The 270605-nt window shown below is 35.1% G+C and overlaps 1 protein-coding gene, 1 long non-coding RNA gene, 1 other non-coding gene and 1 pseudogene across 16 annotated transcripts, besides 5 other annotated features; 2 read left to right on the top strand and 2 right to left on the bottom strand.

Moving 5' to 3' along the window:
- Window positions 27459-27638: an enhancer, noted in NCBI's record as "active region_27617". NCBI's record gives its function as "activates an Ori minimal core promoter by ATAC-STARR-seq in GM12878 lymphoblastoid cells {active_cell/tissue: GM12878}" and the evidence as "EXISTENCE:reporter gene assay evidence [ECO:0000049][PMID:35858748]".
- Window positions 46045-46859: an enhancer, noted in NCBI's record as "H3K27ac-H3K4me1 hESC enhancer chr8:94050860-94051674 (GRCh37/hg19 assembly coordinates)". NCBI's record gives its function as "activates a minimal SCP1, AML or CMV promoter by ChIP-STARR-seq in naive H9 embryonic stem cells {active_cell/tissue: H9 hESC(naive)}" and the evidence as "EXISTENCE:reporter gene assay evidence [ECO:0000049][PMID:30033119]".
- MIR8084 (microRNA 8084) lies at window positions 55652-55740 on the bottom strand. Its single transcript, NR_107051.1, has one exon. It is a non-coding gene; the product is annotated as a microRNA 8084 (primary transcript).
- Window positions 55741-67825: 12085 nt separating this feature from the next.
- Window positions 67826-201957, top strand: TRIQK (triple QxxK/R motif containing). Of its 14 annotated transcripts, XM_047421711.1 has the most exons (8): window positions 119347-119484; window positions 130927-131085; window positions 154784-154868; window positions 155917-156004; window positions 163831-163988; window positions 168481-168562; window positions 193417-193502; window positions 198756-201957. In XM_047421711.1, exons 6-8 carry the CDS (start codon window positions 168502-168504, stop codon window positions 198867-198869), a joined length of 261 nt encoding a protein of 86 aa, XP_047277667.1. In that variant the 5' UTR covers window positions 119347-119484; window positions 130927-131085; window positions 154784-154868; window positions 155917-156004; window positions 163831-163988; window positions 168481-168501; the 3' UTR covers window positions 198870-201957. The 14 variants fall into 14 exon arrangements, with proteins under 14 accessions (XP_047277669.1, XP_047277667.1, XP_047277668.1 ...); XM_047421712.1 differs by lacking the exons at window positions 154784-154868; window positions 155917-156004 and adding an exon at window positions 124772-124990; NM_001171796.2 differs by lacking the exons at window positions 154784-154868; window positions 155917-156004 and having other exon boundaries at window positions 168484-168562.
- On the bottom strand, window positions 110750-112895 carry IRF5P1 (interferon regulatory factor 5 pseudogene 1; annotated as a pseudogene).
- Window positions 111124-111392: a silencer, noted in NCBI's record as "fragment chr8:93986327-93986595 (GRCh37/hg19 assembly coordinates)". NCBI's record gives its function as "represses an EF-1alpha promoter that drives an FKBP-Casp9 reporter gene in an ReSE screen in HepG2 liver carcinoma cells {active_cell/tissue: HepG2}" and the evidence as "EXISTENCE:reporter gene assay evidence [ECO:0000049][PMID:32094911]".
- Window positions 119251-119360: a silencer, noted in NCBI's record as "silent region_19356". NCBI's record gives its function as "represses an Ori minimal core promoter by ATAC-STARR-seq in GM12878 lymphoblastoid cells {active_cell/tissue: GM12878}" and the evidence as "EXISTENCE:reporter gene assay evidence [ECO:0000049][PMID:35858748]".
- Window positions 120031-120140: an enhancer, noted in NCBI's record as "active region_27616". NCBI's record gives its function as "activates an Ori minimal core promoter by ATAC-STARR-seq in GM12878 lymphoblastoid cells {active_cell/tissue: GM12878}" and the evidence as "EXISTENCE:reporter gene assay evidence [ECO:0000049][PMID:35858748]".
- Window positions 201958-210578: 8621 nt separating the features above from the next.
- On the top strand, window positions 210579-235192 carry LOC124901978 (uncharacterized). Its single transcript, XR_007061007.1, has 3 exons — window positions 210579-219968; window positions 220048-220125; window positions 225182-235192. It is a non-coding gene; the product is annotated as an uncharacterized LOC124901978 (long non-coding RNA).
- Window positions 235193-270605: the final 35413 nt, after the last annotated feature.

Genomic DNA, 270605 nt, shown 5'->3' with positions numbered 1-270605 from the left:
AGGTGGGAAAGACCAAAGTATTCACCGAATCCCCTACCAATAAATTTATGTAAAAAGAGTCAGACAGCCACCTCTCAGACCCGAAATGTCAAGCTTGTAAAAATAGTATTCTTGGGAGTTATATTTGATCATTTGTTAAATATGAGGATATAAAATGTAGAAATCCATGTGTAATGCTTCAAATCCCTAATCTGGTTTAAAAGGTCAGTTGAAGCCTAAAAGGACTTGACATTTTGCCTTTAAAAGTCTGACTTTTGGACTTAAGACTTAACAACATTTCAGCCTGAATGACCCGGAGGATAAATACAAAGCTGGTTTCAATTGAACTATTTAGAAAGCAGGGGATCTTCTAATTTGTAAGATAGCATTCAGAGAGCTTTTTCCATTAAGAACTCAATTGACTGAAAAATGATTTCCTTGGGTATTCCACAATCTTTCAATGCTTGTGTAAATTTTACGCAGGAGGTGGGCGGTGTGTGAGGCTCAAGACATAAAACACCATGGTACAAAGGAAGAAAACCATCTTATGAGCCATAGAAAACTGGTGATCACCTATAAGCAATGCACAGTGCCTCTGTTTACCAGTTCTTCCCTCAGGTGAAACACAATTCACATACCAGGTAATCATTATGGTTTTATTTCCTGAAGGAAGTTCAATGGCTTTTGCAAATAATCATTATCATCAATTAATATTTATTGAGCAGCCACTGGGTACATATTATAGAAAGGGTGGTAAACTATTATATAACAAATGTCTTACTGTCAATTGTACTTTATGTACTTTTATTATATTTTCACAGGACCAAATTGCTGTCTCTAATTTGTGTGTGGTTTGTGCTAAGATGTTACTCGTGTGAAAGCAACCAAAGATTAGAGCTGTAATCCCTAGAAACATTTTTGTGTATTATTTGTGTGTGTGCGTGTGCGTGTAAAACATGTAACTTAGGTCAAGATTTATTGGGCCAATGTTTTGTTATATTATTTAAAACAAATGATACATTTTACCTCATTGATAAGGTAGCAAACATTTTAACAAATAAAAATATATAGAGAATGAATCAAATATAATGTTGAACTATTTCATATGTTTAGAATATTATCTTTTATGACATAAAAATGAAGTTCTTCTGAAGGGTTGGGATTTCTCTTATCTACAAAGGCCGCTTTAAATTGGAGTTTCCATGAGACTATTTCTAAGGTTTATCCAACTACAGACCAGACCTATTGACACATTTCTGTCTTACTCAGAGATACTTCAGGCTGAAGTATCTGTAGAAGAAAACATTTCTTTTTTCTTACTTAGCACTATGTCCGTGTTAGAAGGAGAGTCTGAGGTAGTCAAGATCCTAGGTGGCTTGCTCAGATCTCATAAAAAATGAAAAACAAATTTATATTTTTGTCAGGCTCATTCTCTTAGTAACTCATTTAATGACTATTTATTGAAAATGTGGTATATATAAATTTCCATGATGGTCTCAGTGGAAATAAAAAGGTAACTCAAACACCTGTCCTGCCTTTAATGTGATTTTCCAAATCATCATGCTTTATAATTTCCACATTACTTTTGTATTTTTAAATTCTATTAATATGGAAGACCTTTATGTAAAAATACTTGCAGACGTCTATAAACTTTCAAGCATGGAATGTTTGTAGAAAACTTTAATTTATGAAAAGACAAATCACAGAGGTTGAGCTGGCTGATGTGAGGCTATCCTAAATCTTCATGATTAAATACTACATTTTCAGCTGTACAATAAAATAGGGATAAGAGTGAAGCTGGAGCGCTATGCTTTCTTTAGGCTCCAGAGAGACAACCATCAATGGTGTGGAATTCATGATCTTTTCCTAGAGGTCATTCAATGGGAATTGAGCTGGGCATCTAAAAGAGAAGGAAATGCACAGACTGGTGTCCTTAATGGTAAACATCACTCTTCCATCTCTTCTTAGTGTAATTCAGTAATTCAGATGCTAGGATGGAAGAAGGAATAGCAGATGTATAGAGGTGACCTGTTCTTACCTTGTTCAAGTCTTCAAATATGTGTGTCAAAGGGTTAAAGGGAAGCACATGTTGGTAAATAAATCCCTAAGAAAGAAATTGAACCAGAGCACATCAAATTCTATTTTTTAAAAATGATTATGTCTAAAGCAGCCAACTGGGGTAACAGAAATAAAGTCATTTTAATAGAACATTATCACAGGATCAATGTCTCCAACTTTGAAAAAATAACCGTTTCCCCTTCACTTTGATAGATATTTTTGATAAATGCTTCGGCTTTACCTCAGTATTAATTTCTCAGACAGGTACTATTATGCTGTGACAACCTTCTATTCCATTGTCATTGTGTCAGGTTATGGAAAAGGATAATAAGTAGATATATTTGCCTTCAGAGTGTTAAAAAATAAATGGCATTCCTTTGCCTTATTTATCTATAGTACTTCTTAATTTCAGAGAATGGTCCTAGTGATAATTACTATATTTCTACACTGAGAGAAAACTGGAGCATATGTTACTAATAGTGCAATCGTATATTTATGAATTGTTTTCTTCTACAAATATAGAAATTTAGTAATCATCAAGATTGCTGAATTCGTGAAAATTTGAAGATAACCCATTATCCCTTTGAGTAATCTGGTCTGTTGTCTCCCAATTAAATAATATAAAGAGATTTTAGAAGTTTTTCTCACCATCATACAGCTAACAGTCAATTTTTGTTATCTATGGTCTATAGGTTCCACGTCATAAAGTTCTCTCATTTTGTTTCTAACAGTTTCAACAAAGAACAATATCAAGACAGTATAAAACAACCCTCAAGTTACTATTTAGTGTATATCTAAAAGTTACTGTATTAAGTAAACTAAGTAATTGAGGGGTGGGGCACGGTGGTTCATGCCTGTAATCCCAGCACTTTGGAAGGTCGAGATGGGCAGGTCACCTGATGTCAGGAGTTCAAGACCAGCCTGTCCAACATGGTGAAACCCTGTTTCTATCAAAAACACAAAAATTAGCTGGGCATGATGGCGGGCACCTGTCATCCCAGCTACTCCGGAGGTTGAGGCAGGAGAATCGCTTGAACCTGGGAGGCAGAGGTTGCAGTGAGCAGAGATTGTGCCACTGCACTCCAGCTTGGCTGACAGAACAAGACTGTGTCTCAAAATAGTAATAAGAGAGGGATGTGACAACTGTTACGACCAACAAATAGTGTTTGGGGTTCAAGGTATTTTTTTGTTATGTAGCTGAAAAAAATGAGCAAGAATATGTGTGTGTGTGTGTGTGTGTATGTGTTTGTGTATGACTGGAATTTAAATTTGGGAAACATCTTGGAGAGTAATTTGGCAATTTATAGTATATTAAAGATATGCATAGTATCAAATACTCTATAAAGGTTAAAATTAACTAGATTTACATATTTTAAGGCTAATAGATTTTAAAATAATGTGTAAAAAATCAATGCAGAAGCATAACAATAGAAATTCTACTTAGTTGTTTTTAAAGCATGCAAAATAGTACTATATATTATTTATGAATGCATTTTTAAAAATAGCCTGAAATGATGCATACCTGGAATACTACATTCTAATTTCAGAAAAATATTTAATTCTCAAAGGGAAAGAGATAATGTGACTGGTGATGATAAAAGAATTTCAATGTCATTTAAATATTTATTCTTTAAAGGAAAAAAGTTGTCAATGAAATCAAACAAAATATTACTGTTTGCAATTGTTTCTGTAACAAGCACATGGATGTTTGTTAAATTAATGCTTGAATTTTCTTTTATGCTTTAAATATTTTTGATAATAAAAATACCTTGGTTAACTGTACAAGGTGCATCTTTTTCTATGCATTCACCACCAGTGCATTCTCCAGGTTGAAGTATATTTCATTAAACGAATATTCATTGAACAATGGCACTTCTCCAAGTACAGGGCTGCATTCTAGATAGTGAAAGTCAAATAAGATGCCCTCAAAACCTTATAGTCTAGTTAATGAATTATATAAAAACCCTTTACCATTCTTTAACATTCTTCCTAGGTTTAGCAGTAGTAGTTTCACTTGGTTAGGAAATGCCCCATCATCCACTAAAAATACCTGCATTATCTTTCTGTATGTATCTCTGCTAATTAAATTTGTTTAATTAGAGCTTTGCTAATGATTAGAAGTTACACTAATAGAAAGTTAGATTCCTTTGTGTCTGTAGGGTGCACTTAGAACATTGCGGCCTCAGAGCCTTGAATTAATGATTCCTTATCTTCTGGGGTTCATACATCAGAAAAAGCAGCAAAGAATGTAGACCACTTAAAAGAGAGTGGTGACATATATTTTGCTCTCATAATATTACCATCTACTAATTCTGTCATTTCATAGAAGAAATGATATTTTAATACAAAAATATAGAAATATAATCATTTAAACTCAACAAACTTGGCTTTCTGATAAATTTGCTACATAGTCCTTTTATCTTTTTTTCTTTTTTAAACTTTTGCTATGTGTCAGTAAACATTTTATCATGGGCTAAGACTAACATTTGAAAACTGCTGCCCTAGATGATCCCCATGCTCCTGACCTCATGTAACCACACTGAATTTGTGAAATGTTGGTAAATACATTTTCAAAAAGCCTCTAGCTGGTATGAGAGGGATCTCTTCTCCTGAACACTAACAAAATTTTTATAATGCTTATATGCATGCTTATCAGTGAAGGGAGAGGAACTTAGGGAGAAAAATTATTTCAAAAGATACATGTTCAGTCAAAAACTAACACTGATGAAAATAATAACACTTGGAATTTGTACAAGCCTTTTATTGTTCTAAGACACCCATACATCTTCTCTTTCTAATGCACAGTGCTGATGGAAAAGTCAGAGAGTAAAAGAGAGCCAGTGGAATCCCCTTAAGTATTGGGATTCAGTCAGCCTAGTATCTACACTGAGCTGTATTCAGAGTCCAGGCACCAGAAGATACTTAAAAAAAGAAAAACACTACTCCAATCTTACATAGAATTATTTATAATACATTTCAAAATCATAGCAACATTTCTTTTTTACTTTTTATTTTTCTATTATTTTTATTTTTTATTTATTATCATTTTTTTTTTTTTTTTTTTTTTTTTTTTTTTGAGATGGAGTCCCGCTCTGTCGCCCAGGCTGGAGTGCAGTGGCGTGATCTTGGCTCACTGCAAGCTCCGCCTACGGGCTCACGTATTTTTTATTTTTTTATTATACTCTAAGTTCTAGGGTACATGTGCACAACGTGCAGGTTTGTTACATATGTATACATGTGCCATGTTGGTTCACAGCAATATTTCTTAAACTATCTTCCCTTTCTCCCCAATTCTCCATCTCATAGCTTCTCCTTAGCCTTTCATCTGGACCCTCTTGCCAATTTCTCTCGCACATCTTGCCATGGTTCTCTCTCTCTCCATCCTAACTCTCATATGTACAACGTCTTAGCCTTCCTGAGTTCTTTAAAATGCCCTCTCTACTTTCCAATGATCCAGATTCTCCTCAATAAAGTCTAGACTAGACCCAGCAATCTAGAATCCTTACCCTTTTCTTCTTTTCTTCCTGTTTCTGTATGTCTCTTTCCATTCTCGTGATTCAGCATTACAAAATGCCTGAATATCAGGCCAGCAAATCCTAGACTATCCTTAGGAGAGAAGAGGAGCAGGGATGTTAAGTAGCCGAAGACAAATTTTTCTTTAACAATTGAGAAGCGGGAACATTGGGGAAGGCTAATAGCATGTTAGTAAAAGTTTTCCGGATCATAAAAGATCATAAAAGAGATAAGAGAGATAAAACAAAAGAAAATGAAAAAGGCATTGGCATGTTAGGGCACCGTTACAAAGGTGGAATATCTGCCTGCCCTACTAAGAAGTGATCATGGTTGGATGCTTCTCTGACACGTACATGGGTAAAGGCGGTCAGAACCATTGCCCAGTAGATGAGCTTATTCCCAATATAAAAATTTGCCCCTTTGCATTTGAATAACAGAGCCCTGCCTCCCCGACCCGCATGATTTAAATCAAACCTTCAATTAGGAAAATCACAGGGGTTTGGTGTCTTTGACCTGTTCCTGTTTGTTTCCTATTCTACAAGTGGTGAAAACGCCCATGGAAAAGCCATAGGATGTGAATAATTAATACTCAAAACAACAGTACAGGCAGACTCTGCTTATTCACAAGATTACTGGGGCTGTGGCTCTATTTAAAAATCTGATAAAAAGCTGTGGAATTTCCACAGTATAACAGATCATCGATGCCGGACAGTGATTGCTTTCATTTATTTCCCAATCTGCCAGAGGAGCACATATTACCAAGATTTTTATCCCTTCTGGGCTTCCATTGCCTCATACAGATAAAGAAGTGGAGCTGGGCGATTTCTGATTTCCCTTCAAATATCAACGTTTAAAGACTAGGAGCTTAACAGTTAGTTTTTTATTCTCCAAAATTATTAACCACAAAGTGCAGGTAAATAGACATAGCTCTAAAGCTGGCCATAGTCCTAAATGCAAACGATACAAACAACGTGAAAAGCAGAAGAGAAAAACATTCAGAAAATCTTCATCCAAAACCCAATGACGTAATGATAATATGTAAGTTTTTCTTTGGTCAACTGTCTTTGTGAAGGGTCCTTCATGAAACCAACTACCCAAGTTTCTCATCCTCTGTTTCTTCTAGATGTGGTAGGTTGAATTGCTGTAGGCGCTTCCTCCAGATGCATTGCATTTTAAAGCACTTACTCTCAATAACTTTTTGAAGTTCGACTGGTACTACTTTTCTCATTGACTCATGTTTAGATTACAGCAACAAATGATCAAGCTGAAACTCATTCTGAAACAAAATTCCTTTTCCCCCCACAATATAGTACATAAACTGAGCTGCAGCCTTTGCATTTTTCACCATCTGGCCCACAGTGTGAGATGATATTAGTAGCATGTCAGGGAATTTTTTCCCCCTCTCCTTTCAAAAAAAAAAAAAAGAGGAAAAGAAAAAAAAATAATCCTAATCTATAGTATGAAGAGTATTAAATGAAACATCTGCCTCGCTGAATGAGTAGATGAACTTTGCAGTCTGCAAGCTGCTGGTGTTTGTCAAGTACATGTTTACATTGCTGACTGCTGTAAATTTTCAAGATGGTGACATGAAATTGGCTTACTAAAATATCTTATTCAAATCTCTTAAAACACATGTTTCATTTTATTTTTTTGTCATTTTTTTCCCTTTAATGTCCTTATTCTTGATGAAAGGCATTGCCGTTTGAAACAGTGAGAGGTTGCTGAGATTCTAGTCAAGCTGAAGCCCTGAATAGTTAAAGAAAAATTACATAATAAAATCTGCCAAGAGCTAGCACTAACCTCTTGTTAATGTAGAGCTATAATCCTGGATGCTAAAAGATATCAATGGGAGTCAGAGGATTTAGGCAAATTCAATGAAAAAATGCACAAGATGATGCCTTAAATACTTTAAAGGAAAGTTGATTAATTTATTTAATTTTTAAAATTGATATATAATACTTGTACATATTTTGAAGGTACACATAGTATTTTTGATACCTGTATACAATGTGTGATGATCAAATCAGGGTAATTGGGATATTCATCCTGACAAACATTTATTTTTTTCTTTGTGTTGGGAACATTACAAATCCTCTCTTCTAGCTATTTTTAAATAAACAACAAATTTTAACTATACGTTCCCTAGTGTACTATCGAATACTAAAAGTTCTATCTAACTATCCTTCTATCTAACTGTATTTTTGTACCTCTTAAGCAATTTCTTTTCATCCCCTTTTCCCTCTTCCCTTCACAGCCTCTGGTAACCTACATTGTATGTGGTACTTCCATGAGATCCAGTTTTTTCACTCCCATATATGAGTGAGAACATGCAACATTTGTCTTTCTGTGCCTGACTTATTTCATTTACCAAATGACCTCCAGATCCATCCATGTTGCTGCAAATGGCAAGATTACATTCTTTTTTATGGCAGAATAATATTTCATTGTGTATATGTACCACATTTTCTTTCTCCATTTATCATTGATGGATACTTATGTTGATTCCATGAAAGTTATTTTATTAAATAATATTTATTTGATTGCTAATTATAAACTTTATTACAGTCAGTCCTACCCAGTGAATAAGGATCAATAGCAGAACATTTCTCAAAATTGTCCTAAAACATTATCATTTCAGACAAAGTACCACGTAACCAAATTAAGAATTTGAGTTTCATTCTTAATTTGGTTACGTGGTACTTTGTGTGAAATGATAATTGAGAAGAGGTCTAAGTTTCAAATTTATTTCTTTCTGCAGTTAAATATCCCCGTTTTCTCTATCAACACTAATGTCAACACACATACTAAAAACAAACATTTTTTAAAAACTTGTGGAATATTGGGAACCCAGAATTGCTTATGCAGTTTTCCCTCTAGAATGGCTGATAAACCTATGTTAGTCTTGGGGGGAAAAGGTATTGTGTTACAATATAAGGTCTAGAGAATAAATTAACAGTAAAGTTTTAATGACATAAAGAGACATTTATTCACTCTCATTACACTTTCCATCTTTAATGTAGGGAAGGGTGACCTACCAATTTATTTCCAATGAACTATAATTCCCTGAAAAAGACTTTTTAAAATCAGATGTGCATTATTTAGCATCTACCGCTGCATAGTATTTCTGCATTGCCTTCTAGACAAGGAGAAGTGCGTTTAATTTCTACTGCCTTGACTAACTTCTTTCCTTCCTTCACAAAACACAATGCCAGTCTTATAGCTGATATAGATCTAGACAAGGAGAAGTGGGTTTAATTTCTACTGCCTTGACTTCTTTCCTTCCTTCACAAACACAATCCCAGTCTTATAGCTGATAGAGATAAGTAAGCAAGCAAATATAATACAGAACAATATGGGCTGCAATGAGAATAACTGCACAGGACTGTGGGATCCCATAGGAGAGGGATTTAGTCTAGATGTGGAGGTCAGTGAAGGCCTCTAGGAATAAGCAATATCTAAACAGGAACCCAGGGGACAAAAGAGTTAGCCAACCAAAAGGTTGGGGTGGAAGAGGAAAGCTCCCGGGCAAAGGTTTTGTTCAAATGAAGCACCAAGAAAGAGTATGAACCATTGAGAGACCTGCAAGCAGTGCAGTTGTAGCCTACGGTGAAAGTGGAGGAATTGCAGGGAATAAGTTTAGAAAGCTATCTAGGGACTGGGTGAAAGACCAGATAATCCCTGTCTTCCAGAGTTTGGGTTTTATACAGAAAGTAATGTGTAGCAATTCAGAAGTTTTAACTTGCGGAATCATAGAATCAGACTCTTCCATTATAGAAACTACCTTGGTGGATCTTTCTTGGGGGAGAATAGTTTAAAAAATAAACAGCAAGACCTAGAAGAGGTGGGAACATCTAGGAGACCATTATAGTAATTCAAATGGAAGGGAGGTAGTCATAAACTTGGAAGTCGTATGGCTGGAAAAAGAGGGGGCAGTATTGAGCCATCTGAAGGGGTCTGTATTTATAGAAATGATTGCATTGGTACATGAAAACAAAAAGGGAGAAAATAAAGATTCGGTGTCACCCTTGTCTTGTTGCTATTCCAATGTCATTGCTACTTCTCCCTTGATCATTGAATGACTACTTGAAGCCAAGGACAGGCACATCAGAAATAAGATTTAAAATAAGAGTGCACTGCGATGAAAACCAAGACTTGGGCCAAACTCACTCAAACCAAATGGCCAAATAACTATGAACCCTGGGTACTCTTCCCACATTTCACCTGCCCTTCAGGTCCAGCTCAGATGCCATTCTAGATTCTGCCATTCAGAGCAAATCATTCTCTCAACCTCACAGCTAATAATTTTTAGCATGCACTTTATTTATTTACATTTAATTTGGCTGTTGTGACATGTTTGTATTTCCCATAACACTGAGAGATTCCCTGGGGGCAGAGATCCTGTCTTTATATTCCCTTCCCCACCAGCAAGCCTCTAGCACAGGGACTTGCACATAATAGATGCTCACTATATATTTGCTGAATTGAATTTTTCATGTTCCCTTAGACCACATGTTTCCACAGCTGTTTTCAGAAGCAGATTGTTCCTTGCCTTTTTTTTTTCATCCAGGAGGCTAAAAAGCAGAGGACTAAAATTCGGGACTGTGACAGATGTGATGTTGCCTAAGACAATGGCAGGAGCAGGATAAACTTGTATATAAACTAAGAGATGCCATCCACTCACATAGGATTAATTTTTTACGATCTTGAAAAGTGATGCTACTGGGAAACTTGAACCTGAGTGAAGCAATGAAAGAAAAGGGAGTTACAAATTAGTAGCCAATGATAAAAAAAAATGACATTTATGTCTACCGTATGTTTTCCTTTCAAGAGTCAGGTTTGGTATTTATGTTTCTTCAGTTGTAAGACATCGCTATTAAAATAATGGCTTAGTCTCTGCATATGTGTGTAAATGCACTAAAACACCATATCCACTCAACAGAGAAGATCAAAGAGAGGCAGAACAGCCAAGCATTCTGCTTCTTTTTTAAGTTAACCTATTGCCAACTTTCATAAAAATGTATGTTTTTCTTCACTTTAACCAGTAACTTATAGATCTGGAAAATACTTTGAAAGTAGTCTCAAGCATCTGGTGTTTTCATTTAATGTTCCACAGATTCCTACAGGTTCTAGAGAACGTCCTCATGAGCATCCAGGGGAGAGGTGAGCTGCCTTAGACAGAGAACACTTTGGGATCCCACCTCTGCTTCAACTAGAGTATTTAATTTTCATCTTATGCCTTTGTTCCTTTGGAAAAATAATTTTGGAGCTAAAGAAAACCTAGACCTAAACTTAAACTGACTCATTTATTGATGGCAATATTAAGATTCAGAAAGCATTATGTTAAGAGTCTGTAGCAGAAAAATCAAAATTCGTATCCCAGCGCTACTGCTTTCAGGTGTCTTAGTTTGGGCTGCTATAACAAAATACCATAAACTGCATCGCTTATAAAACAACAGACGTTTATTTCTCACAGTTCTGGAGGATATAGGAAGTTCGAGATCAAGGCACCAGCAGGTTCAGTGTCTGGAGGAGGGCCTGCTCTCTGACTTACAGATGGTGCCTTCTTGCTGTGTCCTCACATGGTAGAGGGGGCAAGGAAGCTCTCTGTGACCTCTGTTACAGTGACACTAATCCCATACTCCCAGCTTCTAAGATCACCTACTAAAGACCTCATTTTCCAAGACCAGCCCATTGATGATTAGGTTTCATTCAATATACGAATTTCCAGGAACACAAGATTCAGACCACAGCATTAATGAGGCAAGGATCAGGTAAGGGTCAGGCAAATGACCCTTAAAATGCTACTTGACTTCTTGGGGCTTTGGGATCTTTATCTGCACAATGGGTTTCTGAAAGGATTAAATGATTGAATGTCAATAAAGCTTTTGTCACAGTGACTGGCGTATGGCAAATGTTCAGCAAATACAGGTATTGGTAGGAGTGGTAGTAACACCAGCAGAACTTTAGCTAGAACCCAGATGTTTCTACTCACCCCCCAATGTTTTTGCCTATGTGCCTCAACAAACCAATCAATAAACACTCTCTGCATTATGATCTATCTAAAGGATAAATAAAGTGAAGGGAGTGATTTCAGGGAAAGTGATACTTTTCATTGTCTTCTCAGTATATGTCTGGACTTTAAAATAAGGAAATAAAGGAGCTTGGCTGCGGTATGTAATGTATGTAACTTCTTATTCTAAGAAGTAAACATTTTTGAGTAATATATAGTTAATTGGGTGGCAGATATAAATGAGTTACTTCGAAAACCTACTAAATTGTACCACCACAGACTATAACAAAGTATGTCTATTAACAAGAGCTTATATTTTGATCTCCAGGAAAATAACTTACAACATTAATAAAATAAAATATGTAAAAAATGATTAAGAAACCAAGGGCTTTTCTTAGTCTTTAATTTAATTTTAAAGTAATTCCTTGTAATTAGTTTATTACCATGCATTCTTCCCACAGCATTACAACATTGCTTCACACTTGGTTAAAATGATTCAGAATTCCTGGGACAGTTTTGATTTGGGAAGAGTAATTTTGAAAGATTTGGAAACCCAAAATTTATGCTTGATTCTCTTTTGGATTACGGGTATGACTTCTGTTCATTTTAACAAGAGGTGCCTAATATTACTTCAAAAGTGGATTTAGCCATATAAGCATAGAGTCCTTTAGCAATTTGATCAAGAAATATTCATTTAACCTCACATTTTTAAGGCTTGGTGGTGTTTTGCATATCATATTTAAAAAGAGACTGTTTTAGAGAAACTACCTTAATACTTTGAGTGAAATAGATATAATTTTTCTTTCTCCTTTTTCCCAAGGGGGGAAAAAGCCCACAAATTTGTTGACTTTGTCTATAGTTAGGAATAAAATTGGTATAATTAGGCTTTAATCATATAATTAAGTTTTAATTGGTATAATTATTTTTACACAAAACTTCACATTTCTTTTATGGGGCACCAAAGTATTTTTTAAGAATGTTGTTTTGAAAGACTCCAATAGGGGTAACACTTGGCATATAAAGTATGTTACCCTCACTAGAAATTTAAGGTGAAGAGTAAAGATGAATGGTTCTGTGGTTTTTTTCCACAAAATCATTTATTTTCTGATATTCGTTTGTCTGTGATCACTAAGAATGATCGAAGTTGCCAAATAAAACTAGGGCCTGTTTCACTGTTAATTCTGACTTCAAATTTTCCTGATGGGTCCTCATTTCCTGGCACAGTCACCTCATCTATAAAATGGAATTATTATCAATTTTGATGATTTTAGGAATTTAATAAAATATTAAGTTTGAAAGTTTGGTCAAAATCAACTATAACAAACATAGATGATTAAATTTTATTTTTGGTGTGAAATTTCATTTATATGTAGAATCTGAAAAAGTCTGACTCATAGAAACAGAGTAGACTGGTGGTGACCAGGGGTTTGGTTCATGAGTGGTGGAAGTGGGAGTTGTTGACCAATTACTCATCTTAAACTTTCAGTTATAAGATGAGTAAGTTCTGGAGATTACAGTTAAGTATTGTACAGTTGAAATCTGCGAAGAGGGTAGGTATTAAGTAGTCTCTCCAACCCGCATCAAATGGTAACTACATAAAGTGATGTATATGTTAATTAGCTTTATTGCAGTAATAATTTCACAATCATGCATATATATCAAACATTATGTTGTATGCCTTAATATTTATAATTTTTATTTCTATATTATACCTCAATAAAGCTGGTAGGACAACAAACAAACAAAACGAACAAACAAAACACCACAAATACTGATCCAAAATCAAGTGCGTGACTGAGCACTGTCCCTGAAGCTTCAGCAGCTGACAAAATAGACAAAGCGCCTTTACCTCTAGCATCAAACGTTCTGGTAGTGTAAGAGAAAATGAATAATATAATAGTAGACAGCCAAGCAGTCTGAGGAAAAAGAAATCAGCGTAAAATGATAAAGGAGTGGCAAACTTGATTTCATGAAATAAAAATTAATTCCAGATGGATTAGCCAATTAAATTTTACAAATGAAAAGCTGTAAAAAAATCTGTAAAATGCTGGCAAATGTTCCTTTGATCTTTGAATGTGCAATGTCTTTATAAATATAAAAGCAGATAAAACCATAAATAAAGAAATCAACATGTTGGACTGTATAAACATTAACAACTTCTCTCCACCAAAGAAATTAATAAAACTAAAATGCAAGTGGAAAAATAGGAAATATTTGCCACTCTTATGAAAATGAGTTAGTATTAAAATATAAAGAACACACCAATCAATGACAAAAATATTCAGTATAACATAAATAACTACTAAACTAACAATAGGACAAAAACTATCTTCCCAGTATTAAAGATATGGCAATTAAAATAACTTCATATACAAAAAAATGTAAAAGTATAAACTACTGGTAAGGCTGCAATTAGATGGACAATTTTATATAAGACAGAAGTGTGAGTCAGTATCTGTGTCTGAAAATGAAAAGTGATGTCTGTGAAGAATTCTAAACAAACTCATTTTCTTTGGCCCAGCAAGACAAGTTAAGTGATACTAATTATGTAAAAAATCACCATGAAACTACTGGGAGAAAGCCCATTAAAATTTAGAAGTATTCATTGCTGGATTAGGATTCTTGGGGATTTTAACTATCTTCTTTATACATTTTTATACTTTTTAATATTTTCTGCCAAGAGCATTTTATTATCAGAAAGAACAATAGGCAATACAGAAAAGGAAATGAATAAGTAGAAGCAAGAATAAAAGAATGTTAGGAAAGTTTTCTTGACTTTTTTTTTTTTGCTTATATATTGAAACCTCAACCATTTTCTTCACAAATCAGAGATATATGTATTATGAAGAGAATGGCAAAATTTCTGAGAAAAAGTAAGACCCAGCCAAGAAATCACACTTTGAAAAGTAATTAACAGTGCAAAGATCACAGCTATCCCCTTGAGCTAATTTTGTGGATTACTCCTGAGTGTAACTATATATCACAGAAGAGCCCTTCTGAAGAAGGGGTAATGAGGGAAATCTCTTTGTAGGATTTCAGCTCTGTTTTTCTCATTGCTTAAACTTGAAGGTTTCTGGAAAGATATTCAAGCAGCTACCCTTGCATTCAGGTTCTAGAGACTTAGACAAATCAGGCATTTGTTAGTACATGTGTTAATGGTGATGATGATTTACTCCTTTTATTTTGGAAAAATCCTATCTGAATTTTCCCATTAGCCTAGGGACACAGCTAATATGTCATGGATATTTTATCAGGTCACTCAGAGGTCTGGATTTCTTGACTGACACTTCATTTAAACAGGTCAGTTAGCAGTAGTAAACAACCTTTTGAATTGGTTCCTCCCAGGGTAAAGGTGTGGCACAAAATGAAAAACTCATTCATATATTCGCTTTCACCACATAAAAGAACATTTTATTATTTGTTTTATTTTAGAATTAACTAGGAATGCTCTGGTAATTAAACACAGAAACACTCTGAATGTGTCCAAGAATAAACACAGCTTTGATATAAAATATTGATTTGGTTTGTGTAGAGCTTAGACTACAATGCAAAAATGAATAAATCCTGTTTCAACCTAATACACGGTCAAAGAAAAACCAGAGCTGGAGGGTAGAGTGGTAAAAACAGATTTTATTTAGGTTTATCACATTACAGGAAAAGATACTTCCGAAGAGAATGAGGCTCAACTCTGAATATAACATGGGCAAGTAGCAATTTATAGCCATGGAGCAGTGAGGGGTCAGTGGATAGAAAGTTAGGAGAAACATCAGAGGTAAGGAGAATTTTGGCAAAACTGAACTAACAGGATTCTTGTTGAAGACAAGTCAGGGTGATCAGACATCATCCGGGGAATAGTAAAGAATGGGAAACCCAATGAGATATCAAGGGGTTATATGATATGGTGGAAGAGAGGGTTCTTGCTAGAACTTAGCAGGGTTTTCACTAAAACTGAATTTTACAAGGAAGTGCACAGATGGGCCTAGGAGAAGGTTTTAGGAGCCTGACTAAAGTTTGGTCAAGCTAAGAATCTTCATACAAACATACTTGAATGAAGGCTTCTAAACAGTTTAGAAAGGTTTTTTTTAAGTATTTCAAGTGTTGTCTTAACACATGATTGTAATGTATTCAATAATGCATATTATGCTATTAAACAATAAAACATTGATAGAAATATATTCTAAAGCACAGAGTATTTTATCATGTTAAAACCTCTATTTGTATTTCAGAACCTTGAGGATCAATGCTGTCCCATGTGTTTGAGATTTTTGAGGCACGTATCTGTGGTACTTGCTTTAGACAGAGTTTTCAGTCAGAGGGAGGCTTTCTGCTACAACCTGACCTCTGGCTAGAAGTCTCAGAGAAGGCCAAGGTTACTGATTTGGATATTATTTGTTTAGAAACCCTTCCATTACTATTTTAACTATTGAAATTGTAATTATGATTGCCTTATAATAGGGAAATTAAGATTTCAGTTACGGAATCTTTTTCAATCAGGGAAAATTAATGGTGAGGAATAAACTGGTCTACCATGAGCAAACCTTTCAAGCTAAGGACTTTGGGTTGAACTTTCCTTTCATCACTGCTATTCTATCTCCCATCATACATTCTTTACATCATTCATATTTCTGATTCAATTTTCCTAATTTTCACACGGTTTATAGCAGTAACTTTTAACATTCTTCTGAAGCATACTGTTCTTAAAGGGCAAGAGTTTTTTTCTGTTTTGTTCATTTCTTTATTCTCAGTACCTGGAATAGTGAGTGCCTGGAACATTGTAGGAGCTGTTAAATTAATGGATAAAGTTTAACATAAACATTGAAATAGGAGATAAATCAACTGTTTTATCCCGATTATCTATAAGGAATTTCTGCCTTCAAGAAAATAAATTGCACAATGTAAAAGCTGTCGATTTTTGTTAGAAAATCAATCAAAATTAATACTCTTAAGTATGATTTTATAAATATATGTAACTTTTCAAATATGACATTCTTAATTACTTAACAAAATAATCTATTTATTGTTATATATTAATATATTAAAAATAATATATTTTACAACTACATGTTTTGGAAAGCAATCTATGCAAAGACTAAAATTAGATTAGAATACTAAACTGTTACAAGGAAATGCTCAATTTTATGAATCCCTCTGCCAGCCATTATTCCCTTCAAATTATGAGAGTTAGATAAAGCCCCTGATAGTTGCTACCCTGCAAACTTAATGTTTCTCTAGCAGCTTGCACACATATTAGACGGTAAATATTTCACTAAGGACGTAGTTTTCTTAGCAGGCTCCAATCAAGTGGCTTCTGCTTTACTAGTTTATCTGTCAGACACATTATGAGAAACCTCTTCCTTGTACAGGAATTTTTCTGTGTTGTTTATATAAGTATCACAGAGCGATGTGCTTGATATAAGTTGTTTCAGTTGGAAAGAACTCTGCCAAAGAAAACAGACAGGCAGCTGTTTGCATAGTGCATAAAAAATTTTTTTGTTAAATATGGCCACACCTGTGTAAACACAAACTTTATTTCCAAGAAGTACACTTGCAGCTGCAAAGACTTCCAGACATAGCCAGAGCAGTTATTTTTATTATACCATGTAATGTATGTAATAGGTTTTGGTCAGTTGTCAATCTCAAAAATCATGTAAGAAGGTTCATTTATTTTAATATAGACATTTTATTGTATTTTTCTAAAAATTTAATATGAAGATTTTATTTCCTATTTATGCTTCATATTGACTTAATTATATAAGTTTAAATTAATCAGAAATAATGTTCTAATCCTGCAAAGCACAGGAGAAAAAGCAGTTTTCCTCATTTATTCATTCACTTACACTTTCTATTATTTTCCCCAAGCAATAGCCAAGATACAGTAATCTTTTTTATTGTACATAATAATTGTACATATTTATATGGTACATGTGGTATTTTGATATATGCATACAGCATATATATCTGTAATGATATTTGATATGAAATGATCAAATTGGGGTAATTGGGATATCCATCAACTCAAATATTGATCATTTCTTTGTGTTGAGAACATTCCAGATCTTCTCTTCTAGTTATTTTTAAGTATACAATAAATTATTGTTCACAATATAAATCTATGCAATGTGTATAACATTCATATAATGGGATTAAAATTAGAATAGAATGGTAAACTTCTACGAAAAAATTTTTAATTTTATGAATCCCTCCACCATTCCTTTCAAATTACTGAAGTAAGATAAAGCCCCTGAGAGCTGCTACCCTGTAAACTAAATGCCCTACTGTGCAGTAGAACACCAGAACTTAGTTCTCCTAATTGTAACTTAGTCCAGTATCTCCTTATACTCTCCTCTTCCCTCTCCTTTTCAGCCTCTGGTAACCACCAATCAACTCTCAATCTCCATGTGATTCATGTTTTTATCTCTCAAATATGAAAGAGAATATGCCATATTTGTCTTTCTTTGCCTGGCTTATTTCACTTAATAGAATGACCTCCAGTTTCATCCATGTTGCTGCAAATGACAGTCTTCATTCTTTTTAACAGCTGAATAATATCCCATTGTGTTTATAAACCACATTTTCTTTATCCAGTCATCCACTGATGGACACATAGGTTGATTCTATATCTTGGTGATATGGTTTGGCTATATCCTCACCCAAATCTCATTTTCAATTCCCACGTGTTATGGGAGGGGCCAATGGGAGGTAATTGAATCATGGGGGCAAGTCTTTCCCATGCTGTTCTCATGATAGTGAGTAAATCTCAGGAGATCTGATGGTTATCACAAAGGAGAGTTTTCCTGCACAACCTCTCTTTTTGCCTGCTGCCATTCATGTAAGGCATGACTTGCTCCTCCTTTCCTTCCACCCTGATTGGGAGGCTTCCCCAGCCACGTGGAACTGTAAGTCCAATTAAACCTCTTTCTTTTGTAAATTGCTCAGTCTTGGGTATGTTTTTATCAGCAGCGTGAGAACAGACTAATACACTTGGAATCAACTATCATGAATACTGCTGTGATAAATATGAGAGTGCAGATATCTCTTTACTATACTGGTTTCCAATCCAGCAGTGGGATTGCTGGGTCATATCATAGTTCTATTTTTAGTTTTTTGAGGTAACTCCATTCTGTTTCCCATACTGATTGTACTAATTTACATTCACACCAACAGTATATGAGAGTTCTCCTTCTCTGTATTCTCACCAGCATCTGTTATTTTTTGTCTTTTTGATGATAGCCATTTTAACTGTGGTGAGATGATATTTCATTGTGGTTTTGATTTGCATTTCCTTGATGATTGGCAATACTGGGCATTTTTTCATATATCTGTTGGCCATTTATATGTTTTTATTTGAGAAATATCTATGCAACTTATTTGCCCTGTGTTTTTATTGTTGTTGTTGTTTGTTTTGTTTTGTTTTGACAGGGTCTGTCTCCATTGCCCAGGCCAGAATGCAGTGGTGCAATCTTGGCTCACTGCAAACTCTGCCTCCCGGGCTCAAATGATCGTCTTGTCTTGGCCTCCCAAAGGCTGGAATTACAGACATGAGCCACCACACTCAGCTATTTGCCCATTTTTAATCAGATAATTTGATTTTGTGTGTGTGCTGTTGTTTGAGTTCCTTGTATATTTCTTACATAATCTTGTTATTAAGCCCTTGTCAGATGGATATTTTGCAAATATTTCCTTGCATTCCATAGTTGTCTTTCGCTCTGTTGATCATAAGAAATACAATAAATTTTACATTACTCATTGATACACATCATATTATTATTTCAAAAAGTCTGTACTTTTATGTCTGGAGGTGACTCTAATTATATGACAAAATTATAACCATGAGAGGGCCCAAAAGAAGTGAGGATGTTTCCTTCACCTACAGCACTGTTGAAGGACTCTCCAGGATTTTCTTAAACTTCACTTACGTGCAGTGAGTTTTGTATCAATATTAAATTATATTGAAATACTAGTAAATAACTCTGATTTTCAAGTTTACCATATTTATTTATTGAACCTAGTTTAAGTACTACCCTCTTAAATGTGTGATTTCATTCTTTGTACATATTTTTCCAAACTTTATGTTGAGGTATAGTTGACAAGTAAAAACTGTATATATTTAAGGTGTACAATGTAATATTTTGATATATATGTATACATTTTGAAATAATTACCAAGTGAATTAACATATCCATCACATCACATAGCTACCACTATTTTTTGTGTGCATGTGTGTGTGTGTGTGGGGTGGGGTGGTGAGAAAACCTAAGATCTATTCTGTTAGCAAATTTCACATATACAATAAGTTATTAACTGTAGTCTTTGCATTACATTCCCAGAATTTATTCATTCTGCATAACTGAAACTTTGTACCCTCTCTGCTTTTATGAATTCAGCTATTTTAGATTTTTACCTATAAGTAAGATCATGCATGAGTCATCTTTCTGAGCCTGGCTTATTTTACTTCACACAATGTCTTCTGGATTCATCTATGTTGAGTGAAATGGCAGAATTCCCTTTGTTTTTTGCAGATGAATATTATTTATCAGATAGGTAGGTAGGTAGATAGATAGATAGATAGAGAAAATATTAAGGGAAGCATTTTGTTCTTCTATATGTGAACCCATAACTTACTAAACAACATTTGTTGAAGAGATTATTCTTTTCTTATTGTTTTTGGCATCCTTGCTGAATTTCAGTTGACTGTAAATGTGTGGACTTATTTCTCAGATCTCTGTTCTGTTCCATTGGTCTTTGTGTCTATTTTTAGGCCAATACCACACAGTTTTGATGTCTGTAGCATTGTAGTATATTTTGAAATCAGAAAGAATGATACTGTCCACTTTGTTCTTCTTGCTCAAGATTGCTTTGGTTTTTTAGGGTTGTTTATGGTTGCATACAAATTTTAAGATAGTTTTTCTATTTTTATTAAAAACGTCAGAGACGTTGATAGAGATTGAATTGAACTTGTAGATAGCTTTTGGTGGTATGGTGATTTAAAAATATGAATTCTTTTCATCAGTGAACACAAGAAATGTTTTCATTCATTTGCATCTTCTTCAACTTCTTTTATTAATGTTTTATAGTTTTCAGTATATAGATCTTTTGCCTCCTTGGTTAAATTTATTCCTAAGTATTTTATTCTTTTTAAGGCTATTGTAAATGGTATTGATTTCTTAATTTCTTCTTCAGATAGTTCATTGTTAGTGTATCAAAATGCAACTGAATTTTGCATGTTAATTTTTGTATCCTGCAATTTTCCTCAATTTTTTAATTGGTTCTAATAATATTTGGTAGAATTTAGGGTTCTCAAAATATAAGACCATGTCATTTGCAAGCAGAGATTATTTTACTTTTCCTTTCTCATTTACGTGCTTTTTATTTATTTATTTTCTAGCTTAATTGCTCTGGCTGAGACTTCCAGTACTATGTTGAATAGATTTGGTGAGAATGGGCATCCTTGTTCTGTTCCTGATTTTAAAGAAAGAGATTGCAGTTTTTCACCATTGAGTATGATGTTAGCTGCCGACTTGTTATATATAGTCTTTTTTATGTTAACGTATATTCTTTCTACATTTAATTTCTTGAAAATAAAATATTTATCACAAAAGGATACTAAGTTTTGTCAGATGCTTTTTTGTGTCTGTTGAAGGGATTATATAATTTTTATCCTTCACTTTGTTATTGTGGTGTATCATATTTGTTGATTTGCATATATTGAACCATTCTTGCATCCTAGGGATGAATTCCACTGAATCATGATGAATAGTCCTTTTAATGTGATGTTGAATTTGATTTGCTAGCATTTTGTTGTAGATTTTTCCATCTATATTTATCAGAGACATTGATCTGTGATTTTCTTTTCTTGTAGTATTCTTGTCTGGATTTGGGATGAGCATTATGCTGGTCTCATAAATTAAACTTGGAAGTGTTCCCTTCTCTTTAATTTTTTGAAAGAGATTGAGAAAAATTTGTGTTAATTTTTCTTTAAATATTTGATAGAATTCACTCGTGATGCCATCTGTTCCTGGGCTTTTCTTTGTTTGGATTATTGATTCAGTCTTCTTACACATTATTGCTTTTTTTCAGATTTTTCTATTACTTTATGACTTAGTATATTCTATGTTTTTAGGAATTTGTCAATTTCTTTTAGGTTATCTAATTTGTTGATGTATAATTGTTCATGGTAATTGCTTATGATCTTTTGTCTTTCTGTTGTAATCAGTTGTGATGTCTCCTCTTGCATTTATAATGTCATTTGAGTCTTTTCTTCTTAGTCTACATAACAGTTTGTTAATTTTGTTTATATTTTCAAAAAACCAAAGTTTAGTTTTGCCAATCTTTTCTACTATTTGTCCAGTCTTTATTTTACATATTTCTGCTTCTATTTTTATTATGTTCTTTCTTCTGCTAATTCTAGGTTTAGTTGTTTTTTTTTAATTTCTTGAAGTATAAAGTTATTCCTTGAAAAATAAAATTGTTTTAGATCTTTCTTTTTTCTTAATGTAGGCATTTATCATTATAAGTTTCCCTCAGAACTGTTTTGCTGCATCCAGGAAGTTTTGGTATGATGTGTTTCCATTTCCTTTTGTCCCAAGGTTTTTAAAGTTTTCCTTTCCTTTTTCTTTTTCTTTTTCCTTTTCCCTTCCCTTCCCTTTTCTTTCTCTTTCTCCACTTTCTCTCTCTCTCTTCCTTTCTTCCTTCCTTCTTTCCTTCTTTCTTTCCTTCCTTCCTTCTTTCCTTCCTTCCTTCCTTCCTTCCTTCCTTCCTTCCTTCCTTCCTTCTTTCTTCTTTGGTAGGAAAGGATTATGTTGTTTAATTTTCATGTATTTGCCAATTTCTCAATTTCCTATATTATTGATATCTACTATAACCATTATATTTGAAAAAGTTACTTGCTATGATATCAACCTTCTTAAATTTCTTAAGACTTTTTTGTGGTCAAATATGTGCTCTATCTTGGAGAATATTCCATGTGTGTTCTTGAGAAGAATGTTTATTATGTTGCTGTTGGATGGAATGTTCTGCATGTGTATGTTAGGTTCACTTTGTCTATACTGTTATTCAAGTTTGCTGTTTCCTTATTTATTGGATGATCTATCCATTGTTGAAAATGAGGTACTGAAGTTTCCTATTATTATTGCATTGCTATTTCTTCTTTCAAGTCTGTTAATATTTCCTTCATATATTTAGGTGCTTTGAAGTTAGGTGCATATATATCTACAACTTTTGTATCCTCTTGATGAATTGATCCCTATATCATTATATAATGACCTTCTTTGTCTCTTGTGACAATTTTTTACTTAACATCCTGTTTTCCTGCTGTCAGGATAGTCATTACTACTCTCTTTTGGTAACCATTTGCATGAAATATATTTTTCCATCCTTTCACTTTCAGCCTATGATTGTCTTGAAAGCTAAACTAAGTCTCTTTAGACAGAATATTTTTGGATTAAAAAATCAATTCAACCACTTGGAAAATTAAATTCATTTACTTAAAATTTATTATTGATAGGCAAGAAAGTACTATTGCCATTTTGTTGTTTTCTGTTTTATAGTTCCTTGTTTCTTGCTTCCTCTCTTGCTGTCTCACTTTTTGATTTGATGATTTAATGGTATAACTTCATTGTTTTCTTTTGTGTATCTACTAGAGGTTTTTGCTTTGTTGTTACCATGAAGCTACAAAAAAATTTTATCATTGTAATAGTCTATGTTTAGTTGATAACAACTTAAATTTAACTGTATACAATAATTGTACACTTTTACTTCTTCCTTTCCCAATACTTTATTATTGATGTTATTATTGTTATCGATGCCTCAATTTATATGTTTGCATATTATGTATTAATAAATATTGTAGCTACAGTTAATTTTAATATTTTTGTCCTGTAGCTTTTATTCTAGTTAAAAGCAATTTATAGCCGGATGCGGTGGCTCTCATCTGTAATCCCAGCCCTTTGGGAGGCCAAGGCAGGTGGATCACCCCAGGTCAGGAGTTCAAGACCAGCCTGGTCAACATGGTGAAACCCTGTCTCTACTAAAAATACAAAAAAATTAGCCAGGCTTGGTGGCAGGTGCCCGTAATCACAGCTATTCAGGAGGCTGAGGCAGGAGAATTGCTTGAACCCTGTGGGTGGAGGTTGCAGTGAGCTGAGATCATGCCATTGCACTCCAGCCTGGGTGACAAGAGCGAGACTCCATCTCAAAAAAAGAAAAGTGATTTATGTACCACTATTGCAGTATTAGAGAATTCTGAACTTGACTATACATTCACCTTGATGAGTTTTATACTTTCATATATTTGTATGTTACTAATTATTGTCTTTTTATTTCAACTTGAACTCCCTTTAGCATTTCTTGTAAATCAGGTCTAGTGGTGATGAATTCTCTTAAACTTTATCTCTCCTTCATTTCTATAGGATGGCTTTTCCTGATATAGTATTCTTGGCAGCTTTTTTCATTCAGTACTTTGAATATATTATTCTACTTTCTCCTGGCTGCAGGGTTTCTGCTGAGAAATCCATTGATAGAATTATGGGGGTTTCCTTGTGTGTGATGAGTTACTTTTGCTGTTATCAAAATTATCTCTTTGTTTTACTTTTGATAATTTGATTATGAGATCCTCAGTCTAATCTTCTTTGGGTTGATTTTATTTGGTGAGTTTCACACTTCTTAAGGCTGGATGATCATATCCCTCCCAATATTTGAAAACTTTTGAGCCATAATTTAAAAATATAATTTTTTGTCCCTTTGTTTTTATTTTCTCCTCCTGGAATGCTCATCATGCATATATTGGTTCACTTGATGAAGTCCCATACATCCAGTAGAACTTCTTCACTCTTTTCTATTATTTTTTCTTTTTGTCCTTTGGGTAATTTCAAATGACTTGTCTTCAAGTTTAAAGATTGCTTCTTCTTGTTTAGTCTGCCTTGAAGTTCTCTATTTCACTTTTCATTTCATTCATTATATTTTACATCTCTAGAATTTCTGTCTACTTCTTTTTTATGTCTTCTACCTTTATGTTAAAGTTCTCATTTTGCTCATTTATCATTTTTCTGATTTTATTGAGCTGTCTATGTTCTCTTTAAGTTTGCTGTTCTTCCTTAAAACAGTTATTTCAAGTTTTTGTCAGTAATTCATAGATCTCTATTTCTTCCTAGCTGGTTACTGGAATATTATTGTGTTCATTTGGTAGTGTCATGTTTCCTTTATTTTACACATTTCTTGAATTCTTGCATTGCTGTTTTCACATTTTAAAAAGCAGTCACCTCCTCAAGTCCTTACTGACTGTGTTCAAGAGAAAAAGACCATCAGAATCCTAGGGACTCTGGAGTTCTTTCAGGCCTTCTCTATGGATGCATCCACTTCACTTCTCTTGTTACCTCATGGACAGTGGTGGGGAAGATATCCTAGTATTATATACCTTCTTTTGATCCTACAAAGCCAGGCCAGGTGATGAGACTCTCTCTATTTTCTTTAGGGCAGTTCCCTGAGGTATTCAAGGTTATACACCTTCTCTCAATCCCACAGAGCTGAGATGGCTGTCTGCTTGTGCTTATGCACAACCTGCAGAAGTTTGTGCACACTCTCTGCAGGTATGTGCACAGGTAGTCAGCTGTGGGGAGGGTGAGGGATGCATGGAGTGCTGGGGGGCACACATGGGCTAGTTGAGGGGTTTGCAGGTGATGTATTTTATGAAGTTTACAAGTAGGCATCTTAGTGGAATAATGGAAGCAGTTAGTAGAAATTGTGGCCTTTGGTTGACTTCTGTGCCTCAATTGCTGTGGGCCTCCAGCTCTTTCCTTTTTTCTGTTTTCCTCAGACTAATCAGCCATTCAGATTGCTTCAGTATTTTGGGTGGGTCAAGAAAGAAGAAAGCCTCTTGTGTAGCTGTGGAAGCCAGACACTCCATGCTCTCATTTTCCCTCATGAAGGAAATCTTAATCCCTGGTGGTCTCTGTTGGCACTGGGCTGTGCTGCCTGAGAGGAGAGGTGACATGGGTAAAGTGAAACTGTTCCTGTTACACTTTTCTTTGCATCTATTCTCGGATTTTTTTTTCTCTAACAGGGTTTTGAGACCTCTCTGCTTGACTCTCAGACTCCTACAAAAGTATTCTTGTCCATGGGCAGGTGTCAAAATTGGTGTGTGTGTGTATGTGTGTGTAAGTTGGGGGGTTATGAATTAGGGTGAAGACTCCTATTCTACCATTTTGCTGACATTACTCTTCCACTTGATTCCTTCATAAAGTTTTAAATTTCCCATAGCCCTGTTTAAAGAAATTAAAATTTAATAGCCCAGATCTTTGTTTTTAAAAAAAAAGAAAAATCTTAAGAAACATATTTATAATAAACTTTTTATATGGAAAGATTACAAGCATTTATACAAACACTACAAACATTCTACAGGAAGTGCCTCCTCTGTCTGAGAGCCCAGAACAGACTTATGACACCTGTGGACAGTCAACGGGTTAATAACCCGCTCCTTTGAGAAATAATTGGCTTCTCCTTACCCCAGTGTAGGTGTGAATTTATGCTTACAGTATATCCATTAGTACCTCAAAAGGGTCCTATAGATTAGCACTTCTTAAAATTTGGTCCAGGCAACCCTTGGAGACTCTGTAAGGTAAGATTGTATTTATAACAATATAAAGATATTATTGGCCCATTTTGCTCATTCTTTTGCAAGTCTACAGTGCAGTTTTCTAAAGATTATATGGTATATAATGACATTTTAAAATAAAACATGTTAATATTTGAAAGTTAGTAAATGAATATTTTCTAAATTACCAATGCTTGACAATATAAAATCATCTATGAGATTAAAAAAAAAATTCTAATCACACAAGGAACCACAAAGTTGTAATGTCACTGGGTACAAAATAATCCATTGATCAGGTTTTATATTCTGCATTACAATTAACCTTTAAGAAATTACCACTTGTTGAGTTTCAGTATAATACTAAAGAAAGATGTCCACAATTTTCTAAAAATTCTATTTAAATGCTTCTCCTGGGGATTCCTGGGCAAGATGGCCAAATAGGAATAGTTCTGGTCTGCAGCTCCCAATGAGACCAATACAGAAGGAAGGTGATTTCTGGATTTTCAAGTGGGGTAGCCAGTTCATCTCACTGGTACTGGTTAGACAGTGGGAGCAGCCTATGGAGGGTGAGCAGAAGCAGGGTGGGGTGTCGCCTCACCCGGGAAGTGCAAGGGATTGGAGAACTCTCTCCCCTAGCCAAGGAAAGCCGTGAGGGACCTTGTCGTGAGGGACAGTGCTATCCAGCCCAGATACTACACTTTTCCCATGGTCTTCGCAACCCACAGACCAGGATATTCCTTCGGGTGCCTACACCACAAGGGCCCTAGTTTTCAAGCACAAAACTGGGTGGCCCTTTGGGCAGACACCGAGCTAGCTGCAGGAATTTTTTTTCATACCCCAGTGGCACCTGGAATGCCAGTGAGACAGAATCGTTCACTCCCCTGGAAAGGGGGCTGAAGCCAGGGAGCCAAGTGGTCTTGCTCAGCGAATCCCACCCCTAGGGAGCCCAGCAAGCCAAGATCCACTGGCTTGGAATTCTCACTGCCAGCACAGCAGTCTGAAGTTGACCTGGGACACTTGAGCTTGGTAGGGGAAGGGGCGTCCACCGTTACTGAGGCTTCAGTAGGTGGTTTTCCCCTCACAGTGTAAACAAAGCTGCCAGGAATTTCAGACTGGGTGGAGCCCACCACAGCACCCAAAGCCACTGGGCAGGGCATCTTTGAAAGAAAGGCAGCAGACCCATTCAGGGGCTTATAGATAAAACTCCCATCTCCCTGGGACAGAGCACCTGGGGGAAGGGGTGGCTGTGGGTGCGGCTTCAGCAGACTTAAATGTTTCTGCCTGCTGGCTCTGAATACACCAGTGGGTCTCCCTGCAAAGTGCTGGAGCTCGGCTAACGGACAGACTGCCTCCTCAAGTGGGTCCCTGACTCCATGCCTCCTGATGGGGAGACACCTCCCAGCAGGGGGCGACAGACACCTCATACAGGAGAGCTCTGGCTGGCATCTGGTGGGTGCCCCTCTGGGACAAAGCTTCCAGAGGAAGGAGCAGGTAGGAATAATTGCTGTTCTGCAGCCACCTCTGGTAATACCCAGGCAAACAGGGTCTGGAGTGGACCTCCAGAAAACTCCAGCACACCTGCAGAAGAGGGGCCTGACAGAAGGAAAACTAACAAACAGAAAGCAATAGCATCAACATCAAGAAAAAGGATGACCATGCAAAAACTCCATCCAAAGGTCACCAACAGCAAAGACCAAAGGTAGACAAATCCATGAGGATGAGGAAAAACCAGCACAAAAAGGCTGAAAATTCTGAAAACTAGAATGTCTCTTCTTCTCCAAGGGATCACAGCTCCTCACCAGCAAGGAAACAAAACTGATCGGAGAATGAGTTTGACAAATTGACAGCAGTAGGCTTCAGAAGGTAGGTAATAACAAACTCCTTTGAGTTAAAGGACCATTTTATAACTCATTGCAAGGAAGCTAAGAACCCTGATAAAAGGTTAGTGGAATTGCTAATAGAATAACCAGTTTAGAGAAGAACATAAATGACCTGATGGAGCTGAAAAACACAGCCCTAGAACTTTGTGAGGCATACACAAGTGTCAATAGCCAAATCAATCAAGTAGAAGAAAAGATATCACAGATTGAAGATCAACTTAATGAAATAAAGCATGAAGACAAGATTAGAGAAAAAAGAATGAAAATAAATGAACAAAGTCTCCAAGAAATATGGTACTATGTGAAAAGACCAAACCTACGTTTGACTGGTGTACCTGAAAGTGATGGGGAGAATGGAACCAAGTTGCAAAACACTCTTCAGGATACTACGCTGGAGAACTTTCCCAACCTAGCAAGGCAGGCCAACATTCAAATTCGGGAAATACAGAGAACACTACAAAGATACTTCTTGAGAAGAGCAACCCCAAGACACATAATTGTTTGATTCACCAAGGTTGAAATGAAGGAAAAAATGCTAAGCGCAGCCAGAGAGAAAGGTAGGGTTACCCACAATGGGAAGCCCATTGGACTAACAGCAGATCTCTCTGCAGAAACCCTACTAGCCAGAAGAGAGTGGGGGCCAATATTCAACATTCTTAAAGAATAGTATTTTCAACTCAGAATTTCATATCCAACCAAACTGTGCTTCATAAGTGAAGGAGAAATAAAATCCTTTACAGACAAGCAAATGCTGAAGGATTTTGCCACCACCAGGCTGCCTTACAAGAGCTCATGAAGAAGCACTAAATATATAAAGGAAAAACTGGTACCAGCCACTGCAAAAACAAACCAAAATATAAAGGCCATTGACACTATGAGGAAACTGCATCAACTAATGGGCAAAATTACCAGCTAGCATCATAATGATGGGTTCAAATTCACACATAACAATATTAACCTTAAATGTAAATGGGCTAAATGCCCCAATTAAAATGCATAGACTGGCAAATTGGATGAAGAGTCAAGATCCATTGGTGTGCTGTATTCAGGAGACCCATTTCACATGCAAAGACACAAATAGGCTCAAAATAAAGGGATGGAGGAATATTTACCAAGCAAATGAACAGCAAAAAAACAACAACCACAACAACAACAACAACCAGACAAACCATGGGTGGCAATCCTAGTCTCTGATATAACAGACTTTAAACCAATGAAGATTAAAAAAGATAAAGAAGGGCATTTCATAATGGTTAAGGGATAAATGCAACAAGAATGGCTAAATATCCTAAATATATATGCACACAATACAGAAGCACCCAGATTCATAAAGCAAGTTCTTAGAGACCTATAAAAAGACTTGGATTCCCACACAGTAATAGTGGGAGACTTTAACACCCCACTGTCAATATTAGACGGACCAACAAGACAGAAAATCAACAAGGATATTCAGTACTTGAACTCAGCTCTGGACCAAGCAGACCTAATAGACATCTACAGAACTCTCCACCCCAAATCAACAGTATATACATTCTTCTCAGCACCACATAGCACTTATTCTAAAATCAACAACATAATTGGAAGCAAAACACTCCTCAGCAAATGTAAAAGAACAGAAATCATAACAAACAGTCTCTCATGGCACAGTGCAATCAAATTAGAACTCAGGGTTAAGAAACTCACTCAAAACCTCACAACTACATGGAAATGGAATCACCTGTTTCTGAATGACTACTGGGTAAATAATGAAATTAAGGCAGAAATAAATAAGTTCTTTGAAGCCAGTGAGAACAAAGACACAAAGTACCAGAATCTCTGGTTCACAGCTAAAACAGTTTTTACTGGGAAATTTATAGCACTAAATGCCCACAGGAGAAAGCAGAAAAAATCTAAACACCCTAACATCACAATTAAGGGAACTTGAGAAGCAAGAGAAAACAAATTCAAAAGCTAGCAGAGGACAAGAAATAACTAAGATCAGAGCAGAACTGAAGGAGACTGAGACAAGATAGAGACCATCCTTGCTAACATGGTGAAACCCCATCTCTACTAAAAATACAAAGAAAATTAGCCAGGTGTGGTGGTGGGTGCCTGTAGTCCCAGCTACTCGGGATGCTGAGGCAGGAGAATGGCGTGAACCTGGGAGGTGGAGCTTGCAGTGAGCTGAGATTGTGCCACTGCACTCCAGCCTGGACAACAGAGTGAGACTCCATCTCATTAAAAAAAAAAAAAAAAATCAATGAATCCAGGAGGTGGTTTTTTGAAAAAATTAATCAAATAGATAGACTGCTAGCCAGACTAATAAAGAAGAAAAGAGAGAAGAATCAAATAGACACAATAAAAATGATAAAGGGCATATCACCACTGATTCCACACACTACCATGAGAGAATACTATAAACACCTCTACGCAAATAAACCAGAAAATCTAGAAGAAATGGATAAATTCCTGGACACATATATCCTCCCAAGACTAAACCAGGAAGAAGTTGAATCCCTGAATAGACCAATAACAAGTTTTGAAATTCAGGTAGTAATTAATAGCCTACCAACCAAAAAAAGCCTAGGACCAGATGGATTCACAGGTGAATTATAGCAGAGGTACAAAGAGGAGTTGGTACCATTCCTTCCTAAACTATTCCAAACAATATAAAAAGAGGGACTCTTTCCTAACTCATTTTATGAGGCCAGCATCATCCTGATACCAAAACCTGGCAGAGACAAACAAAAAAAGAAAATTTCAGGCCAATATGTCTGATGAACATCCATGCAAAAATCCTCAATAAAATGCTGGCAAACTGAATCCAGCAGCACATTAAAAAGCTTATCCACCATGATCAAGTGGGCTTTATCCCTGCGATGCAAGCGTAGTTTGCAAATCAGTAAATGTAATCCATCACATAAACAGAACCAATGACAAACCCACATGATTATCTCAATAGATGCCAAAAAGGCCTTTGATAAAATTCAGCACCTCTTCATGCTAAAAACACTCAATAAACTAAGTATTGATGGAATGTATCTAAAAATAATAAGAGCTATTTATGAAAAACCAACAGCCAATATCATACTGAATGGGCAAAAGCTGGAAGCATTCCCTTTGACAACCAGCACAAGACAAGGATACCCTCCCTCACCACTCCCATTCAACATAATATTGGAAGCTCTGGCCAAGGTAACCAGGCAAGATAAATAAATAAAGCATATTCAAATGGGAAGAGAGGAAGTCAAATTATCTCTGCTTGCAGATGAAATGATTGTATATTTAGAAAACCCCATTGTCTCAGCCCAAATACTTCTTAAGCTGATAAGCAACTTCAGCAAAGCCTCAGGATACAAAATCAATGCAAAAATCACAGGCATTCCTATACACCAACAATAGACAATCACAGAGCCAAATCATGAACAAACTCCCATCCACAATTGCTACAAAGAGAATAAAATACCTAGGAATACAACTTACAAGAGATGTGAAGGTCCTCTTCAAGGAGAACTACAAACCACTGCTCAAGGAAATAAGCGAGGACACAAACAAATGGAAAAACATTGCATGCTCATGGATAGGAAGAAACGGTATTGTGAAAATGGCCATACGCCCAAAGTAATTTATGAATTCAATGCTATTCCCATCAAGCTACCATTGCCTTTCTTCACTGAATTAGAAAAATCTACTTTAAACTTCATATGGAACCAAAAAAGAGCCTGTATAGCCGAGACAATCTTAAGCAAAAAGAACAAACCTGAAGGCATCATGTTACCTGACTTCAAACTATACTACAAGGCTACAGTAACCAAAACAACATGGTGCTGTACAAAAACAGATATATAGACCAATGGAACAGAACAGAGGCCTTAGAAATAACACCGCACATCTACAACCATCAGATCTTTGATAAGCCTGACAAAAACAAGCAATGGGGAAAGAATTCCCTATTTAATAAACTTTGGGAAAACTGGCTAGCCATATGCAGAAAACTGAAACCAGACCCCTTCCTTATACCTTTTACAAAAATTAGCTCAAGGTGGATTAAAGGTTGAAATATAAGACATAAAACCATAAAAACCCTAAAAGGAAATCTAGGCAATACCATTCAGGACATAGACATGGGCAAAGACTTCATGACTAAAACACCAAAAGCAGTTGCAACAAAAGCCAAAATTGACAAGTGGGATCTAACTAAACAAAAGAGCTTCTGCACAGTGAAAGAAACTATCATCAGAGTGTATAGGCAAGCTACAGAATGGGAGAAAATTTTTGCAATCTATCCATCTGACAAAGGGCTAATATCCAGAATCTACAATGAACTTAAACAAATTTACAAGAAAAAAGCAACCCCATCAAAAGGTGGGCGATGGATATGAACAGATACTTTTCAAAATAAGACATTTACATGGCCAACAACCATATGAAAAAAAGCTCATCATCACTGGTCATTACAGAAATGCAAATCAAAACCACAATGAGATACTATCTTATGCCAGTTAGAATGGCCATCATTAAAAAGTCAGGAAACAACAGATGCTGGAGAGAAAGTGGAGGAATAGGAACACTTTTACATGGTTGGTGGCAGTGTAAATTAGCTCAACCATTGTGGAAGAAAGTGTGGCAATTCCTCAGGGATCTAGAACCAAAAATACCATTTGACTGAGCAATCCCATTACTGGGTATATACCCAAAAGATTACAAATCATTCTACTATAAAGACACATGCACATGTATGTTTATTATAGCACTATTCACAATAACAAAGACTTGGAACTGACCCAAAATGCCCATCAATGTTAGACTGGATAAAGAAAATGTGGCACATATACACCAAGGAATACTATGCAGCCATAAAAAAGAATGAGTTCATGTTCTTTGTGGGGACATGGATAAAGCTGGAAACCATCATTCTCAGAAAACTAATACAGGCACAGAAAACCAAACACCGCAAGTTCTCACTCATAAGTGGGAGTTGAACAATGAGAACATATGGACACAGGGAGGGGAACATCACGCACTGGGGCATGTCTGGGGATGGGAGGCAAGGGGAGAGATAGCATTAGGAGAAATACCTAATGTAGATGACGGGTTGGTGGGTGCAGCAAACCACCATGGCACATGTATACCTATGTAACAAACCTGCACTTCCTGCACATGTATTCCAGAACTTAAAGTATAATTAAAAAAAAACTTCTCCCTTTTCCCATATCTGTGTAAGATGAGATTTTCTTCATATACCTCAACTAACTAACATAGCACAACAGATCGAATGCATACACATGTACAGGAATCCAGTTGTCTTGTATTGAGTCAGACATTAATGAAATTGAAAATAATAAAAAGAAGCCATTCTCTGTTAATCTTCCACTTGGTTGTTAAAAAAAATGGTCACTTCAGCATACATTGGATTTATTATTATATTTATTTATTGATTCTTTTACTTTTTTTTTTGTAGAGATGGAGTCTTGCTCTGTTTATCAGATTGGAATAGAGTGGCTATTCAGAGGCATAATCATAACACATTGAATCCTTGAACTCTTGGGCTCAAGTGATTCTCCTGCCTCAGCCTCCCAAATAGCTGGGATTACTATTTCATGACTCCATGCCTGGCTCACTATTCTTTTAAAATAAATTAATAAACACATATTATAAGAATTTAGCAGTAATTATCAATTGATGCATACACATAGGAAAAATCTCATGAGTATTCACCATCATTTTTAAATGTGTAAAAGATTCTTGAGGCCAAAATTTTGAAAACTGCTGCTACAGATCATGTTTTAATGCTCCTAAAAAATATGAAATGAATGTCTTAAAAAAGAAAATACTAAGTTGACTTTCTTAAATGAAAAATAGGTACAGAACCCATGAACACATGCTAAAATTGTAGTTGTCAAGTATGGCCTCTTTTGCATACTCACAGTCCCTTTTCATTTATCATAGGTTTTTCTCTTACAAAATTGTATAAGAGGATGGTCAGAAATCCATGGTTTTATTTACCTTGTTGATGCTCGTGTATTCAGGAGACATAATGGGAGTTAAGCTTTGCACCACCTTGTGTCATAGTACTTTAGATAGGGCTTGAATAAGTAATAATAATAGGGAAGTAATTCTATGGTATAAACATGAATGTTTGGCTTGGCTGGACACAGTGGCCCATGCCTATAATCTCAGCACTTTGGGAGGCTGAGATGGCAGGATTGCTTGAGGCCAGGAATACGAGGCTAGCCTGTGCAACATGGCAAGATCCTGTCTCTATAAATAAATAAATATTAGTCAAGTGTGGTGGTATGCACCCATAGTCTCAGCTCAGATCCTCAGTAGGAGGATTACTTGAGCCCAGGAGCTTGAGGCTGCAGTGTGCCATGATTGTGCCACTGTACTTCAGCCTGGGTGACAGAATGAGACCCTTTCTAAATAATAAATAAACAAATATAAATATGTCTAATACTACCAAAAAAATCTTGGGTAGATAGTACCTAATTCAAATAAACCCCTGCTTAATTAACATTTCATTCAATCCAGCATTCATGGAATGGATCCAAGCTCTGTGTTAAACCCAAAGATCACACCGTGAATTATTCACCCAAGGTTGGAGAGACATTTCCTTTAATCAACAAAGCAGTCAAGAATCCTTTCTATAAAGACAGATAATTTTTAGCTGTACCTAACAAAAGAAATGTATTTTAGTAGGCCTAGAAATTATTATTAAAATTGTAACATGTTTTATATAATTACCCATATATTTCTTTGTAAGGACAATTAACAATCTTGTTCTCAGGCACAGAGTCCAACAAGCCAACTCCTGAGAGGATAATACACGGTCATTCATAAATGATTACTGGTGGAAATGTACTCTTGGCTTTCATGGTCTGGAAGATCATTGCTGGCTCTGGAGTATGCATTCTCTGTAATTTGTTGGCTTCACTTTTCAACTCTAAAGTCACATTTCCCAACAAGGAAGCTGTCTCAGCCTGTGTGGGGGTCAAGTAAAGCCTTTCTATGATGAAAGTATGCTTCATATGTTTAAGTGTTATTATATGCCACATTTTGCCTTGTGATACTCACATTATTTCATATGTTAGTCCTTTCCACACTGGCTATAAGTTTACCAGTTATACCAGGTAGTTTTCACGTTACGTGTTATTCTCTCTGTGATTATCTTTTCTCTTCATTTCCAGATGTTCTTTTCTTTCTTCAATGTCTTCTATTGGTTTTCATTTTTATGAAATTTCTTTTGACTCTGCCAGAATATTTTAGGAACATCCAAAATGGAGTGAATGCATTCTAAGGGCGTGTGCAAGATAATTCATTAAGGTACAGAAAGAAAACAGCAGTGCTATTCTTCAGATTTATTTTTGCTTCATTTAAATATACTTATTGTAATGGTCACAGTATATGAGTTCAGAAGTGCATGTGTGTAATTTATATATGAATATCCATATATGGTGAATTTATCTCAGCATTTATTTTTAATGGCATATACTATCAAAAAATATTTTGGGAAGGGGCTAACATGGCTGACTAGAAACAGCTGCAGTCAGACATACTCACAGAGAAGAATGAAAATGGTGAATAGAATCCTGCACTGGAAACTAAAGTATCCAGGTTCTCTTATTGGGACTGACTGGGTGGTTGGCATGCCCCACAGACAGCAAGGAAAAGTATGGTGGAGCAATGGCCCACCCAGGAGTGGCATGAGGAAAGAAGAGATCTCACTCCCAGCCAAGGGAGGCTGTGAGTGATTGTGCTACCCTGCCTAGGAAATCATGCTTTTTCCACAGATCTGTGCAACATACAGATCCGGAGATCCGCTCTTGAGCCCATGGCACCAAGGCCTTGAGTCCTAAGCACAGAGCTGTGCAGATTCTCAGTGGCCCCTGGGCTGGAGACTGACTAAGACTACCGAGTTCCTTGGGGGAACACATGGCCACCATCACTTTGGCTGCCAGCTGCCTAAGATGACTGAGCTCCCAGGGGGAGGGGTGGCCATCATCACTGCAGCTGCCTGCTGCCTAAGAGGACTGAGCCCCGCCAGGAGGGGTGGCAACCATCACTGCAGCTCCAGCCTGCTGTTTTTGCCCTGCCAATGCCAGGGAGACTGGGTGGATTGGACCCAGGAGGAAATCCTCACAGCGCAGAGCAGAGGCCATAGCAGCTCGTGGTCAGACTGAGTCTTTAGGACAGGCCTGGACCCATCCTTCCTCACTGGGCAGGGATCCCTGTGGGAATTTCAGCACCTCCAGCCTGGGGTTTACAGATAGAACTCTGATCTCCCTAGGACTGAGCCCCTAGGGGGAGCGGTGGCTGTGTCTCTGCAGATCAGTGAACTTAGTTTTTCCCCTGCTGGCTCTGAGGTAACCAGGCAGTCTGCACAAGTGGGATTCCCCCCAGTGCAGTGCACCCCTTCTGCCAAGGGGTAGCAAGAGTCCTTCATTAAACAAGTCCCTGGTCCTGTGCCTCCTGAATTGGTGAGACCCCCCACAGGGGTTGCCAGACACCTTATATAGAAACATTCCCACTGGCATCAGGTTGGTGCCCCTCTGGGATGGAGTGCCCACAGGAAGGAGCAGGCAGCCATCTTTGCTGTTCTGCAAACTCCACTGGTGACACCTCCAGGTGCAGGAGGGACCCAGGCTAATAGGGTCTGGAGTGGACCTCCAGCAACCTGCAGCATCCCTACCGAAGCGGGGCCTGACCATTACAAGAAAAACAAACAAACAGCAACAACAACAGCATCAACAAAAAAGTCCCCACAAAAACCCCATACAAAGGTTAGCAGCCTCAAAGATCAAAACTAAATAAACTAAGGAAGATGAGAAAGAATCAACAAAATATGCTAAAAATTCAAAAAGCACAGAGGCTGTGGCAGCTCATGGCCAGAATTTGGAGAAGAGTGCCCGTTTTCCAAACGATTGCAACACCTCTCCAGGAAGGGCACAGAAATGGGCTGAGGCTGAGATGGCTGAACTGACAGAATTAGGCTTCAGAAGGTAGGTAATAATGAACTTCACTGAGCTAAAGGAGCATGTTCCCACACACTGCAAAGAAGCTAAGAATCATGATAAACTATTAGAGAAGCTGTTAACCAGAATAACCAGTTTAGAAAGGAATATAAATGACCTGATGGAGCTGAAAAACACAACACAAGAATGTCACAATGCAACCACAAGTACTGATAGCTGAAAAGACCAAGTGGAAGAAAGAATTTCAGAGCTTGAAGACTATCTTGCTGAAATAAGAAAGGCAGACAAGATTAGAGAAAAAAGAATGAAAAGGAATGAACAAAACCTCCAAGAACTATGGGATTATGTAAAAAGACCAAACCTACAAATAATCTGGGTACCTGAGACAGACAGGGGCACCATAATGGAGTTGGAAAACATACTTCAGGATATCATCCAGGAGAACTTTCTCAACCTAACAAGACAGATCAACATTCAAATTCAGAAAATCCAGAGACCCTAGTAAGCTATTCCATGAGAAGATCAACCCCAAGACACATAATCATCAGATTCTCCAAGGTCAAAATGAAAAAAAAATTGTTAAGGGAAGCCAGAGAGTAAGGCCTGTTCACCTTCACAGGGAAGCCCATCAGAATAGCAGTTGACCTCTCAACAGAAACCCTACAAGCCAGGAGAAACTGGGGGTCGATATTGAACATTCTTAAAGAAAGGAATTTTTAACCCAGAATCTCATATCTGGCCAAACTAAGCTCATAAATGAAGGAGAAATAAAATCCTTTTCAGAGAAGCAAATACTGACGAAATTCATCACCACCAGAAATGCTTTGCAAGGGCTCCTGAAGGAAGCACTAAATATGAAAAGGAAAAACCATTATTAGCCACTACAAAAACACTCTGAAGTACACAGACCAATGACACTATGAAGCAACTACATCAACAAGTCTGCAAAATAACCAGCTAGCATCATGATGACAGGATCAATTTCACACATAACAGTATTAACCTCAAGTGTAAATGGGCTAAATGTCCCAGTTAAAAGACACAGAATAGCAAGCTGGACAAAGAGTCAAGACCCATCAGTGTGCTATATTCAAGAGACCATCTCACATGCAAAGACACACATAGGCTCAAAATAAAGGGATGGAGGAAAATCTGTCAGCACATGGAAAGCAGAAAAAAGCAGGGGTTGAAATCCTAGTTTCTGACAAAACAGACTTTAAACCAACAAAGAACAAAAAAGACAAGGAAGGGAATTACATGATGATAAAGCATTCAATTCAACAAGAAGAGTTAACTATCCTAAATATATGTGTATCCAATACAAGAGCACCTAGACACCTACAAAGACACTTAGGCTCCCACACAATAATAGTGGGAGACTTTAGCACCCCATTGTCAATATTAGACAGATAATAAAGTCAGAAAATTAACAAAGATATTCAGGACGTGAACTCAGCTCCAGATCAAGAGAACCTGGTAGATATCTGCAGAACTCTCCATGCCAAAACAATAGAATATAGATTATTCTCAGCACCACATGGCACTTACTGTAAAATCGATCACATAATTGGAAGTAATGCACTCCTCAGCAAATTCAAAAGGATGGAAATAATAACGAACAGTCTCTCAGACCACAGCACAATCAAATTAGAATTTGAGACTAAGAAACTCACTCAAAACCACACAACTACATGGACATTGAACAACCTGCTCATGAGTGACGGCTGGGTAAATAATAAAATTAAGGCAGAAATCAAGAAGTTCTTTGAAACCAATGAGGACAAAGAGACAAGGTACAGACTTTCTGGGATACAGCTAATGCAGTGTTATGGGGGAAATTTTTAGCACTCTTAAAGCTAGAAAGATCTCAAAGCTAGAAAGGTTTCAAATCGACATCCGAAAATCACAACTAAAAGAACTACAGAACCAGTAGTAAACAAATCCCAAAGCTAGCAGAAAACAAGAAATAATCACGATGAGAACAGAACTGAATGAGATAGAGACATGAAAAACCCTTCAAAAAATCAACAAATTCAGAAGCTAGTGTTTTGAAAAAATTAATAAAATAGATAGACTGCTAGCTAGACTAAAAGGAATAAAAGAGAGAAGAATCAAATAGACACAATAAAAAATGATAAAGGGCATATCACCACTGACCCCTCAGAAATACAAAAAACCATAAGATTATACTATAAACACCTCTGGCATATAAACTAGAAAATCGGGAAGAAATGGATAAATTCCTGGACACTTACACTCTCCCAAGACTCAACCAGGAAGAAGTTGAATTCCTGAATAGACCAATAACAAGTTCTAAAATTGAGGAAGTAATAAATAGCCCACCATTCAAATAAAGCCCAGGACCAGACAGATTTACAGCTGAATTCTACCACAGGTACAAAGAGGAACTGGGGCCATTTCTTCTGAAACTATTCCAAACAATTGAAAAGGAGGGACTCCTCCCTAACTCAGTTTTTGAGGCCAGCATCATCTTGATACCAAAACCTGGCAGAAATACAACAAAAAAAGAAAACTTCAGGCCAGTATCCCTGATGAACATCGATGCAAAAATCTTCAATAAAATACTGGCAAACGAAATCCAGCCACTCATCAAAAAGCTTATCCACCATGATCAAGTCGGCTTCTTCCCTGGGATGCAAGGCTGGTTCACCATACACATATCAATGAATGCAATTCATCACATAAACAGAAATAAAGACCAAAACTACGTTATTTTCTCAATAGATGCAGAAGAGGCCTTTGATAAAATTTAACATCCCTTCATGTTAAAAACTCTCAATAACCTAGATATTGATAGAACACACCTCAAAATAAGAGCCATTTATGACAAACTCACAGCCAATATCATACTGAATGGGCAAAAGCTGACAGCATTCCCCTTGAAAATTGGCACAAGACAAGGATGCCTTCTCTCACCATTCCTATTCAACATAGTATTAGAAGTTCTGGCCAGGGTAATCAGGCAAGAGGAAGAAATAAAGGATATGCAAATGAAAAGAGAAGAAGTCAAACTGTCTCTGTTTGCAGATAACATATCCTATATCTAGAAAACCCCATCATCTCAGCTCAAAAACTTCTTAAGCTAATAAGCCACTTTAGCAAAGTCTCAGGATACAAAATCAATGTGCAAAAATCACAAGCATTCCTATACACCAACAATAGACAATCAGAGAGCCAAATCATGAATGAACTTCCTTCCATTCGCAATTGTTACAAAGAGAATGAAATACCTAGGAACACAGCTAACAAGGGAAGTGAAGGACCTCTTCAAGGAGAACTACTACTGCTCACAGAAATAAGAGAGGACAGAAATAAATGAAAAAACATTCCATGCTCATGGATAGGAAAAATCAATATTATGAAAATGGCCATACTGCCCAAAGTAATTTATAGATTCCATGCTATTTCCATTAAACTACCATTGATATTCTTCACGGAATTAGAAAAAGCTACTTTAAAACTCATATGAAATCAGAAAAGAGCCCCTATAGCCAGAACAACCCTAAGTAAAAAGAACAAAGCTGGAAGCATCATACTACCCAACTTCAAACTACACCACAAGCCTAAAGTAACCAAAACAGCATGGTACTGGCACAAAAAAAGACACATAGACCAATGGAACAGAATGGTGGTCTCAGAAATAAAACCACACATCTACAACAATCTGATCTTCCACAAAAATGACAAAAATAAGCAATGGGGAAAGAATTCCCTATTTAATAAACAGTGCTGGGAAAACTGGCTAGCCATATGCAGAAAATTGAATCTGGATCCCTTCCTCATACCTTATACAAAAATTAACTCAAGATGGATTAAAGAATTAAATGTAAAACCCAAAACTAAAAAACACTAGAATAAAATCTAGGCAATACCATCAGAACATAGGCACTGGCAAAGATTTTATGATGAATACATCAAAAGCAATTGCAACAAAGGCAAAAATTGACAAATTGAGTCTAATTAAACAAAACAGCTTCTGCACAGCAAACAAAACTATCATCAGAGTGAACAGACAACCTACAGAATGGGAGAAAATTTTTGCAATGTATCCATCTGACAAAGGTCTAATACCTAGAAATTACAAGGAACTTAAACAAATGTACAAGAAAAAAAATTAACAACCTCATTAAAAAGTGGGCAAAAGACACGAACAGACACTGCTCAAAATAAGACATTTATGCGGCCAACAAACATGAAAAAAAGCTCAACAGCACTGATCATTAGAGGAATGCAAATCAAAACCATAATGAGATACCATCTCACACCAGTCAGAATAGTGGTTATTAAAAAGTCAAGAAACAACAGATGCTGTTGTTTCATCTGTCAAGAAACAACAGATGCTGATGGGGCTGTGGAGAAATAGGAGCACTTTTACACTGTCGGTGGGAATGTAAATTAGCTCAACTATTGTGGTAGACAGTGTGGCAATTCCTCAAAGACCTAGAACCAGAAATACTATTTGACCCAGCAAACCCTTTACTGGGTATATACTCCAAGGAATAGAAATCATTCTATTATAAAGATATGCACAGTTATGTTCATTGCAGCACTACTCACAATAGCAAAGACAGGGAATCAACCCAAATGCCCATTGATGATAGACTGGATAAAGAAAATGTGGTATATATATATATATATATATATATATATATATATATATATATACACCATGGAATACTATGCAGCCATAAAAAAGAAAGAGATCATGTCCTTTGCAGGGACATGGTTGGAGCTGAAAGCCATTATCCTCAGCAAACTAATGCATGAACAGAAAACCAAACACCACATGTTCTCACTTATATGTAGGAGCTGAACAATGAGAACACATGGACATAGGGAGGGGAAAACACACACTGGGGCCTGTCGGGTAGAGGGGTTGAGTGGAGGGAGAGCATCAGGAAAAATAGCTAATGCATTCAGGGCTTAATATCTAGGTGACTGGGTTGATAGGTGAAGCAAACCACCATGGCACATGTTTACAAACTTGTAACAAACCTGCACATCCTGCACATGTATCTTCGAACTTAAAATAAAATAAAATAAAAATTAATTTAAAATGTTTGATGTTATTTTTAACGTATTGATTATATTTCATGTGTTTTTGTAAGTCCCCATTCCACGATTTCTTGGAATCCTCACAAACTTCATTTTTATTCTTCCCCAAAACTTGAAACCTTTCACTAACTGAACAAACATTCTAAGTAACTGACATTTCTAATTATATCTTATTCAGTGTAATTTTAGACTCTTTGATGCATTCTTTGTGTTTAAATAGGTATACATGTTTAACTTTAAGATTGGTTGGAATTCTAAGAAGAATTTCAAACATATTAAGTAAAAAGAGATAAAAAATATCCACATTATTACAAGCAGTCACTGGTTTGTCACCTGTGTCATGGTTAGTATCTACTGCTGTCATTTATGTATGGCTTCCAATGACTACCCATCCCTTGGCTTCAGTAATTATGTATAAATTTCTCACCACCATCCCCCACCTGAAACACAAATAAGTTAACAAATCACATATCTAATACTATATTTTCTCCGCTCTGATCATCTTTGTGGCATGGAAAACAAGTACCCTAATATCTGTTCCATTCTGAAGGGTTTAAAAATTTCCAGTATCTTTGGAAGTATAAGTGTGGTTTTTATTAAACATACTTATAATATCAAAGGTTTCGTACTAACCTAGTCCTGACTTATTACAATAAAGTTACATATTAAAATGCAACCTCAAAGATGATTTAACTCAACTCCTGGTTTTACTAAGAGAATATGTTCCTTAAAAGTTTAGGGAATTTGTTAAAGATTGTATATTACCTAATGAAAAAGCTAGAACTTGAACCCAATCCCTGAATTCCTAAAAGAGCCCACTTCCACTAAACTGGATCTGGGATACAGAGCATTTTGAGGATAGTGTTTGACTATTACTTGGATAATATGTTTCATTTTTAGTTTATTGATTTATTCTCTGACTTTCTCAGTTACCTGATATTTTTCTCTCCTACATTGTTAGAGGTTACAAGGTATCTGCTTATCTTACATTATAACATGGACACTTAAAGCCACGTAATCAAAGTGGACCTTAAAATATGTTTGAAGGGATGAATTGAGACACATCATAACCATGAAATTTTCTCATTATAAAACAGATCCAGAATGTTGGGTGTATTTTTGATGCAGGTGAATACTTCTGCTTATTGCAAAAAAAATTGATAAATTTGAGAAGCAGATCTCTTCAACATCACTGTCATTAGTTTACAGCCTAACATAAGCCTGGATGAAGAGAATACTGGAGTGGGACAGAAATTTATAAATGTTCTTTCTTCCAAGGGACATTTACAAACACCCTCATCCCCAAGAGAAACATGTGAATCGTTATTGAATATTACGTATCTATTGATAGACACTTTGCAATACCAAGCTCTAGAATAGTACTAATAGTCGTCTCATTGCTTCTGGAATATAATTGCATTTAATGGGTTCCTAGTCTTCTTTAAAAAATAAAATTTACTGGATATTCAACTTATAGTAAATGCAGTTTCATTTCCTTTTATAGTTTTTAAAAAAAATACAAAGGTGTGTCCCAGAGCTCACATTTCAGAAGTTTGAAATGATTCTTTGTATCTGATTTTTATTGCACTGTGAATGTTACAGCAATTTTGGTTTCAATATATAAACCAGAGCCTGTTTTATGCATAAAATCATGTAGCTCAATCTCCAAATACATTGCCCACCCATGAAGGATAATTAATTTTTTATTGAACAAAGCCCTAAAATATAAAGCATTAGTTGATTATGTGTAACCAAATGATGTTAGCTGTCCAAGGGCAATTATGATAAAATATTAAAGCAATTTTATATGAAGGGAAGGATAAAAATATACAGCCACAAATTTTTTATTCTGTTACTTCAACTTTTTGCACATTAAAAATGTATATAAGAGCTGCTAACTCAATTGCTTGAAATATGAAGTTATTTTTGAGAAACTCCAAGTTTACTGAAATGCATTTGAGACACTAACAGTCACAGAAAGTTGCTACCATTAAGCCTCCTCTAAGCCAAGGCAAGCTCATGATCCTTTTTTTAATAATAAATTTAGAATCCTTATTAGAAAATGTGCCACAGTGTAGCACTCAGAGATAAACTATGTTGCTGTAGTCACTTGAAAAAAAGAAATAAGTCGCTTAATAAAGTCTAAATCTTTCCTTAGGTTAGCTAATAGAAGCACCCGTGGTTATAAAATTAATCAGTCCCTGCTATTACAGCAAATTGGTGAAGATTGTATTGACACATCTTCATCTGCATGTCTCATCAGAGGTGTCCGTGCCATTTAGCTACAAAACCCTGGAGGCTTCCTCTGCACAGAATCTTATAACACTTCAATTAAGGGACACCAAGCTGCCAACCAGACAGCGGCGCATTTATTTCTTGATGACTCCTTAAGTTGTGCCACAGGCCTATCATTAAGAGAATATTTTTCACAGCAGGTTGCAAAGATCCTCGTGCCATTAAAAGGAATTGAAAAACCATCAATTTGTTGTTTCCACCTAACACAGATATTTTTTCATTGCTGGAACAGCCATTAAAAACAATCTGTTTTATTGCATTCTGAAAAGATCACATGAAGTACACATAATGATTTATTTTAAGGATGACATTAGGATTAAAACCACTGTGAAAATGTAGTATTTGAAATAAATATTTAGGAAAACAAAGTCTCAAATATGCTTTTCTTCTTTACACAAAATTATTAGTAGACATTTATTGATACCTTGAATCAGAGTTCGAAAATTCTCCAAAAGAATGCCTTTTAGAAGAGGACGAAGATGAGCTTCTCTGCAGAGGCATGTCTCAGAAGAATGGCATGCCTTGATTTTTTAAGTGGAAATTCTTTGAAAAAGTAGTAAACCAGAACAGCATGCTTTAAAAACATAACAGATCAAATGTTTCTTTGGGACAATTCTGTGGGGATTTTCTTGGGGGGGAATTTTAATGCCAATGCTACATTGTAGAGAATTGACTTAAGCCAACACCCAGTTATTTACTTATATTAAGGAAGCTGCTGACTATGGATAAAACACTCAGTTATTTACTTATATTAAGGAAGCTGCTGGCTATGGGTACCTACCTGATACTGCAGTAGATGTAGTGATTTAAGACTTCTTTTCTCGATATCAACGTTGGTCATTATTTGACAGTCTGGATCAACAACACTTTAAAACAAGGAAGTTTTCTTTTTTTTTTTTTTCTTTTATTTTTATTTTTATTTTTTTTTTTTTTAATTGATCATTCTTGGGTGTTTCTCGTAGAGGGGGATTTGGCAGGGTCATAGGACAATAGTGGAGGGAAGGTCAGCAGATAAACAAGTGAACAAAGGTCTCTGGTTTTCCTAGGCAGAGGACCCTGAGGCCTTCCGCAGTGTTTGTGTCCCTGGGTACTTGAGATTAGGGAGTGGTGATGACACTTAACGAGCATGCTGCCTTCAAGCATCTGTTTAACAAAGCACATCTTGCACCGCCCTTAATCCATTTAACCCTGAGTGGACACAGCACATGTTTCAGAGAGCACAGGGTTGGGGGTAAGGTCACAGATCAACAGGATCCCAAGGCAGAAGAATTTTTCTTAGTACAGAGCAAAATGAAAAGTCTCCCATGTCTACTTCTTTCTACACAGACACGGCAACCATCCGATTTCTCAATCTTTTCCCCACCTTTCCCCCCTTTCTATTCCACAAAACTGCCACTGTCATCATGGCCCGTTCTCAATGAGCCGCTGGGCACACCTCCCAGACGGGGTGGTGGCCGGGCAGAGGGGCTCCTCACTTCCCAGCAGTGGTGGCCGGGCAGAGGCGCCCCTCACCTCCCGGACGGGGCGGCTGGCCGGGCGGGGGGCTGACCCCCCCCCCACCGCCCTCCCGGACGGGGGAGCTGGCCGGGCGGGGGGCTGACCCCCCACCTCCCTCCCGGACGGGGCGGCTGGCCGGGCGGGGGGCTGACCCCCTCACCTCCCTCCCGGACGGGGCGGCTGGCCTGGCGGGGGCTGACCCCCACCTCCCTCCCGGACGGGGTGGCTGCCGGACGGAGACGCTCCTCACTTCCCAGACGGGGTGGCTGCCGGGCGGAGACGCTCCTCACTTCTCAGATGGGGCGGTTGCCAGGCAGAGGGTCTCCTCACTTCTCAGATGGGGCGGCCTGGCAGAGACGCTCCTCACCTCCCAGACGGGGTCGCGGCCGGGCAGAGGCGCTCCTCACATCCCAGACGGGGCGGCAGGGCAGAGGCGCTCCCCACATCTCAGACGATGGGTGGCCGGGCAGAGACGCTCCTCACTTCCTAGATGGGATGGCGGCCGGGCAGAGACGCTCCTCAATTTCCAGACTGGGCAGCCAGGCAGAGGGGCTCCTCACATCCCAGACGATGGGCGGCCAGGCAGAGACGCTCCTCACTTCCCAGACGGGGTGGCGGCCGGGCAGAGGCTGCAATCTCGGCACTTTGGGAGGCCAAGGCAGGCGGCTGGGAGGTAGAGGTTGTAGCGAGCCGAGATCATGCCACTGCACTCCAGCCTGGGCACCATTGAGCACTGAGGGAACGAGACTCCATCTACAATCCCGGCACCTCGGGAGGCCGAGGCTGGCGGATCACTCGCGATTAGGAGCTGGAGACCAGCCTGGCCAACACAGCGAAACCCCGTCTCCACCAAAAAAATACGAAAACCAGTCAGGCGTGGTGGCGCACGCCTGCAATCGCAGGCACTCGGCAGGCTGAGGCAGGAGAATCAGGCAGGGAGATTGCAGTGAGCTGAGATGGCGGCAGTACAGTCCAGCTTCGGCTCAGCATCAGAGGGAGACCGTGGAAATAGAGGGAGACCGTGGGGAGACGGAGAGGGAGAGGGAGACCGTGGGGAGACGGAGAGGGAGAGGGAGAGGGAGAGGGAGAGGGAGAGGGAGAGGGAGAGGAGGAAGTTTTCTGTCAAGGTTTCCTAATGCTACTGCTTAGAAAAATCTTAGATGGTTTTCATGAGTTGTTTTTGACAAAAACCTTCAAAGAAAAAAATAAAGAGTAATTTATACATTCCAATAAGAATAATAAATTACACAGTATTTGGGTTCATCTTCTAAAGAACAACAACAACAAAATAACCTCATAAAGGAGGACTTTATTCTCTTCTTTTCTTTCTGCTTTAAAATGTGATAGTACTCTGATAGTACTAAATTTGGGGTGTCCCATATTAAAGCTGGCTTCCTTGAAACCTACCAGGACCTCCACATAATAAAAAGGACAGGGTGTATGATAACAGTTAGAGTGAACTCTTGATGTGATTCTTCCTTAAGGACTCAAACACTCATGAGTCCTACTGATGTCTGGAATGTTGGCAGCTGACAGCTCAGCTCAGTCCCTTTCAAAGCAATGTTCTGAGTAGGAGAAAGCCTCTGTGGACAAGGTCACTCCTCCTGCCCACATCCAATGGCTGTCTTAATTCCACTTCCCACAGCTCACATCCAGTGGCTGTTCTTTCTGGGGGTGGGGATATACAGGCCCTGTGCCCTACTGCAGAGTGACACAACAACTGTGATAGACCATATCAGCTCTAGAACTCATCTTATGTGACTGTTTGATGGGTTTGTTTTGCATGTGTCACATTTCAAATCTTTCATCCACCCAAACTGACTTCTTTCGCTGTACCACAGGCTTTGACCCCAGGAATATGCCCCAGGAAACTTCCTACGTGTGCAAATATTCATCTCAAATCTTGTCAGCAGAATCAACCTGAAACATTTTTGTCACCTGCTTATTGTATGGGAGTTGATTAGTTAGTCTGAATAGGTTATGAATATCAGAACCAAATTTAGAGAATTATGGATTTATGGGGTCAACTATTTAAAAATAAACAACCCTAGATGTGGAGTACCTGAAACATTCAAAGCTGGTCTTGCTATTAATAAAATATATCTCATGAATTCTCTCCCTTCTCTATCCTCAATGATACCATCTTCATAATCTTTCCTTGTTTTCAGGCTTAAACTTTTTTTTTTCAATTCCAGCTCATTCATTCTCTTTATGGCAACCAGAATTATCTTTCTAAAACTCAGATCTGATTATGTAACTCTGCTTTTAGAAACTTCTAATGCTTACACATTGGTACTGAATAAAAAAAATGGGGATTTAGCCCTTAAAACCCTCATCCTGGCATTTATGTCACTTCACTCTCTGCAGCATCCTCCTTAGTGATCTCAACCCTAGTGACTATGCACAGATACTTTGAATGTTTCACTATTTCTAATATATATCATGTCTTTCTGTGATTCAGTGTGTGCTTTTGAACCTGTTCAGCTCTCATGCCTTTTTTCTACTCCCATATCTTATCGATAAACTTATGTTTATCCTTCAAAAAAACCCTCAAATACCATCTTTGTTATCTGTTCAATTGTTCCTGATTCTCTCACTAAAATAGCAGCTTCAGATTTTATTTTCCAATTTTATTTGTGTTTTGTATTCTTATACCACAAAGCTTATGTTATAATATATCATTCTTATATTTCTATGTATCCCAACAAAGCACTGAATTTTGCAAGGGTAATGGCATGCCGTTTAACTTGTACTCTACTAGCCAGCTGTGCCCATATTAAATACTGAAATAAATGAAAAAACGAGGATGTCTTAATTTTGATATTCCCCAAAGCAGAGCCTAAAACAAGGTCCGGAGTGCACATAGTTTATTTGGGAAATGTATTTGAGAAGCAAGAGTGAGCAAGAGGGAATGGGACAAGGAAGGAAGAAAACACAATAATGGGTTGATCAGTTATTGAAGTGGCCACCACTGAGGCTGGTGGGTAAGAGTCTCTGGGAACTTTACAAGGCCAGTGTAGACAGCACCTCCAAAGTGTCCTTATGCAAGACAGAAAGATGTGAGCATTTATCCACCGACTCCATCACACAGTGTTTGGTGCCCCAGCAGTAGTAACTCCCCGTCATTTCCAGACTGCACCTGCATGGAGAATGGGTGAGATCCTGGGCTTGGAAAAAGTCTTGAGGGGAAAATCTGAGAGAGGAGAATGACAGTGTACATAGAACTGTTCACGGTAGTTGCAGCTGAAACCACAGGTTGACTTAGCAGATATAAGCCAGAGTACAGAATCATTGCAACTGGGGATTATTCACCTAAAGGTCTGGAATCATAAATTTTGAGGGAGCAGTATTGGAACCTAATCAGGAACTCCAATTTAAAGGGTAAATGTAACTAAATACATTTTCTATGCAAGTAAATATATACCAGAGCTTATATTCATGACATTGACTGATTTTCCACAAAGGAGTTTTCTTGGTTTTACTTCTCTTTTTTTCTTTGTTGTCTTCCTTGTAATTTCTTGTATGACTACAGAGCAAGCATGTATTAACTTGACCATTTAAACTCTCTGAGCCTGTATTTTCTCATGTGTGATGAGAGGATAAGAATTTCTCATAGGACCATTTTCCATCTATCTATTTGTTCATTTACTCATTAAACAACTTTCACAACGTTGTGTAAGAGGAATGTATAATTTAGACTGATGCTTCCTCAAGGACCTCATGAAAATGCTAACCATTAAACTAAAACTGGAAGAGTGATCTGGAATTGGCCAGGTGGGAAGTTAGAGTGGTGAGGAGAGCACTATGCATGAAGACTATGTGGCAGAGAAGGAATATAGGGCATATTCTAAAGAAAGTGAAGCTTCTCGGAACAAAGTGAAAGAGGGGAAGATAGTCTGTGCAAAGTGAGGTTGGAGGGGTAAACAGGGATGAGAACGTATAGAGACGCGTGGGTGGGCCCTAGTAGTCAGCATGGGTGGGCGCAATGGGGAGTCTTTGAAAGATTTTAAGCTACAGAGACATGTGATCTGACGTATTTCTAGAAGATTGCTCTTACTACTGTGTGTGGATTGGATGAGTGTTGGACTGTAGGAAGGGTAAACTGTTAGGACCACAGTCCTGTTCAAAGATACTTATTTCATAAAGTGACTCATGTGCCGGCTTTATTTAGTGCCTACATAGAGTTGGTAGAATTTAGCTATGCTCAGTGACTTATTCCTGTAATCCCAGTGCTTTGAAAGGCTGAGGTGGGAAGATTGCTTGATCCAGCCTGGGCAACATAGCAAAACCATATCTCTAGAAATCGATTTAAAAAGTAGTTGGGTTTGGTGGCATGTGTCTATTGTCCTAGCTACTCAGGAGGCTGAGGCAGGAAGATCTCGAGCCCAGGAGTTTAAAGTTACAGTGAGCTATGACTGCAGCACTGTACTGTAGCCAGGGTGACAGAGCAAGACACTGTCTCTAACAACAACAACAACAAAGAATTTGGTCACATTTCCCTTTATCTTCTTATCTTCTCTGCTTTACCTTTCTTCCTTCTGTTCATCACCATGTTCATCAGCATATTTTTCCTTCTATCTTAATAATTTACTCTTAGCATTTCTTAAGGAAACTTCATGAAGACAATGAAATTATATTATTTATAACCAATGGCTCATCACACATCTTCTGTCATGCTCCTAGGTAATTTGTGCTGTGGAGAAAGGGAAGCCACCAAGCCATTCTGCTCAGAATTTGTGGGGAAAGGGGAGGGAATCATGGTCTTCATGGTGTTGTTAGAGGTGAAGGAGCAGAGGGTAGGAATCATTTGGCAGATGAAATTATGTGTAAAGAGAGGTCAAGAGTGTTGGGCAAACTAGAAGAGATGAATTAGATATGGGAGTGATGATTCATGAAAGATATTTCTGCGTATCAGAGCAGCAGGCTAGGAAGTGAACATATTGAGTTCTAAGCAAGCATAATGTAATCCTTTCATGATAGAAAAAGGAAAACAAAGAACTATAGGTAACAAGCAGGATAATATTGGCATATTAAAGTGGAATATCTCTATATATGTATATATAATGTGAATTTTAATTCCCATAAATAATTACAAAGATAATGAATTAGAAATATTTTGAAAGCCCTCCAATAAAAATTGATAATAATGAATGTTTTTCTGGAAAGAAACAGCACAGAAGCAAAGAAAATCCTAGACAGAATATATATAAGAATCACCATCCTATTCCTTCATGGAAAACTCAAATAATATTTTTATTTTTGGATATTAGATATGAGTTTATTGATCAACATGATATCACTTTATGTTTCTATTTTGTTTCTTTCAACTCTATTGAGGTACATTGTCATGCATATGTAAAGTGTGTACTTCCATGATCTTGATATATGTATACCTGTGAAACTATCACCATAATCAAGGTAACATACAATTATATCACCTCCAAAAGCTTACTTGTGCCTTCTTTGTAATTCTTTCCTTCCTCTCTCCTATCCCCAGGCAAGCACTGATATGCTATCTGTCGCTGTACTCTAGTTTGTATTTCCTAGACTTTTATGTGAGTATAATCATACAATATTATTCTGGTTTCTTCTATTCAGTATATTTATCTTGAGATTCACCAAGTTGTTGCATGTGTCATTAGTTAATTTCACTTCATGGCTGAAGAGTAGCACAGAGTTTGAATGTACCACAAGTTGCTCATCAATTCACCTATTAATGAACACTTTGATTGAATCCACATCTTATTTATTACCAACGAAACTGCTATGAACATTGTTGTATAGGTCTTAGTATGGACAAATGCTTTTATTTCTTTTTGGTAAATAGCAATGGAATAGCAAGGTAATACGGTAGGTGCATATTTAAATTCAAGTAAGCTTCCAAAATGTTTCCTAAAATGATTGTACATTCCCACCAAGGGTTTTACCTAAAAATTCCGTAGACTGGCTTTGTCTACGTAAATTCAACAACAGCACACCTGTAAGCTAAGTATTATTTTCCCCATTGCATAGAAGAAAACCTACATTCAGGGATGTCAAGTGAATTAATTTTGTGGTCACAGAGCAAGTGAATGGAAGAGCTGGAATTCAGACCTGGGTCTGACAGCACCCGACTGCGTTCCAGAATGCCTACAAAAAATTTTCATAAATGGAAGAGTGATTCTTGCTTTTAATAAATGTGAGTCTCATCCACTGAGTTGCTAGATCCTGCTTGACTTAAATAAATGAATAGTATGGGAAATTATTTCAGTCCAAGTGAGGGCTCATTGGCCATATAAGGTCAAGGTATAGCTTTATATGATTGACTGGAATTCAAACCCATGACTTGCCATCAGTTGAAGAAGAAACATGTAAGACCCTCCAATAAACCAACAATCTTCTTAATTTAAAAGAGCAGCTCCAATTCAGATGGAGAGCTACTTAAATTAGCAACCATAGCCAAGCTTTGATTGGTTTAATGGCCTTTTAAAAAATTGTTGATTTTTTTCAAGGAACAGATAAATATGCAAGGACTGGAAAGCAAAAAACAAATAAGAAATACAAAACCAGCTGGAGGAGAAAAAAACAGGAGAGGATAAAGCACCTGGAGGAGATTAATGGACACAAGTGCTTTCTCTTTGTTTTCATTTTTAATAAGACAAACGCATTATGTAAAATTTAAAATGTGAGAACTGAACATAGATGTATGAAAAGCAGCCTACAAGAAGCTCTGGTAGTTTTTGATGCTGCTGTTGGCACTGTTGCTTCGAACTACTGACTGGCACTTTGGTTTCTGTAATGGTTTAAATGCAAGCCTCTACAGTAACGTAAGGTAGAGGAGAAACAATGATAAAATTACTGCTTCTATCTTGGGGACATAATATTTTAACACTGAAATTAAAACAAACAGAAGTCTTTAACCCTTTTCTCTTTAGAGAAGAATCAGGTGTAAGAATGCTCTGTATGTAGACGGAGTTAGTAACTGAAGGTCCGAAAAGTCAACATCAGAATCACTATTCCTCCAAACCCTTAATTCTGCTTCGTTTCTATTCCCATCAACTGCGATCTCTCCTAACTAGATTTAGTAAATAAAAATACAGGACACATAGTTAAATTTAATTTTCAGAGAAAATAATATATTTTTTATAGTAGAGAATATCCCATGCTATATTTGGGAGACGTTAGTACTAAAAATTATTCATTGTTTATCTGAAAGTCAAATTTAATTGTGTCCTATATTTTTATTTGGCAATCCTACTGCCAACAGACTTCCCCTCCTCTTCCACTCCGACCGCCCTCATTGCAATGGTAGCAAAATGAAATATCAACATTTATTGAAGTGGAACATCTGAATTTAACAGGAGACATTGAAGATGACAATTATTTGTTTCATTAATAATATTTTGCATGTCTAAAATATAAGGTATCACTCTTGTTAAAATTATAACTAACCACCATTGCATCATCATTGGCACATACTCAGTGTTCAAATTTCCAATTGTTTCACAAACGTAATAATTATTTTACAGTCTCAGGATTCAAATAAGTCTCACATGTTGCAAATGGTGGAAAGTCTATATATTTCCCCTCCAACAACTCTTTTTCTTTCTTATAATGTTTTTATTGAAGAAACCAAGTTGTTTGTACAATAAAGTTTCTTAGTCTGGACTGTGCTAATTGCATTGTATGGTGCAGTTTAACATCTTCCTTTGCCCTCTGAATTTTCTGTAAATTGCTAGTTTTTATGGAGACTTGATACCATTCAGATACAATTTTTTATTTTATTTTTGGTCAGACTGCTTCTTAGGTGGTGCTCCTCCATTTGGAAGAATATAATTCTCATTGCATCTTTCTTTGAAACGCCAACAGCCATTGGTGATCAATGTCTAGATTAATTAATATAGAAGACATTGCAAAGTAATGATACTGTAATGCTGTAATAATAATTCTTCTTCATTATTAGCTGAAGTGCTTCTATAAGAAGAAATATTTCTTTATCTACTACTTAATTATCCATAGTATAGTTTGTACAGAAATAGCAGAATAAATGCTTGATTACTTTAGCTAATATAAATTTGATAAATAAGAACAATATGGAAAACTCATTCTCTTGAATATGAAGACATTTAAAAGTTTAGTAATTAATGCAGTCTGGTATTGATGCAGACATACACGGACAAAGCAATGTAATTGAATAAAGAACCCCACAACAAATATTTATTAAACCTTCACACTTTTTTAATTCACAAACAATGAGTCAGTATGTTATCAGCAACCCAGAAACCTCCCTCTTATTTCTTTTCAGCTACTGCTTTTTCAGAAGATAACCATTATCTGACATCTAAGCATATTCTAATATTGCCCATTTTGTTACTTAAATCACTGAAATCATATGGTATGTACTTTTTTAGTATTGGGCTTTTTAAAATTCAGTATATTTCTGACTTTTTTCATATTGCTGCATGCCATTATAGATCATTTTTGTTCTTATTTCTGTATAATATTCCATCGTGATAAGCATGGTTCTAGCAATGAGGAAAAAGCAGGTAACAAAGGAAAGTCACTGATTTCATGGAGCTTGCATTCTAGTGAATACAATATATGAAAATATATATATATAGGGAAGCAACATAGATGTTTGAGTTGTTGGGCTATTGAAAAACTGCTGCTAGGACAATTTGTTATCCATTTGGAAAACATAAAATTTAGAATAGTACTTTATGCCACATACACAAAAAATTATGCCAAGAAATTTAAAATTTTAAATGTAAAAGGCACAGCTTTAAAACTTTTAGAAGAAATGTCCATTTACTAATTACATTTGTAATTTATTAAACATCTACTTGTACCAAGCAATTTTGTGTGTATAATGGATACATCAGTGAAAATAAAATACAAATATCTTTGCTTTTATGAAGTATACATATAATTCATTAAGACATAATAAAAACATAAACAAGCAAACTTAGAAACAAGTAACAAGTAACAAGTAAACAAGACAACTAGAGCCAATGGGGAGAGGGAAGTAATGAGTGCCTGCAGAGCTGGGGCTAGGGTTGCAATTTTAAGTAGAATGGTGTACTTGTTGGTTTTGCATTACTATGAAAGAAAACCTGAGACTGGATAACTTATCAAGAAAAGAAGCTTATTTGGCTCACAGTTCTGCAGGCTGTACGAGCATGGCACAAACACCTGCTTGGCTTCTGGTGAGGTCTCAGGATGCTTTTACTCACGGCAGAGGGTTAAGTGGGAGCAGGCGTGTCACCTGTTGAGAGCAGGAGTGAGAGAGAGGGGAGAAGGTGCCAACTTTTTTTAAACAACCAGCTCTCTGGTGAACTAATGGAGTGAGAACTCACTCATTACCATGAGGACAGTACCAAGCCATTCATGGGGGATCTGTCTGTGACCCAGAGACTTCCCACTAGACCCCACCTCCTACACTGGGAATCACAATTTCTTATGAAATTTGGAGTGGCACACATCCAAACCATATCAGATGGTCAGGGAATTATAGGAGAAAATTCTCTGTAACCTTAGGATATAGAAAGATCCTGAAATAAGACTTAAAAAACAATTTAAAAACTCCACAAACCATAAAGGGAATGCTTAGTTAATTTGGCTGCATCAGAGTAAATACTTTTATACATCAAAAGACACCAGAAAGAAAGTGAAAAGAAATTGAGAAGATATTTGCAATCTGTAATTCCTCCAAGTATTAGTATCCAGAATAGGCAAAGAATTTTAATGAATGTGGAAGAAAAATACAAACAACCAATAGAAAAAAATAGACGCAGGATATGAATATGCAACTCATAAAAGAGGAAACCCAAACTAAACCTAAGAAAAAATACTCAGTATCGAGGAAAATATAAATTTAATCCATACTGATTTTTTACTTAGTATTCTATTTATCTGTCTATCTTATCAAATTAGTTAAGATTCTAAAAGAAGGATTTCACTGAGATGGGCACAGCCATGAACGGTTGCTGGGATCAGAGAGGTAGCATTATTCTGAATTTGACTGAATGCTTTTGCACCTCCTGTCAGAATAATGGCATGTGCTTTTGGGTTACATTGGATATAAGAACCACGAATCTAGGAAGCAATTGAGTTCTGGCTCTACTTGTCCTTCTGAGCTATGCATAAGATTAAACACACCTCCCTTAATGTCTATAGTAAATGTAGATTTCTTCTTCTATGTATAGAAGTCCTTGAAGATGAAAAAAGGAAGAAAATGGTACTCTCAAGAACCAAGGGCATTTGAAATATACCAAGCCAAGTTGATGTCTAATTACTTAAGAAACATCAATTTATAGATTACCCAGGACCCTTGTTTCTTATTTTCTTTCTTGATGCTCAGTTAATGTTTATTTCAATTCAATACTTATTAAAGTCCATCGAAAGTGATAAAATCCAGTCTTATAAAAATATTGCTCATTAAAACTGCTATAAAAATGAACTGTCCTGTGCATGATGTCAAAATGAACTTTCTAAAATGCACATCTGGTCACTACACTCCCATATACATTCTGTATTCCAACTTTAATAAATTACCTGCCTTTCTGAAAACAGAAGATGCTTTTGCAACTAACACATTCTGTTCTCTCTATTCTAGAAATATTTATGGGGCACCTATGATATGCCAGGCACTGTTATAGTCCCTGGGGTTTCAGCTATAAATAAATAATAAACATCATGTTTTCATGAAACTTCTATTAAAGTGGGAGGACATATACAATAGCATTAAAAATAAATAATATATCAGTGTCCTGAGAACAATTTTTCAAAAAGGATATGGGGATAGAGTGATGGAGCAGGGCTATTTTAGGTAGAATGGTAAAGAAAGACTTGGATTGGAAGAAATTTGAGCAAAGATTTGAGGGAAGTGAGGGAGCCAGCCAAGCAGTTACCAAAAAATGAATGCTCTGTATTTGTCAACAATGTAATCAAAATAGAGGGTTAGTGCTTAAAGTCTAAAAATATGAAGGGCAAGATGCCAGTATCTGAAAACAAATAAAATATTTTAAACATTCTCACTCTGCCAAAGAATATTTTTCTCAGAAGTAAAAAGAAAATGGTATAGCCTTTTGAGATTCACAGACTATCCTCCTAGTGGAATGATCAATTCTGTAAGCGTTGGACCACAGAAATATTTAACTTTTGAAATTCAATATAGATATATCTTATTCTCATAAAATATTTTCTATAGAAAAATAAAAGGGTCTGATATTTAACTTAACGCATGAGCGTGATTCACCTATTTTCTTCTTACCTAAGACAATTCTTTGTATTCTCTTTGTGTGCAGAAGTTGAGTCTTGCTTTTTGTACTGTATTTTCTCTGCTATTCCTTCCTCCAGTTAAGATACTGAGATCTAGAATGAAATTACCAACAAGCACCTGAACACTCCTGCAAAACTCTTTAAACAGGTGAAATATGTGTATCTGGACTTTACTGGGGATATTTAAAATATAAGTAGTAATCTGAGGACTGGTTATCATCATCTTCCATGGGGCTCAACCAGTCTTTTCAATAACTTGCTTTCTCAAGGGTTCATTTCGTGGCTAGAAGTGTAACCATCACTCCAAGCACTGACAGCTGTCGCAATGTCCCCTGTCCAGCTCCCTAAACACATAGTTCATTCTTGAACCACTCTGTCTTTCTTGAATTTGTAAACTATACTGGATGTACTAACACCAAATAACACTCATCCCACCACATCCTTCCTAGTAGGACATATGGGTAAATGAAAGAGAAGGATACAAAAGTAAGTATTTCTGGTCATATGAAAAATATAATTAAAGACAGGGATAAAAGGTATTTTTAAAGACATCTTGATTACAAATTAAACATTTAAAATAGCCATGGAGTACTGGGGAAATAAAATGGCAAATTGGCCATTTGGAGATCTATTCATTTTTTATTCATTCATTAATTTTTCAGTAAGCATTTCTTGAACATTTACTCTACATCTGACATCATGACAAGATCTGGAATTAAACAGTTGTTTCAAAATATAATCACTGTTCTTGAAGAAGTAGTAGGTCATAAACACAAAAATTATTACAATATGATCTTGTGAGTGCTCTGTGAAAGCTTTATGCAATCAATTTAGAAATGTAGGGAGAGAGACCCAAAACCCATTCTGAGTTGGGGAAGACAGGGGGTCAAGCAGAGCTTCCTGGAAACATGTTTTTTCTTTGAATTTGAATAATAATTCTAGTAAATTAGCATTTCAAAGCCCAGAATATTTCCTTTCCATAAACTACATAGATTAACCATTTCCCATTATTTGCACACGCTTATATGCCTTTCCTTTAACTATGTCTTCAGCTACATCAAAACAATTGGGGTCACCACTTTTTCAGACCATTCCCAGAAACGCTCACCCCCTCCCCCTCTCTCTTGGCCAGTGGCTCTTCCAGGAATAAATGACGACACGATCTCAAATATTTCACAATATATGAAACTGTTGGGTCATTCCTGGAAATACTGCATTCAGGGATTGACACATGATCAGAAGCTTGAACCCGTAAAGATTTCATTTGTTCTGCTTGGACCCCTGAAAATTATCTTTCAAAGCAGAGATATCCGTCTCTGGAGGGAACTTGACCAGACTTCCACAGTAAAGAAATATTTCACCTAGTTTGTACGGTACAGTTGATTTCTGCAGTGATTTCCTTTTAAAGAGTAGATGAGCATCAATAAAGGCTCATTCACCCTGAACTTTCAGCAATCGACTCATAAGGAACTTTAATGTAATTTGTTTTTACATAATGCAGGCTCATAAAATGCATCATTTTTCTTACCCAATATATAGTTGGAAGATTTATCATAGAGAGGTTTTATTCAAGGCCAGGCCCTTTAAAAATCTAAACTTTTTAAATTTTTTTCTCATTTTAGCAAAAATCCTCCCGTTAAAGAACTGAAGTGCTTCAAACACCCTAGTAATGGTACAGTAAATTACATTTTCTCATTTGGAACATTGTAATAGATTTCTCTACAGAGTGATTTATCATGCAACAATTAGGAACCCAAGGGAATTAGATGACCATTTTAAATTTTATCAGCTTGTTTCAATAAACTGTTAATGTGACCCTAATGTTTGGGAAGCACTTTAATATAATCAGATTTTGGTTGTTCAATCTACTGACATTAATGGCTACCTCATTAATCATAGCATTCTCGCTGAGACCTTGGAGGCTGAGCCAAGTTCAGTGGACCAATTCTTACAATAATAAAAACAGGCAATTTTCAACAGGGAAATATTCTCACTTTAACTAGAAAATGTGTTTTGTTATTCCTTAGAAATTGACAGGGGTAACTGGAAACTCTAAAAGCTTACAAAATAACAATTAAAAACCCTTTAGGCTTAATTCCCAAATTGGTCAATTAAATCAAGACCTCCTATAATCATTACCTATAATGATTTTCTATTATTTAAAAATAGAGAGCTATACAGCAAGACCTAAAAGAGGCCAGACGACAAACATATAATAAATGTCTGTCTTCCAAGCCTGGGTAGCATCTGATGGTTTGTACAAATCCTGCAGAGCTGAAACATGCCTTCAACTTTCAAAACCCTGTAGTTAATTCCTCAGTGGTCTTTCAGGAGGGATATGGAAAAAAGGTACTACAGGGTGATTTATACGATTTCAGGAAATTGTGTGTAAATGCAGAGGTTGATTTTAGTACTTCTGACTTTTTCCATTTTGATAACAGACACTCTCCCAGTCCCTCAAATATCTACAGAGCTGAAAGAAACAAGATTTTTTGTTTTTAAATCACAGTATCACTATAGTTTCCTGCTTGGGTTACTGCTATAAAACGCCTTTGTATTATATGTCATGGTTGGAAAAAAAAAGGACATAGTACCATCTGTTTCTGGAATCATGGTTTTATTTTATTAATTTTTCTTGTTAAACTTAATAGAATATGATCCTATTGGAAACAGAGTTTATAAAGCCATACAGTTAGCTGGAAACGGAAAAATCAGATGTTTTTAAGTCGGGCTAAAATACTCAGTGCTTGAAAAAAAATTTTCATTTTTGATTTCAAGGAAATCTCATTATTAAGTGTATGGTTTGTATCCTCGGTTTTATATTATCCTTAAAGATTAAGCTATAGAAAATGCAGCTCTTAAAAAAATCAAATATAAAAATTCATAAAAATGTGACCAAACGTATCTTCCCAAAGCAGAAAATTTTGCAAAAATGTAAGATGAATGAATCACTAGTCATACTGTTTTTGGTTCTCAACTTTTTTTTTTTTTTTGAGACGAAGTCTCACTCTTTTGCTGAGGCTGGAGTGCAGTGGTGCAAGCTCGGCTCACTGCAACCTCAGCCTCCCGAGTTCAAGTGATTCTCCTGCCTCAGCCTCCTGAGCCGCTGGGATTACAGGGACGCGACACCAAGCCCGGCTAATTTTTGTGTTTTTAGTAGAGATGGGGTTTCACCATGTTGGCCAGGCTGGTCTCAAACTCCTGACCTCTTGATCCACCCACCTCGGCCTCCCAAAGTGCTGGGATTACAGGCCTGAGCCACTGCACTGGGCCTAGTTCTCAACTTTTTATATACTGAAAATACATTATTTTGAATAAAGACTCTAGGGTAGAGATGTTTAAGAGGAGTATGGGCCCTCTGAATATGTTCTAGTGTAATATATCTTCTCAAGGTGACTGCGAATCCCATTGCACAAAATGGTATCAGTTAATCCATTCACTCACCAAATACTCGCTGAGCACATTCTATCTTATGGTTGCTGTGCATCCTAGATTCTGAGAATAACGTTCAAAATGCATATTCTGTGCATAATAGTACGTTAAGAATTTGAAAGATATGGTATTTGTTTTGTCTGGCATTCAGCAGACACTTACTTCATTACTTCATGCTTGTTAAATGGATACACGTATCCATGAAATAACAAATTTTACAAACTGTGGAAACGTAGCCAGGAATCCTTCAGTTAGTTGAAGGTGTCCTGTTTTAGGACAGATTATTTGTAGAGAGAGGTTTTTCTGTGAAAGCAAAGATCAAGGCTAATTGATTTTCAGATTGATTAAAAGGCAGAAGTGGATTTATTGTCTGCCAGGTTAGAATTGTTAACAGTTCTTCAGAATCAAAGTTTCCCTCCTTGGAAAATGTGGAGACAGTGGAGACATACTGCTCAGATCCTGCCGCGGGGAGCGTGGTTGACTGACAGACCCAGCTGCTCTCCCTGTGGATACACAATCAGCGCTTGTCTGGGGCCAGGCTGCGCCAGTTGGGGCACTGTGCGGGTATTAGCAGGAAACGGGACTCCTCTGAACGGTAATGTTGGCTTGGGGACTCCACTGCCTGGCCCAAACTTTCTTAGGACTGTGCTGCAGTCTTTGTGCCTAAGCCTCCTTTCTTCCCCCTCTCCTTTCGGAGATGTCAGACGCACCGTGGTCTGAAGCTCTCCCTGCCTACTCCTGCTTCCCCACTTTTATTCTCCACAGGAGTTTCCCTCAGTAAATCTCTCAAACCTTGACTCCTACCTTAGCTTCTACTTCTCAGAGGACATGAATATTTGTTTGGTAATCCTTGCAAACTCTCTTAACATATGTGGTAGAAAAATTGGCTCTTATTTTGTTTGAAAGAGCATTAGCTGCTATTGGAAGGCCATAATCATAATCATTGTTCTCTCTTCAAACATGTAGAATAAAAACTCTGCCATTCACCTTATACTTTTTAAATCAAAGTTTTAGTAGTATGAAACATATTTTTTTTCATGAGAAGCAATTTGTTACTATTATAGACCAGCATTGACAGCTATTAGGCAAAAGGGGAATACCATTGTATGTTACATCACAAGCTTTGCCTCTGTTGCTTGGATTCCAGTTAGGCATGGATAATATGCAGAGATGACATGTTCCAAAACCATGTACACTTGCCAGTTGATGGCCCCAGGCTATGCCATAAATACATTATCTTGAAGAATACTGTGAATAGATGAAAGTTTATTGCTACTAAACACTATCTTATCTTCTGCTAATGCTTTATGACATAGACTTTTTATTGGACAGTCCTTTTCTGGTTATTCCTCTGGCTTATTTTGTCCAGTAATTTTCAGACCTTTTTTTCTTTAAGCATGAAATCCCTCCCACCCCCCAAACAGATGCATGTCTATTAAGCGAATAAAAGTATTAGTATTTAAGGGCCCAGAGATTCAACCTGTTGATCTCACTTCTCCCCAGGATGACTAGAATTCTACCTTGAATTTTGAAAACGACCACTTAGATATTGCAATCTTTTGGATCACAAACTAAATTTATACCCCCACATGGTGTAGGAAGGTATTTACGGACCTTGTTCCATATGGTGTCTTTTTTTTCAACTGTGACAGAACTTTCTATGAATGACAGTGGAAATTACATATCTGAAGTGGGTGAAAAATTAATCTTAGCTGGCACCAAAATTTTTCTTGGGAGACAATTGTCTTTGTTTAGAAAAATACTTTGGTAAGTGTTTTAAAGAGTGGCATCTGAGACCCTCAAACCATGGGCTTTAAAGACAAATTTAAAAGTGATATCTGCTCTGCAAAAGAAATTTATGAGAAATAGAGGCTTGGAAAAGAAAAAAGGAGAAAGATTGGGGAGAAGAAGGGGCAGGCAAGAGTCAGGCAGGACAGTGATAGAAGCCCGAGTTATATTTGTAAAAACCAAACTGTGGGTTATTCTCCATCATAATTTCAATTCTATATTACAACCACATATAATTTTAATTATTATATATCCACTTTATGGAGCATTAGCTGTGTGCTAAGATGTTTTGTCTGATTTTTTTCTAACCCAGATAATAATTCCATAATGTACAATATATTCCCACTTTACTGGTAAGGAAAAGTAAGACCAGGGCTCTCCATTTATCTATTTATTCCCTGAGACACGTATTTATTGAGATCTTACTAACTGGAACATACCCTGTTAGATGCTGTGGGTATGTACAGTAGAGAGCAAAGGAGGTGATGTTCCTGGTCTCAGAAAGTTTACATATATACACTTTATGCTGGCGATGAAAGATTCAATTCTAAGTATATATATTTTTAAAGAAAACACACTCTAATAAGTCAAACTATTCAAACAAGGCCACTCTTTAAGAAGTTAGAAATCTTGGCTTTTCTGCTTCTTCATGTCTTATAATAGACCTGAGGTGGGTGGATAACCTACTGGAACTGCACACCTTACCATGTGTTATTGATTACTTCAGGCACCTTTCATAGCTACTCACAGGACTTGGAACAGTGCTTTGAATTTAAAATGTCTTCTTCTGTGCTTGATGTGCCTAATTATGTCAGCACCAGCTGGAAGGAGATATTGACAAGACAGTACAACACGGCTATGTTCCCTACATAATTCAAATTCAGTGGCAGGCTTCCACCTCCGTCTCCCCCTTCCACCTCCATCAGCATGAAGTGGAGCGAGTCTACTGCTCCATATTAAATGCACAAAAAGAAAGGGCACACAAAGACAGGTTTCACTATGCTTTCAATTCTTCAATATCAAAGGTCTTTAATATCAAACTTTTCAGGAATAATTAAATTACTTAATAGCCACAGGAAGTACACAAAAAGTTAGGTTTCAAATGATGTTCTAATGCCTTATTAATTTGTACTTCTGATAACAAATTTTGATCACTTTCCTTCCCCTTCCTGGGGTAAAGCAGTGAAATATCCCATCTGCTTTTATCATCTTTGGAGCACAATGGCCTGATAAGTCTAACAGTGACTTGAGAAGTGTGCATTCAATGGAGGCACATAGCTGCTGCAATCAGCATATAAGTAAATAAATTATTTATAGTCCTTTAAAAGGTGGCTGTATATGCTTTATTTTTTTACTTGTATAAGTTACCAAAAATTTATTGGATAGCTATTATATTCCTGATGCTGGGTACACAAGATACAGGAAACAGTTCTACTCCTCTAGAATTTACAAGCTAGTGAGGAACACCGATGAATAGGCTAAGGCGTTAACTGAATAGATAGAAATTCACAGAATGCTATGAGAGCATTTGGGAGGACAATTTAGTCTTATAATGGGTTTTCATTTTTTTGTTTAAAACTGTTTCTGAATAAAATGTTTATGTGCACTCAATGTAGCAAAATAAAAACACCAGCTATTTAAATAGAATAATATCTAGAGAATTAATTATATGAACAAAATTCAACTGTGGCTGCTTGATACAATTTGTCAAAGCTATAAATTTTTAATAACTGAAAAGACTAATCATGTTTTCTATCTATAAGTTAAAGCACAATATTATTTTTAGAAATTATATATCCTCAAACTTCTGCAATGTAAACAATGGAAAAAAGAATATTATGTCAAAATAAATCTATAATAATAATTATAATATCACTATATGAAATTAGAATAAAGTAACTAATAGGTTGTATTCATATAAGTGCTTAAAATGTGAACTATTAATGGAAATATACTCAGAAGATCCCCCCCAACCCCTGGATAGATTAGGCATGGAAAGCAAACATAAAAAAATCTTGCTTTAGAATGTACAAGATTGCCCACTATTAAAATACTGCAAACGTAACTTTTTTTAATTACTGAACATAGGTACACCAATAAACAACATTAATGTGGGACATATTTTAACTTCAAAAGTTAATGTTTGTGTTATTTTGGTTTTTCTATAGGGTCTTTTGTTTGCAAAGAACAGAAATTCATTCACGTCACCTCATGTAGGCAATGCTGTAAAATAAAGAAAACAGGAATCTTAGCCAATCTTCTAGGAAAGCCAGAAAGAAAGAAAAAAATGGTTTTAAACAAGAATAGGAATCACTGAACAGCCAGGTCTTGTAGCGACTGGAGTGCAGCCTTGTTGAGCCAGTGTGACTGCCTATTTACCTCATTGCTTCCTTGGCTCCCCATAGCCCATCCCTCCTCAGTCAGCATCTGATTTCAACCTGTTTAGGCTTCCTTTGGTGTGTATTCACATCTGCTTCCACCACCAGCCAGCTACCTTTCTGTGTGTAGCTATCTAGTCCCACCCAGGAGGATGCTCTGATTAGTTCAGAGGTCAGTGTCATTGGGAGGTAAGACTCTTATGTCATGCAATCTCAGAAGTTTCTGGCTTCCCTGCAGTTGGGTGCCCACCCCAATTAAATTGCTGTGGTCACAATGGCAGGGTTAGGTGGTAGAGAACACAGCTACCTGTGACTGAGCTGCTGCCTGGAGTCCTCTCTACAGGAAGTTTGTTAAATTACGAATATTTACTTCTGACACTTACTTCCAGAGTGTGACACAGCTTCTTTGGCATATGCTGACACTAACACTCTTTGTAATAAAATGGTGCATTATTCTCAAAAGGCTTCAGTTTTCTTGGGAAACATGAGGAACATGTAGACAAAATTGAAACCAGAACAAGTATTTTATCTTTTGCACATCCCTTATTCAAAAATAACGGTAGTCAATATCTGGCATTATGTAAAGTGGATGACATAAAAATAGGACTTTAGGCTCTAGGGATTTTCCAGGTGAAGCTTTATTAACACAGGATAAAACAATTCGTTGCCTCACAGAATTAAGTAAAAGAGGAGGTCAAGAACCATGCACTTAAATCAGTTCCATGTTTTCATTGTTACTCAAGTGTTTTGATGTTACATGCCTATTACTTAGGTTGGACATGCTATAAATATGCAAACTTATATGTTATTATTAATAATTTAAAGTGTCAGTAACCCATTTGCTAGCATTTATTGACTGCTTACTGTGTGTTACATATGCTGCTGAGTTACTTTGACACATTAACTTATCTAATGTCCAATGAGTTAGTGACTATTAACTAGCTTCACTTACAGACAAGGAAACTAAGTCATAGATTAAATTACTTGTTCAAGGTCAACTCACAGCTGGTAATAGTTGGGGTCAGGATTTTGTTATAGGTACCCTGAGTCCAGAGCCTATTCTCCTCATCACTGTGTCATACTGTCTCCTCGAGAGAACTGTTAAAGAACTAGTTTATTCCAACTTTGGGGGAAAATTTTGCTTCTCTGTGTGATCTTCCTGAGAAAATAATTTAAATTTTTTTTTTCTAAATATCTAGACAACCAAAAGTTCAAGAAGAAGACATGCTAACAAAAAGCAGGAAACAGTTATGGAAGAGGATCCTGAAGATAGATTTTTAGGAAAATTGGGTTGGTCTGCCAATATCATTACTCTTGTTCTCATCCTCTAGACACTTATCCATGAATTACACCATGCAAAGTACTTCCCCTCCATTTTTCTTACTGTCCAAGAGTCCACTAGCTTTGTTTTTAAAACACAATTTTGTATAAATGTCACTGCTTTTGTCTCCTTTGGTCTTAGTACTATAGAATATTGTGTTCCCCAATTTTCCTAAAAGAATCTGGCTCTAGCTAAATTTATGCTAGCCCTATTCTGAGTCATAGGGATCAGAGAAAGTAGGCATGAGCAAGGCTGTGCATGTATGTGTGTGTGTCTGTGTGTGTTTGTGTGTGTCTATGCAGTGTTGGGGCTCCCTGGAAACTAGCTATTTAAATGCAATACCAGTGAGGCTTGATTCAAGCAACCTTAACCTTACTTAGAAGTATTTTATGCAACTCATTTCACTATGAAAACCTCCCTTTTTTGTGTTTGTGTTAAAAGAACTCTCTTTAATGGCCAGATTATTTCTCCCATCACTGCTAGAATATTGGCTAATGGAAGACAGTCTTCAGCAAAACGAAATGACACACAGACTGGACCCTGGGTACTTGGACAGTATTTTTGTTCCAACACCTATCTGAAACGATACGCTCTGAGGGGCGACATCTTTCTTCCACTCATGGTTTCCATGACGAGGGATTTTCCGTAAGCACATGCCAAGAAACAGAATTGGAAGGGTGCAAAAATAGCACCAGAGTTGGTGCCAAATTTTTTTCTTCACCAATTTTTATTTTGCCTTCTTCTCTTTCCTTTCCCAAATGATCTTTAACCTAGGAAATTGACCTCAGGCTCATAAATTCAGTAGTGGTGTGGCTTCAAAATTTTTTTGTCAGCTCTTCTTAGAACCTAACCCGTCTACAAGGTATTCACCTGCCTTCAAAATCTGTACCTAACCTACCTTTACTGCTGAGATATGTCCAGCGTTATATGCTCTTTGTGTAGAAATATTTCAAACTTAGAGAAAAATGCGGCAAATATTATAATGCCCATGTATCTTTCATCAAAAAATAATGAGGGTTAAGATTCCTTAACATTTTCTTCAGGTCATTTAAAAAATATTTTCAATTGACAATAATTTTATGTATTTGTGGGGTCCAATATGATGTTTTAATGCATGTATACATTGTGGAATGACTGAATCAACTAATTAGCATAGCCATCACCTCACATTCTTATCATTTTTTTTGTGGTGAGAACATTAACAATCTACTCCCAGCAGTTTTGGAAGATGCAATACATTATTACTAACTATAGTCTCCATGCTGTACAATAGGTCTCAAAAACTTACTGTTCCAGTCAGACTGAAACTTTGTACCTTTTGACCAACATCTTCCCATTCCCCACCACTTCACCCCCAGCCCTGGTAACCACCAGTCTTCTCTCTATTTCTATGCGTTCAGCCTGTTTAGATTCCACATATATGTGACATCATGCAGTATTTCTGTGCTTGACTTATTTCTTTTAACATAACGTCCTCCAGGTTCATACATGTTGCCACACGTGATGGAATTTTCTTCTTTTTAAAGGCTGAATAGTATTCCTTTGTGCACATATACACCACATTTTCTTTATTCGTAAAAGATATGGTCTTCATGCATTCAACAAATATTTTTGAGCACCTACTGTGAGCCAGCCAATCTTGTTGGTGTTTGAGACATACGAGTGAGCAAATGAGATTCCAATCGTTGTTCTTGGAAGCTTGCATGCTTTGTAAGTTATTTTTAAACCCTTTAGAGGAGAAACAGTTACTGCCCACTCCTGCTGTTTCCTCCTATATAAAGGTGACTTCCGACACTCCGGCAATTCTGGCCTCTCCAGCCTCTTGCCTTTCTTCTGAGGGGAGCCTTTTATCCTGCTGGTGAGTTTGGGAAAAGGAATTGGATCGGGGCATGCAGCGTCTCCTTATCTGCAAACAGGCCTGCCGGTGGGAATCATGGTACTGTTCCCCAGCAACACAACATTAATTTCAGAGGGAGATGCTCTGCCACTACAGGAGTGGGTCTGTGTAAGTCTGGAATTGTGCATGGCAGTGTGGACAACTGTGTCTGTTTTCAATATCAAGAAGCCTATTTTGCTACAGTCCTAAGTCACATCCCTCAGCCTAGACCTGATCATAATAGAGGTGATATTTTCATCTCCAGATGCTATTTTGCTTGTTCGTTTATTTCTTACTTAGTCCTGAAGTGACTGAACGAGAGCGTCATTTGTTGGACTTATCTAAACATGCGCAGTCTTATTTATCTTCCACTCTCCCCAGAGCAATAGCTTCCTGATATTGGTATATATTCTTCTGGTCCATCTCTCTCTCTCTCTCTCTCTCTCTCTCTCTCTCTCTCTCTCTCTCTCTCTCTCTCTCCAAGTATATATATTGCTACATTTGTGTTTAACTATTAAAAATCAGTATTATTGAATGTACTTTTAAACTTTACATAAATGTTTCATGTGACATATATTATACTGTAGCTTGTTTTTTCCGTTGAATTTTAAGTTACTAAGTTCTATCCATACTAATATGTGTATAGCTAGTTTGTTTAAAATTGTTGTATATTACATCATATGCATATGCCATACATTTTTTAATTCATCCCTTCTGTGCTAGCACTTCTTTTGCTAGCCTTACATCTTTGCTTTAGCTGTACCCCACCTCCTGATGTGCTACCTACCCAGCTCTGAGGCTTCGCACCTGCTGCTGCCTCTGTCGGGAATACCTCCCTCCACTCTCCTCATCACCCATCCAGTGCTCACTGCCTGGATGACTGCAATATTTAGGACTTAGCTCAGACATTTCTATCTTCATAAAGCCTTCTCTCATCTTCATCATGCCTTGCCTTTCCCAAATTGTTATAAGGATCCACATTTTAAAAATAAGAACTGAATTTAAAAAGGTTTTATACATTTGAGTTCTCTACAAAAGTGAAATATTTGTGGAACAAACTTTGTAAATTTTTTGCATTAAATCTTAATAAAATTAAAAGTAAAAGTAAACTTTGCTCCATTGTTGATAGAACTGTTTCTCCAAGACTAGATTAGAAAACTAGTTGTTAATGAAGCCAAATGTGCATCTTATATTCCCTTTTGTACACATTGCACTGAATAATTTCTGATTAGATTAGAAAATAACAACTGATTTTAAAACCTAAAGATAATGCCAGAGGACACATGGAAACTCAGAAAATTTGTCTTTTTTGAATTACCAAGTGGGAAACATATTTTTAAAAATCAGTAGGATTGTTTTGTAAAATGTACTTTGTTCATTTATTGTGATGACACTACTCTAAATTATTTATGATCAGACTTTATACTATATTTTATACTCTGAGTAATGTGAGTCCTTACTGAAGCTCTTTGCAAGTAAATCTTTGCTAAGAAGCATTCAAGATCATCAGTTTTCAATGAGGATTTCAAGAATTAGTAAAGAATTAGGATGTTTTTAACATACATTATATTTATTAAGTTCAGTTCTGAAGAATATAAATCTCTATGCATAGCTCAGGAAAGTTCTGTTTTATTTATTTTTTTACTTAAAAAAAGGTGTTTTTATTTTCTGATGCACAAGGTGTTTTGTGGAGAACACTCATTAGGGTTAATGGGAGTAAGATGCAAAAATCTCTCCTGCTTTGTGAAAAGTACAGGCCCCATAATGCTTCCAGGAGGAATACTCTGAAACCTTCATAAAACATTTATATCAGTTGAATAGAAAAAAAAGAAAAAGAAAAACCTCCTTTAATAAAACATTTGCCCCTATTATGCTATGCTGCTTTAGAATTTTATTTATTCAAGAATCATGAGCAATAAATTTTCATTCCATGTACATTTTGCACAGAATGAGAGCATGCCAATACCCTTATGTTATAAAGAAAGATAGCATCCTGAACAGCAAAAGCGAGGATTTGTTAGAAAGTTGCATCTTTCTCCATCGTTTTGGGTTTGTGTGTGTGTGTCATTCCTAGTTAGAATTCAAGCTATACACCTTAAATAAATAAGATAAAGAAGCAAAAAAAAAAAAAAGCTTATGCTTTTTTAACTTTCTGAGTGAGAAGTTAGCAAAACTATAAAAGTAAAATTTATAATGGGGAAAAGGGTTAATTATTTAAAAAAATAAAACATGCTTGCAGAATAACCACCACTAAATTTGCTTTGTAGTATTATATTACTTTGGTTATATGTTAAATCTGACAATTTAGCTGGAATTTTAGAAATACACTAGAATTATGTAAAGAAATTTTAAAATAATGTAAAGTACTTTTTGAAAAGCATCTAAGTAAAACAAATTTTTAATTACAAAAGGAAAACTATCTTTATATATTAGTTCATATACCTATAAATAGATAATTTTATAAATTTTAATAAAATGTTGTTATTGCCGGATACATTTTAAAAAAGATTCTGATATTTTGATAGTCTTTAAAAGGTCAAGCAGTTACAGTTAATGTTTATATATCTTGAATAAAATAGCTCACTCTTCTTGAGGAAATGTTAAAATGTTGAACATCTATGTTCTCCACAAGTAAATAACACATTATATGGCTACATTATGACCAGATTATATCTATTAGTTACTGCTGTGCACCATGTAAATCTCTAGATTCCCCTGGGAAATGAGAAAATCATTTCAGACTTCAATAACTAACAATCAGTTATTGCTCTGGGCAATAATAAAGCTGAATGCAATTACCTAAAGTGAAGTTAGCAGTGTAACAAATGAAATACAGATTTTTTCCCCTCTCTTAAAATAAATGTAGCATCTCCTCCTCCCACACTACTCTGTATTATAATGGGTTCTTCCAAAGAGTGTATTGTCTAAACACTCTATTTGCAATTTGAAATATATGTGATTAAAAATTATAAAGTAACTTTTTATGATGTCATTTGGTTGGTGCTCTAAACAGCAATAACAACACAACAACTCAGAACAACCACAAACCAAAAAACCAAAACCAGTAAGACTCACAAAACTGTAAAACATAAACATCTATTTAATTTAAAATATTTACTAGACAGTTTTGTTCTTCAAAAATGCTAAATTTTCTCAATGCAAATGTTAAGACTTTTTTCCTCATAGTTGTTCATATAGCAAAATGGCCAGAATGAAAAATGATAAAATCATATTCAGAGTTAGTAATAACGGGCTTGCATATATATCATTACTCTACATTATTATTAAAGTATTTATTGAAAGGAATATTAAAGAGAAAGTAGTGGGTCACAGTAATGCCTAATTTATAAATTTTACTCTTAGAATTTCTTTTTTTCTGTAACATTGTTTATTCGAAATTGATTTCTAATTCATTATTTGCATATATTTCCTATTTGTCACAACAGAATGCAATTATACTGAAACAGATTTCCCAGTAGAAAGTTAATCCTGCTGTTTCACATTTTGTTTAACCATTTTTTATGTATAATTGTAGCCTGTGTTTTGGCATAGACTACTCGTGAAACAGTAGATTTTCTGGCAATTTGGCTGTTAGCATACATTTGATGGTGAATATAGCCTTTCATTAGCTCTGTATTCAAATAGCACTGCCAAAGTATTTTTCATGTTCTTTACTCATTTCTGTTTATAATAAATCCTTGGAAGCTTGAAACTGACATCTGTTTTCTGAAGTAATCCTTTCTCTTTCCTCTATATGGGCACATACTGACTTATTGTGGGTTGTTTATTAGAATTGGGCTGCTAGCAATTATTATTATTTAAGAAAATGGAATTGTTTTGTGGGGAAAATACATAGAAAAACTGCATGAATAATGTTACCAAAGGATATGTAAAAATTGGCACCTACAAATATTAATGGCATGTACTTAACCACATATTTATATTCTTAGTTGTATCATATGTTGAGTAATTTGAGGGATGCTTCTATTTCTCAGACCACACTATTTGAAAATAAAATTCATGTACCATAATAAAATCATTACTGAATGTGCTTATCTAAAAGCCCTCTTTTAATTCCTTTTTTCATTCAACTTGATCCCTCTTTCTCTTCCTCCCTCCCAACCTCTCTTCTGCATTGTCCTTCTTCCCACTAGCATTTATTGACCATAGACTGTGTTCCAGGATCTGTCACTTCCATAGGTCATGCAAAGGTCAATAAGACATGTTTCCTAACCACAAGAAGCTAACCATCTATTAAGCAAGACAGACAAAGAAACAGAAAATTATTATTTTTTTAAGTTAGATGAGATGAGAGTCAATCCAAATAGTCAAGTGTTACTCAATAAAAGCTTATCGAATCAGCATATTTACTCTTTAATTGGGAATTTTCTGAAGATGGAATATTTAGGAGACTGTGCATTGCCGTCTCGTCTAATCACCATTGAGCGACCCAAAGTTTTCATAGTGGTAGTCTTAGAAACCTTCTCATTGTATACCATGAGTAATCCTGAAAACATTTAGCAAAGCCTGTTTGATTCCTGTTGTGTAGGACATCATGGTTCTCAGACACCCCTTCACACTATGCACACAAAGATCCACTACACCAGTGGTTTTCAGCTTTAGCATGCAGCAGAATCACCTAGAGTGCGTGTGAAAACACAGACCACTGAGCCCCAGCCCTTGTTGTTTCTGATTCAATACATCTAGAGCTAAGGTCTAAAAATGTGCATTTCTGATGAATTCTCAAGCGATGCTGCTGCTGGTGGTTCCAGCACTACATTTTGAGAAAGCCACTGCATTACATTATTTAGGAATATTTTTTACCCTTTTATTCAGAGGGTTTAGTAAGAAAACAAACCTGCTGACAAAATGCTATTGGAGTTCAAGATTTAAGCTGGTGCGTCACTTTGTTAGGAGATAGTGAATTATAACGGCTTTATGGTCTTTTCTGGTATCAATGTGCAATTATGGGCAAGATTAGAAATGTATCTAAATTTTGCTTTAAAATTAAAGAAAAAAAAGCAGAATTAAAGACCAGAAAAATCTCTCAATAGTTTATCTAGTTCAGTTTTCCTTAACCATTTCTGAATATGACCAAATTTGACACCATATATTCATAACCACAATGAAGAGTTGGCTTTTCTGAAAACGCTGGATCTACATATGACTGCAAACACCACTTCTCCCTCTAGTTTATATATTCATGAGATTTTGGCATATGGACAGAATCGTGGGCACTCTGTTTTACCTGATCATCAACAAAGACATTTTCTGTGTATTTGGTTAAATGTATGATGTTTCCCAGCACAAAGAAAAGACAGAATGTTAATTATTTTTACTGCCAAAAAGAAAAAGCTGAACAAATATTTACCCTTTCAACAAAGTTTCTGCCTGAAGACTTACAGGAGTATGATTGATCCATCCAATTTCAAGAGTTCAAAATTAGCCCATATTGCTTTCCCAGCCATTTCTAATTCCTATCAATTTATTCCCTTGGCTTTTTATTTTTTATTTTATTTTCTATTTCTTGCCTTCTGAGTACGTATCTGCTTCATGCACTGTCTAGATACTTTTCTCCAGCTTACAAATATTTTCCATCTGTCCCCAAACTGTCCACCATCTATCTGTATCTTGTACTCTCAACATCTGCATCTATCTTGGTTTCGATACATTTGCAGTAGGAGGGTGGTGGGTAAGAGAATGGGCTTTAGATTTAGACTAGGTTTGAATCCCATCCCTACCAATTAGTTGTTTTACTTGGATCAGGTTTCCTAACCTCCCTGGTCCTCAGCTGCTTCATCTGTAAAATAGGGTTAATTCCCAGTTCATAGTTTTATGGTCATGGTTGAATGACAAAATGTTTGTAAGGTATAACCCAGTCTTTGGCACATAGTGAATGCTATTTGATGATGTTCTTCTTCCTTCTCCTCATCTTTTTCCCTACTCATATGTTTTTTCTCCACAAAACCTAGATTGCTACAGTCTTCCCATTTCTTCTACCACCTCTTTGACCAGGAAGGGGAACCTGAAAATGGTGGTGTTGTTCTTTGATGATATTTCTTTTAAAAGAAATAAGTTGTGTGTAAGCTAAAGCTCATTTTTGAGTTGCTGTTTTAAATACTACCTATAACCACCACCAATTTTTCCATCTGTATCTTGCCTACTGAAGAAATTATTTTCTACTTGTGAGTTTTAAAGTTAAAAAAGTAAATATTGTTGTAAACAAATTTACAGTCAGTTCCACTGCTTAATGATGATTTCCACAGAAATAATCATTTCTGTGTAGTGAGATCATTCAAAATCCTCTCTTTTAGCTATTTTAGTACAGTCAGTACTGTAATTAAATGGGTCAACAGAAATACCTCCTGTATATATATATATATATGTGTGTGTGTGTGTGTGTGTGTGTGTATGTATGTGTATACACACACACATTCATACAGTTTATTAAGATCATATGAGCATGTGTGACACTCAGAATCCTATACGGTCCATTAGCACAGAATGACCATTAACCTGAAAAATCCATTTTCATAAGTATCACCATTTTGGTGCCATAAAATACATTGTGAGTTATGCCATAGCTGACATGCTTCAAAGTGCGTGTGGAATTTGAGAGGCAAAAATGCTTAGGTAAGAGAAACAGTAAATTAATTGTTAAATTCTTCTTTCAAATAGCATAATAGAGGAGGTAGAGCATTTGACTGCAAATAGCATGAATGAAGCATATATGTGTACAATTAAGTATTATTTTCTAGGAATCCAAACACCTATTTTCCCTCTTTATGTTCCAATTTGTGTTTCTAAAAATTTTCATGAATTATTGCAGTATTTGCAATAGTTGCATGTGATGGCTGAGAAGTATTTTATAGTATTAATCTATATTACTCATAAATTTCTGTATATGCCGTTCTATAAAGTGTGGCATTTATATTCTATACTAAATGGATGCGAAACTAGAATTACAAAGGTTTTATTCTTATAAAAGTATTTAATGAGATATAATTACATTTTTAAAAGATGTAAAATACTGCTTTAAATAATTTTAATTACAAATTCATATAAATTATAATTTGTACTTATTTTTTAATGTTAGTGATTTTGGATAGTTTAGAATAAAAATATTCTTTTAAACATGTATTGAAATACTTCTTATGCTTTGACTACCTTAAGTATTTTATTTTTTTAATGGACACATAATATTGATACATACTTATCTAGTACAATGTGATGTTTCAATACATAGATACATTGAGTAATGATCAAGTCATGGTAATTAGCATATACATCACCTTAATCATCATTTCTGTGTAGTGAGATCATTCAAAATCCTCTCTTTTAGCTATTTTAAAGTATACAATACATTATTGTTATCTATAGTCACCTTACTGTGCAAGAAAACACCAAAATTTATTCCTCTTATATAATGGCAGCTTTGTACCCTTTACCCGTCTCTCCTCATTCCCCATCCCTCCTACTCTCCCCAGTCTCTGATAACCACTGTTATACTCTCCACAAGATCAACTTTTATAGATTCCTCATCTGAGTGTGATTATATGGTATTTCTCTTTCTATGTCTGGCTAATTTTACTATCATAATGTCCTTTAGCTTCATCCATGTTGTTACAAAGGACAGGACTCTATTTTTTTATGTCTGAATAGTATACCATTGTATATCTACACTACATTTCAACCTAAGTGTTGGACACTTAGGTTGATTCCATATTTTAGCTATAGTGAATAGTGCTACAATAAACAGGAGAGTACAGATATCTATTTGACATGCTGATTTTTTTTTCCTTTGGATATAAACCCAGCAGTGGTATTGCTGGATCATACTGTAGTTCTATTTTTAATTTTTTGAGGAACCTCCATAATGTTTTCCATAATAGCTGTACTGGTTTACATTCTGAATAGCCTGTGTAAGGGTTCTTTTTTCTCCACATCCTTGCCAACATTTTTATCTGTTGTCTTTTTTTTTTTGAGGCAGAGTCTCACTCTGTCACCCAGGCTGGAGTGCAGTGGTGTCATCTCGCCCACTGCAACCTCTGCCTTCTGGGTTCAGGCGATTCTCCTGCCTCAGCCTCCCGAGTAGCTGGGATTACAGGCATCTGCCATTATGCCTGGATAATTTTTGTATTTTTGTAGTAATGGGGTTTCACCATGTTGGCCAGGCTGGTCTCAAACTCCTGACCTCAGGTGATCTGCCCACCTCGGCCTCCCAAAGTGCTGCAATTACAGGCATGAGCCACTGCACCCGGCCTCTTTTGTCTTTTTGATAACAGCCACTCTAACTGGAGTAAGGTAATATTTCATTATTGTTTTAACTTGTATTTTCCTGTTGATTAGTAATGTTGAACATTTTTTCATGTACCTGTTGTCCATTTGTACGTCTTCTTTGGAGAAATATCTATTAAGATTCTTTGACATTTTAAAATTAGATTATTTGTTATTTTGCTATTGAGTGGAGTTCCTCATATTTTCCGGATAGTAACCCATTGCTGTTTTCAGGGGATGAATATGTGCAGTTTACAAATAATTTCTTCTGTTATCCATATTGTCTCTTCACTTGCTTGATTACTCCCTTTTCTGTGCAGAAGCTTTTCAGTCTGATGTAATCTTATTTGTCTATTTTTGCTTTTGTTGCCTGTTTATTCAAAAGAAAACCTTGCCTAGTCCAATGTCATGAATCATTTCCTCTGTGTTTTCCTAGTAGCTTCATGGTTCCAAGCATTACACTTAAGTCTTTAATCCATTTGGAGTTGGTTTCTGTATGTGGTTAGAGAGGGGTCTAGGTTTATTATTTTGCATGTCGATGTATAATTTTTCCAGCAGCACAATGAAGAGACTATCCTTTCACCAATGTGTGCTCTTGACATCTCTATGGAAAATCGGTTGGGTGTCAATGCATAGACTTATTTCTGAGCTGTTTAATCTTTTCCACTGGTCTGTGCATCTGATTTTATGCCAGTACTGTGCTGTTTCTATAGCTTTGAGGTATATTTTGAAGTCAGGTTGTATAATGCTTCTACTTTTGTTCTTTTTGAAGATTGCTTTGGATTCTTAAGGTAATTTGTAGTTCCAGGATTATTTCTGTTCCTGTGAAGAATATCACAGGATATTGATATTCTTTTGATAGAGAATATCAAAATGTAGTCATCTACATTGAATATGTAGATGACTTTGAGTAGTATGGAAATTTTAATGGCATTAATTCTTCCCATCGAAGACTACTGGATACTTATTTGAGTCCTCTTCAATATTTTTCAACAATTTTTAAAATTTTAATTTGATTTAATTTTAAGTTCCAGGATACATGTGCAGTATGTGCAGGTTTATTACATAGGTAAATTTGTGCCATGGTGGTTTGCTGCACTTATCAGCCCATCACCTGGGTATTAAGCCTAGCATGCATTAGCTATTTATCCTGATGCTCTCCCTCCTGTCCACCCCCTACAGGCTCTAGAACCTGTTCTTCTCTTTCCTATGTCCAGGTGTTCTCATTGTTCAGCTCCCACTTATAAGTGAGAACATGCAGTATTTGGTTTTCTGTTCCTGTTAGTTTGCTGAGGATGTTGGCTTCCAGCTCCATCCATGTCCCTGCAAAGGACATGGTCTCGTTTCTTTTTATGGCCGTATGGTATTCCATGGTGTATATGTACCACACTTTCTTTATCCAGTCTATCATTGATGGGCATTTGGATTAGACTATGTTGTTGAAATAAGACAGGCAGACAAGATTAGCTTCCTCTGTCTTATTTAGACAGGGATTAGATTGCTTGTCTTATTTTAGCAAGATAGCCTTCAATCCCTGAAATGTTTTCCTCTGCTTTCTCTATTCAGGTATTGATACTTGTCTTTGCATTGTGAAGTTCTCGTGCTGTGTTTTTCAGCTCTGTCAGGTCATTTATGTTATTCTTAAACTGGTTATTCTGGTTAACAGCTGCTGTAAAGTTTTATCATGGTTCTTAGCTTTTTTGCATTGGGTTAGAACATGCTCCTTTAACTCAGCAAAGTTTTTTATTATCCACCTTCTGAAGCCTACTTCTGCATTTCATCCATCTCAGCCTCGGCCCAGTTCTGTGCCCTTGCTGGAAAGGTATTGCGATCATTTGGAGAAGAGGCACTCTGGCTTTTTGAGTTTTCAGTGTTTTCTCGTTGAGTCTTTCTCATCTTCGTTAGTTTATCTAGCTTTGATCTTTGAGGCTGCTAACTTTTGGATGGGGTTTTTGTGGGGACATTTTTGTCGATTCTGTTGTTGTTGTTGCTTTCTGTTTGTTTTTCTTTTAACAGTCTGGCTCCACTTCCATAGGGCCCGTAGGCCTATGTGCTTCCGTAGGGCTGCTGCAGTTTGCTGGGGATTCACTCCTATTCGTCTGGGCCCCTCCTGTACCTGGAGGTGTCACTAGTGGAGGCTGCAGAACAGCAGAAATGGCTGCCTGATCCTTCCTCTGGGATCTCTACCACAGGGGCACCAACCTGATGCCAGTGGGAAATATCCTGTATAAGGTGTTTGGTGACCCCTCTTGGGGGGTCTCACCCAGTCAGGAGGTACGGGATCAGGCACCCACTTAATGAAGCACTCTGGCTGCCCCTTGGCGATGGGGGTGCACTGCGCTGAAGGAATCCCACTCGTCGGAACTGCCCAGGTTCCTCAGAGCCAGCAGGGAGAAGACTAAGCCTGCTTATCCACAGAGACCGTGGCCACCCCTGCTGCTAGGGGCTTAGTCCCAGGGAGATCAGAATTTTGTCCCTAAACCCCTGGCTGGAGTTGCTGAGATTCTTGTAGGGAGGCCCCACACAGTGAAGAGGGAGGAGTCTAAGTCCTGCCTAAAGAGGCAGTCTGGCCAAGATGGGCCACAGCCGCTGTGCTGGGCTGTAGGGAATTCCTCCTGGGTCCAATCCATCCGGTCTCCCCAGCACTGACAGGGGAAAAGGGGCAGACTGGAGCTGCAGTGATGGCTGCTGCCCCTCCCCGCCGGGAGCTCATTGTCTTAGACAGCAGGTAGCCTCAGTGATGATGGCTGCTCCTTACCCTGGGAACTCAATAGTCTTAGGCAGTCTTAGTCGCCACTGGGACTCTGCACAGTTCTGTACTTGGGACCCAAGGCCTTGGTGGCGTCAGCTCACGAGGGGGATCTCCTGATCCGTGTGTCGCACAGATCTGTGGAAAAAGAGTGGTTTCCTGGGCAGGGTAGCATGATCACTCACTGCCTCCCTTGGCTTTGGGGTGGGAGCTCCCCTTTCCCAGGTGGTCTGTCTCACCACTCAGCTTTTCCTCACTCTCTGAGTCATGCCAACCGTCTAGTCAGTCCCAATGAAATAACTTGGATACCGAGTTGCTGGATCAGGATTCACTTGCTGTTTTCGTTCTTCTAGATGGGAGCCTCTGACCACAGCTGTTTCTAGTCGCCCATTTTGGCCCCTCCCCACAGGTGGTCCTCGTCAATGTTTTATAGTTTTCAGTGTAGATCCCTTTCGCCTCCGTGGTTAAATTTATTCCCAAGTATCTTATTATTTTTGTAGCTATTGTAAATAGGATTTTTTTTTTTTTTTGCTTATTTTTTAGATAGTTCGCTATTAGCAAACAAAAATGCTACTGGTTTTTATATATTGATTTTGTATCCTGAAAATTTACTAAATTCATTTATTAGATGTAACAGTTTTTTGGTGGAGTCTTTAGGGTGTTTTACCTACAAGGTCATGTCATCTGCAAACAGGGACAATTTGAATTCCTCTTTTCCAATTTGGAGAACTTTTATTTCATTCTCCTGTCTGATTTCTCTGGGCAGGGCTTCTAGTACAATGTTGAATAGAAGTGTGAAAAACCACTTCTATTAAGTAGAAGTAGAGAAAAACCACTTCTATTAATAGAAGTAGAGAAAAACCTTTCAATTTTCCCACATTCTGTATATTATGCCTTTATGATGCTGAGGTACGTACCTTCTATACCTAATTTGTTGAGAGATTTTATTGTGAAGGGATGTTGAGTTTTGTTAAATGCTTTATCTATGTCTATTGAAATAATTATATGGTTTTTGTCCTTCCTATTGTTAATCTATCACACGTCGATTTGTGTATATTGAACCATGCTTGCACCCTTATGAGTCCCACTGATATGGTTTGGCTCTGTGTCCCCACCCAACTCTTATATTGAATTATAATCCCCAGTGTTGGGAGAGGGACCTAGTGGGAGGTGATTAGATCATGGGGGTGGATTTCTCCTTTGCTGTTCTCATGATAGTGAGTGAGTTATCATGAGCTCTGGTTGTTTGAAAGTGTGTAACACTTATCTCTTCACTATCTCTTTCTCCTGCCACCCACAAGAAAATGTGCTTGCTTCCTCTTCACCTTCTGCCATGATTGTAAGTTTTCTGAGGCCTCTCCAGCCATGTCTCCTGTACTGCCTGTGGAAATGTGAATCAATTAAACCTCTTTTCTTCATAAATTACCCAGTCTCAGGTAGTTCTTTATAGCAGTGTGAAAAAGGACTAATCCAGAAAATTGGCATCAGAGAATTCAGGCATTGCTATAAAGATATCTGAAAATGTGGAAGTGACTTTGGAACTGGGTAATGGTCAGAGATTGGAATAGTTTAGAGGGATCAGAATAAGACAGGAAGATGAGGGAAAGTCTGGAACTTCCTAGAAACTTGTTGAATGGTTGTGGCCAAAATACTGATAGTGATATGGACAGTGAAGTTCAGGCTGAGCTGGTCTCAGATGGAGATGAGGAACTCATTGGGAACTGGAGTAAAGGTCACTTGTGCTATGCTTTAGCAATGAGGCTGGTGGCATTGTGCCCCTGCTGTAGGGATCTGTGGAACTTTGAACTTGAGAGAGATGATTTAGGGTATCTGGAGGAAGAAATTTCTAAGCAGCAAAGCATTCAAATTGTGGCCTGGCTACTTCTAAAAGGCTACACTCATTTGCATGACCTGAAACAAGAACTTATATTGAAAAGGGAAGAAGAGCATACAAGTTTGGAAAATTTGCGGCTCAACCATGGGGTAGAAAAGAAAAACCCACTTTTGGGGAAGGAATTCAAGGCTGCAGAAATTTTCATAAGCTCAATGTTAATAGCCAAGACAATGGAGAAGATACCTCCAGGGCATTTCACAGACCTTTGCATCAGCCCCTCCCATCTCAGGCCTGGAGGCCTAGGAGGGAAACATTGTTTCGTGGGCCAAGCCCAAGGCTGTGCTCTGATGTGTCCCAGCCACTCCAGATCCAGCTGTGGCTAAAAGGGATCAAGGTACAGCTCAGATCATGGCTGTGAGGGTGCAAATCCCAACCTTGGCAGTTTCCATGTGGTGTTTGGACCATGGGTGTGCAGAAGGCAGGAGCTGAGGTGTGGGAGCCTCTGCCTAGATTTCAGAGGATGTACGGAAATGCCTGGGTGTCCGTGAAGAAGTCTGCAGCAGGGCTAGATCCTTCATGAATAACCTCTACTAGGGCAGTGCAGAGGAGAAATGTGGGAGCACTGGGGCACTGCCTAGTGGAGCTGTGAGAAGAGGGCTACCTCCTTCAGACTGCAGAATGGTAAATCCACAAACAGCTTGCACTGTGCACCTGGAAAAGCCACAGGCACTCAATGCTAGCCTGTGAAAGTAGCTGTGGGGGCTGCACCCTGCAAGCCACAGGGAGAGAGCTACCTAAGGCCTTGGGATCACACCCCCTGCAACAGCATGAGCTGGATGTGAGACATACAGTCAGAGGAGATTATTTTGAAGCTTTAAGATTTAATGACTTCCCTGCTGAGTTTTGAATTTGCATGGGGCTTGTAGCCTCCCTTTTTTTTGGCCAATTTCTTCCTTTTGGAATGGAAGCATTTACCAAATGCCTGTACGCTCATTGTATCCTGGAGGTAATTAACTTGTTTTTGATTTTACAGGCTCATAGGTGGAAGGGTCTTGCCTCTTCTCAGATGGGATTTTTGGACTTGGACTTTTAAGTTAATATTGGAATGAGTTAAGACTTTGGGGGACGGTTGGAAAGGCCTGATTGTGTTGTGAAATGTGAGAAGAATATGAGATTTGGGAGGGACCGGGGGAGGAATGACATGGTTTGGCTCTGTGTCCCACCCAAATCTCATGTTGAATTGTAATTGCCAGTGATGGGGGAGGGAAATAGTGGGAGTGGGAGGTGATTGGATCATGGAAGCTGATTTCTCTCTTGCTGGTCTCATGATTGTGAGTGAGCTGTCATGAGATCTGCTTGTTTGAATGTGTGTAACACTTCCCCCTTTGTGCTCTCTCTCTCTCTCTCTCTCTCTCTCTCTCCTGTAAGCGGGAAACATGCTTGCTTCCCCTTTGCTTTCCATCATGATTGTAAGCTACCTGAGCACCGCCCCCACCCAGCCATGCCTCCTGTACAGCCTGTGGAAGTGTAAGTTAATAAAAGAGCCCAGTCTCAGGTAGTTCTTTATAGCAGTGTGAGAACAGATGGATACACCCACATAATCAGAGTAAATAGTCTTTTTAATGTTAAGAAACTCAGTTTGCTAGTATTTTGTTGAGGATTTTTGCATTTATGTTAATTAGGGATATTGACCTGTAGTTTCCCTTTTTGTGTGTCCTTGTCTGGTTTTGGTATTAGGGTAATGCTGGCCTTGTAGAATGAGCTTGGAAGTATTCTCTTCTTTTCAATTAATGAGGTTTTTTTTTTTTTTGAGATGGAGTTCTGCTCTTCTCACCCAGACTGAAGTGCAATGGCAGGATCTCGGGTCACTGCAACCTCTGCCTTCCGGGTTCAAGTGATTCTCTGGCCTTAGTCTTCCAAGTAGCCGGGATTACAGACTCCCCCTACCACACCCGGCTAATTTTTTTATTTTTAGTAGAGATGGGGTTTCGCCATGTTGGCCAGGCTGGTCTCGAAATCCTGGCCTCAGGTGATCTGCCCACCTCGGTCTCCCAAACTGCTGGGATTACAGGTCTGAGCCACTACACCTGGCCGAGTTCTTTTCTATAAGACACTTTTTATTACTAATTTAATTTCTTCATTCATTATTGGTCTGTTCAGATTTTCTACTTTTTCATAATTCTATCTTGGTAGATGTATGTGTCCAATGCTTTTGTTCATTTTTTGCGAGGTTATCTATTTTGTTTGTGTATAATTGTTCATAATAGACTCTTACGATCCTTCATATTTCTGTGATATCTGTTGCAATGTTGTTTATTTTTATCTCTGATTTTATTTGAGTCTTCTTTCTTTTTTGATAGTCTAGCTAAAAGCTTGTCAGTTTTATCACTTCAAAAAACTCATTTTTTGTTTCACTGATTTTTAAATTGTTTTTGTAGTCTTTATTTCTGCTCTGATATTTAATATTTCCTTTTTTATTAATTTAGTTTATGGGGTTTAGCTTTTACTTATTTTTCTAATTCCTTGAGGTGCAATGTTTGGCTGTTTATTTAAGATGTTTCTTTTTTATACAAGTATTTATTGCTGGAAACTTTCTTCATATAACTGCTTTTGTGGTATTCTGTGGGGTTTGGTATGCTGTATTGCAATTTCCATTTGTCTGAAAAAAAGTTTAAATTTTTTTTAGAATTTCTTCATTGACTCCTTGGTCAGGAACATGTTGCTTAATTTCCATGTATTTGTAAAGTTTCTGAAATTCCTACTTTTATTCTAGTTTTATACCATTACAGCCAGAAAAGATCATCAATATGAGCTCTGTCTTCTGACATTTGTTGACTTGTTTTGTGCCCTAACATATAATCTATCCTGGAGAATGGCCCATAAGTAGTTGAGAAGAATGTGTATTCTGTAGCTATGGATAAAATGTTCTATAAATGTGTTAGGTGCATTTGATCAAGGCTGCAGTTTAAATTCAATGTTTCTTTATTGATTTTCTGTCTGGATGACCTGTCCACCTTTGAAAGTGGTATATTGAAGTCCCCTACTATTCTTCTATTACACTCTATATCTCCCTTTAGATATAATAATATTTGCTTTATATATTCAGGAGCTCTGATGTTGGGTTCATATACATTTATAACTGTTATATGATTTTGCTGAATTAATCCCTTTATCATTATATAGTGACCTTCATTGTCTTCTTTTTACAGTTTTTGACTTAAAGTCTATTTTATCTGGTATAAATTTAGCTACTTTTGTTCACTTTTGGTTTCTATTTGCATCGAATATCTTTTTCAACAGCTTCATTTTCAGTCTATGTGTGTCCTTACGGATGAAGTGAGTCTTTTGTAGGCGGTATATACTTGAGTATTGTTTTGGTTTTGCCCATTTAGTAGCCTCTCTATATCATTTTTTTTTTTTTTTTTGAGATGGAGTCTGACTGTGTTGCCAGGCTGGGGTGCAGTGGTGCAATCTCAGCTCACTGCAAGCTCTACCTCCTGGGTTCACACCATTCTCCTGCCTCAGCCTCCCCAGTAGCTGGGACTACAGCTACCCGCCACCATGCCCCGCTAATTTTTTGTATTTTTAGTAGAGACGGGGTTTCACCGTGTTAGCCAGGATGGTCTTGATCTCCTGACCTCATGCTCTGCCCATCTCAGCCTCCCAAAGTGCTGGGATTACAGGCATGAGCCACTGCACCCAGCCTCTATACCTTTTAATTGAAGAATTTAATTCATTTACATTCAAGTTTATTATTGATAGGTAAAGACTTACTTTTGCCATTGTGTTAATTGTTTCTGATTGTTTTGTAGCTCTTTTGTTCCTTTCTGCCTCTTTTTTTTTTTTTTAATCCTTTGTGGTTTGGTGGTTTTCTGTAGTGCTATGTTTTGAATTAATTCTCTTTACCATTTGTGTATGTGCTGTAATTTTTTTTGTGGTTACCACGAGGCAAACATGAAGAATCTTGTAGCTATCACATACTATATTAAGCTGATAACAACTTAAATTTGGTTGCATATAAATACTCTAGACTTTTACCCTTTTCCCACAATTTATATTATGGTTGCCTTAATTTATATCTTTTTATATTGTGTGTTCCTTAACAACTTATTTGAGATATTGATATGATTTGGTTGTGTCCCCAACCCCCACCCAAATCTCTTCTTGAATTGTAGCTCCCATAATCCCCACATGTCATGGGAGGGAAATGGTGGGAGGTGACTGAATCATTGGAACAGGCTTTTCCCAGGCTGTTCTCATGATAGTGATTCAGTCTCACAAGAACTGATGGTTTTATAAAGGGCAGTTCCCCTCCACATGCTCTCTTGTTGGCCACCATGTAAGATGTGCCTTTGATCTTTCTTCACCTTCTGCCATGATTGTGAAGCCTCCCGGGCCATGTAGAACTGTGAGTCCATTAAAGCTCTTTTTCTTTGTAAATTACCCAGTCTCAGGTACTTCTTCACAGCAGTATAAAAATGGACTAATACAGATATAGTTATTTGTGACCATTTTGGCTTTTAACTTTCATACTAGAAAGTTGAAAGTTATCCTTTGAAAATATGTTTGAATATATGTTAAGCTAATTTTATGCTTTAACTACCTGTTTCATATTTTGATGCAAATTTTGATACTTTGAATACAAATATATTTTTAAAAATTGTTTAATAGTGTTTAGATCACGGAGAATGAGTAAATATAGAGACCATGATGGAAGTTGAAAGTATATGTAGAGCTCAGAAAAAATAAAATAAGATAAAGAAAATCTTCAATGAGGGTATTTGAGTAAGTTTTTAACAACTGAAATAATGAAAGTAAGCAGGTTTTTTGTCAAGTATAACTCACTTCAAATTTACATATGTAGAATAATACATTTTTAATTTAATGGAGACTTAGTTACTGTTCAAACCAATGGAAAAGGAGAAAAAATTACTCTCATCAAATACAATTTGATCAAACAAAGTCTCTGAAAAACCATTAGTCTTTATCAAAAGAACAACAAAATGCTGGTCAACAATGAAAATAATAAATTATTTATATTACTTTAACACTCAGAGGCAACAATTCCATTTCTGGCCTGTGCATCAGAAGATGAAGAAAGTTAAATTAACGAAGTCCACAAATTGGGTCAGGAAAATGATTTTTTTGGAGATTCACTGTTTCTTGGTTGATGACACTGGAACATGGCCATTAAGACCTTCTGAATTCATACACCATTTCTAACAAAATGTGATCTGGTTTAAACGAGTAGTCAGAATATTCCATTTGATAATTACCAAATTTCTGTAAAATGGATTAAAAACTTAGAGTAATTAGTATATATGTTCAGAGACTACGTGTTTTTTAACTTTGCCATAAATTTCAAATTCAACAGCCAAGTCTGTCCTTAGCTAATAGATTGAAACAGTTGGGTTTTCAATAAAAATATTAAAAACAAAAGAATTCAAAAACCAATATGTCATTTGCACAGAAAAACACAAGCCACTACTGGAACTGTAACATAGGTTTAATAAACAGCAATAGCTAGTATTCAACAAGGGCAAGTAAACACTTTATTAAATGTTACCAAAATCTTTGTAAATATTAGCCTGGAACAACCTGAAGTTGGAGATAATGTCTGGTTTGTTCTTCACTGTATATTCTACACCTCAGATATCTGGAACATAGTAGACACTAAGTAAATATTCAATTGTGTTTGGACAAACCATGCTCTTTCATGACCCTACAACTTAGAATCTGATAGTCCTACAAGTCCATCTCCCTCTACCAGAGAAATATTTCCTTTCCTACCTGAGAGATTTTCTAATGGTCTTCAAAGACATTTTTGTAAATCATTCCCTAACCTCTGAAGTGTTCTTTCTTTGTTGCTCCCAGAGTCCCCTGGTCTTTACATATTAAAAATATTAGGCTGTCCTGGAAATGTTGTCTTATTTGTCTGACTTCACCACTAAAGTATGAGTCCCTTAAGGTTGTCATTTCATTTTTGTAGTCCTTATGCCTAAAATAGCAACAAGAGTAGCCCCTTTATTTTTTCAAATGAATAAAAACTAATGAAATTAACATTTTATTTGAGATATTAATAAAATTCATTTTCTAAAATGCTACTGTAATTACATACTTACCTACAACTCATCTAATGTTATACATTAAATACTTGTCCTTTTCACCAAATGGGGGAGTTTTGTTTCTATACAGTCTTTGATGAGATATAAAATGCATACATTTGAAACTATTGACTTAATTTAATTTTCTGCCTTTGTACTGTGCTAACACTAATCTCTTAAGAAATTTTCCAATTTCTTTCAGTAAACTGTTCTATTATCAAACAATCTTCTCTGCCAAATTGTCTTTCTTAAACGAAATATAAATCCCTCACACTAAAGCTTAAACCCATTTCCATTTCTCTCTTTTTTATTATAACTGAAAATTAATGGAAAGAATTAAAATGAATACAAAAGAGAGTTAAAATATATCAACATTAAGCTAAATATTTAATATTTGATTATATAATGTAACCATTAATTATTCATTCATTTATCCTACAAACATTTACTAAGAGTTCACTAAAGGTCAAGTACTGTGTTGGGTCTTTAAAGTCTTAGCAGAAAAAAGTTTAGCCTTGAGGCTGACTGAGCATTTATACTGTTTTCATTTGTATTAATTGCTCTTGTTTCTCATACTAATCATATACATACAGAAATATATTATTTCTGTAAATATTAGGAAAATCAATAATGTAATTAATAAATTTAGTTTAATGAGTACCATAACACTTCTAAATTTCACTTTGTTTGATTTTTGTAAGTGTTGTCTTACAGTTTGAAATCTTATAATAATAAACTTTCTATTATTAGAACTTGAAAGGTGCTTAAAATTAAAATTCAAATTCTTTACATTTATGGATTTTAAAAAAGCCCAAAGGTGTTAAGTCAGAACTAAATCCAGTTCCCCTGGCTCATTCATTTGTTCCTTTTCATTAATTCATTCATTCACTCAATTATTCATGCACTGATTAATTCATTGATTGATTCATGCAACAAATATATATCAAAGTGCACTATGTGCAGGTGCTAGTGCCTTTTTCAGTGTCCTCAAATTTGCTCACTAGAGCTTACAACATCAAGAAAATATTCTTCAATGTTTCAAAATCTACGAGTAAATCACAAATGTCAGTTCTCACTATTGCTGACTATGTAAGGACAGAAATTGAGTTGCATTTAAAATGACGTAGTGCAGTTCACTTTAACAACCCCACCCCTGACACAGACACACATAAATTTGTAACCTAGATATCTCAAAGTACTTTGTAACCTAACGTCCTAAATCCTTTAGCCTTCTGAGGTTGATAGGGTTTCGGTTGCCCTTTCTTTTAATATGCAAATAATATCTCACATGTACTGTAAAAAGTCCAACAAGATCCATAATATTTTTGAAAATTTCCTAAAGTACTTATTTCCTTGTTCCTATGCACAGTCTGAATTCCTAGTGCCAGTATGTTTATTGTGCCTGGTGCCCACCACTGTCTCACTTTCTGTGGACCTCCTCTCTCAGTTCCTCTCTACCCAATCATTAATTCCTTAGAACATCACTAGCAAAAGGCTTTTATTTGTAACATATTCTACTGAAAGCTTGCAGGAAGTGAAAAGAATTACTACCCTAGTACTAACAGAGAAACAATGTATGATTGAGTATTGGTCATCATAAATTTTCTAGTCACCTTCAACACAGGAATTTCTCAGTGGACACGAATGTCCATGGGTCTCACTCTGCCTGTATATTGATTACTCCCCACTTCACTGAGGTGATTCTCCCATTCTTTACTTCCTCCACCAACACTTTTTTCTGCTTGCTAAGATTTCTGTAATTTATTTTGAAGAGTAAACTATTTTTCAATATCTGCGATAGTCTTAACCATGGTACTATCTATACACACTTACAAAGACTCCTTATTAAACTTCCCAAAAGAAGAGCAGTCTACCCAAGCTCTAATCCTTTAGTAATAATAAAACAGTAGAAGCTCCCTAGAATTTAGAAAGGGTTAGGATCACTTATTTCACTATGTAATATGTTAACATAACCATTCAATATTAATAGATAACCAGTATTGAGATATTCAAAGAAGAATTAATTATAGTTTATAATATCAAGGTGATTACAGTCTCTGAGTTCATGTCACTTCCTTTATTAGCCATTTTCTTAACAACTATTCAATTCACATACATATAGCCACTTGCTCCTTAATGCTCAACACTATTCCTCACATATGCCTATTATAGAATCTATGAGATATTACACACAATTTTGCTTACATGTCTTGATTTATGGTTCAATGCAGTAGGCTGAACAATTGAATTTAACTTTTTGAACTTATTGAAATAACTAAAAATACATAAAATTAAAATGCCATGAGAACATTGGAAAATAAAAGTACAATTGAGAGACCAGAGAATTTAAACTATTTTGAAAGAATAGAAAACAGAATGGAAGACTTACACCAAGTGTAGTGCTGGAGATGTAGCACAAAAATTATGCAAATCTTGCAGACCACAAAAAAGAGTTTAGATTTAATTCCAAGTACAATCAAAAGTCATTGAAATATTTTAATTAAGAAAGTAAAAATCATTTTATTTACATTGATAAAATCTCACTCAGGGAGGTTCTAAAAACAAATGGCATTCTAAACTGGTGAGAATGAAGATCAGAGTGGCCTCCGTCTAGTGCCTCAACAGAGATCTGACAGTTGGTAGTTACATATCACTTTCTCACAAGAAGCCAATTATATCTATTCTATTATTCTTAGAATTCCCGTCACATGACTATCCCGGGAAACCTGACATAGCTACTAAAGTTGAATAAAAATCATGAGTAGATGAATGAAAACATTGATAATGCTAAAGGAATGAAGCAGAACCCTTAGAACAGATGGCCCCTGTGAACTAGAGCTGTAAGATGTGACACATAACCGTGTTCATCAACTTCAACAAACAAAATACTAAGTCCCTTTAAGTAGAGTCAATTATAACATATGTTTGACTTTCTGGAAGAAACATAGATAATTTTTGAATTAAAAAATTATTAGTAGCTGACTTGAGGGAAGATGATCACTGTTGTGAACCAAATCAGTGAATGGAAAAGAAGGGTAAAACTACTTCAAACACAGAGTGAAAATAAAATGTGAAAAAAAATAAGATAAATGATAAAAATCTCATAGGATAGACCCAGAAGACCTAGCATAAGTTAAAAGAAAAAAATGGAAAAATACCTTGATTTTAATAACAAAGACCCTAAAGATTGAAAAGGCTCACTGAATACCAGGCAGGGTAGATGGGGAATAAAAACACACATATTCTGACAAGATTCCTGAAATCTAACAATAAAGAGAAAAATGCAGAAGCTCATAATCAGAAAGAATAAGTTAAAAACTAAAGGATAAAGAATCAGAGTGGCATTGAACTACTTATTCATAGCACTGGTAACAAGGGAATAGCGGGATAACAGGCATTAAGATAATAAGAGAGTAATCAGAAAATTCTATACCTAGCAAAGACATAATTCTCAGATCAAGACATAAAAAATGACATTATGGATATGCAAGGACCTAGAAAATATAGGTGATCTATGTGAGAAAAACTCTCCCCTAACAAATAAGGAATGAATTATAAACCAGATCCCTCCATAAAAGTAGAATAGCAAGGAAAAATACAATGAGCAATAAATCTTTCAGTAGAAATAGTTTAGTGAATATATTTAATAATATTGTGACTGTGAATTAGTAACATAACTGATAAATACAGTTTTTTTTTAAGAGAAGGAACATATTGTAATGGAAAATCAACAGTACTCTAGAATAAAAGTTCTAAACTCTGTTTAGAAGTTTGTAGGGGGAAACAAGGAGTTTGTAGGGAGAAACAACAAAAATCAAAAGTGTTCTAAGGGATTTATTTTGACAGGAATTGGAGCAATAAGGCAGTGGATAAATAGAGTAGTATAAGGTCAGAGGTGGTATCTGGTTTGATGTAATATTATAAAAATATATATTGGATTGAGTGTCAAGAATTGGAAGAAAGAGAAGGACCAGGACTTGTAGATTAACAAAGTTAAAACTGGAATAAGTAACCTAGTAAAAAATTAGAAAAAGGAAAAAGAAGAAACAATAAAATAAATTAAGTGGTAAGCATACATAAAAATGAAAATAATAAACAATTATTTAAATTGTTCCTCTAAATATGAATGGACTGGATTTTTTCTATTAGTGCAGCAGTTGTCAGCCTTGGAGGAAAAAAAATTATGTGATTTTTAAAAAATAAAACACATTTGAAACAAATAAATTTTTTAAAATGTTGAAAAAAAGGAGTAAGCAGATAGACACTAGGGATATATAGATAAGCAGATAGACACTAGGGATATATAAATAAAAGAAGAGCAGTCAGGGAAGTATAAATATAGAAGGTGGAATTTAAAGTTAAGCTCAGTAAGACAGAACAGAGAGAAATACTATGTGATAGTAAAAGGCATAATTTATGAAAACTTTAAACCTGTATACACGATACAATATTAACTAAAACTATTAAAAAGAAGATAGTGCACTAAATTTTCATGGAGATTTTAATATACCTCTTTCAAAATTGCACAGAGTTAGTGTACAAAAATAACTAAGGGCTCTTTAGTCAGTTCTGTGCCATCCACACAAGGAGAAACAGGAATAGTCTTTGTGGTTCCTTTCTGGTTCTTTCTGCCCTTGTTCCAACTGCCCGAGGAAGTGTACCATCAAGAGGAGTAGGTGGAAACCTTTGCCTCCCAGGAAGTTTGCCTAGTCTTTTATCATCAATATCTCTTACTCGAATAAGGAAAATAACAAACCTCTATTGTTTCTGATACCCTGGACAAGATTTGCCATTAAAGCCTAATAGACAGTTCCAAGTTAGATGGCTAGTCATAAAGAACTAAAGGTAGACATCATTCTCGATCTCCCAGACTGATCCTAACTCTTGCAGACACGGGAATTGGCATGATCAAGGCTAATACCATCATAATAGTTTATCAACTATTGCCAAGGTTTTAGGGAAGCTTTGCCCACCGGTGCAGATATCTCCATGATTGGATGGGTTGGTGTTGGCTTTTATTCTGCCTACCTGATGGCAGAAAGTTGTGCTCACTAAGCACTGAAAATGAGCAGCGTATCTGGGTGTTTTCTGCTGGGGACTCCTTCACAGTCTGTTCTGACTACAATGAACTTATTAGCCTGTGTATCAAAGTGATCTTTATCTTCAAGAAAATTAGACTGAATACCTAGAAGGAGGCTTGTCAGGAAGCAGTGAAGATGCACCCTTGTTTCACTGACCATCTCATTGCTTTTTCTTTGGAGAAGAAATGAAAGAGGAAAGCCAGAGATGAGGAGACAGATGAGAAGAATAAGAAAAAGGTGAGCTAGGAAAGAATGATGGGGATAAGTCTGAGATTCAGATAGGGAAGATAACAGTGACAAGCACAAGGGAAAGAAAACAAAGTAGATTAAAAAGAAAAATGTTGATTGGGGAAAGCTGAATAAAACTCACTTCATTTGCACCAGAAACCTGGATGACATGATCCTGGAGCCTTACCAATGATGTAACAGCCTTACCAATGACTGAAAAGACCAGTAGAAAATCAAATAGGTCTCTTAGAAGATCCTAGAATTCAGGATATTGATGGCTTCTCTTCATAGGTTCCTTTTGACCTCTTTGATTGGAGTGTATGAAAGAAGAGTGGAAATTGAAAGAAATAAATCTCAATTCTTCTCCTGACTGGTTGTTAATATGAGTAAATGAATCAGTCTCTTCATAAGTTGAGCTAGTTTGGAATTTTGTCATTGGTGTCACCATTTCAGTGCACTAGGACTTCAAATTCTTCCAACAATGGGGTGCTCTTCTTTGGCTTAATGAGGGTTCTGGGGTGCCGGAGGTTTTACTCAGTCTTCTGTTTCATTCTCAGCTTTCAGCAGACCCCACTCAACTGCCCCACAGAGGAGTCTGTCTTCATGGTCTCGCAATAAATAGCAAGCTCTTGGAGTTCTCAGTTCTCTTGATCCTGCCTCAGCCTCAGGCTGGCCCTGTGCTTCTTGGCCTCAGAGGTGCGGCTTTAACAGCATTCCTACACCTCTCCTTGTGGCAGCCAAACTGTGTCATCTCTATGTGAAGTCTTGGGCCTGAGACAGTATCCTGGCTTTCTCTCAGACCCCTACTTGAATCAGTGCAGGAGTTTGGCTCCTCTCCTCTCCCATGAGCAGATGACCTTTGTCTCTCACCCCTACTGGTGCTATTGCACCTTTGCCTGGCACTGTCCAGTGGTAGACTGATATTGTTTGTTACTAGTACAAGGCTCCCGGTAGAGGCAGGAAGATCTTCCTCCCCTGTCCTCAGAGGCAGAGGGTTTTGCTTCTACCTCTCCCTCAGGAGCAGTCCATCTTTGCTCTTCCTCCTCCTTCAGAGGCAACTTCCATTTCTCCTCCACTCCCCCAGGAACATTGCCTGGGTCCTGGGGGCAGGAGTTTCCTGTTTCTCTCCCAGCAGTGGATTGCTTTTGCTTTGTGTAAGTCAGAGAAGGGTACAAGCAGAGTTTCATGCCTCTGTGCCACTGAAAGGACTCCCTAGAGTCTTTTGCAATGCTCCCAATTATTATCATTATTTTGAGACAGTGTCTTGCTCAGTCACCCAGGCTGGAGTGCAGTTCTTCCATTTGTTTGTGTCCTCTTTTATTTCGTTGAGCAGTGGTTTGTAGTTCTCTTTGAAGGGGTCCTTCCCATCCCTTGTAAGTTGCATTCCTAGGTATTTTATTCTCTTTGTAGCAATTGTGAATGGGAGTTCACTCATGGTTTGGCTCTCTGTTTGTCTATCGTTAGTGTATAGGAATGTGTGTGATTTTTGCACACTGATTTTGTATCCTGAGACTTTGCTAAAGTTGCTTATCAGCTTAAGGAGAATGTGGGCTGAGACGATGGGATTTTCTAAATATACAATCATGTCATCTGCAAACAGAGACAATTTGACTTCCTCTCTTCCCATTTGAATACGCTTTATTTCTTTCTTTTGCCTGATTGCCCGGGCCGGAACTTCCAATACTATGTTGAATAGGAGTGGTGAGAGAGGGCATACTTGTCTTGTGTGTTTTCAAGGGGAATGCTGTCAGCTTTTGGCCATTCAGTATGATATTGGCTGTGGGTTTGTCATTAATAGCTCTTATTATTTTGAGATACATTCCATTAATACCTAGTCGACCCCTGCTGGAAGGTGTCTCCCAGTCAGGAGGCATGGGGGTCAGGGACCCACTTGAAGAGGCAGTCTGTCCCTTAGCAGAGCTCAAGCACTGTACTGGGAGATCCACTGCTCTCTTCAGAGCTGGCAGGCAGGAACGTTTAAGTTTGCTGAAGTTGCTCTCACAGCCACCCCCTCTCCCAGGTGCTCTGTCCCAGGGAGATGGGAGTTATATCTAAAAGCCCCTGACTGGGGCTGCTGCCCTTTATTCAGAGGTGCCCTGCCTGGAGAGGAGGAATCTAGAGTGGCAGTCGGGCTACAGTGGCTTTGTGGAGCTGCGGTGGGCTCCGCCCAGTTTGAACTTCCCAGTGGCTTTGTTTACACTGGGAGGGGAAAACTGCCTACTCAAGCCTTAGTAATAGTGGACCTCCCTCCCCCCACCAAGCCAGAGTGTTCCTCGTCAACTTCAGACTGCTGTGCTGGAAGTGAGAATTTCAAGCCAGTGGATTTTAGCTTGCTGGGCTCCATGAGGGTGGGATCTGCTGAGCTAGACCACTTGGCTCCCTGGCTTCAGCCCCCTTTTCAGGGCAGTGAATGGTTCTGTCTCGCTGTCATTCCAGGTGCCACTGGGGTATGAAAAAAAAACTCCTGCAGCTAGCTTGGTGTCTGCCCAAATGACCGCCCAGTTTTGTGCTTGAAATCCAGGGCCCTGGCCTAGGCACCCAAGGGAATCTCTTGGTCTGCGGGTTGCAATGACCATGGGAAAAGCATACTACCTGGGGCCGGAGTGCACCATCCTTCATGGCACAGTCCCTCAAGGCTTTCCTTGGCTAGGGGAGGGAGTTCCCTGACCCTTTGCACTTCCCAGGTGAAGCGACTTCCCACGCTGCTTCAGCTTGCCCTCTGTGGGCTGCACCCACTGTCTAACCAGTTCCAATGAGATGAGCCGGGTACCTCAGTTGGAAATGCAGAAATCACCTGCCTTCTGTGTTGATCTTGCTGGGAGCTGCAGACCGGAGCTCTTCCTATTGGGCCATCTTGCCAGCGACAACTACGTGATCTTCTTTAATTTAAAAACCAGTAATATAGACAGGTTTGGCAAGTGTAACCAAAAAAATACAAAGAAAGCACAAAAATAAAACACAGGAAATGAAAAAGGAGCATCACAGCAAAAATAGCATCCACATTAGTATCATAATTGACTGGAATTCTTAGAAAAGCAGATGTTCTGGTTAATTTAATTTTCTTATTAACTGACAAAAAGAAGCTCCCGATTCTTGAGAAAATCTTTATGACAAGCATTTCTTCTTGTGTTGTTTTAATAACCAATGTGAAGAGCATAATATACTGTTTCTTTGGTGATTCCAGCTTTATAGTTCCATCTTACCTCATTCTGACCATTACGGAATGTTGTTATAACAATACTTTATTTTTAATCTATGTTTTTATAAATTGCTTTTTTATGATCTTTGTTATGAAGTTTTAGTATTTTTTTAAATCACTTATTAGTAACTCTTTATTAAAGTCATTAATCTCTGTGGCAATCTTCTACTACTTGTTATGTGCCTTTTAATTCTCTGATTTTTTTTTAAACAAATGAGGTTTCTGTAAAAAAATCTTTTACGTAGTCAAATGTGTCAATACATTCTTTCATGATGTCTTCACCTACTTTTATGCTTAAATGCAGTGGTCCCAATCTTTTTGGCACCAGGGACCAGCTTTGTGGAAGATAATTTTTCCATGGACCAGGCTGAGGGATGGTTTCAGGATGATTCAAACGCATTACATTTATTGTATACTTTATTTCTATTATTATTACACTGTAATATATAATGAAATAATTATGTTACTCACCATAATGTAGAATCAGTGGGAGCCCTGAGCTTGTTTTCCTGCAACTAGTTGGTCCCATCTGGGGGTGATGGGAGACAGTGACGGATCATCAGGTATTAGATTCTCATAAGGAGTGTGCAACCTATATCCTTCACATGGGGGGTTTCCAACAGGTTCGAGCTCCTATGAAAATCTAATGCTGCAACTGATCTGACAGGAGGCAGAGCTCAGGCAGTAATGCAAATGATAGGGAACAGCTGTAAATAGAGATGAAGCTTCACTCACTTGCACATTGCTCACCTCCTGCTGTGCAGCCTGGTTCCTAAAAGATCACGGACTGGTACTAGTCCATGGCCTGAGGGATGAGAACCCCTGCTTAAATGGTTTTGATTATTCAGGTATTCTGACATATTTTATTCTAGCCCTAATTTCTTCTATGGTTTAGTGTTAACGTTTGATACACCTAAAATTTACTTTGATTTTGGGAATGAGCTGTGGTTCTAAGTTGACTATTTTAAAATAAAACATATTTATAGATTAACCCCTCCATTCCTGATATGCAGTATTATCTTTATCACATATTAAATTCTCATGTCTACAGGGTTTGTCAATGGCTATCTGATTTATCCATGTATTCTTGCATCTGTAACCCACTAATTTTCTTATCTTTTCTTGTTATTTTTCTGAATAAAATTTAGAATAGTTTTTGCATACCTGCTGTCAAAAATAAATAAAACACTGCCATGTTTTAGTTGGAATGAAGCTAAAACAACAAAAAGGAAGGAAGGGGTGAACATTTTTATGATATGCAGTTCAATATATATTTATTATATAATATTTCAAGGTCTGAGAAGTTAAATAAGATATAATCCCTGATGTCGAGAAACTTATGTTCAACAAAATTTGCTAATTGTTAAGAGAGATAAGTATCCTTTGATGTAATGAGATAACAAAACTGATATGCGGGCCAAACAAAGGATCTTGGAAATCTGCAATCTTCTGAGTTGACCAATTTTTTAAGTAAAAATGTTATGCAAGTACATGTTGAGGGTTAAGTAGAGCAGAGATAATTTCATATCAAATAATTTAGGAGATGAGTGGAATCACTGATCAAATTGTAACACTTGAAAATGAAATCGAGTTTATGATTTCTAGCACGAGAGTAGAAAATAAATTTAGCAAACCAATATAGTACCCTACCACATTTAAATGTCAGAAAAAGTGGCATAAAATGTAAACACACACATACATACACAAACATACATACTTTTCTTTTCATTTAATTTATCCATCCTTTTTCGACAATAAATATTATGAGTTCACCTTTTGGGTATAATAATTTAAGAAAGTATAGGCTGGGTGCAGTGGCTCACGCCTGTAATCCCAGCACTTTGGGAGGCCGAGGCGGGTGGATCACGAGATCAGGAGATTGAGACCATCCTGGCTAACACGGTGAAACCACGTCTCTACTAAAAATACAAAAAAAAAAATTTAGCCGGGCGTGGTGGTGGGCGCCTGTAGTCCCAGCTACTCAGGAGGCTGAGGCAGGAGAATGGTGTGAACCCGGGAGGCGGAGCTTGCTTGCAGTGAGCCGAGATCGCGCCACTGCACTCCAGCCTGGGCGACAGAGCAAGACTCCGTCTCAAAAAAAAAAAAAAAAAAAAAAAAGAAAGTATAAAGTATGAACTAAAACTAAAAACGACGATTATGTCATCTAAAGATGATACAACCATGTACCCTATCTGCATCTGTATCTGTGTCTTTTGTATCTATATGCGTATTTCTATCTCTTCATCAATATCATTATTGAGATCTTAGTAAATATTCTGTTTATTAGCTTGAATTTTTACTTGAGAAACTATCCCCATGTTTTTAAATATTCTTCAAAAACAAGATTTTAATACGTGCATAGTATCCTAGAATATGAATGTATCGTGAAGGTCTTTGCATTAAAATTAGTATAAATAATTTTTCTAATAATCATTTTGAGAAAATTATAATTTTCTTTATTTTGATGAATCATATATTCACCCACTACAATTTTGATTATTATTTACTATGCTAAGCAATTACTTCTGGTAATAGCTCACCAATAAACTAAGCTGCTTCTTAAGACTGCTAGTATTCAAAGACAATAATAGTACCCATTCATTCTATGTTTGTGCTAATTATGTAGGAGAAACCCAAATGCTTATCATGTAAAACCAAATGACATACACACATATAAGCCTATACATTAAATAACTCTCTGTAGAGTTCCCATTCTCTGGAGGAAAACTAATTCTCCTTTTAGTTGGTTTTTAAGAAACTGATGAATACATTCTTTGGAGAATCTAGAAAGCTTCTGACATCTGCTCATAATTTTAGATTTACAGAGCCATCTCTTGAAAGCATCAGTCACTGTACTACAAGGTAGAGGCAGAAGTGGACTTTCTGATAGAATGTCACTTAAGTAAGTCAGTGGCTGATGCTTCAATGGCCTATGTGATGGCATTATTTTCTTAAAAAAGAAAACACTTTAATTAGTATTCCAGACTTGATTAGATTCAGGGATGGTGACCATAGTATGTTAAATTATAAGAAATGAAAAATTCTGAAAGACAATTTACATTTCAAATTAAAATGAGAAATAAAACTTTATAGCTGACCATTTCATTTATTCCTATTAGGAAAACATCTGGGGAAACAGGTCTGTTACTTGGGTAGCTTGTCATGTGTCATGTCCTGATTTATAATACTTTCAAGATATGATTTCATTTCTTTTATTTCTAGATTATTAGAGGACAACCATCTTAACTATCATCCTTAGATGGCACCCAATTATTTCCCTTTACAGATGTGTACGTCTCTGCACATTCACCCTCAGCCTCCAATCTCTGTATTTGGGAATGAATCATTGCAGAACATCGATTTTGCCTTCTTTAGCATGACTACAATGAAACAAATTTTATCCCTACTCTTTTATTCTGCATGTATAAAATAAGAAAGTAGAACTAAATGGGAGATTTGGCCCCGAGAAAGTATTTCACTAAAAGTAACTGAAAAGACTTCTAGTCTTCACATGTTCTGTATTACAGAATTATCTAGAAAGTTGTGTGACTCACAGAACATGAGTTATAAAGGTGTATTGTCATTAAATCAGTGTAAAATTCTCATGGTAAATTAAGTTGTGATTATTAGTAGCTAAAGATTTGATGAAAAAGATATTCTTGTTTATTCCTATAAATACATTTGCTAATTGTACTAATTTCTGGGTTCAAATATTTTCCCCAAATGGTTGCATTTTGTCTGTAGAAGAAAAATCTTTGAAGTTAAAGGCTTTTATGTGAATTTCAGATGAAGCATGTGTCTATTTGTTAGTCACAAAACAATATGAAACAAGATAATATTGCATTGATGCTTGGCAAAATAATGTGGTGCCTTTCAAGAACTTGCAAAAAAAAAAGTTTTCTTTATAGGTTATCCTATGTAATACATGTTAGTATACATGAAGTTATACTCGATTCTGGCAGAGATATGTAAAATCATCTTAATAGATCCAAAATAATCACAGCCAAATTCTGCTATACATTCAAATCACTCAACTGGTGCCTCCCTGTGATTGAAGGCCACAAACACCTTTCTGGTAATTGACATTGCATGTAATTAATATATAGGGAAAAATGTGCTAGTCAAATAGAGGAAAGTATCTGGTACCCTTAACAACTTTAATTAGTCGTTGTAAATTATTAAGTTCATGCTTTGGCTTTATACATCAGTGTTTATGAACTCTGGCAGTGTGTGACAATATTGGATTCTTACTAATTTTGGTAAACTGAAAAGTCAAGCTTCCTGGCCTGTAAATATGAAAGGATAGGATCCATCTATCATATCTGATCTTATTGACAAGAGCCTGGGCACAAAATGTGTAATACAGTTTTTTAACAACAATTACATCGGCAACAAAAACTCATTTTACAAACATTTTATTACTAAAAAGCATGCTTCAGTCAAGTTTACCAGAGGTTTTATGACAACCTGGCCTGGTGAAACCTTGAAGGATTTAAGACATGTCAGCTATGTACAAACAATAAGTATATGGGATTGTTTGACTTTGGCTTCCAATAGCAGATGGCAACTGAAAATACAGTGAAGCTAAATCTCCTCTGATGTCTCTACACTAAGCTATCCCCCAATTTTTTGTACCAGGAATAGATATGTTCATTAATTTCACCTACACCATAGTATATGATGGTAGCTACTAGGAAATCAAAAAGTAGAAGAAGAAACAGTGGGTGGAATCCAGGAGCTAGGAGGAATGGAATTCATGAGGAAAGGAGAAGTTTCCATAGCCACTGACTAAATAATGAGCAATAATTTTACAGACATTCCCTCTCTTCTTCTTCTCTCTCTGTGTTTTGTGCATGTGCATGTGCATGCGTGCGCGTGCACACACACACACACACACAGATAATCTCACATATAAGCCAAAACAACTATGTGTTCAAGAAATGGTCTTTAACTTTGAAGCACAATATGGTCATTCAAAATCAATCACAGTGTCATTTGACTTTGAAACAAAGAAAACAAATGAAACAAACGTATAATAGTATCAGATTTCAGTCTAGGAAAATAATTAGGACAATAAGTTTATTAGCTTTAGAAACATCAAAGGCTAAGATAAATTTTTCATTAAAATTGCAAGAATAAGGAATTTATTCTTAAATTTATCTCAGAAGTAACAAGAGCTGCATTATACACAACAGTTGAGTATTCTTTTTTGTGGTTTCCAGATATTATGGAATATGAAAACACACAAAATGTCTATACAGTCAAGATAACCTGTGGAAAAATAATGAAGACAGTGGAGGAAAGGCAAAATGGTAAAGAAGAGAAGAGAGAGAAACAAAATAATCATTTTCCAGCCTACCTAAAATAATAACCTGGACTTTCATAAAACTGGCATATCTTCTGTTTTACATGGAAAATTATTTTATCTTAAGTTTCCATTTAGTTGATTAAAAATAGGGTTATGAATGTTAAATAAGTGATGATTTATTGCAAAGGAAATATGTTTCGAAAGGTCGAATAATGTCTGTAACAATAAAAGGCAAACTAAATGATTTTCTGTTTTCAATCCTTTGATGAATAGTTAGATTAAGTAAGACCTATATTATGCTTTCTTTTTTATTCTCATATCTAAATAATGCTTATGACCAACTGAACTCACACTTTTCAGATCCCTGTCCAACTTGACCTCTAGAAACACTTTTTTCCCCCTTGACATAATCTGAATCTTTGCCTTTCAAATCCTTGGCTCGTGTAATGGTAGGATCTGGTTCACTGTGATGACTTCATACTGTTTTTATATCATAACCTATTTGGACTCTGTCAGTATAAGAAAGTGTTAAATAAACATAGATTCCAGCTGTATAACACATGTGAAATTCAAATATATGCCTGACATTTAAGCAGCATTATTTGCACAGGGATGCTAATAGACTTGATGAAGACAGGGCAGAGTGGTAATGGAATGCCAAGTCAGTATTATAGTATATTTTCAACCATCTTTCATTAGCAAAAATAATGCCTCTCACTTCCTAATTTATAAATACATTTTCATGTATTATCTCAATTTAGCATTCCATTTCTGTGATTTAGACAAATAGATATTTTTCACGTAACCGAAACTTGGAGAGGTCGGAGTGACTTGACCAAATTTACAGAATTAGGCATAGGAATACAGCACTGAACTAAAACCTGTTGAGCTGAACTGATTAGCAAATCCCAAACCATTCTCATGTTTATTTTTCAGTTTAAGCAATAATTGTATGTTTATTTTGAAGACCATAAGAAAAGAGTGTGAAAAAACTTAAGTGAGGAAATTGAAAAGTTCAGTGGACTCTCGCCCCTTATCCTGGCACCTGATCAAACCACATCTGTGGCAGAAATGACACTATGTGTTTACCAATTTCTTTCCACCTTAAACACACAGATTACATCTGCAAGCCTCCCCTCTCCCAGTAAGTGAGAACATGTGACTGAGTTCTGGCAAATACAATATGAGAAATTCAGAAATTATACATACTTTTTGTTTGTATGGTCCCTAAAAATACACCCATGTGATTCTTTATTCTTACTTTCTTTTACTTCTTGCTTGCCAGATGTAATAAATTAACCTGCGATCTTCAAGACACTAGGAATAATGAAACCTCTAGGTTAAGGAAGACTGACTCCATGAATTACTGCATGGCACAGAGGCTTCACTGCCTACTTGCATTCTACTGAGGAGTCAGCAGGAAATAAATCTTTACTATGTTAAGCCACTGAAATTTGACTGTTGTTTTTTTATAGCAGTTAATCTAGTTTGTGTATAAGAACAGTCACAAAATCTTTTGTTTTGACTTGAATTGAGATTTTTCTCTCCTTTGTCTGCCTCTGCCTTGTGTCTTCTGTGACATTATTTCTATTTCAGCAGTCTGACAAAACTAGTAGTGTCCCAGAGCATGGGTAGCAACCCTGCTGTCTCCTTAGTCCAGCACTTCTAGAGTAAATAAAAATAATTTAGAATCAGTTTTAATTTTTTAAAATATACAATTTCTACCATGGCTTCATTGTATTTGTAACTTTAAAAACATTATCTTATTTGATTTTTACAGCAGCCATATGAACTGGATATTGTTATCCTAATTTCATAAATGAGAACATTAAGGCACAGAGACATTAAATAATCTACCCAATGTGTCACTTATAGATTGAATAGACCCAGCATTCAAATTCAGTTCAGCAAGGACCCGACACTCTTCAAAATGGATTGCAGTGGGTTCCAGCTTTCTTTAAGCACCACCCTCCCTTACCTAGGAGGAGGAAGAAGTCTTAGTATCAGATTACAACTTCATCCTACTTCTGGAGTTATAATGTGACCCTTTTTGGAATGCATAAAAGCAGAAGATGGTTGCATATAAAAAGAATATAATGTCTCCCATTGATATTTGCAGCATCTGATTCTATGGGAACACTTAAAAGACCAACGTATTCTTAATCTATTCAACCATTTAACAATAGCAAAATATTTTCTGATTTTTGCATGACATCTGGCCAATGTTCCAGGACAAGAAAATTGGAAAGCAGTCAGTCATAACCTCTCCTTCATCCTGGACATTCCCTACCACTAAACAAGATAGAGTTAATTCAGTAAATGTCAGGTTACTGAAGAAATGTTGTCTTGTTTTGTACACATGCATTTTGTTGACTGACAAAATACTTTATTGAGTTTTCAGAGTACAGTTATATTTTAATATTCCATAAGAAACACGTAATACATAAATCTTTATTTCTATTGAAATTCAAGGAATATACACTACTAAAATTAATGATAGGCCAGCTATCTAGTTTTCTCTTCTTTAACTGAATCTCCAAACTATATATTCCATAGAAAAATATCCAGGTGATGTAGTACTGAAAATTATGCAACTGCTAATTTACCAGATTTCAAATAAAAAACTGTCAAAAAGATGTCCAATTTACAAAATTAATAATTCTTTTTCAATAATTATTGATAATTTTAAATATTTATTTTTCTAAGGAAAAACAGAAAACCTTATTTAAACTTATTTTTAGATATCTCGAAAATAAGGCTTTATTGAATTGTTCATAATATATAATAAAAGTTATTATTTTCATATAAAAAAGTAATACCCTTGAGATGTCATAGTAAGCTGTAAGTCTAAAAATGCTACAGTGGCACACTAGGTAAATGCTCCACCCTCTCTTTCTATTTCAATTTCCTGGAGTTGATAGTTAAAATATTTTTAAAATATACATGATTACACTCAAAAATGAGAAAGATATCTCTTTTTAGTATGGCAACTATGAGAAAATTTAGAAGACTCAAATCAGACTGCATTCGTTGGCAATAGAAAAGCTTATTCAAAACAAAATGACACAGAAATATTGGAGTAATAAAAAAATGAAAACAAATAAGCCAGTAAATTGTTAAAAAGTATAGCAATGTTAATATTAGACCATTTAGAATTTACAGTAAACAGCCTTAAAGGGACAGAAATAGATATTTTATACTGACTTAATATAACATAGGAATTTTAACAGTATATTGCAGTAATGGTTCTTTATGTACCAATCAACATAGTTACAAAATACATAAGGTGAAACTAAAAAATATAAAAAAGGATAAATCCACAATCATAGTGAGAAAGTTTAAAACTTACTATTAGAAACTATTGATTTCATGAGTTTGAAATAGAAATACATAATAAATAATGATATAAACTATTTGTGTAACACAACGAGCTTGATCTAATAGATAGACATAGAATTTTTTAGAAGTTTATATTCAACAGAGGATTTAGCACAAAAGAGAGATCAAAAGAAATGAGAAACAAATGACCATGTACTAATAAACTACAAAGAGACCTCAAAAAAGCCACCGAAAACAGACCTCACGAACAGGCTTTATTCACTGAACGTATTGCACGAAAACAAGAAATTAATCACAAAAAATAGCTCTGCTTTAAGTTCCCTTCAAACCTATAAAACTATCAAGTAAAGAAGATGCTTCTAAATAATAATTTATTAAGAAGAAAAGATACATTAATTATAAGCTATTTTCAAAGGATATTTATCAAAATGTATACTCCATGCTCATAATAGAACTCAGAGAAAAATTTATGCACCTAGAGGCATTATTATAAAATAATAAAGATAAAATTAAATTAAAGCATAGAACTTAGAAAAACCAGAAATAAATTAATAAAAATGAAATATATATTAATAAAATGAAAATGAAATGGCAAAAATATTTCTAAAGTTATTTAACAGAAATCAAAAGCTAGCTTTTTAGATATATTAATAATCAAAAAACTGGAAAATATGATTATGAAAAAAACTAAAGGAGAAACACATTATGAATCCCAAAATTGACAGTGGAACTGAGTAACATTTAAAATATAAGAGAATGAGTAATTATATGCCATTAATTTTAAAACCTACATAAAACCTACATAAAATGTATATACTTCTAGGAAAGTATGCATTTCTAAGTCTGTTCATGTGATAGTAGAATAACTGAATTTAACATTTAACCCTAGAAGAAACTGAAGCAGCACCAGGTCCAGATACTTTTTACCCAGATAGTGAGTTCTGCCAACTCTTTACAAAATAAACAATTTCCCATCTTGTACAAAGATTTTCGTAACAAAGAAAATGAGATGAAGCTACCTAACTCATTTTATGAAGCTAGTGTATTCAACAGGTACCAAAATGAACACACACGCGCGTGAGTGCAGACACACACACACACACACCCCCATATGCCAATTATAAAATAAATGCAAAAACATAAAGTATTAACAAGTCAAATTTGAGTAGCATATTTTAAAAAGGAATAATCAAATAGCATTTCTCTAGATAAAGTAAATTCCCATATTAGAATACCTATTAATATATATTAACAATGAAACATTATTTGTTCATTTCAATGAGTAGTGACAAACATTTACTGGAAATAAATACTCATTAGTAATAAAGACATTTAGTAAAAGAAGTCCAAAATAGAGTGTTCTTAACTTAATAAAGTACCAGAAATTTAAGTGAACATCAGATCTAATGGTGAGACATTATAAATCTTTCTAATTTGAGTTGATATTGAGATGAAGACACCCTCTATTGTTGCTATTCTTCAACATTATGCTAGAAGTCCAACTAATGAAATAATGAAAATAAAATGATATATACAGTTAAAGGGAAGAAGCAACTCTATCTTTCATATATAATTTCAAGACAGTCTATCATTATTGCTACATGACTTCAAATTTTATGACAATCTGCAAACAAACTTTTAAAACAACTAAGAAATTAAAGTAAGTTGAATGGGAAAATACAAGATGAATATGCAAGCTTTTTCACAAATGAGGGACCATTAGCAACCAATTAGAAAATATAGTAAAATGTAGTAGTTGCCATTAAGAAAACTATAAAACTATAATATTTGAGTAATAAACAGAAAGGAATACATGACCTGAATGTAGAAAAATGTGAAACTTTAATAAGATATTAAAAAAAGTAAGTTCAAGAATAAGGACAATTGTTATTACAAAAAACCATTTAAAAGTTAATGGCAAGGTCTTTGCAATACCCATCCATATACCACTAAGATTTTTTGTGGAACCTGAAAAATTGATTCTAAAATATATATGAAAGTTGAGAGTTCCATATCTGGTGATATGCTTAGGCTTAAATGTTCAGATTGACCTCTGGCATTCTGGAATTCTTCACAGTGAAAACAACTAAAAACATTGGATATATATGAAAAAATTTGAAAGGATATTGCAAACTGCATCTTCCAGAGAGTGACAACAGTGTCTTTCATCCTACAGATCTTCTATAACGTGATCTGACATTGCTGTGAGAATTCCAATACACTCTGAGAGGTTATACACAGGTCCTCCTGTCAACAGTTCCACCTAAACACAGCTAAGCTTTCATCTTATCATAACCCAGGTAGCAGACAATTATGCAGAAAAGCTTAAAGATGATTCCAACTGCCAGCCATTTGAGTCATTCCCCAGCATTTAGGGTGTCCCAGCTGAGACCCCAGATATTATGGAACAAACACTTTCTGCTGAATCCTGTCCAAATTCTTGACCCACAGATTTTTGACATGAGAAAATCATTGTTGTTTTATACCACTGATTCATGGTGGTGTGTTATGCAATAAGTGTTCATTGGATCAGCTGTATTTCCACTAGTAGCAGGAATAGTAAAATTGCTTATGTCCTGAGGGTGTATGTCACAGCTGAAAACTTCAGTGATTTTCGCAGCCTTCAGTGCTTTTCACAACCAGAGCTCACTCAAGTTGGAAAATATAGTAAGAATCTCTCAAACATTGAGTTGGAAACCTTAATATAAGGAGTAAGCAAAAATGCAAAAATAAATATGTTCATTCCTGTCACCAAAGGACTGTGGTTGCCCTGACTCTGAGCAGAGAAAGGAAAAACAAATCCCTGAGAAGTTGTACCCATAAGTGAGTTTTCAAATGTTTGCAGTTCAAAACTTGAGGTCCATACACTTCAATTAAGTTTAAAGTGGACTTTATTCTTACTGCTGTCACATGCTTATAGTGGCAGTACAAATCCTCTGGTTACAAATGAAACATCCTCCTAGACCCCCCAAATTACGATAAATAATTTTTGAATACAAATTGAGCGGCTCAAAACTTCTGCTCCCAGCCATGATGAACTAACAGAAATTGGATTTAAACTTCAGCTGAAATCACTGAAAATTTGGACAACATCTATTAAACAATGGTTTTCAGGCACTGGGCATCAAGTATCATGGGACAAAAATCCCAAAGAGGGAGTAAACAAATGCATAAGGGCTATGAATGCCTGTGATTAGAGCCAAAGTTTCCAGGCCACAGCACATGGAGAGGAGACCCAGGTAGAGCCTGGTGGTGTGCCTGAGTTAAGAAGATGTAGTTGGGAGTCTGGCAAAGTCAAAGCAGCTACAATTCACAGGGAAAGGTGTCAGACAGGAGACAACTACAGAGTAAGAGCTCTGGATAGATACAATGCATTCCTCTTGAAAATTCAACTGAGTACTGATTGATGAATGAATATGAGGAAATAATCTGCATTTGAGAAATGAATCACCTGGAAAAAGCAGAGAGAAAAATCCATAAGACCAACACATGGTCAGAAATAGTTTGTATTTATTCCAGCAAAAATGGAAATACAACATAGTTCCAAGAGCAATGGCTATAACTAGGTCAATAGTAAGACAAAATTCAGAGACTAAATGCTTCTCTGTTTCTGCCTAACAAAACTTAAATCTCAAAAGGATTACACTGTTTCTACATGACAATTGTACTTCAAAAGAAAGCTCAAGAATATTTGTATGAACACACAAAAATATCCAGAACCCAACAAGGTAAAATTAAAAATGTCTAGCATTCAATAAAAAAATGCCCAGGTGTGAAAACAAATAAGAAAATATGCTCCACATAATGAAAACAAATTTCAATCAATAGTAATAGAGTAAGAAGTAATTTAGATAATATAGTTAGTAGAAAAGGATGATAAGCAGTTATAACTATCTTCCCAATGATCAGGAGGGTAGAGAAAAGGATAAGTATGTTAAGGAAAGATACAGATGGTATTAAAAAGTACCAATTTAAACTTCCAAATATAGGGAAAAATGTCTGATTAAAAATGTACTAGATGGAATTAATATTGGAAAATATGAGCGAACTTGAATATATAGCTATGAAGCAAAAAAATCGATTTGAAATTATATACAGAGAGAAAAAAAGAGAAAAGTATGAACATACCAAGTAGCCTAATGCATATGTATTTGAAGTCCCTTTAAAGTAGTGAACGTCATTAAAGTACTGAAATGAAAACTGTTGACTTAGAATTATATACCCAGCAAAAATATCATTCAAAAATAAATGAAACATAAAGACTTATTTAGACATACAAAAGGTGAAAGACTTCATCACCAGAAAGCACACTTCATACAAAATGCTCAAGAAAGTCTTTTAAGTAAAGAGAAAATAATACCAGATGGCAACATGGATCCACACAAAGGAACAAAGAGCACTGGAAATGGTAAATATGTGGGTAAATATACATTTTTTCACATTTTAAAAATCTCTTTAAAAGAATATTGAATTGTTACAGCAAAAATAATCACATGTATTGTTGGGTTTAATATATATAGAGAGATAAAATACATGACAATAGCACAAAGACTGTAGAAATGGAAATATACTGCATCAAGCTTCTTTAACTATATGTGAAATAATATAATATTTCTTAAAGGTAGATGGTGGTAAGTTAAACAGCTATATTATAAGCCACAAAAAAACCATTAAAAAGTTACAGCTATGAAGTCAGCAAAGGAAATTAAATAGAATCATAAAAGTATTCTATAATTCCAAAATAGAAAGCAAAAGAAAAGAGAACAAAGAAGGGATTGAACGTATAGAAAATAAACAGCAAGATGGTGCATTTAAACCCAATTATATCAGCAATCACAGTAACATAAATGGTCTAACACCTCAATTACAAGGCAGATGTAGTCAAATTAGATTTTAAAAAACAAGACTCAACTACATGTTGTCTACAAAAAAGAGAACACTTGAAAATATAAAGACACAAATTGGTTAAAAGACTGGAAAATAAAACCATGTTAACACTGACCAAAAGAAAGCTGACATGATTATATTAATATCACACAAAGTAGATTTCAGAGCAAAGAACATTACCAGGGATGAAAAATGTCATTTCATAATGATGAAGGAGTCAGTTAATCTTAGAGGATATAACATATGCACATAATGACAAAGCTTTAAAATACATGAAAACTGATAAAACTTCAAGAAGAAATGCACAAATTCATAATTATAGTAGGAGAGTTAAACACCTTTCTCAAGTAATTATTAAAACAAGTAGACATAATCAGTAGAGATATACAAAATCTGAACAACTCTATTAACCAACTAGACATAACTGAAATTTATAGAATGCTATTGAAGTAAAGCAGAATGTGCATTCTTTTCAAGTGTACATGGGATATTTACCAAGAAAACCTATATAATAAAATAAGTTTCTATACATCTTAAGTAATGAAAATCATAGAAAGTATATTCTCTAACCGCAACAGAATTAAATAGTAAATTACTAACAGGAAATTATCTGGATAATCTCCAAATATTTGGAAAGTAAATAACATATTCTAAGTAACCCATTAGTCATATCAGAAATCAAAATGAAATGAGAAGTTTTTTTAAATAAATGAAAATTTAAAAATGTTCAAATTCATGGGATGAAGCTTAAGTATGGATTGGAGGGGAATTTATATTATTTATCTCCTATATTAGAAAAGACAGAAAATACTCTAATCAATGGCTTCAATCTCTATCTAAAGTAACTAAAACAAGAAGAGCAAATTAAATCCAAAGTTAGCAGAAAAATGAAATAAAGATAAAAATGGAAATCAATAAAATAAGAATCTGAAAAGCAATAGAAAAAAATAAAAATAAAAGCTGCTTCTTTAAGAAAGGTAATAAAATTAAAGCTCTAGCCAAGGAGATCAGAAAAATAAGACAAACTGCCACTACCAGAAATATGAGAAGTGAGGTCACCACAATTCTACAGAAATAAAAATGAATATAAGCAATATTATGAACAAGTTTATCTCAATAAATTTGCCAGTGTATATAATGTGTTCAAATTCTTTGCAGTATACAAACTACTAATGGTCACTAAAGAAGTAGAGAGTTTGAATAGTCCCACATCTACTTTAAAAATTGTATTTGTATTAAAAATTCTCCCACAAAAAGTCTAGGCTTTGGTGGCTTCCTCGGAGATTTCTACACAAAAATTAAGAAAGTAACACTGGCAATGCACACAAATTCTTCTAGACAATGAAGAAAAGTGAATACTTTCAAACTTTTTCTATGAGACCAGCATATCTCTGGGACCAAAATCAAACCCTGGCTCCTCCAGCCTGTGGAAACTGGGGAGGCCATGAGAGCAGGCCCCCTGGGGGCAATACACCTTAAGCAACCAGGTATCCTTGATTGTGGGAGTTCCTTGGAACATGAGCAGAAGGTGAGCATCCCTGAGAGCCAGGCCTGCCAGAAATAGGACAGTAGAGGTAGATTCAGAGGAGAATGGAACCCTGAAACCAAAGCTGTCTTTCAGCTCTCTCCTCAGCTTCTGTGGAAAAAAATAGCTAGTTATTTCTGTCTTCTTTCTTCTTTTGATTAAAATCCAATTCTTGGTCCCAGGCAAGGCCCTGCAGAAGACATAAGGCTAAAACTGGTAAGGTGCCCATGGGTTCCATGGAACCTCCACATCCATTTACAAAGCCCTCTAGGAAGACTGGGCTAGTTGCTTTCTTCAGCTTCAGTATTATGGGTCAAGTGGGTGAATGAGTCAGGGCCACTGGCCAGCATCAAGGTTGGGCTCAGGAAAGCCTGGATTACAGTCTGCAATTGATGAGATTGCTGGATGTGATGGAGCTCCTTCAACTTTTCTACCTTATGGTTCAGTCTTTGAGATGTATGTCTAGATACTATCAGTCAATTAAGAACCCCTCCTGAGAAGAACTTCAGCAACAACCAAGCTTCAGTCTCCATACACCATCTATAGAATAATGAATTTCTTGTTTCAGGACTTATAGTCAAGATACCCTTCCCTAAAAAAGGAGGTCACAAATCGTGGTTGTGTGTTGGTTTGGCCCTTTTGGAATGAGATGAGCTCATTGAAAAAGATTCAGACTGAAGAGCTTGGACTTCATTTTCTGTTGGATTGGTTTGAGGTGGGAGCTGTTGGATAAGGTACAAGGCTCACTCCGGAAGACTTTGTGCTGTCGTAGTTGGATGATATACAAGTTCTGGCCCTGCAGCTGGAAGCTGAGCCCATAGTCCAGGATGTCCAGCAGCTAGTAGATGTAGAAGTGCTGTTTGTTACTGGGTATGTCCTTGCTGTCAGGGAAGTGCACCTGTTTCAGGCTTTCCTGGCCAAAGAGCTCCACTTCTCTGATGTGGCCTCCAGCTAACTGTTGACAAGGTGACAACCATGTAGGTTGCTGCTGTTGATGGCACAGGGATACCAGCCTGAAATGTAACTTGACCTTCAAGCACTTGATGTGGAGCTATTGAGCAGATCAGGCAGAAGAAATGGGTTGTCTGCACAGGGCAGGTTTGCAGCCAGCAGCAGGATATGGAGGAAGCAGTTACCCAAAGCTAGTGATTTCACAACGTAAATATACCAAAGTGGTGCAGTTTCAGATAAGGGGTCCCAGACTCACATACAGTGGTGATCATTTAAACTCCTCCTTCTGTAAAGAACAGAGTACTATAGGGGACGAGAATGTACTAGACCGGAATGTACTGTGCGGCTCAAATTTGGTAGCATCCTCCCGAGCTATTCCTTCTCCTTCTCCCACTTTGCACCAAAAATGTTATCCTTACTAATGTTTTCCTTACTCCCACTTTGCACCAAAAATTTTATCCTTACTAATCTTGACTCTGCAGAAGCTGGATCACCAAAGTCAACCTTTGTATATCTTTTAATAGTGAAATGATATCAGTGCAAGCTAAATAATTTGTTTAGCCCAGGACAAAATGAAAGTGTGTGGCCCGTTGTTTAAAAAAATTTAAAAAAAAGTAAAATGTGCCATCAAAGGCATAAGACAGAAAACGTTTTATTGCTTTCTTCCAAAGTCTCTCTGAAGTTATCGTGGTGTTTTATACTTGCTATTTAACGCTGCTCTAAGTAGAGAAATTAAAATTTTTCATCATAAGTGTGATTGCTACTGTTCACCTTCATTTTGTGCAATTGCAGTTCTAAACAAAAATATAAGAACATTTACTGATATCCAGAATCACTGAAATTACATAGTTCATATTTCATAGCTCATATATGCATATGTATATTGTTGTTACTGAACCAGTAGAAACTGCAAAAAATACCAACTCAAAATTGTTCTTATTTCATTTCTTGATATGCACACATTCTACCAATACTCAATGGAAACAAAACAAATGACTTTGATAACAGGCTTACCTCACATTTGCTTTGAGTCTCGCCGAACTCTCACCTATGATGGGTCCATCAGAATTCTGTGCTCACGAGGCACCATGAACTCTATGTGCAAGTGAGATCACAAGAAATAGTAGAGAACTTACTGTGAATATCTCTTCTGCTCATGCACACGCTTCATTATCCCATTAGACTGAACTTACAAAAAATAAGTTCAAAGATAAAATTATTAAAAATTTCAGGACAGCAATAGTAGATCATTAAACAAACAGGGGAACCTTCTGACCATGGGTGTTGTGGGCCTGTACAGTTCTCATACCGTGAAGCTGGCCCTGAGTGACAGGTCTTGAAACACAGTAAAGATCAGCTGGAAGTTGTGGCTTTTGTTAAGGGCTCAGCACTGCTTAGCCTTCTACTTAGTGGGATTGGCCTTATCCACTCTTCTACTTCACTTTCCTGTGTTCTTGGCCCGGGTGTGAAAGATAGTGTTGTTACCCTCCTGGATGGGGACATGCCAAATGGCATAATGCCAAAGCAAGTAGAAAGTTGGAGCTAGGCAGAAAACTGGGGGGTGGTGTGAAGGAGGAGCACAGGGCACTACTCTTAGAACATAATATTAAATGAATGCAACATTGATGATTCTCAGCATAACAATATAGATTGTTACCTCTAGAATAACCACAAATAAAATAACAAAAAGAATATAGCTAAAGAACCATTAGAAGCACAAACTGGAAGTCTAAACATTTTTGACTAAAGCAAATAAAAAAAGGAAAGTATAAATGGAGGAGAAAGGTAAAAATGAAAAATAAAAAATACAAAGAAAAATGATAGACTTATACCCTTCATATTAATAACTATGTTACATGGAAATTGAATAAATATTTTTATAACAAATCAAAGATTGTCAGACTGGAAAAAATGCAAATTCAACAATATATTGTATACAAGAGATAGAGCTATAAAGGCATAGATAGCTTAAATGTAAAGGCAAGGAAATGGATCTAGTAGAAACAACAGGCATAATACATCTAATCTAAGATTATTAATATCAGGCAAATATTCTTCACCACCAAGTATAACCAGAGATAAAAAGGTCAACATTGCATAATGATAAAAGTGTTGATTCATCAGGAAATCATAATAATTCTAGATGTGTATGAGCCTAGTAACAGACCTTCAAAATATATAATGAAAGAATTAACACAACTAAAGAAAATATAGTTTGAAGTTGGATACCGTGATGCCTCTAGCTCTGTTCTTTTTATTTAGGATTGTCTTGGCTATATGAGCTCTTTTTTGGTTCCATATAAACTTTACAGTAGTTTTCTCTAATTCTGTGAAGACTGTCGATGGTAGTTTAATAGGAATAGCATTGAGTTTGTAAATTACTTTGGGCAATATGGCCATTTTCAGGATATTGATATTTCCTATTCATGAGCATGGAGAATGTTTTTCCATTTGTTTGTGTCCTCTCTGATTTCCTTGAGCAGTGGTTTGTAGTTCTCCTTGAAGAGGTCCTTCACATCCCTTGTTAGCTGTATATCTAGGTATTTTATTCTCTTCGTAGCAATTGTGAATGGAAGTTCATTCATGATTTAGCTTTCTGCTTGTCTATTGTTGGTGTATAAAATTGCTTGTGATTTTTGCACATTGATGTTGTATCCTGAGACTTTTCTGATGTTGTTTAGCAGCTTAAGAAGCTTTTGGGCTGAGACAATGGGGTTTTCTAGCTACAGGATCATGTCATCTGCAAACAGAGACAGTTTGACTTCTCTCTTCCTATTTGAATACCCTTTATTTTTTTCTTTTGCCTGATTGCCCAGGCCATATCTTCCAATACCATGCTGAACAGGAGTGGTGAGAGAGGGCATCCTTGTCTTGTTCCCTTGTGTGTGTAACTTTAAACTATACTACAAGGCTACAGTAACCAAAGAAGCACGGTGTTGGTACAAAAACAGACACATAGACCAATGGAACAGATAGAGAACTCAGAAATAAGACCACACATCTACAACCATCTGATTTTTGACAAACAGGAAAAAAACAAGCAATGGGGAAAGGATTCCCTATTTAATAAACAGCGCTGGAAAAACTGACTAGCCATATGTAGAAAACTGAAACTAGACCCCGACCTTATACCTTATACAAAAAATAATTCAAGATGCATTAAAGACTTAAATGTAAAACCCAAAACTATAAAAACCCTAGAAGAAAATCTAGGCAGTACCATTCAGGACATAGACATGGGCAAAGATTTCATGACAAAAGATCAAAAGCAATTGCAACAAAAGCAAAAATTGAAAAATGAGACCTAATTAAACTAAAGAGCTTCTGCATAGCAAAAGAAACTATCATGAGTGAAAAGATAACCTACAGAATGGGAGACAATTTTTGCAGTCTATCCATCTGACAAAGGTCTAATATCTACAATCTACAGGGAACTTAAACAGATTTACAAGAGAAAAACAACCCCATTAAAAAGTGGGCAAAAGACACGAACAGGGACATCTCAAAAGAAGACATCTATGTGGCCAAGAAACATATGAAAAAAAGTTCAACATCACTGATCATTAGAGAAATGCAAACAAAACCTATAATGAGATACCATTTCACACCAGTCAGAATGGCAATTATTAAAAAGTCAAGAAACAACAGATGCTGGTGAGACTGTGGAGAAATAGGAACACTTTTACACTGTTGGTGGAAATGTAAATTAGTTCAACCATTGTGGAAGACAGTGTGGCAATTCCTTAAAGACCTAGAAGCAGAACTGCAGAACCACCATTCCACTCAGCAATCCCATTGCTTGGTATATACCCAAAGGAATACAAATCATTCTATTATAAAGATACATGCATGCGCATGTTCATTGCAGCACTATGCACCATAGCAAAGACATAGAATCAACCCAAATGCCCATCAATGATAGACTGGATAAAGAAAATGTGGTACATATACACCATGGAATACTATGCAGCCATAAAAAGGAATGAGATCATGTCCTTTGCAGGAACGTGAATGGAGCCAGAAGCCATTACCCTCGGCAAACTAATGTAAGAACAGAAAACCAAACACTGAATATTCTCACTTATAAGTGGGAGCTGAACAATGAGAACACATGGACACAGGGAGGGGAACAACATACACAGGGACCTGCTAGGGGAGGATTTGGAGAGGGAGAGCATCAGGATAAATAACTAATGCATGCTGGGCTTAATATCTAAGGGATGGGTTGATAGGTGCAGCAAACCAGCATGGCACAAGTTTACCTGTGTAACAAACCCACATATTCTGCAAATGTATCCTGGAACCTAAAATTTAAAAAAAATTAATTTTTTTTAAAAAAAGAAAATATAAACAAATGCACAAGCATAGTTGGAGATTTAACACCTTTCTTTCAATAAGTGATAGAATATGCTTAAAAATGTTGGTAAGGATCACTATGGCATATGTATACCTAAGTAACAAATCTGCACATTCTGCACATGTATCCTAGAACTTAAAGTAAAATGAAAAAATAAAATAAATAAATAAAATGTTTTTAAAAGCAAAAAAAAAAAACTGTCATAAGATATAGACTATAATCAACATTTAGAGCATACTGCATTCCATAATTTCAGAATACACATTTTTTTTCCAAATACACTGAGAACAGTCATAAAGATAAACCATATGTTGGGTTATAATATATGTGTCAATAATTTTCAATAAAATTTGAAATATTACAATATATATTTTCTAACTACAATGGAATTAAAAGTCAATAACTGTAAGATATTAGACAACTCTCAAATACTTGGAAACACAGAAACATAATTCTAAATATGTAACCAAAAAAGAGCCCATATAGCCAAGAAAATCCTAAGCAAAAAGAACAAAGAGGGGCATCATGTTACCTGACTTCAATCTATACTACAGTAACCAAAACAGCATGGTACTGGTACCAAAACAGATATATAGACCAGTGGAACAGAACTGAGGCCTCACAAATAACACCACACACCTACAACCATCTGATCTTTGACAAACCTGACAAAAACAAGCAATGGGGAAAGGATTCCCTATTTAATAAATGGTGTTGGGAAAACTGGCTAGCTATATGCAGGAAACTGAAACTGGACCCCTTCCTTATACCTTATATAAATATTAACTCAAGATGAATGAAAGACTTAAACGTAAGACCTAAAACCATAAAATCCCTAGAAGAAAACCTAGGCAATATCATTCGGGACATAAGCATGGGCAGAGACTTATAACTAAAATTCCAAAAGCAGTTGCAACAAAAGCCAAAATTGACAAATGGGATCTAATTAAACTGAAGAGCTTCTGTATAGCTGAAGAAATTATCATTAGAGTAAACAGGCAACCTACAGAATGGGAGAAACCTTTTGCAATCTATCCATCTGACAAAGGGCTAATATCCAGAATCTACAAGGAACTTAAACAAATTTACAAGAAAAAAACAAACAACCGCATCAAAAAGTGGGTGAAGGATATGAACAGACACTTTTCAAAAGAATACATTTATGCGTCCAATAAGCATATAAAAAAAGCTCATTATCACTGGTCATTACAGAAATGCAAATCAAAACCACAATGAGATACCATCTCATGCTAGTTAGAATGGTGATCATTAAAAAGGCAGGAAACAACAGATGCTGGAGAGGATGTGGAGAAATAGGAATGCTTTTACACTGTTGGTGGGAGTGTCAATTAGTTCAACCATTGTAGAAGACAGTGTGGTGATTCCTCAAGGATCTAGAACCAGAAACGCCATTTGACCCAGGAATTCCATTACTGGGTATATGCCCAAAGGATTATAAATCATGCTACTATAAAGACACATGCCAACGTATGTTTATTGCAGCACTATTCACAATAGCAAAGACTTGGAACCAACCCAAATGCCCATCAATAATAGACTGGATAAAGAAAATGTGGCACATATACACCATAGAATACTATGCAGCCAATTATATTTCAATTTGCTAGAAATGTAAGTCAATAATATATGTCTTTATATGGTAAAGAAATAAGCATATAACATACATCTGGAAGTTTTAATTTTACATTAAGCTATTTACTTCTTGTTGTATAATATCTTACATATGTGAGAATATTCAATGCATTTGCTGTACAAATGCATTGCTGTACATCTTTATGTAATGAAAATGGACTCAAGTACATTCACCACTTTTATTTAAATCTTACAGCATTTATTTATATATTTATTAATATATAATCATAACTCTTTCTTTTTAGTCTAAAACTAATTTTTTTTTTTTTTTTTTTTTGAGATGGAGTCCCACTCAGTTGCCCAGGCTGGAGTGCAATGATGCAATCTCGGCTCACTGCAACCTCTGCCTCCCGGGCTCAAGCAATTCTCCTGCCTCAGGCTCCTGAGTAGCTGGGATTACAGGTGCCTGCCACCATGCCTGCCTAATTTTTGTATTTTTAGTAGAGACGGGGTTTCACCATGTTGGCCAGGCTGGTCTGGAACTCCTGACCTCAGGCAATCCGTCCACCTCAGCTTCCCAAAGTGCTGGGATTACAGGCATGAACCACCACACCTGGCCAAACCAAATATTTTTAAAAGATTAAAGAAAATGGGGACTCTGAGTCATACAAATCAAGAAAGTTTTATAGAGAGTTATTCACATTTAGCAAGCTTTCAGAAGAATTTGGATATTCAGCAGGTCAAGAGTGTAAAATTATTTGTAATTGGAATGGGTTTCTTTTATTCCAACAATTGCATCACAGTACGATGAACATTTTAATTGAATCTCAAGGCACTTGTCCAGAGGTACTCTTTTTTTTTTTCTTTTTTCTTACTACAACCGTATCTATCAGACAAGATAAACCCTTCTGGGTTTTGGTTTAATATGGAAGGAAAAAGAGTTTCACTATTTTAAAGCCACACACATAAGTAATCTGGTTAAGTGTATTAATATAATCTCATTTAACTCTACCTTTATTTCTGGGAGAGGAACTGGAGACCAGAAAATGATTTAGGAGGACGGAAAATAAAATTACATTTTGGATTCAATTCCTGGCCATAATATTCTGTGAGATTTCAGAAAGCCTTCTGGTTAGTCTATTTATACTTGTCTCAGTTTTTTTTTTTTTTTTTTTTTTGTATGCTACTTTCTTTCTCAAGGGCTTTTGGAAAAAGATATGATGGGGCTGGCCTAGAGGAAGGTGACTTTTATGTGAGCAAGAGAAAAATTAAATTGGAGGTTGCATAATTTTTTGAAGGAATTTTAGATTTAGTTCACCACAATATTAAAAAATGATGGCTGCAGGCACTTAGATTTGTTGAATGGTTGAATAAATCTAGCCTTTCCTAGCCTGTGTTTCATTGTCCATAGGCTGTGGATAATACTCTTAGTGGGTTTTGTAAGGATTACATGAGTATAATTTATAAAGCATTTAATATTTGAATACTTTTCCAATAAGTAACATCTTAATATTTCATTCCCATTTTGTAGATGTGAAAATTGAGTACCCGAACATAGGCTCCTAAATCCTAATTGTCAGTCACGTTTTTGCAATCTTTCCTAAATTTATTAATCTCTGGTTAATGTTAATATAAAACGATTTTTTTTTCTTTTTTGCTGTTTGAATGGGCAATTAATTGATTGTTTACACAGACAGTGCGCCCTTCCACTTAGGGACGCTCCTTAGGGATGATCCTGTGAATTGGGGAGTGTGTGTGTGTGAGATGGGAGGGTTCAATAATCAAAATAACATATTTTTCCGTTTTATATTAACTAAACAAGTCACAGTCTTTATTTTTAATTTCTACAGTCACCTCGTGAGACAGGTATTAGAACTCCGGAGTGGCATCAAAATGAGGGAAAGGCCTCAGGGCCAGCGCCTTTGCGTCCTGGACCGGCGTACAGACGGGAGAAAGGCCGACCAATCCGAGAGCAGGCTGAGGCCTGGTCCCGCCCCTGGGGGCAGAGCCTCGCCTCTTTTCCGCCTCACCCTTTGGGAGTAGGGGTGTGCGGCTGGCTTGTCCCGCCCCTGCCCCTGAGTGACAGAACCGTGGACAGCAACATTTCCCACAGGACACGAAGTTTGTCGGCCCTTGCCTTGGCAGAGCTGAGGTGTGTGTCCGGCGAGTGCGAGGGGATTGGGGAGACCCTGCCCGGGAAGCTCGGGGTCCGGGAATGAAAGCGGGCGCACCTCTTTAGCGAGCCCTAAAGCGTTTGGGAGACGATCGTTCCGTCCCTGGGAGCGGCACTTGGTGGGGCTGGGCGGAGGGAGGCTCTGCAAGAGAAACCCGGAGTCCGGGAAACCCAGTAGGTACGGTGATCACTGAAGGACCCGTTCCCGTTGAGTAGGGCGCTGGCTGCGGGATGGGGGATGGAGGGTGCTGGGTTCGGTGGGCGTGGCCATTGCGGTTGCTAAGGAACGCGCGGTTCCCGCCCTGCCAGCGTGTCTGGCGCCAGCCGCTGGGCCCTGGACACGTTAGTCCCGCCCACCTCCCAAGGTCTTCCACGCGGCTCGGGATTGGCTCCTTTGTGCTGACCGATTACTCGCGGTCGCTTACTTGTCAGTGCAGCTCTCTGGGTTCTGCCGTTCCCTTTTGGGGCCCCCTTTCCCATGGTACTCCTCTTCACTCTTTTTCCTGCTTCCTCTTATTAATGAACGAGTATTTGCATACCAAAACATTTGCAGAGAAGAGATTCAGACAGGATTAGGTGGCTTTATCGGTGGTGGTGAGGTTGTGGGGCGGGGGTATTTTTCTTGGAGCTTGGTGTATTCCTGAATCCATCAGATGTTGGTGTCCGCGTGGATGACTAGGAAAAGGGGATTGGAGATTAGGTTTCTTCTACTTGGAGTTCTCTGCTGCTTGTTTGAGCTTAATAAGCCTCCTGAAGAAGTTGAAGCAATTTATTGCTAGAGGAGCCCCAATGTATAATCTCCCTTTCATTCTCTACTGTGGAGAGGTGTGCTAAACCTGTAGAGCTGTTTTTGCTTCACTCGGCTCATACTTAATGATCAACAAGTATGGTGTGAGATGGTAACCTCAGATAACCATTTTAAATCTGCCTTTGTTTGCTCATATACTCTGTCTCCTAATGATTCAGCACAACAAACATTCCAGAGAGAAAAAACAAAAGAGGTAAAAATCTTTTATTTTCCTCTGGCAGGTTTACAGTGCAAACCCCCAGGAAGGAAGCTTGTGCTGCTTGTTAACATTGGGAGGAGCATTGGCCTACAAGTCAGGAAACTGGCATGGTTAAGAAATGTTTGTCCTTGGGCAATAATTGTTTCGTTATCTGTAAATTGGAGACTCTAGGATATGCCCTTCCTTCCTAAAAAAGGAGGAATAATTGGTTGTGAAAGTATCATTAAAGTAATGATCCACACAAATGTAAAGCATTATTGATTACACTTTTAATCTTTTTGTGTATATGATCCAAATTTATAAACACGTATAAGTATTGCCATTCAGCTTTAAGTATTTTCAAATTTCCCTTGTGATTTTTTTTTTTTTTAATCTTAGGGTTATTTAGAAATGGGGAAGAAATTAACTCATCTATTCATTATTGATTCTGTGTTGGTTCTGGTTAGGTAGAACCTGTAATGTCTTGAATGACACCTTTTCCTCTTTAATATCACTAGATATATATATATATATAGATATATATATATACCTGAAAAGATTGGGAAACATTACCTTTTAATGCGAGGATGACTAACCTTTTTGGTGTCATTTACCACTTTGAGAAACCAAGGAAAGCTATTGACTTGCTCCTCAGAAAAATGCACAATTTTAAGCCTAAATGGACCCTGTTTTTGTTCAACTTCTTTAGGGATAAGGAAATTATTCTCTCCCACTTGCCTCATCCTACAGAGAGACTAAGTAACTTTTACCCAAGGCTACATAGCTGGGAGCAGAGTGGGGCTTTTGCCTTTCTTCCACAGTGCCTCTTACCATAACATACCTTTGTTCAAGGCCTTCAGTCATCTGCAGTTCCCTTTTGGGGCCCCCTTTCCCATTGTACTTTTTTGTTTTTTTGAGCACTAACAAACGGGAACTACTAATGTTCAGTTATTTGTTGCTATCTTACAAAACCATGTAATCTATGTTTTATCCCAAATGCCCTTTGATCATAACCTCTTAAAGCATATTCTGGTATTTAAACAAGTAAAAAGAACATTGTCAAATATTTTGAGAAAAATGTGAAACTGTATTTTTTTTTTTTTTTTGAGACGGAGTTTCACTCTTGTTGCCCAGGCTGGAGTGCAATGGCGCTATCTCAGCTCACCACAACCTCTGCCTTCCTGGTTCAAGCAATTCTCCTGCCTCAGCCTCCCGAGTAGCTGGGATTACAGGAGTGCACCACCACACCTGGCTAATTTTGTATTTTTAGTACAGACGGGGTTTCTTCATGTTGGTCAGGCTGGTCTCGAACTCCCAACCTCAGGTGATCCGCCCGCCTCGGCCTCCCAAAGTGTTGAGATTACAGGGGTGAGCCACCGCGTCTGGCCAAAATTGTACTTTTGAGATGAACATTAAATCCATAAACTTTCTCATCTATCGAGGTCCGTTTTGGACAAAGAAAAGCTGATTATTTTTAGTACATGCCACTGGAATATCATTACTTGATACTTAGAACTGTTTTTTTTTTTTTAAACTTAAGTGAATAATCTTTTATAACATTTTAATTTGTGGCTAAAAAGAATTGTGGTTGTTTTCACTGTGGCTCTTTTCCTGATTTCTATATTCATATAGAAATCTGTAAATAGAGTTCATTATTTTCTTTGGTCTGATTCCCTATCTAGCTTTATCAATAAAAGTGGATATCAGTAGTAGATATAAAAAGTTGTTATTGGATAAGGAAAAACTTGAAGAGGTAAAGAGCTATTGCTTTTGTAAAACGCATAAATGTATATATGCACCTGTTATTTCGTTAGTACTTGTAATTTTATTTGAACTGTTTGGTACTTGACTCTTTCTTTATTCAACTCTGTTCATTTCTGGTAGAGAAACAGGGATAAAGACAAATGGCTTAGAGAGAGCATTACAATGGATTTAGAGATTTTTAGGGGCTCAATAATAGCTCTTTCCTTCCTCTCTTGCGTTTGTAAACAGACATGTGGCGCCTGCCATATCAACTTCAACTTGCAATAACAAGTCGAGTGGGGATAGTGCTTTATGCAAAAATGAGACCAAAAATGAGTACTAGTACTTCCTATCCCCTTTTACTCCTACTCTCTTTCCCAGAACCTAGACTTTAGTTCAGCTGAGAGAAAAATTTCAGATTGCGGAACAGATACGCTTACTTACAATTACTGCTTTTCATGGTGTAGGGCAGAGGTCTAATAAAAGATGGAAAATCTCCAGTGCTTAGTGGTTTATAATGGGTTAGCTCTACCGGTGGAGTAATGTGAACCGGTCAGATACGTCTCTTTTTGGTAAGCTGTGAAGAAGAAGTGGGATCTGAGGCCAGGACTGTTAATCTAGTGCTCTGGTTTTCCATTTCCAGAATGGTTTTCCATTCTGGGTGACACCTCTGGGGTATTTGAAATATGCCAGGGTGTTTTAAAATTATTCTAATTTCTTTAAAGGAAGTACTACTGGCTTTTGGGATCCTGAAGTTCAGAGATGATAAATATTGTGTAATGTAGAGATCTATCAGCTCAATAAAGAATTTCTTTGTCTCACTCCAATGCCAAAGCATCTTTTGAGAGTCCCTGCTCCAGTGGACATTCTTCTATGTAGAAACGCGAAACTCAGCCAGCTTTCTCCTTAATCTTTGTGCATATGTATCTGTGTTTTTGATATCAGTAGATTTGACTCAAAGTGTTAATGTCTTAAACAATATTACTTAGAATTTTGTGGTTTTTTGGTATTCATCCAGAGTGACTAAAATAATACTAATGGAAAATAGTGATACATATTTGATCATATTTGATATTCTCAAATTTCCTATTAAACAGATAAGGATCATGTAGGCCTAGAGCTAATTTTTCATACCATTATATATATTTATACCTTTTTTATATGGTAGAAATGTTCAGCATCTTTGCAACAATAGAGTGAGATAGGTGTATGTTTCCATGAAAAATAAATGATTCCTACTTAATTCGTAATTTTGAAATGTTAAACAATAAAAAGGTAAATACTCCATATTCAGTGGTTTAACAGTTTTTTTGACTCAAAAGGCAAAGACAGTTCCATTAATGAAAGACTCTTGTCAGTCACATGACTTTTAAGCCACTGAAGTGGAGAATGACAACAGCATAAACTAGCTTAGTTCTTCTGTAGTAGTATTATTTAGTGACGTAGTTGCAAAAATAACAGACCAATTGTATTGAACAATTTAAAAGTTTGACAATGACAAAAGAAAGATAGGTTAATCCAAATAACATTTGTTTTACATACTTTGAATGTTAAAATATTCAAATATTGCAGGGTATGGAATAATGAACTATATGGATACCTGTGGCAAAGTCCTAATTGTGGATTATAGTTTATTACCTATAGCAGGTGGAAGGTGCACTGTATTGAAAGTTTTAGACTTAGCTCTGTAGGTAGAAATATCCTTTGTTGGGTATTAATAACTTTCCAGTCAAGTTAATTATCTATGTGGAAAAGGTTGAAGATTTTTCTTTTTTTTGAACAACATGCTTGAGCATTATAATACGTTGCCGTCATTCACAGTGACTCAGTATATAGTACTGAATCTCTCTGGGCAGAGGAGGTATATCAGATTTTTTTTTTCAGGATGGGAAGGTACAGTTTTAAAAAGAACCTCCCAGTTTCCGATTCTGCTTTGTCTGCATTCCTAGGGAGTTCATTTTCTGCCTCCCCTCAACACCGTCCCCTTTATCGATAAATGGAAAACACTGGCTTATGTAGAAATTATCTATACAGTTTTTTCAGTGCTAAAATATTCTGGATAAATTAACATTTGAAAATAAATCAAGTGAAACAAGACATCCTACAAAATCAAGGCAGAGGTTATCAGTAGAAAACTCAGAGGCATACCTATGAATCTCTAAAAATAATTTTAAGCTAAGGAAGGAAGAACATTTCGGGGAGTTATTTGCCGTCCAACACATTCAAGAATACATGGCTTCTATGGATAGGAGAACTTCATGTAAAAATAACAGACAGTGATGAAGTGTCAGAGAGAAGATAGTAAGAGAAAACAAAATGATGAGAAACTGAAAATATGAGAGCCGTATCAGTTTTGTTCCTCTTATAACACATTACCCCACATTTAGTGACTTAAAATAACACAAATTTAGTATCTGACAGTTCTGTGGTTCAGAAGTCTGATATAGGTCACTTTGGGCTGAAATCAAGGTCGGGACAGGGCTGCATTCCTTTCTGGAGGCTCTAGGAGAGATGGTTGGTTTCCTTGTCTTTTGTAGTTTCTGGAGGCTGCTCACATTCCTTGGCTTATGGCCTCCTTCTTCCAACGTCAAAGCCAGCAACATTGCAGCAATCTGACTTATTTTGTTGTCATGTCTCCTGACCACATCTGGAAGGGTTATCTACTTTTGAAGACACATCCAGATAATTCAGGACAATCTGTCCATTTTGAGGTTCTTCATTGAATCATGTCTGCAAAGTCCCTTCTGCAATCTAAGGTAACTTATTTGTAGGTTATGGGAATTAGGACTTGAACATTTTTGGATTGGGGGAACATTATTTTGCCTATCACAAAAGCATTAAAAATCTATATTTGAGGCAGTAACAAATAGAATTGATGTCGTTGTACAAAGTTTAGTCGGTGTAGAGAATAGATTTGAGAGGTTATTTTAGTTAAAAAATTGGAAATCATAAAAAGATGATATATGGAGAATAAAGAATAGAGTCCACTGTGTGGATATTTGGAGTCTCTGAAAAAGAGACAAGAAGATAGATACATAGATAGATAGATAGATAGACAAATAGTTGTTCCTGAAGAAAAGAACAGAGTATTTGAAAGAAAAATAATTTTAAAAATAAATAGGAGAAAAAACTTTCCTGAGCTGAAAAAGACCTATGAAGGAAGAAAGGGCCTTTTTTATGTAAGGCATGACAACTTAAAGAGACACAAAAATCACAAAATTGTCAAATTATGATGATAAAGAAAATAAATGTTTTCCATATCAAGAAAGAAAAGAAAAAAGCATGTTATTAGGCTGGCCTCAGACTTCTTTTCTGTAGTATGAAATGCCAGAAAACAACAGAGCAACATGTTTATAGTTAAAAAAATTCCCAGGCAGTTTGTAATTCTTGTGTGATGGCAACAGAAAACCACTCTTACGTATACAGTCCGTCCCTGATTTACAATGGTTTGACTTATGGTTTTTCAACTTCATGATGGGTTTATCGGTATGTAACCCTATCATAAGTTGAAAAGCATCTGGACTTAAGATGGTTTGATTTACAATATTTCAATTTTACTATGGGTTTATTGGGGTATTAAATGCATTTTCGATTTAAGATATTTTTCACCCACGGTAAGTTGAGGAGCATGTGTATAAAGGAATCTAAACTACTTCGTGTTTCCTTTTGAGGAAAAAGACCCGAAGATACCAGCTTATTATGAGATAATGCAATATCAACACAAAAGCCATTTTGTGTGTGTGTGTGTGTGTGTGTGTGTGTGTGTGTGTGTGTGTATGCATATATATAACTGATGGTATACCCCAGACTTTAAATAGTTTTGTTAAATATAGCTAAAAATTGACTGCTAATATAAAACATTGTTTGCATGAGAAGATAATACTACACAATTAATTCAATAAGAACGACCTAGATTTAAATAAAATTTTGTGAACTTCTGACTCATTTATGCCAGAGAGGAAACCTGATAATCCAAGAGTATGAATAGATTAAAAAATATCCCCAAACCATTGAATAGCAAACTACGACCAGCAAGCCAGATCTGGCTCACCTTGTGTATCCTATGATCCGTGAGCTTGGAATGGTTTGTACATATTTAAACGGTTGAAAAAAATCAAAAGGATAATGTGGACATGGGGAAATTATGTAAAATTCAAATTTAATTGTTTATAAATAAAGTTTTATTAGAAAACAATCACGCTCATTTGTTTATATGTGATGTGGAAATTATGTAAAATTCAAATTTAATTGTTTATAAATAAAGTTTTATTAGAAAACAATCACACTCATTTGTTTACGTATTGTCTATGGCTGCTTTTACAGTACAATACAATACAGCAGAGTTGTGTAATTGCCGCAGAGGTGCACATGAGGCACTTTCATTGCCTTGCTCTGCATCTCAGCACACTAAAATCATAGTCACATTGTTATAATTTGATTTTCCCTCTTGACATCCAAAGCCTATAATATTTGTATCTAGAAAGCAGAAGAAGTTTTCCAACTCCTGACCTGAATTGTAAGACATAGTGTACTTTTCTTTTCAGTTCAAGGGACTCAGATTTATTCAATTTTTGCCCTTCAGTGTTTGACTTACCCCAGCATCTGTTTGGTCTTATATGGGTTAAGGTTAACCTCAGGAATCTATTATTATTTGAATTTTATAATCCACATCTTCTCTTTTCCATCTCTATTCCATAAATGAAACAAAATTCATGTAAATATTTTACAGTTTTATTTCCAAAGATGAAAATCAGGTAATATCTCAATATTATAATAAGAAATAATGGATACTATTATATGCCAAAAATCTAGATGTTTATAGAGATAAGTATGTACAATATTTAATAAGTGAGTTATGAGTTACATATCAATCAGATAACCAAAGATTTGTCCAGCAGGTATAGGTGACTTGTACAGAGAAAGTACGTAATTGATTGAAATGGGGTCTTGAAGGGTGCCTATGAATTCAAGTTAGACAAGGCTAGGGCTGAGCAACATTGAAATAAGTATAATAAGATTTGTAAAGCTATTAAGCTGTCAATGGGTTCTTGTGATTGGAAAATCAAAAGAAGTTTAGTGATTGGGGCCTAATCTAGAGAAAAGTGGCTAGAGTTGAGGCAGTATGAACCTGCTGGCAAAGGCTGAGGAGGCTCTTATATGACATGCAAAACTATTTGCATCTTGGAGGCAATGAGGATCCATTTCAGGTTTTCAAATGGAGAGCAACATGATCAAATTGGTATTTTGAAATGGTTCTGAAGCTTTTTCAAATACTGTACCACACTTTCTAAAGTTCTTTAATTCTATGATTATACTTTCATGGAATAAAAGTTGTACTGAGGTATACACAGGTTTTCCTTTAAGGGGGAATATATAAACAATCCCCTAGTTACCCTAGGAACTTACGTGGTAGGTAAACTTATGTGAGCAGGCTGTTAAATAAACGTAAATCATTAAACTTTTTTAGAATATTAAGAAGTTACTTATAAAGTAAAAACGTAATCTGTTCTGGCTTCTCCTGAGTAGATAGAACTAACTGCTTTAAGACAAAACATAATGTATATGCTTGCATACTGCACCCCAAAAACTTTATGAAAGTTTGAGATGATAGAAGTTTAGTTATAGACCACTTGAATATATTTAGATTTTCTTTGCTTAGATATTTAAAACCAATGTTTAAATTAACACTTTGCATTTCTTCTACTAAAATTAATACGTTTGTTTGGAATGCCTTTGTAAAATTTAACTGAAAACATATCCCCTTTGAACCTTGATTTAGATATATAATGAAAATAGTTACTCAGATGATATTGTCTTATATTTATGTAGATCTTTATATTTGACACATTTTCATAAAAATACTTCATTTCATTCTTACTTCACATATATATGTGTATATATGTGTATCTGTATGTGTATGTATACGTAAATATACATATATTTTATGTACATACATTAATTTTATGTATACATACATGCATATGTATATTTATATACATACTTACATATATGTATATATGGTTATGTACACATGTATGTATATGTAAAAAGGCTCTTACTCCATTTTACAGAGGTAGAGTCTGTAGTTCTGGTGAGTGGTCTGAACATACTCTAATACATAGAGGAAAGAGAGTAAGCTCTATAATCAGATAGATTTGAGTTCTAATCTCTGCTACTTTCCCTGTCAACTTTGCATGCTTGGGCAAGTCAGTTAATCATTAGGAAACTCAATTTCCTCAGTTGGGAAATTGTACCTGTCATGCAGAAATGTTATGAAAATTTGTGGTATGTGATGTGCTTACCACAGTGTTTGCCACAGTAGTTGCTAGTCAACAAATGCGTAGCTGCTATTATTACTAATATTAACAATCATCATTAATAAGGCTCCCAACAACCATCACTTGCATTTTCAAAATCCAAAAGTTCTTCAAAATTAAACTTTGTCAAGTTTTTTACAAACTTAATTGAGACAAAAAACAGACTTGAAATGACATGGGACTATTTATGTAATTAAATGGCATAAGATTTTTCTATGAAGTATTAATATGCTTCCCCCACATCCTTTCAGGAGTGTTATGTAATTATGGTAGATGAGGTTTATTACATTTTTATAATCTAAAATCATTCAAGACATATCTGGCCCAAACATTTTAGATAAGGACTGTAGAGTTGTATTTTTATGACACTTGTATTTTAATAACAGCTTTATTGAGCTATATTTCACAATCATAAAGTTTATCATTTTAAAGTGTATAATTCAGGAATTTTTACAATATTCCCAATATTGTGCAACTATCTAATTTCAGAATATTTTCATTATCTCAGATAGAAATTCTGTACCCATTATGTCAGTTCCCATTCCTTCTGCCTCTGCACCCTTAAGCAACCACTAATCTATTTTCTTTCTCTATTGACCTTCCCATTCTGGACATTTCATATAAAGGGAACAATAAAAGTTATGTATTAAGTGGACTTTTGTGACTGACTTCTTTCACTTAGATACATGTTTACAAGTTCATCCATGTTGCAGCATTATCAATATTTCATTCTTTTTAATATTCCACCATATAGATATATACCACATTTATATACCTGTTCATCATGAGTTATTTCTACTTTTTGGCTATTAGAATAATGCTGCTATGAACATTCGTATATAAGTTTTTGTGTGGAGATGTTTTCATTTTTCTTGGATATATACCTAAGACTAAAATTGCTGGTCACGTGGTAACTCCGTGCATTTTTGAGGAGCTGCCAAACTTTTCAAAGTGTGGCTGTAACATTTTACATTTCTACCAGCAATGTATGAAGATTCCAATTTCTCCACATTCCTTATCTCCACTTGCATTTTTTTAAAATAGCCATCCTACTAGGAGTAAAGTGGTATCTCATTGTGGTTTTTATTTGGATTTTCCTAATGACTAATGATGTTGAGCATCTTTTCATGTGCTTTTTGGCAATTTGTATGTCTTCTCTGGAAAATTGTTCAAATACTTTGCCCATTTAAAAATTGTATTATTTGATCTTTTATGTTGAGTTGTGAGAGTTCTTTATATATTCTGGATATAAGACTTTTATTATATATATGGTGTGCAAGTATTTTCTTCTATTCTGCAGACTGTCTTTGCACTTTTTTGGTCATGTTCTTTAAAGCATAAAATTTTTATTTTAATGGAGTTCAATTTGTCTGTTTTTTATTTTGTTGCTTGTGCTATTGGTGTTGTATCTAAGAGACTATTTTCAAACTCAAAGTAATAAAGTTTTATTCCTACGATTTCCTTTAAATGTTTTATAGTTTTAGTCTTTGCATTTAGTTCTGTGATTCATCTTGAATTAAATTTCGTGTTTGGTGTGAGGAAGGGTCCAACTGTATTATTTTGTAGCACCTTTGTTAAAAAGGATTATTCTTTCATATTATTACTCTTGACTTGTATTGTTAACACTATTTAAAAGTAACCCCAAAATTGCTATTTTTAATTATCTCATTAGAATTAGTAAAGTAAAGCTTGTGTTCCCAAATAGTTGGGGTTAAATTTTAAGTTGGTATTATTATTAGATCCCAGTTTGGAAATACTTAAATTTTATACTCTTATCCATATGAGAGCAATTGCAGTGTAAAACTTGACATAAGTTCATTGCCTGACATTTAATATGTATTTGGTAAATATTCACTGAACAAAAATGAATAAATCATGCATTACCTGCTTATTATTCCATGTTGCTTTTAAAATGTGCATTTAGAAAGTAACATATACTTAAACATTTACGACTGAATAAATACAATTGTTTTTAAAGTCAACCTTGTGCAAATTAAAATAACAGAAAATAATTTTATATCAGTATTTTTACATTTATGCTTGACTTTAGAAAACAGTGGAAGTATCTCCTGCTACTTTTCAGATAATTGTTTAAGACACACTGGGTCACATAAATTTAAATAGATTCTTCTGTTACAGGACTTCTCAGAGCCTTCATAATAATATAAAAATGTGCCTTGTTAAAATGGGGCATAATATGCAACATTTTCCAATTATATTTGGCATAGAAACGTATTCAGATGGAATAAATAACAGAGTTAGCAAACCAAGAAACACCTTTTGGAAATGATTTCCCTGTGATTTAAATTTGTGGACTATTAGGGAACTGGAGATCATCCATTTACTATTTCTATATACTTTGTTTTGAATTTCAGTAAGAAAAATCACCAAGAATATTATTTTTGGTATTTGGAATTGAATTTGCCAGGAATGCAAGCACTGCTACCTAACTAAAGACCTTGGCTTTGGAAACATCTTACCCCTTGGCAGCTCTCCAGAGTTTAGACTTGGCAGCATCAAAGACACAACGCAAGGTGTGTTTATTTGATTTAACATTTTGCAAAAGGTGTTTTGATTTGTGGTTTGTTTTCTTTCACTTTGTACTTATTGCTTTGGGTTGTTTTTTTCTGGCAATGAACCTGGGTTCCAAGCATAGGTTTTTCTTATGGAAGGCAGTTTTACAATAAGGAAATGTTTTTACTTGTATTTATTTTGTGATATTTCAGCAAATCCAAATAAATGTAGTAACATTTATAAAGCTATACATTTATAACTGATTTATTTGTTAAATATTTAGTATTATCAATTGTCTGTTAAAGATTTGTTGCTACATTAAATGCTTGGTCTGTCTTGATGTTCAGTACATTATTATACTTTGGTATATTGCAATATTTTGATAATTATGTATTGGTTTTAGTCACTGTTCCTGCATATTAAGTAATAAACAGATTAATATCATCATAAAATATCATTTACTCAGCAATATTTCTTAGTAAATTGATACATCCATTTTTCTTATGTATTGTGGAGAGAGGAAATATGACATAAAATGGAAGAATATGGGCCTCTGTTTATCTCTGACCTCATCGCTTACTGTTCTTTCCCACTCCTCACTCTACTCAAAGCCTTTAAATAGCTCTCCATTTTACTCAACATCAAATCTAAATAAAGCTCTTAAACTGGTCTAAATGTCTCTACAGTACTTGAACCTTTGTTATTTCTCTAATTTCATCTTCAACTCTGCTCATCGTTATTCTCTTGCCCTGGGCATACTGCCTCCCTTTTTGTTCTCTGAACGTGCCAGGCATTTTCTCATCTCAGAATTTTTGCACTTGCTATTCTTTCTACTGAATTGCTCTTCATCCATATATAGCAATTGTATGACCAATTTCCTTACTTTTCTTTTGGTCGTTATTAAAATTTCACCTTCTAAATGGAGTCTTACCTGATGACCATCCAAAGCTTTATATTCTTTCTTTGCTCTATAATTTTTATCACTATCTATTAAACTATATATTTACACTTATTTGTGTTGCTTATTATCATTATCCTTCATAAGAATATAAGGCATATGAAGGCAGGAATTTTGGTTTGCTCTGTTTTCACTCTATCTCTAGTAACCGGAGTGGCCCCTGGCCCTTGATGAGTGAACATATGAATGATCAATGAATCCAGAAAATGTGTTTTAACTACTTACTATGAGCTAGGCATTAACAGTTCCTACCTTCAGGAGTATAGTTTACAAAGGAAATGGATAATTCCAGCAGCCATTTTACTATAGTATTGTGTTATAATAAGAGCATGAATAGAATGCTGTCATCACTTGGAGAAGCAGCATTTAAATCAGACTATGTTGTACTTATGAAAGGCTGCTGGGGAAAAGTAACCCTTTGTATCAGTCAGAGGAGCTCAGGTTATGCTGTAGAAACAAGCAAGCCCAAATTTCAATGTCTTAACACAACACACAGACTACATATCCAAAATAAGTTGGTAGAATGGTTCTGGACCCAAGATATTGAAGGTTTTATCTGAATATACTTCCATGATCACTGCAGCAGTGGGAAGGGAGTGTGGCTCGTTATGCAATGGCATTTAGAGTTTCATTGGTCAAAGCAAATTGCTAAATTTTGAATGGGGAACTATGAAGTGCAGTATTGCCTTCTATCCAGAGGGAAAGGGGAATTGTAAGATTAATGAGTTGAATTAATGACTGTCATACCTTTGTACTGATTTAAAGGAGTATAAGATATCCAGGTAAAAGATATTTAAAAGCATTTTCAGATGATACACCTAGGTATAGTTTTTTTTGACATTTATCCTTTTTGGTGTTCTTTGAGCTTCTTGGATTTATGGTTTGGTGTCTGACATTTATTCTCAGTCATTATTGTTTCAAATATTTCTTCTGTTCTTATCTCTTTTTCTTCATCTTCTGATATTCCCATTATGCGTATGTTATACCTTTTAGAGTTGTACCACAATCTTTGGGTATTCTGTTCTGTGTGTGTGTGTGTGTGTGTGTGTTTTATCTTTGTTTTCTGGTTTTGGAGGTTTCTATTGATTTACCTCAAGCTTAGAGATCTTTCCTCAGCTAGTGTTCAATCTATGAATAAGCTCATCAAAGGCACTCTTCATTTCTGCTATTGTGTTTTTGATCACTAGCATTTCTTTTGGTTCCTTCTTAAGATTTCCATGTCTTTGCTTACATTCTCCATCTGTTGTTGCATGGTGTCTACTTTATCCATTAGAGCCCTTGGCATATTAATCATATTTATTTTAAGTTTCCAGTTTGATAATTTCAACATCCCTGCCATATCTGGTTCTGATGCTTGTGTATCTCTTCAAATTGTGTTTTTTTTTTTCCCTTTTAGTATGCCTTGTAATTTTTTCTTGATAGCCAGATATGATGTACTGGGTAAAAGGAACTGCTGTAAATAGGCCTCTAGTAACATGGTGGTAAAGTATGGAGCTATGTGGTACACTCTGTAGTCCTATTATTAGGTCTTAGTCATTTAGTGAGCATTGGCTTTTGGACTGTGAACTTCACAAGTGTTTTCCCCTCCTTTAGTGAAGACAGGATGCCTGGAGTTGAGTATTTCTCTTCCTCCACATGGAAAGCTAGAGTGGGCTAGAGTTGGGGGTTTTCCTTTCCCCAGATCAGTTAGGCTCTGACAGTACCCAGCAAGTTAGCCTTTGATTAACTAGTTTCTCCTGAGGACAGATCTTGTTAAGAATGACAGAGTGCTGTAGTGTATTTCAAAATGGTTCCTTTTCCCCTCCCACTGGGATTTTTCTCAAGTATTTACTGTGAGAAGCTAGTCGAGCTCCTGGGGGTAAAACTCACAGAGTGTGGGAGTCCTTCTCTGTCTTGGTTCCCCTAGAGTTTTTCATTCAGACTTTTTCATCCTGAGCCTCTAGCAATTTGTCAATTACAGTTCAGGTTTTTCTACCACAGCACTGGTTCCTGTGACGATTTCCTCTCACGGGTTTCTGTCTGGTAAGCTGTGACTCTCTGCATTTGCCTATTTCTCCAACCTTGAGAGTCAGAGTTGTGCTCTGTGTCCTCATTTTTCTTAAGAATCCAAAAAGAGCGCTGATTTTTCAGTCTGTTTAACTTTTTACTTGGAAAAGGGATGGAGTAGTGACTTCTAAGCTCCTTACATACAGAAATGGAAACTGGAAGCCTATGATAGATTTTTTAGATCATAGATTTTTTTAGTAAAAAATTTTCAGTTGGCCCTCCATATCAAGGGTTTTGCATCCATGAATTCAGGCAATTGCAGATCAAAAATACTCAGGATAAAAAAAAAGCAATAAAAATAGCCATACAACAATAAAAAAATAACAGAAAAATACAGTAAAACAATTGTTTACATAGCTTTTACAGTGTATTAAATATTATACATAATCTAAAGATGATTTAAAGAATACAGGGGAATGTACAACATAGGTTAATGCAAATGCTACACCATTTTATGTAAGGAATTCTAGCACCTGTGGATTTTGGTTTCCACAGGAGTCCTGGAACCAATCCCTGATGGCTATGGAGGGAGACCTGTATAATGTTATACTAAAGTTTAATATTCAAAAAGAAAATAGAAAAGTAGAATATTTATGGAAATTTTCTTAAAGGTTTTGGAAGATATTCGTTGGAATGTACTATAAGGGCTTTTCTAAAATTTTATTTCTTGTTTGCTATTATGTGTTAGACCTAGGGTTACTTTAAATATTTGAGATGCTAAACTTATCATTGGAAATTAAAGGTTTGAGGCTCTTATGGCAGAACCAGTTTTATCTAAAGTCAGGCTATTGCTCTAGTAAGAGGAACAGTATTAACCTGCACAATGCATGTAGTGGATATATAAAAGGAATTGTGACTTACAGACTTAGTAGAAAAAACATCAAGAAGTTTACAACTCCTAAAGAGAATACAGAATAAAGAATTGTGGAAGTGTTTACCTGAGAAATTTTTTCTTAGACTGAAGGATAATTTGCAAATTCCTACAACGATTAGAGATTAAGTTGCCAGCTTTAAAAATGGGGACTAGTGTGTAAGCCTTTTGTATGTACATATGTACATGCACTAAGTATGTAAATACATACATATTGTGAGACTAGGTTCTCACAGTAAATATCTGATAAAAATCCCTGGGGGAGGGGAAAAGGAACCATTTTGAAATACACCACAGCACTCTGTTCTTAAAAAGGTCTCTCCTCAAGAGAAACTAGTGTATATAAAAAACTTACTTTCTAAATGTAACTGTTACTCTACTAATCCAGAGTTTCAAACATGTGTGAACAATAAGATAGCATACATAATTTGGCATTTTAAAAGTTATCCAAAGATACTTTTGTAGAAGCCACTTAGCTGATGATAGAAGATATTTAAAAGATCAAATAATACCAGATATTGTACATCGTATATGTAATTAAGTTGTTATAGGCTTAGTATATTCTGAGAGCATTCTTATATCCTAAGAATCTTAAATAAATGGAGCTCAAAAACGAATGTGAGATCAAGTTTATATTTTTTTCTTTTTTCTTTCTTTCCTTCCTTCCTCCCTCCCTCCCTCCCTTCCTTTCTCTTTTCTTTTCTCTCCCTTTCTTTCTTTCTTTCTTTCTTTCTTTCTTTCTTTCTTTCTTTCTTTCTTTCTTTCTTTTTCTTTCTTTCCTTCTCTTTCTTTCCTTCCCTTTCCTTCCTTTCTTCCTTCCTTCCTCCCTCCCTCCCTCCCTTCCTTTCTCTTTTCTTTCTTTCTTTCTTTCTTTCTTTCCTTCTCTTTCTTTCCTTCCCTTTCCTTCCTTTCTTCCTTCCTTCCTCCCTCCCTCCCTTCCTTTCTCTTTTCTTTCTTTCTTTCCATCTCTTTCTTTCTTTCCTTCCCTTTCCTTCCTTCCTTCCTTCCTTCCTTCCTTCTTTCTTTCTTTTTCTTCCTTGACTGCATACTGCCTCAATAGTAATTGGTTACATCAGCATGATGTAATGATGATGATAACATTTATTGAGCACTTACTATGTGAGAAGCACTTAATATAAATTAACTATTTAATTTAACCATTACAACATAGCCATGTGAGATAGGTATTCTTACTGTACCTATTTTGAAAATGGAAAATAAGCCTATCTTAGTTAATCACCAAAAAGGATCAAAATCAGAAAGGAAACAAGTAGGGAAGAATTAACCTACCCTTTATCAGGCTCAGATTCTCATAAAATATAGCATTAAAAGAAAAAACTTAGACAAATTAAATTTAACAAGTTTAATTGAGCAAAGAATAATTCTCTAATCAGGAAGCCTCCCAGGCCAGAATAGGCTCAGAGAGAGATTAGCATAACCATGTGGTGGAAGATTTATGGACAGAAAAAGGAAAGTTATGTAACAGAAAACAGAAATTAGGTACAGAAACAGCCAGATTGGTTACAGCTTGGTGTTTGCCTCATTTGAGCCTGGTTTGAACAGTTGGCCACCTTTGGCCAAAACTCAGTGATTGGCACAAAAGTCGGTTGCAGTCTGTTTACACATGGAAAGGTTACAGTTTACTGTGCACAGAGAAACCATTAGGTCACATTTAGAATATATAAGGAGGCAGCATTGGGCTAAACTTGACAATTGCTTATTTTTGAAAACTCAAAGCATTTTCAATTAAGTTTACAATAATTAAACATCAAATACGTAAGTTTCAAATTAACATAATTGTCTTTTGGAGAATAGTTACTCAAAAATGTCTATTGAGTATATACTATGTGCAGACATTGTCCTTATTGTTTGAGATTCTTCAGTGTACAAAACAAAGATCCCTGCATTCTTGCTCAGGGAAGTGAGGAAATAAACAGTGGACTAAATTTAATAAGAAAAAACCTTTTAAATATTTTAAACTAGCTGATAGGTATAAGGTAAAACAACTTTCCTGTTGCAATGATATGATATTGATAATCATATTGTTGCAATGAATTCATTGTTGCAATGAAATGATAATCTCATTGTTCATTTCATTTCATAATATCTACATTAATCATGAAAAGGAAGAAATATTGATTGCTGTAAAATGATCATTTGTTTTAAATACTTAGAGATTAAATGTTGTTAACCATTACTGTGGCGAAATTTCTCTGTCTCCTTCCTCTTTACTGAAGATGCAGCATTCCAAGTAAGCAATTAAATGTCATTTGCCATTTGTAGAGCAACTTTGTTTTCTATAATTACAGACCTAGGTGGTCCATAGCTAAAACAGAATAAAAGTGAATTAAAAAATACAAAATGGTCCTAGGATGTATTTTTCCTATGAAGGACAAATGTAAGCATAATCTTTGTGCCTTTACTACAAATGCTCATGATTAAAAATTCAGTTTTGTTCTTTTTGTTTGCAGTATATGGGTGTGTTTTTATGTGTGTGAGAAAAAGAATAAGGGAGAGAATGAATATGAAAAGGAGAATTAATTATGTCAGGGCTCCCTATGTGCATTTGTTTCAGTTGCCTTTCAGAATCCTATCATTGTAATTCAAGGAATTGACTAAACATATATATTTTTAAAATAGAAGATGCCATTTTTTTCCTGTCTTAGTTTTCTTCTACCGTCCCTCAAGTCATCTCAGTGTTACTATACTTAATATTCCTTTACGTTAGATGCAACCAGTATAACCCTCTGGACTGCTCTATTTGGTAAACCATCTTGTATTAATGCTTTCTTGTGAATATTTTAAAGAATTAAGTAATGGATGTAGTTTATGGGCTTCATTATTGAAATAGTAATGGTGTGGTACAGTGAAAAAATTAAATGTTCAATCACAAGGATTAAAGAATGAAAAATAGTGAAGGGCAAAAGAAAAATGAAGGCTTTTTTTTTTTTTTTTTTTTTTTTCCTGAGGCGGAGTTTCACTCTTATTGCCCGGGCTAGAATGCAATGGCGCAATCTCGGCTCACTGCAACCTCCGCCTCCTGCGTTCAAGTGATTCTCCTGCCTCAGCCTCCCGAGTAGCTGGGATTACAGGAGTCCACCACCATGCCTAGCTAATTTTTTGTATTTTTAGTAGAGACAGGGTTTCACCATATTGGCCAGGTTGGTCTCGAACTCCCGACCTCAGGTGATCCACTCACCTCAGCCTCCCAAACTGCTGGGATTACAGGCGTGAGCCACCGCGCCCGGCCACGAAAGAAGGCTTTAAGATAAAGTCCAAACTTGAGTGTATATATATATATATAAACACTGTTGAGAGAGGCATAGGAAGGATTTTTGCAGAGGATAGAATCTGTATTAAAAGAAAAGTCCAGTCTCTTAATAACTAGATTTTTGTACTGTTAGAGATAACATGGAGGTCTTTAGAATAGGCTCTAAAAACCTTTTAGAAAAAGTAGAGGTGACACACGTAGTTAAAAAATAAATGAGCCAGGCGCAGTGGCTCACGCCTGTAATCCCAGCACTTTGGGAGGCCAAGGCGGGCGGATCACGAGGTCAGGAGATCGACACCATCCTGGCTAACACGGTGAAACCCCATCTCTACTAAAAATACAAAAACAAAAAATTAGCCAGGCGTGGTGGCAGGCGCCTGCGGTCCCAGCTACTCTGAGGCTGAGGCAGGAGAATGGCGTGAACCCAGCAGGCGGAGCTCGCAGTGAGCCGAGATTGCACCACTGCACTCCAGCCTGGGCGACAGAGCGAGACTCCATCTCAGAAAAAAAAAAAAAAGTAAAATAAAATAAAAAATAAAAAATAAATGGTAGGGAGTATGACACATAAAGGAGAAATATGGTTCAATCAGAGATTATTATTATGGCTAGTAATGTGAAAAAATTAGAAAACAACACTTAAAAATATTAATTGCTTTAGGCAGTTTATTCATTGAATAAAAGTTGTTTGCTTTCAAAAAAATCTCATTTTCTGATCTGAGCTAAATAGGGCAATTTTAAAGACAGGGGTTCAGAGTAGTTCATCGCCTTTTTATTACATTCATTTTTAAATGCCTTATTTGAAAGGGAATGTCCTGGTTTATGAGTTTCATACTTTTTCCCTTTAAGAAAGAGGCAGATGGTATGAAAACTGGACTCCCTTATTTAAAGGGAATGTTGATATTTATAACCAAGCTTATCTCCAGCAAGATTTGTTTTTTGCAGCTGTTCCAGGTTGGAAAAAAATATTATATTAAAGCTCTGGCTTGTTTTTCTTTCCATATTTAGGGGGGGAGATCTTCAAAATGTGAAAAAGTGATGTTTGATTTTAAACATGAATGCAATGTAAACTGTGATTTTTTCCATCTATATGTGAATTTTCTGTTTGTATGCTGTGATATTACTCTTTTTGTTTCACTGATCTATTTCCTAGATATATCACACTTGAGAAATAATTTACTCATTATTTTCTGTATATCATCAAAGTATCCTAGGAAATGTAGTAGACTTTCATTAAGGCTTAGCCTTTGTTATTATTAAATAGACCACTTTCTAATTTTCCGTTTTGATATTTTAGTCATTTTTTTTTCTGCCCAGAGCATATTTTCACTGGGAAAGTAACTTTATTTTTAGTTCTTAATTATATTATTTAAGTTAAGATATATATTTTTCTTTTTATATTCTATTCTTTGCTTCTATTTTTAATTAGAAATGCTGCTTTTTTCTGGACATGTTTTAGTACTTTTTAAAATAACTTAATTGATAATTAACTGTATTTTATATCCTAAATTTAATACATATAGCTACCTCTTGGGGCAAATGCTAAAACTAGAATGAATATCCATGCCTGCACATGCATATAATCTTTGAACAAATATGTATCTATATACATACCTATATGGTACATAAGGAGGAAAAAACAAATGTAAGTTGGTCACTAAGCTGTCCACAGCTGCACGAGCAAACACAGACTGTTGCTTAGTCATGTGAAGCATCTACAGACAGGCTGTACAGGACAAGTCAGTTAGATTGAGGAAGAAAAATAATTTATCTGCCAACATCTTCCTATCTCTCATTTCACATTGGTCAAAGCTCACCTTATGGTATGTTACTGTCCCTATACTTTCAGATTATATCCCCTGACCCCAGTAGGCAATTGTTGGGGAAGTTAGATCCTACACCGTATGCTTTGTGGCTTCACTGGAATCTGGAGGTGGCAGGAGGAACTGAGCTTCCATGTGTCAGGGTGTAGATATTGCTGTAGCTGTGAAAGTGGTGATAGGGCTGTGCCTTCATCTTCACTACAGGGGAAGCAACGTCAATCAGTGGTACTGGAAAATGAGTTGAAGGTAATGGCCAGTGCTGTCCATTGGGCAAGTGACTGAAAGTCCAGTATGTAGTGAATTGGGTGAGATACATAAATTGGGCCCAACATAGGATAATGGGTAATGATTGCATCTGGCCAGCTTCTTTAAAAATTATTTATCATATGTAAATATGCCTTTGACAGTACCTACACCACAGTCAGCACTCATTATCTATTTAATTTTTTTATTAACTTTGTTTTATTAAGATATAATAAATATACATATTTATAGGGTACAGTAAGATGTTTTAATACGTATATACATTGTGCAAAATCAAATCAGGGCATTTAGCCGGCATATCCATCACCTTATATATTTATCATTTCTTTGTGGTGAGAACATTCAAAATTCTCCTATTTTAAAATATACAATACCATATTTGTTAACCTTAGTTATCCTAATCTACAATAGAACACCAGAATTTATTCCTTCTAACTGTAACTGTGTACTGTTAACCAAAATTTACCTGTACCCTCCTCCTTTTCCCTTGCTAGCCTCTGTTGACCACCGTTCTGCCTTCTACTTTTATGACGTCAACTTCTTTAGATTCCACATGTAAGTGAGATCATGCTGTAGCTGTCTTCCTGTGCCTGGCTTATTTCTCATAACATAGTGTCCTCAAGATTTATCTATGTTGCCATGAGTGCCAGGATTTCATTCTTTTTTATGGCTGGATAGTATTTCATTCCATATATATGCTTCATTTTATTTATCCACTTATTCGTTTATACAGACTTAGGTTGATTTCATCTCTTGGCTATTGTGAATAGTACTGTTATAAACATTGAAGTGCTGATACCTCTTTGACAAACTGATTTTATTTGTTTTTGAATATATATCCAACAGTAGGATTGCTGGGTCATATAGTAGTTCTATTTTTTTTTTTTTTTTGAGTAACCTTCATACTCTCTTCCATAATGGCTGTACTAATTTACATTCCCACGACAGTGTGTAAGAGTTTTCCTTTTCTCCACATGCAAACCATTTGCTACTTTTTAATTATCTTTTTGATAATTGCCATTTTAACAGGTGTAAGGTGCTGTCTTGTTGTTTTGATTTGCATTTTCCTAATGATTAATGATATTTTAATATAACTGTTGGCCATTTGTATGTCTTCCTTTGAGAAATGTCTATTCAGGTCTTTTGCACATTTTCAAAATGAGATTATTTGGGGTTTTTTTTGTATTGAGTTGATCGACTTCCTAATATAGTCTGGATATATAGTCCTAATATAATCTGGATATTAACAGATGCATAGTTTACAAATATTTTCTTCCATTCTGTAGATTCTCTCTTTACTCTATTGCTTGTTTCCTCTGCTTTTTCCTCTTCTAAAAAGCTTCTAGCAGAATCCCATTCGTCTATTTTTTGCTTTTGTTGCCTGTGCTTTTGGGATCTTACCCAAAAAAATCCTTGCTCAATCCAATGTGTGTCCAATATGGTGTTTTCCCTGTTTTCTCCTAGCATTTCTCCTAGCAGTTTTATTGTTTCAGGTCTTATATTTAAGCCTTTAATTCATTTTGTTTAATTTTTGTATATAGCAAGAGACAGGAATCTAGCTTCATTCTTCTGTATGTGGATGTCCACTTTTCCCAGAACCATTTATTGAAGAGACTGTTCTTTTTCTATTCTGTGTTCTTGGCACCTTTGTTGAACATCAGTTGGCTGTAAGTGTATGGATTTATTTTTGGGTTCACTATTCTGTTTCATTGTCTGTGTGTCTGTTTTTATGCCAATGCCATGCTGTTTTGGTTATTGTAGCTTCATAGTATATTTGAAAGTCAGGTAATGTGATGCCTCTAGCTTTGTTCTTTTTTGCTCAAAATTGCTTTGGCTATTCAGGGTGTTTTCTGGGTCCATATGAATTTTAAGATAGTTTTTTTCCACTTGTATGAAGGATGTCTTCGGGATTTTGACAGGAATTGCATTGAATCTGTAGATGATTTTGAGTAAAACAGACATTTTTACAATAGTGATTCTTCCAATTCATAAACATGGAATGCTTTTCCATTTATGTATGTCTTCAATTTTTTAATCAGTTTTTAAAAATAGTTTTCACTGCGGAGAGTTTTCACCTCCTTGGTTAAATTTATTACTAAGTGTCCCATTTTTTTTTTTTTAGCTATTGTAAATAGGATTGTTGTCCTTATTTCATTTTTAGATAGTTTGCTTTTAGTATATATAAATACCACTGATTTTTGTCAGCCAAGCGTAGTGGCTTATGCTTGTAATCCTAGCACTTTGGAAGGCTGAGGCAGGCAGATTGCCTGACCTCAGGAGTTCAACCAGACTGAGCAACATGGCGAAACTCTGTCTTTACTAAAATACAAAAAATTAGCCAGGCGTGGTGGCAGGCACCTTTAGTCCCAGCTACTTGAGAGGCTGAGGCAGGAGAACTGCTCAAACCCCTGAGGCAGAGGTTGTAGTGAACCAAGATTTTGCCACTGAACTCCAGCATGGGCAACAGAGCTATACTCTGTCTAAAACAAAGAAGAAATACTACTGACTTTTGTATGTTGAATTCAAATCCTGCAGCTCTAGTGGAATCTTTAGTATTTTCTCCATGTAAGATAATGACATCTGCAAACGGGCACAATTTAAATTCTTCCTTTCCAACTTGGAGGCCTTTTAATTCTTTCTCTTGCCCAATTTCTCTGGCTAGGACTTCCAATACTATGTTGAACAGAAGTGGTAAAAGTGAGCATCCTTGTCTTGCTCCAGATCTTAGAGGAAAGCTTTCAACTTTTCCACATTCAGTATATTAGCTGTGGGTTTGTCACATATGGCCTTGATTGTGTTGAGGTGCGTACCTTCTATATCTAATTTGTTGAGAGTTTTTATCATGAGGGGATGTTGAATTTTGTCAAATGTTTTTTCTGCATCTGCTGAAAAGATCATGTGGATTTTGTCATTCATTCTGTTAATGTGATGTATAATATTTATTGATTTGCATACGTTGAACCATCCTTGCATCCTGGGGTGAATCTCACTTGATCAGAATTAATGATATGGGCTCTTCCTAGTATTTTGTTGAGGATTTTTGCATCTATAACCATCAGAGTAGTTTTCTTTTTTTGTTCCATCCTTGTCTGATTGCATTATCAGAGTAATTACGGCCTCATAGAATGAGTTTGGAAGTATTCCCTCCTCTTCAATTATTTGGAATAATTTTAGTAAAATTAGTGTTCGTTCTTTATTAAATGTTTGTAGAATTCAACAGGGAAGCTATCATGCCCTGGGATTTTCACTGATGAGAGACTCTATTACTAATTTAAGCTGGTTAGTTATTATTGTTCTGTTCAGATTTTCTATTTCTTCATGATTCAATCTTGGTAGGTTGCATGTTTCTAGTTTATCCATTTCTTCTACATTATCCAATTTGTTGTCATACACTTGTTCATAATTATCTCTTGTGACCTTTTGCATTTTTGTGATTTCAGTGCAATGCCTTCTTTTCCATCATTAATTTATTTGAGTCTTTTCTCTTTTTTAAAAATGTAGTTTGGCTAAGAGTTTGTTAATTTTGTTTCTCTTTGCAAAAAACAACTAACTCTTCATTTGTTGACTTTTTGTATTTTTTTAGTTTCTGTTTTATTTATTTCTGCTCTGATTTTTATTTCCTTCTTTCTATTGATTATAAGTTTCATTTCTTCATTTTTCTAGTTCCTTGAGGTGCAATGTTATGTTGTTTATTTGAGATCTTCTTTTTTGATGCTGGCATTTATTGCTCTAAACTTATTTCTTAGAACTGCTTTTGCTGTATCTCATAGGTTTTGATGTGTTTTTATTTGTCTTAAGAAATTTTTAAATTTCCCTTTTGGCTGGGTGCAGTGGCTCATGCTTGTAATCCCAGAGCTTTGGGAGGCCAAGGTGGGCAGATCACCTGAGGTCAGAAGTTCAAGACCAGCCTGGCCAACAGGGAGGCTAAAATACAAAATAAATACTCCACTAAAATACAAAAATTAGCTGGGTATGGTGGCAGGCACCTGTCATCTCAGCTACTTAGGAGGCTGAGGCAGGAGAATTGCTTGAACCCAGGAGGCGGAGGTTGAAGTGAGCCAAGATCACGCCACTGGACTTCAGCCTGGGTGACAGAATGAGACTCTGCCTCAAAATAAATAAATAAATAATAAATAAATTTCCCTTTTAATTTCTTCATTAACCCATTCATTTTTCAGAAGGATGTTGTTCAATTTCTATGTATTTGTAAAGTTTCTAAAGTTCTTCTTGTTATTGATTTCTAGTTTTATACCATTGTGGTCAGAAAGATACTTGATATTATTTTAGTTTTCTTAAATTTATTAAGACTAGTTTTGTGATCTAACATATGATCTATCCTGGGAAATGTTCCATGTTCAGTTGAGTAGAATGTATATTCTTCAGCAGTTGGTTGTAATATTCTGTAAACATCTGTTAGGTTCTTTTGGCCTAGAGTGCAGCCTAAATTCAATGTTTCTTTATTAGTTCTCTGTCTGCATGATCTGTCCATTACTGTAAGTGGTGTGTTGAAGTCCTGTGCTATTATTGTGTTGGAGTCAATTTCTCTCTTTATATCTACTAATATTTGCTTTATTTATTTGGGTGCTCCAATGTTGGGTGCATATATATTTACAAACATTAAATCCTTTTGCTGGACAAGTCCATTTATTATTATATAATGACCTTCTTTGTCTCTTTTATGGTTTTAAAATTTAAAGTCTATTTTATTTGATATAAGTATAGCTACTCCACTCTCATTTGCTTTCCATTTGCATGCAATATCTTTTTGTGTTACTTCACTATCAGTTTGTTTGTGTCCCTGACAGTGAAGTGATTCTCTTGCAGACAGTATATACAGTTGGGTCTTTTTTTTTTTTTTTTTATTAAATCTATTCAGCAACTCTAAGTCTTTTAATTGGAGAATTTAATCCATTTACATTTAAGGTGATTATTGATAGGTCTGTACATTTGAGAAGACAGCCCTGGCTTCTCACATTTACAGGAGTTCTTTGACATGGATAGAATTTCATTATTTTGTCTAGCCTGTGATTCATGAAGGGTCAGCTGGTGATGACCCTGAAGAGAATTTATGTATTCTCTAGTTGGCTGGGCCACTACCTTCGCTGTGATGTCAGATAATGCTACTCTCTGGGTTCTGCTGACTGGTGAGACCACTGACTGGGCTCTCCTATTAGGTGGAGCTGCTGGCTGGGTACTGCAGTGGCTTCTGGTCAGCCCAGATATAAGACATATTCCTTGGCTGGGTAATTCTGCTATTTGGGATCTGTGGTTGGGCAAGGGTGCAGGCTGCAAGGTTAGGTGGAGTTGCTGCTCTGGACAGGTGGGACCTGAGGCTATGCTCCTTAGGAATGCATGATGAGGGTTTGCTTCCCTCTGGGTATGGTACCCTGGGATGGGCATTAGGCTGAATTGAGTGGCTGTTTGACCTCTCGGATCAAGCAGGACTAGTGCCTACATTTCTCCCAAATGCATAGAGGTGGGAATCTCCCTGCCTGAGTAGGGTTGTAGGGTGGGTTTGTTGGCTGTGTTGAGCCACACTGCTTGCCTTCCCAGGTCAAATAGGTATAGCCCCTTTGCTTCTCTGAGATCTGTGGAGGAGGACATCTCTTTGCCTGGGGAGGTTGTAGGGTGAGCTTTTTGGTTGTGTGGAGCCATTGCTTACCTTCCTGGGCAAAGCCAGTGTGGCTTCTTTCCTTCTCTGATATCCCTTCATGTCTCTGACATCCATGAAGCTGGGAGTCTTCCTGCCTTATGGAGTCATTGGGTAGGCATTTTGGCTGTGTGGAGCTGCTGTTTACCCTGCTGGGTCAAGCCATTCTATCCCCTTTGCTTCTCTCAAATTCACAAATAAAACAATTCTGTGAGCTCACACAGAGTGGGGAGATATTAAGGTTTGGACCACTCAGAATGGCACGTCTTCATAATCAACCAGGGCATTTAGTTGAGACCCCACTGGGGATAATGTTTTAGAAGTAGGCTGATCTATACCTAGATTAAAGGTTGCTTAGATGCAACCTAGAAAAAACTTAAGTAAAACCTGACCATACTGATTTTAACTCTCTTTCTCCTCTCAACAAAAAGCCCCAATTGTTTTAAAAGAGTAAAATAACATTTAGACATTAAACAATGTAACAATTGCAGTTCCATTATCTGGTAAAAATTACTAGTCATGCCACAGAGCAGGAAAGTGTGATTTATAACCAAGAGAAAAACAGTCAATAGAAATAGATCTATAAATGATAGATTTGGTGGAACTACCAGCAAAAAATGTAATCAGTTATTATATTTTTAAATATTTAAAGAAAAACCTTAACATAAGAGGAATATAGAAGATATTAGAAAGAATCAAAGGAACTTCTAGTGGTGAAAAGTATAATTTTTGAGTCACAACTTTCACTTTATGGTATTAACAGCAGATAGGACACTGCAGAAGACAAGTTCAGTGTGCTTGAAGATATTGCAGTAACATTGATCCAAAATGAAAGGCAGAGTGAATAATTGCCCCTCCCAACAAAAATCAACAGTGCCTCGGTTAGTTATGAGACAATACATGGTCTCATATATGTGTAGATGTAGTCTCAGAATAGTGGCAGGGGCAGGGGAAGAAATAAAAAGTATTTCAAGAAATCATGTCAGAAGTTTTTCCAAATTTGATGAAAATTACAAAACGATACATCTAAGAAGCTCAGAGAAGTCTGACCAGTATAATAGTAGACACACAGACACCAAAGCACATCAAAATTAAATTGGTGAAAACAATAATGCAAAAATCATTAAAAGTAGCAAGTATGGGTGAGGAATATAAACTAAAGACAAATTTAAAATGGTTGGTGATGGATGTGTTAGTTAATTTGATTGTAATAATCATTACAAATTGTATACATATATCCAATCATGTTGTACACCTCGAATATATATATATATCTCAATTAAAAATTTTAAAATATAAAAAGGTAAACCTAAAGATAAGTTTGAAGACTGTTCCACAAAACTATCCCAGTTGGTAGACAAAGGAGTGTTAGCTTTCAAGTACTGTAAGAATAGTTGTGACCCTAGAACCCTAGAATTCTATTTGAAGAAAAATATTCTTCAAAAATTAAAGACAAAATAAAAGTTTTTGTCTCTAAACAAAAGCTGAGAGAATTTGTTGCCCAAAGACTTGCACTGCAAGTAATGTTAATGGAATTCTTCAGAAAAAAGGAAAATGAAACATCACACAAGGAACAAAGAGTATTGGAAATAGTAAATATGTAGGTAAATACAAAAGGCATTTTTATCATTTTTAAGGTTTTGAAAAAGATATGTTGACTCTTTACTGCAAAAATATTATCAATGGTTTATATTGATAAAAACATAGATGTGAAACATATGACAATAATATCCCAAAGGATAGAGGGTTGAGATTGGAAGTTTACTTTTGCAAGATCTTATATAATATGTAGAGTAGTATAATATTATTTGAAGATAGATTATGAAAGGTTACATAATATGTATTATAAATTCTAGTAACTGCTAAAAATGTAAAACAGAGGAATGACTAATAAAAGTGAAGATGGAATAAAATACTAAAAAATGCTCAATTAATCCCAAAGAAGCAAGTAAAAAAAAAAAACAAAGAAGATGAGGTAACAGCAGATGGGACAAATAGAAAATAAATTGTAGGATGAGGGATATAAATGCAAACATATTTAATTACATTAAATAAAATGATCTTAATTGTACATTTAAAACACATGTTTTCAACTGGGTAAAACAAGCAAGACCCAGCAATATACTGTCAAGAAATCTGATTAAATAAATAACCCTGTGCAAGCGATCTTAATTGTACTTCCTCATTCCTGCTATATAACCACAGAATTTGGCGTTTATCATTTGGGTGCATGTGTGTGTGTGTGTTGGTATAGGTATATTTTTCCCTAAATAATATTGACTATTGATTTTTCATGTTTTAAGTTGTTTTGTAAGTGTATAAATACATGTGTCTTTGTTCACACATTTTAACTGCTTTATATTTCACTTATGAATAAATTATGTAGACATACAGAGTTTTATTTTCCTTTTTTGCTGTTATTAAAAACATTTTCAGTGAGTGTACTTACTAGTGTTTTTGTGCACATATAGAATTGTTTCCCTAGTTCATATAACTAGCAGTTGATTAATGGTTCTTGTAGGTACATAATCTTTAATTTTACTGGGTATTGCCACATTGCTCCCTCAAATATTTTATTAATTACTCTTCTTAACTTATTGTAATAATCTGAGCTCCTATAACAGTTCAATAAGTAGTCATGCATATACTTTTAGAGGTATTCCATAGTATTTATAGCTGCTTTATAGATTTTGTTGCTATACTAAATTAGAATTTTATATATAAACTTTATATATCATAACCTGGCTGAGCTCTTACAAATAATTTCATACAGATTCAAATATTTGTCTGTAGTTTCTCTCCACTTTGCCACCTGGGAGTCATATTATTTGTGAATCATAATGTTTTCTTTTTCCTTTCCAATCCCCTATGCTCTTTCCCCTTTTGTCTTACTGTGCTATCTGGATGTCTCACTGCAATGTCTTTGTCTTGCTTATGATTTTTAAAAGAGAACTTTTAATTTTTCTCTATTTAGGATAATCTTTGCTTTGTTTGTTTGCCTATGTATCAACAGGGTAAAAAGTTCTTTTCTATTTCTATATACTAAATTCCTTGCTTTCTCCTTCCTGCCTCCCTCTGTTCATCCTCTATCTTTCTTCCTTCTCTCTCCCCCTGTAATAATGAATGGGTATTGAATGTAACTTTTATTTTTCTGTATTGATTGAGGTCTGTCAGTATTTTCCTCCTTTAATCAGTTAACAAGAATACTACTAAGATAATATCTAATGTTAAATTGCCCTTTCATTTTTGTGATTAGCCCAGCTTCATCATGGAATATTTTATCATTATGATTATACATACTGGATTTGGTTGTCTAATATTATGTTTAGGATTTTTGTATCTTTGTTCATAAATAAGATTGGCTTGTAATTTTTCATTCTCATAATGATCTTGCCTTGTTCTCATTTCAAGATTCTATTAGCCTTATGAAATGAGTTGAGAAGTGTGCCAATTTTTAGGCTTCAAAATAGTTTAATATTTTATATACCTGATAAAGCTTGTTGTAGGGATTATGTGTTCCTTGAATGGTTAATAAAACTTCCTTGTTGACCATTTAATCTTACCTGTTTTGTGTGTGTATGTCTTATTTTTTAAGGGTAGATTTTTAAACATTGATTGACTTAAAAAATTATAGTTCCACTGAATTTTATTCTATTTGATCTCTACCTTCTTCAGCTGCTATTGGTAAGTCTGTTTTTTAAGAAATGTGTTTTAATTTTTAAATTTATTGATATGGCATTTTTAATAGAATCTTCTTGTTATATAATGTTAATCTCTGCTGAATATTGAGTCTTTTTTTAAATATCTAATACTGTTTGTGTATTTTTTTCTTATTCCGTCAGGACAAGAGTTTGTTCCATGTTATTATTTTTCAAAGGCTCAGTTTTTGTCTATGTTGATCATCCCTTTTGACTCTGTTTTTTAAATTTAATTATTTATTGCTTTTAGTTTATGACTTTTTGTAATTTGAAGGGCTTTATTCTTTTTCTATTATTTCCTTTTTGGTTCATTATTTTTCAATCTTTTGTCTTTTCTAATTTGTGCTTACTTATCACTTTAGCTACATTACTAATTTTTCAAAACTTTCTGTTGATGCATAATACTGTACATAAAGGAACGTGCACAAAACAGAATATGTAGACGGTGAATTTTCACAGAATGAACACGCTTTTAACCAAAACCCTGATTATTTTATTTTAGCAATAATTTCTAAACATTTGCTGTTGAAGTGTTTTAATATTTGTAGTTCACAACATTGATCAAGTTGGAATCTTTTATTATCTTGAACAGTTTATTCAAAAGTATATTTTTCGTATTTTCATTTGCTAGCTTTTCTTTGTTATTTTTTGTGAGACTGAATACTCTTAAAAAGGCCGACAATTAACTATCAAGCAGAACTTTGACATCTTTTTAAATGAAATACCTTATGAAAGGCATTACAGATTTGATAGAGTGGGAATTAGGGAATAGGAGATGGAAGATAAAAAGCTGGCACAAAGTAGAACTTCTGGTTTTTTGTTTGTATTACAGTTTAACTTGGGAAATTCTTTTCTCCATCAATCCATTGTAACAGGAAATCTACTTATGCTTTTTCGTATTGTACTATTCCATCTATTTTTACTTATTTATTTGTTTCTACATAGTAGAGTTATATTAGCTAATAGCCTAGTGCTTATTTCCATTAACCTTTTTCCATGTTGTTTTCTCAATTTTTTAAGCTCAAAAATCTTTATTGTATTTCTCTAGTGGAAAAATTCGGTGGTATTTTAAAAGCATAATTTGCATCATAGCTGATAAATACATGTTATAATACCACAATCTGTTTGAAAACTAGCAGTCTGCAAATACTAACAAAGTGCTAATGCTATAATCACCTGGGACTTCGATATAATGAATGCGTTTAGTACAACTTCTATGAAATTGGATATAGACCAGTTGTTTTTATACTTTTGACATTTAATTACTAATAAAGCTCTTTTAAATAAGTCATACAGCATTTTGAAGCTATTACATTGGAAGCAAAATTTCCATAAAGGGCCTTGTTATTGTTGTCTTGAGCTCTTTGTTTCCTCTTATATACTTAAGCTTATTTCAGTACACATAATTTCCATTAGTTTTAAGATATATATGCTTAAAAGTTATGTACTTATTGTTAGTTCTGTCTTAATATTTAAGGATGTGTTTCTCGGCATGAAAATAATTACCCTTAGCCTGATACATATGCTTATGTATTCTATGTTTTTTAAACTGGAAGAGAGTTTAGCAATTGTGTAAGAAGGGAAACTGATTGACTTTGTCAATGTCATCTAGTCTTTCATTGAAAAGATGTGGCTAAGGTTTTATGCCTTCTTGTCTGGTACATTTCCCTACTATTCTTTATTTAGTCAAGGGATAATCATTGAACGTCTTTTGGAAACTATCCATGTACCAAACTAGAACTTGCTTTTTCAGTTCACCATTGAAATAGCCACCATTACAAAAATAATAGAGGTTTTTATTTCTTTCACACTTTCTCTCCTGCTCTCTCTGTGTGGAACTGAGTGACTTTCCCTAGTCACTTAAGGATTTTTTTGTTGAATTTGGAAACCTAATTACTTGAAATTGATAATACACATAGAAATGACTAAAAATTAGCATAAGTGATGCTTGCCGCTAAAATAGATCAAGGAGATTCAGTGAGTGATATGTTATCTGTGTACTTTATAGTCAGAAGTGTGAGAATCATTGTGTTTAAACCTTAGATTAAGTGATGAATCAATATACAGAAACATGATTTCACAATATATATCTTGAATGTTAGCAATCTGATATAGACAAGCTATATTTTTAAATGTATAAATACCCATGTAAACATACAGTATGTGGCTACACATAGGACTGATGCTTTTAGTTTTCTATCTAGAATCTTTATGCCTTATCTTCAAAGAACACTGGTTTTATTCTTTTATCTACCCATTTTGCAGACAGTCATATGTTTAGGAGAAACAGACCCCATGGCCAGCTTCAGCAGTAGGTGTGGTTGGTTTAAGCACAGTCTCATTTTCCTTGCCATAGCGTGGAGCATATGTCTATAAGGTGTAAAATAAGGTGATAGACCTCTATGGGGTATTTAATATTTGATATTACCATTATCACCAAGTTGGTCTATATGAGCACAGGTTATTTATTCTGTAGATTTAATTCAAATCGGTTCTTATCCTTTGTTTCATAGGTGACTCACAAATTTTAGAAATATTAGGTATTAATTGTTTTGTAAAATATTATACAAAAAATTAAACATGAAAACTTTCATTGATAATAATGTCTGACAGGTTTCCTAATGTTAGAGAGGAAAGCTATGAATATAAATGTGGAAAGGGCGTAGTAGAATGAGAGCTGTGTGATGTTGGATTGGAAATTGGAAGTACTGAGCTCACACCAATACATATATTTCCTAGCTCTCTCTCCTTAGAAGGCCTGTGAACAGTATCAGTTTATTAGAAATGAGCATATCTTGTCCCCAGATCTTGCTTTCTAAAAAACATTCTCTACTAAAGGGGAAGTGGGCCCTTAGAGAAATGGCAGGTCCCAGGGCAGGAGCAGGGAAAACACACGCTAAACCGTAAATATCTGTGTGTCAGAAAATAAAGAGGTTCTTAAAAAAGGTGATATGCCAAAAGGACACAAACCACCTTGAAGGAACTTTCACTGGCCAAATCCAGGACAATTTGGGAATCAAAATTTTAAAAATGATATACATTAATTCTAACTAATTGAATAAAAATATCTATGAGTACATACTGCTATAAACGCATATATGAATAAATAAATGGAGAGAAGGAAATGCTTTTTAATAAAGTAGGATACTAACGAATAAATATGGAAGAAATGAGGAAATTATAAAATCATCACATGGCACCTGTCAGAATATAATTAATTCAACCGAGAAACATCAATAAATGCTAACCAAGTAGTGGTAAATTTGATGAATAGGATATTTACATAGTTTCAAAGCACCTCCACACCAAATACTTATTAATTACAAAGGGGAAAAGACTAAATTCTCTCTCAGTGGAGAAATTAGGCAGGTACCACCTTAATCAAGTGATCCAAGTTAACACTGTCAAAAGAGGATAGCATGCAATGAGAACACTGTATTGGTCAGTTTAGTTAAAACAAACAAAAAAGGTAGAAAACAGGAGAAACTTGCTAGTTAAAGGAAAAATAAGAAATTCACATTGATTATGCTTTGTTAGAATGATGCTAGATGTATGATTGAAGAAGTTAGGGGTAGTTATATAGGACCTTGGAATATATTTGAGGGAATGAGGTACCCAAGGAGGGCGTAATATATAAAGTGAATGAATTATGGGGAACACGGGAACACAAACGCCATAGTTTCATAGGCACCTAGAGGAAGAATGCTAATGAAAGAGGTAAAGAAGAAATTGAAATGTAGAAGGAGAATCAGGAAAGTGCTGACTTGGAAGCTGACGGCTTGAAGTTTGACGACAGAGTATTCAGTAGTGCCATGTGCCAGAGGATGATTTTGTAAATAAGGACAGTCTATCTCAGCATAACCTACTATTGTGATATTCTCATATCTGTTTCAGGTATTGCCTAAAATATTAATCTGTTTTCTGAAATGCAGTATTTTAAAAGAAGACTTGCCATTCTTTCCTGGTACCGCAACACCTTATGGGTGATAAAACTAACTGAGCTATGGTGTATGGTAAACTGTCCTTGTGTGCTTCATAGTTGGGGCAAGGGCTGTCCTGGATGGTCCTGGTTTAAGTTTATCTTGCTGTAATGAATGGGGCCCTCTTTGACTCTCAAAAGTGTTCTGGCTTGGATGGTAAGTTATATGGTCATCCTATTATAGGTCTCTGATGACAGGATATTCCTTTATCACAAGCTGGGGAAATGATTGATAAGCATGTCTCTTAGCCAGTTCTTGATATCTTTTATTCGTTAACCAAAATGCTTATTTTGTTCTGTTATGATCCATTTTAATTAGCTTTCCAATAATCTAGGCCTCTATTTCCCAAACTTTACATGAAACAGATGCTTCTTGGGATGATAATGTGCATTGTTTGAGAAATCGGGCAAGTAATATTGGGTAATGTGACTTATGTAAGCCCCCTCTTAGATTGACAGAGCACATGCATGTAGAGACTCAGAAAAGGTTTTCAGTAGACTTCCCAAACTTATTAATAGTAGTTTTATCCTAAAACTACCAAATTTTGGCAACTTGGTTCACGTTTTGTTTCAATGTAAAATGCATATAAATTAAGAAAAATAAAAATTTTAACATTGGATAAAACAAACTTGGTTATTAGTAGTGATTTTGATAAGACTTAAAGTGTATCAGAACATTTTGTTTACACTGAACACAGATGTATTACTCAGAAATTCTTAGTCAAATGCAATTAACATTTGGGCTAAACATAAAGGCAGTGTCTTTTTTGCTAGTAAATTTTTGTTTCAGAAAAATTTATTGAAAATTCTGAGTCATAAGAATTCACTAATATTCCATTAGAGCCAAGAAAAGGCCATTCATATAGAGGAATTATGATAAAAGAAATTACATCCATTTAGTCAGGAATTACAGAGATAAAAGTATATACCATCTGAGATGTTTACCTCTAGAGCTTATTGTTTTCCTTCATTTTTTAGCCCAGTTTTTGGTACCAGCTGGATGAAATAAAGTTTTTTTATTCCTGTGATAATTCAAACAATCTTGAGTTTTATTTAATTTTCTTAAAATAATCCAATTTAGAGGGATTGTAAGCATTGAAAACTCAAAGTTTGTGATCTTTAGATCATAACCCCGTTTTCAATTACTCTTTGTCTCATCAGGAAAAGCAGTCTGAAGGTTTGTCGGGTAATAGTCAAGTGGATATGAAACTGCCCTTTGTGAACCTCAGAATCCCTGAAGCTAATGGTACCCTTGCTTCTTCTCATTCCTTTTGTTTGATTAAGCTCTTAGCGTGCAGTGGTACAAGCTGCCTCCCTTACTGGCTTTACATCATAATTGTAGATGTTTGTTCTTTTTACATGTTTGGATATGTGTTTCTTCTTGTATTAGCACTTTGTAATCCTGAAAACAGGGTCTGCAGTTTCATTTGTTTGGTATCATATTATTGTAATCTTTTTTTTTTTTTTTTTTTTTTTTTGGAGACCTAGTCTCGCTTTGTTGCCTAGGCTGGAGCTCAGTGGCTCAATTCCGGCTCACTGCAACCTCCACCTCCCGGGTTCAAGCGATTCTCCTGCCTCAGCCTCCTGAGTGACTGGAATTACAAGCATGCACCACCAAGACCAGTTAATTTTTTGTATATTTAGTAGAGACGTGGGTGGGGGGGTGTTTCACCATGTTAGCCAGGCTGATATCAAACTCCCGACCTCTGGTGATCTGCCCGCCTTGGCCTCCCAAAGTGCTGGGATTACAGGTGTAAGCCACTGTGCCCAGCCTATTGTAATCTTTTTAAAATTTATTTATTTATTTATTTTTATTTTTTATTATACTGTAAGTTCTAGGGTACATGTGCACAACTTTTAGAAAGTTTTTAAAACTTTTAGAAAGAGCAGTTTTCATAAAAAAATCTTTATTTAAAGGATAGTGTAATTTATGCGATTAATTACTTTTTAGTTTGACTACTAAGAGTTACATTATAGACCAATCCTAGCTTAACTAACCTATCTTCTTTTACAAATATAATCCAGAAGATTAACTCAAGTACATTTCCCATACTGTTGAAGTCAAACCCTGGTGAATCATAACAATCATTTTCGTACTTGAAAAAATTGCTATTTAATAGAAGTTATCTCCCTCATGTGGCCTTTCAGATTTGAAATGCCTATCCCTTTTATATTTGTGAAAAGTTTAGAATTTAAAAATATAATTCCATGGGACCCAGCTAATGCAGCACACCCCTCCCCCAATGATGAGCATTGTTGATGATGCTTACAAGGCAGCTTTTTGTCTATTCCAGGCAGTATAAATTTAATGTGTTGTTTTCAAGTGTGTCATGTGTCCAGATGCCACAACAATCTGTGCATTAAAAAAGCATTAAAATAAAAGTAAGTAAAATATTTGTGGGTATTTTTTGGTGGGGGCTGGGTTATTTGTGACATAATTATGTTTAGATTAATTAATTCTATTAGGTTTTGGGAAAAACAAGTGCTTTGTTTTCTTATTTCTTGTTTTAAACATTTTGTAATGTAGATTTCTAATGCTCCTCCACCCTCGTCAGCCACCCCATACCTACTTCTAGATTACCTGTTTTTGTTAATGACATTACCATCTGTCTAACGCAATATTTGCCAAGTATGGTCCACTAGCCACCTGAATTTGAAAACTGGCAGGGAGTAAGTGCTTATTCAAAATGCTGCTTCCTTAGCCACTCCCCAACATTATTGACTGGGTATTTTTGAAGGGTGAGGCCTGGACTTTGTATTTTAGCTAACTATCACTAAAATTGAAAAACATTGTCATCTTCAGTTTTTCCTCTGCCTCATTGCCCCCATCCAAGCTGTTCCTATATTCTAAAAAGTAAAACACCAAATAGAACTTCCTTTCTACTTGTTGCATTGATTTATCACTTGGTAGATTACTTTTGGAACTTAGCTGCATTTTTCTAGCCTACTTAGTTAACTTCAAACCTCCTAGTCTTTCTAATCTTATTAAAAAGTATCTGATTTGGTTACCTCACTGCACTAAATCCTTTTATGTTTTCCTACTGAATTCAGAAAAAGTCTAAAGTTTCAGGGGATCATTAGAAACGTCCACAATTTGATCATGCCACCCCAACCAGGCCTTGCTGGTCCACCAGAGAGGCTGAAGGGCTTCACAGTCCCTGCTCAGGCCTCCCATCTACTTCCAGCTGTGTTTCTCAAATGCTAATATGCAAAAGAATTGCCTGTGACCTTGTTAAAAAGATAATCAATGGTTCTCAAACTTTAATGTTGGCAGTAATCACATGGGAAATTTAAAAACAAAACAAAACTGGAGATCCATATACTTTAGCCCCTAAGATTCTGATTGAGTAGGACTGTGATGGGGCCCAGGAATATGCATTTTCATGAGTATCCCAGACAACTCTAATGGTGATTATGGACCATACTTTGACAAATACTGATCTGGACCCTCCAGTTGCTCCCAATGAATAGGTGGTACTAACTAGACTCTTGAGATCTGAGGCTTTCTTCTGTGGTGCTGAATTCTAGCCAGCTGACCTTTCCTGGAGGGATGGGGACTCCTCCATTTACCAAGGCTACAGCTGACTCCTGGAGAGGCCTGAGTACTCATTGCAGTTTTGAGATAAAGGTAGTTCAAGATACTACACATTCCTGTTAACTTTTCTCACTGCCCTACCTGACCCATTTGGTTATAGGTCCTCCACTAAACACTTATGCCCATATTATTCTGTATTATCTTTGGTTTTTCATGGACTAGTCTCCTGCTATTTCCTTCCCTCTCTATCTTTTTATATCCCCCTTGAACCCAGTTAATCCCAAACGCTTTATTAATTTTACCTCTTGACATTAATTGGAACTTGATTCTTCTTACAAGCACCACTTTCCTGAAGCCATCTTAAATGGAAACTATTCTTCCATTGTTCACATACCTGTGAATCAAGAGGTTGATTTTTATCATTTTATTTTTTTATTGCCACTTCCAGAACATTTACATTTCCTGCACATAAAAGCAAACAAGACAAATCAAACAAGAAGCCCAGCTCCTTAGTGATTCATTCCATTTGACTGTAGTGTCCTCTACCTCTCTCTTTTGCTGTTTATCTATGGACATCCAGGTCCCTTCTCAGTCTTTCTAACTGAGTCTTTCTTTGTGTCCTCACCCAAATCCTGCTACTATCCTGGGTACCCTCATGATTCACATGTATGACATATGCATTATCCTGGTCTTTCAGTTCCTTAACATATCTGCCATAATGTTTTCCTACCACTTCAGTCCTTCTGGACCAAAACTTACTCCATCTCAATAATAATATTAATCGCCTTACACTCACACTGACTAGTGACCTTTAATAACCTTTCTTCTCTAGTAAAATAACTTTCACTCCTAGTATTTGGTTTTTGGTTATTTTTTTACTCCCAAATTTTGTTATTTGTTTTTTTTTTACTTTCAAATTTGGTTATTTAACTTTATTAAGTCCAAAGATTGTTCCACTTTCTGCTTAACTCTAAACCACTACTGTCTTCACTTCCTTTTCTACCTTTAGATACCGTAGAACATCAAGTCACCCACTTTTTATAGTATCCTAAAGTTTTCTGTCATGCCTATCTGGGAAAACTTAAATTTTACTTACTCTAGTAGACTACCCTTCCCTATGTCAGCACTAGGTAGCTAAGCACTCAGAAAGAAAAATATTATTTGCAATCAGATAGTCCAGTGCTATAATAGATTCATTTTTTTTGTAATAGGTTACAATTTTTTTTGGTCTCTTGGTGTTGCCCATAAATCCTGTTTTCATTTTTTATTTTTATACTTTTTAGAGATGAGGCCTCAAGTCTGTTGCCCAAGCTGGAGTGCAGTGGCATGATCAGAGCTCACTGCAGTCTTAAACTCCTGGGCTCAAGAGATCTTCCCACTTCAGCTTCCAGAGTAGCTGGTATTACAGGCACAAGTGACTGCACCCAGTTAATCCTGTTTTCTTTAGACAACTCTTTCCATTCCTCCACAGCATTAATTCCAGCTCTGCACTTGCAAACCTCCAAACTTCCCACCTTTCCTTTCTCTCATAAGGAGATAATCTTGCCTTTTACTTCATAGTGAAAACAGAGCTACTGCATAGATATCCCTCTACTTTTGGTTACCAGACCTCAAGTCTTATGTATAATTTTGCCTGTTATTTTCTCTTTTTCTTGTTAAAGTGACTCATGGACGTAGTGTGCTATGATTATTACTTGAAATGAATACTGGATTCTATGCTTTCATACTTTTTTTTTCTGTATTTTCACCCTCTCACTTTCTGGTTGTTCCTCCCAATTATTATTTAGACCAACTCAAATTTTCATCTTTAATCAGAAACAAGCCCTAAAGAGTAAAAACAAAGTATAACAAAAAAAATCTCTTCCTCAACCTCAGTTCCTTTCTACTTACTATGCTATCTGTCTCCTTCCTTGTATTTATTTTATAATGGATTGGTCTGTAATTTTCATTTCTGCTTTCTTACCTCTCACTTATTCTTTAGCCCATAGGAAATATTTTTTTCAAGTATTTTCAAGGGAGTAGAGGTCACCATTGTCAAGTGATGCTACAAGAACAAATAACACTGATGAATGACCATTTAAGTACAGAGACATCATGGTTTCTTTTTCTCTGCATAACATTGTTGAGATTTATCTCTATTGCCTATGTTCAGTATTTTTTTTTTTTGGCTTGGTAGTATTACACTGTATGAATAAACCACAGTTTATCAACTCTTCTGTTGATCAATATTGGGGCTGCTTCCAATTTTTTTTTTGGGGATGTAGTCTTGCTCTGTTCCCCAGCTGGAGTGCAGTGGCGCGATCTTGGCTCACTGCAAGCTCTGCCTCCCGGGTTCACACCATTCTCCTGCCTCAGCCTCCCTAGTAGCTGGGACCACAGGCACCCGCCACCATGCCCCCAATTTTCAACTATTATGAACAAAGCAGCCATGACCATTTTTGTAGAAAGTATTTTTGTAACCATATACATTTATCTCTCTTACATAAATATCTGAGAATAGAAGTGCAAAAATTGCTGGTAGTTAACTTTGTAGGAACAGTCAATTTTATAAAGAAGTTGTACCAGAAATTTCAGTTGCTCCACATTCTCTTCAATATTTTGTATATGAAATATTTTTTATTTGAGCCATTCTAGTAGATATGTAGTAGAATCTCAGTTCTAATTTTAATTTGCACTTTGCTGATTACTACTGTTGTTAAGAACTTTTTCATGTGCTTGTCATTTATATATCTTATTTGCTGAAGTTTCTAGTTCCTGTTCAAGTTTTTGACCCCTTTTTAAATTATTAGGTTGTATACCTTACATTATTAAATAGTTTTTTAATGCATTCTGGATGCAAATTATTTTGTCAGATACATATGTTATGAATACTATCTATCTGTAATAACCTATTTTCTTATTGGTGTCTTGATAAGCAAATATTAATTTTGATGTAATCCAGTTCATCCTTTTTTTCTCTTTTATGATATATCCTACTATGTTTTCTTCAATAAATATTTGCCTCTACAAAGTCATGAATATAATATTTTCCCTAGTAACTTTGTTGTCTTAGCTACTTCGTTCAGTTGTATGATCTATCTTCAATTAATTTTTGTGTATGATATGAGATAGGGGTTAAATATTTTTGGTTGTTTGTTTTGTTTTTCATGAAGAAATATATTTGTTCTAGCACTATTTCCTAATACTGTATTTTAGTTCCGTAGTTTGGCTGGAAGGTGAGTCCCAACGACTAAGATTTCTTTTCTGGAACATGACTTTTTAGGTTTACACAGATAAGTGTCCTGTACTTACTTTTTGTATAAATTTTCATATCAATGTTGGCAAGTGATCAGGATTTTAGAAATCATCTTTTTGCATATTTCAGTTTTTAGATACTTTTTCTGAGGCTATAAAGGACATTAGTTTGTCAAAGTATAGGTGAACTGGGCACTTCGATCTCTGAAAACTTTAGAATAACAACTGTTTAGCTCTCCAGTTTTATACAGTACGAATTTGTTCCTCAGTGTAATAACTTGTCTCAATGACAATATGATAATACTATTAATATGAGTAATACATATAATTAATTGAAATAATTAATATGACTTATAATATTGAAATAATTAATATTACTTATAATACTGCATTTTAATATTATAATTGTGTATACCTTGTCCACTTCACACTTGATAGTCTTTCAAAAGACTTTTTTTTTCATTTCCTTAAGTGTGGAGAACTATCTCTGAATATCTGAATCATGAATGATGCCTGTTAGGCAAGATCTGAATGATTACTCAGAGATGACTCTTGTGTGCAATATTACAATATATAGGTTTCACAAGTGGGGATGTATTGAAAAGACATTTAAAGCAAATTGCAGAACATAGTAAATTCCTGGAAACACGAATGAGCTTGTCAAAGTCAAGGAAGTAAAAGCTGAATTTCCTAGTGCACTGGAACATGAGAAAGGAACACATGACAAATTCAGATCATTAATAGTTCTTAATATTAAGGATTTTTGCTTTATCTAGGAAATGTGTCATCATTTCAATGACTTAAATATGTTAAGTGAATGAACAACTTTAAATTTGTAATACTCTGGAAATGGTTAATGTGTGATAAGATCAGGGACAAATATCTTCTGTGTTTATTATATCCTCAGCATCTAGCATGAGGTTGTATTTTCATGATTGGTTCTCAACTTTGATGCAGCCATAACCAAATACCTTTTCTGCCTAACTATAGCTTCACGTTTAGCGAAGAGTTTTCTTAGTAAGTGTATTTCTTTTAGCCTTAAAAACTAAGATAATTATTTTTTCTGTGGACATGGGTTGAACTTTTTTTAATAACCTGTGTTTTGATATGTATTTAAATGTCACAGTCTGGATTTAGTGCTTTTTCTGGAAGCAGAGACATATGTGAAGGCTTCAGATTTCTTATTTCTTTACTTGTTCTTTCTGGATTTCATAAAAAAGGTATAAATGAGCAATAAAATAACTTGGTCGGAAGGTGATTGAATATAATACTACTTTTGTTTTTAAAGGTCACATATTATGCTTTAAAATACAGTTCGCAAAATTGCTCTGGAAAATTCAGGTTAAGAAAGCATACTAAAAACAAGAATGCTATGTTTAATCTTAAAAGTCCTAATGAGTGTAAAGTTTAATTAGATAAAAATTAACTGAATTATTTTAATATCCAATTTAAGTATTAAATAAAATCAGCATTTTTCTTCTTTAAATATGTGTTATCAAGTTTCAAGAATGTTGGAAACTTCTGTGATGATTTAATCTGAAATCATTCCTACAGCAAAATTCATAAATAATAAATATTATCTTATTAATCCATATTTCAGTTTAGCTAGGTCTCAGAGCAAGTTAGTTCCTCAGGGAATGCAGTGTTCTTTACAAAAGAAGGTGATGAGACATAATCTCCAAGGAATTAAATTGTGAAAACAATCTTGGTATTGTACATGCTAATATAAGTCTGTTATTCCCTTTCCGCATCTATCACAACACATTTTAAATTGTGGCTGATCTTGTATGCAAGTAGCTGTCTTATTAGAAATTGCGGCTGTATGTGCTAATGTCTCCCTGGATTTCTTGGGAGTTTGCTATCTAACCATCAAAGCAATAGAAATGAATGATGATTACTGCAAGGCTTTGAAGAACAAAGAAAAGTCAGAACATTTTAAAGGTTCTACATGTCTGAGTCATTGACAGTTTGCATCATACAGATGAATAGGTATCTCTTTAGGTCATTTAAAATAGCCTCAATGTGTTTATTAGTAAGGCAAAATGCTTTCTATTTTTTTGTGTGTTTCTTGCAGCTAATAAAATGTAAGTAATTTATGTAAGAATGTGTTCTATAAGCATTTTTTGTTTTATCATTTGGTAAAACGTTATTTTACTTACTGTATAGAATATAATAATTTCAAAGACAATGAGAAAGTTTAAATTTTGAAATTTTGATTAAATAATACCAAACCACTAAAAATAACTAGAACAAAAATTTTAAACCAGTTTTTCTCTAATGTATCTTGGTTGAAATTCTTTTATAGCTTTTATATTCAGTGATTATTATACCTATAAAATGTCTGTTCATAAAGCATAGGCCCCTCTGAAAATTTAGATTCTTTAGATTTTTCCGTGGCATAATTTTTAATGTAAAGTATATTAACATATAAGTAAAATTCAGCTACTTTGGTAAAAATATATTTTTGATAAACCTCTTACTTTTTTATTTTCTGTAGGTAGTGAATGAATAAAGTATTGACTTCTGAAGTGTTATCTCTGCTGGGATGTTGGCTTAAATGACTAGAAAGGAATTGGGGGAAGCATAATGAGTAACCATTTTGGCAGATAGCCTCAGTGATTTGCTTTAAGAAAAAATTAAGCATAGTCTGTAAAGGCAAAAAACAAAACTAAATTGAAAAGGGAATAATATCTTGAGTGTTTATTCATTTAATCCAACTTCTCTCCTAAAATGGAGTGGTATCTTCCCTAGCCACACACAATTAAGATTAAAATAACTTGATTCCTATTTACAATTAATAAATGCAAAATACTATGCAAATAGGATTGCTATATGAATAAATTATAATGTATCTATTGACAATTTTTATGGTGCTTGTCTTGACAGAATTATTTTTAATGTTTTGAATTATAAGAAGTAAGACTATAGAATTAGGTGCTGTCTTGATTTTATTGCTAGAATTTTAAAATGTTTTCTTAGATGTAATAACTACATGGTTTATTAGAGATGAAAATTTAACTTATTTGACTTTGTCATAATTTGAATATTCCTAGATATTGCAATAATACCATGAATATGAAGATTATTATGATTAGAAAAATAGGTTTTTAGCTGAACTTATAACTTTGTCACATATGGATAAAAATTATTAAGTTGGAGATGGCTTTCACTGTATTGGGTGGGATCACTGTTAACTATCTGTGTGACAATATATATAGATAAACAATACAATTTTGTCTGGACAGATTTCAAATGCATTTAGTGTTTTAGAACCTTAATAAAGCTCTTTAGAAAAATTACAGTTTGATAATTGCATCAGTTTATATGGAAACATCTATACTTGTTTGTTTTAGTTTCAGTGATGACAACTATTGTAACAAATAAATGCGAAAAATGTATAGTACTGCAAATGCTGCAAATTTATTTTTTCTTATCACAGCAATATGAAACAGAAAAACAAGTTGGTTGGATAGCTGTCCTCCATGCAGTCATTCATGATCCAGGCTGTCATCATCTTCATCACTCATGTTCAGAGTTACCCTAGAGGTCATCTCCATTTCATCCAGATAAATGAGTATGCAAGGAACGTTTTTATAGGTCAGTTCTAGAAGTAGGAAACATTAATTTACTCACATTCTGTTGGTTGAAAATAAGTGATGTGTCCACAACTAACATCAAAGGAGGCTGGGAAATTAGTCAAGAGTACCCAGAGGAAAAAAAAAGGAGAACATGTATTTTAGTGAGTAGCCAACAGTTTTTTTAATAATTTATCTTTCTGGCACGGAAATAACTATGCACATTATTTTTTTCTGTCTCCCCAATAGAGAGAACCTAAACATCTAGCATTTATTGCTTCTAGCTCCAAGCCAAGGATCTCAAGCTAACACACAGTCCTCTCTCAATTTGCCTGTGACATTTTTCTACTCCTCCCCAGCATCACAAAACCCCTAAGAAATAATGATTAAGCAGTGGATAACTGCTTTATACCTGCAATAATCATTCCCATTTATAAAGGGAAGAATGGAAAACAGCCACAGGAGTCATTGGTCCATTGTGATGATAAAACCTCTGCTCACGAGACCACTGAGAAGATCCACTATACTGAAATAGAAGTTTCAGTTTATGGTCTTTTTGTCCATTCTTCATGGCTCTCCCCTCTGGATGGTTATTCCTTTCTAGTCATGTGTGAAGTGGATGTTATAAACTCTATAGAGTTTGCCTTCCTTGGGTACTGCTGTATATTGGTTTAAATGTAGAGGCCCAAAAGTTGGCTTTCATTCAAAGACTTTTTTAGATTATGTTTCTGGTTTCTTAGTAAATATAGTTCCCTCACATTTTAGTAACCTTCTTACCATTTCTACTCAGTTGCATGTGCCAATAAACACAGTGCAATTTCTTTCCTAGACCTAATTCTCATGTCCACTTTCTTTCTGTGCTTTAGAACTCCTTGACTTCTCTTTTTCTACCCAATAGTGTCTGCTTTGAAGTAATCTGAAATAATAGGCTCAGGTGAGACAGTGAAAACCCCTAATCTGCTCTTTGTCTCTCTCTCTCTTTTTTTTTTCTTTTTTTTTAAGCTGATAAGTTTTCATGGGTCTTTGTTCTTCAAAGCCTGTTTTCATTTTTCTCCTGTTGGTTCTCAGAAGAAGTTGGCTTTTCCAACATTTTTAGCCCCAAATTACTGGACTTTCTATTCTCTATATTTTTGCTTGTGACATGACTAGTTCTTGTCTGACTTCATCTTCATCTTGTAATGCCTTACTAGAAGGAATGAGGAACAACTTGCAGACACCAGTTTGAAGAATACTTACGACTGTAACATTGTATTCTATGAATAATGACATATTGTAATTGAGGCTAGGAAATAGAGTCTGTGCTAGGAAGAAAAGGAGAATATGAATGTGGTAATCAGGTTGTACTCTCTGCTGCAATATTTAAATTCAATAAAAATCATAAAACTTATAGAGCAGAAATAAATTTTAATTGTGACAAAAAAATACAAAAAAAATCAACAAAACAAAAAGTTGTTTTTTGAAAAGATAAGTAGAATTAACAAACCTTTGCTTGCCCAAGGAAAAAAAGGAGAAAACTCAAATAAAATGGGAAACAAAAAAGAAACATTACAACTGATACCACAGAAATGCAAAAGATCATTAGCGACTACTAAGAACAACTATATACCAACAAATTGCAAAATCTAGAAGAAAAGAATACATTCCTGGGCATATAAAACCTATCAAGATTAAACATGACAAGACAGAATAGTTGAACAGACCAAAAATGAATCATGAGTTTGAAGCAGGAATAAAAAATCTTCCATCAAAGAAAAGTCCAGGACCTGATAGATTCATTGCTGACTTCTACCAAACAGTTAAAGAACTAATCCCATTTCTACTAAAACTATTTCAAAACATTGAAGAGGAGGGAATACTGCCAAACTCATTTTACAAGGCTGGCATTACTCTGATACCAAAACTAGACAAGAACACAATAAAAAAAAGGAATACTACAAGGTAATATCGCTGATGAACATAGATGTAAAAATCTCAACAAAACACTACAAACCAAATTCAGCAACACGTTCAAAAGATAATGCATCATGATCAAGTTGGATCACGCCAGTGATGCAGGGATGGTTCAACATACACATATCAATAAACATGATGTATCACAACAGCAGAATCAAGAATAAACACCATACGATTATTTCAGTAGATGCTGAAAAAGTATTCAACAAAATTTAACATTCCTTCATGATAAAATTAATCTTGTTAAAATTTCTCTACTACCCAAAGTGATCTACTGATTTAATGCAATCTCTATCAAAATACCAATGACATTCTCCACAAAAATCCTAAAGAACAATCCTAAAATTCACATGGAACCCCAGAAGATCCCCAATAGCTGAAGCAGTTCTGAGCAAAAAGAAAAAAGCCAGAGAATCACACTATCTGATTTCAAATTATACTACAAATTTATAGTAACGAAACAATTGGGTACTGGCATAAAAATAGACACATAGATCAATAGAATAGAACAGAGAACCCGGAACTAAATCCACACACTTAGAGTCTACTCATTTTTTATAAAAGTACTATGAAGTTACAATGTGGGAAACGATTGTCTCTTTAATAAATGGTCCTGGGAAAACTGGTTTCTATATGCAGAAGAATGAAAGTAGATTCTCTATCTTTCATCATATACAAAAATCAACTCAAAATGGATTAAAGACTTAAATGTAAGACATAAAACTATGAAATGACTGGAAAAAAACATTGGGAAAACACTACAGGACATTGGTCTGGCAAAAATTGTGGGGGGGGGTAAGATCTCAAAAGCCCAGGCAACAAAATCAAAAATAGACACATAGGATTACATCAAGCTAGAGAGCTTCTTCACAGCAAAGAAAACAATCAACAAAGTGAAGAGACAACTTACAAAATATGAGAAAGTATTTGCAAAATATTCATCCAACAAAGGATTAATACCCAGAATATATAAGGAGCTCAAACAACTCAATAGCAAAACACAATTCAATTAAAAATGGGCAAAAGATCTGAATAGACATTTTTCAAAAGAAGATACAAATGGCCAACAGGTATTTGAAAAACATTCTCAACATCACTAATCATTAGGGAAATCCAAATTGAAAGCACAGTGAGATATCATCTCATCCTAGTTACAGTGGCTGCTATCAGAAAGGCAAAAAATAACAAGTGTTGGTGGGGATGTGGAGAAAAAAGGAAATGGTCATACACTGTGGGTGAAAATGTAAATTGGTACACCATTATGGAAAACAATATGGAGGTTCCTCAATAAACTAAAAATAGAACTACCATATGATCCAGATATCCTACTCCTGGGTATATATCCAAAAAAAGGAAATCAGTATATGGAAGACATATCTGAACTCTCATGTTTATTGCAGCATTATTCACAATAACGAAGATATGGAATCAACCTTAGCATCCATCAGTAGATGAATGGATAGCAAAAATGTTGTCTCTATACACAGTGGAATATTATTCAGCCTTATAAATGAAACGCTGCCATTTGCAGCAACATGGATGGAACTGAAGGTCATTATGTTAAGAGAAATAAGCCAGGCACAGAAAGACAAATATTGCTTTTTCTCACTCATTTGTGAGAGCTGAAAAAGTGGATCTCATGGAGGTAGAGAGTAGAATAATGGCTACCAGAGCCAGGGATGGGAAGTGGGTAGAGGGTAGAGAAGTTGGTTAAGGGATACAAAAATACAGTTAGAGTAGAAGGAATAATTTCTAGTATTCAATAGTACAGTAGGAAAATTATGATTAACAATAATTTATTATGTATTTCTAAATACTTAGAAGAGAAGTTTTGTTTTGCTCCCAACACAAAGAACATGTAAATAAGGTGATGGATATCCCAATTATTCTGAACTGGTCATTACTCATTGTATACAGGTATCAAAATATTACATATATCCACCCAAAGTAGGTACAACTATTGTATATCAATAAAAATAGGTAGATTAAATCGAACAGTGCATATAAGGTAATAAGCATGAAAATATTAATAAATGGTAGTAGTTTTTATTGTTTACATTAAGAGGGGCAGAACTAGAACTGAAATTCATCTGCTTTGTATGTATATGTTATGCTTTTTAAAATAAAATACAAAATACTTGAGATTCAAACTTTAGCCTTACTTTTAATGTAACATAGTAAGTATATATCCAAACTATATATACTTGGAAATAAGCATGTTGCCAAAAGTATGCCAAAAGCCCCAACCTATCTAAGTAAATACTACATGATTTTCATATTTACAGATAATGTTATTTAACAATATGGTTTAATGGAACACTGATAGTACTTGATAAGATGAATGTTATCAAAAACAAATGATTGAGAAATTTAATTACCAGCAATTGTATCATTGATAATTTATTTAAAAGAATTTTGTTTTCTTTATGAATATTTAATGGAAATAAGTCAAAGTATTTGTACCCATTGCTTTAAAAATGAATTTTATAGAATAAACTATTTCTGGATTTTATAGACACTCCTTTTTAAAAAAATTTTCATTATAATTGTTTTCTTTTCAGCAGGCATTTTGGAGATCAAAGATGGGTAGAAAAGATGCTGCTACTATAAAACTTCCTGTTGATCAGTACAGAAAACAAATTGGTAAGCAATGAATTATCTTTGATACACTCCTATTAATTGAGATAAAAACACAATTATGCATATTAAGAAAATAAATTTTCTCTAATACATATGATACACAGAAATATGTGAGTGAAAAAGGACTTTATAGAGTTTTATGGAAGCAAAATTAAATGCAGTCCTGCTTACCAGTAAAGATATGAACTTCATGTACTTACGATTTTTCAGTGCTCTTATAATTTTAATTAATTTAATAAAACAAAAAATAAATATTATTCTTTAGGCTGAATGCTTTTATATAATCAGCATTTTTGATTTTATAATCCATTAAATCATTCCTTTGTATACATATTATAACTTTTAATTCTGTTGACTCTTATTGGCAATAATTTGATAACTTCAAAATTCTCCTGTAAAATATGCTAAATAAAGTAGAACAAATGTTCTTTTATATGGAAACCTGAGTTCAGAAAAAAAGAAAGAGAATTCTCCAGAGGTCATATGTGAAAGAAGGATTAAGGAAGACTGGAAATAAGGATTTGTAGATGGAATTGAGACTCCCAAATATACTTGGACCCTCAAGGAGATACTACCCTAGTAGAACGGTGGACTAGAAAAGCTCACTTAGCACAGGAAGATAACAGGAAGCTTATCTATTTTAAATTAGGCTCTAGGTGCAGGATTTTCTTTTCAAGGATACATGGAGTATTTCTAAAAAATTACCTACCTACATACTAAGTCACAAAGAAAGTATCCCAAGTTATAAACAATCAATATCCTATAACTGCATTTTTAAATCAAATGTAGTAAATTAGAAATTAGTTAGAAGCAAAAAGGTAACTTCCCCTTCTTCACCCAACCCTCTCCTTTAGTGCACTTTTTTCCATCTGTACCATTGCTTTGGAAATACAAAATAAATTAATAAAAATAACACTTCTAAATAACTAAAGGATAAACAAAGAAGTTACATTAGAAGTCAGAAAATAAATATAAATAATTGATACCAAAATATAGTATATATCTATTTCATAAATAAGACACAAAAAGTACGCTCTATAAAGCAAAATATATTTCTGAAAAACAAAAGACATGCAAACAAAGTAAAAAATATTTGGAATACATATAGCCAATTAAGAATTTGTATAGTACAGGCCGGGCGCGGTGACTTAACGCCAGTAATCCCAGCACTTTGGGAGGCCGAGGCAGGTGGATCACAAGGTCAGGAGATCGAGACCATCCTGGCTAACATGGTGAAACCCTGTCTCTACTAAAAATACAAAAAAAAAAAAAATTAGCCGGGCGTCGTGATGGGCGCCTGTAGTCCCAGCTACCTGGGAGGCTGAGCCAGGAGAATGGCGTGAACCCGGGAACCCGGGAGGCAGAGCTTGCAGTGAGCAGAGATCATGTTACTGCACTACAGCCTGGGTGACAGAGTGGGACTCCATCTCAAAAAAAAAAAAAGAATGTTTATAGTACGTATTTAAGGTGTACAACATCACTTTTTGCTATACACACACAGAGTAAATGATTACTACAGTCAAACCAATTAAAATATGCATCATCTCACATAGTACCTTTTCTGTGTGTGGTAAGAGTCCTAAAATCTACTCTCAGCAAATATCCAGTGTACAATACAATATTATTAACTGTAGTTCTCATGTGGTATATTAGATCTATAGTTTATTCATCCTACATAATTGCAACTTTATACCCTTGACCTACATCTCTGCATTTCCCCTTCCCTCCAACTCTGCTAACACCATTCCACTCTCCTTTTCTACATATTTGACATCCGTTTTTTAAGATTGAAAAGATAAGAGAGATCATGCAGTATTTTTCTTTCTTTGTCTGGCCTACTTCACTTAGCATAATGTCCTCCAATTTCATCCATGTTTTCCCAAATGGCAGGACCTCCTTTTTAAAGGGTGAAATATATTTTTATATATGTATAAAATAATTTCTTGATTCCGTCATCTGTCTGTGGACACTTAGGTTGTTTCCATATCTTGGCTATTGTGAATAATGCTGCAGTGAACATGGTATCTCTAAAATGTGGAGATTTTATTTTCTTTGGGTATATACCTAGGAGAGAGATTGCTGGGTCATATAGTAGTTATATTTCTGATTTTTAGAGGAATCTCCATACTATTTTTTTCCATTTCTACTAAGAATATACAAGGATTCTGTCTTTTCTGTATCCTCACTAACATTTATTACGTTTTTTTAACATAGTCATCCTAACACGTGTGAGACATTATCTTATTGTGGTTGGATTAGCACTTCTCTGATAATTAGGGAGGTTGAGGACTTTTCCATGTACCTGTTTGTCATTTTCTCCATTTTCTTTGGAGAAATGTCTATTCAGACCTTTTGACCATTTTCTAGTCAGGTATGTTCAATCAAGTTGTCTTTTTTACTATTGTAAAATATAAGTTCCTTATATAATTTGACTTAACTGTTTCTCAAGTACATGGTGTACAAATATTTTCTCCCATTTTGTAGATTACCTTTTTATTTTGTTCATTGCTCCTTATGCCATGCAGAAGATTTTTAGTTTAATTTAGTCTCCTTTGTTTGTTTTTGCTTCAGTTGCATGTTCTTTAGTGTTACATCCAAGAAATCATAGCCAAGACCAATGTCAAGAAATAAAAATGAATTAAAGGCAAATATAAGACATAAAACTACTAGAAAAAAAGAAGGGGGACATTCATTCTATACCTAAAAGGCAAATATAAGACATAAAAGTACTAGAAAAAAAGAAGGGAGATATTCATTCTATACCTAATTTATTGAGAATTTTTATCATGAAATGGTGCTGAATTTTATTTTTTGTTATACCTTAAGTTCTAGGATACATGTGCAGAACGTGCAGGTTTGTTACGTAGGTATACATGTCCCATGGTGGTTTGCTGCACCCATCAACCCGTCATCTATATTAGGTATTTCTCCTAATGCTATCCTTTCCCTTACACCCCACCCCCTGACAGGCCCTGTTGTGTGATGTTCCCTTCCCTGTGCTCGTATGTTCTCAATGTTCAACCCCCACTTATGCATGAGAACATGCGGTGTTTGGTTTTCTGTTCCTGTGTTAGTTTGCTGAGAAAGATGGTTTCCAGCTTCATCCATGTCCCTGCAAAGGACATGAACTCATTATTTTTTATGGCTGCATAGTATTCCATGGTGTATATGTGCCACATTTTCATTATCCAGTCTATCATTGATGGGCATTGGGGTTGGTTCCAAGTCTTTGCTATTTTAAATAGTGCTTCAGTAAACATAAGTGTGGATGTGTCTTTATAGTAGAATGATTTATAATCCTTTGGGTATATACCCAGTAATGGAATTGCTTGGTCAAATGGTATTTTTGGTTCTAGATCCTTGAGGAATCACCACAATGTCTTCTACAATGGTTGAACTAATTGGCACTCCCACCAACAGTGTAAAAGCGTTCCTATTTCTCCACATCCTCTCCAGCATGTGTTGTTTCCTGACTTTTTAATGATTGCCATTCTGACTGTCATGAGATGGTGTCTCACTGTGGTTTTGATTTGCATTTCTCTAATGACCAGTGAGGCTGAGCTTTTTTTCATATGTTTGTTGGCCACATAAATGTCTTCTTTTGAGAAGTGTCTGTTCATATCCTTTGCCCACTTTTTGATGGGGTTTTTTTCTTGTAAATTTGTTTAAGTTCCTGGTGAACTTTGTGTTAAATGCTTCTTCTGCATTTGTTGAGATCATCATGTGATTTTTATTCTTCATTTTGTTAATGTACTTTATCATATGAATTGATTTTCATGTGTTGAACCATCCTTATAGCCCAGGGATAAATCCCACTTGGTCATTGTATATGATCTGTTTTATGTGCTGTTGAATTTTGTTTGCTAATATTTTCTTGAGGATTTTTGTTTTATGTTCATAAGAGAATAGTGGTCAGTAGTTTTCTTCGGTGTGGTGTCTTTGGCTTTCAAATCAAGGTAATGCTGGCTAGCTTTATAAAATGAGTTTGAAGGTGTTCCCTCTTTTTCCATATTTTGGGAGACTTTAAGAAGGATTTTTTTTTAATGTTTCATAGAATTGAAGTCATCTAGTACTGGGCTTTTCTTTATTGGGAAGTTTCTGACTATTGATTCAGTCTCATTTGTTACTAGTTTTCAGGCTTTCTATTTCTTCTTGATTCATTCTTGCTTGGTTGCATATTTTTAGGAACTTACCCATTTCTTCTAGTTTATTCAATTTGTTGGTGTATAATTGTTTATAAATGCCCCTTATGATCTTTTTCATTTCTGTGGCATCAGTTGTAATGTCTGCTATTTCGTGTGTGATGAGTTTTATTGATTTTTTCCACATTGTTTTTCTATTCTCTATTTCATTTATTTCTGCCAGAATCTTTACTATTTTGCTTTTTCCTGGCAACTTTGTGCTTAGGGTTGTTCTTTTTCTAATTTTTTGAGGTATAAAGTTAGGTTATTTGAGATATTTCTTTTTAAATCTAGTTGTTTATTGTTAATAAACTTTTTTCTCAGTACTACCTTTGCTGTATCCCATTAATTTTGTTATATTGTGTTTTCATTTTCATTCCTTTCAAAACATTTTCTTATTTTCCATTTGATTTCTTTTACTGAATGATTGTTCATGGGTTCCTTGTTTACTTTTCATGTATTCGTGAATTTCCCATTTTCCTTTTGTTATTGATTTCTAGTTTTATTCTATTGTGCTCATAAAAGATACTTGGAGTAATTTCAGTCTTCTTAAATCTGTTAAAACTTACTTTGTGACCTAGCATGTGATTTATCCTGGAGAATGTTAGTGTACACTTGAGAAGAATATGTATGCTGTTACTTTTGCTTGGAATGTTCTGTATACATTTGTTAAGTCCATTTGTTCTGTAGTATTGTTTAAATCTGTGTTTTTTTCTTGAGTTTTTTGTCTCAATAATCTATCCATTTTTGACTACTATTATGGTATTGCTTTCTATTTCTTCAGTTCCATGGCTGTTTTATGTATTTAGATTCTTTGATGTTGGGTGCATATATATATATATATATATGTCTACACACACATATACATATATATGTACACTCATATATACATATATACTTGTGTATGTAGATATGTATATATACATATACATGTATGTACATATATACACATATATATGTATATATGTATATTTATTTATGTACACATATGCATATATGTGTATTTTTAAATTTATAATCATTATATCTTCCTGTTAAGTTAATTCATTTATCATTATGTAATGACCTTCTTCATCTCTTGTAACAGTTTTTGGTTTAAATTCTACTTAGTCAGATATAAGTATAGCTACTCCTGCTCTTTTTGGGTTACGATTTGCATGGAATATCTTTTTCCATCTCTTTACTTTCGGCCTGTGTGTGTCATTAAATCTAAAGCTAGTCTTTTATAGACAGCATATAACTGAACCTTTTTTTATCCATTGAGACACTCTATATATTTTGATTGGTGAGTTTAATATATTTGCACTTAGAGTAATTTTTGATAGTAAGGGCTTTTTATTGTCATTTTTTGTTAATCGTTTCCTGTCTGTTTTGTATTTCTTTTGTTCCTCTCTTCCTCGCTTGGTATCATCTTTGCAATTTGATAATTTTTGTTGTGATATACTTTGATTCTTTCTATTTATCTCTTCTGAATCTAATATTAGTTTTTTTTATCTTTTCTGTATCTATTATTAGTTTTTTTTCTTTGTGGTTATCATGAGGCTTCCATAAAATGTTTAACAGTCTATTTTAAGCTAATAATAGCTTAACTTTAATAACATTCAAAAGCTCCACTCTTACTTTTTCTCAAATTGATTTTTAGCCTTGTTTCTTGTACCGACAGTGTTTTGTGTATGATATCAGTTTTTGATATTAGTATTTCCTGTCTGAATTAGTATGCAGTCAATTTTGTTAACATTCCCTGTGCTTGAAAGGAATAGGTATTCTCTAATATTAGGATTCAGTACTACTTATATTAATTATAGTTTTCAACTCTATTGTGTACTTTTTATATATTTTAGCTGTCATTTAGTGAAAAATGAGAATTAAAATACCCCAAGACTATAGTTTTCAATTCTTGTAATGCTATCAGTTTTTGCTTTATATATTTGAAGCTATGTTTTCGTTGCTTAGCATTTGTAAATTGGTATATATTTATGATAATTTCCCCTTTTCTATTATATAATGACCTTTTTATTTATAAAGTACTTATGAAGTGTCTGTTTAGACTTCTTTTTGTTTTATATTAATATTGGTAAAATACTTTTTGTTATTTTGTTAAGTACTCTTGTATTTTTCTTATCCCTTTATTTTAATCTATAAATTAATGATATAATTGATTTTTTAATATAGGTGGAGAATCTTTGTTTTCAAGCAAGCAAATTTAATTCTATATAATTTACTATGAATTAAAAATCTTGATATATTTTCACATTTTTATTTATATTTTTCATTTGTAGTGATTTTTCCTTTGCTAATCTCCGCTCTAACCTTTTTTCTTGAAACTTTTTGACTATGTTTCCTTTTTCATTCTTCAAATTTTCAACATTTTCCATTCCTTTTTTTTCTTTTCTTTTCTTTCCTTGTTTTGGGAAAGGGAGAGGAGATTCTCAAGTTTTCATAGTTGACTTAATAAAGTATATTAATATCCTTATTTAACTTAGACAATAAGGATTTTTAAACTTCTAAATGTGATTACTTTCTCCTATCTTTCACATATTTTTTTAATTGTACTTACTAGAATTTAAATAGTCTTGAAGACAGAAGCTCCATCTAATTTTTTTTGGCATCTCTAATGATGTTCACAGAAGGTACTTAATAAATATTTAAATAATCAATAAAGCAACTGTCCTAATTCTTAGGTGATTACAATTTTATATACCCTTTGTTTAACCTAACCTGTTTACATTAATTTGAGTATTTTATCATTTTTCTTGAAATAGTAAGCAGTATGTTTAACTAAATTGAATACTTACTGAAACATGTCGTTGTTTAATTTTTCTTAATTTTGCGTTTTAGGTTCCCTGTTATTCTTTTTGTTGTTTGTCTTTCTTTTACTTCTCTACATCCCCATGGGTACCTTGGATACAACCACTTCTTAAATGTTTGTGGACTTTTTTGAGTACTAATTGCAAACTCAAGATTGATATTATTTATAACATCTTCTATTTAACTATAATTCTCCTCCATGTATAAATTTTTGCTTGGTTAGCATTTTTAATATGAATTTTCTTGGAAATTAATTTGTATTTTATGAGCAACTTGGTTTATCTTTAGCAGCTCTAAGCTTAGTGCTTGTTTCTTAGTACTTAATGTGGTGTTAAATGATGATGTGTTTTCTGTAATGGTAATGCATGACAAGCTGTTATGTCCAAGCATTGAAAAATTATCATTGGTTTGAATTGTTTCTATAACAAAATTAAAATGAAAAATTTGCCCGAGATGTTTATTTTCAATGATGAATTTACCAGCCTGCTCTCTATATTCTGGATATCTCCAAATAATTTTGAGAGAAGTTTTACTTTTTGCGTAGTTTACCTTTGTAGGTAATACTTGCTTTTTGTCTTTAAGGAAATTGTTATCCTTTGCACGATTTATTAAATGTAAAGGTACGTTATGCTGATGGTAATCTCCTGGATTATTTCTGGCTTTGTAGTTATTTTCATTTTATCAATTTGATTGGTTAATGTTTTACCTAGTTATTTTCCTGTGAGCATTTGTAATTTTATTCATCTTGAAGGTGTTAAAATGCAGGCCATTTGTTTACTGACATAGTTACTAGAGTTTTTTTAACAAGATTCCATACGAAAGACTATTGACCCCTAGTTTTGTAATGAGTCTTCTTTAGATATTTGTAGTTTGCAATATAATAACTAAACATTGTGTTCATATGGCAGCTGCAGATTTACTTTATATGACAAATTGTGTTACTTTTATATGTAACTTAGGTAATACAAGAAAAGTAAGATTCCAAGTAGTATATTGCTTTTTGACGAAGGGAGGAGGGATTGGAAGCATTTGGTGAGATTTATTCTAAAAATGTTGAAGGAAATATAAAAGTCTTTATTGTTGATTACCAAATATTATTTGCCAGTATTTTTGGCATGCTGTAAATAACTCATCTTCCAATAATTCATTTGAGTAATTAAATTTAGATTGCAAATTTTTCTTTTCAAATATTTTGACTCTTATCTCTCTGCTTTTCTATTGTATCTTAATTGGTGTGGTCTATATAAATGGACAATAAATTATATATCTTTGTTACAGAGATCAGACAGTGAATAGAACTTGGTATTTATCCCAGACAGAATTATGATTGAATGTATTTGCAAGATTAAAGCACTGAATTTACTTTTTTCTAATTAAAGGCAATTAAAGATTTCTAGACACAAATAAAAGACAATGAATTGAGGAATAAGTGCAGGAGCAAGTCCATTTGCAGGTGAAAAGATGTGCCTTTGAAGCAGAACCAGCTGTATTTTCATTGAAAGAATAACAGTTTAGGAAGCTTTTCTGCATGTGCTTGCTTGATAGCATAATGTACTCATAAGCAGCTTATGCAGTATTCAGAAAATAACAGTGCATTAATTTTTAAAGCAGCAAAGGCAGAGGAAGAGCAGTACTGCCACATGATGATAATGAGTGTGGCTAGTGTAAAGTCGACTGTTGAGAAAGAAAGAAACAGTGAGCTTCTAGAAAATGAACATTTATAAAACAATAACCAGATATTCACGTGATAATGAGCTTGAGCAGCAATATCAACAAAGGGCAAAGATGTAGTCTTGTTTCTGGGCAAGGGTAAGGAATTGAACAACAAAAAGCCAAAAGCAGTAAAGTAATCTATTTTGTTTTTTTAATTTAAACTAAGGAAGCTCCCATGAAAAAGTCATGTCACAGTTAAAATGATTGCTTTAAATATGAAATAATTTCTGGCATAGATAACTTTTTAGAACATATAAATGACTGTGTCCATCCCTAAAATAGTGTAATATGAGGAATGGTAAATGATGACAATAAGGTATTTAAATAGTTATTATTTTTATTAAATATGTTTTTATATCTCTCAATATTAATATTTGTTTTAGTAGCTATCTTTGTATGTACATAAATGTGTGTTTTTTTTATAGGGACAGCACTAATGCCAGAGTTAAACCTGTTTTATTCATACTGAATATATAAGCAAAGGAACTTTTAACACAGATAATATCTACTAATTAGAAATTATAACTTAAAATGGCTTTTAAAGTATTTTGTTTAAAAAGCTGACACTACAGATTGTCTGTATTGTATATGCAAGTAAAAATTATGAATTTGTGTGCTACCATCTTTGCTATCAAAAACTCCAGAAATAATTTGAAAATTCTTTTATATTAATGTTTACTTTTTAATAACGACTTTGCTTTTAGTTAATACTCATAATCTCTGTTTAAGACTTGAAACTGGAAATTCTGTTGATTATGTACCTTGAGTTTTCAAGTATATATTTTTAATCCATATTTAACAGGAGGACACAGAGAAGAACTAGTTTGGTTTGTTAAATTTGCTTGAATTGGTAGCTATACACACACTGTTAAGTGAATCTTAGTCTTATGTAATTGGAAGAAACCATTCACAAAGGTAATCTTTTAGGGCATGAGAACGATGTTTAAAATGATCCCAGGCAGAAGTATCCATTCCACTTTGGTCTTAGTTTTATAGGATGTGAGCCACAGATGGAAATAGCCATGATTCCAGAGAAAAACAAGAAATAGAAATGATGGTAGAAAGAGAAAGTCCTTCAGTGTCAAAACTTCAACTTATGTCAATCCCTACAAAAATTTTTCCTTTTCCCTTATTTTTTGGAATCAATGAATCAATCTCAATCTCTTTCTCTCCCATTTTCATGTTATTTCAAGATGGATTTCTGTCATTGATAATGAGAATAATTCTGAAAATGATCTAAGGATATCTCCAGCATCCTCCACAGCTACCCAAACATATATCCCAATCAAGCTTGAGCTGCTGTTCACTAAGTCCAGTATTTTTTTTTTTTTCTTTTTGAGACGGAGTCTCGCTCTGTCTCCCAGGCTGGAGTGTAGTGGCGCTATCTCAGCTCACTGCAAACTCCGCCTCCCAGGTTCACGCCATTCTCCTGCCTCAGTCTCCTGAGTAGCTGGGACCACAGGCGCCTGCCACCACGCCCGGCTAAATTTTTTTTTTTTTTTTTTTTGATAGAGACGGGATTTCACCGTGTTAGCAGTCTTCCCTTTATTCTATTGTGATTTGGCATAAAGGAAGAGGAAGAAATGTTTTTAAAATTTTGATAATGGTGACTTTATAGGGAAATTGTTTGTATGGGGAAGATGAGTGTTACATTCTAGGAGCAAGCAAAGAAATATAGGTTCAGGCTATCATTCTCAGTTCTCTAGTTGGTCATAGTAGTTGTAACTTATGACTTCCCTTCTTAATTCAAGAACCTTAGTTTACTGAGGGTCTTTGCCTTTAAAAATTTAAAAATTGTATTAAATTTTATGATTGGTCAAAATAGTACTTGAGTTGTCCCAGGAATTTCCTTACCTCTTCCCATACTCCTTTAGGCATGCGCTATGTATGAACAAACCATTTCAACGGACCTTGATAACCAGCATAAATTACCTCAGCCAACACTATGATTGACCATTTTACTAGTTTGCCTATAGGTATGTAGAATTCAAACTGCCTAGGTGGCTGGCTCAGCTTTCAATTCAGGAGAACTAGTATCGTATCTTTTCTTTAGGTTACCTCTGTTTCCAGGTAAACTGAACAAAATATACTACTCAAATTTTGGCCACTGGGACAATTTCCCTTTTTCATTGCCCTTTGGGTTCATCTTCAATGATAGCTATAATACCATAGCAGTCTATTTCTAGCTGGTGTGAGAATATGATAAAGATCTATGTACAAATGTTTTTAATGCTAAAATACCTAATCTTATAGTTTATTGAACTAGATAACCTCCAGTTCATGACTGGAAGCTCAGGCCAGATGATCCCTGAGTCTCATGACAAGGTAGTCAGTTCTCTATCCATTTGGTAGCAATCCAGGAGTTGTTTCTTAGCAGATGCTACTTGCTGAAGGGGGTATGGCACTGTTCCAAAACCCTAGAGACTGACACTTTTCTTTTATTCATACCTGCTGAAGGGTTGCTTCTATGTCTCAGTTAGCTAACAGTACTTCAGATTCCATTGAATCTACCATGTCATAGACTCCAAGAGATAGAGTATCTGTCACAGCAATCTACTGGAGAACCTTTTATTGTCCCATGCTCTACTCAACTCTAGGAACTTTTCAGGTCCCCTACATAGATAAAATAAGTACTATAGGTTTAAAAAACAAGAACATGAACAACCATGGATCCGCCATCCAAGTTAAAAATTGAAAATACACCAGTAGCTAAGAAGCCTTTTATATACTCCATCGCAATTGCAATGTCCTCCATCTTTCCGAGGGATTACCACAATATTAATTTTGTATTAATTCTCTTTAAGGATTTGCCACTTAAATTTGTGCCAGTAATCTATCATTTAGTTTTGTCAGTTTATATAGGTGATCTTTATATAAATGAAATCATGTTGTATATATTGTTATAAAATTTGCTTCTACTGAACATCATGTTTTAGAGTTTTATTTTTGTTCATGGCTGTTGATATAGTTCATTCATTTTCTGTGCTTTATGGCTTTCCATTATTTCTATATACTGGTATTTTTCTTCTAGTCTCCTGATTTTGGACAGTTATAAATTATTCTCAGTTTTTTTTTCTATGAATGCTATTACGAACGATGCTTCTATGAATATTTTTAGACGTGTCTGTTCATCGATTTACATGTACAAGTTTCCCTGCAACATATACCTAGTAGAAGAGTGTTGTGTCATAAGTATGGATGTGTAATAATCAAGTTGTGAGTGTTGTTTTTATTTTTTAAGAAGTTGAGCCTTTGCACCATGCTTGCTGGTGATGGTAATGGTAAGTAAGGTGTGGCAAGTTAACCTTTAATTCTGGGAGACAATTCCAACATGCAGACCTCCATAAATTAGACTTAGGTAGCAAACCTCTTTTAAAAGAATGTTTATTATTGTCTCTTTTATGTATATATCTGAATGAGATGTCTCAGACACTTTCCATGGCTTCTCCAAGACTTACATCATATCATTGTCATTGTGATATACTGTGGGGTTGTGAAGCAGTTAAAATCTCTGGGAATCATATTTTTAACACTGAGATGTGGAGTTTATCTACTCCTGCAGTAGGACTGTAAGTATACTGCTGTCCTTTCCAGTAAGGACAGACAGCCTCTTGCAGTATCTGTGATCAGGCCTGAGAAAAATGCATTGGCTTGGTTAATTAGCTAGTTATGACCATGTGCTAGGGACTTCATTATTCTGCTACAGTAAGAAAATTCTACTATAATTTTAAATTTTCAGTAGTACTCAGTTGGTTTCCATGATATAATTAATCACAGTGAGGAAATAAACAGGCCAGTGAAAATAATCAGTGTGACTGCACATACAAAGTTATTCATCATATAGTCAACCTCTGAAATTCCCCCAGGAGTATACATTTCCTTTTCTTTATCATTTTAGTAAAGAAAGGGAGTAATAGTTCTACTTCACACTCATTAACAAAATAGCTGTTAGAGCACATATTGGGGAACCATGCTGGAGATCCTGCCTATTTCCATTATCATTTGAGCCCATGTATTCAAAAACTGGAAAATGAACATAGGGTCTGTTCTGGATCACTGAGTCTGCCATTAGGAATTGATTTTTTTTTAATCAACTTATCTGTTAAACTCCTTCTAGGAGTTAGTGTTTTTTGAATCTTTGCACTTCAATATTTCCAATATTTGAAATTGCTTCTATCATCTACCCACATGGCTTCTTTGCTAACTTCATTTGAGTATAGGCTCAAATGAAATCTTATTAAGGAGGACTCCTTTGACTGCCATATCTAAAACAATACATATCTCGCTTTGATTGTCTGCCCATTGCCAACTGTATTCTTCTTTTTAGTGCTTTTTATCACCTGATAAATTGAACAATTTTTGTTTGTTTATTATTTGTCTTTTACACAAGGTTTGGGATAACAGGCACTTGACCTGTTTCATTTACACATTAGTTATCACCCTGAACGTAATACTCATTTCTGTACTTTGTTTTGATGACATACTATTGAGAAAAATTTATTGATACAAATAAATAGTTAAATATGATAACTATCTTATTAATAGTATAGATCTAGCAATTTCAGGATACTCTTCAATTAAACTGATCACAACATGAGAAAAGAGTAATAGGAAATTTTATTCTGCAACAGAATCACAGGCACCTATAGCCTGCAGTTTTTATTATTAATATAAAATGTCAGCAACCAGAGTATAATAATCCTCCTAACTATGCATGTACCTTTCACATTTTATTGCAAAACTATTAGGCTATAATAAGAACATGCATCAAGCAGGGACACCAATATCTTGCCTGGCATTTAATTATCAAAAACACCTGTGCTACAATAGTATATTCACGTGTATAATTCTTTATATGTAGACATTTAAGTGCTTGAATTATTTAAAAAATCTACTGTCTGGATAAAACTTCCATAACCAATGACAAATGTCAAAGCTGCTCTTAAATGAGCACAGCAAAGTCAAATGATATAAACAATAACTAGCAAAGTCAACACTAAAAATAAATGCACTTCTTATTTCCATTACATTAAAATGTGAAATGTATTGGGTTACTAAAGTTTTTAAAATGTTAAAATTTTAAACATAATTTAGAATATATTTAAAAATAAGAAATTGAATAAAAATTGATTTGAGTTAGTCTGGAAAGTTAAAATATGAAATGTATTGGATTACTAAAGTTTTTAAAATGTTAAAATTTTAAACATAATTTAGAATATATTTAAAAATAAGAAATTGAATAAAAATTGATTTGATTTAGTCTGGAAAGTTAGGTATATATTTTATAATTTCTAGGGCAACCATTAAAACATTAATCTAGAGTCAAAATCACAATACATAATTTAAATGGAACACTAAAAATTGTTCAAGTAATACAATAAGAAGGAAAATGAAAGAGCAACAAAAATCAAAGGGAACAAAGAGAAACAAAAAAGTTAGACCTTAATGAAAACATATCAATAGTTTTATTAAATGTAAACACCTAAACATACTAATTAAAGGACAGATTTTCACATTGAAATTTTATAAAATTACTTAAATATAGGCTATATATAAGAAATTAACCTGATGAGCAAAATGGCTGAACAGAATCCTCTAGCGATCATCCCCCCACAGGAACACCAAACTGAACAACTATTCACACAAAACAAGCACCTTCATAAGAAGCAAAAAACAGGTGAACCGGTACCTGGCTTTAACATCGTATTAAGGAAAGAGGCACTGAAGAGGATTTGAAAGACAATCTTGAGTCACCTATACCACCCCTTTCCCGTACTTCACCTTTGGCCATGTGGTGTTAAGAGACAATCTGTGCACTTGCATGAGGGAGAGTGCAGTGATTGTGGGAATTTGCCTTGGAACTCAGTGCTGCCCTGTCACAGTGGAAAGCCACACAGGGAAGAACTTAGCTGGTGCCCACAGAGGGAGCATTTAGACTAGTCCTAGCCAGAGGCAAGTCTTCTATCCTGGTGGTACGAACCTGAGTTTCAGCAAGCGTCATCACCACGGACTAAAATACTCTGGGATCCTAGATAAACGTGAAAGGCAGTCTAGGCCACAAGGACTGCAATTCCTTGGCAAGTCCTGGTACTCTGCTGGGCTCGGAACCAGTGGACTTGGGGTGTATGTCATCAGAGATGAAAAAGGAGGCATTACAAGTGATATTTCAGAAATAAAAAATACAAGCTACTTTGGGTAACTGAATGCCAATAAATTAGTTAACCTAGAGGAAATGGATAAATTCCTAGACTCATACAACTCACTAAGATTGAACCATGAAGAAATCCAAAACCTGAACAGAACAATAACAAACAATGAGATCAAATCCATAATACATCTTTCAACAAGGAAAAGCCCAGAACCTGATGGCTTCACTGCTAGATTCTACCAAACATTCGAGGAAGAAATAATACCAATCTTACTCAAACTTTCAAAAAATAGGGGAGAAAGGAATACTTTCAAACTCATTTTACAAGGCCAGTATTACTGTAATACCAAAAACAGACAAGAACACATTAAAAAAAAGAAAACTACAGGCCACTCCTAATGAACATTGATGCAAAAATCCTCAACCAAATTCTGGTAAACCAAAGTCCAACAACACATTAAAATATTATTCATCATGAGCAAGTGGGATTTATCCCAGGGGTGCAAGGATGATTCAACATACACAAATCAAACAATGTGATACATCATATCAATAGAATGAAGGACAAAAACCCTATGATCATTTCAATTAATGGTGAAAAAGCATTTGATAAAATTTAACATCCTTCATGATAAAAACCCCTCAAAAAAACTGGGTATAGAAGGAACATACCTCAACGTAATAAAAGCCATATATGACAGACCCACAGCTAGTATCATACTGAATGAGGAAAAAGTGAAAGCCCTTTCTCTAAGATCTGGAACAAGACAAGACTGCTCACTTTCCACCCCCGTTATTCAACATGGTACTGGAAGTCATAGCTAGAGCAATCAGACAAAAGAAAGAAAGGACATCCAAATTGGAAAGGAAGAAATCAAATTATCCTTGTTTGCAGATGATATGGTCTTATATTTGGAAAAAACAAAAGACTTTATGAGAAACTATTAAAATTAATAAGCAATTTCAGTATAGTTGCTGGAGTTGATTTTTGTACAAAATCAACCTACAAAAATCAGTAGGATTTCCATATGACAATAGCAAAGAGTCTGAAAAAAAATCAAGAAAGTAATCCCATTTGCAATAGCTGCAAATAAAACAAAACACCTAGGAATAAACTTAAGCAAATAAGTTAAAGATTTCTATAATGAAAACTATAAAACAATGATAAAAATTTGAAGAGAACACAAAAAAATGGGAAAATATTCCATGTTCATGGATTGGAAAAATCAATATTGCTAAATTGTTTATCCTACCCAGAGCAAACTATAAATTCAATGCAATCTCTATCAAAATACCAATGAAATTCTTTACAGAAATAGAAAAAGTAATCCTAACATTTATATTAAACCAAAAAAGCCTCAGAATTGCAAAAGCCATCCTGAGCAAAAAGAACAAAACTGGAAGAATCACATTAACTGACTTCAAATTATACTGCAGAACTGTAGTAACCAAAACAGCATGGTACTCACATAAAACCAGACACATACACCAATGGAATAGAATAGAGAACTCAGAAACAAATTCTTACATCTACAGTGAGCTCATTTTTGATAAAGGTGCTAAGAACATACATTAAGATATGGACAGTCTCTTCAAAAAATGGTACTGTGGAAACTGGATATCTATATTCAGAAGACTGCAACTAGAACCCTATCTTTTACCATATACAAAAATCAAATCAAAATGCATTAGACTTAAACCTCAAACTATGAAACTACTAAAGGAAATCATTGGGGAAACTCTCCAGGAAATTGGATTGGGTAAAGATTTCTTGAATCATAGTTCACAAGCTCAGACAACCAAAGCAAAAATGGAGAAGTGGGATTACATCATATTAAAAAGCTCCTGAACAGCAAAGGAAACCATCAGTAAAGTGAAAGGGACAACCCACAGAATGGGAGAAAATATTTGCAAACTATCTAACAAAGGATTAATAACTGGAATACATGAAGAGCTCAGACAACCCAATAGGAAAAAATTTAATAATCTGAGTTTTGAATGGGCAAAATATCTGAATAGGCATTTCTCAAAAGGAGCATACAAGTAGCAAACAGGTGTATGAAAACATGCTCAAAATCATTAATCATTAGAGAAATGAAAATCAAAAATACAATGAAATATCATCTCACCTCAGTTAAAAATGGCTTTTATCCAAAAGGTGCAAGAACGAATGCTGGTGAGGATGTGGAGGAAAGGAAACCCTCATACACTGTTGGTGGGAATGTAAATTAGTACAACCACTATTGAAAACGGTTTGGAGGTTCCCCCAAAAACCTAAAAATAGAGCTACCAGATGATCCAGCAACCCTACTGCTAAGTATATATGCAAAAGAAAGGAAATCAGGATACCAAAAAGATATCTACACTCCTACGTTTATTGCAGCACTATTCACAGTAGCCAAGATTCAGAAGCAACCTAAGTGTCCATCAATAGATGAATGGCTATAGAAAGTGTTACTTATACACAATGAAGTACTGTTCATCCATGAAAAAAGAATGAGATCCTGTCATTTGCGACAACATGGATGTAACTGGAGGTCATTATGTCAAGTGAAATAAGCCAGGTACAGAAAGAAAAAGTGGGCATCTTCTCACTTATTTGTGGGAGCTAAAAAAATTTAAACAATTGAACTCATGGAAATAGAGAATAAAAGGATGGTAACCAGAGACTGGGAAGAGTATTGGGGAGGGGGTGGAAGGAGTGGGAATGGTTAATGGGCACAGAAATATAGTTAGTAAGAATGAATAAGATCTAGTATTTGATAAAACTTATTGTACATTTAAAAATAATGAAAAAGGCCAAGTGCAGTGGCTCATGCCTGTAATCCCAGGTGTGATTTGGGAGGCTAAGGTGGGCAGATCACGAGGTCAAGAGATTGAGACCATCCTGGCTAACATGGTGAAACCCCATCTCTACTAAAAATACAAAAATTAGCTGGCCATGGTGTCATGTGCCTGTAAACCCAGTTACTTGGGAGGCTGAGGCAGGAGAATCAGAGGAGTCAGAGGTTACAATGAGACGAGATTGTGCCACTGCACTCTGGCCTGATGACAGAGTGAGACTCCAGAAAAAAAAAAAAAAGTAGTATAATCAGATTGTTTGCAACACAAAGAAAGGAAAATTCTGGAGGAGATAGATACCGCATTTACCCTGATGTGATTATCATGCATTATATGCTTGTATCAAAATAGCTCATGTACCCCCATCTATATATATATATATATATATATATATATATATATATATACACACACACACCTATTATGTACCTGCAAAAATTAAGTAAAAAACAAAAAGAGAATTTGAAACATTCAGCCTGAAATAACTGATAGATTACCAACACTGAGCTTTTAAGCAGCAACCTCTGTTTGACTCAGCCATTGTATCCTATTTTATGGTTATAAAAATTGTAAATGAATGAAAATTAATGTAAAAATCCAACATACTAACTTTAAATGTGATGATAGTAAAATTAAAGCTATGGAGGAGAAGTACTTCTTGAGTGGAAAGTAAAAACCTCTGAAAATCTGCTTTTATATAAAGCCAGTGAGAACACTGGTGAAAACTATCAAAATCAATGTTTTCCAGAAACCTGAAAATTAACTAAAATCTTAAAACCATCTAAGGAGTGTTTATTTCAGAAAAACAGGTGAATCTCAGTAATATCTGCAATCTTTGTGGTGTTTTAACTTGCCTTAATGCCATTTTCTTTTCTTTAGCCTTTCAACTACAGTAGTTACGGAAAACGTTAGCGTAGCAGCCACTGGAGAAGGCAAAATTCATTTGGAGATATGCAAAGCCCCCATCCTCAAGACTTGTCACAATTTGACCAGTCTGGAAACTCACTGAAAAGCCCCTTTCTCAAAACTTGTCTTTATTTGACTTTACTTAGAGCTAACTCTGTGTGAAGAGCCCTTTCTCTGTGGCATTTGACAAAAACAATGAACAACAAGTGTTTAACATTGTAGTTGCCTGAAGCATCATTACTAGTGGGGTTAAACATGAGACTGACCAAAGAATAAAAGCAAAAACAGGGGAACAACATGCCCATAGAATTTTTTAAAAGGTCTGACAGATTCCTGAGAATCTAGAAGGTCATGTGCACGAGCAGGGCTATATCATGCCCATTAAAGATGTGAGGAACCTATAATCTCTTACCTCTTGGTGGACTTAAGGCTCTTCACAAGCAGAAGTGAAGGCTAAGGCATAACTATAAACCTCTGTTGTAGCATGGAGATGTACCCCAACACAAAAACATACACATATACCTGCATGCACATATACAGACACACACACAAATAGTCACATAGCTCCTCAGCAAAATTAAGAGACTTAGTGGTTCAAAGCATTTAAGGAAATATCTGTCCAGTCATTACATGATGTCTTAGTCCATTTGGTGCTGCTATAACAGAATACCTGAGACTGGGTAATTTATAAAGAAAAGAAATCTATTTTTTAAAGTTCTGGAGTCTGGAAAGTCAAAGGTCAACGCATCATCCTAATGGGGAAGAATAAAGGACAAAAGAGCACATACAAGAAAGCAAGAGGAAAGGGACCAAGCTCATTCTTTTATCATGAGCCCACTCCTGTGATAACTAATTCATTCATGAGGGCAGAGCCCTTATGACCTAATAATCTCTTAAAAGTCCCACCTCTCAATGTTGTTGAATTGGAGATTAAGTTTCCAAAACATGAACTTTTCAGGACACATTCAAATTATAGCATTCTAGCCCTGGCCTTCAAAGTTCATGTCCTTCTTACAATGCAAAATACATTCATTCCATCTCAATAGTCCCAAAAGTCTTACCTCCTTCCAGTATCGACTCAAAATTTCAAAATCCAAAGTCTCATTTAAAATCACATGTGGGTAAGACTCAAGGCATCATTCGTCTCGAGGCAAATTCCTCTCCATCTGTGAGCCTGTGAAATTAATCAAATTATCTACTTCCAAAGTACAATGCTGGGGCCTGGCATGGTGGCTCATGCCTGTAATCCCAGCACTTTGGGACGCCGAGGTGGGTGGATCACCTGAGGTCAGGAGTTCAAGACCAGCATGGCCAGTATTGCGAAACCCCATCTCTACTAAAAATACAAAAATTAGCCAGGCGTGGTGGTGCATGCCTGTAATCCCAGCTACTTGGGAGGCTGAGGCAGGAGAATCACTTGAACCTGGGAGGCAGAGGTTGCAGTGAGCCAGGATCATGCCATTGCACTCCAGCCTGGGAGACAGGAGTGAAACAACATCTAAAAAAAAAAAAAAGAAAGAAAAAGAAAATGCAATGTTGACACAAGCCTACCACAGACATTCCCATTCCAAAAGGGAGAATTAGGCAAGAAAAAAGTAGTAACAGATTCCAAGCAAGTCCAAAACCCAACAGGGAAAACAACATTAAATCTTAAAGCTGGACATAATATCCTTTGACTCCATGTCCCACATCCTGGTCACATTGGGGCAGGCATTGGGCCCCTAAGGCCTCAGGCAACCCTCCCCATATGGCTTTGTTGGGTTCAAACCACCCAGCAGCTCTCACAGGTTGGAGTCTCTTGACTGGTTCTTTCCCAGACTGTAATTGCACACTGGTAGCTCTATAATTCTTGAGTCTCTGAGGTGGCTTTTCTCCTGTGGCTTCACTAGGCATTGCCCTAGTCAGGGCTCTCTGCAGTGGCTTCATCCCTGCAACAAGTTTCTGCCTGGGTCCCCAGGCTGTCCAGAACATCTTTTGAAGTCTAGTTGGGGGCCTCCATGGCCCCACAGCTCATGAAATCAGTAAGTCTGCAGAATCAGCACTACATGAACCCTGCTAAGACTTATCCCTTGTGTCCCCGGAGCTGCAGCACAAACTTCACCTGGGCCTGCTTAAGCCACAGCTGGCATGGCTGAGGGGTGCTGTGCTGGAATGTGAGAAACAGAGTCCCAAGGCAACTCCAGGCAGTGAATACAGAGGTCCCCTGGAAGCCTCTCTGGAGATGTTGCCCTTAAGATCTTCTGGATCTATTTTGGGAGGGGCATTCTCAGAGATCTCTGAAATGTCTTTGAGGTCTTTCTCTCATTGTCCTGATGAATAGCACCTGGTCCCCTTCTCTCCCTAGTAATCTCTTTAGCAAAGGGTTGCTTGGTCACACCTTTAGTATTCTCTCCTCAGCACACTTTTTTTTTATTCTTTACATGGCCAGGCTGAGAGTTTTATAAATCTTTTCCTCCTGTTTCTCTTTTAATTGTAAATTTTACCTTTTAGTCATTTCTTTTTTTGCACATCTCACTATATGAGGTAAAAGGCAGTCATACAACTCCTTCAGTAATTTGCTTAGAAATTTATTCTGGCAGATACTTTAGTCCATTGCTTGTACATTCTGTCTTCCATATAAAGTATTTGACATGGAAGCAATTCAGCCACGTTCTTTGCCAATTTATAACAAGGATAGCCTTTACTCCAGGTCCCAATAAGATGTCTCCCATTTCCATCTGAGACCTCATCAAAATGGCCTTTACTTTTCATGTTTCTACAAACATTCTGATTATGACTACTCAAATAATCCCTAAGAAGATTCAGACTTTCCTTACATCTCACCATTTCTTCTGAGCACCCCCCAGAATCACCTTTAATGCTTCCTTCATGGCAATACAGGGTTTTTCTAGCCTGCTCTTTCAAATTCATCCAGCCCCTCCCCATTGCACATTTCCAAAGCCACTTCCACATTTCCAGGTGTTTGTTATAGCAGCACCCCTACTTCTTGGTACCAGTTTTCTGTCTTAGTCTATTTGGTGCTGCTATAACAAAACCTTTGAGATTAGAAAATGTGTAAAGAACAGATATTTATTTCTTATGATTGTGGAGACTGGGAAGTCTAAGCTGGAGGGGCCTGCCTCTGGCAAGGGCCTTGTGAATGCATTATCCCATGGTGGAAGGCAGAAGGGCCAAAGAGCATGCACAAGAGAGAATGAGGAAGTAAACTGAATTTATCTTTGTATTATGAACTAACTTCTATGATAACTAACCCACTCTCACAATAATGGCATTAAGTTATTCATGAGGGCAGAGTCCTTATGATCCACTCTCCTCTTACAGATCCCACCTCTCAAAACTGTTGCACTGGAAATTAAGTTTCCAACATGAATTTTGGGGGACACATTAAACCACAGCAGATGACCAATAAGGTAACTGTGCAGAGACTTCAGTGACCATATACTATTGAATACAGTCTCTATAGAATTAGTTCAGTAAAGTTACTAAACAAAGGGATTCTAACAACAACAACAAAGAGCAAATAACAGTAACAACAAACCTCAGGGACGATCTAGTTTGCAGAGTTTCCACATTACATTATCAAATATGTTTGATTTTCAATTTAAAATTATGAAACACATAAAGAACTAATAGGTTAGTTCATACACAGAAAAATGCAGTAGAACCTGTTCCTAAGGAAGCTCAGACATTGGGCTTGATTGAGGCCCCAGATTGGCTTCATAGGCTTGAATTACCAAGTTTTTCTCTCCACATAAGATTTAATGAGCAACTGTCAAATAGCTACTTTGGTTATTGCATCACTGATACAACCAAAATCAGAATCAGTTGTGTTCAAGAAACAGTCTACATATAAAATCTAGATTATGTAACTGTGTTTTTTTTTTCCCTTAGGTGTAAGTACGCAGAAGTCAGGGACTTCTATATTTTATATTTTTTACAATCATGTGGGCATAGGTATCTTTCTTGAAGCCATAAATATTTAAATGTTGAAAACCTCTTTGGGTACAATGGAATGATCTGGCTTTAGTTATAAAGAACCTACCAGACACTCCTGTAAATGTTGTCACTTAGTAAACTAAAACCACATTTTGCAATATACACTTTTGGATATCATAGTCGACAAGGAGAATGCTAAATTTATGACAGATGCACTGCTTGGAAAAGTACCAGGTATACAATAACTTTTAATACTGTCTTTTTATTATAAATACAGTTTCAAATGTTAATATCAACTTGAATACAAATCTGGAAGTATTATTCTCTAAGAATATGAGAGTTGAATTGAAATAGAATACATTATTTAACCAATGGTTATATGGCAGTTGAAGTAGAGTGAAAAATTCTCATTTTAGTATTGACTCTTAGATATTTGCATGTGTTTTATGACAGATACATTATCCAAAATATTTCATATCTGTATAAAAAATATGAATTAAGATAATCCTCTTGCATCTGTTTATTCCTGCTGCTCACCCCCCACCCCCCGCCATAGCATCAAGAGATTATTATAGGGCATATACAGGATAAAACAAGAAGTTACTTTGTGATAAATCTACAATCTTCAAATATCTTTCAGAATTCTTGTTAGAAACTTGCTTGGTAACCCTGACCGGAGGCCTTTGATGTGTCACCATTTTCATTGTTCTGAACTGTTTATAGCTCAGCAGGAATAATGACATGAATAGTTTGACTGTAGAGATGTGAAATTAGAGTGAACACTTGTCAAGATTTTTTTCATCAGAATTAAATATTGCTAATTTAAAATGGGTCAGAGTAACATTTTTCTCATGTATTTTGTTCATTCCATTATTTAAATTTAGATCATTTGATACATATTATGACAATTGTCTCATTTCTAGATCATCAGACCCCATCATCAAATAATATTTATTAAGCTTCTGCATGCTCATTGATCCAGAGTTATTGCTATACAATAGCAGTTAAGGAAAGAGAAGACAATCCTTTAAAAACAAAATACCTTGCTTTCCAGCCAAACAAACACTTTTATGTGTCTAATGGACATAAATATAATGTTTCTTCACTACGCCCATCCATTTGACTACCATTTCTAGTTCTAAAACTCTGTATGAAATTTTAAAGATACTTTTGAATCATTAGCAGACACATTAAGATATATTGCACATTAAATTTTTATGATATACTTGAGTTTAGACCAATTGCTTTTCAATTTATTTCAATGTGAAGAAGATGTGGAAATTAATGTTAGAATTTGTATTATTTAGATGAAGGGAATGTAGCGATGAGTTTTGTAAAGGAACTGGTCATCGAAAGGAAGGGGAAAAGATGAAAATAAAACAAAATAAGAATATAAAATAGCCAGAGAGATTATACGATCATGTATTAACTCCTCCTGAGAATAAAATATTATATTGTTATGTTTGAGGCTCATTTTGACTCAGTTCCTAGTTAAGAGTTGGCTAACAAAAAGTATATCATTGTAATGAATGCTTTCACTGTTCTTGTTCTTGTTGTTAAACCTATATTCTCCCCAGGCTGTGTAATCCACTTTTGTTACTCTTTGCTGGAGTCACTAGATGATACACAAAGGAAATTTTGTGGCACTAACTCAGTTTCGCACATTTTTGGCTATGAAATGTGGAAGAAATTATTGAAACTAATATCTAAATGTAGCTATTCTATAACTTCTATCTAGCCATGTTAATTTTGTTCTCTATTAAGAGGAAATAAAAGAGGAAATAAAAGAAATATTTTTCTAATGAATTCAGGGTGGGGCTAAAAGTTAAATATTTATAGATTTCTTCTTTAGTCTTTTACTTAAAGGAAACTTGGGGATATTTCTCACTTATGTTTTGAATGCTTAACGTATCCATAATAAAATACATTTATAATTAGCTGTTACTCTTAGGAAGACAAAGTTAACTTTAGCTGTTAATAGGATCTTACATATACTCATTTACTTATGCATCTGTTTCCAAATGCTTCCAAAAGTTTTATTTTCTTTACTTTAAATTTTGTGTTCTCTAAAACAAGTTTTTATCTTTTTTGACATTCACTATACAGCAAATTGAAGATGTCCGTCAGTATCCTCTTCCTGAAAAAGTAAGAGAGAAGGAAAAGTTGACCTTTTGGTGACAAGTTTATGGTTACCACAACTGGGAACTACTTTGCAACTCCGTGTCCCTGTTTCACTGTATTTAAACATTCTTTGACATTTCAAATGATTGTTAAACTTAATTATATATGAGCATAACTCATTGTCTGAAACTATTTCTTTCTAGGTAAACAGGATTATAAAAAAACTAAACCTATTTTACGAGCAACCAAATTAAAAGCAGAAGCAAAGAAAACAGCAATAGGCATAAAGGTAAACCTCTATTTGATAACTTTAAAATTTGATATGTGCATGCCATTTCATTTTCTAAAACTGGATTGCATAAATGTTGAATTCTAAATGTTTTATGACATTTCACAATCTAAATAGAATGCCAGACTTAAAGGTTTTTGTAAAGAATTTACTTAATGGAAAACATCCTTCCTATTCTGAGATTTTGAAGGGTCTTAAAACAGTGTCACTTAAGAGAATCAGTTATACTTAAAGGTGCAATTTATTTTCTCTCTAGCTACTATGTGTATTATTCAGACATTTCAGTGATATATGTGGCCTTCGTCAGAAATTTCTTTCGTTTTTCAATAAATCTCATTTTATAGTTGTTTAAATTGTAGTTGTAATTATATATACTGAGATCATTAATTATGTAATTTTACTCTGCTTATCTTATTGTTGTCAGTACTCTCTGATGAAATTATAATGACATTCCTAAACTTGTTCTTTCAGAATACCAGTGTTTTATCTGCTTAAGAGGGATAAATGCAACTGAGAATGATGTTAGCAGATATTAATTTAATGTGCTAACACAATGAAGCTCAACAAATTGCATTTACATTATTGCCCATGTCAATCTTTTGCCAGGTATTTAGAGTTGAATTAAACTATTAATAGAAGAATTAATTTGGCAACTCTACTATCAAAGGTGTAAAATAAAAATGACCAGTACATATATTTTATTTAAATATTAACATGTTAAAAGGAGATTTTGGGTTTTATCTGGCAGATGAAAAATCAATTTTTCTAAGTTATAGCTTACAGCAAATGCCAAGGTATTACTACCAAGCTGTAACAGCTGTTGAACTGCCAGATGATATATTTGGTTGTCTTCCAGAATTTGCTATTATGATCACGAAACACTGCCTTCTTTTCGCTCCTGATTGCTGATTTTGATCAAGCATTGCCGTGTGATGCAGTATGTTTGCACAACACCATCTCTTCCATGCTGTGTGTCAGTTTTTATTGAAAAAAAAGTAAATTGCCTTTTTGTTTAAAAGAGAGAAGATTCATCTTTTGAAGTATTTTTCTAATTTCATGTGAAATCTCATTCATTAAAAAAATTCTTTATGACGTGACTTTTTAAAAAGCAGTGTTGAGATTTTTTTAAATTTTACATTTGGCTACTTGGTGATCATTTCTTAAAGCGAGAACATTGTCTGTCATTGCCCTCAAAGGCAATATGTCATTTACTTTTATCTTTCACAATACAGTGGGATTTTTGTTGTTTTAATTAGTTTGTTTGTTTCTTAGAAAAATATGGGGTAACAAAATCCTCTTGTGGCACAATATGATGAGAAGTTAAATATCAGGATTTGAGAAATAGTGCAGCTATTTATTTATTTATATACCAGTTTTATACACACACATCTTTTTTATACATTTGCTCTTATAATTGTTGTTAGTCTTTAAATTTGAAGAAATAATAATGTTCCTAGTATGAGATAAGGTCTACCTTATAGTGCAGTTATCTAGTGTCTTTTTAAAAACACTGTAGAATTTGCTAATCTTTCTATGAGAAAACATTTTTCTTAGATTTTATTTAATATTTAAAGTATCAACAGAAAACTTTCAAACTGACAGCAGAACATAGCTCCTTTTTAATAAGCTAGCACATCATTTTGATTTGTAAACCTGTGGAAAACAAAAACTTTAACCTTAAATATTACTTACTTTGCTTGACAATTTATGTGGAGAGCCTATTAAGATGATATGAAACTTTTTAGAATCAGAACCTTGAAGGTGTTTTACATTTCAAATCTGGCATACTAATTAATTTGCCCTGTCAAACTTTGATTGCCTTGTCATTTTGGCATAGGATTTTAAATAACAAAGTTTCTTTCAGCAATTGCCATTTAATGCTTTTTAATTTCCCCAGTGAGTGATTTTATCCATATTGATAATGTCAGAGAAGCAACTAAGGACTAATGAACAACAAGCATATTGTACTCTTACCTAGTTGATATAGAATGACCATAATATTGTGATATCTTATCACTTTACTACATAGTCTTTTGAATGAATCATAGATATACTCTTCATTTAATTCATATCTATAGAAAATATGAACAGATGCATGGATAGAAAAATAACAGCAATGAGAATAGCACTGAGCTCAGGATAAGGAGGCCTAGAATCCTATCCCCTTTGCCTCTTCCTTTTGCCATGATCCATCTAAGTCTAAGCTGGCACATTTATAAAATGGAAATTTTGCCATTTACCTCATAATGTTGTCAGGAGAGTTCAATAATACACTAGAAACATTGAACATTGAATTGAATGTGTAGAAGTCACTTATGAATTATTAGCTGATTGAGAAAACATTTGTTTGAATTAGCCATTCCCAGTTTGTGTAAGTAAGTCTCTCCTTCAGTGTTTGTCATCGGCCTTAAGATACCCTCCTAAAGTGTGCATCGTGTTGCCATATTATATATTACAAAATGTTCTTAGATTGGCTTTGGAGGTAGTATTATGGATATTAGTGTTATAAAGTTTTAAAAACATTACTAATTTTGATATCCCTGTATAACGATTATATAAATTTTACTCAATCTTTCATTATTTATAAATTACCATAAATATTATAATAGTATAGCACCTGTGAAAAGAAAGATGAATAAGACATGATCATCTTGGAAGAGCTTATACAAGAAATCACTTATAGATTTAATTACCATATCAAATCAACAGTACTGATTGAGAAATCATGGGCTAGAGATATGCAGAATTATACAATAGGGGCTTAACCCTCAGAGGCTTCTAGTGCTTTTTGTAAATGTATGTTTAGTAATAGCGTTTTAAGGGAACAGTTAGCAATTTCCATATAAGATATTAATACATTGTTCTGAAACCTAGACTTGATTTCTACTGAGGAGGTACTTTTTATTTTTTGTGTTTTAGAAATACAAAGAAAATGCCATAATTTATGGCCCAGTAATGCAATGAGTGCCGCCTAAAAAATGTTTGCACAACTAAGTTTGCTATTTAGTTGCTGCTCAATTAAAAGATTATTTTTTCAAGAATTACAGCATCACCAACTTTTTTTTCAGAATGCAAATACCGGTTTTCTAGCATTTAGAAGGAAAAGATTTACATTTGTTAATGAGTTGCTTTTTTATTTAAAAGGTTTATATGAAAAGCATAATTATAGTGAAAGAATAAGGATCACAAGTTTAGTTTTGTTACATAAATAAAATATTCAAGTGCCAACCAGATCCTGCCCACAACCCCTTGGGATGAGCCAGCTTGAAATGTTATGTTTGTTCTTTTTTGTTCTTTTTGATTTAAAGCTAAAAATAGCCAAAGGGGGCAAGGGAGTCATAAATGCCTATAGGTCTCTAAGTTATGGTTAGTTTCACCAGCATCCTGCAAGCATTATTTTCAAATTTTACCATCGTTTCAACTCTCCCGACATTCAGCCTCTACAATGCTTTTCTCCTCAATGAAGAGATAATTTTTGGAGAAAATTATTTGCTATACCTTTCCACCTAGTACCTTTAAGCCACACCCACACTGTACATTGAACAGATGTAATGAATTAATGGGTCTTCTGAAGTTATGTTCTATGAATATTCTCTGCTTCCTATCCCTTAAATGCCTTTTCATGCCTCTGGATGTTCTGAAAATATATAGTGAAATGATACAGAGTTGTTTTAAGGACAAGGAGTTGAAAAGCAGCAATTAGAACTGATTATCAATAAGATATGAATCATGGCCTCCAATCAAGAGTACAAACTTAATTCTTGCATTAAGCTTGGGCGAATGGGGACTGCTGTTGAACAGTTTTGTTGTCCACTATACAGAACAGATGGAGTTTGCAGTTGTGTGTCACTTGTTTATTACATCCTCTTAAAATTAGTAGCTGTGTAACCAGATGGGTCTGGGAACACAGCTGTGGATATAAGAAAATAAATGAAACCTGTCTGATGCTGCCATGCCCTTTTGAGATGCCAAAGTGTTTCTACTGCAACAAAGAAAAAATTCACTTTCCTTTGACATTATATTGGTATATTAGATTTAAAAAATGAAACCTTACAAAGATCTTTGACACTTGAGTTTTTCAACCTCTTGGTTTTTATTAATATTTATTTTCATAGTTTGGACATCTAAATAAATGTAATTATGAAGCTAAAAATCTGTATAAAAGATCTATTTATAAATTCAACATTCATGTAAAAATTCCATGTTGATTATAAGCCAAATTCATTTTAATGTTTTTAAAGTTTATTATTACTGACTTACCTTCTTGTGAAATGTAAACTATATTCATGTAAATGCTAATGCATTGCTTCTCTGTAAAGCAGTGCTAGGTAAAGGGCATAATATACAGTAGAAATTAGAATATAGTATGTAAGCCCTTTAGGATACTGAACTGGCATTCTATTTGCTTTTTTTTTCTTTTTTGATTTAGTCAAATGATATGTTAATGTTAAGAAAGTTCTGGAAGGTATACACACAGAGATATATACATATACATACTTTTTGAGAGATAATATGATTTTTATCATAATATATGAGTAAATTTTTTATCATTATTACAATATAGTTGATTAATTTAATCCACATCACATCACAAATGAAAAATCTGGGCCCATCCTTCAAAACTGTGATAAATGTATTGTATTATGCTTCATGAGTGAAGAGTACTTTGTTTTGTTCCTCTGCAGTGTAAACTATAGACTTTAGGATTTAAAAATTAGAGTTTCAACAAAGTCACATTTAATGAGTATGTATACATCTATATATAATCTAGAGACCAGTTACAACTGTTTCTTTACAATGAAAAGGAATGATAATTAAAAAAAAAACTGTGCCCAAATGCTATCATTAATACTGAATGTATTGAAGCCACAAATAAAGTTAAACACACTCAAATAGAAAACAGATCAACTGTGTAGATACAAACTGCATTGCTTGTATCGAACATCCTGATATCCAAACTATAAAAATATATTAAAATGATACATTTTTAATATTACTATAAGGAAAAAACAAATTAGCTAGAAATAATAATACTAATGACTCACCCACTGGTGTATTTGCCATTTCATTGGGACTTGCCAGTACAAAACAGTTTCTTAACGGCAAAAAATGGTAAACAAAAAGGATATGATTATTAGGTTCAAATTATTCATTCTAGACTGTGGAACAATATGGTTATTTTATCTGGTGAAACTAATAATGTTAACCAATCTTTTTTCATCAATTTCAAGTCTACTTTTTTTTTCTTCCCAGGAAGTTGGCCTTGTACTTGCAGCTATATTGGCACTACTACTGGCTTTCTATGCTTTCTTTTATCTCAGACTCACCACGGATGTTGACCCTGATCTGGACCAAGATGAAGATTAGCTAAGCAACAATCAATGCATGAAAGAGAAATAACTTTACGAAAGCACCTTTTGGGACCAAAACTTTCAATACTGAAACTGTAACATCTTTAATTCTTTCTGCTAATATTTTCAGTTTGCAGACATATGATTTTTGATAGTTGCATAGGATGTCAGGAAAAGAACCTTACCTAGCAATGCAGTATAGTATGTGCTACTGGATACTTTTATATATCTTTCTGCTTTGACAGCCACCCTATACATGGTACATTTAGATGAAATGGGAACCAGATCCTAAATTTTTCAAATGTCATTGCCAATTTATGTGTATAATTCCATCACTTCCTGATGAGTAAGTCTATTTTTGTTCTATATACATCATAAGTTAGTATATATTCTTATTTACAGAAACATGCTCAAATCACATTCAGAAAGAACAAAAAGTCATGGGAAATTTTTTATTTTACAACAAAGCCCTGCTTTCTTTCTGGACGTATTTTACATCATTAGAGAGACTATCTGCACATACATCTACCATAATCTTTTTCCTTCTTTGCCAACTGTTCAGTGCACATGTGCTGCATCAGAAATGGCACCTGGATGACAGAAGCTCAAAGAGTCACATATGTCTCTAAAATAGAGTTCTTTTCCTCTTGGGCTGTCTGAACTGGTGTAAATAGAAGCTCAGTTGATCTTGGTTTTAATTAACTTATTACTCTATTAATATAACCTTGGAATTCTATTCTAATTATGTTGTTCTGGCTGCTTGTAGTATCAGTTCGCCCCTCTTGTTAGGGAGATATGTAACAATCTGTCATTTAATTGAGCAGTCTTTTTCACATAACAGTAATAGCAAAAATCCTACCTACTCAGAATCATCTTCTTAGGTTGTCTCCTAAATCTGAACAATACAGTTGTTTTATAAAATTACATTTTGTCTCTTGAGATTTAATCAATTAGAACTCTTTAGGGAGAAAATAAATAATAGAAGAAAATATATGCCTCATATTTCATATGTAATTATCTGTTGATATAATTTTTCAATGTATTTTGTATTTGTGGGAGCATAATGACCTGTACATTCAATATTTTTACTGGTAATTCAATTTTTAAATATGTTTTTACAATGCTTGAACACATAAACCTTAGAAAACTGGAAAATACGTGTCCACAGAAAGAGTTATTAGCTACTACCTTATGTAAAGATGCATAGAAAATGAAATTGTTGGAAACATGTGCACAAAGTGTTTTATATTATATACATTGTATTTATGAAGAATAAATAAAATATTAAGATTGTTTTCCTGCTAGCCAAGAGAAGAAATCCTTGGGAAATATCTAAGGAGTATATGGGGCTTTATAAGCACTGTTTCTAAAAGATATTCTCTGGTACTTTTGCAAAAAGTCGACTGTGACTGTGTAGCATTATGTTCTGTAGAATTTTTTTCAAGTAGCATAATTTATTTCATTGGTGTGAAAACAGCCAAAGGTTCCAATATCCTCACAAATCATTTATGCCAAACATCTGAGGGCAAAATTTAGCCGGTGTTATTTACTAGATTCTTCCCTTTGAACTCACAGACTCAAGAGACAGACCAAGAGTTCTTATATACTCACCACAGCGGACCAATCCAAGTGGCATTTTTAGGAAAGGTTGCAGCATTTAATGCCATGTGGTATGTCTGTTCGTCAAGTGGGTGGCAAGGGAATATCCAAGCTGGCATTTTGGATATGATGGGCCTTTTACTTTCCTGAGTGACATGCCACATGTCAAGAAATACTGCTCCCCACCCCCCCACTCCCATCACATTTACGTGAACAATTTTCATTTAGTTATTTCCCGTTCCATATGGTGTTAAAACAGTCGTATTAAATAAAGATTATTTCTAGTTTTCAGTGGTAATTTAAATGAGAGGATATGTAATAATTGCTTATTAGATACTTATCCAAATGAAATATAACAGAGTTTACAGTACTTAAAATGGCTGGTTATGGTCTTGGAAATGTTTGAAAATTCATTATCCTGAAAAAAACTTTACCATTCTGTTTTACCCTTGAGGTATTTTTTGGGGAAAAATGTTTTTGATAACTATTAATCTAAATATAGTATAATTATAGGCAAATTTCACTGCCTAGTTTTATTGATATCCTGAGTCTACAGCTAGTCCATTCGTATGACTGATTGATTTATGATAGCTCCAGAGAACCATAAATTTCAAAGGCTAAACTCTCTGATTTTAGTAAATAGTAGGTAAAGTGACACAATATATGTTTACACAACACTGTTTTCATGAAATGCAAACTTTGCAAAACTCACATTAACTGGGAAGCAGCCAACCCTCTGTAGAGAAATCCCAGATTGGGAGTCTGGTTTGAATCTTTGAAGACAGAAAGGTGATATCCGGCCTGCTGTTTTAAAGGGACCACACTTTTGAATACCTACTGGTGTTTGGCAGAAATCTGAGACTGGCACCAGACACAAATTTTAGACATGGGTATCTTCCCTCCAGTAATTCACTGCTCAGAGTAATTTAGAAGACAAAAACAGAAAAAATTGTAATGATTTTTTAAGTGTTAGAATATGTTTGTTAACATACTCTGCAAAATAAATTTCAACTAATGCAATAGACTTAAAATATAGCCTATGGAATACTGTGATTGAAGTTTGAAGGCTTGCTGGTTCTTATTTTGCATGCAAGTTTAGACAGGGTAAAGAATGTATAAATTTATTTGAGATGAGATACAGTATTGTAAAAATATAACCTCATCTAGAATTGCTTTTAAAACAAGCAAAAGCCTATTTTAGTACAAATGTAGGGTGGGTAGTTGTTTTAAGGTAGCAAAATACTTCAAGATTTTCTATCTTTTTAATTTTTCATGAAGACAGAAGAAATACTTTCACCCCAACCAATGACTGTAAGATCTTGAGAGTATGTTCTTACTCATTTCTGTAATTGCAGTAGTGTAGTCATCTGCATATAAATTTAATAAATGCATGTTAAAATTTAAGTTGATGCCTTTTAGTCCTCTCAGAGTCTGTCACAGTTTCTTTGTGTAAATGATAAAAAAGTTTGAATTTAATCAATAAAACTTAAAAATCACAATATCAATCAACTCGGCATTTACCATTTATGGTCCTTGGTTGTACTGAGATATATACGTGTTTCATCCTGATTCTCTTTAAATCAAGACAACTAGCATTAAGGTCGCTATAAAATAGAAACATTGCTCTTTTCTAGGGAATCAAATATGCTATTTTTATCTTAGAATTTATTAAAAACTATACTCAATGTTTGAATTCAACTTAGCATGCATTTTCACTCCAAATGAAAATAGAACTCAATTTTCATTATAATGTTTATGTGACTACTAAAACACTGTATTTTCCAGGTTCTAAAATTATATACTCAATGATAATTCAGTAGAGCAAATTGTGCTATACATCAGCGTCAGAAATATACTTCTAGAAATTAAACCCAGCCTATTTTAATGTATTTCATCCATAACATAAAGTTGTTGAGCCAGAGACTACCTAAGATAATTTTGTATTCTCTCCTCACCAACAATTAGACTTCTTTACACTTACCTGGGGCTTCTCTGGGAGATTCCTACCACTTCTCCCTTAGCAGCACTGCCTTCTTTTATTAGAATTGCTCCAATGCAGCCTGGATAGAATGCTGTTTGCTAGATTTTGTTCCACTTAAACCATATTTAGAATCAGTGCAACCCACGGTTAAAAAAAAAATGTAGCAGATGAATTCAACCTACAGGAACATTCTTACCATTTTGTTGATATTTTAGCTATAAAGGTAAGTAGAGAGGGAACTGGGAGAGTCATGTAAAGAACTATATCAGTATGGAAATATCCATAGTGGGTCAGTAATTGAGTTAAACAATTGAACTGTAGCCACATTCAGCATAGTGCCTCCTTGTTATACAGTTTTTCTATCCCTAGCAACAGATATGTGATTCTTATTTCAAGAAAAATAAGATACGTTACATGCCAGAAGATTTTTTGATGACAGTACTCCCTCCTATTCTTCATTTTTTAAAACAACAACCAAATTGGTGGGGAGGCAGCCAAAATTTGAGGTACCAATGCCTCTCGAACAGATGTCGCACCATTATTTTTTAGCTCGTTTAGATGAATAAACATGTTAAACTGTGAAGTATTACATTTTAGATTTTTTCATTAAAAAAAGAGACAATCTGTTTACTGTCCTAATTGAGACAACAATCCTTGTGGTTGCCAGTTTTGGCAGTCATAACAATGAACTATAAATATTTGGACCAATCAAGTAAATGGTGACTATGAAGGCTATAGCATGTGTAAAGTTCTGTTTTCATGGGCACCCATCTTAGTATGGCATTTTTTTCCCTGACTTCTTCAAATACAATTGTTTGTGTGAAACTGAAGTATCATGGTAAGCCTAAAAGAAATTGATTTCAATATCTAATTTCTTTCTAGCTTATCATCCTTTTTAGTGTTCAACTATCCATCTGCTTGTAACAAATTGCTTCTGCAATTACTCTGTTGAATGTGACAAGGCAGGTCTTCACTGGATTGCCTTCTAGGTATGTCCTAGGATAACACAAAATTCAGAGGGATTTTCTTTTCATGTTGATATAGTGAGATTGAAGATATCTTTAAAGTCTCTTAAATTGCAGCAATTTCTAAAATAAGATTTTATAAACAATGTTGGATATAATTCTTGCTGTAGTGGCCATGAGGTGGAGTTTATAATCTTAGCGCCTATTAGGATGCTTTACACTAAACAACAGTGTGGAAGTTGGTAAACTAAAGAGAAATACCCCATACATGAAAATCTTTTATGATGCTACCTCCCAAACATTTGTGATCCAGATAGGGAGTGCCCTTCTAGGTAGCTTAAGAGTGCTTTTGCTCCCTTCTCCAGCTCTTCAACTTCTACCCTATTTGCCTTAATTCTAAGTTCCAGGCAGTCTCTCTTCTTTCAGTTTTTTTTTTTTTTGAACCTCACTTCTACTTTAATAGGTTAGCACTCTCACGTACTTAACTATGTACTTACTGTGTTAACTACCTCTACCCTTTTATTTAGACTCGTCATTGATCCTCACCTGCTTTTCCCCTCTCTCTTACTTCTTGCTTGCTTTTTTTATCACTAACCACATGTATTACACAAAAGTAGAGAGAATAATGTAATAATCTCAATCTACCCATTACCTAGTTTCAATAATTATTAATGTATCCCCACTCTTTTGCATATTTTCACCATTTTTTTATACTGAGGTATTTTAAAGCAGACTTCAGATATGATGTCATTTTACTGTAAATATTTCAGTATGCATCTCTAACTGACAAGAATGTTGGGATTTTTGTTGGTTGGTTTTTTGTTTTGTTTTGTTTTTATATTACCAGAAAGCTATTGGTAGAATATATATATATTTCCTAATATAATCTAATACTGTCAATATTCAGATGTCCCTAATTGTTTCCAAGATGGCTATTTACAAGAGATTTTAAAATTAAGTCCATGCTGAATTTGGTTGCGTGTCTCTTAAATTTCTTTTATTCTGTAAAAAAATAATCCAGGCCATTGAATTGCTGAAGAAAACAGCAATTTTGTTTGCTGTTTATTTGTCCTTTCGAATGTCAAGTAATCTAGATTTAGTACTTTTCATTGTGTTAGTCATTTTATTCCTATATTTTTCTTATTTTCTATAACCCGATAATGAGATATTAAGCTAGATTAGGTCCAGTTTTTTATGACTGTGGTTTGTTAGTTCTTAAGCTGAGAGTATTTCGTAGTACTTAATGAGTTACATAATACTTGGTGGTCTCATTTGTGATGTTAGACTTATCAGTGAATTGATGTGCTAGTAATGTGATTTCCTGCAAAATAAGGTTTTTTCATCAACATCACCTTTCCTGGATGCATTATCTCATCAGGCATTGCAAAATGGTGATTTTCTTTCATTCCTTCAGCATATATTAAGTGGAATTATTATGTTTAAAAATAATCTTCTTTATCAACTATTTGATCATCTGAAAATACAGCTTATACAGGAGAGGAAGGATAAATACTTGAGTCTTTCCCTTTCTTAAATTTCAGATTAATGAATTAGCACTCTCTAATGGTGGCCAATGAAGATTTGCCATTGTTATTGCTGTTGCTGCTTTTATTATTATAATCTAGTTATATATTTTATATATATGATGTGTTTCAGCCCATTGCCATCATCATTCTTTTCAGTACTGAGATGAGAATTCAATTATCATGCTTAATATTAGAAGTATTCTCATTAAAATCATGAGTTTAATGCTTTTACATTGTTATACATTTTTCTGAAAGTGATAGCCAGTGTAATTCAGTTTTTAAGACAGCAGGAATAAATAATAAATATGGCAAAAAATGGAAAAAACTAAAATTTTAAGATTATGTGGTTGACTAGAAAACTAAGAAAATATTGTATAAGATTTATATAACATATTTCTTTAGATAATAAGTATGTAATAATCAATAGTTTTATTGTTCTCTATATTAACACAATAATTAGAATAATTAGTTAAATATCATAATAGAAAAACGTGTTTCACCATTGCAATTAAAATTATGGACTATGTAGAAAAAATGAGCAGAAATGTATGAGTGTTCATTGAAAAAAAAGCTCTACAAGATAACATAATGAAGTTTTAATTGAAAAGACACCAACTGTCTCCATGGATAGGAAGGTTCAACATTGTACAAATGTAAATTTTCCTCTATTTTGTAAACAGAAAAGGGAAACTTGATCTGCAATATATTAAAGTATATTATAAAGTTATAGTAACTAAAATAATGTCATAGTCAATGAAAAGTAGACAGATCAACAGAAAAAAATGCAGTGTCCAGAAACAGATCTAAATATAAATATTCATTTAATGCATTATGTATGTCATGCAGATGGAAAGATAGATTAATTAAATGTATTGGAACAATTTAGTATCCTTTTAGAAATTAAAAGATGCCTATATCATGACTTAAAACAAGATGAATTCTGGTGGAATTTATGATTTCTATATAAAAAATGAAACCATAAAAAGTATTAGAAGAAATTATAGGTAGACGTTTTTAGAATCATTTTGTAAGGAAAATTATTTCTAGGCGTTGATTCATGAGTTAGAAATCATAAAGGGAATACTGTTGGATTATAACACATTAAATTAAAATCTAACATGCAGCCTGGTACTCAGTGTTAATTAAGGATGTGAAGAAACAATCTCTTTCATTCACTGCTTGAGGGAATGATAATCTCACACACTTTCTGGAACGCACTTATGTTTCAAAAGCTTTACATTTCATATATACTTTAGAAATTCGTCTATATGTGACAATGACAGTAGTATGCAAAAATGTATTAACCGCATCACTGTTTATGACCAAAAAAGTGAAAGTGATGTAAATATCCAATTTAGGAGTAGGTGAAAAAGCAGTTATAAAATATTAATGTGATGCAATTCTATTTTGTTTAAAGATACTGGTCTCTGTGTGTTTAACTTATGGGAGGACTAGAAGGAAAATGTTTTGTTGAACTACAACTTGAGTCCATATACCTAGTAGATCTGTCTGCTAGTTTCCGTTACATTCTATATTCGTTTATTCAGTATTCACTCATTCATTCTATATTTATTTGTCCGATAACTCTTGCCCTTCTAGATGCTAATATGTCATCTGTCACAATTCCACAGCAAAAGTACTATGGAAAAAGATGGGTCTGCTTTATTCACTGAAAAATTAAAGAACACTTCAAAAAGGAACTGATACTTGAGTTTATTCATTGTTCATTCAAGAAATATACTTATTGAGCACTTGCGACATGCTAGTCACTGTCCTTTGTGCTTGCAACAAATCAGTGAACCTTAAAAACAAAAACACAACATACTCCTGTTCTTATGATGTAATCTTGAGAGATGGTGATTGTTTCATCAAACAGAAAAAAAAAAAAAAAGGATGAGACGGTATTCCAAGTAGAGAAAGCCACACTTGACTTTATTTATTTCACAATAGTTATCAATTTATTTGTGTGATTCTCCCACTGGACTCTAAGTTCCTTAAGAAAGGAACTCTGGCTTGTACTGCTGTATCTCTGATGCCAAACATTGTTCCAGACCCATAATAGGCACACAGTAAATATTTTTGAATAACTAATACTATACTTCATTCCCTAGAACAGAGTTTCTTGATGTTGGCATTATTGGCATTTGAGGCCAGATAATTATTTGTTGTGGGTGTCTACCCTGTGCATTGTAGAATGTTTAGCTGCATCACTGGATGCTAGCATGCAGCTAGATGCCAGCAGTACCTCTCCTGCCTGTTATCAAAACCAAAGATGTTTCCAGGCATTTTCAAATGTCTGTGGGGTCCAGAATCACCCCTATCTGTAGAGAATCACTGTCCTAGCACTGTGAAATTAAGTGAAAACTATGGAACAATTCCAGTGAATATAATGTGGAAATCGGGAAGAGTAGAATGAGACTTTCTTTTCAGTTACTTTGAGTCTTTTATTAGAGGCATTGTATTTTATTTTTTGTCCAAGCACTCTTAATTCTATACTGTTTGTTGATTCAATTCCTATACTGACTACCGTGCTTGTGAGAGATGGGGACATCACATGTAAAGATGAGCGATGTCTGCATTTAACCCACCTTGCTGGTCACATCCCTAGTGGTACTGCAACTTTGTTTTGTTTTCAAAAGAAAGGAGGAAAGACTTTAAGATGTTGCTTTTATCAAATAAATAAGCTAGTGTTTTTTCAAGAAATTTTAGACACACTCTAAGACAAAACTCCTAATGCAGTTTTTTAATACCTTTTATAATGTAGGATTTTTTAATACCTAATATTTCATCTTGAATTGCAATCCCCAGATGTTGAGGGAGAGACCTGGTGGGAAGTGACTGCGGTTTTCCCCCTGCTGCTCTCGTGAAGGTCAGTGAATTCTCGCGAGATCTGATGGTTTTATAAATGGAAGTTTTTCCTGCCGCTGACACATGCATTTCCCTGCTGCTATGTGAAATGTGCGTCTTCTCCTTCCGCCATGATTGTAAGTTTCCTGAGGCCTCCTCAGCCATGCGGAACTGTGAGTCAGTTAAACCTCGTTTCTTTATAAGTTACTCAGTCTCGAGATGTCTTTATAGCAGTGTGAGAATGGACTAATACAATAGCTAAATAATGCCTTAGAAATCAATATTTAATTCTTAGTTTTTGAAACTTTACCGCGTAACTTTTTCATGGATGCACTAATCATGTCTGATCTCCGTTTTCTCTTCATTTTGTAATCTGAAATGATTCACATATAAAAGATGCATATATTGTATATATATCTATATGTCAGTGAAATAATAAAATGAATACCCATGTATCCAGAGCCCAGCTTACCAACATTTGGTATTGCTTGGCTATTTTAATTTTTGCCATTTTGAAGTGTGTATAAAGATATTTCATTTAAAAATTTTTATTTTCTTTATTACTGTTGAAATTGAACATCTTTCAGTATACTTTATCTATTTATATTTTCTCTCTGAAAGCTCTGTTCACATTTATTGCACATTTAAAAATTTTTTGTGTCTTAAAAATGAGTAAGAATTACTTATATCTGTATATTCTAGTACTAATCTTCAGGGTTTCAAGTGTGTATTTGTGTGTCACAAATATACTATTAGAGATTGTGTCTTCTATTTTCACTTTCTTTGTGGTATCTATTAATAAAGTTCCTGATTTTAATGTAATCAAACACATCAATGTTTGTCATTTTAAACAATTATTGAGATTTAAAGGAAGGCTTCTTGCCCCAGGGTCATGAAAATATGTTTATATTTTTTCTTACAGTGCTTTTGCTCTTACACTTAAGTCTTTAATCTCATCTGGCATTGATTTTGTACATGGTGTGAGGTTTAACTTTTTTCCATTGGCCTACTACTAGCTCAGTGAGGCCTACCCTAATTACCCAGGGTAAAATCATAACTTCTTCACCCACCCTGGGACATCCCCCTTTACCCTGCTTTAATTGTCTCTCGAGCACTTCTTGCCACCTGTCACATTCATGTTCTATGTTTCTTGTCCCAGTACCATTTATTTGAGTTGCCCCCTCCTTTCCATACTGACCCCCTTTCCCACCTCAGTCAAACATCAAGTATAGATGCTGTTATCTGGACTCTGTATTCTGGCTCATGATCCAAATATTTCATTGTTTATCTCTGTGTAATCACCACATTGTCTTAATAACTGCACTGCTATAATGGTCTTAATATTATAGGGCTAGTCCACCACCTCATTCTGCAGAAGTGACTTGGTTATTTGTGATTGTTTAAACTTCTATCAAATATTGGAAATAGTGTTTCTAGTTCCCTGACAAACCCTGCTAAAAAATTTTTACTGAAACTCCATTAAATCAACTTGGTGACAATTGTCACATTTAATATATTCAACCTCCAGCACAGTGAAAATGGTACCTTTCCCTAATTAATTAGGTCTTTTTAAAAAAATTATTTAAGCAAAGCTTTAGAAGTTTCTTCATGAAAGTCTTGTAACTTTTTGTTAGAGTTATTCATAGATTACTTTTAATATTTACATGTGGTAAATATTTATTTTTAAACTATATTACCTATTTGTTGCTAGTGTATGGAAATACAAAGGATTTCTAATGTTATAAAAATAGTATTATTAACTAAGTTATTAATTCTAATAATTAGCCAGAAGATTCTTTTGAATTTTGTATGAGGACATAACAATGCATTCAAGTAATGATAATTTTGTTTCTTACTTTCCATCTCTAGTATTGTTTATTTTCTTCCATCCTTAGAGTTTGATCTAATAAGTTCAGTACCTTATTGGACAGAAATGTTGATGGTGAGCATCTCAATCTTGTTCATGCCATATCCTGCAAGTCTTCATGCAAGTGTCGTCTTCTTAGTGAGGCCTAACCTATCCCCCATTTAAAATTGCAAATTCCCAAACATTCTGGGCCTTCCTAGTCCTCTTTAACTGTTTTATATTTCTCTGTAGCGATATTACCATCTGACATAGTCATATTTTATGTGCTGGTTTATTATTTATCTACCACCATCATGAGGCATGGACTGACTTTCTACCTAAGTTATTTTGAGCAAATAACTGAATGAATAATGTATTTTATACCTTATACTGCCAAATTATTGTTACACATAGTTTTTCCATTGATTCTCTATGGATTTCCAAATGTGCTATCCTGTCATCTGTAAATAAATAATGTAAGTTGTTCCTTTCCAATTTTTATGTCATTAATTGTTACCGCTTATCTAAGAACATTGAGTAATTAGTGCCATCAACATAATGTTAATGATTATAGAGATAGTGGCCATCATTACTCCTGACCTTACTAAGAATTACTGTGTTTTACTACTAAATAAAAATCTGGCTTTACTTTAGGACTGATTGTGTGTGTGCCTATGTGTGTGTGGGGTGGGATCGGGGGGAATAGATACATATATCTAGTCAATGGTATATAATTAGTTATTTATCAATTATATAAAATACAAAATGGATTATAAGTTTTCAAATTATCAAGTCACATATATAATTTATCATATTTATAATTTATAAAATTATATACAATTATATAATATACAAATAAGTGAATATATAATTGTATATGAGTAATATAATTAATAAAATTTTACATGTATAAATCTGTATTTATATATTTTATATAAATATGTAGTACATAATATATAAATACATAATTTACATATAATTCATGAATACATAAAATAAATGCATGAATATATATATCCAGTGTATGTTTACGTTAAAGAAGTATCCATACATTTCTATTCTCTGTTTTACTAAAATAGTTGTTGAATGTTTTCATCATATATTTCAGCATCTATGGAAATAATCACATTATTTTTCTATGTGAAAGTCCCACTATAGGGATACATTTTGTAATATTGTACTATCCTTGCATTACTGGTATCAATTTTACCTGCCTTGCTGTGTTACTTTTTTATGCAGAGGTGTGTCTGCTAATTATTTTTCATTTTTGCATCAAATTCATATATGATATTGTTCCTTAATTTTTTGTGATATATTTTTCAGAAGTAAGCACCAATGTTGCACTTGTTTTATAAAAAGAATTTAGGAGTTTTTCTTCACTATATACACTCTGAATCAATTTATGATGTGTTACTTCTACCTAAGAAAAGTCATCTATGTCTTGTTATTTTGTGAAGTGCTTCTTTGATATTTTCTCTCTTTCTTCCTTGGGAATTGGCCTATTTAAATTTGTATTTCTACTGAGGTTAATTTTCGTAAGTTGTATTTTCCTAAGAAATTATCTATCTCACTGAGGTCTTCAAGTTATCACTAAGAAAAGTAGTCTCTTACTAGCTTAGAAAAGTATTCTCTTTTTATTTAAAACATTTTATCTGTATCAATAATTATTTTCCCTTGTCATTCTTATGTTGTATATTTGGATTTTCTCACCTTTTCTTGATTAATTTATCTAGTGGTTTTTGTTTATTATTTCCAAAGAATAAAGATTTTTATTTTTTGATTTAATATTTTTATGGTTTTTAACCTACTGTGTGCTTTTCGTGGTTTTAGTATTTTACCACATTTTTATTTTCTTAAGTTGCAAATGTAATTTACATTTTAAAATTATTTTATTTTACTGATCTAGATGTTTTAAGATGTTAAATATCCTTTCATATATCTGTTTTAGTTTATTTCAGAAATTCATTATTCAGAAATTCTGTAATTTTTGTTTGGATTTTCCCTTTTATCCAAGTGTCATTTAATAAGAAGGTACACATATATTTGTGTATATATATATATGTGTGTGTGTGTGTGTGTGTGTGTGTTTTATATATGTATGTGTTTTATCCAAGAGTTCTTTAATAGAAAGTTTTATATTATGTAAAATATATTTTATTTTTATTTATACAAACACACATATACGTATACTTACAGGTAGAAGAGCTTTATGTTTAAAATTTAATTTTTAAGTTTAAATTTTACCATAGTGTAATTAGAGTTGCTTGCAATATTTCTGTTTTATGAGGTTTGCTGATGTTTTCTATTTGACCTAATATGTGATCAGTTTATGGGAATGATTCATACTGAAGAAGGAGGTACAGTCTATTATAAGGAATATTGTCCAGTTTTGATATAAAAAATCAGACTTATTATGCTTTATAGATCTTCTATATCCTCACTTATTTTTTTTCATTTGACTTGTTTCTACTGAGAGTCATATTTTAAAGTCTTCTTTTATTATGTTTTTTTCTCCTTGCATCTTTTGTAGTTTGTGCTTTTCGAAGTGGTGACTCTGTTATTTGCTGTGTTGATATTCATAACTGTTACATCTTTGAATTGCAGCTTTAAGCGTTATAGAGTATCCTTAAGGCCTTTGGCCTGAATTCTGCTTTTTCTTATATGAATATTGCAGTTCTTCCTGTTTTATTGTTTAATTTTCCTGCTATATCCTTTCCCATCCCTGTAATTTTGGCCTTGTCGAATCAGTGTATATTGTCTGCCCCTCACATAGAAAATAAAGTTGGGATTTGCTCTATGAGCCAATTTGAAAATTTTCCTTGCAACAGATGAATTAAACCTATTCTTTTTGATGTGGCTGATATGTTGGTATCAATTCTATACATAAGTTTATGTTGCTGCTACTATTTGTATTTTGTTATATATACTGTGTTTCTCTGTTTAGTATATATATGTATACTGTATTTTGTTATATATACTGTGTTTCTCTGTTTAGTGCTTCTTTGCTATTTAAAAAACATTTTGGTGTTTTTGAAAGTGGGTAATTTTATTCTAATGGTTACTTTAGTATTTATACTTTTATTGCCCTTAATATACTTTTTTTTTTTTATAAATTACCTTTTACTATGTGGACTGTAAATCTTACATTATACCCTTTTACTCTCATCTTTTACTTATAAAACAGCCAATAATCTTATTCTGCTTTCTCTGCAGTTTAATTTTTCACCCTTGTAAGTAACTTGATCTTATTGCCTGTTTACCTTCAGTGATTTTTTTTTTCTTTAAATTCTAGTTGTTTTCTAGGAGCCATCTCAGACTTTCTTACTTTTGAGTTTTCCATGCATACAGTGGGGCCATAAAATATGTAAAAATAAGTTTTTTTGGTTCTGATTTTTAAGATTATAGTTTTATATATCAGTTATATTAGACTGTTTAATTTTTCTCCAGACTTCAATTATATGTGTGTTAAACATTTTTTGCATATCTTCCATTTCAAGCATCTTTTCTTTGACCCTTTTATTTATTTATCTCATTTTTATTCTCTTTGTTGTTTTTCTGCTTTTCTTCAAAGTCCCTTATTAAACTTTCAGTAGAATCTGTTATAAATCTGGGGTATCTTTTAATTTATCTTTTATTTCTGAAATGGACTTGTCTTTTCCTCCAATTTCTTTACTAAGATCAATCAACTTTTATTGCATTACTTCCTCTTTTTTTCCACTTATATTCTTTGTTTTAAATTTCTGATTCTAGTTTATATTTATATCCATATTGATATCTACATATCTATATCTAATTTCCAAAAGCTTGTTTGAGATTTTTTTAATTAAACTTGAAATTAAGCTGAACTAAAAAAAAATTGTGTTAGACTATTCTTTGGTTTTGTGGCAGTTTTCTTCTTTTTTGATAAATAACATTTCAGTGTCCGAAGTATTTTGACTTAAATTTTCTGTTTTCTTCTTCCATTAGCTCTGTATGTCATTGGCTTTTTTTTTTTCTTTTTTTCCTATTCCTGGGCATTTTGGGGGTAGGGGTAGGATTCTCAGCCCAGAAATCCCTGCTTCTGTCAGTATAGTGAGGCCATTTCTTTAATGAATGTCATTGTGGTAGGGGAGAAGCAAAGAACTGGCATGACCTGTTACTGTTTAATTTCTGAAAGATCCTCAATTATCTCCTCTTCTTCTTTCTTATTTCTCCTACATCATCAGGACATAATTCTCTCTCTACTTTTATGATTCTTTCTAAGAAGGAATGCTTTACAAAGCTACTGGCTGCTTTAATACTACTCACTTTTAAACATCTTTCCTATACCAAGTGTTGTGAACTACAAGATACCATACCCAGAGTTTTTCCACTTAGTATTGTACTTCCTTTCTCTGGGGTCTGTGCCTCGTCTATGTGCTCTACATTTTTATGATGTGTCTTAAGTTTCTTTCTTTCTTTCTTTCTTTCTTTCTTTCTTTCTTTCTTTCTTTCTTTCTTTCTTTCTTTCTTTCTTTCCTTCTTTCTTTTCTTTTCTTTTCTTTTCTTTTCTTTCTCTCTTTCTCTCTTTCTCTCTCTCTTCTTCTTTCTTTCTTCTTCACCCACAAGCTGACAGTTATGTCAGGAGGTTTGTTGTGATGTGACATTTATATCTGTATTTATAGACAAACTGATGTTCATAGGATTTTCTATTTCCTGGTAATACTAAAGTCTTGAATCACTTGTAATTTCATCTGCACTGTTTTTTGATATAATCTGCAGGGAGGACTTGAGGAGAGATTCAGGTTCAGGAGGGCACCCTTTTTCCCAGTCTCAGAATTTACTTGGAAAGAGAGTTTTTGAATCGATTGCTTTCCAGGTTGACTATATGCAGTAAAATCACCTTGGAATTGTTTCTTATAGAATTTTTATGTTTTGCATTTAAAAAGTTTTTTGAGGCCTTAAGTTGTATATCCATAATTGAACTCAATACTTTATGTAAAGGGGGGGTCTTATACTTTTGATTTTCACCATACTGTCTGGTATAATAACTTACATATGATAGTTTCTCAATAAATATTAATTATTCGATGTTAAGATTATTATATATTGAAAGTATTTTATATAAGAAACTGGAAGCAAAGCATTTCGGTTATTCATGTTCTTTGAAAGTTTCTTACATTGAAAATATTGAGAAATATCTTCTAAAACAAATAAATATAGTTCTTTTTTAAAGCAGCCATATTTTGAGGAAAACATGCATTTAAGAACATATTCTCATGAAAAATCTGGAAAAATACAGACTAATTTCTCCAATTCTTATTTTTCTCTATACCTACTCTATACAAAAAAAAAAAAACAAAAACAAATGAAGACCCATAAATTTTATTCTTTATTTTAGCATGTGTAAAAATTAAGGCAACAAACAATAAGAAAATAGAACACATTATTTTAATCTCTGCTATTTATTAATTCATTTAATTTAAATGCAAATTATATGTTTTAATAATCATAAATTGCTTGGCATCAGGTTGCTCCTGGTAATGAGCAGTTCGAGAGATGGCACTTTTTTGAAATTCTAATAAAGCATTCCATGGAGCCTCCTTCCTTTGTGAACATGGCTGTCATTGAAACACCCTGAAATACAGAGCTGAAATGATTTAAAACCTCAGAAGAAGGTTTTTAAGGTTGGAATAGGAAACCACTCTTGGTTTCATGGCTAGATCTGAACATTGAAGTTAAGAAGCAATTTCAAATCAATCGGTAGAAAGATTTTACTTCTGATCATGAGCAAGAGGCCCTTTCTCTGGTAGGTGTCAGGAATCATGTGATGGACACTAATGATGTCTGCTGCCTTTTATCATCTGTCAGGGACAAGTCACATTTATTTCCACACAGACAGTAAGAACATTTAATGAAACAAAACAGCATTATCGAGCTCCAGGTTCCCAATTCTCTTTGGTCCTAGAAATGAGGCTCCAGGTTCATTAAATTGTGGCTTGTGGAGGTACACCACAATTATAGTCTACTCAACCAAAAATTATAATAAGATCCCAAAGCAAGGCTCACATACACTGACCCACTTGTTTCTACTTTAAAAGTTCAAATCAATTCAGCCGATCACAGGTTTAGATCGTATGTATATGCAGATAGATAGATAGATAAAATTATATATAGTTTTGTTACTCTTTAACATACAATTATATGTTCATTATTCAAAAAATACAAAAGCAAATTAAAAAAACCCAAATTATATTGCCCAGATTTATCCTCTGTTAATATTTATATATTTGTGGTTTTGCTCTTTAGCCTTCCAGACTTTATGAAACCTTCATATTCATTTAAAAATATGTAAATTATTTGTTCCCTGTTCTCTGTCTGATTACAAGAACACCCAAATTTTTGCTCCCTTAAATCAAAAGATACGTAAATATAGGGAGATACAAGCATATTGTATTGCTATGTTCTTTTTTTTTTTTTTTGAGACAGAGTCTCGCTCTGTTGCCCAGGCTGGAGTGCAGTGGTGCTATCTAGGCTGCAAGCTCCGCCTCCCGGGTTCACGCCATTCTCCTGCCTCAGCCCGAGTAGCTGGGACTACAGGTTCCCGTCACCACACCTGGCTAATTTTTTGTATTTTTAGTAGATGCTATATTCTTTTTAATATATTCATTCACTCAACAAATATTTATTGAGTTTCTACTACATGCAAGATACTTTTTAGCCATTGGAAATACAGCAGCAAACTAAAACTGATAAATTTCTATTATAGGGCTCACATTCTGGAGAAGTAGGTAAACAGAGATATAAAATTAAAAAATGAAAAAAAAATGCATGCAAATATAACACACATTTTATTCCAGGTGGTGAGAAGTGCTATTTAGAAAAAGAAGACAGACAAGGGGGAAATCAGCATTTCCATTTGCCCCACTTACTCTGCCACAGCCATAATTCAGACTTCTCTTGATTTCTCCAGATATGCTTTGACCTCAGGGGCTTTACAATGACTCTTCTATACTACACACTCTTTCACCTCTTTCTAATCTTTCTTCAAATGTCACCTTCTTTATTGAGGTACCACCCTAACTACCCTATTTAATATTTCAACCTGGTGCCCCCGGTCCTGCCAGAGCACTTCTAAGCCACTTGCCACCTCTCTACTACTCAATGATTATCACTTTTGAACATCCCATCTATTCTGCTTAGTTATTATGCATATTGTCTATTTTCAGTTTCCCTCCACTGTAATGAAAGATCCACAGGAGCAGAGATTCCTGTCTGGTTACTGTTGTGTTCAAAGTGCTAAAACTAGTGCCTGGCATACAGTAAGTGCTCAAAGAATACTTGTTAGTTGATTAAAGTAGAGATGTTGAATAGATGGTTGAATATCTAAGACTTGAGATTTGGGGAGGAGTCCAGGCTGGAAATGCAAATTTGGGAGTCATATAAGGTGACATTTTCAGCCATAAAATTTGAAGAAATCTGGGAAATGAGTAAAAATAGAGAAGTCCTATGAAAAAGTTTTAAAAATCAGCAAATTAAGCCCAGGACATCTCTTAAGTTTTATGTGACATCTCTTGTTTTACCACTCTTTTAACTACTATATTACAAGATAACCTCTGTAATTCTGCATTGTAAAAAGATTTTTATGATAACTCTAGTTTCATTAAATGTATTATAAAGATTCTAATTTTTACAAAATTAGCCACATGCAATATTGTAGCACATAAACTGCACTGCAGAGCTGTCAATGAGCAGAGAATATATTGAATGCCTGAAGATGCATAATCTCTACTTTAGATACCATTGATCTAGAAAATAAGATTCAAAAGGACCTCAGATTGAGATCATCCAAAGAAGACTCCATTACTTTCTTTCTTTGTTCTCTTCATCTTCTAAAATTTTCTACTTCTATCAATGGCACATCTTTCTGTAAAAACCTACACAATTCCTCTTCCTTCCCTCTCAGCCAAATGCCAATCTATGGTGGCTTCACATCCTGTCCATTTCACATCTGTGCTCACTTTTGAATCCTTCCGTATTCTTCCTTACTGTGAGCATCTTATTTCAGGCCTTGAATGCTACCATTTCTGTCTTCTCTTCTAACCGAATGTCACATTCTCTATTAAGTTTCATCTCCATTCACTATATCTCCTTTTCACCTTCCTTTCATTCCTGATCTATTGTATTTATGCTTATATTCTTACATCTCCACCACATCTGCTCTAGCTGAGCTTACTAATAATCTCCTAAATGCCCAATTCAATGGACACTTTTCAGTTCTTACTTTGCTTGTCTCTGGCATTTGATACTGTTTGAAACTGTCTTCTACTTGATACCTTTCCTTCTTTTGGCTTCTGTCATACCATGTTTTCCTACCTTTTCACTTTCTTTTCTGATTCTTTACAGCCTCCTCTGTGGCCTCCCTTTGTTTCTCTTTGGCCCTAAAATTCAGTGGTTCTTAGGGTTCAGTCTGAGGTCCTCTTCTAGCTCCTCAAAGTCTTATCTACATGAACCCCTAGTCCCAATCTAATTAGCCTCCTCTATTCCCTGATGCTCACCTATGATTCCCCTCTCTGCTCTTGGATCATTCTGTGCCTACTTTCTAGGTTCCTTCTCTATTGTCACTAGCTACTCAGTCACAGATCTCTAGTATTGGTGCTTCAAGACTCAACCGTAATTACATTTTCTCTTTCTCATCAGAGTATTTCAGCTGTACCTTTCATAAGGCACTTTCCACAGCCCATTAAGCATTAGAATTATTTATGTAGCCTGCTATCTTTCCATGGGCTGACTCCATGTCTAATTTTTTCTTTCCTAGATTGTCATTGTATTGTAGCTGGAACTCAGTCAGTGGACTGAATAAAGAATAAATAAATAGGAATGTGCCTCATATTACCATAGCACAGTACTAGTCACTAGGAAATGGTCGTTTAGTTAGCAGCCTCCAGAACTGCCTAGCACACTCCCAAATTAAGGACTGAAAAACGAATTTCTTGTCTGGTTGGGTGCATGGTGCTTGACGAGGCATCCCAGTGAATGGTGGGTACAGCACAGATTCATGGGGAAGTACTTTTCCACAGCTCTAACTGGGCACCAAAATATGCAAATTATAGTGGTTGTGTTTTCTTCATTATTTTCAGTGAGCCATTTATGTGTGCATCAATACTGTTTTTTCACATGATTTTATAATGTTTTAGGCATTCATTATGCATGACTTCACAGTTCTCTGACTACTTTGGCAGGGCTCACTCTGAAATAAAATTAACATTAATGATTATTAATATGATTTTAATGGAGCATTATATTAACATGTGAGAAGATTAGGGCTTGTTACTAATATTCTTCATATGATAATTTCTTTAACAGTTTTTAAATTTATTATGCTATTATATTGGCCCCTTTTCCTTGAGCATTGCTTAGGTTTACAACTACCAAAACCACTATGTTTAATTAGCAAGGAATAATAATAGCAACAAAAGCTATCATTTATTGAGCACTCTGTCACCCTAGGCCCACTGGTAAACACTTTAAGTGTATCATTTTCTTTGATCCTCACAGAACCACAGAAAATAGATAATATTGTTATACCCAATTTACTTTGAGGAATCTAAAGCTTAGATAATTTTTTTCAACATCGTATTCTAGAAGTAATGGATCTTGGTTGCCAAATAAAAATGTCTGACTCTAGAGCCAGATTTTTTTAACTACACTTATTTAGCTCTAAATTGCTCTTTTAGTAAGAGATATATTTGAGTAGGTCGTACTATTTCCATTTAGTTTGCCAGTTTTTATATTTAACGTCTAAGGTCATGCTGTACTATGCTCTAGAAAAAAAAATAAATGTTCCCAAATAGAGAATTTATTAAACACAGTGTGGTATGTAGTATAGTTTACTGCATTTCCATAATGTTTTCTTTGAGAAACATTATCTCAAAAGAAAATGAGCCCAAGATAGGTTTTTGTTAAACAAAGTTGACTTCATTTTAAGTACTCACAAAATATATTTTAAATAGTCCATTCTAAACTCTTGCCTGGAGTCAAGTTCTCTGACCTGCTTTTGTATGTCAAGACTAAGTTTACCTACCTCTAGTCTTCCAAAACTTGAATTCTTCATGATTTCTTAAGAATACCAAGGGTAGACGGATAAACTGATTAAGTTTCCTAAAGTTCTAAATAAGTAATATATAAACGCTAAGAGACAATTGAGGCAGACAAATTCTTACAGTTTTCTTATAAACTTAGGGCTTCAACTTCCTTTTACCAGCATTTTTCCTGCCTTTCCTATATGAAGATGATTCTCCTTGATAACGAAAGCAGAAAACTCAAGGGGCCTTATCAGATTGGTTTTCTACTTATTGTCTGTCAGTGTTATACAACTGGACCTCAGCAACAGGTAAACCTGGACCTTCCCTCCCTGACCTTTCTCTTATTTGGAACATAAACAACTAAAACTTTTTAATATTTGTCTTTAGGAATTTTCACCCACCTCAATACATTTGGGGGCTTAGAGTCACTGATGGTATTCTTTAGAAATCACTGCTACTTTCTTGGTATGTACTCTTCTTTAATATTCCCTTTTGCATTGAAATCTGCTTGAAAGCTCCCTTTGGGGGGTATATGTAACTTCTAAATTGGTGATTCTGGATACATTTTGAATTAACAAACCCGTTTGAAAATCTCATGAATACTCTGGGCTTTTCTCCCTGGAATAATGCACCTATAAATTCATGTTTCACGTAAGTCTTCACTCTGAATATTTTGAAGACTACCTTCATCAGATTTAGTTACTGCCTGAATTTCTACCACAGTTGTTTTGTATTATTGGTTTATTTAAGGCAGTGTGCATAACTTAAAAATTCAGTACTTTGAACTGTAATGTAATTCAAGGTAGCTAATATCTCTAAGCTAGTGTTCTCTGCAAATGTGCTTAGCATCTATCTCATTGTTGGTTTGCTTGTTTTATAATGGGTTTGATGATGGGTTTGATGATGAATTTTATAATGGGTTTATGATGAATTTGATGGGAATGTCAGCTCCCCTAGAGCAGGAATGTCCTTGGTTTTGTTAATGTTGTTCCTTACCACTTGACCAGGATAATGCCTGGCACACAGTAGGTACTTAATGAATATTTATTGAATGAATCAATAACTTAAACAAAATTGTAGCAGACTGTATGTCCTTAGTAATGATTCTTAATCACAGTTATTAAATTATCACTTCAGAAATGAAGCACAAGTAAAGAAAGCACAAGTCAAGTAAAACCAGCGCAAGTCAAGTAAGGAATTTTCTGGAACGTGCCTTTTAGCTGATTGTCACTTGTAGCGGATATTTAGCTCATTGAAAATTCCCATTACTACTTCATTTTTGTCATAACTTCCTCAGAGATGCCTTCCTTGACAAACCTAGCTAATGTTAACTGCTTCTGTCCTAAGCCAAGAACTCTGCTATATTAGTCTGAGTTTCTTCACAATCTAAAATGACTTCATTTATATGTTTAATTTGCCTTTCATCTCTTTCCCCCACTAGAGAAAAAGTTTTCTGAGAGTAATTACTTTGTCCTATTTAATACTCTATCTGTAGTGCCAGACACTAACAGGCACTCAACAAACATTTGTTAAAGAATGAATGATATGTGATGCTTCCTCCTCCTAAGACCTCAGTTCTGCTCACACCTGCTAACACGTGCAGATCTTAGTATCACAGAACATGGAACCCTACTTCCTTCCTCTCTAGAGGGCCCAACTTTAGTCATCTTATTTTCTGGGAACAATCCTGACAGTATTTTTCAGATTCTTCTCCCCTCTTTGTTTGCCATACCCTAAAAACTACTTATAATTCTGTAGCAGACACTTATAATCCTCCAGCAGGCATCTTCCCCTTTATCCTGCCAAACAGAACCCAAAGTTTATCCAGGTGTTTATCCATACTCCTCCCTATAGCCATTGTTTCTGGGGTGGTCAGGCCAGTTCTAGCTGCAGTCTTCATTACTTTGAGCAAACTATATGGTCTCATTCCCCTTTCTGGTAATTGGCTTGAATGTGGGCATATGACTCAATGTTGTCCAGTGAAATGGTGGGGTGGGATTTCCTGAAGTTTCAATGAATTGATAACCATGTAGCTTTAAAACCATATTCTATGCTTCAGAGAACTCTAGAGAGCACTAGAATATGAGTATAAGACAGCAAGAGTAAAAAGAAACAGTGAAAAAAATGATATTGAGAGAATATGAATGAATGAAGAGATGAGGCAGAATCTAAAAGAGAGACTATGAGAAAGAGAATATATGACAAAAAAGAAGAGTATTTTTCTGCTTTCTGCTTACCATTAAATGACTATATGATAAAGTTTTATTCAATTTTTTAGATTATCTTAGAGACTCTAAATAGTTCGTCAAACTATTTACTGATAGAATTTAACAAACAAGCTATCTCCTAAGTATCCAGAATCTTGGAGTTTCTATAGTAATGTGTATTGTTGTTTCTTGGTGATGCTCAGCATCTAGTTGCATGACATCATTATACACTCCCTGTGAAGAATGCCTAGGAATGGCCACAGGTGTCTGGCACATTCTGACTATGGCCAGGAGACCCATATCATTAAGACAATGACCAAGAGTCATCTTGCTTGACTATGTGTTTGAAATTGAAACAAGAGGCAAAACCAACATACGTGCGGTTAATTTAAGGCACTTTCTCTCTATTTATTAAAGCTAATTGCAAATCTGGCTTACAATTAACAATTGCCAAAAGGATTAAAATGTCCATGGCACTTGACCTAACGGAGTGTCCATGGCATTACCCCTAGATTTAATATTTCCAGGAGTGGGTTTCATTGCCTGAGATGTTACGCCTAGAAATAGCCCTGCTGTAAAAATAAGTATCGACAATACCGTGGCAATGCCAAAGCAATTTATGATTTTTATAACCGTCTATACTAGTGGCTAGCATTAAAACAATACAGCTGGAGACTAATTAATGGATGCAGGTAGGATCTTCCATCCTGTAAGAGGGAGGTTGCCTGTTCCCTTACCGGCTGCTGGCTGTAGCTGTCATACTGATAGCATGTTGTTGCCAATGTTGCCACCTCATTAGAAAATTAGCTTTTAATTAACTTTGGAAGCTGTTGCATGGGTTTCAATAGGAGGCAGACATTTGTACACATCTTGTTGCAGAATTAAACTGCCCCTTCATGTTTCTAATGGGCCTCTCCTGCCTTGCAGAAAAGCAGCAGTCTAGCCGCTTGCAGGCAGCCACTCCATGGGTAGCAGTGGCCACACAGCTCCAGCCTGCTCCCAATTACAATGAGATGTCCTTTAGTGCCCTCATGAGCAGCCCCTTACTCCAAGGCCACTTGAGATATTAAGCAGCAACAGAGAGGACCACAATTCCAGATGCTCCCCGTTTATTCTTCTGACCCCCAACCTGGCTTTAATAGCACATAGTCTGGGAAGAATGTGCATTACCTCATTTTTATATTTCAGCATCTCTGCCTTAGCACAGTGGTGATAAAACTACAGACAAGATAAATAGCTAGATTATCACTCTTCTCCCCAGGGGAATGCTGTGCTGTCAATTAGGCTAATGGTGGTTCCAGGTTCAGCTTTGGCATGCCCTAACACCAGGGAAGGCTTTTTGCCCTGCATAGCTGCAAAGCCCAAAGAAGGATTTGAAAAGTGGCTATGACCCTAGGGTGGACAGCCAGCAAAGAGAGAAGTCAAGAAGCCTGATGATTAATCACCTGCCACAACAATGGGAGGGTGAGGAAGATGAGGCCCAGGAGACCAGATCTTTTGAGCTTTGTTATAATTACACATTGCCTCTTTCAATTCTACTTGGTGGCTTAAGAGGAGATATGGGTGCTCACTGTTTAAGAAGTGAGTCTCCATTCTTTACTAAAAATAAACGTTCTTTTGTCATACTTTTTCAAAGCACTTACTCTGACATTTGATCTTATTACCAGTCTCTGAGGGACTTAGTACAGGTGGCATTTTTCTTGTTTTGCAGATGATGGAGTTGTAAAACACAGCAAAGCTTAGTGATTTCCCTGTGATCACACAGCCAGCTGTGATGACACCAGAATAAAAGCCACATAATCTAACTATTGTAAATCTTTACTTATGGTTCTCCTCTGCCTTGTACTTGCACTTCCAACTACAGAAACTAAGTTACAACATGTTAACACAGTATTTTTATAATTTTAATAATTACATAGGACACAAACCTATAAAGGAACTTTTCCTGGAAAATACAGCCTGCTAAACAACAAAGTAATTTATTGAACACCAATATAGAAAGCATAGTTATAGCTCTGATTTTTTCTACAGTTGGGGGCATATAGAGATGACCTTTACTTAGATGCCAGCAGAAAGTGACAGACTGTGCAATGCTGGTATTTTTCCATTTGAAGACAAGTTCTCTGCAGTGTGGAGGTCAGATTATGAATCAAGTGACACCATATTCTGTTTTGCCTGCGCAAATCTCAGATTTCAGCTATTCCAAGCATTCCATTGGTTTTAGCAATTATCCTGGATATAAATGGTGTAGTTGGATAGTAAATTTTATGGCACCCCAATTTTAAATCTAAGATTTATTTTCTGGCTGTCTTGTCCCACCGAGGAGCCCACCATTCCACAGTTTAACTTTTGGGAGTTTTCAATAAATACTTTATTACTCATATACTTCCAGGGCTTTCCTGCAATCAGATGACAGTGGTGATAAAGATGGATGTTTAGCAGTCATTCACTCTGTGCCAAGTGCCAGGCTTTATAAAGTACCTGCATTATTATCTCTTTTAATCATTTCCAAATCCTCTGAGGTGTTTACCATTGTTACTCATATCTTACATAAGAGGAAACTGAGACTTACAATGAGTAAGTAACCTGCTCAAGATTCAATAGCAAGTAAGTGACAAAGCCAGTATTTTGACTCAAGTGTTTCTAGCTTCAAAGCCCAGACTCTTAACAGCAATGATTTTTCAGTTGGCAAAGTCTCAAGCCAGATCCTCAGTCTATTCTCCCTTGTGTTTGACTCCTACCAATGGTGAAAGATGAGGAGTCCTGTCTCAGCCCTCCCAGGCAATTTTCCCTAGCTTTACACAAATAATTGCTTCTCATGAAATGCACATTCCTGAGCCCATCCTCAAAGACTCTAATTTAGTGGAACCTAGACATTTCTCTTTCAATAAGCTCCATAAGTGATTCTGATGCTAGTGGTTTCTCAACCATATTTTGAGAAACACTGATCTATATATTTCTAAGTATTTATTGTGTGTGAAAAATTGGGTCTGAATAGAGATTACCAGTGGCTGGAAAAGTAATGGATAGATCATCTGTATCACTGAAAACTCCTAAAATGAAGAATAGTAAGGATGCATATTAGGCACCTACTTTGCACTAGACACTTTGCATATATTTTATTGCATTTAATCTTTATAGGAATCTTGTTAGAGGCGTGTGTGTGTGTGTGTGTGTATGTGTGTGTGTACATTTTACACTGCTAAGGGACCTCTGGAAGGCTATACAGAGCACTACTCAGGGTAATCCCACCTGAGGGTTGAGAATGTCAGAGTATTAATTCTATTTTCCTCCTCATCTATTTTCTTCCCAAGCTTTTCCAGCCTTCCTTGTCCATGAGATGAGAATGCCCTTGTGATCAGAGAAAGCCCTCGGGCAAAGGGCTTCTCTATTAAAGGTAGGTTCTGGTTTATATTTGTATTATAGCCTACACATAGATTTATTTTTCTGTTTTTAAATTTTTAATTTCCACTGTTTTGTTGAAAACATATAGTTTTTTTGTTCATTTGTTTTGCTTTTTAGGAAAGTATCACCCTATGTACATTGTGCTAGGTTTTTACCTTCATGTACAGGACAAACTTAAATTTGAAATCCTAGGTCTCCGAGGACCGTGAGATAATGAAACAGGGGATTCTGGAATATTGAATATGGTGTTTCTTCTTCATGGAAAAGGGTGGGAGATCTGTGCTGCATCCACTGTCTTGGACACCCCAAAGGAAAGCTCAATCTTACTGATACAATGAACTGACAGGTGAGACCTCACAGTCTCCATCAATCATGCCTAAATCAGCTGAAATGCTGCTATTGCTCTTTGGGGAGCAGCAGTTCAGCAGAGGAGCTGCCTCCAATAGACAATGAGGAAATCACCTTTGCTAATTGAGCCTTTCCTAAGAGAATTGACAAGTTTGTGCTAAAAGCAGATAGCCCTCTCCATCTCTCCAGGAAGGGACAAAATGGATGGACAAGAAGACCAATAGATATTGGATCACCATCATATCCCTACCTGCATTTACTGCCCTCACAAATCCATATGAAAGTAGAGTAAACTTGCTGGGCGTGGTGGCTCATGCCTGTAATCCCAGCACTTTGGGAGGCCGAGACTGGCGGATCACCTGAGGTCGGGAGTTCGAGACCAGCCTGACCAACATGGGAAAACCCCGTCTCTACTAAAAATACAAAATTAGCTGGGCATGGTGGCACATGCCTGTAATCCCAGCTACTCGGGAGGCTGAGGCAGGAGAATTGCTTGAACCCGGGAGGTGGAGGTTGTGGTGAGCCGAGATCACGCCATTGCACTCCAGCCTGGACGGCAAGAGCGAAACGCCATTAAAAAAAAAAAAAAAAAAAAAACAAAAAAAAAACACAGAGTAAATTCTGGGCTGCATAAGGGCTGCATAAAGAGAGGCAACTCCATCTCCTCACTGTTGCCAGAAATCCAAAGATAACCAAATGTTGAAAACTAACACTTTTTGAAATTTCTTTAATATGGAGAATTGAATGATGGTACCAAAAGAATGTGATGTAGGAGTCCTCAAAAGCATATAGTAGCTTGAGCTGCACAACAGGAAGTGTTTGCTTCTCTTCCTTCATTCTGTATTTTGGCCAAAGACATTACTGTATGAGAACAAGCCCTCTTTGTTAATATCAGACACATCTTTCCCTTGAGATCCTCAAGATCATGAATTAAAATATTTTCTTCCTGCAATATTTTATCTTCTCCAAAATCTCTGGATTGATCTGCAGGGAGGAACAGTCACAGGCTCTAAATACTAGACCCTCAAGAGAATATAGATATAACAAATTCTAAATATGAAGATTACATACCAATGCTTAAAATATAGTAAACTACAGGTGTGGAGGAGAAATCTGAAGGCAGAAGAAGGGCTGGAGACTGGGTCTTCAAGTTCATCCTTGAAGCCCAAGCTTCACAGCTATCTCAATCTGAACCACACTCCATAGCAGCATCACAATTGCTCTTGGTGGGGACCCAGTGATTTTCCAAGCAGGAGCCCCCTATCTTGGCAATATGTTTAGCCTTACCCATGAAGGTTTTTCCAGTGTGAGAAGAGTTACTTCCAACTTTGTGCCCTGGAAGCCTTCTCACCCCACTCCAAATCTTTCAACACTCTCTACCCACCCATCCCCACCCACCATTCCAACCAAGACAGTAGTAACTTTCCCATGTGACAGCAGCTGTAGCTAAAACTATTCACTTTTCCATCTACCCCTGGCCATTTGCAGTATCTTTAAACAACATTCTGTCTTGATGAATCTTGGATTCTTTGTTTTGTTAAAAATAAATAAATAAATAAATAAATAAGGGCTATTTTCTTACAATTTCCATTTTAATTTTTACCTAACCCAGGAAATTCAGAATATCATATCTGATGACTCAATAAGGTGGGTGATGCACTTTCCAGTGCCTCTAGTGTATATTTCTCTCCCTTCCATCCTCACTGCTTCTTCCTCTAATAAGTGTCTCATCATCTTTCACCAGCTGCTTTCTTGTTGACTTCAAGTAGTGTACTTCTCCAGCCTAGCTCCATCATTTATTCTTCATATAGATGCAGAGTTTTCTTTGTAAAGCATAGATGTGATCATTATATTGTCTTGTTCCCAAAACTTTACAAAAAGAAAAATACACACACAAAAAAAGAATTCAAATAATGAGAACCATTTCATTCAAATATGAGAAAAGAGCATGAAGATCTCTCAAATAACTGAGTATAACTACAGGTACAAAAAGTTTGCTTAAAATATTAAGGTCAACAACTAAAATAATAGAGTTATATTATCCAAGTTAGCAGAGTGTAAAGCCAGAAATAAATAAAACCTAATCAATATAGAAAAGGGCAGAAAAAGAGAAAAATAAACACAACAAAAAGCATGATAAATATTTAAAAAGAAATAACCACAATAAATGTAAGTGGCCTCAATCTGCCTTTTGGGAGACAGATCCTTATGTTGGGTAATGAACTATATTTCTTTTAAATGCTAATTATGAGGGAGACACGTAATGCATAAGGCTCTTGGAAATTTGGAAGAAAAATGAGAGAAAAATACATGGAGAGATATTTTCTAAGCAAAATACAATTGACAGATGAAATAGAGAATGACCAGTTATATTTGAATTTTAGATAAATAGTGAATATTCTTATTATAATTATGTCCCAAATATTGCATACAGCAAACTTATACAAAAAAAAGGAAAAAAAAAAGGTTATTGTTTATCTAAATGTTAAATTTAACTGGTATACTATAATTTTATTTACTAAATCCAGCAACCCTAAACCAAAGGAATGTTGGCCAAGCTATATTATTATCAGATAAAATAGACTTTGGTTCAGCAAGAGTTTTTTTCAATAAGGGATAAACTGCACAAACCATAAAGTAAATGACAAATCCACTATACTACATTCAAATTGTAAAGCCTCTGATCAAAAAAAACAACATAAACAAAGTGAAAATAAAATGCACAGACTGGGAGAAGACATTTCTGATTCACATAACAGGTAAAAGATTAAAAATTAATAATTTATAAATTGCTTCTATAAGTTAGGTAGGAAGGAAGGAAAAAAGGAACACAGAGAGGAAGAGAGGGAGAGAAGGGAGAGAGAAAAGAAAAGCAAATATCCCAGTAGAAACATGATTTAAAGTATATGAACAGGCAATTCAAAGTACAAAGCCAAATGGTTAATATAAGATGATAAACTTCGTAATCAGGAAAATAAAGATTGACCAAGAGCTGCCATTATTGCCCAAATGAGTATCAAAAATTTTAAATCTTGACAATCCCAGTGTTGAAGAAGATAAATTATATTTAAAAAATCATTGTTAGACATATAAATCAGTAAAACCAATCTGGAAATCAATTTGACATCTGTAAGAATGCACATAGGAATAATATCTTTTGAACAAGATGTTCTATTCTAGGTTATATACCTAGGGCTGTGCTGTCTAATACAGCAGCCACTAACTGTATGTGGCGATTTAAATTTTAAAATAAATTACTTTAAATTAAATAAAATTTAAAATTATGCTCCTTAGTTGTACTAGCCACATTTCAAGTTCTCAGTAGCTGCATGTGGCTACTGATTATCATATTGGACAGACCAGATATACAACGTTTCCATCATTGTACAAACTTTTATGGGATAGTGACCCTAAGATTGTCTTTAATAATAATTTCTACAAGAAAGCGTGTTTTTCTTTTTTTTTTTGGCTTCCCTGCCCCCATAACTAGCACAACTTCTTCCATCTCAAGTAGCGGTCATTGCTCTAAGATGACTTATTTAAAAGAAATTTCCCATCTAGTTTAGCCTAAGCACTTTTTTAAAAATTAGAGAAATATTTTACTCATGTCTAAGAATATAAATAAATAAATGTAAATATAGACTTTTAGAAAAGAAGCTAAAAATGTCCCATTTGTCAAACAAATTACCAAACTGGAGGTACATGAGCCTGCAGATATATTTTATTTGGTCAATGGTTTGTTTTGGTTATTCTTAAGTTGAATTTGTTCCCAACACTTAAAAGTATAGAGATTTTCTTTATTTTTTTTAAAGTTGTCTGACTTCTTTTTAAAAATAGAAAAATCTGGGAAACTGAGCCTATATCCATTGACAAAAAAACCTTTGTTAGTGCTGAGTGGTGAGAACTTTATTTTGCAGGTGCACTGCCTTTCCAATAGATCCCAGTCCTTCACCACTTCCCTCATTTATATCATCTGCCTGGCCCCTGTGTACTGGCTTGGAACTGCAACCTCTGTTCCCAATATACAAAAATGATCGTATTGCTTTCTGGCATACCTAAACACTCACGGGCTCCCAGCTATGTTGTAGTTGTGTGTGGTTGACCACATCAGCCATCATGAGAATAAATATTTGACTATCACAGGAACTTGAAAAGACTAAAATATCAATCGATCGAGTTATGTTAAGATATTTTAGTTTGAGCATATGATTCTCTGCATATGTTTATTTCTGTGGTTTTATTTATATAGACATGTCTGTGCTGTATTTATGCATCTTACAACTGTTATTTTGAGGAAATAAAGTAGAGGTGAAGGTCCAGCCATCCTCAGCTGTTAGAAATTAATACTGTGTTGGCAGATGCACCAGAGAAGGCTAACGTATCACTCTGTTTACACCTGAATGGAGTTGGGGGAAGCACAATGTAAATAAACATACTGTTTTCAAAGAGTAGAAATGTTGAAATCAACTGGCTAATTGCTTTTAAGGAAGAGTACCTTACTATGCTTCACCTCTGGCCTGAATTCCTTCTCTTAATTAATTAGGCAACAAAATATTAACATAACTATCAGTCAGAGTTTAAATGGTCATTCTTCAGGGATATTGTAAAAAGAATTGCTACTGCATTGAGTTTGGCCATGATTCAGTTTAATAATTTGGTTTCTTGACATCTTGGGGTAAGACAAAGTCAGTAAGTTAAATGGTTTGGGTGATTAGGGACAGGGCCAGAAAAAAGTGGTTGATTTTATTGTGAAGACTCCAATCACTCACTCAGATACACTTAAGACTTCCTCTGGCATAAGAGAAACTTTATACCCCTTGAAGAACAATTTCCTACTTTTCCTTCCCCCTGGCCCCGGTGAACACTATTCTATTTTCTGCTTTTATGAGTTTGACTATTTGAGATACTTCATATAAATGGAAACGTGTAGTATTTGCCTTTCAGTTTCTGGCTTATTTCACTTAGCATAATTTCCTCTAGTTTCATTCATGTTGTCGCAAATGGCTGGATTTCCTTCTTTTTTAAGGCTGAATAATATTCCATTGTATGTACATATCACTTTATTAATTCATCTTTCCATTACCTTTTGGGTTGTTTCTATTATAAATAATGCTACAATGAATATGAGGGTGCAAGTATCTCTTTCAGATTCTGATTTCAATTCTTTGGGATATATGCCCAGAGGTGAGATTACTAAATCATAGAGTCATTCTATTTTAATTTGCTGAGGAACTTCCATGCTGTTTTTCCTAGTGGCTGCACCATTCTACATTCCCTCCAAAAGTGTATAAGGGTTCCAGTTTCTCCACATCCTCTTTAACACTCATTATTTTTTGTTCTTCTGTTTTTGTTTTTGTTTTTTTATAGCCATCCTAATAGGTGTGAGGTTTCTCACTGTGGTTTTTGATCTGCATTTATCTGATGACTAGTGACACTGAACATGTTTTCCTATAACTGGTAGCCATTCATATGTTTTCTTTGGATAAATATCTATTCAAGTGTTTTGCCCACTTTTTAATCAGGTTGTTTGTTTTTGTGTTTTTTTGCTACTGAGCTGTAGAAGATTCTTATATATTTTGGATACTAACCCCTTATCAGATAGATGGTTGGCAAATATTTTCTCCCATTCTGTAGGATGCCCTTACACTCTGATGATTGTTTCCTTGGCTCTGCAGAAGATTTTTAATGAGATGTAGTGTCCCTTGTCTATTTTTGCTTTTGTTGCTTGAGCGTTGATGTGATATTAAAAATAAAATCGTTGCCAGGACCAATGTCAAGAAGTTTTCCCCTTACATTTCATTTTAGGAGTTTTACAGTTTCAGGTCTTATATTTAGGCTTTTAATACATTTTGAATTGATTTTTGTGTATGTATAAAATAGGGGTCCAATTTTTTCTGCATGTGGATCTTCAATTTTTTCAACATCATTTGTTTAAGAAGCTATTCTTTCCTTATTATGGGTTCTTGGTAACCTTTTCCAAGGTCAATTGACCATATATATGAGGATTTATTTCTGGACTCTCTTTTCTGTTTCATTAGTCTGTATGTCTGATTTTATGACAGCAGCATACCATTTTGATTACTGTAGTTTTGTAATATATTTTGAAATTAGGAAATGTAATGTCTCTGGCTTTGTTCTTTTTTTTTCAAGATCATGTTAGCTATTTGGGGTCTTTTGTGGTTCTGTACAAATTTCAGGATTTTTATCTATTTCTGTAAAATATGCCAATGAAATATTGATAAGGGTTACATTCATTCTGTAGGTAGCTTTGGGTAGTATGGATATTTTAACAATATTATTTCTTGCAACTCATGAACACAGGATGCCTTTTCAGTTATTTGTATGAATTTCCTGTTGTACAAGATGAGTCAGTTCTAGAAATCATCTCTACAACATAGTACATATAATTAACAATATGACTTTGTGCACTTTGAAGTATGTTGAAGATAGATCTCATATCTCATGTTAAATATTCTCACCAAAAAAAAAAAAACCCCTTCACAAACGAACACAAGGAAATGTTTGGAAGTGACAAGTGTTAGTAACCTGGTTGTGATGGTATTACAGGTGTACACATGTGTCCAAACTCATCAAGATGTATACATTAAATATGTGTAATTTTTGTAGATCAATTATATCTAACTAAAGTTTAAGCTTTTTCTGGAAATAAATGGAGGATGAAAAAGCAGGAGCTGGAGAAGGGAGAAATCTCCTCACTGAGGTTAGACTATATTGCTAACCAAAGATGATGGGAGAATCAGAACTTCTTAGCACATGATCTCTTTAGACCAGTGTTTTAATCTTTCTGTGTGATCTGCTCTCTGATTTTTCCCCTAGTCTGTAATTTTTTATAATATTGGCGATGACTGTTTTATTCTTTTCCTTGGTCTTCCTCTTTTTGTTACACACAGGATAAGAGATAAGGCAAAAGAAGAACAAAGAATGTTGCAGGCAACCCTTTAACTGGCATCTTATCCTGCCTGGGTTGCTTCATCTGTTGCATTGTTTTTTCTTTAGTCCTATCTCTTCCCAGGTTTTCTGAGTTTAAAGAAAAGCCAAGTCCTCACTGTGATGCCTAAAGCATAAAATATTAAGAAATACTAAAGTATAAATAATGTGGGGTGATTCAAAACATATATTCCATTAACCAGTAAATCTGTGATGCAGAATCCATTGTATTCACATGGCTGTCAATAAGAATTCAATGGCAAAGAACCAATCTACTCCTTTAAGCAGGAAGGAATGTATTACAGGATATTAGATAGTTACAAAACTATCTGAAAGACTGAAGAAATGGACTCTGGGTTGATCTTTTAAGAATGAAGAATGACTTTCAAGAAAACCTAGGAAACACTCTTCTGGACATTGGCCTAGGCAAAAAATTTGTGATGAAGATCTCAAAAGCAAATGCAACAAAAACAAAAATAGATTAATGGGACTTAATTAAACTAAAATTCTTCTGCAGAACAAAAGAAATAATCCACAGAGTAAACAGACAACCTACAGAATGAGAGAAAATATTTGCAAATTATGGCTCTGACAAAGGACTAATATTCAGAATTTACTAGGAACTCAACAAGAGAGAAACAAACAACTCCATTAAAAACTGGGCAAAGAATATGAACAGACATTTTCTCAAGAAATACAGGCATCCAACATATGAAAAGATGCTCAGCATTACTAATTATCAGAGAAATGCAAATTAAAGCCACAATAACATATCATCTTACACCAGCCAAAGTAGCTATTATAAAAAGTTAAAAGACAACATGTTGGTGTAGATGCAGAGAAAAGGGAATGCTTATACACTGTTGCTGGGAAAGTAAATTCGTTCATCCTTGACTTATATTGGATATTTGTCCCTGCCCAAATCAAATATTGAATTGTAATTTCCAGTGTTGGAGGTGGGGCCTGGTAGGAGGTATTTAGATCATGGGGGCAGATTCCTCATGAATGGCTTGAACCATCCTCTGGGGATAAGTGAGCTCTGAGTTCACATGAAATCTAATCATTTAGAAGTGTGTGGCACCACCTACTCCACTCTCTGTCTCTTGCTCCTGCTCTGGCCATGTGATGTTTCTGCTCTCCTTTCACCCTCTACCATGATTTTAAGTTTACTGAGGCCTCCCCAGAAGCCAAATAGATGCCAGCACCCTGCTTTCTGTAAAGACTGCAGAACTGTGAGCCAGTTAAACTTCATTTCTTTACAAATTACTTGGTCTCAAGTATTTCTTCATAGCAGCACAAGAATGGCCTAACGCAAACCTCTATGGAAAACAGTATCGAGATTTCTCAAAGAACTGAAAACAGAACCACCATTTGACCTAGCAATCCCACTACTGAGTATCTACCCAAAGGAAAAAAAATCATTATATGAAAAGACACCTGTGCTCATACATTAATTGCAACACTATTCACAATAGAAAAGTCATAGAACCAATGTGAGTTTCCATCAAGGTTAACTGGATAAAGAAAATGTGGTATATACACATCATGGAATACTACACAGCCATAAAAAAGAATGAAATCCTGTCCTTTGTAGCAACATGGATGGAGCTGGAGGCCATTATCCTATGTGAACTCACTCAGGAACAGAAAATCAATACCACATGTTCTAATATATAAATGTATAAGCTTGTATAAGCAGTTTGTACACATGGACATGATCATGGAATGATAGACACTGGGGACTCCAAAAGGGGAAAGGGTGGAAAGAGGGCAAAGGTTGAAAAATTATCTATTGGGTACAATATTCCCCATTTGGGTAATTGATACACTAAAAGCCCAATCCCCACCATTAAGCAATATACCCATGTAACAAACATACACATGTACCACCTGAATCTAAAAATAAAATAAATTTTAAAAACGACTTTCAAAAGACACACCATTAAACTGGATCATCAAAAGAACTGCTACATATAAGTTAATTAAGTACAAGCAACGTAGCCTTTTTTGGTATCCCTATGTGTAGGTCAGAGCCTGGCATTGTCATGGTTAGGGGCCCTACCAGAACTGAATGAACCCCAGATCTGTCTCATTACCTCTGCATCTGTGATGCCACTACCCGTTGTGCAAGAGGGCTTAACTACTAACATTCTCTTTGTTCTTTGGTGATTGACTTGTTCTCTGTGAGCTTTTGATTTCTCACATATAAAATGGAACTAATATGTACTCCATTTCCTTAAAGTTTGGGATAATATATAATGATTTTAGGATCAAGAAAGTGAATTCTTACAGAAAACCTGGGACAATAAGTGTTAATTCAATTTATTTGTTAAAAAGCTTACATCTACGTGAAACATTTTATTTAGCGGTGTTTTATTTTGAAGCAGTCAACTTGATGGATTTGAAAAATGGAAGAATGGTTGCCTTTTCAAATCACAGAAGTATTTATAATCATAAACCCTTGCCTTTGAGTAAGCATAGTTGAATTGAAATTAGTGTAGTTCCTCCCTACAGAAATACTGTTTGTGAATGGCAATGGACCAGGATTTAAATAGGTTCAATTTATTATATGAATTAAACACAAATAATGAGTTTAGCTCTTCTTTTTTCTTTCTTTCTTTCTTTCTTTCTTTCTTTCTTTCTTTCTTTCTTTCTTTCTTTCCTTCTTTCTTTCTTGCTTTTTTTTTTTTTTGAGACAGAGTCTCTCTCTGTTGCCAGGCAGGAGTGTAGTGGCGTGATCTCAGCTCACTGCAACCTCTGCCTCCTGGGTTCAAGCGATTCTCTTGCCTCAGCTTCTTGAGTAGCTGGGATTACAGGCGTGCACCACCACACCCAGCTAATTTTTGTATTTTTAGTAGAGACAGGGTTTCACCATGTTGGCCAGGCTGGTCTCAAACTCCTGACCTAAAGCCTCCCAAAGTGCTGGGATTACAGGCTTGACCCGCTGCACCCGGCCAGCTCTTTTCTTACATGATTATGGTATAGTGGAAAAATGTGGGTTTTGAACTGGCTTGAGTCCCTGCTCCATGATCTATAAGCTACATGATCTTGCTCAATGCACTTAACCTCCCTGAGCTTCAGTTTCCTTATATATAAAAGCACTTAGGGCCTAGCACAGTGGCTCACACTTGTAATCCCAGCACTTTGGGAGGCTGAGGTGGGCGGATCTCAAGGTCAGGAGATGGAGACCATCCTGGCCAACATCGTAAAACCCCATCTCTACTAAAAATACAAAAATTAGCTAGGTGTGGTGGCACATGCCTGTAAATCCCAGCTACTCTGGAGGCTGAGGCATGAGAATTGCTTGAACCCAGGAGGCGGAGGTTGCAGTGAGCCCAGATGGCGCCACTGCACTCGAGCCTGGCAACAGAGCGAGACTCCGTCTCAAAAAAAAAAAGCACATAGGTGGATCTGTAAAGCTCCTGATGCCTAAAAGATACTCAACAAATGATAGGTACAATTATTGTTGTTGTTGATTGCATCTATATTTATCAGTATTTTTAGTCTGATATGGTACATAGGAAGAACAAATATTAGCACATCTGAAGGAGAAAGAGTACAGCTCTATAATGTAAGTTCTTCCTTTTGGAAAGCTTTGAACCTTATATAGTCACCAACCTTCTTCCTTCCTCAGACTCTGACTTTTGGTCTGTAGATCCCTGACTGCTGCATCTTTTCTGTATAATAGTCCCTTTTTACTATCCTCAACTTCCAACTAATAAACGTCACTGGATCCTTCCAAACAAAAGCAAGATAAAGTACCTGTCTCCTGCTATTTCTTTCTTTTTTTGCCATGAGAAACCATTTTATTTTTAAAAACATATTAACTTAATTGTTATTTATAATAAAGCATACATCACTCCCAACTTATTACAGATTTTTATTTTTAATTTTTTTAATATATTTTAAAAATTTCCAACTTTTAAGTTTTGGAGTATATGTGCAGATGTGCAGGTTTGTTGCATCGTGCATTGCAGCACTATTCACATAAGCAAAGACATGGAATCAACCTAAATGTCCATCAGTGATAGACTGGATAAAGAAAATGTGGTGCATATACACCGTGGAGTATTATGCAGCCATAACAAGGAACACGATCCTGTCCTTTGTAGAAATATGTATGGAGCTGGAGGCCATTATCCTTAGCAAACTAATGCAGAAACAGAAAACCAAATACTGTATGTTCCCACTTATACGTGGGAGCTAAATGATGAGAACAAATGGACACATGGCAGAGAGCAACAGACACTGGGGACTGTTGGAGGACAGTGGGTGGTAGGAGGAGAGGATCAGAAAGAATAGCTAACGGATGCTGGGCTTAATACTTGGGTGATGGGAAGATCTGTGCAGCAAACCACCATGGCTCACATTTACTTATATCTCCTGCTATTTTTGAGAGAGAAACTGGTGTGCTGCATAGCCCTTGATAGTAGGAATACTGCTGAGTTGACCTTCACTATTGTTATTTCAAGACCTGCACTATCAGGATTTCTCAAGGAAAGGAATGCTTAAATAGTCTATAGGCAGCATCAATTGACATGAAGTCAGATTTCATTTATTCTAAATAGGTATAGGAGAATTAGCTTCTTTCCTCTTTATTGCTTTGATAGTAAATTTAATAACTGGCTAAGAAAGCAGAAAAAAAAGAGTAAGACTCTTTAAATTGGCCATCGGTTAGAAACGAAACAGATCCGGGCAAGTCATTTTACTGTGTAAAATAGATTATGTTATGTCACATTCACTGATGATAGATCTAGGTACTTCACATACTAAATAATAACATCTTACAGTATATAAAAATTACAAAATTAGACTTGGCTTGCTTTTGAATGGTAAAAATTCCTTTTCAGAATATAAGTATTGTGACAAAATCTGTGGGTGTAGTGAGCCCTTGGGTATCAGCGAGTCTGAACTATCAAGCAAATAAAAGACACACAGCCTATATTTTCCCATGGAGTGAATAGTGCCAAACATAAATATTGTAGTATTGAACGTAAAACACCCTATGCAAAAATATAGACCTTGTTTGTTTGATTCCTCTAATGCTTTAAAAAAGCTTACATCGAGGGTACTATAAGTACTATATTTAAGAAACGAATTCAATTTAAGGGGACCTACACTGCCTATACATTTTTCTATTCAATTACTGCCTATTTTCAATTCAAGGCAATGCATTGTTCTATGCCAACAAACCTTGTTAGGTACTTAATAACAGCAATAATATATAAAATGTGACTAAAGTGCTTGTTGAAAAATTGTCATTACTAGTAATTACTGGCTTCCTCCCATCATAGTTCAGACAATTAGTTCAAGGACTATTATTAATTTTTAAGCTAATTTTATGGAATGCCTACTATGTGTATGGTGTTTAGGAGCTTTCCATGTATACTTCATTCATTCATTTTGCCAGTCCTGCCAGGTAGGTTTTTTAGGAAGTAACACTTATCCTCTGTCTTTCCATTTCCATAGAAGGGGATTTTCATGTTCTCTCCCAGTTTTGGGAATTTTGAATGGAACATTTCTGACTTTATTCTCTCTACTTTATATTTGCTCCTCCATAAGGGAGGAAGGAGGGGTAATGTGACTAGTGGGAGCCTTGTAGCCAGTAGGTCACCTCCCACACATCCCATGCACTGTTGCCTCTTGGCAGTGGGAGAGAAGGTCCTCTTTGACTCTCCTGAGCTGCTGTGTCTTAGATAAGTGAGTTTATTGCAGCACTATTCACAATAGCAAAGACTTGGAACCAACCCAAATGTCCATCAATGATAGACTGGATTAAGAAAATGTGGCACATATACACCATGGAATACTATGCAGCCATAAAAAATGATGAGTTCATGCCCTTTGTAGGGACATGGATGAAGCTGGAAACCATCACTCTCAGCAAACTATCGCAAGGACAAAAAACCAAACACCGCATGTTCTCACTCATAGTTGGGAATTGAACAATGAGAACACTTGGACACAGGAAGGGGAACATCACACACCGGGGCCTGTTGTGGGGTGAGGGGAGGGGGGAGGGGTAGCATTAGAAGACATACCTAATGTAAATGACTAGTTAATGGGTGCAGCACAGCAACATGGCACATGTATACGAGGCTCCCACCAGTCACATTACCCTTCCTTCCTCCCTTGTGGAGGAGCAAATATAAAGTAAAGTACCCTAGAACTTAAAGTATAATAATAAAAAAAAAAGATAAGTGAGAGAAATGGAGCACTTGTTCAGTACCCTCTGCCCTTGCAGTAACAGATCCAGGATAAATTCTACCACCCACTGGACACTTTTGAGTTCTCTGGTGTCTTCTCCTTTGGGCAGTGGTTGGTGAGCATCACTGCCAGTCACTGTGAGACAGACAGATTCTCTAAGCAGCAGACACAGAGTAAGTACTCTGAGGTGATTTTGCAGCCCCTGCTCATCCCCACAGCTAGCTGCTGAGGTCTAGACTGGGGAGAGGGATGAGGCAGGAGGCAGCCATGTTGACTGCATTTATCACCTACATCCTCCATTCCATCTTTACGAGGGAACATTAGACTTTGAGAGTAACAGACATCCCTAAATAGGATGACACCGACTTTCACTTATCTCCCTGTTCTACTCCTGGGTGTTGAAGGAGACAAATAATATGTAATTGGGACCCCCAACTATAACAGGAATGTCTATCTTTATTTTTACTAAAAGGTGAGGTGCAGAGAGGTGAATTAGTTGCCCCAACTGATCATACAAATCAGGTATGAGAACCGTGGTCATCAAAAGGTGTTGTGCAAATTATCCATGTGTCTACAAAGAAAATATTAGAAGTTATATTTATATGTATGTTTGTATTAAAAATAATGAAGATAATAGACCTTACAAATATTTAATATGAGACTAAAAGTGACACCTGTATTAGGTTTGCATATCAGGCAGTCATTTATCACATACAATATACAGAGTTTCTCCCTAAGGCTGAGTGGTTTAAAGCTTCACCCTCACTCTCTCATTAGCTTTCAAGGTACTATAATGTTTTGAATTGAGTGGATTGAACTGCATTATCTGGCTATCAGCAAATTAATATTTTCAGAAAATAAATAAGTGGCTTATAAAGATTCCTATACAGAAATTAAAAATTAAAGATAACGTAGATAACATAAACACAAGTGTACAACAACAACAGCAAAATGACAGAGCTGAAACTTCAAAGTTGTTGTCAGCCAAATTCAAAGGGAAAATAATGATAATCCAATCAGACCCCAAAAGAAGTTTACCCCAAATTTAGAAAATATTATTTAGTATTTGATATACAAATTTCCATTCACTATATTTAATTACTGAAGCTCATTCTGTCTTGAGATATTAATTAATGATAGCATAAAGTTATAATTACCAAGACATTTAAAATCTAGGCACCCAAACCATAAAGCAAGCCTCTTTTTTTTTCCTTGATATTTAAAGTTATTTGAAATGTATCCCAGTGTTAATAGAAAATTCCATTAAAGGTGACAATATTTAGATGCTTTCTTGAGAATTGATTAATGTAACACTATAATAATCTATGTAATTTATGCACACATATAATTCTTTTAATTACTTTTTTTATTATCATGAGGTGAATTTAAAAATGTTTAGAGACCCCTGGACTAGGTGATTAGTGCAAGCCTAAAGGGAGATTTCAGGTAGTGTAATGGGAAATGAAGAGCTGGATAGCATATTTTGCGAATGTAAAAGCAACCTGAATCTGAAAGGATATCTATTTAAGATACTAGGCTAAACCAGATGATTGAAGCAACGGACTCAAAATAACTATAGCACATTTTAAAAAGATAAGTTTCCAGTACTACTCTTAGATAATAAAAATCTCGACTCTCCAACTCTAGGATGGGTAGGTAGCAGTGTAAGAAAAGAAACAGTTCAGAGGTTTATCAAGGCAGAGTGTGATGGATCTGCCATTAGAAAGCAATGTCATCTCTGGCAGTATGAACAGAAGTACTTTCTTATCTAGAATATGGACAAATCCACTCAGACACCTAGGCCATGGTTTGAGGTCCGAGTATCTTTTTAAAATAGACTACAAATAAATAGAAGAACAACCAAAGGACAGGAAGACAAGGGGATTCAGTCTAAGAAACTGAGGATGTTAACTTTACAAATCTTCAGAGATATCATCAACCTAGTAATATTTACAGAATGACTGTGAAAGGAGAATTCAAATCCTGCATGCCTCTAAGGCAGTGTCGTGTGGCTTCTTGGATTCACTCAACTATTCAACTTCATGTCCCCTTGAAGATGCCGTTCAGCTACACAGCACAAGCCAAGCTACATGAGCTGGCTGGAGTCTGGGTTGAAGCCTGGGGCCTGAATGGCCCTTATACCCCACAGGCTGGGCCTACACTTGAGAATTCACCCCCTCCACTTTAGGATTCAAATAGGCAACTTGGAATTTGGCTCCCTGAGTGACCATTGAGAGACAGCTACTGCAACCTGAAGATAGAGAGGGGTTAGTGGTTGCCTGGGGTAGTCCTTGACCAATAGCAAAAGAAGGTGTGTGGAAGCATGACAGATAAATTCCCCTTCCTTTGTACCTTGTATGAACAGTCACATTTTTGGGGGAGACGCTGTGGAGCATTCTTCTGTGTTTCCTGGTTCATTGGGAAGTGGCAGTCAGCACGTTGTACTTATGCCCACTCCATTTCCCCTTTCACCACCTCCATCCTGGGCTTGTAATCACCTACATGGAGTATCTCCACTTTCACTCTTGCCCCAGGCTTTGCTTTCTAGAGGATCTAGGCAAAAACAACTAGTTCCCAGATGTTACTAAATTATGCAATAATGTAACAATAAAGAAATACTCAGTAGTCAAGTATTTTTGGAAAACTTTGTATTAAATATCATTTAATAGATTTACTTATGCAATTTTTAAATGAAGTAAATACTCTGCAGTGCTTTTTATATTTCTTAGAAATCTTTTCCCAGGGAGCGTGTGTAGTGTTAGAATAGTACAGAATGAATTTTTGCAATGCTGTTCTAATGGACAGAATGAGGAGCTATTTTTCAGCTCATCTTAAAGAACGATTGTCCTATTGTCAGAATTGTTCAAAGATAGGATAAAGGAGCTCCAAGATGTTTTTTATTCCCTGCTCCCGAGTTTACATATATCCTGGGAATACCCACATGGCATGGACTTGATAAAGAGGATGCAAGTCATCAGATGAGTTCTAAGTCTAGTATTTAAAGTCTCCTGTTTTGCTTTACTATTTAATATTTTTGCTTTAAAGACTGAACTGTCTTTGCCATTGTTTATAGCAGATACATGGACACTCCATTTGAAATATTATGCTTAGGTATTTCTTTGAGAGTTGTTCCCATTCTCCACCCTGCACTTGTCCACGTCAGCATATGACACAGCAGTTGTGCAACAAAAAAGTAAAACAGTTTGTGATACATAATTGCTGACAAATGGTAGTTTTTGTTATCATAATTTTTAAAAATAAGAAACTTTTACAAGATTTGATAAATTGTCTAAAATAGTCAATTTAGAGAACATCAGCTAAATTAACTTCAAGCATTTGACTCTTGATGACCTGTGCCTTATACTTCATACTCAGAAATAGTTAGTTATTTATAAATAATGCCGTGATCATAGCATGTTGTCTCATACTTTTCTCCTTTGTAGAAACTGTCTCTTCTATCTGTAATTGTCTCCTCCTGCCAGCATGTCTGGAAAGTAATTATTTATCTTTTAAGTATCAATGCAAAAATATACTCCTTCTCTAACTTCCCCAGATGGAGTTAACAACCTTCTCTTAAGCTCCTACAATGTTTTATATCAGGAAGGAGCTTGGAGAAAACACCCCATATGGTTCAAATAAAGAAACTACTTACAAAAGCACAAACCAAGGTTGTTGATACTTCCAGAGACTAAAAATGTTAATAAGCCATCACAAACCCTAGGGATGAAGGAGCAAGAGAAGAAAGGAGTGTTTCTAGGGCCAGTGAGAGCCAGAGCTGTGGAGGAAGAGAGTTTCTGTCCTGGTGGAACTCAGCCACTGCCAGAGACAAACACCTGAGTGAGGTAAGAGATCAGCAACTCCCTGCTCTTTTTCTAGAAAGTTCTAAATAAATTTTCTTCCTTCTAAATAAAAGAATTACATTATCTAAATTTCAATAATCTAGATACATTAATTTGAAGTGTCAACTGTGCTTCAAGCTATTTATTTTTTCTTGTGGGAGTAAAATGCACTTTTCTAGCTTTCTGAAAAATTGAAGTGCTGATTGGATCTACATAAAATGACACTAATTCTGGAAAGCCCTTTAATTTGCATATAATTAAATGTGGATATAAATACAGCTAGCCAACAGCCCATATGCTGCTACTTTGGACACACTTAGCCCTGCTCCACAAGGAGCTGTACCTCTGCAGCTGCTGTACACTGCTGCTTCAATAAAGTTGCTTTCTTTCACCACTATCTCACCCTTGAATTCTTTTCTGGGTGCAGTCAAGAACCCTCCTGGGCTAAGCCCCATTTTCGGGGTTTACCTGTCCTTCATCATGAGCAGCCTCTCTTTGGCAGAAACTAATGGAAGTTCAGGTGACAAGGGAGTCTGAGAGATAGTGTCCTCAGCAGTGCCTGCCTGTGTGGTAAAAAAACAGAAAGGAGTCTAGGAAGAAGGGGAGATGAATGGAGAATAATGCTCACATTGGCATTTTTATCAAACTTATCACATGAAATTTACTTTGTTTACATGCCTATCTTCCCTCTCCTTGAACAAAGAGGTATGTGTCTTTATCTCCATGTCCTTAGCACATAATAGCATGGCAAAACATATAAGTTGGAGGGAAGAGAGGGAAAAAAAGAAAGGAAGGAGTGATTTGAGTTATATATTAAGCGTGTCTGATATAAAGTATGAGTGGGATCCCAGTGAGATATTCTAAGAGGAAGTAGGAATGGATGGTCTAGAGCTGAAGTGAGAGGCTCTAAGGAGTGACTTAGGAATAAAGCATTGCATCATTTGCAGGATGTACTTCCAATGAATGGCGTCCTTTTGGCTTTGGATTGTGCTGAATTTGAGTTTTGTATATTAGATTTAAACTTCATTTTATAATAATTTTTCCACAACATAGTTATGCCATTATTTTGGAGGGGTCATAACTCTACCATACCTCCAATAAGTCAGCAGTGTTTTTGAAATTTTTTTAAAACTGGGGTCACCTGATACTTTACATACTAATCTTGCTATCTCCATATTCTGATTTAGACATTTTAAGCTGTTCACTCTCTGTTTATTATTAAATTCTCTCACTCCTCTGGCAGCCAGATACTATTTTAAAAGATTTCACATTGTTTACCAGAAACCTAATATGAAGAAAAAGTTTCTTGTAAAATCTATATGGTGGTGCTAAACTGTTGAGTGTTTCTGAAAGAATTTCAGTGTTCAGAGCAAATGCTGAAAATTTATATTAGTGTTTTTTAAAGAACAGCTTCACAGAACTTAGAAAATATCCTTAAGATATATGAGAGAGAGATGGTGCAAGGGAGGATAGTCTAAAATATTTGCTTCTTTTGGACTTTGCTTCAGGTATTTTTTAGAATATTGATGTTATGATTATGAGAAATTTTTAAGGTAATCAAATTTGTGCTTTTTTGGTAGGTAAAACACTCTACATTTTTTCAAGGTCTTTCTTATTCAAGAATCTTCAGTTGTTAGCTATTTCTCCTTGTTTAAGTCATCTGCTCTTACACTAACTTTCCTCATCCTTCTTATTCAGATCCTGCCCTACTAATCCAGCTTTACTTTCCACCACTCTTTAATTAGCTATCCTTAGTTCCTATCATTATTATTTTCTTATCCCGATCCCTGAATGTCTTTTATATGTTATTCAGTTTAACAAATAGTTATCACCTGTATAGTAAGGGCAGATGAGAGGTATCAATATAAATATGAACAAAAGGGCCCTGTCATGTGCAAGTACATAGTTTATTGGAAGAAAGAGACATGACAAATAAGTACCACACAGCTCTGTGAGTGCTAATGGGGTGCTATTTACAAAATGCTGTGAAAGTAACAGAAAGAGATAGGATTGACATCTGTCTAGAAGAGTTGTGAGAAAATAATTTTTAAAAACCTTCATTTAATCTGAGTCATGAATAATTAAATAAGTGCTTGCCAAAAGAATTACCAGGGAATTGAACAAAAGTGTAAAATGTTAAAACAATTAATAATCATAAAGAGTTTTATTAAGCCTAAGTTTCCACATATATTGCAACTCACTCTACAGTTCTTTCTCAGGGAAACTTCCAATAACATAAAAGCACTGTAGTACCAAGCCATTTATTCCCAATACCAGACACCCAGTGACTTAACTTCTTTTAAACCTTCACATCCTAGCTACAGAAACAGATTCCACAAGCCCTTCCTCAAGTAAGTAGTGGCTTTCCAGAGGGAGGTAGTGTCATTTTATGTAGATCCAACAAGCACTTCAATTTTTCAGAAAGCTAGAAAAGTGCATTTTACCTCCACAAGAAAAAATAAATATCTTGAGGCACAAATCAAGCAACTGACGCCTAAAATTAATGTACCTAGATTATTATAATTTAGATAATTTAATTTCTTTTTCTGGAAGGAAGAAAATTTTATTTAAATATTATTATTGTTTAGATAATGAATGTATTCAGATTAGTCAGATTTATGCTTCTGACCATGATGGGGTAATAACAAAAATCACATTAACCATACTAACTCAAACTACCAAAAAAACCCAAAATATATGAAGCAATGGTTTTAAGACATTTGTTATCAGGCAGCAAAGAATAGCATTTCATAGGTTATGCAAAACAGTGAACTGAACCCTAGACTGCATCAGCTTATTGCCTTGAGAGAACTTCTAGGCCTCAGCACAAGGAAATGAAACCCAGATGAAAACCCACGGGCTCCCTCGGTTGAGGAGACAGAACTGAGATTCCAGGGAGACCAAGGCTGCTAGGATTTTCAGGACAGAGTGCCAAAGAAAAGAGGGCTTCACAGAGAGAACTCCAGAGATTTTCAAAGAGATCCCCCTCCAGGTATTCAGCTGAGTTATGACTGCTTCATCTGTGGAAGGAAACTACCCATAATTGGCAATAGAACCACTTGAAAGTATTATTGAGAACAGTGCAGAGAAATCACGCAGGATAGGGAATAGTGCTTATTCCTAGCAGCCAGAGTAGAAAAAACTAATAACTTGCAGGTCATTTAGTTGATGGTTTTGTATTAGCAGACTAGACTAAAAATTATGATAGTCCCAGTTAACGAATCTTAAAAGCAAGTCCCAAAATAATCATACTATTTCTGAGTAGCTTCACATGTCCCAGAATAAAACTTAAGAATATTTATGCAATTACAAAATTATCTAGCACAGTATTCAATCAAAAATTACTAGGCACGCAAAGAAGCAGGAAAAATCAATCAAAATTGACCCACACTTGACAGATCATTAGAGTTAGCAGAAAAAGACATTAAAACTTACGTCAGTACTCTGTGTTTTCAAAAAGCTAGAGATAAGATTGATCATGTTAAGTAGAGACATGAAAGATATAAAAGAGACTCAAAGCCGCCTTCTAGATATTAAAATGATAATGTGTGAAATTAAAAAATACACAATGAGATTAACAGTAGATTAGATATTAATGAGAAAAATATTGGTGAATTTGAAGACATAGCAATAAAAACTATTCAAAACACAACATACACACACATGAAAAAGAAAACCCTAAGGTACATGATCATAGCACTAGGAAACTTTGGGACAACTTCAAATGGCCTAATAATAAATATATTATTATGAAGTTCCTAAGGGGAGCATCCAAAAAAGGAGTTCAAGAAATGATGACTAAAAATCTCCAAAATTGGTAAAAATTATAACCCACAAATCTAAGAAGCTCCACAAACCCCATACATGAAAAACAAGGAAAATTAGACCATAGCATATAAAAGTCAAGGTGCTTAAAACCATTAATGAAGATGATCTTAAAGAAATCTTAAAAGGATTCAGAGAAAAAAGAAACAATGCAAGTAAGAAGACATTTGAGCAACATCTTTAATGTATTAGAAAACACAAAAACTAAAAACCTGTCAACCTAAAATTCTTTACCTAGTGAAAATGTCTTCCAAAATGAAGGTGAAATAAAGACTTTCAGACATACAAATGCTGCAGGGCTGCATCAGCAACAAACTCATACTGTGAGAAATGTTCAAGGAAGTCATTCAGGCAGAAGGAAAATGATATCCAAAGAAAATAAGAATCTACACAAAGGAATGAAGGGCACAAGAAATGGTTAATACATTGGGTTAATTTATAGAATAGTATTCTTATTATTTAAGTTTGTTTTTAAAAATTGACAAAACAAAAATAAAAACAGTGTAGTATAAGCATTACAGTACATGTAGAAATAAAATATATAATGACAATAGGACAAAGGAAGGAAGAAATGGAAATATACTATTATAAAGCTCTTGGGCTATTCGTGGAGTATTAATAGCATTACTTGAAAATAGATTGATAAGGTAAAGAACTATACTTATAAGCCCTAACCCTAATGAAACCACTAAAACAATGAAACAGAGTTATAGCTAATAATCCCAAAAATAAGATATAATGGAATCATAAAAATAATATAAAATTTAATGTAACATTAAAGACAATATTTTTATTACATCATATGAAAGCAAAAAGATTTCACCAAGGAAAATGAATATAATGTATATCATTTCCTTCTGATGTCCTAATCTAAGAATAGCATATGGCTCAGAGAATAAAATAGAAAATATTTTCTTAGACCAGGACTCCTTTGACACTTTCTGCCACAGTGCACATGAACAATGCCTTTGATAAGTGTGACGTGTCTTCTTTGGGGAAGAAATGATTATGGGGCACATTGCTGAAATGTCCTGTCTTTCTTTGTCAGACATGAAAGAATTAAAAAATATATGTGAGAGTGACAATATTGACCTCCAATCTTTATACTAAGAATCATGTATTCATAAATTTCAGTTATTTCTTACTAGTAATGAAAAATGTCATGATACATTTCACAACTTATCTAGAACCCAGGCTGTCTTAGAGTTCATAAGCGCTGACTGCAACCTATTTTCCAACCTCAAACCCAACTCTAGCAAGGAAACTCTTGTTACTTAATGGTCGTTTCTCCTCTTAACCCCATCTTCAGTAGATTGGTTGCTTCACTTCTTATTCCCTAAATTGTTGTGTCTATTATTTAAAAATTTTTAAATTTTGACAGTCTATAGCATAATTCAAGTTAGGAAACATTGCATAGATACTTGTTTTTTCAAATATTAATATCTTAACTGCCTTTTTGATGGGAACTGGATGGCAGCCAACACAAGACAGGGTTTACTAATGAGACTAAAGTGCAGGCAGTTAGTGTTCTTGACTGAGAAGAGTTCTACATTTCAGGTTTTAGATACTCTGGTGCCAAAGGAAAACTGACTTTCAATGAAAGGGTGTAAATATTCAGTTATTCCATAAGCGTATTGAATGACTACCTGTGCCAGGCACTGAGCTGCACACTGGAGAGACTGTAGTGAGCTAGACAAATAGCAAGCACTGGTGGAGGTCCAATCCCTGGGGCAGCGGGAGGCAGCAGTGAGTAAACGTGTACGTGATAGAAGGCTAGGATGCAGGTAGCTCTGGAAGTGATTGGGGAAGGCAGATACTTACAGTCCTGTAAGTTATGAAGTCTAGAGTTCAAGAAATGGTAGCCAAAAATCTCCAAATTTGATAAAAAAAAATTATAAACCCACAGATCTAAGAAGCTCAACAAACCCTAAACATAAAGAATGAAGAAAATTAGACCATCACTCGTCAAAGTCAAATTGCTAAAAACCGCTAATGAAGATAGACTTTAAGAAATCTTAGGAGGAGTCAGAAAAAAAAAAACAAGATAAGCGTTGGATGAATTACTATTATAAGCAAAATTGTGTATTTTTAAGTTGCTACTATGGTTTCTTCTTTTCTTGTTTTTCTGACTGTATTCCTCTAATATTTTATAATTTCATTTTTATTCCTAATTTTAGGTTAGAAATGAAAGATTTATCATTTTAAGTGTTGGTATTTGAAACATCTTTTCTGTGAAGGTAGATTTTTTGACCCAAAATAAAAAAAGAAAAAGAAATAAGTTGTGTTTGTATGTGCTTGCGTATGTGTGTGCAGGCACATGTGTGTGTGTGTATGTGTGTGTTTGTGTGTTTAGGTAAAGATGCCTCAGTCCAGAACTTCATCTTAGTCCTAAAGAGATGCAACTGTGTTTCTTAACATCTGTAATCTCAGTAGATTTAAGATGCTGCTTACTCTTATGGGCGATGATGGCCCGAGTTGTGGTTCTTTAACATGATTTACTGTTTTTTGGAACATGCTCTGTTACAATTGGATGCTCGGGGAAGACCACTGATTTTCTGCAGCTCAGTACTTCATGTTTAAGCTCAGAAAGACTGGCTGGGAGCCTAGCTGACAGGTGGTGCTCCCCATGTTACCACGGCAGCCGTACCCTGAGCCTTGCCTGTCACCTGACAGGTGGAGTCTGCTGATGAATTTGGGATCTTTTTAGCAACAGATCTCACCTTTTCAGCTGGACCCTCAGCCTCACAGCCTTCAGGTGTGACTCTAAATTGTTGTGTTAGAAGCCATTTCTAAAGGTACCCATGGAAAGCAAACCAGTTCTAAGAAACACTACACGTGATCTAATAAATGCACAGCCGTCACTTCATTTGTACTTCATAACTCTGGACTGTTAAACCCCTGAACGAGATATCACCTTTCCTGGAGTGGAGTAATGTAAAAAGAGTGTCTGTGACAGCTGACAGGTGAGGTGTGTCCTTTCGCTATGCAAGCAATCTTTCTGATCTTGGGCCAGTGGCTCTCACCTGTCAGCGATGGCTGACAGCACAGGGCTCACTGCCAAGAGCAGGAGCCCTGTGACTTTGACGTGGCAGATGGGAGTCATGCATAATAGCTGACAAGTGAGATGGGCAACCCAGGGAACATTTTCCTGCATTTTCCAAGGGCAGGGTTCATATAAAAGGTCTGTGGCTCTACTCAGCTAGCTCAGTGGCTAGACCATCTTCTGTAGGCGCCTCCCACCCGGAAAAGAGAAGAGTAAAAATCTCAGATAATAATTAGAATTTGGGGTTTATTATGTAGCAGATATTTGTACATATTTTCTTTGTGCTCAGGCCAACTCTCCAAGTAATGGTTGCTATTTTGCAGATGAGGAACTGAGGGCCAGTTGGATGAGCATCTCAGGGCTACATGGGAACTAGAGGAGCTCTGATTAGATATAGATCTGCTGAAATCCCAAAGCTGGGCTATTTTCAAAGTTCCATTGCTGCCTTCATAGCAATTTCTTGTTTTTATAACTCAGTCCATCTTTTCAACTTCACATTTGCAGTGAAAAAGAGGAAATAATTGTATTAGTCCTTTTTCACACTGCTATAAAGAGCTACCTGAGACTGGGTAATTTATGAAGAAAAGAGGTGTAATCGACTCACAGTACCACAGGCTGTACAGGAGGCATGGCTGGGGAGGCCTCAGGAAACTTACATTCATGGCAGAGGGTGAAGGGAAAGCAGGCACGGTCTTTGTGTGGTGGCAGGAGAGAGAGAGAGTGAAGGGGGAGGTGCTACACACTTTTAAACAATCAGATCTCATGAGTACTCACTATCATGAGAATAGCAAGGGGGAAATCCACCCCTATGATCCAGTCACCTTCCACCAGGTGCCTCCCACAACTGGGAATTAAAATTTGACATGAGATTTGGGTGGGAACACAGAGCCACAATATCACTAATAGTGATGGGAAGAAAATATAAATTAAAAAATATAATAATAAATTGGAAATAATACTTATACGTTCCTTTCTGCTGTGTACAATAATCGTCTTATTATAAATTTAAATAGTACATTTTTTCTAAGCTTGACATATCCTCAACAACTTGTAGAACTTTTTCAAGAACCAGATCTAAACATGAACAGGTATAAGTTTAGGAACCCACTTAGAAGCATGATATACAATTCATATGTAATATGAATGTAACTAGACAAAAGAAAACTGGAAGACACCATTTTTTAAACACTGCAGTATTTGTCACACTTTAGGGGCTGGCAGATTTTATCTTAAGAATAAGACTGCTCTTTTGTTGAGGAAAATATTTTACTGGAAATTTTGAATATACCAGGATAAGGACAAGAATTCTGTGTGGAATGGGGAAGTTAAGAAAAAGTATAGCTAAACTCTGATAATTTTTTAAGTAGCCTTCTCCAGAGTGGAGAAGGGACAGGTGGAGGGAGCTGGAAACAGGAGAAAAATGTCTAAGGAATGGAGACTGGACCAGAGAGTAGTCAACAGAGAACCATGTCTGTTACCCTAGCTCAGGAAAGAGGAAGGATCTTCACATGGCTCAGATGAGTTTCTGTACTTTGGAAGCCACAATATTGATTACTGATTTTTAAGTTTATCTTCTCTGTAACATAATTTTGAGAAGATGCAAAATTGCAATAGCAAAAATAGGGAGTTTTCTGTATATATAGCTTCCTCTTAACCCAGTCCTATGATGGGTACCTGTTTCAGTCAATACTCTTTACACAACATCTCTGTGTTAACAGTGCCTTAGGTTCAGAAAATGAAGAAAGGGATGTGTGCACCTGCCCAGAGAAGGCCAGTGAGAGGAGGGGCAGCACAGCCCATACACTGAGACTAGCATGGTGCTGGCAGCATTGTGCAAAAAAACAGTTGTTTCTATGGCCCAAGATTCCTAGAAAAAAATAAACAGTAACAACAAAAAGAATAGGGATCTTTTATGAATTTCAGGAAGAAACTTGTGGCCAAAGTCACAGAACTCCAGTGTGAAGCTGAGAATGTTGGGCATGAGCCCCACTTCCATAGGGAAATGAGATACTCTGCCACTGCATCTTCTCTCCTATGTGCAAATTACTACCTTGAAAATCTCATCCTGTATCATGGCTTTAAATACTATGTGCTGATGATATTGAAAGCTAATTCCCAGCTCCACCTTCTCTCCCAACTACCTAGCGTCTCCACTTGGATATCTAATAGACATCTCAAACTTAATGTGTCCGTTACTAGCTTTTTTTTTTTTTTAACTAATTTACTAATCCTTCCCTAACTTGTCTCTTCCTTAAAGTTCCCCATCTGTCAATGGCATTACCATTCATCCTCAGACAGCCCCAAAATTCCCATTACCATCTTTGACTCCTTTCTAATATGGATCCCACCTCTAAAATATATTTCAAATCTGACTACTGCTCTAACACTTCACTGATCACGCTCTAGCCTAAGCCACTGTCCTAACTCTGAACTATCACAATAGCCTCCTGATAGGAATCTCTGTTCTCATTGTTGCCCCTTTTCCTGGCCTACCTCCCCTGTGCCTCCCAGTCTGTTTCTACACAGCAGCTAGTGAGCCTTTTACAACATAAGGCAGAGCAGACCTTTTTGCTCGTTACCCTTCAATAACCTTCTGAGGAGGTGTGCTTGTATATCATCTCAAGCATCTTTGTATCTCAGTAGAGAGCACAGTGCTTGGCACAGAGTGAGTGTTTAATAATATCCGTTTGTTCACTGACTAGATGCGTATAATATTTTTCTATTTGTATAAGAAGGCGGTAGGAATTGGGGAGGTGTGTACTACTGAAGAAGGTGCTATGTACTCTTCAGCAGCTTTCTTTTCAAGGCTAATTTCACAGCAAACATGGGATTATGTTTTAACAGTTTCTGAGAAATGATAGCAAATGGCAGAAAATCTGTACATTAGCAACATAGACAACTTCATGGCTCAGAAAATGAGAAAATGCAAAATTGTGATAGCATAAATAGGGGGTTTTCTGTATATATAGCTTCCTTTTAGCCCAATCTTTTGTTTTGAATATTCATTGGGGTATGTTAGAACAGTGAACAATATTTTATGCGTTTGGCAAAGAGATAAAGAGCTGAATGGCTTATGTTTTTGCTACCAAGAAAGCCCAAAAAATGGTCCCAAAGTAGGTTTTCAGCATACACCAGTCAAAGGTGATTAAAAGTAAATTTATTTTACTGCCTCTATTGGTTCAGGCTCCTCTATTTGCTGAATCCTCCTATTTTGTACTCTTCAACGGCTATCAGCCTAATTTTTACAAAGGTTTGTTCCTTTATATATGTCCCTTAATATCTTCTAACAACCACATTTCTCTCTTTGATATCCTTACTTTTAGAACGATTTTCTCCAGGAAAGGTCTGTACTGAGAATCCTAATTATTTCAGAATATTGTGGAAAAGGCTCACATTGCTTTATTATTTTACAGATTCATAATCAGTGTATCTCTGATTTGTTTTCACACCTCCTTCTGAATTAAGACTTGAAGAATTTTCTTGATATTGTTACTCTAGTGGAATTTATCTTCCATACTAGAGAAAAAATCATAGCAATAATTATGTCTATCCATCAGCTATTTTTTTTTTTTTAGAAACAAGTTCTCACTATGTTGTCCAGCCTGGTCTCAAACTCCTGAGCATAAGTGATCCTCCCACCTCGGCCTCCTAAAGAGCAGAGATTACAGGCATGGGCCACCATACTGGGACAGTGTTGAGGCATTTTAAAAAGTACTTTGCTTATGGTAACAGCCCTCGTGAAAACAATGAAACACATTATCTGGCACATAGTAAGCACTTAACAAACTTCCTTTGAATGAACAAATCAGTGACTGTGGGAGTGAATGAGTGATTGAGTGTGTGACTTAGTAGCATTTAGACTTGACATGCTAATTCACAGACAGATGTGAAATTTGAATGCAATTTGAATATGATGTTCTAAGTAGCCAATAATTTTAGTATTATAATATATTTCAGGATGGTTTATGATGCAGGCCATAATCCTGTCACAAAGCATATGAACATCACCTAATATAGTGTTTGAAACCTTGCTAGGAAAAATTATCAATAAGAACTAATTTTTATCCTAATTAAAAGCTAACTTTGTTTCATAACCATTTTGTCTTAATTGCCTTTAAAGAGTTGTTTAACAGATTTAATCATTTATCTAAAAATATTATCCTATATATCTGAGACAAATAAAATTCAGGAGAGTACTGTTTTAAATTTGCCAAAAAAAAAAAAATAAATAAATTAAGAAAGCCTCATAGTTAATTGGATAGCTAAAAGTCATGGTTAACTTATGGATAACTTGGTTTGCCTAGAATTTTTCTGTTTCCTCTTTTTCCTCTCAGTCCTCTCTTCTGGCTTTTTAAACTTCTACTCTCCTTCCAAAAGACTTCCACATTTGTTTCTTCATCTTTTTCTGTATTTCATTTGTCACTCATTTCCTCTAATAGTTGGTTATTTCCTCCCTTAGTCAGCAGCTCAGTCTTGTTATTCTGCTATTTTTGCACTTTTTTTTACTGTAATCACGATGGAATAAGGCTGTGCCCTAAAAGGCATATTGCAGAATGTGTCTCCCAGTGCTAGATTTTATTATGGTTCCTGATTTGGGTTTGCCACTCATTTCTGTATCTATCCCCAGGACTATCTATATTATTGGCAAGACCTAGTACAAACTGAAAATGCAAAGCCTCTTGTTAAATTTTTTTTTTACAAATTTGAAGATGACAACAGCAGAGCATTCAACCAAGCATGGAACCCCTTTAAGCCTAAGATCCTGTGTGACTGTACAAGTCACACACCGATGAAGCTGGCCCTGAACACAGCCTTCATCAGGTGACTTTGCAGTTCTTTCCTTTGAGTGTGAGGTATACATCCCCATCCTACTGCTGTTGGACTTGACCACGTGATTTGCATTGGCCACTGGTATGTGGACAGAAGTGACAAGTGCCAGGTCTGTCTAAGCCCCAAAAGACATCGGGTATCTGCTTGTCTCTTTGTTTTTTTGCTACAGCAACATGGAGGCCATATCTCAATTAACCCATGGGGCCATGGGAGAGTCAACCTGTAACATAAAGTTAAGCCCAGCACCAGGTAGCCCCAGCCAACCTTCAGACATGAGAAAAAATGAATTATTGGTGTTTTGAGCTATAATATTTTGGAGTATTTGTCCTACAACAAAAGCCAAGTGATACACGAAGGGAAAACAGAGTTCACCTAAGAAACCCTATAGTACAAAATAAGAAAATTGTTCTCATTTGTTGATCCTCAGTTCTTCCTTTCTAACACCTGTCCTTTCTGACTCAGCTTAGGTTGTGGCCCAGTTAGTTGTCATATGAAAACCCTAATTGTGACTTTTCTCCACCTACCCAAGCACTTCAACCACACACTCTAAACTTCACACAATGCCTGCTTCTCCGGCTCCACCCCTTGTTCTGACAGAGCTTAACTTCCCCTCCTACTAGAGATGCCATATCCCCCCACCCCCTAAAAAAGCACCATAGCTCAAGATGGCAGTTCACATCAGTCCCTGCTTATGTCCCCTTTGGCACCATTTGATAACTGAAATAAAATTTAAAGTCTTTATACTGCCTACATCTTTGGCCTCATCTCCCTCCATTTCTCTGTCGTTCCCTATGCTCCACCCACACAAGCCTTCCTGCAAAAATGCCATGTTTATTCCCATCTCAGAGCCTTTGATCGTTCTGATAACAGACTCTCTAGCCCATCTTCACGTTCTCCCTGAATGCTGCCTCCACCAGTCTACTCCCATTATTGTCCTGCTGTTTTCTGAGAGATGTCATGTCTAAAGGGATGTTGAAAATCAAAGGGACAGAAAACACAATGCATAACAACAAAAAATAGCAGTGGTGAAGAAAAAGGACCAGCGACCGCATTTGGGGCTGTTACATGCTCTGGTTTTTGAATAGAGGAAGTAGATAGGGCAAGAATTCCTTCCTACACTCCCACAGATAAGAAAACCTTAAGATGCCCTGCCATTGATTTCCACCTTTTTCATGAGGTCAAGTATGAGATGACTATTATGAGGTAGTCTGAAATCCTGCTGCCTCATATTTATATTTGATGAAATATTCTTTTTAAAAAAGTATTGAGGTATGATTGATAAACAAAAAGCTGTACATATTTAATGTATACAACATGAAGAGTTTGGACATAAGGATACATCTGTGAAATCATCAACAACCTCTGCCGTGAACCTATCTATCACCTCCAAAAATTTCGTCTCACCCTTTTTATTTATTATTATTATTCTTGTGTACTAAGAATACAACATAAGCTCTACTCTCTTAGCAAATGTTTATGTATACAATACAATGTTGTTAATTATAGGCACTTTACCATACAGTAGATTTCCGGGACTTTTTTCCTTGTATCACCAAGCTTTTTACCTTCTGACTAATGCCTCCCTGTTTTTCCCTCCCTGCAACCCCTGGCAACCACCATTCCACTTTCTGCTTCTATGAGTTTGACTATCTTAGATTTATTATACAGGTAGTATTGGTCTTGGACCAAACTGAGGGTCGGGCTGCTATTTCTTGTGGCCCAGTAACAAGATGCAGATGAACTGGGGATGAAGAGAGTTTTTATTTCTGCAACTGGTTACAGGGAGAAGGCCTAGAAATTATTGCCAGACCAACTCAAAATTACAAAGTTTTCCAGAGCTTATATGCCTTCTAAGCTATATGTCTACATGTAAGTGTACATTCATCTAAAGACATAAGTGATTAACTTTTTAAAAATCTATAACTAATTTCTGAGTCCTGAAGACCTTCCTCTGGAGCTTCAGTAAATTTACGTAATCTAAATGGGTCCAGGTGCTGGGGTGGTTACCCTTATCTTGTCTCCTGCTAAATCATGGAGGTTTGAGGAGTTTCTTCAGACCCCCAATAAAACTTGTTTAATCCTAAATGGGTCCTGTTAAGAATTCCTTTGTTAATTTGTCATGCTTTAAGGCCCAGAAGGCCTAGGCAAAACTCTCAGTGGGCTTTTGTTACATTCCAGCTTTTGTATGGGGGCACTAGCTTTTTTAGCTTTTGATATTTAACTTAACCACTCAGTAAGTACTGAAACAGTTGTTACGGAAGCCTGCATTAGTGAGACCTGTCCTTCTGTGTTTGGCTTATTTTGTTTATCATGATGTCCTCCAGGCTCATCCATGCTTCCCTGAATGGCATGATTTCCTTTTACTTTTAAGGCTGAATAAAATTCTATTGTATGTATATAACACATTGCCTTTACTCATTAATACGCTGATGGCCATTTAGGTTGCTTCCTGTCTTAGCTATTGTAAATAATGTTGCAGTAAACATTGGAGAACAGGTATCTCTGAGATCCTGATTTCAATTATTTTGGATATATACCCAGAAAAGTGGGATTTCTGGATCATAGGGTAGTTCTATTTTTAATTTTTCAAGAAACCTCCATATTGTTTTCCGTTATGGCCATACCAATTTGCATTCCAACCAACAGTGTTAGAAGAGTTCTCTTTTCTCCACCTTCTCACCAAAATTAATTTTTTTATTTTTTGATAAAGCCATCCTAGCAGGGGTGAAATGACATCTCATTGTAGTTTTGATCTGCATTTCTCTAATGATTAGTGATGTTGAACATCTTTTCATATAACTTGTGGCCATTTGTGTGTCTTCTTTGGAGAAATGTCTATTCAAATTTCTTTGACCAGGTTTTAATCAGGTTATTTGGTGTTTGCTAATGAGTTGTGGGAAAATATTTTCTTGATTCTGGCCAAAGCCTGTCCACCTGTCTTAATTTGGGATAATAGTGCTAATTATTTAAAAAATTATATCTTTATAGTATTTTGAAGAGAATTTGAGAGAGAATATATTATAAGTTAGTAAGTTAGCACCTTTTAAAACTGAAATTTGAACACGTTCTTTGGTTTTCCATTGACTTATCTTTTTGTATTTGATCTCATGTTTCCATTTTTTAATTCACAAGTCATCATTCATAAAGGTGCATTTATTATAAAAATTTCTATTAAAATTTTTCTATTCTGCACCAAGGAAAATGATGACAAATTTTAATTGTTTTAAAAAGAACAGGCAATATTATCATTCCTCATTGTAATTATAAAAAAGAAGTAGGGATCTGTGAAGGATAAATAAATGTTATACTAAACAGTTATCATAAGAGACTTAGAGAAGACTTATGTACAAACTTATGAGTCATAACTTAGGTCAACAGAAATAATAATTAGGACTATGAATTTGATCACAACAAGAAACTATGATAAGAAATTCACAAAAGCTTTGTCAATCATAGGAAAGGATCATAAAAGACAAAGAAGGTGGGCAGAGTGAAAGAGGAATGGATCCTATCAATTGATGTCCAGGGATGCAAAGAAAAATTCCAAGACTGTGCAATGTAGCTAGTAAGGTAGAACTGAGCAATCTATTCATAATGCGATGTATGGGAAACGAATGATGCTTTCCAATGGAAGTGAGAGGTTGAAGCATGCAGAAGTTAGGCAGCTTCGTGTCTGGAGAGGACTAGAGCCATGGGAATACACTTACTAGAAAATGGAGAACAAACCAGAAAACACAGGAGTAGACAAGAACATCATGACTAGAAAGTATCTCATTTCCTACTTTAGTCTTAGGTATAGCTGAGAAGCAATGCCACTTTTAAGCATAAATCTGCAATATATCCTTTGCTGTGATTTGCATTGTATTCATTCAAATAGTACATTACATGAAACCTCCTAATAAAAGATATTAACATTTAGTACAAAAATTATGGGATAAGTTGATCATATATTCATTTATAATTATTATACATATTTCGTTTAAATTGGTAAAGTACATCACATGTAGAAAATTTGGAAAGAAAAAAGAAAGGGGAAAATAGAAATAAGATGCCACTTGCGATTCCATCAACCTTTCTTATGTACAATTATTGTTTATGTAACCTGGAATTTTGATCTTATCATTGGTGAATGTTGTTATAAATTATATCTCTTCTGTAGCAAGAGTTTTTGTTCATGAATTTGCTTTATGTTTCATAGTCATATTTATTCAAAAATTATTTAGAAATAATAGTATATTTTAAAAGTCTTAATCTTCTTTAAAAATTAAATCATCCTCATTTTTGAATTCTGTATTTTAATATATCCCTTGGTTGGGATGAGTAACATATCTGAGTAATTTTTTTCAGTAAAGCTTTTTGATTAGTAAACTTTGTGAACTATTTATTTCTTTGAGATTGTCTCCCATGACAACTTGGCTAGGTATAAAATTTTTTAGTTATATCTTTTGCCTTTAAGTACTTTAAAGAAGTTGTTCAATTATCTCCTGAAGTTAAATGTCTTGGAGAAGTTTGAGATCCACATGATTTTTCCTCTTCTACTTGTGAGCTATTGTTTCCTTCCTGGATGCTTTCGGGATTCTTTATTCTTAAAATTTATTTCTTAGCAAGCTATAGCTTAATATTACATTAATTAATATAAGATTAGATGCTATAATATATAATTGAATATAATATGAGATTAATCTTATATTAGCATGGATACATCAACATTGTATACACATGTCAACCTAGTTATTCTTGGTTTTATTTTTAATCTTTCCTTTATAAGGCTCAGTTACCATTAATATAACTATGGATAATTTTTCTTTCTCAGGAAAATTAGTTTGATATATAATTTCCTCTGTCATCAGAAAACAAGAGACTCAAATTAATTATGTTTTCTGATATTTAAGCTTTTGATTCAGTAGAACTTTATTTAACACCAATGGGGTAGCAGCTGCCATGCTAGATGATGAAAATAGAGGGAGAATAAAATATGTCCTTGGCCTAATTAAATTTATAAATATTCTTGTGAGTTTTAATAATAACGACAGAAGCTGGTCCAAGAATGTGAAAAAGAACATAGATTTATCCTTGAAGAAATCAAGTCCAGTTTACTTTCGTGTGCTGCTTAAGTGAAAAGCCCATGAACAGTCCTGCTGTGTGATTAACAATAACAAAATATAGACATAAATTTATGTGTAGAAGTGTATAAATATATCCATATAATTAGATGCTTTACAAGAATAGATTCCATGTTTATTGTGTGATACATGCTGTACTAAACTCTTTTTTTAGATCATCTGGCTTAATCCTCACAGTAACCCCACAGCTTATGTTCCATGTCTCTTTTACAGGTGAGGAAATGGAACTGAGTTGAATCCCAAGGTCAAATAGTGCTCAACACAAATTAGACACTCAATCAAAATTTACCGAATGAGAGAATTAACTGAGACTTAAAGCTAGTGCAGTGTAAATAGAGTCTTTGTCTTAACCACTATACTAAAAAAAACTTATCAAAGTTAAATCAGCAAAAACAACACAAATAAAAACAAAGCAATTCTGTTTAACACTCAAAGATAAGGAGACTTGAATTAAACAAATCATGAATTATGATTTTATTATCAAGATAAGCTTTCTGCTTTTTTTTCCTTTTAAGTGAAACTTTAACTCTAGGTATTTTAGCACATAAAATGTTGATAAAACTTGACTCAGATATGAGACCCCCAAATACGAATTCCTTTATGATTTTGATATCCAATGACTAATAAATAGAATTCATAACAGCTAAATGAGAGTTTCAAATCACAATTAGGTGGGAAAATTTGCATTTAAATAGAAAAGCAATTTGTGCTTTAAAAAAACATATTGTGGAAGATTATCTGGTGTTTAGGCTGATAAATTTCTCTTTACTTATATATGGGAAATAATGACAGCAGAAAAAAACTAATCATCTAAGTAGTCTTTACATACAATAAGCCAGACACTGTGGTAGGTGACAGCTTTCAATACAAAAAAAAAAGTTTTTCAAAAAGTTAATTTATATGAAGTTATTTAATATTTCTTTCAGTTATAAAATGTTAAATATGTGCATTTATCTTTAAATATTTTTTCTGCTAATAACTATAATGCAATTATTGTGTAAAGTTAAAAATACAGAATATACAAGAAGAACATTGATGGCACCTATTATCCCATTAAGTCTAGATAACAACTGTTGACATTTTTATGATGTCTGCATTTGTTAAACACCTAGCACACAGTGGAGAAAGCTGGCATGAAGTCATTAGTAATATAGTTGGACAATTTGATTACTGCACTGACCACTTTCAACAAAGAAAAAAAGTATTTGAAGTTTAATTTATATTATTTGTTTTAATCAGTTGTTTTCTGAATATTCTCTGTAACTCGAAATATAAGAAGTAGTATTACAGAATATAACTTAGAATGATTCTACAAGGTATAGAGAGTAAAAAAAATTAAAAAACCAGAAGGAAAAGCTAAGCCAATAAAGCAATTGTAACATAAAGAATTGGTATTATTTTTAACTGTTGAATAACAGTGAATAAAAAGAATATGCTACACATTTAGGCCAATACAGAGATTCCCACACTTCTAAATTCAGACAAATGACATGAGCCCCTAAGGAGTTTCAGGGTAAACAACAAAGATCTAATTGTTGGCTTTAAAAACTGGTTACACAGTTTACCTAGCTTAATATTCTTGAACAACAAAGGAGGGATTTTTAGGCAGTGATGGGGGTTATGGCTTGGTTGATGATCCATGGCTTGAAGCATGGGAAAGACACCCAGTGAGGAAAGCATTGCATTTATGGCAGGAATAGATTACTAAGTGGATAATTAATGGTGGCAAAGATAGGAGATTTTCTCTTTCTCCTTGGGCTTATTCTCACATTGAGGATGTAGCTTATAGCCTGGAGGAAGGCTTTCTGCTTTAAAGACCATTCTTTCTGAAACTTTTTGTCTTTCCCTGGTTCATTGAGCTAGTCTCTAAAGTTCAAGGGGGATCAAAACAGAAGTCTTCTCCAAGGCGTTAAACAGACATTAAAGGGACAACGCTAACCTAAAGAGTTTCCACAGGGTCTTCTTCAAAGATTTAATCTACAAAGGAATTTTATTTTCTTCCCACATAAGACATTCAGTTAATGACTTCAAGATTCTTCATTTATATCTTTTTTCCCTTTTAGTTAAGTGCTGAAAACCAATCAAATTTGAACCCATAAATTAATATTAACAGTGTAAATAATACTGAAGACTAAATAGAAAGTTTAAGCATAGGAGATGGTTTGTGATACATTTCTGTCTTCATTCCCTCAGATAGTTTATAAACAGAATATTCAATTGGAATTTTTTAGATTCATTAATAAGTACTATATAAACATATATAATAAGAGCCTATATAATGCTTTTCAACTTAAGGAACAAATGCATTACAGACACAAACAAACATGTAAATTTTATTCTTAGATTATTAATAATAACATTACATTATTTTAGTAAGTCCTTTTGGTGCACAGGCATTAAAAAACCAACAGATATATGATTTATCAAAACATTTTCCCCACTCTTGTCTTGTAATAAGTATATAAAGCCAGATAAAGAATAGGTATATTTCAATAACAATAAAGTGTATATTGATTAATATTATCAATTTAGTCAATAAAGTACTCTTGTAATAGTATACTAATGATTATCTTGCTGTGTTCTTATGGCTACACCTGTTATATGAATAAAAACAACCTTCATATTATTTGAGCAATAATGTCTTGTATTTGGAATCGTTATATAAATAATTACAGAAGAATAACTTTTTAAATTTCCCATTTTTACTGCATGTGTGTGTATGTTCACTCTCATGCACATAGATCATGTGTCTTCATTTAAAAGCCATGGCTTCTATAAAATTTAATTACATCTCCCTGCAGCTTTAAATTGTGAGTGGCTTTAAATCAAGTGTGTCTTCAAAACAGGGGCAGCTTCTATTAAATTTAATTATGTTTCCCTGCATATTGCACAGTGGAGGTGTAGCTGCTAAATGAGGGCATCTTCTATTAAAATGGCACAGGAAAGATGTAGAGCAAAGGGAATGGCCCTCATGACTCTTTGAAATGGATAAAAATACTATTGCCTTGCCATAGTCAAAATGCTCTGGGACCAGCTTTAGTAATGTAAGACAAAGCCAAGAAGATTGAATTTTTCTTGCTATTTTCACATATGATATGTACATTTTTGGAAATATTCCATTTATGTTAATTTTTCAATACATTAAATATGAATTCAAATGATTGAAATGTAGAAAGTCTTTTGCATTATATTTGAATTTCAGAACCATATGCGTCACTAATTTCCAGCCATACAAAAGGGATTAAAGAGGCAAAGCAGCTTGAAATTATGCCTTCTTTTGTTAAAAAACAAACAAACAAAAAAAGAATCCTAGGCATGGTTTTTTGTAATCCCCAAGGATGAAAATTTTTTTTCTTTTTAAAATAAAAAATGTATTACGATTTTCTATCTCTTAATAGTTACTTGACTACCAAAGGCTAATTGATATGATGACATGTATTCGATTATATTTGCGTTAAATATTAAAAGTTGCTTTAAAAAAAAAAACTATGGTAAGGGGAACTAATGAACGGATCACCTGTCCAATAAGATTAATGTAGAGTATCTGTATTGTTAAGCACGTTTTGATGATTGATAGATCCTGGTAGTATACATTGCCTAAACATACATTCTCTATAGATGCAGACTAGGTAAAATGGATAATTTGTTCTATATTTGTTTTAGAATATTTAATAACATACTATGATATAGTTTATTATTACTTTTACTATTATTGCTTTTGCAAGAGTGCCAAGAGATTGATTATCTCAATATTCGTCTCCCTGAAGCACACGGAATTTTAAAACATGTTATCATTTGGGTGGTATAATACTTAGAGAAATAGGCCTAATTAAAATAAACATTACAGAAGTTTATGTTCCCCAAACTCACTCAGTGGAATGGTCTCTTCTTTCTTTGCGTTTTCTTTCATAAGCTGGAGTCCTTTCCTAGAATGAAAGCAAAAATAACCTTTCACTCTTGAGCAAAATAAAATCCTGGCCCAATGTTTTCTAACTTGTCTAAAAATAAAATTAACTCGCACAATTGGCATTTCTTTTGACATGCAGACCTCTGTAGTATGATGTTCTAGTCTTGAGAATTACCATGCATTATAGCAGACATGTTTACATATGAAATAAGTGAACTTGTGATCATAGAGGGGATACTCTTGCAACTTGCCTGTTTTATGAGCTGTATACAAATGTCTTAGGGACAAACACTAAAGGATCTTCTGTAGGATCTTATTATTTGCTAATAGTTGCTTGACTACATAAGACTAATTTTTATGAAGGCATATATTTGATCATGTTTGTATTAAATACTCAAAATTGTCATTTCAAAAAAAAATTGTGGTCAAGAGAACTAAACGAATGATCACTTGTAAAATGAAATTGATAGAGTACCTATGTTGCTAAGCATTTATTGATGATCGATACTATAAACACTACAGGTTTGTCACCAATACATTTTAACCTCAAATTAAAAGCACTTTGTCTTTTTGCCTTAAAGTTGTACATATAAGTCCTTTAGTTTTGCTTAAAATAATGATTTCAGAAATCTTGCCAGGTGTTGAAGGTATGCCAACACAACCATATAGAGGGGAAAATTGAATGGATCATTTTTGAATTCAGTGGAAACTTCTAAAAGTAACAAAAATCAGTCTTCTAGGGTCAAAGTTTTATTATAGCCCATCTCCATTGGCTGAAAGTAAGAATGAAATTTTCAACCTCAGAGATTTTATTATCTACATTAGCTTGTTACAAATTCTCAAAAAATTTGCATTTAATCAGTTGATTTTGTATTAATCAGAATGCATGTGTATCAGGGCCCTTCACATGCCATTATATTTTCTGTTACATTTATCAACACATCACAACTTAATAGGCATAGCTTGCAAAAATGATTTGTAGATTATTTGTTTAAATTATGGTCATTGGGCTGATTGGCTGGCTGTTCTAGAATACATGTGGCCAGATAAATTACAAACAGAGATGTTCATTAGTAAATTGGGGGCATGAGGGTAGAAGAAGTAAAACCAGCTGAGCACACAGAGCTTAGCTGAGTACTAGTGTACTCAGGTACCAACATCTGTTACCTACTCACCAATCTTGAATGAGTATCTTTTTTCACTAAGCAGCAGTAGAGAAGTCTCCATTTTTATGGCATGTAAGAATGTGCTATATACGTAGTGCTATATGTATATATGCATTCAATTGCAAAGCTTTCTGTGTTCCATTTCCACTATTTCTAAATACTGTATAAAATAAAATGATTAAAATGTCACTGGATCCACATGCATTCCATTTCTGCAATAAGCATTTCTTTCTACAAAAGAGAAATGCTGTTTAATTTCAATGTGATTGTGAATTTTGTAAAATGAGGATGTAATGGCGTTTTACTTAAACTTATAGCATCTTCTGCTCATATTGTATTTCAGAATAGTTCCTTCATAATTAAAGTGTCAAAAAACAAATTTGTAACAAGAATGATGAAATTCATTCTGAATAATCCGTCAGCAAATAATAACCTGCAGTTTCTGCTCTCAAGCAGAATCATTTAATACCTTGCTATCATTTGGTTCCTCCCTCTGTTTTCTTTTATTTTGTTGTTGTTACTCTTAGAAAATAACTTCCTATAATAGCTTAAAACTATTTTTTGGGCTTAATGGAAGTTTTTCTTTAGCTGGAATGTTATATGGTTAGCAAATGTCTCAGTAAATATGTAAACTGCTCTTCCCAGAATCCCCACTGGATGCTTCCCAATCTAGAGCATTTCCAAAACAATAAACAAGGCAAGCAAAGAATGCTTCAAAATAATCAAACTTCTCATGTCTACCCACCCCCCAAACATTGTCCATTCACTTTTCTACTTTATTGATGAAAACAGAAATCATATTGGGTGAAGTATGCCCTATTATGTTGAAATAAAGTCAGGTTGACATTTAAGTGCTATATAGCATATTATGTTCTGAAATGTTGAAGGAGCAGATCAGATTATTCCATTGGAATTTTTTCCTCCTACTATTATGTTTTTATTGTAGCCTTTTGAAAATGACATTGATTTTATGTTTACTCTTTAAAAATTTTAAGTTAGAAAATGTATATTTACATATATATATGCATGCCTGCCAGGGATTGTAATAAAATGCAACTATGAGTAAGCAAGAAATGTCCATCTAAATAACTTAGCCTATATCAAGAGAATTGGTATTCTGTTGGCTTAATATGTCCATACTGTATGTGCTTGAAACTTGGCTTTTGGAGAATTTTTGGATCAGGCACTCTTTGTCAAGATGATAAACATATTTATATAGCACATCCATAGTGTGTTTTTGAATATATTTTCTTTGCATTTAGGTTAGTACAGTATTCAGATGGTAAAAAGCAAGGAACCATAAATTGTTTTATAATCTATCTTAAGATTTTACCCCAATACAGGTCAAGCATAATTGTAAGAGGGAAAAAGAAAATCTTTTTAAATAATTTATTCTTTTTAAAATGCTTGTACCATCTACTGCAGCTGCAAAACCATAATGCTTTCATTAAGAATCACATCTGGGCTGAATTAAAACAGGAGTCTTTCCCAACCCTGGAGTGTTTCTCAGGTTGAAAGTTTTTCTCATAGCTCCTGAAGCTTTTCCAAAAATCGAGGGCTAAGACAGAGAACAGACCTTGTCACGAGCTGGTACCGGGTTTTAAGTACATTCCTGCTATGTTATTCACCGTCTGGCTCTAATTTGGAGGTACATCTCCCTTGTGTTCACTTTATTAAGTTACATATGACTAGCTCTTTTGTTTAATATGGAAATAAAGAAAACAGGGTTTGTCGGAGAATACTGCTGTAGACTGAGGCTCTTATTTTTCCACACATTTCCTTTTTTCTCCCTATATGTTTGCTCTTTAAAGCAATTTTCATAATAATTTTTTAAAAAAATAAATGATATAGGCAATTCATAATGGACTTTGTTTTCTCCTCCATTTTTTGGAACGGATGGGGGAAACTACACAGATACTAATTCATCACATTTTTTCATGTCTATTATCAATTTTGTCTTAGAACTACAAAGAAAAAAATGTCTATTAGTGTTGTTCATGGATACATGATATGAAAATAAAAGTATATGAATTTTGGAGAAATTACTTCAACGATGTATTGTAAATTTGAATAGAATGTCAGTGAAATTTTGAAATATTATGTCATTAAATAAAGAATAGAGATATTTTTACAAAGCTTTCAAAAAATTCTAAGATCTGTTAGGACAAAATAACCCACCAACCAAAGAGAAAGGGAGCTTTAAAAAATGTATTCAGAATATTTTCTGATGACTTGAAAATGTTAAAAGTCCAGATTATTAATGTATAAAATCATTCATCAACTTGTGCAATGCACACAGCTTTATTAAAATCCCACTCTGTTCCAATCTTGGGGCAAAAGGAAAACACAAATTCCATGAAGCTAAAAATATCATAGGGGATACAGAGAGGTGAACAAATAATTATAATGCTTTGTGATATGTAGAAGCAGAGGTAAGTGCACAATGATAGCAATGATTAACTCTGCCTGAGGAGGTCACCTTCGAGCTGGTCTTTGAAGGATGAATAGAAGTTCAGCAGACCTAAAATGTACACAGATTTTTAGCAAAAATCTTTAACTGGAATTACCAATGGATATCCTTTTGAGATTAAGAATGCATCTCACCATTGCATTAATTTAATTTCCACTCCTATTATTGATCCCCAAACTAAGATTATTCCGACAGATCATTTTCCTAAGTGCCTTAATAGTATTAGAAATTAATTATAAGGTTGTTTTGTTTTTCCTCCCTGTATGAAAGTAGAGCTTACTTTCATCAGATACAACAGGAAAAAAACAAATTAGAGTAAAATTTACCCAGATGATACATGAGAATGACAATTTAATTAATCTGTCTGAACCTTAACTTTCTTATTTAAAATGTTGGGAATAATATCTATCTCATGGAGTGATGAAGGTAAAATGAAGTGATTTATTTTGTGTAGTTTTTTCCTTATAATAGGATGAATAAGCATTGGTTGAAACTAGTTCTGGTTTCTAGTTTACTAATGCAGTATTTTAGACTATAATGTAATGTATATATGACAAACATTTATGTTCACAATTGAACAAATGAGTACAAATTGATAATTAGCATGACATAAAATAGATTAATGGAAGAACACAATAAATGATAAAGCCTTCTCTAATTTAACTGCAGACATGTTTAATTTCTTGATGGACAACAAGATATGTTCATTGCTATGATTTATTCTTCCCGTGAAAAACTGTATAAGCTTCCTGAAGTGCAAGAGTTGCATCTTCTATTGGTTTCATAGACACCTAGTAAATATTCCATCAAAGCCTAGTAGCTAGTAAAATACTCCATCAAAGCTTCTGTGTTCCATAGGTGTTTGTTACGTTACTGCCTCTTGTTCTCAAACTCAGACTTAGGATTTCCCAGAGAGCTTTAGCACACGTTTTTCTTGTAGGAAAAATGGAAACCAGAACTTCTAAGTTGAGTCAAGTCACCTGTGTCTATACGTAAAGACATCATGGTTTGTAAAATGTTAAACAAACAAAAGTTTCAAATGTAAAGCAAAAAAATGCTCTAGCACCACTGAGTAATACCTAGGAAATGATATGATCAACCTCCTAGTTACATGAAATATATACATTTAAGAGAATATAGGTTGGAAGCCAGGTTTTATTCTTTCTCATTCACTGTTCTTTCATTGTACTTCTTTATTAGACTGTGAAGGTAAAAGGACCTGTTTTACTTAACAAAGCCAACTAGCTGTTTTTATGGAAATTCTTTTTCAGTTTATAACTCATGTAAATGTCAATGTCAAAGTAACAACTGCGCCACTGGGATAAAAGACTCCTGTTCAGATGAAGTTCTCTTTCCATTAAGATTTACCCTTCATGTTTTCCATTAAGTATTGTCAACTCAGCTTCTTTCTTCATTGAAAGTAGCCAGCTGATGGATGCTTATGTACAGTACAGTGCAGGAGAGGAAAATATTTCTATTTCCATGTGCTTTTAAAATCATTGTATGAAAAATTAAATTTGACAGTATTTCTAGGCAACATTGTTTTATACATGAATTGTGAAATATCTCATTTATTAATCATATTTTTATGGTACTATATATGTGTGTATATATACTCACAAAAACAATTTAATCTTTTCAACGATTCCATTTGTTTGTAGAGGCAAATATTATACTCTATTCAACTTTACCTTGTGTAAAATGCTTGATTTATAAGACTGGATAAATTTCACAGCCTTGCAAACCCAGGCTTAAAAACACACTTTAAAGGTGAGATTGGAAACTAAAAAAATAAGCCCGTAATTTAGAACAATTTATTCGCATGTATGCTTCAAATTTTGTTCCAGCTTATGAGTAAAATACTTAGAATAAAATACTGAAAAAGAATGATTAAAAGTTACTTTCTGGAGAGTTAATTTGCCTTTGGTATAATGGCAATGGGCCTGCAGTTCTATCAACTTCAGTCCTAATAATCAAGTTCAGAACATGACATTTAGAAATGGAATTTCTCTATAATTGAAATTACAAGAAGGTTTATTTCATTTCTTAGTCAAGAATTACATTTTTCCTTTTAACAAGGAAAATCTTAAATACAATCTCTGATTATGCTTGATCAACTTTTGGACTCAAAATGTATCTAATGATGTTTAAAATGATTTTCCATTGGAAGATTGGAAATATCATCAGGAACTATCCATTTGAAAATTAAGTAAAATTATAACACATATGATTTTTTGGAACTATGTTTAATCCTATGGTATATTCATGAGTATTAAATACATCCGTAAAATCATTTAAATACACTTAAATAACAAAAGTAAAGGGGCATATTTTTTGTAACTGCAGGAGTTTAGAAAAATAGTTAACAAGAAAATGTTTTCTTCTTTCTTCAAATTTTCCTAGGATAAGTTAGTTACATACTTAGGATAGAATAAAGTATATTTTACTCTAAAAAGAGAATAATTAAAGAAATTAACCTACCAAATCAAGGAAAGCAGGAAAGCCAAGAAAGGGATTGTTGTAGAAATCCTGCCAAGAGAAGGTGGTAGCTGGATAAACAAGGAAGGACTTAAGAGGTATCTTAAAGTAAATAAACTTTGTGATGTGTTAGATTTGAGGACTTAAAGAGTCGATACAACAACAAAGCTGGCAGCATTGGACACCTGGGAAACCCTGATGATTATGGAAGAAGACCCTCCCTGGGTGCATGGTACTGTGAGTTCTCCCTTTCCCTACCCTCCATCCTTGGTCAGTTGCCAAAGAGAGCTGATTTAAACACCTACATATTTCCCAAATCTGTCCCTATCTGTTCACCTTTACAATCGCCACCTGAAATGGCCTTTGAACTAGTCTTCCCTCTGCTACACAGATTCAAGTTTAAGAACCACAGCACTGAGGGAGATATTCCAATTTAGAAAATCTAGACATGTCACATCATTTCAGTTGGTCCCCAGGGACATCAGGACAAAATCAATTTCTTTTCCCTGACCAAAACAAACAAACAAACAAAGAACCCTTCAGAGTCTCTACCTACTTTCTTGGTTCTTTAATTTCTTGCACTTCCCCAGATACCTAAGGTGATTTTGTAGCTTCTTCCCTATCCATGTGCTACTTAGCTCTTAACACCCCTTCCTCAGCCTTCTCCTGGTTAAGCGCTATTTATCTTTACAGCGTGATTAGAATATTCAAGCATCATCTTTCCCCCCACACAACGCCGACCCTGAGCCCTTCTCCCAGCTGGTCTAGGCACCCTCCTCTGTGCTTCTTTATCTTTAGTCACTGACACTGCATTCAACATAAATCAGGATTCTTTGTGTTTTCAAGATAATGAGCTCCTCAAAAGCAGGGACTATATATTTTGCATTCTGTAAACCCATGCTGATGTCAGACTCAAGACTTGACCAACAGTGAGTGTTCAAAATATTTATTATTGAAAGTATTTAATGCGCTAACTAAGGAATGAGTGACTTGCTGATTAATTACAACACATTTAAGTCAGGGACAATGTGTTTATACGTATTTTCTTATTAGGGTTCATAGGCAGTGCTGAGCACATAAATGTTCAGTACTGTGAAGAGAAGGTGTATTTTGGAGACACAAGTTAGGTCTACATGGCATTTTCAGCTT

Source organism: Homo sapiens, chromosome 8, assembly GCF_000001405.40.
Source record: "Homo sapiens chromosome 8, GRCh38.p14 Primary Assembly".
NCBI lineage: Eukaryota > Metazoa > Chordata > Mammalia > Primates > Hominidae > Homo > Homo sapiens.
Note: the sequence above shows the minus strand (reverse complement) of the source record. Positions and strands in the feature narration are given on the sequence as shown.

What these genes read in the sequence shown, in the direction of transcription:
- TRIQK (XM_047421713.1), top strand. Translation starts at nt 168,502, where the DNA reads ATGGGTAGAAAAGATGCTGCTACTATAAAACTTCCTGTTGATCAGTAC. An exon ending in TCAGTACAGAAAACAAATTG is followed by an intron (nt 168,563 to 193,416) that starts GTAAGCAATGAA and finishes ATTTCTTTCTAG; the next exon opens with GTAAACAGGATTATAAAAAA. An exon ending in AAACAGCAATAGGCATAAAG is followed by an intron (nt 193,503 to 198,755) that starts GTAAACCTCTAT and finishes TTTTCTTCCCAG; the next exon opens with GAAGTTGGCCTTGTACTTGC.